The sequence below is a fragment of the Lathamus discolor genome, chromosome 2 (genome assembly GCF_037157495.1).
Source record: "Lathamus discolor isolate bLatDis1 chromosome 2, bLatDis1.hap1, whole genome shotgun sequence".
In the NCBI taxonomy this organism is placed as follows: Eukaryota; Metazoa; Chordata; class Aves; order Psittaciformes; family Psittacidae; genus Lathamus; species Lathamus discolor.
This window is the reverse complement of record NC_088885.1, coordinates 122,192,483-122,480,840: the sequence shown is the minus strand read 5'-3', so window position 1 is coordinate 122,480,840 and position 288,358 is coordinate 122,192,483. Positions and strand designations below refer to the sequence as shown.

At 42.1% G+C, this 288,358-nt stretch overlaps 2 protein-coding genes and 1 long non-coding RNA gene across 12 annotated transcripts; all 3 read right to left on the bottom strand.

The window, feature by feature from the left end:
- Window positions 1–70,660: 70,660 nt before the first annotated feature.
- Window positions 70,661–202,444, bottom strand: CHD7 (chromodomain helicase DNA binding protein 7). Of its 7 annotated transcripts, none has more exons than XM_065668337.1 (39): window positions 201,993–202,444; window positions 199,689–199,792; window positions 158,137–159,994; window positions 129,104–129,525; window positions 120,782–120,920; window positions 117,155–117,292; window positions 116,013–116,078; window positions 110,709–110,764; window positions 109,159–109,273; window positions 107,723–107,806; window positions 106,648–106,785; window positions 106,430–106,551; window positions 105,693–105,936; window positions 100,019–100,195; window positions 98,563–98,706; window positions 96,301–96,556; window positions 91,459–91,669; window positions 90,748–90,943; window positions 90,383–90,550; window positions 89,550–89,729; window positions 89,161–89,271; window positions 88,870–89,075; window positions 87,724–87,923; window positions 86,974–87,133; window positions 83,940–84,029; window positions 83,265–83,368; window positions 81,750–81,879; window positions 81,403–81,475; window positions 81,136–81,190; window positions 80,186–80,414; window positions 79,822–80,030; window positions 79,009–79,680; window positions 78,429–78,589; window positions 76,561–76,788; window positions 75,884–76,327; window positions 75,078–75,299; window positions 73,986–74,126; window positions 73,424–73,528; window positions 70,661–72,647 (listed from the first exon to the last, which is right to left on the bottom strand). In XM_065668337.1, the coding sequence occupies exons 3-39, from the start codon at window positions 159,817–159,819 to the stop codon at window positions 71,694–71,696; spliced, it is 9,033 nt and encodes a 3,010-aa protein (XP_065524409.1). In that variant the 5' UTR covers window positions 159,820–159,994; window positions 199,689–199,792; window positions 201,993–202,444; the 3' UTR covers window positions 70,661–71,693. The 7 variants fall into 7 exon arrangements, with proteins under 7 accessions (XP_065524409.1, XP_065524410.1, XP_065524411.1 ...); XM_065668338.1 differs by having other exon boundaries at window positions 158,137–159,988; XM_065668339.1 differs by lacking the exon at window positions 201,993–202,444 and adding an exon at window positions 199,909–200,046.
- An 8,653-nt stretch (window positions 202,445–211,097) lies between these two features.
- On the bottom strand, window positions 211,098–214,828 carry LOC136008701 (uncharacterized). 3 transcript variants are annotated; one of them, XR_010610200.1, is made up of 4 exons: window positions 214,619–214,828; window positions 213,099–213,230; window positions 212,502–212,653; window positions 211,098–211,468 (listed from the first exon to the last, which is right to left on the bottom strand). It is a non-coding gene; the product is annotated as an uncharacterized LOC136008701 (long non-coding RNA). The 3 variants fall into 3 exon arrangements; XR_010610201.1 differs by lacking the exon at window positions 214,619–214,828 and adding an exon at window positions 213,803–214,099; XR_010610199.1 differs by lacking the exon at window positions 214,619–214,828 and adding an exon at window positions 213,590–214,098.
- Window positions 214,829–220,757: 5,929 nt separating this feature from the next.
- RAB2A (RAB2A, member RAS oncogene family) lies at window positions 220,758–266,887 on the bottom strand. 2 transcript variants are annotated; one of them, XM_065668332.1, is made up of 9 exons: window positions 266,711–266,887; window positions 266,517–266,635; window positions 259,307–259,378; window positions 255,180–255,247; window positions 243,138–243,220; window positions 241,769–241,861; window positions 238,006–238,117; window positions 226,131–226,199; window positions 220,758–223,751 (listed from the first exon to the last, which is right to left on the bottom strand). In XM_065668332.1, exons 2-9 carry the CDS (start codon window positions 266,560–266,562, stop codon window positions 223,656–223,658), a joined length of 639 nt encoding a protein of 212 aa, XP_065524404.1. In that variant the 5' UTR covers window positions 266,563–266,635; window positions 266,711–266,887; the 3' UTR covers window positions 220,758–223,655. The 2 variants fall into 2 exon arrangements, with proteins under 2 accessions (XP_065524404.1, XP_065524405.1); XM_065668333.1 differs by having other exon boundaries at window positions 266,853–266,871.
- Window positions 266,888–288,358: the final 21,471 nt, after the last annotated feature.

The window sequence follows — 288,358 nt, the reverse complement described above, 5'->3', positions numbered from 1 at the left end:
AAGATTGGCATCTGGTAATGAAAGTATTGCTTCCCAGCTATGTTGGGTAAACATCATTTTGATTAAATCATTTGGGGTTTAATAAAGAAGAATGGGTGCTGCAGAAAAACAGCACAAGTAGCTGGATCCCCGTCAGGAGCAAGATATATTAATACACACATATATATATATGTGTGTGTATATGTATACATACACTCCCTTGTGAATGTTTTTGGGTGTCATGTGCTTGGTGGAGCCCTCCGGTGCTGAGACTGGGGGAAGCGCTCTACGCCGGCGGAGCGGCAGCGGCCCCGAGACCGGGGAGAGAGGAAGGTTTTTCCCCTCGATCCGCAGGGATGGGAGAAGATTTTCCCCTCGGTCCTCGGTCCCCGGTCCCCAAACCCCTTTGGCTCTGTAGAAACGGAGGCTGCAGCACCGCGGATGCTGCGCGGGGCCGGTAGCCGGTAGATGGAGCACAAGGCTAGAGACTGGGCTGGGGGAGAGCGCTCGCTGGGCTGCGCAATTCCCCGGTGGTTTTGGTTCATAAAAAGCATAAATCCTCCAAGATGAATAATAACAGGAAAACGCAGGAGCTGTGCGCTTCCTACCAGGCGAAAATTCTCCAAGTCCGAGCACCCGTGCTGTGACCACCTGTATTTAGCCTTTAATTTAGGTTTGGACAGCAGTTCTGTAGATGGTTTGCCGAGATTTGTGCACCTTCTGCATGTTTCTGTCTCGGTTTCGCTCACCTTCGTGGTCCCAGGAAAAGTATGTTTCCATTACCATCCTGCACCTTAACAGCATAGCACGCAGTAACTGCTGCTTGGTATGGTAAGACCTAGCTTGCATTGTAAATGTAGCAGCTCATAAAGTGTGAGAAACAGAATAGTTCTGGGTTTTAGAAGTGTATTGAAAAGAAAAAAAAAAAAAAAGAAAAATAAACAGAAAGAAAAAAGGCATTTTTCAGGAGCCCTTAAAAAAAAAAAAAAAAAAAAAAAAAGAAGTTTTTAGATAAATGACCCATGAGCAGAAATAAAGCCCTGAATTTCAAGGTCCTGTGACTGTTGCAGGAGCTTCATCATCATTGCCACAGCTTACGTACAACATTGATTTTTGTGTTATTATCCAGACCAGCCAGGACATAATGTGTGAACATCTACCATCTATTTTTCCACTGGCTTTTATTTCTAATGGGCCTCAGACCCTGAGCAAATGTGAATTCGAGCCCCTTAGTTCAGTCGAATTTATTATCCTTAAGGGAGGGGGACCGAAATCACAATTGTAAGTGCTCTGTCCGCTCACACACGCATGCACGCACACACACACTAGATGTGCTGTCTGTGCACCACTCCCCTATTGTTTTCACTGTAACTGATTTTGGCACCAGCTCTTTAGCACTTTGGAAGGGCCTTCATTAGCACTGGGACACTGTCCAAAAGGAATCCAGAAAAATCAACACATGGCTGCTCTTGTTCTCATGATAAATGACAGCTTTGGCTGAAAAACAACAACAGTAAGGAAGCAAAACAAAACCCAAAAAGCAACAAGGGTAGCCATAATGTGAATAGGAGAAGTCAGACATGACTAACTCAGCCTGGATGGAGGAACAGGCTTGGCTGGGAGGGGGTAGGGGGATTCCTCCCTTGGTACTGTATTAAAAAAGTGGTTTTGCCTTTACACTGACATGGGGGATTCATTCTTGGAGGAGAGAGATGCAGGGCGGTGGGGAAAGACTCGGACCGAATAACACCACTTTGATGACACGAAGCAAAGGACACCAGCACTGTGAGTTACAGAGAATAAAATGTCTGCCATCCTCCTGAGGAGGAAGAGGGATCCACTTGCCTTAAATAAAGCCGAGCTTACAAATGCAGAGACTGTATTAGGCTGCTGTATTAACCCATTTATTCCCCAGTGGCTGTGTTTACACTCAAATCCTGAAGTGCTTACTCAGGCAAAACTCCCAGTTGACCTAGTCCTGAAGGCTTTAATCAGGAAGTATGCCCAGTGACTTCAATGGGAGCTTTGTCTCAATAACTATTCAGGATATGGCCCATAGGGATCTTGAAACTAGAACTAATTGAATTTTTTGCACGACATGCCTTTTCACTCGAAAAGAACCCTTTTTATCCAAAAACAATTCTTCACAAAATGCATCATTTTTCTCTATTGTTGGAAATGTTCTATCATATTTTACCAAAATGCTCACAGACTTTTTATTTTGTACAGTTAAAAAGACGGAACAAAACCAAATAAACCAAGAAACAACAAAACACCAAACAAACAAACAAAACCCAACCAAAACAACCATGGGAAAAAACCCAAATCCATATGGCGATTTTTACTTTTTCACTAAGAAAACGAATTGACAAACAAATAGTTTTGAAACAATGTTAATGAAAATTGTGGAAAACACCTATGGAATAGCAAAAGAAAATGTAAAGCCCTTTCTTAAAGCAAGGAAAATGAGTTTGGGATTTTGATGTTCCTATTGTTATAAACTCATTCCTTGCATTTTGATTTCTTCCATCAAAACCTATGATGCGCTACCAGTGTATTGTATCTTTGTTACTTTCAATCACCACAGACAATTTTAAAACTCATTTTGGAGCCTCTAAAAAGGAAACGAATGTCAGCTCTGACCTGCAAAGTCTTCCATAAACTTAAGCATATGAGCTATGGGTAGTCCTTCAAGTCACACAAAATTTGGCAAATATTCCAGAACAGGCTGACATTCAGCACAGAGACAGATGTGGAAAGAAACACCATAAAGAAATCTTTGAGGCAAACATCCACAAATCTGTGAAACGATGGACAAACCCACCACAACTGTAAAAGAATTCTCCTGGAACTGCTTAGAAAGCGCGGTTTGTGCCCTTATTGTCAAGTCTGAGAACAGAATGCTTTTCCAAAAATGTATGTTAGGGTCTGGAGTCCAATCCTAAAGAGTTTTAAAATACATTTTCAACTTACATTTTCAAATGAGAACATCTATTGAATTTCACTGGGAAAAAAAAAAAAAAGAAAACCCATTTGCAAGGTTTCGAATCTGCCTTAAATAAACCAAAGCAACATTTTCCAGAAATCCTTCATGAGCTTTGCACACCATGTTGTCTCATCCAAACTTGGCACATATCAGATGGCTGGTCAACAGTGACCCATGAGAATACACACAAGACCCTCACACATCAGCTGCATTACAACTTGTTCATTACCACGCACAGCATCCCACATTGATCATGAATATATATCATTAGAAAACAGGCTGTACACTGATGAGATGGAGTTTGGAAATCGTCCTGCTTGAAATTCACAGAAGGTGTGCATTTCTGATGGATGTTCAGACTGTTGACTTAATATGCTTAGAAGGTAAACAAGTATTTTATTGGAACTTGTGCCTTCAGCTCTATCCATTCAAAACTATTTAAAGAGAAGCCGTACATACTGATTTTGAATTTGTTACAAAGCCAAAGGCCTGATGATGTTTGCTGAGCGATCCCCTCTGGTCTCTGCATTTGAATCAAAGTTTTGAGCAAGCTTGGGTCAAGCATTTTTTCTGAAAGCACATGAAATAGCACCTGTCAGTGTTTTCAGATGAGTTTCATGTAAAGCTAGATCTTTGCAGGTCTACAATTCAAGCAAATATTCAGGAATACTAGTAGATTACGGCCGATCCCTTCCCATATCTCCCTTGTGAAGCTAAATCACTGGGAACAATCAGTTGAGTAATTTCTGAGTCCCCCCTCACACCCACCCAATTAAACTTTTATTATATGGGTTGATCCCATGATATAAAACACAAGTGCATCTTAATGCAATTTGAAGTCACAGGCAGTCTTCTGGGAGAAGGGCAGATGCCTGATGTACCTTCAGCTGATGTACTGGATGCTGTTTTTCCTGCTTTATGCCATTAGTACACTTGTTCACCATCTCCCCTACCACATTGCCATCAGGGAGATCTGAGCTTGGCAGCAGGCTGGGATCCCTGCCTCTAAGCTGAAAGAGGTTGAGCTATTTGCAGAAATAATGCTTTCCAGACGTACTAAACAGCACTCATCTTTCCAGATGGAGGGGCATTAGTGTTGCTTCCAGCCATCTCTTCACCTTCTGGTGTACTTGCCACTCCTCCCGTATGCACCATGAGCCTTATGCTTCAGATACCTCTCCGGCATGCTGAGAGACTGTGATCTGCCTGCACCTTATAGCCCTAGGAACCAGCTGGAGGAGGGGTATAGTCTGTGCCATTTTAGCATGGGGCTCCTATCAAATGGGAAGCGGGGCTCTGAAAGGAGTCAAATATTCAGGAACACTTCTTTTCCTCTTATAGTCTGTATTTCTACCGAAAGGATTCAAAAAGGAGGGGATTTGGCAGGTAGAGGGTCTGTTGGATATAAGCACTGATGGCAGCAAAGTTAAAGGGATATATAGAAAGAGTCAGCGATGAAGAGGTAACGGCCCCATTGCTAAACTGAAGCTTTTAATGGTCCCACAAGACCTGCAGACTGTCTGGTCCAATGACTAAGGGCTAAGAGCCAAGCCTTGAACATACAGACCTTGGGTCTGTGGCACACCAGGCTGCATCAGCCCTGACGAGGTCATCTGGATCACATGAATGCTTCAAGTCAAACAACTGAAAAAAAAATTATTTTTACTTTCTTTTTTTCCTTTTTTTGTTCTTCATGTGAATCCCCAGTGGAAGAAATCCACCGAACAAGCATGTTGATTTTGGCAAAGGCACACACAGTCACTCTGTTCTAAAGATGAGCTGACACGTGCAGATTCACAGATTAGCCATTTCTAAAGGTTAATTAAATATTGCCATTGTTTTCCAAGCTATTAATGTATGTTATTCTATTTTTCTCTGTTAAAGAACATCTGGGTTTTGGAGTTAAAAACTACGTAACCCTCTGTCCCACTTCGAAAAAGGTCTTAAACAACACACAGAGAGTGTCTCCTTTTAAAGTATGGCATGACCATCTTCAGAGTCACATTACAAAGTTGAGGGAAAAAATATCACTGAAAAAATATTAGGAAAACTGTTCTTCCATAGGTCAAAACATTTGATGTGCATTCTCATCTGCCAAGTGCATCTCGGAGCTAGCTCATACGCAGTAAATGGACTGTAGGAGAGGCTCCTGGTATTAGTCAGCCCTCTGTTATTTGCTGAAGTTACTGAAAGTGATTACATTCAGATATATTCCTGCTCTATCCTTTGGTGCCAGGATGCAAGACAGCCAGTTCTGTTTACGGTGCTGGCACTGCCTAGTTAATGAAGTGGATCTGTACAGCTTTCCTTATCCCTGTCCTATGTCTCTCCTCCTCAGCTTATGAACAGATTTGACATGAAAGAAAGAACAAGTAGGATTAGGAGAATGGAGGTGTAGAAACCCAGATTTGGTAGAGGTTTCTTGGCAGAGGTGTAAATGCAAGATTCAAGGCAGTCCTAACCTTAGCAATCAGGCTTGGCAGCAGGAGCAAACGAAAGGCAGGCTGTGATACCTGAGACAAACCAGCTTAATTCCTTGCAAACCTCTTTCTTTACGTCTCCAAGCCCAGGCATTACAGAGTCTGAAAAAAACAAGCGACAACATTTGTCTCTTCTTTGCAAAGATAATAACTGCTTAAGATGCACATTAAAAAAATTAACCTAAATCCAGTATCTCCTGTGCCTCCATTTACCTCTCTGTCAAGCAGTGACTGTCACATACAGGTAACTCAGGTGTGTCAGGAAGTTTAAGTTATTAATGACAAAAACCTTCTTGGAAATTCTTAGCTATGAGGAAGACAGAAATATAAAATACTGTTCTAAGAATGAGAATGTGATTTTGCATATTCAAAGGCCAGGCTGGATGCGGTTCTGGGCGACCCAAACTAGTTGAAGATGTCCCTGCTTATTGCAGGGGGGCTTGGACTAATTCACCTTTGAAGGTCACTTTTAACCGGAACAAACTACTCTATGATTGTATTCCTTGTCAGCCAGACTCTGAGCTTCAACTTCATACTACCTGTGCTAATTGAAGTCCCATGCAAATCCTAAAAATATTCACCATACCTGATGCTGATTCTGTCCCCCACCATATTTAGGTCCCAGTCATCAGCTAGTGTATAGTTTTGCCAGCTTAGTGGCAAGAAGTGAAATAAACATGATAATGATACGCCACAGACCAGTGGTGGTCTAACTCGTGTCCTTCTGCATGACCTTATCATTTCTGCAGCCAAGCTATAGTACTAACTGGTCCCTTCTTCACCTCTTTTCTACAATGGCAAGCTGTGGTGGATTGCTTCCCCTACTGACTTGGTCATATTAGTAGGGCTGAAGGGAGCCCCGTGTTGCTTCCTGCATTCCTCTGAAAAGCATCAGAGGCCAGAAAAGTAAGGGCATAGCAGTGATGGTGATAGGTAAGTAAGTCTGGCTTGGAGCAAGACCAACCAGCTTTTACAGTGTGCCTACCATACCCTGTGCTGCCATGAACACATCTATCTGTAGCCTATATGCAGTTGGGCTCCTCAGCCTACTGCCCATCCCTTCCTGATCTTGTTTGGATTACAACAGTCAGCTGAAATGCAGAGAACTCTGTTATTAATTTCTGTCATGTTCTGCTTGGAAGGTTTGTTGATTCTTCCTAACAGGCATTTTACTAGTTGACAAAAAGTTATCCATATTGCAGTGCTTGCTCTGACCTGCAAGTTAGCAAACAATAAATCTTAATTACACTTAAATGCCAGAAATCTGCAAAGAATGAGACAGCATTAGTCAGTTGTGAATTGGTCCTGACTCCTGCCTCTGCTTTGGCTAGAGATGCAGCTGCAGGAATACATAAATTAGTTTTTTATTTGTTTGTGCCAGTACAATCAGTTGTAGTTGTTCCTTAAGAGCATTTCCAGTATTAGTGGGCTTACTGGCATTCATCCTGTTAGCATCTCAGATGCAGGTGCCATCTGGAAAGTTTTATTTTAAAAGACTTTTAGTATTGTACTTAGGTTAATAAGAAAGCGTTATTTTTAAATATTGCGGCAGTTTTCCAGCGTGCAGCTCAGTCTCATGACATCTGCTCAGTGGATACTTGTTACCTTTGGGTTTATTGAAAGAACCCCTCTGAATAACCTTTTTGTTAGCAATCTGCTTTATAGGCCCTGCAACGGAACAGTGCTGCAGTGCAAATGGAGTCACTAGCAGAGGGGATTTTCTATGCTGCTACAAGCTCTTTGGTATTCTGGCACTTACGTGTTATAAGGTTCAATAAAACCACCCAGGCCTCTTCTTCATTTCCTTCTTTGTGAGATTCTGCCATCTTCATTCAAGAACTGGAGCTCAGCTGACAGCCCAGCTCAGCCCAGCAGATGGGTGCAGTTTCCACTTCAGAAATGGGGGTCTGGGGAAGATTTCAGTGCTGCCATGTCAGTGGCTCTATCACACACTGCTTTAAACACTGCAATGAGGCCAGTCTTAAGCAACTACTCCTACTGTTCGGGAGCATTGACAGATTATACTGGCTGAGTAATGGCTCATTTACAATAAATGAAAGGAATCACCCATTCCATGGCCAAATTTCACCCATTCCAATATTTAGCATTCAATGGGAAAATAATTCAATGGAAACCCTGGTGGTGAACAAAAGGGTTTCATTTATACTGAGCAAGTAAGTCCCGTTGCCAGAAAGAAAAACGTACCCTTCATGAAATTCACCTTTATTAATAGCTGACAGAGCATAGCTGGTAAACCGAACTAGCTATTCAGCAACTGCCATAAATTAAAGCAGAGCAGAAACTGTTTTTACAAAAGGATCATCAGCTGAAGCCAGGGCCCTTGTTTGGTGACATCATTCTCAATGCACTAAGCCAAATTTTGAAGATTAAAGAGCAAGAAAAGCTGCAAACGTAAACCAAAGTGAAGGGATTGAAGTGCTCTTTTCCTGTGAAACATCAGCATAAGAACTGAGTGTCACTCAAGACTTAGTCAGGACCAAAACCTCTATCTGGGTTGATTCTGGTGTGGCTCCACAGAAACCAAAGCAGCAAAAGTGGAAATAGAATTTGAGCTGATTCACAAACCCTTAGTGCTTTACAGCTCAGTGCAGTTTCTATTCCAGCATACAGCTGAGTAGAAATAAAGAAATAACATTCTCATAAGCTATTGCAGGTCTTTCGCAAGCACTAGGAAAATGCAGTCATTCTAGTTGGCAGCTAATCTGAGTCACCAAAATATTGGACAGAGCACCAAAATGACCAGATTCTGCTTCAGCTTCAGTCAAAGAACATGGATTTAAGTCATAAAAGTTATGTTTGGGAGTGGTAATCAGTAGTTTTCTGTCCAAACCTCAGATTTAGGTTAATTTCTAAAGAAGACAAACAAAGCTGAGTTAGTCTTGGAAGAAAGAATACCACCAGTCAGTGTGATGCTCATTTTTTTACAGAGGGCTTTTCTTCTGGTGTCAAACCTGGCTTTAGGAATAGTTTACGTGGTAGAGTTTAGAGAAAAAGTTTAGAAGAGGGAGTTGAGCTTAGCCTTGTGTTTTAGACAACAGCTGCTAGAAAGATGGACTTCAAAACGAGGTAATAGACAAGTGATGCAAGAAATATTCCAAAAGATATTTTAGGAGTCTTAGGAACATTAATTCCAGATACAAAGCCAAAGTTTTGTCTCTGATCACTGGGCAAGAGCTCTCGGAAAAGACCAAGAATAATTAAATAAGCAGGTGGCATGTGTAAATCAGTTCAAACCAAGATGAACAAAGGCAGTTTGGTTTAAATACAGAGAAACGCCTTTGGTAGCAAGGTCAGATCAGTCAATTTTGGACTGCCAAAAAGAAAACTTTCTCCACTTGGACAAATATATTTCCTTCTGTTTTTCTACACTGTGTCAGGATCCCTACAGATGTAGGGATCCGTGTCTCTCAGCGCTATTCAGCCAAGCAACAGCAGTGTCGTCAGGTGCAGCAACTCTGGGTCTGGCTGCAGGGCTGTGAGATCAGGTCCAGGCAGTCCAGGAGCTGGATCAGAGGCTGATGACCATCTGTACTAGGTCTGCCAGCCAAAACCGTCCTGGCCAGTACAAAGCTGGAGAATGATCATGTCTTTGTCTCTTTTTGATCTTTCAGATTACCCTGGGAATCAGGGTAGCTACTGCAAAGGCATAATACAGGGCTCAGCAGGAGAAAAAACAATCCAATGACAGTTCTGGACCTGAGCCTCCTTGGAGCAGAAGCTCTTACTCTTAGAGGTGAGCAAATCTGTTCAGGAGTCTTCCCACTGTTGCCTCCATATTCAAAGTGTATTTACTACCTGTGGACTGCCTCCTCAGGAAGACATTGCGCTTTTTTTTCAGGCTTCTGGAGATGAAGGGCCATTTGGATTCCCCAGGTGCATGTCATCCAGGTCTGAGTGTGAAGCCTTCATGGAGATGGCCTTTCTTAATATACATTTGTCATGATCCTTATCAAGGAGAAGATTTCCCATGTATTTTTATGTTCAAGCCACCAAGCTAGTTCTGCAACAACATGTGGCACCAAGAGTTTCCTGTCTATCCAATGTCTTATCTGAGAATAGGCTGACTTGATGCAGAGCTAATGAGGTTGCAGACTAAATCCATAAGGCAAATTCACAGGTATTAGGCTGACATGGGATCTAATTATGGGGTGTTGGAATCATTTTGATACCCATAGGAGTAGAAGCACTTGTAATAAAGGAAGTCTGCCAACAGGGAACTAAGATTTTACTGATCTGGATTTAGTCATTAGCCCCATAGGCTGAGAAAGAATTAGCAACAGCTAATGGGATGCATAGAGATGTGCATATTCATATGATCTGAATGCAATGCATTCTTAGATGGGTACTTGACACTGCTCGGTGTTTTATACAGATATTCTTGTTTATGAGGGAACCAAATAGCAGGATTTTGTGTATGCAAGTGTTTGGTCCCATTTGATCCATCAGGCTGCCTCCAGTCTACTCTGCTCTTTCTTTTTTTCTTTACTCTTGGTCAAGAATTGACAAATCTGAAGCTCAGTACAAACAGCGGATGGGACAATCTATAGTTTCTGCTTCCATGATGCCAATACACATTGGGGGTGAGGAAACTAAGCAAGAGCCACAAACACACACCCCTTATTCTTGGCCAGCTACAGCGAGAAGCAGACAGCCCAGAGCTGCTGCTGTTTTGAAAACTCCACACTTGGGTATAGGCACCTCAAGTGAGACCCACTCTTACGCAGACCTGAAAAGCAACAGCATACTTATAACTGCTCCTCAAGCTTCCTGGGGCACGAGAGGTGAGAGGAGATGCGAGAGCAACAAGCTCTAACCTGCTCCAGGAAGAGGGGCTGGAGGCAGTTCACAAGGAGACCGACAAAGGTGGAAAGGCGGAAAGCAACAAATAGGTTCATTTCCAGATGCAGAGCAGATTCTGCCAAGAGGAAATTAGTCAGCAAGATCCTTTGAAGAAAATGTGTAGGTAAGAGCTATTAACCACTCCTGGGAGATAAAGAGTTGATGTCACATTTTCACTCTGCATAAAAATGTGTTCCTATATACTTTTGTAAAGCATGCTTAGGACTCCAGCTTTCCCATTATTCCCTAAGGTTATTCCCTCATTTCTTATGCTCAGCCAGTTATTTGCAAAAACAAAAAAACAAACCCCCCAAAAAAATGAAAAAAAGAAACAACAAAAGCAACACCACAACAAAACACTCTATTAATGGAAAATCTCTTCACTCTGGTGGAACCAAGAAACGTACACTGTCCCTGAATGCAACTCCAAGGGACTGAAGAACACAGTAAATTCACAGCTGTCTCATACCTGCCTAGGTCTCTCTTGGTCTAGGTGTCAGAGTGGTGACATCACTCTGGCACCAGTTCTGAGCTGTTCTCTGTGAATTACCAGCAGCATTTGAAACAGGACCGAATGCTAACAACCTGAGCTGGGGTGTTCCTGTACCATCTAATTCTAGAGATGTATGCCCAAAGTTAAGGTCTCTGACTGCAGATCCTGGTGATCCTACCAAGTGATTTTGAGTGACTGCCTGGGCCTCCACCATATCTTCAGACTACAAGTCTGTAGGCACATCTCTAAGCATGGCTGGAGTGTACCCTCCAAAGGATGCTGAGATCCAAATACCAGGTAGACACCTGATATCTTAGCAGACTGTCCACAAGATGGTTATGGAGATAGCAGATGGATAGGGTGCAGCACGGGCAGTGTTTATAGCATCCCATATATCTATTTTTCACAGTCCTCTGATACTGCCTAGTCCAAAGGAAGACCATCAGCATTCATTCCAAAGTGTTTAGGTAGCACTAAGTGTCATATTTTAGCTCTTCATCTGCAAATCTGCTACAGCACACCACTTAAAACACTTTTTTTCCTTTGCAGCTTTTTTCCTAGGCTGACCTCAAGATGTGTAGATAGGGGAGAGTGGCAGAGGAACAACACTGTGCTTATCCACTTCCTGCTGCTGACAAGCCTGGCTGGCTTTACCTAAGGCTTGACCCCTATCTCTCCTGCACAGCTGCCCCAGCAGATGCTGTGCCCATCGTGGAGATGTGCTACTCATCAAGATAAAAGGAATAAGAATCTATCTCAAAGCACTTAGGTATGATTAAATCAAGGAGGCCATTTCCTGTGCTGCTAATCTGGTGCCTTTCAAAATCACTAACTTCACTTATTTTTAAAGTTACCATCTCTCAGTTCTCCTGGGCCTCTTCTATAGTTCTGCTCTTCCTTCCTGGGAAGGGGTGATCCACTTCATGATATGACAGTGGCTCACAGGGCTGATTAAACTGAACTCTGTGCAATACAAACAGCAATTTTTCATGTACAAAATGAAAGAATTGAGCTGCTCTCTCTTTTGAGTTTTGTCTGGGTCAGGATACCCAATTAACCTGCAAGCTCCTGTACCGGCAGTTACCTGCTCTTCACTTTGAAATCAAGTCACTCTCCTGTTTTGGGAGGTCTACTGCTCTGGAAGTCTTCTTATCCTTTAATAGGATAGAACAAAGCAGAAGCAGCTAGTGTGAAAAAAAGGAAAAATCAGACTCACTCAATATGGCCTCTTACTGTAAGTTTGAGTATTACAGCCAAAAGTTCAATAACATCTTAACTGCTAGGCCACTAACACACAAGATATCTTAGGACTTTAATTTTTGATGGGCATGTATGAAGTCAAGTAAATCTCTAGGTTGTACCTTTCCACTCACAAGAAATCCAGGGTTTAGACTTTGCAACCTCTGAACAATTTTGTGTGTGTCATTTTTATTTTCAGAAACTCAATCAGATTGTGCACCTTGTTGTTCTTCTCATGTTAAGTATCAGACGTTTCATACAAATGGAAAACTCTAATGGTTGGTAATATTTTTTTTCCTTTCTTTTTATTTTCTTTTATAAAAATCAAAGAATTTGTATATTTATCAACATGAGAGCACCTGAAAGTGAAGCAGCGAGTGTGAGTAAGCAGACTCTTGCCTACTATAACCATACAAAACAGCCACTGAGCACGTGAGGAAGGACCATAGGCAGTGAAGCCAAATCAGTTCCTGGTGTAATACAGCCCCAAAGCTACAACTATGGGGCTTGACACTTGAAGTGCAACGGATGTCTGGCCGCGGTGAAGGTATCCCTTGCCTTTACTTCAGACTGCTGATCTGTCAATGTGTCTGTTGAGCAAAGACATAGCCAAAAAAGAGTAGGTTGTATCTGACAATGTGTCAGATGCAGGGGACAGGGACTGCACAGAGCTCAAACCATATCTCCATCTCAGTTAGCCCAGATGGGAATGTGACTGTCATAACTTGTCAGAGTCCATGTTCACTGCATCCTACTTAAGGTCACTGGTAGTATGTAGGTAATCGAAATCCACAGAAAACCACATGCAACTGATACTTCTCTGTTGCACAATATAGCACAGAAGTTATTTATGCACTAAGCCTGACTTTCACTCATCCTATGCCATGAGCAGTCTTTCACATTTATGCAAAAGAGGGGTAAACTGTCACCAAGTCAGCATGGTAATACAAGGTGTGAGAGATCTACATTTTTCTGTATGTTTTTCTTTATAAATACAGACTTTTAGACAGAGCTAATGTATGGTTTAAAACTGGACATTTTAAAAACAGTGGAAATTGGTAAAACCAGCGTTCTTTACTCTTCCTCAGTCAGACTTTACTCAGTGTGATTTCAAAATATGTGCACCGCTTTGGAGCTTTAAAGTTGGACACTTTTGCTCCAACTTTAACATCATGTACCTGCCACAGATTGTAAGGCTATGTATGCCATGCCATAAAATGCAACTGTAATGCATGAGAATGTCCTGCACTAGCTGCATGGAAGCTGATTGCTAAATCTCCCAGAAACCTTAGCTTTTCTGCATCCCAGAGCTTCTCATCATTAGAATCCCCCAGGTTTCCACCTCCTTCCTCAACAGCCATCTGGCCTGTCCACACTCCAGCTGCAGTCAGACGTCCCTCACCACTTACACCTGATCTTTTGACTCTACGCACCTGAAACAATTCTCGCTCAATCTATCAAGCAATATACAATTAGACAAACAGGAAAGCTTTTCCAAAAGCTGTGAACAAATTTCCCAGCTTAAAATCACCACTCCCTTTCCATGATATCCCAGGCAGTATTAAAACAGAGGGGAAGATTTATTTCAGGGAGAAAATGCGAGTGCATTTCAATACCGCAGTGTGTCCTGACAGAATAGCACTTGTAAAAGTTTGTATTTCTTCAGCGGTTGTTCTTGTGATGCTCACTGCTGGGATATTTTGATGGACAACTCCATCGTCACCTCCTCCTAGTTATCAGATCCAAGTTTAACATGCAAACAAAGGTAGTTTCTACTCCGAAGGGCACTACAGAAAAGAGGAGTAGCACAAGGAGTGCTCACGCTGAATGTTTGCAGACTGTCACTGAATAGTGGCAGGGCATGAGACTGCAGGGAAAAGCTGCTGTGCTTTGGCCCTAACTTGTTTCAAAGCTTAAGAGCATCCACCTTGTAACAGACATTTTTTTTTTTCACTCCGGTTTTTTTCCTTATTTCCATACTGAAAGGCAATGTTGGATTATTTTCAGTATTTTGTCCACCAAACAACCGAGAAAAAAAAAACACCAAAAGCTCTTTTTTTTTACACAAGCCTTTTCAAGCTCTTCCAAACAGCAGTCTTTTGTTAGTTTATAGCTTAGTTAGGTTAGAACGCGCTGTTCTGTATCAGCAAGAAATCTGTTACAGGACAGACACCAGCATGATTGCAAGAGATGGGTAAACCTCAAAAGGCCGAAGATCTGGTTTGGTTTCAACAAAGCTGAACCTCTGGGGATCCCTACTTCCTGTTGGGTGATCTGGTTTTGGAAACAACAAGAACAGGGAGTATTGTTTTTAATGTTATTTTCTGCTCCTGGTTTTAGGCCAAATTTGAGAGTGCAGAGGTGCTCAATTACTTTAATGAATAAATACAACCGTTTCGCTGCCTGGAAATAGATTTCCTTGTGGTTTGTTTCCCATACTCAGTTTTTATTTTATCATTGAATACAGTGGTCTACTTCTAGACCTCTGTTGTATGGTAAAGCTATCAGAGCTTGCCAAATCAAGATCTGACTCCTTATACAACTTTTGTCACAGTCTCAGCAATCACAGAAACACACTTTCTGTTAGTATTTTTTTGCGTTTCTTGTTAAAGGCCAGAGCTTGTCCTAATGCCTGTTAGATTGTCATTGACTGCCATGGAGCAATTCCAGATTTGCATTGATCATCATTAAGAGTTGTTATATCACCAGGCTCATAGGAATAACTTAATTAAAATTAGTTTTCTGATGTTACTGCTTTTTTTTTTCCAGTCAACTAAAACAAACCTTAAGGGAGATTTCCCACTGGTCAGCCTGGAAAACCTGCATGCTGCCTCTCAGATCTTTCCCCTCTCTGCCTTCCTGTGCCCCATCGCCCCTCACCAGTCCCCTTCTCACACACACTGTTTTATAGTAACAGGGTCAGTAGAAAACATAGAGTTCAGCACTATAGAAGTGGAAACAGAAAGCAGCCATGGGCAATTAACCAGGGCTGTGACTGCTTATGTTTGGTTCCTGCTTCCATTTCTGTTTCCATGGAAATGGACATCAGATCATTGGAAATAAAGTAAATTTTCTACTTCTCCTCACCTCCATATCAGCTGGGCTATACAATCCAAATAAACCTGAACTTATCTAATTAAATGTGAATTTATTAATCTTTCATTTCATTGAAATAAATTGACAAAAGCATCATTGCTTTTGAAGTACTTAGATGCTATTGGCTGTCCTTTGGGAAAGGAGTAGGTAAGTTTGCCCACCCCTTTTTGCTTTGTAAGGTATGGAAACACACAAACATCCATCTTACCCCTTGCTCTATGCTCCTGCCTGCCCATTAATATTGTTGTGTTGAACAGTACTCATCACTTGCCCATTAGGGGTCATTTAAGCATAAATGACCCCCCTTACAGAGACTGTGTGGGTTAAAGACCTCTTCTTTGTCTGGCTGCTAAAGCTTTGAGGTTCATTTGTATTGCAGAGCAGCTGCATAAAAAAAGGTTTAAGCCCACCTTTAAAGGTCATATGGTCTCAGAGGAGGAGCTTTGACCTAGAAGGGTTTCTCAGGTGAAAAGCTCAGGGTTTGGGAACAAAGAAAAAAAAAGTGGGTTTTAAGCTTTCACATTCCTGTGAGAGACTGAGAAAGATAATTGTGTCTTTTGTAAACAAGCATATTGGAGACTGAACACTTGATTTCTCCTCTAGACCTGGAGCTGATCTGCAAAGCTGCCAGACCTGTAGAGGACTAACAATAATTTTCAGTTTAGCTTCTGTTACAGCAGAACAGACAGACAAAATCTCGGGCGCCAGCTTCAACAAATATGTCCCATGTCATGAGTCAATGTTCTTCCAGATGTAGTAGTTGCCTTTACTGCTCAGAGAATGAAGGCACAACTTGAAACAACCTGCTAATCTTCCAATGTGTAATACCCACTGGAAGACGCTTCATTCTTTTTTCTCGAAAAGCCCTCTAATTCTAGTAAATCCAACGAACTAATAAAAACTTGCCGACAAAATAGCACCAAATAGTATCTCTGCTTGAGTTGGCATCGCACTTTGCAATTTGCAGTGATTGAAAGCATAAATATTATTACTGTATTAACACAAACTCAATGCCAATAAATGGCTTGTTTTCTAATGGGGCCCATTTTACAGCAGGAATAGGGGAAAGCTGGCTTTTCCAGCATCTACCAAAGTGTTAATTTCTGGAGTCTAGTAACAGGAACAGTAAGAAAGCAAGCAATCAAAGTGAATCTATATAGGATGGTAGATTTAAACCATTTAATTACTGTAGCTGTAGCTGGTTATTGCAAATGCATGGATCACAAAAGCTTCACTCCTGTAGAAATCAGTCATGCGAGGGAGATCAGGAATTACTTCACCAATGTGAGGGATTTGCTCCGGTCCTTTGAAGAGATTTCCTCCAGTGACAAAAGCCTTGTGCCTGATACTAATGCACAGTATGTAATAAATTTACTTTAAAGTAGCCTTTAACCTAACCATGGTGAGTCCTAAAATATACTTCTTTAAATTACTCGTATCAAACTGTTTAGTCATGATGTAAAGTTCTTCTCTTTGTTTTATTTTTTAGTTTAAATTATCTCTCTTGAAGATGCTAGCATGTCTTGAGGAAGTGGAGAAAACTGGATGACGGGTAACTAAATGCTCTCAATGGTAAAAGGTATGATTTTACCTCTAACCAAAAGGCAAGCTTCAAACTCTTTTTCTGCTATAATCTCAATCATTATGGTTGCTATCACAAGCACAAACATAATCTCCAAGACAAATCTATCTCTATGGGTTTCCTTCACCAAAAGGCATTGCAAACGGCCAAACACATAGACAGTTAAAACTAGTGTGATCACCCACAAATGAATGTGGATCATGGATCGAGATCTAACTTCACAGCACTGGAGACACTTGCAAAGTGCTGGGAAATTAGAGTGCTAGAGAGTGAATGAAGGAGAGACCTACTAAGTATTACTTAGGTTTGCACAGAAATACATGCAAAGGGCCGGGAGCAAGGTACAAAATATTTAAGGGGCACAGCAGAAGAAATAAAATAGTTAGGATCTTGGTTTGAGGTCTAGTCTGCAGTAATATGTTTAAACTGACAAGGCTTCCTAGGGTTGATGTAGTATATGCTGACAAATAAGTAGGTACAGGCCATGTTCGTTCAATGATTCCAATAAAACTATGCAAGGCAAATCATACTTTCCAGATAAAACTGCATCCATACTTTAGCTTTCATTTCAGCAGTTTAAAGAAAGAATCATACCCTTAATCGCTGTTACGACCAAGCCCCTAGTTTAGATCTTGTCTAATTGTCATGTTGTAGAATAGATCCCCAGAGACCCTTCAGCTATGTGTATTGGCTTTGTTCATATCTTAGGAGGCTTTTTTTCAAGTAATAAGAAAGATTTAAAGTGGATGTCTCTTAAAGGATAATAAATACCTGGAGAAGAATGAGGAAATACATTAAAGCTGAATCACTGCTATGTCACACTAATTTTCCCCTTTTACTCTTGAGATTTCACTGAAATCAATGAAGTTACAGTTACTTAAAGCCGTAGGATTATACGAGTGAATCAGGTACATCGCATTGCAATAAACGACTAGAACTTGGTGGCAGGCTTGCTCAGAGTCAAATATGTCCCCTTAAATTTCACACTATTTTCACAATCTTGTAACAGCAAAGCAAAACAAGAAGTTCACTGTGCAGTCAGAACAAAATCTTTTCTCTCTGGTCTAAGTATTTAGCCAATACAGTATCACAGAAACATTGATTTCTGTTCCCAGCCTAAGAATCCTCCTGATAGTTTCGTACAGAACCAGAGACCCAACACAATCTCTTCTTTATGGCTAAGAAAATGCTAGGAGAATCGTTATCCTTGGGAAAGATTTCTCTGATAGACAAGGAAGGACTGTTCATTAGTGTCATGAATGATGCTGCCTCTTTTTTATGCAACTTGCATTCACTGATGCTGGCACTGTCAGAGTCTCCAACTGTGTGCACAATTCAGTTCATCGAACAAGGAGGCATCCTTTCCAGATACACTCAATGTGCAGTATTGCGGTTGGGAAATTCATTCCACAGAAGAGAAACATGAATTATTTCAATTCTCAAAAAAACGGGGGGGGGGGGGGGGGGGGAGCAGCACAGTCTGTGCCTTCTTTTTCCATGCTATTAGAGAGATTACCAGGAAAAAATAAACACAGCAGTTGTTCTAGGTCCCACACAAACAAAACAAGGACTGCAGGTCACTCCATGCGCAATGCTGAGCCATTGCTCTGTTTACTTGTAAGATGTAAAATAACACATTTTTCAACTATTTTTTAATGTAATTATTCAGTGCTGACAGGGCAAATTTTCAAAATTTTAAGGAGGAAAAAACCCCCAAATGTTTGCACTTTTAAGTATGCTCTGTTCTCAGCTCCTCCAGCTCAGCCATTTCCCTTCCACGTATTCAGAGTGGCAGCAACACGTCAATTTGTCTGCAGGGAATGGCTGCCTCTCACTCACGCTGAATGTAGGTAGAGGCCAGACCCACGCTCCTGAGTCACCTGCAGAGCTCAAGGTGCATGAACAAATTACATCTGGTCCCTAAGCAGCAAGGACTGGATCCAAAGAAATGAGCTACAACACGTGCCTTGGTGCTTGCCATGCGAGAGAGCCTGGAGCTAGCGGCAGGGAAGCAGATACATCTACTCCAAGAAGCAGAGAGCCCTGCAGAGATAATAGCTCGCATCCCAGGAGCTGGGTAGGTGCTTTACATCAGTAAAGCTGACACAGGGCAAAAAGCCCAGTCCTCTCCAGAGGACTGAGCTGGTACCATCCCAGCGTGATGCTGGGGACAGCCCAGCTCTGGCTCAGCGTGGGATCAGCTAAGCGGGTGCAGCTGTGCAGTACAAGTGAGGTTTGGGATGCGCTGATTCCTGACCCCCTTCACCCTCACCTCCTCCAGTAGACAGGGGAAATCACAGCTGGTCACAGGCTTTTTAAGATCACAACATTCAGCTCTGACCTGCATAGATTCATCCCATAGCTTTAAAAACATGAGACTGACTGAGGAGCAGTCATAGCCTACCTCTAGTAAAACCTGAGGAGAGGTGATAGGAGTGCAGTTAAAATCCCTTTTCTCTCCAGAACTTAGGTATCTTATGTTGTGCATTTTTCCACTTCAGATGCCTCTTTCCTGCAGATCTGAGCACGATCACACAGGGTGGTCAAAACAAGAACCCATGTCACTGAAATACTCCATCTTTTGCAACAGTTGAACCGTCCCACACAAAGTGCTGCACCCCCTTTCCTGCCTGAAGAGATCTGCTTCTCTGTGGAGAGCTCTCAGTCACCCTGTTGATAAGGTATTCTCTTTACAAAGCAGTCATGCTTCATAGGTAATATGTGTGTATTTTCTTTTTATAAGGTAGATGGTAAGAAAGAAGAAATATTTGGCCTAATGGCCAAAGATGGACCAGATATGGCAGAGCACAGCAAGTAGTTTCAAAGAGTCCTTGTGAGACTGAGACCTGCAATAAGATAAGGGGATGAATGCACTGTTCATGGTTTCTAATCCAACTTAAATATCAGCTAAGTACCACATTGCACAGTCTGGTCAAGGCAGAAGCACTCGTTAGGCATGCTTTGAAGCAACATTAGATGCCTCAGGAACTTTGATAGCAAAGACTGAAGAACCTGTACATTTTCATTGCCTGTAAGACCAGATGTGAGCTGAACATAGGCTACAGGGAGCTTTACGCAGGTTTCAGGGAGCTTTACACCCAGGTTCCTAATCTCTATGTAAACGTAAGCTAATTTAGCATGCCAAAGTTCCCTCTTCCATCTGGTGAGAGATGCAGATACACCTGGGATGCAGACCTTGCAGGGACCACATTCCCCAGCCTTTTCTTACATGGAGTCCTACAGAAATGAGGAGGAATGCCCAATAACCACTAGTGAATCACCCGATAAGGACTTCTTCAGGTCCTTTGAGAGAGCTTCCAGCTTTAAAAAACAATGAGCGATCCAATGAGCACGCAAATGGTACCAATGGAGTGGACTGGAATGTGGAGCATTTATTTTTCCACTATCAGCCATCAAAGTAAAGGGAAGGAAGTGATTAAATTATGTGCCTGAAGTATTTGCATGGAAACCTATTCAAGCTAGATATAAAAAGCAATTATTTATTACTTTCAGGAAATACTCCAGCATCAAGCAATGACCCCAGGTTGGTGGCAATGCTTACCCACCAGGATTACTGCTCAGAAAGCTTTATGGTTACCACATAAAGTTTAATCAGTGCATTAAATATAAATTAAAGATTTGCTAATTGTAATGTAATTAGCTTAATTTAATTACAGTGCTCAGTGACTGAGAATTTTATTGTTATTGTGAGATCTTTTCTCATTTGGGGCTTGAAGGTAAGTGGTACAGTATTGACAACCATTTCCTCCCTTGATATTCAGCTTCAGGAATGGGCTGAAATTTTTACCTGAATCTTGCAATTTATCACAATCAGTATCATCACAAATTACAGAAAGCATCCAGTAACATGATAACTTCTAAATGAAGTGTCTGTAACCAGGGCTGTAGCAGCCTTGGCTGTTAATTTGTCATATTTCATAGCCAGCCTGACACCCTGTCCAATTTGCTTGTAAGCTTTATCACAAAGACAGCTATGTGAGCTGCCTCTGACTATGAGCAGGATAGAGGAGGTGGACAGAAATTCAGCAGGGGCAGCTTGGCTCTTCGGGTTCCCTGCTCTTGCATGCAATCCGACTGCAAAATAAACAGCCCCATGGCTTGATGATGTTTGTTTTCTCCATTAAAATCCCTCTCATCTGCTCTCCCTCCCACTTCCTCATTAAGACAACCAAATTTTTTTCTTTAAGACTCCCTGCTGACTGTAATCCAATGGTCAACGTAATTCATTAGCAGTTATGGGAGTTAAAAGAAGTAAGAGGGATAACAGTACTTAGGGAACATCATAACCTATCTTACACAGGCTCTCAATTTCAATACAAAGCATGTCATCCTCTCAAATGACTCGCAGGTTTTTCCTTTTGGGCAGAAATTGGGCAACACTGTAAAAATGGCCATGAATATCCTTTCGGGAAATTGGTCTCTCTTCTCCTGTTATCTTCCAGATGCTCTGAGGCCCTCAATCAATTTGCATTGATTTAAGCAACATCATTCAATACATATTATCAATCTAATCTGAGGGGAATTGTGTGAAGAGTAGATCTTCCCGACATGCCAAGCACAACAGGACAAGATGCTATGAAACCCAGAAAATGGTTTCTGAAAGACCAACAGGTGTTAAAAGATGACTGGACTTCAAAAGGCAAGAAACTGCGTTTTAATTTGCTAACACATTAAAATTAGGTTGGCAAATTCAGAGTGCCAGAGCAAACTTCAGCCCGGTTGGGTTTTGTTAATAGCACTGGATCCAGGAACACTTTTTTAAGTGTCTGGTCAGGGTGCAGGCAGACACTTAGCGTGATAAGAAAGCTGTGGCTGTTCAGCCTGGAGAAGAGAAGGCTGCGTGGAGACCTCATAGCAGCCTTCCAGTACCTGAAGGGGAGGCAGTCTTCATTAAGGACTGTAGTGACAGGACAAGGAGTAATGGGTTTAAACTTCAACAGGGGAAGTTCAGGTTAGATATAAAGAAGAAGTTCTTTACTGTAAGGGTGGTGAGGCACTGGAACAGGTTGCCCAAAGAAGTGGTAAATGCTCCATCCCTGGCAGTGTTCAAGGCCAGGTTGCACAGAGCCTTGGCTCTTTCATGTCTAGTGTGAGGTGTCCCTGCCCATGGCAGGGGGGGTGGAACTAGACGATCTTAAGGTCCTTTCCAACCCTAACTATTCTATGATTCTATGATATCATTGTAAAACCAACTAATACCAGCCCGACTACCTTGGGTTTTTCTGGGAAAGAAAAGTAAGCAAGCCCCTCCATGATGCAGGAGGTGTTGCACTCCCTCCTACTACCTGCTCCAGAAGATGAGCCTGGATGCCTACCTTTCTCCTGTTGATGGCTGCCCAGCCACTGCTGTTGGGCTGTGTACTCCACCAGAACACCTTATAGCTGGGTTCTGCAGTACTCACCTCTGCAGCCCCTAAGTGGTTTTGCAGATCTGTCCTTTATTACATGAGCAATCAAGAGAGCAGCCAGAGGGAAATTAGCAAAGAGCATTCCAGTCTTTACAGCTGAGCCTCCAGAGGGGCTATAAAACCTCAGATGCTGTCGGGGAGTCAAGAGAAAAGAGAGAGCTTGTGGTGCCTGCTGTTAATAAGAGGAATTTGAGAATGAGGACTGTCCAAGCTCACTGAGACTAAAGAATGAGAAGACAGAGAAGAATAAACAAAGGTAGGAACTGGTCAAAAAAAAAAGGCACCACTGTAGAAATGGCAGAAAGAAAGAAGACAAAAATTTAGACAGATTTTCAAGTTCAAAGGAGCTTATTTGAACCAACTGACCATATGTCAGTCTCCTGAGGTTTTGCCTATCACGTAGAACTCCAGGCCCACTGATTCTGTAGGCAGTCTTCAGCACACGGCTACCACTGTGAGTGAGTCATTTGGTACAGTTCCTGTGGCAAGAATCCCAAATGTGTCAGGCCTGGACTAAAAAGCAAGATGGAGAATGAATACACCTGAAGGCACATTTGGCACTTTAATTTTGAGCACATATCACTTCTAATTATAGCCAGCCTTATGCCAGCTTACTACCGTTCAAGCTCTTGTGGGTTCACACATTAAGTGCCAGATTTAATCCATTCAAGGTAAAGCGCAAGAGAACCAATTGCGTTTTGCATGCCTTCTACCTGAATGATTTGCTTTGTTGTTCCCAATATGCAGTTTGACTGGAAGATTTGCACCCCTCTGGTTAGTTCTGGTTGGCTTCTCTGCAGCCACGAGGGCATATTTTTCAGCTGAATGAAGCCCAGCTGGCAGGCTCAATTTGCCCCACCAATGAGTCATATCTTCCTCTCCATAATTTCACCTGCATGAGAGCATTTCAGGTTCCTCTCCTAATTCCTCGACTTCAAAATTGTTCCTGCAAAATAAGGCTCATGCCCACACCAGCACACAGAGCAGTATCCCCACTTGCCTGGAAGACAGCGAAACTCAAAAGCAAGTCGCTATATTGAACACTACTTAAATAATTAATTTAATTAAGAAAAGCCTTTCCCACTCTGATCCTGCATCAGATTTTGATCTTATAAGGTTCCTAGTGCTTCACAAGGACCAGTGTCCAGCACCCCACAAGGACATGCTCTTTTCCAGTGTGGTGTAGGGCTTGGAGAGGAGGCAAGGTTTAACATATTCATGCATCAGTTTTCTTTCCAAGCAGCACCATGAAACACAGAACAGAAGGAAGATTGCCTCTTCACCCCATAAATCCACTTAAGCTTGGATTATGAGCCATATTCACCCAATTTTTGCTGGGAGCTTAAGGCAGCACCATGCTGCTGTTGGTCTGCAGGATGCTGGGAAGCTGAGATGGGATTCAAGAGGCTCCAAGCTTCGAAGTGAAATGATCACATTCTTCAGTGTGGAAGGCTGGAACAGTGTAGGTCTGTGTGAAGCCATGCTCTAGGTCTATGTGTGGAAATAGATGAAGTGTACGCAGCACAGACAGAAAGGGTTTGTTTTAATAACTCGTCTCATGCTAGTAGCTTGCAGAGCATGTGGTTTTTTGCAGCTCTGCCACATCGAGTTGACAAAGAAATAAAAGGGAACATTTCCCCCCACACAAATCTCTATTGATCCAAATATGGATCTTGTTTCAAGACAGAGAACAACTAGCACTGATACTGTCAAACAGAGCCTTCTGGAATTATTTCAGAAGCTCAATTTTCTGCCCTTGTGCCTCTTTCCCTTCCTGATAATAGGGATGGAAGAGAGAAAAGAAAAAGAAAAGAAGAAGAGAAAGGAAAAAGAAGAGAAAAAAAAAAGAAAAAAGAAAAAGAAAAAGGAGAAGAAAAGGAAGAAAAAGAAAGGAAAAAAAAAGAAAAATAATAAGAGAAAGGAAAAAGAAGAGAAAAAAAGAAAAAAGAAAAAGAAGGAGAAGAAAAGGAAGAAAAAGGAAAGAAAAAAGAAAAAAGAAAAAGAAGAAAGAAAAAGAAAAAAAAAAAGAAAAAAGAAGAAAGAAAAAAGAAAAAAAAAGGAAAAGAAAAAGGAGAAAAAGAAGAAAAAGAAGAAAACGAAAAAAGAAAAACAAAAAGAAAGAAAAAGAAGAAGCAAAAAGGGAGCCAGCATGGCCGCTGGCAGGCTGCGTGAAACCTCTGCACACTTCACCTGCTCCGAGCACTGTCCTTCCCATGCCCATCCCTGAGGAGCTAGCTCAGTTGTGCAAGGTAGCTCCTAATTACCTCTCTCCTGGTTTCTCTCTTCCCCCCCCTGAGGCCAGCCTTTCCAAGAACTAACTGCACACACACACACCTGGCACTGTGAGATAGGGAGCCTCACCATGGATACCGGGCCCCCATTCCCAGTCCAACCCGCGCTCCTGGGATTCGAGCAACTATCTTCAGGATGCTGTGAACTCCAGATGTGCCTTACCTAGTGCCTGGAGACTCCGTGCGTGAACACAGCTTACAACTATTATTCTGCACTCGCACACACACACACAAGCGCAGGTTTTGGCTATGCATAGCAAGCTTTGAGAAATGAAATAAAGCAAAATGATAGTCTTAATCTTCCCTTTAATATGCTACCCCATGCCAGATAAGAGCAGCTGTGCTCACACAGTGTGTCCAACTGGACATGATAAACAGGCTTGGTGAAAAGAAAAATATATACATGCACACATACAAATGCACATGTACATATGTGCTCTAAGGAATTTAAAATATGGTTGTTTTCAGAAGTGTTGGCCTCCAGCTCACAGCTTCCTTGATTAATAAACGGGTTGATTAGAAATAAATATGGCCTGCCAGGGTTGGAATTTTGCACAAAATCCTAGAGTAAATATCTGCAAGGGTAGCCTGAAGGGTTAACCTTACCAAAGCACAAATACTGGCTCTCCTCCTGTTACAGTTTAAATGCTGATTGGAAGAAAGAGATCATTCTAGGTCAGTATGTCCTTTACATTGTGAATAGCTTGACAGCATCTAGTAAACTCCCCTGCCTATGGCACCAAGAATTTACTATATATTCCTAGGTATTACGTGCTATCTTTTATTTATATATATATGTATAGTTTGTTAGTTTGCTTTTAAAGAGGTGAAGCAGGACCATCTGGATCAAGAAATATGCTTAAACCCGAGCACGCAGAGAGATCTGCTCTCCTAGTCTGAGCCTGTGGCGGAGATTAACAGCCTGGTTGCTGCTCCCCACACTCCTGCAGGGATTTTGCGTAGTAGCTGGGCATTGCAAAGAGCTGGACTGCAGGCCAGCACAGCAGACTTCTTGCACAAGGATCTGATGGGCCCTGGTGCGCAGGGATCCAATGGGTCCTGTGCACCAGGACCAGCACAGATACCCCAGTGTAGCCTTCTCACACTGCGAAACAATCCCAGCTCATTTATGAGGGACCTCTGGAACTGAGATAACTGCAAAACTCAAGATTTCAAATTTATTCCCTCAGTGGCTGGGCTGGATCACCCCTCCACAGCCCGCTACTAAGGAAGCCGTGTCCCGAGAGCAGCACAGCCTGCATCGCTCCTGCCTTGCACTCGCTGCATTTCACATCGATGAGGTAATTGGGCTGCAGATGAGGTAACCCTGAGCGTTGCCCATGAGCTGGAAGAGGTTACCATATGATCGCTCATGTAAACACACAGCCTGTCCCCCCGGATGGCGGCTGACAGCTGCGCTCTGCCGACGCGCCCTGACGCCAGGGTGGTGGGCAGCAGCGGCCCCAGGGAGCCGCCAGCCCTCTCTAAGCAGCTGGGTACCCACCACACATGTGCCACACACCATGCACAAACCAGCTTTCAACCTGTCTGATGGGGTCCTGGTTTTGGGGCACCCCTGCAGGCAGGTTCACCCTTGGGATGGCTCTGACTCTCCCCGCACCAGGGTTTCTAAAGGCATGTGCTTTCTCACCCCCGGGGGAGGTGGCTCATCTCTTCCACCAGCGCTGCGAAACAACTTCCTCCTGCGGTTGGAGGCATTAGACCTGGGGGAAATCCCTGCGTCCCCTGCCCAGGGGTGCAGGGGAAAGGAGGGCAAGGGCACCAGGGGGCAGCAATGTGGGGAGATGCCCGGGCAATCCCCACCGGTTCCGTTTGCAACCGCTGACGTTTGGTGTGTGTGCACTTTGCACAGGTGCCGTTCCTAGAAAGTCCCCTAATTTGCAAGCAGCAAGAAAAGTGACTTTGGTGGTTAGGTAGTGCTGATGACTGCGCCCCTCTCTTGTCTATAAGCATATGCATCAGAGGATCTGCAGGCCTCTACTTGCCCAGCAGGCAAAAAGCTTAAACCAAAGCCCCAGAACCCAAATGCCTCATCTTCAGGGTCTCATATCATTGCTGTTTGCAGTACAGCATAGTCTAGGAGCCCTAGCAGCCCTGCCGCGCTAAGTAATCCCAGTCTTGATCCCTACCCAGATGCTAGTCAAAGCAGACCAGTATGATGAATGTGTGAGAAGGAGGAAGAATTCACAGCAAAAAGAAAGAGTTGGACACAGGCTTGTCAAGTCCCTGAGCCCAGCACTCATCTGCAGCCTGCTCAGTGCCAGGATTTCTCAAAGCCTCCTTTTGACTAACAGGGTGGCCGGGATCAAATCATACCACATCATACCCAGGAGGACCCCGAGGGCTAGCATGTCATTATGTGGAAAGAAGCTAGGCTGAATTCCCAGGTTACAAAGCTCAACTTCCCTGGTCCGGCCAGTCTGGAGGAGGTCTAACCAAGTACCTGAAAGAAGCCATTCCCCTCAACCCTGGAGTATGAGGATCAAAGTGCTCCTGGCAAGAGGGAACGGCCTCTGCTGAGTTTATTTGGCCAGAAATAGGAATGACTATGAGCAAGCCCTGGAGGAAGTCATGTCTCTCCTTCCCTCGCCTCCCAGAGCAGCTGCTTATACAAGGAGCGGGTGAAAATGAATGACTGTTATAATTGAAGTACATGAAGGGACACAAATCCATGACTGCTAGAGTTGAGCTCACCTCACTTCGTGAGGGCTGAGGCCAGGACTCTTCTCCCTACCATTAGCTCCCAAGACTGCCAGAGGGACAGACAGATCACCTAAAGTATGCTCAGAGGAGAAGCAAGAAGCAAAGGGAGAAGTGGGGACACATCCTGTTCCCCTCCCTGCTTTACCAACTTGGATTGCTCTTGGGCTCCGCACCAGAAACCTCGCAGCAGGGCCCCGGGGAGCCGTGCAGCGGCACGTGTGTTGGACTCCAGACAGCGCAGCTAGAGTTCTAAAAGATGTGGCTAATTTTATAAGCTCTAGTGGTTGCTGTCATGCATAATGAGGTACAGTTAATCATATCCCTGCCTCATGCTGCAGTGGGATCATCTGTGCAGCCTCTTTTGCAAGGAAAAGCAAGGTGCGGTGGTTTTACACTTCCCTCTCTTGGACTAGGTGCCAGTCACCATTTGGTGGAACACCAGTCCTGGCAGAGCAATGCCCTCCCCTCCACCTTGAAGGGGTTTGTGAACAGCCTGGGGCATGTTCTGCCATGACAGACCCCAACCTCTTGTCCACATGCCACCAGCACTGTTCCGACATACCCTGGGTAGAGGGCAACACATGGCCACATCGGTGCAGTCTGGATGGTCTGAGCTCTCCCAGAGCAGTGTGTGAGCAGCTCAGATGGGATTCACCCCCTCCAACTCCTGCCTGTGACATAGATGCCACCATCCAGGCTTATCACCCCCTTAATGGTTCAGGGGGACAAGCAGACATCCTGTGGGCACAGGCACCTCTGAGACAGTTACAGCCCAGGACAAATGGCCCTCCAAAGGTGCCATTTCTTCCCTGGTGGCCATGAAGGGTCTCTAAGTTCATTAGCTCAGATCCATCACTGGAAGAAACATGTTTGGTGAGGCCAGTCCTACCCTTTGAGCCCACTCGGCAGTCAAATACAGGTTCTGTAATGCATGCAGGGCACTAATTACAGCAGGAGCTGATGGAGAACCAGCAGGCAAAGAGTTAAGAAAGCCAGGGCTTGTTGCTATCCAGGAACCCAGGCTACCTCACCTCCCAGGATAACCATCAGCCAGCCCTTTCTCAAGCGCTTTTTGGCAGGCTGTGTTGTCAGAAAACCACCTGTTACTTGGGAGAGATTCAAATGCATAATGAATTAAAAAAGCATATTGTGTGTTACTATCTAACCCCCAGACAGATGTGTTATTTAAGTGTGGTTATGATCTGTGCTGTTAATTTTAAACAACATATGATCAAAGATCACGTCTGGCTTTGTGCTTTGCTTCCTTTCAGGTTCTGGCTTGTGTGTCCTTGCCAGACAGTTGTGGTTTCTGTCACACGGCAGGAAAAGCTTATTTTACGTGCTGCCTAAATTTATATTTTATAACACATTAAAACAGCCCATCAGAATTAAGTTATCGCATTGTTTATAATGGTGAGTGAATCACAGCTGTGGAGAAGAGGGCACCGCATGAAGAGATTTTTTTAGGCACACATACTCCCTTGGCTAAGGACTTTCAGCCATTTTAAAGACAGCAGCAGGCTGAAGCACAGACTGAAATATACAAACCACACCACTGCTCCTGTGGGAAGGCTGGAAAACTGTTGGAAATGGCAGTCCTGCCAACCAATCAGTCCAGAAGCACCAGCCGGGCCCTCGGCAGACAGGGAGACACGCTTAGCAGATCATGAGATTTAGATTTTTTGAAGTAATACAGTTGGGCTTCTTTTTATTTGCTCCCTGGCCCGAGCCTTCAAGCTTTGCTGCTCAGCTAGAATAGCTAGACATCTGCCCTGAACAAATAGGTAAGTAAATAAACAGACTAAAGGAAGGAAGAACAGCCCCATGTAGATCACTTGGCTCTAAGGCTCAGGAGGCAACATGTATTTGAAGATACTGGGTTGAGTTGCAGGAGCTCTGGCACATTCAGAATGGTAAAGGGGCAAGTCTTTGCTTTATGTATGCCTAACTAACCTGCTTCCCAAAACCCCACACAATTTAAGGCTGATGTAAAGCATAGCCAAAAAGTCACTCTTGCTGATTCAGCATGCAGAATATGTTTCACCCCTATAGTGTCTGAGGATGCAGAGAATCTCAGTTCAGACTAACCTATGAGCCTGTGTGGAAGTGGGAATCATCCTAAGAGAACTGAAAGGGAGAGAACTAATTCAACATCTACAGTCACAAAGCCAGACTCAGCCCTCCTGTGCACCGAGGTAAATGCAATGTTGCTGCCATGTCAAGCGCGGGGAAGCAAGCAGAAAGCAGCTTGTGCACCTCCAAGATGTGCTGGGGCTTCAGCCCTCCTTTTGCTACCAGCCTTCTGCTGGGCTGCAGGCAGCTGCCAGGCTCTGTCCACCCTACTGGGGAGGCAATAATCCCCTGACTAAACAAACAAGTTACTCAGCCTCTTTACAGGAACCAGTCATCTCTTCCGCACAGGTGTGCCGGGAGGGCTGCTCTGACTCAGGGCCAAGGGCGCTCTGCCCCTGCTCTACCTGCCCCAGTGATTCCGACCCAGACTCCCTTCACAGCCTCTTCAGCCCCTAAGAAACCGTCCTCTGCTTGTCGCAGGGTTTCAGCTCTGCCCGTTCTGGAGAGGAGGTTTCCTGCTCCCCCGATGCTGATGTGCTCCCAATTCCACGCAAAGCAGACCCATCAGCCAGGCTGGCCACTGGCTGCCACCGTCCCTCTGAGAGGCAGCCCAGCCCCAGGCTGCAGCCATCACAGAATAAATAACAGGAAAAGGCACGAACTCTCCCCCTCCGGGGCAGCATTGAGACACATTACATTGGCGCTAGCCCAGCCAGCCTCCCCGCTGCAGCGCTACTGCTCTCCGGCCATTTGGCAGAGGTACCACGCCTCCTCCCTGCTGGGGAAAAAACACTGCCCTAAAACCTCCCCGTGGAAGGGACCCAGCCAGGAGATACCTGTGATGTATCTGTGAAGGCTATCCCCACCTCTGGGAGCCAGGCTGAAATGCTGTGAGAAGGCTTGGAGGTGAAGCAGCGAGCACAGGTTAACGGGATCGCGCTGTGCTGCTTTAATGCAAAATACCGCTGCTTCTGTTAGAGGACCTGCAAACGCCCTTGCCCACACAGACAGCGGTGAAGGGGAGAGCATGAGGGGTAAGAGGGGATTGTTTGAGAGAAGAGGCTAGAGCTGAGGAGATTTTAAAGAGCACAAACTCATTTCATATGGCTGAGTGCCGGCAACACTGGGAGAAATTCAATGGATTATGGTGCACCAAAGGTCAGGATATAATTGTCCCTTCTGGCCTTTAAAACCTGTGAATGTATAGAGGAACCTTGAAATGACCAGATTCCTCAGGAATTTGATTCCTGGGGTTTATTTATTTATTTTCTTACCAGCTGCCAGACACAGCATGCTCCTAGACAAATAAGGAGGTGGTAGCTATGGTGGTGAGTGTATCAGCAGTGCTAATCTCTCACAGGGCTTCCTGGTAGAATTTCTGTCTCCCTCAGAGGAGACAAGGTTAAGGGATATAAGACAGTTTCATCTTAAAGATGCTAAGAAACACAGGGCTGTTTTAGAAGTTAATGGATACCAGGGAGAATGAGGGGGAACTGAGGAACTTAGTACACAGTATTTTCCTGCAAGATTTTTTTTGAGCACCGCTTTCCCAACCCCCATATTAAATAGCTCTCTGTTGTCCTTGCAAAGGGCTAAAGATCTAAAGATAGCTCCACTAATTGCTGCTTCCCTTTGTCCCTTAGCTCTAGAGATTCCCATCTTCCATATTATTACTTCGTCATTTTAATTGTGCAAGAAGCTTTTATGCATCAGAGCATTAATTATAATATAATGCAAAATATAAACAGTTATTAGTATCTAGGTGGCATCATTTTTAGAGCAGGTACTTTGCAAAAGAAACACTTCTGTCTCCACATGCTTGTGATGGGTGGCCTCATCCTGCAAACTGGGGACCGTCCTGTGATTCGCACCCACACCAAGGGGCCGTACCCAGCAAGTGTGTTGCTGTCTCCTGAGACATGCACTAAAAAAGTAGACAAAAGTTAAGTAACGGGGCTGTTCCGGCCCTGAAACAGCCTTGAAAGAGAAAGTCTGGAAAGTTTAAAGTGACTTATGGCCATTGTTGCCTTCTCCACACCTCTGGAGGTACAAGACGTGACCTAATCTATAACTGATAGCCACACTGGGGAGGCAACTTGGAAACATCTGACCCTCTCATCCTAGGCAGAGACATTCAAGCGACCAAATTACCAGTGTCATTCATTTGCACCTTTCAACTTAATGATATCTTACAGGGAAGGAAAATTCAAATTAAAAATTGAAGCTATTAATATATCTTTGGAAACGGTAAGGGGGAAAGATTAAGACCAATAGCAGGCCACTAATCTTGGCACACTCCTGACTTGTACCCTTTAAATCATTGTAATACCTTGTTCAAATTCAAACATAAATAGGATTTCTTATGAAGGTGTTAGCGCTCCCACTGCATCAAAAGCCATATTAGATTTTTATGATTCCTAGAGCTGAGAATACTCACTCCCAAAATAGCAGGCCTCTTCACCAGATCATTGTAACTTAGATGACAAAATAACATTACATTGAAAAACACATCTGTAGAAAGTGAAATACAAAGGCAGAAGAACTTTTCTCCTGTACCTTCGGGGAGGGTGCAAGGGGCTCACAAGGTAAGGAGGATGCGTTTTGCAACTCTCTAGCAGAGATATAGTATATTGCAAAGTAACCACATCCTCTCCCTTTGGCTGCTTCTTCCTTCCTGGTGACTAGTCGCAACTCGCATATGTGTGTGACAAGTGATAGCCAAGGACAAGCAGCAGGAGGGAGCTATTCCCAACCAAATAACTGCACCTTTAAATTTCTTCTGCCACTCCACCATTTGGCCTGCCTGCCTCTGTGAACTCCAGTTTCCCTGGACGGGAGGGGGGGACCCAAACAAACCCTAAAGCAATGCCAAATTTCCTTGGTAGGGGAAAAAAACCCTATTCTCCAGAGATCACACCTTCAGTGAATCATTTTCCACTGCTCTGACATGTCAAATACTCCAGTGATTCACCAGTCATGGAGCTCTGATTCACCTGCAGTAAACAGGGCTGATTGCTTCCCAGAAGCACCGTGGTTTGCATCGCTCTTTAAAGGCTCCACTTCCTCCCCACCGCGCACCACCACCACTGTCCCCCTGCCACAGCAGTAGCCAGGGCAGCAACCAGGAGCAAAAAGCCCAGGCTGTTGGTTTTAGTCCGAGGGGCCAAAAGGGAAGAGTCTTGGGTAAATGACCAGTGAGAGGAGAAGTTTGGAGGGCTCATGAATCTTTCCTCATTCCTGTTTAAGCATGAAAATGTGAAGGACAGAAAAGAAGGGACGGGAGCAGTTTCGTATTTATTTGTGGCTCTCGTTGGGTTTATCTCCCTGCCAGCACAGGACGCGGTTTCTCCAAGAGGGAGCACCAGAAATAGAACTGGCATTACATCTAATGAGCTTTTTGGTGGCATATTCATTAAGCTTGTAGAAAGGGTAAAGAAATGCAGGAAGCTTAGTCTTGGAAAACCTCCAACTGGACCCCTTTGACTCATTAAAGGAGGGAGTAAAATGAACCATGCCCCAGGGCAATCATAAAAGGATAAGCAGGAAAGCAGGAAAGGGTCAATTCATTAAGGACTGGAGGACCCCGCAGTCCCGGACAGGCAATACAGGATGGGGCTGTGGGATGGCTGAGGCATGCTGGAGCCCTGTGGCAGGGATGTCTGCTCTCCCACGGCATGCTGGTGGAGCCACTGGTCCTTTGTCCAGGCTGAGCCCCAAAAGGCAAAAGGCACCTCCCTAGCTGCACTGAAGGGACCTTGAAAAACCCTTGCTTTATCCTAGAAGGTGCTGCCTAACCTGACGATTGCCATGAGTTCCCTGTACCAGAGTTCCTGTCTCTATCTCCAGCTCGGACCAGCCTTCCTCCCTGCCGAGGGGAGGAGGAAGGGGGGAGAAAAGTCACACAGACCCTCGCAGGGGCAGGGGGATGGGAGGGGGAGGTAAACTCAATTGAGCATCTTCGCGGGGGGCCCCAGATTTGCTCACACCAGTCACACCAGCTGCAGCCCAGCCATGATGAGAAAGGAGAGGAGACAGTGCGGCAACGGCTTCCACGACCCCGAGGGAGGAGGAGGAGGAGGAGGAGGAGGCCCAGGCTGCTAAACTGACACCAGGCAAAAGTTGGCCATGTTTTCTCCCAGCCACGGAGGAATAGCGCAGGCAAGTCAGACGTGACGGTGCTACCGGAGCCAGGAGAAAATAAAAACAAGTGACAGCTGACTCTTGAGGACTTCTGCAGGGAATGGGAGGGGGGAGAGAGGGTGAGGAGGGAGAGAGAGACCTACACATACTGGGGGAAGGGCAGAGCGCAGCCCAGGAGCCTTCTGCAGTGGCAGATGGAGAGGGAAGCTACCGCTGATTCCTGCAGAGTCAGGGAAGGGGAGAGAGACAGCATCTCACGGAGGTGATCACATGAATAGGGAATGAAGGCACAGAACAAAGAAGGTGTTTTGGGGAGAGGGAGCGGGAACCCCCAGAGCCGGGTGCTGCAGGCTGCACAGGAGCGTGGGCACAGCCAGCTGAGGCTGCTGGAGGACAGGGTCAGAGGGAGCAAAGGAGGGATAGAGGAGACATTTGTGCAGTTACTGACAGGTGAAGCTCAGTCAGACCCCACAAAAGATGTGATTCCTCAGACCAGGACCTGAGCTCACAGTGGGAAGGAAAATTTCTGGGCTCAGAGGCTTCCTCTGACCTGCTGTGGGATGGAGCCACAGAGACTGTGAGTAGTGCCGCCTGCCTTGCTGCTGGTCCTGACTGTCCCTGCAATGCAATGATTGTTATGACAGTCATTCTCACTGTGATTGGCACCTCCTGGTTAGATCAAGGTCACTGTTAGAACACATCTTTCCATTAAAATGGCTGAGAGCCTGCAAATGACCACAGGCCACGGCTAATTAAGGGAGGACCCAACGCCCAGGGCTGATGCTGAGCCAGCCACCCTAAGGGGAGCTAGTGGAGAAATCCTGCCTCCAGTGCCCTCCATGCACAGGGAGGACTTACCCATTCCCAGCAAGCTGGGCCACCCACTGCTCTCACTGCTGTCACAACAGAGTGACAGCATCACCTCCTTTCATACAGCTCAGGAGAGGCACAGTAGCATCCTGGGCACCCGGGAACAGCCCTTGTGTCCACCTAGGTCATGGCCCCCCATGAAGGGGAAGGAGAGATGACAACAGGCTCTTTACAACACAATTAGGTGCACATTTGAGGGACAATGACCCATAAGTGGGCTTGAAATATGAAGAAAATCCTTTCCCAGAAATGTCTAAATATGACTACAGTGTTATAATAGCTAATTCCCTGGGCAGCATGTGGTTGGCACTGTGCAGGACTTAGCAAACATGCCAAGGTCTTCTTAGGAAAGGACACCATGGATCCACAGTGTATAAATTAGTGGCTCAAACCCAGCACAGGTGGGATGCAATTATGCTGTATTTGACCAAAGTATTTCTTGGTGTCAAACACTGAAGTGAAGCCATATACTGCCAGAGACCCTGTAAGTATTAGTGTCTCCTGTTTTACACCCATTTTAGATAGTACCTGCCCATGGTCTTAGGTTGGCTAAACAGTATGTCAGTAAGAGTCAGTTTCTTCCTCAGATAAAACCAGACATAAATCTTTCTTGAAAATACAGGAAAACAGTGTTATTCCAAAGATTACTGGTGTCTCTCAGCCCTGTGTTGCAGCATTTCAGTCCAGATCCTGTCCGAGGGCTCTCTAATTTCTCTACCATTGAGTGATAGAGCAAGAGTTCCTCATCATGAAAAATGGGCCTCTGGGCTGCCTGCAGCCTGCCACAGATGTCATCTGTTTACTTTTGTCATTCAGCTACTATCAGCCTCACTACCTTGTGTTCTCACGTGGCCAAACTCTTCCCAGTTAAACCTAGCAGGGGGGTTGTGCTAATCTGAAGACCTCTTGCTGGTCTTGACCTCAACCTGGTCTTGCTTGCGAACGTGCTCTCCCATTTTGGCAAAAGGCTTTTGTTCCAGCTCAGAATGAAAAGACATTTGGAAATCTTGACTTCTCTTGCAGCACCCAGGTGGGCCTCCCTTGTTTGGTGTCTGTGTAGGCCTTGCCCAGCCTTCTGTCTAGAGATACGAGAGAACCAGTTATCCGCATTTGGTAACATGAATGCATAGGACCTCACACATTTCTGGCCAAGTGAATACAGCAAAGAACTTTGATCGCCAAACACCTTCTGATATACCAGACACCTTCTATAGCTTCCTGGAAGAGGAGGAGAAGCAGCTCAATCCCCCCCACCCAATTTGATCTCAGGCTAAACGAATGCTTTTCAGCCTTCCCATTACTTCTCCCAGTTACTGCAGTTTAGAACTTACATTTTAGGCCCTTCACCTGAAAACGGTTCTGTAGAACAACCAGTACAACTACAGCCTGACCAAGCAAGAGGCTGCTTGGCACAAGCTAATTAAATAATGACAATAATGATATTTAATTTTGTCTGTGATTGTGGGCAAATTGCAAAAGACATAGCAGGGACTTTACTGCCTCGCACATGAGATGTGCTTTCCATTGCGGCCTCTTTAGAGATCCTTTTCTCTAAATTGCTGTGAAAAAAGAGTAAGCTGTGTGTAATGCAGTCTGCATTTCATTCTGCTCTGAAACCGACGAATCCAGGCCAGGACTTTGAGAAACCCATTATGGTGACACTAGGCACCCACTGTGAGAGTCAGTCTGGGAGCGAGACAGCTCAGAAAAACCACAGCTTTGGTCTGTGTCCAGCAGCCTAAATAAAAAGTTTCCTTTGCATGCTTTGCATTCATCACAAAAGAGCACTGGCTATCTCTTTTATACAGTGAATATGCCCCATCACAGAAATTTATCACATTAAAGACACACTGGTAAAAGCTTGAGCAAAGGGATGTTAAAAATGAGGTATTGTAATTCTGTTATCTCAGATGGATTCCTCCTTTTCATGACTAGTGGTGTTTACACAGCAGTGTCAATCTCAAGCATACAAAAAGCATGTGTTGCTTTCTCCCCATCCCAGTAAAACATCCTACAGTTGACTTCACAAGTAATGATATGGCTATAAATCTGTACATTTATGTATCTAGGTGTATGGAATTGTGGTTGTTTCTTTATTTCGTATTTTCCACCTTTACTTTGATGATGCTCAACACGCTTTTCACAAACCTGAGGGTCCTAAAACTGGTATTTTTCTCAGTCATATTTTTTGACTCCAAAGGCTCAGGCTTAAGTAAAGTATCGAATCTTATGAGTCCACAACAAACTGCAAGAACTGCTAACACTATTAACATCTTACAAGATAAATGTTATATACTAAGCCAGGAAAAGAAACGCAACTTGAAAGCACAACTCACCTGTAATACCTCTGTGTTAATATCACTAGGAATTTAACAGCTCCATCTCCTGACTTCAGTATGAGCAGTGCTTTTCTAATAGCTTCCTATGCACTCAGTCTTCACGGTGCTGTTTAAAAAGAGAAAGAGAGATAAAGGGAGAAAATTGAGCACTGAAGTTCAGCACTCTCAGAGGGGAATACGGTAGGGAGTAGTGAATTTCCAGCGTGCTAATTCCCATGCTGCTAATTGGACAGAGGCCATTTCCTGCACGCTAAAGTCAACCAGGACAGGAGCATATGGGCTTTCAGAGAGAGCGCTGGGCCTTTGCAATGGGAAAGAAAACACACATTAGAAAAAAAGCACCCTAGAATCCCCACAGAATATTGGTGATTGCAGAGATATTACAGACAAATTACAAACTTGAAAGCTATATGCACAGATGCTGCTCCCATTGCTTCTGGGAGAACGGCACCTTTGAAAAGATGGTGCTTGTTCCTTGGGGATATGTGATTTTCAGCACCAAATATTCTCCCTTGGCCCTACTTTTAAAATAGAATAGGGGTTTATTTGTTTTCTCTATTAATTTTTAATTATTTTTCACTTTATATCTGTGAGTCATATAGGTTTCAATAGCAGGATGAGATCCTGCTCCCTTGGTAAGCTTGTCTGAGAGCAGTGTAGCTCTCAGGCCTGAAGGAGGTTTGTGGCCTGAAGGAGGTTTGTGCGTTCTGTAGTGCCACAGAGGGGACAAACCTGCCCTACAAGGCTGAAAGCCTTAGTAGGCCACATCATCCAGCCACTGAGTCTTTTTTTTTCAGCTGCTTCATATTCAACCAAGCAAAACATTTATATGTCTTCAATGGGAACCATAATAGGACAAGCTTCAGACATCACCTGCTCTTCTTTAAACTTGATAAATTCAAGCACAAAGGAGTCACATGCCTTGAAGAATGAGCTTGGGACAGGCATAGTGGGGTCATGCTTCAGGGATGTGACAAAAAGGCGATCCCAGGGGTAAGAAGGATGCTCTTGGAGAGACACTGATGAGCCCACTTCCCTGTGAAGAAACCAGTGGAGGGCAGGGTCAAACCCAAGGCACGGACAGAGCATTATTCTGATCCAATGTGGCAAGGATGATGATGGTCCAAAACAGTCCATTTTCTTCTATTAGCTGTTAGTCAAAGGTGTCTCTTTTACTTTATTTGACAGTTTATTCTCCCTACAGCAATCTCTCTCCTACACAACCCTCTGCCAAAAACAGATACACAGAAGGTGCTGTGCAGGGACCAAGCATGGAAAATTTCAGCTGCTGGAGTGGATGGTTTATAAAGTGAACAGCCACATAAAGCCAGAGGGACACCATAGCTCTCCTGATGGAGCCAGTCACGACAGGCAGTTGTGCAGCCTCTTCCTCCTTAGAGGAGTGAACCTGCTGCATCCACCTTCTGCCTGCAGCCCCCAGCTGCTGCCCGACCCCCTGGTTCTGCTGCTGGGGCTCCCTCGGTGGCTGTCACACCTGCTCTGTCCTCCCTTCGGGAAGCTGCCAGAGGAGAGAGCAGACAAAGGAAGAGCAGCACAGCTGGAGCTGCTGGAAGCTGTATGCTACCCGCCACTGTTGTTGCACTCGCCCAACACCCCTCTTCCGTAGGAAACGTCTTTCCTGCTGCACTCTGAGTTCGGCTCTTCCCTGTGTTTATCACTTGCTGTCATTTTTAAGGCATTACTGCAGAATTCCTTCATGGATTTTAGTATTATTGCTGCTGTTTCTGGCTGGTTTAGCCACTGCACACCATGTGTCTTCATTGCTGGCTATGCGCATGAAACGCAAACACTTGCGTGGCCTGCTTTGATGGCCATGCTAGGTTGAATGACCCAGGACAGAAAAGCCCTCCTGGTGCACATGGACACCAGAGCAGCAGAGAAGGGGTTAATGAAGGGTTTAATACCAAGAGGCCACACAGCAAAGCTCAAGTTAGGGCCAGCAGCACCCCTCCCCCTGGCCTCCATCCTGCAGCAGGAGCCCTGGCAATGCTGTAGCACTCAAGTGCTGCTTTCCCCCCTGAGCTCCTGCCCCACTTGTGTGATGTAAAGCAATCCTTTTGTTTCCTCTTTAAGACATTAGCCTCAGGGGCCATTACAGGGAAGAAAGGTAGCTGGGGCTCTTTTATCTGAAGAAATCCATTAGAAGTGTGTGTGTGTGGGGGGGGGGGGGGGGGATAGCCTTTCCTTCCTCCATGCCCAGGGACCAGCTCCTGCCTTTGCACTGCTTCAGGGACATTTTGCTGCTCCATGGCCACCTCCTCCGTAATCCATGGCCACCTCCTCCCTGCTCCAGGGAAATCTCCTTCCTATCCCTACACCATGGCCACCTCCTCCACAATCTGTGGCCACCTCCTCCCTGCTCCCTGGCCATCTCCTCCCTGCACCATAGCCACCTCCTCTGTGATCTAAGGCCACCTCCTTGCAGCTCATGGTCCACTTCTGATCCCACTCCAAAAATGGGTCAAATTCAGCATCACCACGCAGAAAACATGAGTCTGCTGCTCAGTGCCCCCACAAGTGAAATGAAAAGGAGGACGTGTTTTTAAACACATCTCAGTGTAACAGACTGGCTTTCTCTTCGCTGACATTTTGGGTGACTGAAGGGTGTTTAGTGCTTTGGCATGTCTTTGTGGCTATAGAAAGCCGAAACTCGTTCTTGCTTTGTTTATTCTTGCACTGAAAGCAGCAGTTCCTGTGCATTTGGAAGACTCCAGGACTTGAGGCTTTAAATAATAACCCCAGATATTATGAGACTCTTAATAAACTTGAAACCACGGAAATAATAATAAAGAAATGAAAAAAATATGAGAGGGAAACTAATTGGGTAGTGGGGGGTGGTGTCTTTTTGAGCATACGCTTTGCACTTTCCCAAATCATGAATCACTCAACAAACATTTGCTCTGTGCAGTGCACACCAGAGACCAACAAGGACCTATCTTAGGCTAATATAAATTGCCCGAGTTCCAGTAAGGAATTAACAGCAGATATGAGCCTGCCCTGCTTACACTCCAACCTCATCAGAGCCCAAGCAGCCATGGTCAGCCCAGAGCCAAACCAAGCAAAGCCAGCCCAACTCCAGGGCAGGGTGTATTTACCCAGGCTTGGTGTTAACTGCTAACACCATTATGTGGCTTTACCGCAGATAGGAGCTGGCTTGCACATCAGTGATTCAGAAGACAAGCAGGGGTGAGGACATCAAAATAATCCTAGCTAAATACAGTGTTCAGCACAAAAGGTGCAGATCGGGGTAGAAAAGGTGCCAGCATGCCTCGCTCCTGTTTAAGTCATGAAGAATAAGATGCTTTTGAAAGCCCTACTCAGCACCTGCCTGCACCCATACATGGGGAAGCACCTCTGAAAGCCTCCCCCACAGATGCAGTCATGGTGGGCACAGAGTAGCCAAATATAGAGGGAATAAATGAGAGCAGCTGCCGGGGCCATGGTGGGAGTGTGCGTGTGAGCAGAAATACATGTGAGCCCACAGACGGGGCTGGGGCGAGCAGGAGCATTACCATATCTCCTTGTCAAAACCATCTGGGAGAGAAATGCCAGTGGGCTGTGAGTGGGGAACCACCTCCCTGAGCCCTGCCCTGCCTTGCCCTGCCCTGCTTTGCTTTGTTTTGCATGGTGGCTCCTGCTGGGAGGCGAAGGGTGAGGGAAGGAAGGAGGTGCATGCTTCCTTATCCCATGCAGTTGCTTTATGAAATGTGGGGTCTTGGGGAAAGGTGTTTAGGGAGATGCAGGCTTTACTCATGGTCAATGCGCACCTTTGAAGCCACATGCTCAAATGCCAAAATCTTTCAAGTTCATTCTACAGCAACAGAATAAAAACACAGAGGAGGACTCCGTGAGGAATATGCATGGGAACAGATGCATATGGTATTGCAGAAGCCACCCCCTTTGATGTGATGATCCTACTTCTGCACAGACTAGTGCCACAAAAATGAGTGAAGATGTTTGGTGCGTCTGGAAGGGTAGCACAAGCGCTGACCTAAGCAGCCCCTCTGGAAGGGCTCAGGCACCAAGATGCGCAGCTACGATCTGGTGTCCCACAGTATAAACTCATCAGCAAAGTGTCTCTGCCAATCTAGGCAAATGTACACTGGGAGAGAATCCTACAGCGGGTGTACACTTTGTATTAGGGTTTAGTGGTGAGGGAGAAGGTGCAGGAAGGTGAGATGGGCTGCTCATGCACACCCTACCTGCAGCAACAGCCTCATGGGAAGTGGGTAGACCCTGAGCAGGTCCGGCGATGCCTGCAAAGACGTGTTAAAAGCAGCTTGGCTTCCAAGCCCGGGCATTTCCCTGCAGATTTCCTGCAAGGAAGGAAAGCAACTAGTGAACCCGTAGCTGCCCATTAGCAAGACCTCCGGGCTATACGCCTCTCACAGCTGTGCTGCCTGCCCTCAGTGCTTCAGGGCACCGTGGCTGAGCTTGACACTACCTTCACAGTGCCATTAAGTGGGTGGGATGGCATGGCAGAGTCACACCAGGCAGCTCTCAGGGAGCTACATCTAGTGCTGGATGTAGCGTTGGTGTCTTTCTCATCCTACCTAGGTCGATGTTCCCTGCAGAGCTGGCGAGCAAGCACAGGTTTACTCCAGTCAGCGAGGATGGCTGTCCAGGGTAACTCTGCACAGCATCGTGCTCAGCCACATAGGTATGCGCTCCTTGAGCTGTGCAAGACAGGCTGATAAGAGCCAGGGAGAACTGCAAGGGATTACATTTTGCATCCAGTTAATGAAAATAAAATGGGTCATCTTTTGGTGAATTGCAAACAAGGCTCATCTTTCTCCGGTCGGAGAGTTACTGCCAACACTGAGAAGCTGTCCTAACAAAGAGTTGCTACACGGCGGTAGAGGGATGTGATGGAAACCCCACCATTTGAGATGTGATTGACTGGACAAAACATTGAAAATATGATGGCTCTGAAGCTGCCAGAAAAATACATCAGAGCTGATCTCATCTATGACAAGTATATTATGTACTTACAAATGGATCTATACAAAACCCCTCATCTGACACAGGGTCACCAGCATAAAACTGTGGGAGTCACTGTAAACACACTTACAATTATTTGGGAATTTCTTCTCTCCCTTCCATTCATTAAAGGAAATTATTTTGTTTCTCTTTCCACTTCTTTACTCACGAAGGACTTGAACTACAGATTAATAAGGTCTGCAGGACCCTGTGGGGTTTGGTTCAGACTTTAAAATGCAAACCACTTACTGGCAGGAGCCAGCTCTGCCAAAATGCGGAGCAAATGTTATCCTTATACTTGGGAGCTGCTTCTGTATCTCATTGGTGTGCAAGCAATAAACACCACTAATGGTGAGGTTTCTGACAGTCCTTGTAGCCTCATGGGCAGGACTTAGGCTGGGTTACACATTGCCATCTCAGTCCTGTTGCTTCATGTGCTATTGTACTTGGTCTTGCGAAGATGCACGCATCATTTTTGCTGAGCACTGCTCTGTGCTGAGGCAGTACAACTTGAGGAGGATGGCATGCGAAGGGCCGAAGGAGTTTCCAACTGCTCCTCGTCCCAGTTACAAGCAGTTCCCAAGGCAGGGGCTGGCTGTGCTGGAAAAAAGGGCCCACACAGCCTGGAGAGCCTCACTGCTGAGCTGGCACATGTTGACAGCTAGGAAACAATATTCAGAATCTGTTTAACCCACTGTGTTTTAACCTGCATGGGTGTCAGTTCTGGGGGCTGGCTGTAGATGCTTCCAGCCCTCATGAGAACATCACTCTCTTTCTCCCAGCTGGGTGGACCTGTGAGATGTAACTGTGGTCTCCCCAGCCTTCCCTTAGTCCCATCACCCTTGTGCTTGCAGGGGCAGGATGGCTGTTTCTCAGCCCAATCTCCAGACACTGTGGTGGCTGGGACTGAGCTGCACTGACATTGACTTTCTGTCATTCCTTTCTCCTCCTCTGTGAAATGGCTCTCTGAGGCCTCAGACGTCTGCTGCTGCTTATCTGGGCTTCAATGCTGGTATCGGAGCTGGCACCAGTTCAGGAAGGAACTACAACATTTAATTGTGCCAGTGCTGTTTTGCTGAACTCTGCCCCAGGGGCCAGGGTGATGGGTGGACAGGGGAAGATGTAGGTGACTGGGTCCTCCACATCTCTGTGGTGCAGGAGGGCTCCCACCACAGGGAATGTCGCACCAAAGCAGCTGTCTCCAATGAAAAGGACGCTTTGGTTGCACTTGCCCAGTGTCTGCATGAAGGGAACACATCCCTGTGGAGAGCAGAGAGGACATTTTCTTTGGCTCTGCTGGGCAGGGCTGGAGGCAGGAGTGTGAAGAAACCTTTCTGACAGGCAGGAAGGAGAGAGAGAAGATAGGAAAAGCAGGAAAGTTTAAGTAGGAAGGCAATATCAGCAGGTAAGCATATAACAGAGGGCACCTGTTGGAAGAGCTCCAGGGAAATTCCCAGTTATTCAGGGGGTTAAGAATGTGTTGAGTCAACGTGTATGAGGAAATAAATCTGGTGGGCAGAAAGGGAGGTGCTCACATCTATCTTGCCCTCAGAAATACTTTGGATATTGTCTCACAGCAACTGCCCCGAAACGCCAAGAAAATTACTGCAAATTGCCGCATGGTCCCCAAGACAGCAGTGTCCTCAGCCAGCAGTGATTTGTCAATGTGAGGTCAGTGAATGGCCACAACAGGACCCACAGACCCTCTCTTAATTCAAGAATGGACATTTGTCCCAGCAGGGTCTTGACAAGCCCCTCAAGCCACCCTACAGCACACCACTGTGGCTGGGTCAGTCTGAAGCCTCCCATCCCTCACTCACCCTCCTTCAGGATAGAGCCCTCACCTCTTGTGTGTGTTTCTTCAGCCCTGACCAGATAAAACCCGAGGTGCACATGAGATAGAGCTGTGAAGCCCATAGCTGGGAGCACAGTGGCTGTATCCATGAGACGAAGGAGGGCTGGGGCTGTAACAGCTCTCTCCATGAATGCCACAGCAAACACCACGCTACAGGATCGGGGTTTCCATTAGACGGCTTCCCAAGGATTTACAGCTCAGCCATAAAACTGTGCGCTGGGGCAGGAGCCGGCAGCGTGGGAACAGAGTTGTGGCATTATTGTTCACCTGCAGATTTGCCTTACCCATTTCTCAACCCTCACCCTGCTACAGAAGAGCTCTCAGCTGGGGCAATAACATTTGAGAACTGCACGGACAAAAAAACCTATGCATGCAAGGGGAGGTGAGGAAGGATCTGGTACAGGATCAGCACTACCGAGCCTTCGTGTGCCCAGGGGATTGCTCTGCACTGAAAGACAATAAATAACAGTGACTGGTGTGGGTAGCAGCGTGCCCTGGTGCAGCACGCTCTGCAGAGGATGTCAGCAGGGTTCACAGGGTGGATGCAGGCAGGATGGTGGCTTGGGATGCCCAGGTGGTGCCCAGCTCCAGGCTCTGCAGGCAGGCACCACCTCCTGCCACGGCAGCAAATTAATGCCTCCCTCCCCTTTCTCCTGCTTCCCATCCGCCTCTCTCACCACCCCGGTGGCCGCTGGGGAGGGGGCCCTGGGGGCTCACCCAGTGGTGAGGACGCAGGTGCCCGTCACCTGCTCCCAGCACCAGATGGGGTAGAGGAGGATGGGGAAAGCGGCCTCATCCCCCTCATCCCCTTCCCCTGCCCGTGGGAGGACCCAGGCCCAGAAAGAGGGGAAATGCGTTTCTAATAAGCACAGCCATTTGCAAGGTGAACCAGGTGAAGTCCTTGAAATAGCCTGAAATCCTTTCTTTCCTTTTATAAAGAAGAAAAGGAAATTGAGCTTCACAGCAGTCCAGGTGGGAAGCAGCAGGAGAGCAGCCTCAGGGTCAGTAAACCACAGCGGCAGGCTATAGACTGACCTGCCGAGGAGGCTGAGTGGTGAGCAGCACTCCAACAGTTCATACCCTCTGCCACCCCACCAGGGCTGCAGGGCCACCACCATCCCAGAAGCTGCCTCCCATGCACCAGATGCCCATGATGCCCACCCGAAGGCACCAGTGTGGGGGCAAGCAGGGTTTCCTACTACTGTGAGCCATGGCAGGTTTCAAAACAAGAGTCTTGCTGATGCCCCCCACCCCATCGCTCCACTTCTCCCTTTCCAAGTCGAGGCTCCTTTTTCTTTCGGACACAAACCGGTGGTGAAATCGAGTTAAGGGAGGCCTGGGCTCTTCCTTGTAAGCAGATGAAGTGGGGGGTGCTGCGGGGGAGGGGTTGCTATAATTGGATCACTCACTGTGTGACTAATCACAGCCGCCTGTAACCACAGTGGCTGTGGGTTTAACCTGACTTGGTTGTTTGCACCCCCCCCCCCCCCCCGGATGACCCAGCCATCTGCAGCGGTGCTGGGGCCACGCAGCCCCACAGCCCTCACTGACCAGCCCATGGATGGCAGTGGGATGTTGGGGATGGTCCTTTCCCTGCCTCTGTGCCAGTGGGCTCCCACATGGGTGCAGGGAAGTTGGGAGTGTGGCCACAGAGCAGGCAGGACCAGTGGCTCCTGGTGGGGATGGGCTTCAGCTGAAAATGCTTCTCCAGATCTGAAATTGGGGGAGCGCATTTCAGGCTTGGCCCATCGGACAAACCCATGCAGCACCACACCTCCATGTCTGGATGTGACTGGCTGCGGAAGTGGCATCTGACTGCCCGCATCTTGCCCTGGCTCATCTATTTCTGGCAAGGGAGCAGCGGCTAGATTACAGACGATAGAGCAGATTAGGTTTTGATTCTTATTTATTTGAGTAAAGACAATCCTTAAAAGCCATTATTAACCTCCTCACCTTTAATCAGCCAATTGCTGGGAGTCCTGGTAGCCCTGTTTTTACTGGGTGACCCGGTGAAAACAGCATCAGGGCAGCAGCACAAGGGCTGCCACTGCCACCACTCATCAGGAAGCGAGGTGTGTGTCGGGGCATTCTCCTTCCTGTGATAAATTCAGGGTGGCAAGGTGAGGCTGCGGAGCCCCCACTTGTCCCATGCACCCACACCCACCCGGGAGAGCTGGGCAGCCACTGCCGCTCTCACCCATTTTGAGCCTGGTATTCAATTTCTTGAAACCAGGACGGAAGGAAGCAACAAATGGGAAGGAAACGGGCCTGCTTGTGAAATCCAAAACCGGATCGGTAAGAAAAACATCATAAATTATGGATCCCCTGGAGCCGCCGGCAGCCTGTCACTGGGCATGATCTGTCTCCATTGTACTTTTCTGTGTGGGTGAAACTGTTGTAAACGAACACAGGGCAAGCTTTTTCTGCCGGGGATCACTGCCTGCTGCTGGAGGAGCCCTCTGCTTTCCAGCACAAACAGCCCATTGCAAACCAAATGTTTTGTGTAACCGATAGCGGCCCCAGTGGATAGGCAAGCCCTTGAAGAGGGTGAAGGGGAATGAGGGCTTCAGCTGATCCTGCTCACTAGAGCTTAGCACTGGTGGATGCGCCAGCTGCAAGGACGGGGACGGGCAGCCTGGGCCAGCACAAGGCCACCCATTGTTCCCCTTGGAAAGGACAACCGGATTAGGGTAGCTGAGCGGCAGCGCTGCGGTGCGGGATGCCTGTGATGAGGAGCCAAGGGGGCTGCTCCTGGTCCTATGCCCCCTAAGGGGGTTGCGCTGCGGGTGGATGGGAAGCACCCACAGTGGATGTGGAGCACCCATGCAAGGGATGAGGGGTGTGGGGAGGGGGATTTTCGGCCCCCCAGCTGCACCAGCCTGCCTCGGATGCCAGATGCAGGCAGTGGGAGGAGGGGAGAGGGAGCAGAGCACGAACTCAAGGTCAAACAGCGAGGGGAGGGGGAGGAAGAGGAGGTGGCAGGGAGGGGAGAAAGGGTGTCCCCCACGCGGGCGGAGAATCGCTCTTTATCCACCCTCCTTCCCCCCTTCCCACCCGGCAGCCGCAGAGGCAGCCTCTCATCAGGGTATTTATGAACGCAGGCACAAACGGGAGGCTGAGGGGAGGCAAAACCAACACACAGCAACAACCCCGCCACCAACCACCCAACCCTATTTTGCTCATTCTCTCTCTTCAAAGAGCAGATGTGCTGTGGCCTGCAAACCGAGAAGGACACTCCCTTGCTGTTAGCTAATTCAGGCTGACATGCTGGGGGTTTGCGGTTCCAAACGAGAAGTTTAGTAATCAGCCACTAGCGTTAACCAAAACACCCCTCGCACAACCGCCTGCGCCGGGCTGGGCCGTCCTTCAACGTTATAGGGAAAAATAGAAGAGATTTGGGTTTATCTCTCGCAAGGGGAAAAAGAAAAGGCAAAAGCCTTGGGAGCCAGACAGTGCCGGCGGGAGCCAAGCCAGCAGCTCGCTTTCACAGGAGCCCAAGCAGTAAATGACCAGCAGCAGCGGTGAGGAAAAGGCTGTGACATTGCCCTGGTGCTTGCAAACACACCCCAGCCCTACGGATTCCCACAATAAGTCTTTCTAGTGGGTTTATGTTATTTTAAGGGGTCTTGTTTCTTCTTTCGAGCCACTTTCCTGCTTATTTTCTCTATTCCTGGCTGCGGTTCAGCAGCTCATCAGAAGGTGGGCTAGTCTCTCATTGCAGATTCAAACACGGTTCTGTGCCAAATTGACCTGCTGTTATCCCCCCTTTCAGCTACTGTAACCAACACCACACAAACAATGAATTATGAGATTAGAGTTACAGAAAAATGGCCTCATTCTGCAGATGTTGTGTCTGGAACCGGCTGCTGCGAGGCCTCGTGTTTGTTGTGTCATCTCCCTTGCTCCCCACACCTCATCCTCCTCCTCCTCACAGCCCCACCTTTGCCTTGTGGTGATACGCACCAGGGACCCTGTAATGCAGAGGGTTAATTAGCAGCTTCCCATCCTGCTCCCTTCCCCCCCCCCCCCAAAAAAAAAAGGAAGGAAAAAGAGAGGAAATGGCTCAGAGAGAAAACCAGCATTGATAAGAGAATAGCCATTGTATAGGCACAAAAGCAAATAATTGATCCAGAATAAAAAATGACATGGATTCATTTTAAGATACATTGGAGTTTCCCATGGAAGCTGGGTGGCTGGGACACCACAATGCTGCTGGAGAGGGCACAGGGTTTCCTTGTGTGTGTGCTGGGAGAGATGCATGCAGGAGAGATGCATGTGTGTGTGTGTGTGTGTGCACGTGTGTGTGTGCATGTGCTGGAGCCAGCAGAGTACCACTGGCACCAGCAGCAGCTGCTACCTGTGGACTGAAAGCTCCTGGCCATGGTGGCATCAGGATGCAGCCCCCAAGATACATTTGTTAACTGAGGAGCATCAGGGTGTTGTGTTGGGGTTTTTTCCACAGTGGATCCAGGTTACAAAGTAGTGCTTCAAAGCAGGTTTTGAGCCCAGAAAATACGATAAAACAAACCAACCCCCTGAAACTCCTGATGCTGCTGAGAGTTCCGCTGTTGATTTCAGCTGGGTAAGGAATTTGCCCAGGAAGCCGGTGACTGATGTGGATCGAGCCTGGTGGATACGCCTCATCATTCTTCTCCTTCCCACTACGCATGGTTTACACAGCTCAATAATTACTTCTTATGTGCAATTTTTAATGCACATTAGGGAGAGATGAATGGAAGTAGAGGCTTTCTGCGTGCTGAAGGGCCAAGGCTGTGCTCTTGGTTAGTGGTGGGACAGGGTTTTTTTCCAAGGGAGTAATTGACTTAGAAAAAAGAAATCAGCTGTTGAACCTATTTGCCAAATTCATCATGGGCTTGGGGAATAGTTTTGACAATTACAAAAAATACACCAGCATTTCATTTGGGGTTTTCAAAATGAAAATGCTCCATTCTGTATTTTAAAATAAGGTTTCATTTGGAAGTCGTTTACGTTTGAGGACTCCAAACCAAACTCAAATGGTCTTGTTTGGAGTGAAATTAACCTTTCATTATTTCCTGTGTTGCTGAGCGGTTTTTTTTTTCCAGTTCACTGAGACCTCTTTTTGGTGGTTGTTGAATTTATGTAAGAGGCAGAGCCGGGTGTCCCCAGCCTGATGGCTCACTCCCCACCACAGAAGGAGGTGTAATTGCTGGGGAAGGTAAATGCCCATGTGGTGACAAGAACGCTCTGTTTGTCAGGATGTGGCTGGGGATGCCCGTGAAACCACAGGTCAGGCACTATGGAAGTGTCCATGAGAGGGAGGAGGGCTACCAAATCTCTCCCTCCTCTTCCTCTTGGTACCCAGTTGGGGCCCATCCTGCATGGCACCCCTCTCTGTGTCTCCAGGAGGAGCCTGGAGGTCATCTTGCATCTGAAAGCTGGGAGCTTGTGCATCCAAGACCAGATAGCTTTTTGCTCCAAAGTGGGGCAGTCCCATGTCCTCCAAGGAAGATACAGGCATCTTTCTGAATTGCCTTGGGCTGCATTCATCCATCCTCCTGCTGCCCCCCATGGCCACCCACTCCAGCGCGCTGCAGTGCTGCCGTATGCCTTTTTAGTAACTGGGACTGCTGCGACACTCCAGAGGACAAAAAAGCACAAGGCAGGAACAGGAAGGCGGCTGTGAGAAGAAGCCCCATGGAGCTGCTGCACCTGCTCCATCTTTTCCTTTTGCTGGTATTTAAATCTTTCAGCTAAAATGAGCAGCACGTTGCAGAGCTTGGCTTGATCTTTTGTGTTTTCTGCAAATTCTCAACCTACCATTACATCGTGTTGTGCTTCAGGCAATGTGCACTCTTTCTAGGCCTTGCTTGACACCACGCTGCACAGGCAGGAGCTGCAGATAGGCTCCAATGCATTTAAAATCGTTAGCGTTCCTCGAGGAGAAACTCACTTTTCTGAGACCCTGTGGATGCTATTAGGCAGCAGGTTCAGGCTCCTTTTCTCTCTGTGTCTCTGGTATCAACTTCTCAACAGCATCGGTTCCCTTTCCACCCTATGTTTTTCACCATTGTTTTTACATCAATTTTTTCACAGCAATCTCACATTGACATTTTGATCCCAGTTCTGTGCTGGTAAGGCAGGTTATAAACATCAGTTTCCCTATCATCAAATTCAAGTAATAATACAGCAAAGCAACATTTGATAAACACCAGTTATTAAAACCCAACAGGGATGGAAAAGGAGACCTAAGACTCCAGCAGCCTGTGCTCCTTATCTGCTATTTAGTTTCTTCAGCTTTACTCACAGCAAGTGTCTTTCACTGTGCTATTGAGAGGTTTTGTGTCCTCCTGTCCACTTGCCCACATGTCTATACAGAACGAATTACTTCAGTTTCCTTAGAATTTGGATTGTTCCACAGAGATCTCTGAGGCTGTGCTATGGCTGAACGAAGTCTAGTTTTGTTTGGAATATTCAGGTCAATTGGTTGCATGTGGCTAAGTCCCTCCATAAGAATCGAAAAGGAGACTGGATTTCTGGTTGCCATTTCTGCCTTTTTCCCTCCCCCACCCCTTCAAACAACAAGAAGTCACCCATGAGGAAAGCTTGAGCAAGGAAACCTAGAATTAATTTGAGAAAGTTATGGGGAACAAGAAAAAGGTCCAGTAATGGAAATTGCATTAACTTGGGTGCTCAAAGCCACTATTATCGCAATCCCAGTGTTAAAAAGCCACTATTTGGTGGCATGATGCTCTCAGCAATACCCTGTGATGGGTCGGCAGGGTCACTCCCACCAAGGGGACAGAGTATTTCAGCTGGATAGCGCCAGGTCTGCCGTGCAATCCCCTCAAGCCCATACACTTCATGCTGTAGCCGTATCAGGAAGGTGGGTGTTTTCCTTCATGCTGGTGATGTACGAGCATAACGGTATCTGACAGCATCCATTGCTTGATTTTAAACTCTCTTCATTTTTCCTATCTGCATTTGAGTCACAGCTTTAACCTCTGCAGCAGCATCTTTTTTAACCCCTTCCACAATCACCCCATGGCTCACACATGACACCTCTGCTATTTGGCATTCTCTCTCATGTTGTTGCTACCCATAGGCATTTTAATCTCTCTCTGCTCATATTGTCCTTATATAGATGCTTTACCAAACTCCTCCCCATCAACTACAGCAGCGAACACCTGTTCTCACATCATTAACTTTATGTGCTTAAATTCTTCACGAGCATCACTCCTGGCCTGTAGCGCTGCTGGGTGTTGAACCCTGATGGATAATGTACAAAATCTGCAAAATACCTTCAGGGCTGTAATATGGAGGATTCTCCACCTAGATTTACTTGCTGGCTCCCAACTGTCCCATCTGAATTTGTAATATATATGCTTGCCTGGTTGGCAACAGGCTTATTAAGCTTTTGGGGTTAAAAAAAAGAGCCCAGTTTATCCGTCCATTATTCTTCCAGCTCAACTGGTGGTAACTCAGCAGCCTTCACAAAGTGTTGCGTTTTCCAAATGAACAAAACCCGCTTCAGGACTCCTGGAGGACAGCACAAGCACCTTCCTACAGCCCCGTACAGCCAGCACCAGCTTCCTCCCCTCCAGCCCTCCACGTTTCATCGCACGGGAGCACCCCGGCACGCCCGGCCTGCTGCTCGCTGCCTCCCGCGCAGCGTGCCTGCCGCCCCTCCGCAGCGGCCGCGGGGGCAGCCCCCTCCTTCCCTCCCTCCCTTCCTCCTCTTTCCCGAGCCATCCCCAGGAGGTGCCGCGTGGGCTCTCCCCACGTGACGGGGAGCAGCTGCGCTCGCGCTCTGCCCCCGGTGCTCCCCCCGTGCTGCAGCTGCAGCCCATCCCGGCTACAAAGGATGGGGAGCTAACTTTTTGCGGCATATGCTGTTACAGTCGGCTTTGCTGCATCTTTTGTCTGCATTTGTTGTCCCCAAAATAGCTGGAGCCCCTTTGCTTTCTCAGCATTCACTGAGCCTGAGCATTCAGGCAGCCGACGCGTTAGTATTGGGCTCTTTGTAAGCACTCGTGGCTGTTGTGAGCGTGGTCAAGAGTCATTAGGCCTGGGACATCGCGGCACCCTGCTGCCGCAGCCCCGACAAACTGATGCTTCGTGCCCAGGGTGCTGCCCTCAGCCAGCCGCCTACTTACCTGGGGGGACATCCCATCCCATCCCATCCCATCCCATCCCATCCCATCCCATCCCATGGGGCTTGCACCTTCACCTTTGCCGCATGGGGGTCCCTAATCAGCCCTCCAGAACCAGGCAATAAGTAGTGACCTGAGACGCTTCCTGGCATTTTCATAAGCTTTGCCTTCACGGTGTTGCAAACACACCCACGTTAGCAAGAGTAAACCCTTTTCCTCTCCTTATCCTGCTCCCTGGAAGGTTTAGGAAGACTTGTTCAGGAATTACTTAAGAAGGACAGGCATGCATTCTTCACAGCCCAGTGTGCAAGGAGGTTTCCCCATGACATAAAGGTCATCTTTATATAAACAGGGTTTATGCTGGCAGCACTCCGGCTTGTTCAATGGCATCTGTGCTTATGGTAGGTTTGGGTATTTGGGTGTCCTGGCACTCACAGGGTGCCCTGAAAGCAGCACACTGCCTGGGCTGGGCACGTGGGGGGCTTTGGAAGGATTCCACAGCCATAAAATTCACTGTGACTTCTGGTGTGAGTGCCTGAAAATGTGACCGCAAAGGCTTCTATGCTCACAAGTGGTTTGTTAGAGTACAGAGGAAAATATTACTTTCCTAACCTTATGCAGCATTCAAAATGCAACTATTGCTTCTCTCAAGCCTCTCGCCAGAGCCAGAGCGGGTGGAAGAGCTTCCTTACATCCACAGGCAAATGTGGCTCATGTGTAGGAAAAGAGAGACTTTACAAAACAACACCAAAACACCTCATGTGGTGTTGTCACATATGAGAATACAAACACAGCTTTGGTGTAAAACTGTTTTATGCCAGAGAGTCTGGAAGTAGCTGGTGTAGATAAATGAGTTTCAGAGGCAGTTAAGTATGTGCGTATTAGGTGAGAAGTCTCAGGCTCAGGAGAGCCTTAGGGCGCTGCCTTACACACAGCAGCTGCAAAAATCATGGATGTGCATTTAAAAACAGGAATTGGAGGAAATGATGTTTTTTTTCTTCAGCGTGCGTGGAGAAAACGAAACGTTTTTCACACAAACTTTTCACGCTGCTTCTATTATTATACCTCGTGCATGATACCGGTCTTATTAGCTTCTGCCTCCTGCTCTCACCCATCAAGTACAATAAAATGGCTCCTCTGATGTCCTTGGTCTGCAGGGAGTTTCCAGAAGTGGCATCTGTGCTGACACTGAAATAATCTGCGGTCCAAGGCAAGTATGCAAGTTATTGATGAGGCTGCCTGGCAGCAGCAGCCGACTCTGTGAACTGCTCCATTCTTGTTTGCTTCAAATCCTTTTCCTTCCTCTCTTTATCTGAGAGCACGGTATGGCATGCCACAGCGCTGTCTAATAGCAGCCACCCCCCTAGCCCCCCCCCAACAAGGACTGGCTGGGACCATGGCCTGATACTCCCAGCGGCAGAGGATTCACTCCCTGCTCCGCAGGCAGAAGCTGTGGGATTTTGCCACCTCTGAAAACCCAGCTCCTGCTCTCAGTCTCTTGGCGTCGGTCCCACGGCAGGGTCACAAGTGAGAGCACATTACACCCACCACATGACAGCAGTCAAGTCCTACCGACTCCCAGGTAGCTGCTGCTGACACCCCTTCAATCAGTGCGCTGGTAATTAAAAGCTGGTCAAGGTCCAACCGCTCCCACCTGATATGTTGGGCGAAAGCATCTGGACAAGAGGGATGGAGCGGTCCCCAGGCACCATCGCTTGCTCGCAGGCCCTGCCCTGCCTACACAGGGAGCTGGAGCCCCATGGAGTCTGTGCACACAGCTCAGACCTACCCGAGCCTGGCCCTTCCAGCTGCCTGCAGGGCAGGAATGAACCCCCCCAGAAATGCACACTGGGGCTGCACTACAGCAGGACACAGCACTGAGTAACTGGAGCAGGACACAGGCAGGCATGCAGGCAGCAGCAAAAAGTGTGGGGATGATTCTGGCCATCCTTAAGTTGATAGAGCCCCTGGGAAGAACAGCTCTGTCTTACAGTCAGTTCCTGCACTTTTCAGTATAACAATAAATACAGATTTATACAAAGACATAAAATCATAGCATGGTTTGTGTTGGAAGTCAAAGCTCGTCCAGTTCCAGCCCCACTGCCATGGGCAGGGACACCTTCCACTAGACCAGGTTGTTCAAAGCCCCGTCCAACCTGGCCTTGAACACTGCCAGGGATGGGGCAGCCATAACTTCTCTGGGCAACACTGGCATGAGACCTTTCTCTGGCAGCAGCTGTAGTCTGCTAGGGCTGAGAAATATGGAGTATCACATTTAGCCCTACAAAACATCATTTACAAGCCATAAGCTGACTCTTGATGTACTAGTGGCTGCTTTCCCTTGCAGAAAGGGATGCAAAACCAGGACAGGGAGCAACTGTTGCCCGGATCCCGTTGCAGCCACTTCCAGCCTATCAAAAAGCATAGCTCAGACACAATGCAATGAGATAAACCTGGCACTCTGGCTTTGAGCCTTTGATCTTCAGCAGTTTGTGGAGAGAGAAAGAAGAAAATGGTTAATCACAAACAGAAATTGCTGGGCCGGTAGTAAAAATGGTAGATTCCCCTGTAACCATGTACGTCCCGGAGCAGGAGCCTTCACCAGAAAGCAACTGCCTCCCTATTACAGGAGCTGGTTGAACGAAAGGTATTTCCAAAGCGAAGAGTGGATTAAACTAGTTCTCCATCTACCCTGGGCACGGGCTTGTTAAGGGTGCCAAGGAAGGGGCCACAAAATGAGCTTGCAGCTCTAGCGGGTGTCTATCATGCATGCTGCACGGTTTTTCTAGCTAAGCCACAATTCGAGCTCCCACCCTGAGGGTGACCCCTCAGAAGTTACCTGGGATGCTGCAAAGTTCATAATACCAATATATGCTTCCCACCCCCCCGGCTCTCGTCCCCTTCCCACATGGGCACACGTATCTCTGAGTATGCGCGCAGCCTGGCCCTCACCTGAGGTCTCCGCTGCCTCTTGGCACAGCTTGGCTCAGCCAGCCCGGCCAGCCCTGTCCCGCAGGGCATGCCAGCCCTCTCTTCTTCGGCTCAAGACCTTTCCCCAGTGTAAGCCATGCTCCAGCCTGTGCTACAGACTCTCCTCTATTATATCCTTATGGAAAAAGGCTGGCCACTGGGGCTTAGTGTCCCCTGCCAAGGAAAAGTGAGGGTTGCTCCCAGCCCCAGCATGGCTCCTGCTGCTCTGCTGCCCCCTAAAACTCCAGGCTCATCCCACAGGAGATTTTGGTACTGCTGCCCCATTTCTTGCTGTGCCCCTCTGGCAGCACTGATGATATCATGGAGGAGACAGGGCAAATCTGGTCTCTGCTCAGCCTGGCACTCACTAAAGATCCTGCTCACGAGGAGAGGAGCAGGAGACTTTGCACCAGGCTCCGGCCTTTCCCAGCTCCATCTCGGTTTGCACCGAGATAGGCAGCACCGGCTGAAACAAAGAGGGAGCAAGAGCAGCTGCGGGAAGCTTTTCCAGAGAATAAATATTTCTATTATTTCCCAGCCTGACTGGAAGCATTCATGGGCTGTGAGGAGATGGTTACTCCCCCAACTGCTTTACTTATCTCCGCCGCTCTAGGTGGTGGTAATAGCAAATGGCTCCCTTGCAAGATAACAGAGCCCTTAAAGGGCTGCTGTCTCCAAGAGAAAAGTTGATGCTGACTCAGCTGCTGGAAAACTCAAGCAAAACATGGAAAAGGCACGAAAGTTTGTTCGCAGCATGAGGAGAGAAAATAAGGGAGGGATTCTGAGAATAGGAAGACGCTGAATTCAGGCGCATCCGCTGGCGACGCGAGGGGGGAGGCCAGGCAGGCCAACAATGGAGCAAAACAAAACAACACAAAGGCAGGAAATGCACACGTTCAGGTTCACACAGAAGTTCAGGTTCGCACAGCGTGGCCGGGGCAGCTGCCCCACGCACGGTGCGGGAGCCCCCGACATGGCGGCAGCTACGCAGGGTCCTGTGGCTGCGTCCCACACCGAGCTGTTTGGTGAGGGGTTGTGTGTTTTGCTGCTTGGGTTTTGTTTATCCCTTTAAACAAGCTCTAACACCTAGTAACGGGGCTGCGGAGCTGAGCAGGTGGCGCGGATGGTGCAGCATGCAAAGTGTCTACACAAAGATGGGTTTACAGCACGCTGGAGAAGCAGAGTATTCTTTTCAAAGCCAAATATGATTAAAAATCAAAATAGCGGCTGTCCCCTGTGACTTCTGCTTGCTGAGGATTTGTTAACGCGCTAGACAAGTTTTACAGCCCAGCTACTCTAGCTTTGATGAGATAACCAGATCACTGTAAAACGTGAAATCTATATTACTGTATGCCCTCAGTGAGGCTATTTCTATAAGCATTTAGGCAGGTAATATTCAGCAGGAGCATGTCTGCAGTTAATTTTCACTCACTACTAATTGTGGGGGTTTCTTTCTGCTGTAATGTTCATAGCAAACAATATTTACAGAAGGCTTTCAACATTCATTAACCAGAGGGTCTTCACAGGTTTATTTCTGTTGCAGAAAACAGCATCACTAGATGGTGAACAAGACGGCGGAGCAAGGGCTGCAGGCATAAGGGACAGAGCCACATGAGAGTCCGCTTGGTTACAGGAGTATTTAGGCTCAAAGATAAAATGGTTCATGAAGACTTCAGAACAAAATGTAGATGGGCACCGAGTTCATCCACCTAACTCAAGGCCAAGTGTCCAATGCTTCCTGGGTCCTTTGCCATGGTGGTTCCCAGGGCCGTGGGTTCATGAAGCCTCTTCAGTCAGCAGAGAGGAAAGGACACTGGGTGCCCTCAGCCACACTTGCCGAGTGGCATCACCCTTGCTGCCGTGCAGGTGGGTTACAGCTCTCGGAGGCTGAGCAGAGAAGCACTGGTTTCCATCACCAGGCTTCTCCCTGTCCTTTCCGAGATGCTGTTACCAGTGTTTTAGGGGTTGCATGAATCCACAGCTGAGCCTCGCACTGGGCTCTGCTGCTGCCGGAACAGCCGAGCTCATCAGCGTGGAAAGGAAACAAAACTTCAGCTCGTGGTCTGTGCTGGGTGCAGACCGGGAGACCACAGAGCTATGCAGAAGACACACAGATCCCAGCACATCTCAGACCCGCACCGAGAAGCAAAAGGCTCTGACAGTTTCTGATGAGGTGGCACCTTCTGCTGATGACATTTTGGCGAGAGAGAGATGCCTTGTTCCTGTCTGGCTTCTGTATTGCTGCTGAAAGAGGGAGAGTAGAGCCTGCAGAGGAGACCGCCTCTCACCAGAGCCAAGCAGCAGTGTGCAAACTTTTCTGTGCAGCCAGGAGGTCTTATCTAGTGCCTGTAAATCCCCACACAAATTTATAGCACTATATAAAAGTTTAAAAAGAAGGAAGAGGCCACTGCTCTGAAAGGAGAGGAAGTGATGGGGAAAGGAGTAGAAAGAGGCTTAATTTGTGCAGTAGCCCTGAAAGAGTCCATAGGGAGTTTAAAAAGCAATTGTGTTTTGCATCCTGAAATTAAGCAGCAAGCCGCTCGCTGTTTGGCTGAGGGTGAACTGGTCAAATGTCATGACATGTGAGGGATAACAGCAGCTTTCCATCCCCTGTGGGAGCTGTGGAGCAAGGGGTTTGGATGGGGAGGGAGGGTCCCTGCACCAGAGCAATACAAAAACCAAACCTGACCAAAATGAAAAGGACAGGAAAGCAGGGACAGAAATTTCAGCAGAAGGCCCAGGACTGTCACAGCAGCAGCACACAGAGGCTCTAGTGTGGCTGGAGAAAGGAAGAAGATGCGCAGGGATGAGGGGTGAGTGAGGTGGAAGGAGGGCTGAATTATAAACCACTGTCAGCTTAATTTCATTTCCCAGGAAAATAAAGCAAGTATTTGTAGGCACACAGATGAGAACCAGGAGATGAGATTCAGCCAAGACAGGTTTGTCAAGAACATACTGCATCAAATCAAATTAATTTCCTTGTGTGGTGAAATAATAGGCTTTGTGGATGTACTTGAGGTTAGCAAGGCTTTTGACAGTCTTCCAAACATCCTCCTAAGTAAACCAGGGCAGCATGCTCCAGCTCAAACTCCTACAACGCCACTGAAAATCAAACTGGAAACCACATAAGGGTTTAGTTTACGGTTAGAAGCAGATTGGGTGAGGCCTCCCGGGACCTGGTGCAAACAGTGTTTAGTGGGGAACAGAGATCACACCTTCACTGAGAGTCTTGAAATATTTTGAATGGCAACGTTCATGCTTGAAAAAGGTCTTTATTCAACCTGATGAAGTGGAGAAATGTTCATGCAGTCCTATGAGAAGCAGCACAATACTACAGCTATGCAGCAATAATGCCTGGAGGGATGACCGGCCAGAGGACCTCTGGGAGAACAGATCACAGGCTGAGAGCCATACAACAGCACACCATGTCAGGGGTGCTGGATCTAGGTGATTTTAAGGTCCTTTCTAACCCAAACCATTTTATGATTCTATGTTCATGGCGAACAGGAGTAACAGGAATAGGCAAAAGCTACAGCAAAGAGAGTAAGCTAAACTGCCAGCGAAGCACAGCATGGATTGTGGAATCTCCATATCTTGAGGTCTTCAAGAACAGGCTAAGCAAATATGACCGTAAGAGCCTAAAGGGTATTACCCTCTTTTAGGGCAATAGATCTGTTAGATGTTCAAGGCCCCTGCCAGGCCAGTGAGAGGCAAATACACATTGACAGAGTAGTGAAATAAAATGTTTGAGCACTAGCCCTTCAGTAATAACTCAGGCTATGCAGTCTAATAACTTAGGACAATTGGGGTTATTTTGTTTGGGATCTGGATGCTGTCAGACCAGAATCCAGAGTCAGGATGAGTTTTACTACTACCTTCAATATGGCCAAGTTTTCACCCTGGGATTCCAACTCCCTCCACCATCAACCACAACTCTCTATAATAATGTTTGTATCACCCATTTTTATTGACTATTTCTCCACTGCCCAATAGGTCACTCTGTGAAATGCCCAAGACAGCCTGGTCTTTTAAAATTACACACAAATACATAAGGGCTCCATCAGCTTTCCCCGTACCCATAGGCACCACTACCTGCACCCAGGTCAATGTGTCCTATTACCTTCATGTTTTGCTTTCCTGACATTTATGAATACCACTGCTCAGTTAAAGAAAATTTTATTGGGCTAAGAAAGCAGGATACGGTGATGTTCATTACTGGTATAATCTCTCCTTTCATTCATCATAGCCATAATTAATTTTCTAGCATGGCTATAGGCTGAGATTTAAAGCCATCCCCATGAAATGAATTAGCCCCTTTTCTCATCTTATTTGGACTTCCCTATTGTGAATATACTCAAAGTGTAATAGCGAGGCAATTTATGAGAATGAAATCTCATCTGTGTCCTATTCCTTACCCTCTCTCTGGTGATTTTATTATGCCAGGGTGCCTCTTCCCATTTGTTTAGAGGGCAGGCTGCATTCGTTATTGTAAGTTCAACAGGTTGTTTAGCATACATCAATGCACAGGAGGAAGTGGAGAAAGGCCTTGGGTGCACAACATCCAACAGCCTAAGCACACACAGTTGGGCTCCGTGTGTGAGGGGTGTTGCTGCACGTAGCATCTCAGCACCAAGGAAATCTTTAACAAAGGCTCACGGTGGTCCCAACCCCAAATCCCACTAAGCCATAGATGAGTCCTGGAGGAAGAGATGGATGCAGCAGCTTGTGGGCATGAAGCCTGACCCAACCCAGGGCTGGTGTCCTGGCACTAGCACACCTCCCATCACTCCCAGCCTGGCAGGCAATGAAGATGGAAACACAGGTAGGATGGATCAACTCTTTTCCTCCAGAGAGGAGTGTGCAATTGCTGAATCTGGTGAGTTTTAAAGCCATCTTTCTGAATTGAATTAGAGTGTTCCATCATCTTATTTAGAGTTCCCTGTTGCGAATATAATCACAACAGCATGTGGAGAAAGCTGCTGACTTCTGGGAACAAGCATTCGGCTTCAAGGGAGCTCAGGAAAGCTCAACAGAAGAAACAAAAGTTTTTGCAAAAGCAATAGAACGCGATGACAATGCTCTGAGGCCCTGCTCAGGGACTCTGGTGTTTGCAAGCAGCTAAAGCTCCCCAGGCCGTAGTACAAAAGCTTCCACCTTTTGCTTGTGTCAGAAAACTCCAGTGCTAAAAATTTCTCTGTTGAGGTGGAAGCAAAGGCTTTTCCATGTTGCAGAGCTCTAGGCTTGTCAGTTTGCAGGCAGTGCCTTAGTTAAACCAAGGGGTAGCTATTCAGAAACTTTGAAAAGGCCTTTGGCATCAAATGATTGACTCCAAGCCTCTCTTTTTTGTTGTTTAAAGTTAACATCTTGCACAAAAGGCAGATCGTGGCAATCACACAGTTATAATGATCCCCTTGCAGGAGGATGGAGCTGGAACCGGGGAGAAAACAACCACGGCCATCAGTGATGCCCCTGCCAGCAGCTGTGGCGGCTGCATGGGCTGATGTCCCATGATCTCCATCCCCACCACTGCTTTGAGGCTGGTACACTGACACACTGTAATGGCTTATTTTAATAGTCTGAGGTCTAAAGTACAGCAGCTCACAAAGCATAGTGTGCAATAGCATTGGCAGTTTAAACCATCCCACTGTCTGTCCTGGGAAAACCTCCATCCACCTCAGCACTGAGTTTCTATTATGAATTGACCACTTTAGCAGCCAGCATGCAGATATGAGGAGGAATTTGTGCTGGTTTAGTTTCAACTGAGTTGAAAATAAAGATCAGCACTGGTAACTTCTCACAGATTTTACTTTTGGGAAGCAGTTGCATTTGATTCCCGAGAAAATTGGGATGTAGCTAATTAAAACCACACATATCATCCTAACATCACATCCTCACTACTGAACTTCTAACCTGACATAAATACATTGCATACTGTAACCTGTTTCTCCTGATTATTAACCTTGAACATGGCAACCTATAAATCATCAGTGAAACAGCTGGTGCTCAGCATTGCCCCAAAGGTGTACGATTACGATCATTTTATATATATCTTGGTATGCAGACATGAAAAATTCATTGAAGAGCTTGGTATTGTAAGACTTATTGTAATGAATTTTCTTAAAAACATAGATCATGCTTAAAATAGGTGTCTGCTCATTACAGTGTAGTCATTTGTATCTTCCTGAATGACTCGTACAGAGCTTGGCTGATTTCTTGCAGTCAAATGTGATTCCTAAACAAATTCAGAATGGTCATTTTGCCTGTGCTTCAGGGTGAGGCTTTCATTTTTTAGCCTTATGCCTTTAATTCTGTGGGGGCCAGGACCCAAACTTCCAAAAATATCAAAGGGATTACGAGTCTTTCCCATTGGAGAGTCATCTGTGACACTTGGCGTCACATCCATTGCTACTGGGATTTCAGTAGCTGCTGTTAGCATTTTAGCTGAGGGAATGATAGCTGCAGTGTCATATGAGGTTCAGGGCCAGCAAACACAAGAATTGTGCAACTGTAAACCAGTAATAAAACCAAAAGGAACAGACTTCACTTAAAACAGGACATAAAACTCGAATCCGACAATGAGCTTCTAAAAAACACTGAATCTGCTGGCCTGGAGCTCAAGGAAAGTGGAGAGTTAGTCTGGAGGGAGTTGTCACCTGGTGACATTTTGATCTTCAGGACAGTGTCCTCATCTTTTCCATCCTCCAGATATAGCCAGCACATACCTACAGCCTGCACCAGCCAAAACCATGCTTCCTGATCTAAGATTACCCAGCACCAACCTAGTGAGCACTGAGAAGCTTGTGCCACAAGTTCCCATCCTACACACATTTTGCAGGAGGCTCTAACTGCTTGTGTCCAAGGTTGGGTGGTTGTTGGCAGGTGAAGGGAATCATAAGGGAAAGGCCCTGCATTTTGCTACTGATTCATACCAGCAATGTATCATTTGCAGACAAAACCATTCTTTCCCTGTCGGTTATGAGAGAGAGGATTTTTCCTCCTCTGGTTCCCCTCCCTGCTGAGGCTCCTCTGTCAGAAACTCTGCCGGATGGAATAGGGGGAGAGCCTTATAGCGCCAGTCCTGTCCATGCGTTTTCCCCAGGGCAACAGCATTGATGCAGGAAGCTATCCTTGCCCTTGCTATAGTCTCCATTCACAAAGTGCACCAATACAAGAAATACTCTATTAAGGACTCCTTTACTGCCCATATACTCCTTCAGTCTTCACCTTTTGATGGAAAAGCATCGCTGCCACCTTGAACCAGCAAAGGACACCATGGTATTCCCACAGAAATCCCCACATTCCTCCCTGGTTCTGATTTTCCCCACGACAATTCTGGTTCACTGTAAGCACCGATATTTGCATGCAATCCTCTTGCACGCTGGTCATCAGAGAGATCAGGGCAGATTTAATTTGCTTTTGCCTCCTCACAGCATATTCTCCCCTACCTATCAGACAGAGTGAAGGCAAGCATAAAAACCAGCTCCACAACCACAGATTATTTCTGTAGCGCAGACAGTAAAGGCAAGAAAACCTGGTAACGCTGCACACAAATGTTGCTTGGGTCATTGCAGGCATGGGGTCTAAGAAGAGATCTAAAAAGCTACCTCTCCATGAGGAATAGATGAAGCACATGGCAGAGAAGCATAATTTGTTCCAATTTAGTTAAGATTCTCTTGGCACGCCAACTTGCAACTGCTTTAGGAAGACTTCATTAAATAGCGTGCATGAAAGCCCACTCAATCCTTTAGCTTGTACACAGTGAAATCTACTGATGAAAACAGTTTCACAAATCCTATTCCAAACCCAGGTTAAAAAACATCCACCTCTGAGATGGTTGTAGTCAAATGCTACACATATTTAAGCGCTGGTACTGCATAGCATGATCCCTACTAGCCATCAGCAGAGAAGCTGATCCAAGTTCATTAGAGGCTGTTACATAGAAAGGGTGCCAAGAAGAGCTGACAAACATGAGATATTTAGCAGCACGTACTGAAAACAGGCTGAAAGATCTTTCAGAGCTGGCCTCTCGTGGCTTCTAGAAAATTGCTTTTTTCCTTTGGATTAATATACAGTAAGTAAGAAATGATGGCAGCTCTTCATGTAGCAAGGGAAACTAATAGGGCAATGACAAAGTTTGCTCAAGTGAAACACGGCATGTTTAAAGCTACTAGATGCCTTTTTCTTTTCCCGAATGCTCCTTTTTAGTGCAGCTGGTACAGCACCAATGACAGAAAGTGCTCCTTGGTAGGAGCTGGTACTTGGATCCCTACTAGACTTAAAGTCTTCTTAAAACCACCGATTTCTGCTAAAAGCCCAGTGGACACTGGAACCATCAGCTAACCACTTCCTGCTATCTGACAGAAAGCAGACAAGGTTGGAAAACCCAGGAATACTATCTTCTCTCTGCCCATCCCTGATGTACCTATAAACTCCCTTATTGAAGCAGCTGTAAATAAAGCCAAGGAAGAACTAAGAGAGAGCTTTTCACCACTCCTACATGACCAGGGAGAAAAGCTGTTAGCTTGGAGTATACTAAAGCTTTAGCAACCTTAATTTCAGATTTGCCCCACCAGAAGAGCAACATGTACTGCTAGAGTGGAGAACATGAAGCTGTACTGACGCAAATCCTGCCACTTAAAACCAGTGTCTGAACATGCAACTTTGGTAACAGCGTTAGTCAGGTGAAGCGCCTCCACCGTCAGATGCAGGTATGGCCAAGGAAGTAATAAAGAAACGTGAATCATAGAATCACAGAATGGTTTGGGCTGGAAAGGACCTTAAGATCATCTGGTTCCAACCCCCCTGCCACAGGCAGGGACAACTCCGACTAAACCATGTCACCCACGGTTCTTCACAGCCTTCTCTTCTCCAGACTGAACAGCCCCAACTTCCTCAGCCTGTCTTCATACGGGAGGTGCTCCAGTCCCCTGATCATCCTCGTGGCCCTCCTCTGGACTTGTTCCATCAGTTCCATGTCCTTTTTATGTTGAGGACACCAGAACTGCACACAATACTCCAGGTGAGGTCTCACAAGAGCAGAGTAGAGGGGCAGGATCACCTCCTTCGACCTTCTGGTCACGCTCCTTTTGATGCAGCCCAGGATACGGTTGGCTTTCTGGGCTGCGAGCGCACACTGAAGCCGGCTCATGTTCATTTTCTCATTGACCAACACCCCCAAGTCCTTCTCTGCAGGGCCGCTCTGAATCTCTTCTCTGCCCAACCTGTAGCTGTGCCTGGGATTGCTTCGACCCAGGTGTAGGACCTTGCACTTGTCATGGTTGAACTTCATAAAGTTGGCATCAGCCCACCTCACAAGCGTGTCAAGGTCCCTCTGGATGGCATCCCTTCCCTCCAGCATATCAACCGAACCACACAGCTTGGTGCCATCGGCAAACTTGCTGAAGGCGCACTCAATCCCACTGTCCATGTCAGCGATGAAGATGTTAAACAAGACTGGTGCCAACACCCATCCCTGAGGGACACCACTCGTTACCGGTCTCCAGCTGGACATTGAGCCATTGACCACAACTCTTTGTGTGCAGCCGTCCAGCCAGTTCTTTATCCACCGAGTGGTCCATCCATCAAATTGATATCTCTCCAATTTAGAGAGAAGGATGTCGTGTGGGACAGTGTCAAACGCTTTGCACAAGTCCAGGTAGTTGACGTCAACTGCTTTACCCCTATCCATCAGTTCTGTAGCCCCATCATAGAAGGCCACCACATTGGTCAGGCAGGATTTCCCCTTAGTGAAGCCATGCTGGCTGTCACCAAGCACCTTGTTGTTTTTCATGTGCCTTAGCATGCCGTCCAGGAGAATGTGCTCCAAGATTTTACCAGGCACAGAGGTGAGACTGACTGCTCTGTAATTCCCCAGGTCTTCCATTTTCCCCTTCTTGAAAATGGGGGTTATATTTCCCTTTTTCCAGTCGTCGGGAACTTCACCTGACTGCCATGATTTTTCAAATATGATGGCCAGTGGCTTAGCAACTTCATTCGCCAGCTCCTTCAGGACCCACAGATGGATTTCATCAGGTCCCATGGACTTGTGCACGTTCAGGTTCTTAAGATGGTCTCAAACCAGATCCTCTCCTACAGTGGGCCCAAGGTCTTCATTCTCACAGTCCCTGCATCAGTCTTCCAAGACTTGGGTGGTGAGGTCGGAGCCTTTGCCAGTGAAGACTGAGGCAAAGAAGTCATTGAGAGCCTCATCTTTCTCCAAATCCTGTGTAGCCAGCTCTCCTGATAGCTTCTGGAGAGGGCCCACATTGTCCCTAGTCTGTCTTTTGTTTGCTACATACCTATAGAAGCCCTTCCTGTTATCTCTCACATACCTAGCCAAGTTTAATTCTAACTTAGCTTTCCTAACCTGGTCCCTAGCTTCCCGGACAACACCCCTGTATTCTTCCCAGGCCGCCTGTCCTTGCTTCCACCTTCCATAAAATTCTTTTTTAATTCTAAGTCTTCTCAGCAGCTCCTTATTCATCCATGGAGGCCTCCTGGCCCTTTTGCCCCATTTCCTTCATGTCGGGACACAACGCTCCTGAGCTCAAAGCAGGTGATCCTTGAATATCAACCAGCAGTATTGGGACCGCCCTGCCTGCTAGGGCTATATCCTGTGGAACCTTACTGAGCAGGTTCCTGAAGAGGCCAAAGTTTGCTCTTTTGAAGTCCGGGGCAGTGAGCTTGCTGCGCGCGGATGACAACTAACGCTCCTCCTGAAGAATTCAGTGTGCTGATTTATGGTCACATTGCTATGATGTACTACGCAGTCAGAACAAAAAGTATATCCAATATCGAGAGGTAGTAAGCTCCACAGCAGCAGCAATAGCTGTAGCCCTGCCCAGGACTCAACAGGACAGTGAGAAGTGAGACCCAAAGCCTGGCACATGGTTTTCCACGGAAGCAGGAGACAGCAGGGAGAAGCTGACAGGCTTGGCCCCTCATGGTGGGGTAGCAGGTTTGCCATCAGTGGCATCAACTGATTGAGGGGGCTGTATTACGACAGCCAGAGATGTAATGAAGATTGTCATGTTCAAGGATGAGCTGAAGTCTCTTACCCAGGCAGTCCTAATCAGGGTGGCTTGAGTACCACATGATTGTTGCTAACATTAGCCTCGCAACATCTCCGTGAAGAAGGCAAGTGTCATTCTCCATTCTGAAGACTGGAAATGCAATTAAAGCAACCGCCTCGGGGAAGCAGACAGAATTAGAAATTGAATCTGGAGCCCTGGTCTGCCGATGCGCCCACAGGCTCACCCTTCAAACCTGGGAGTAGGCTACTTAAGACAGTCAGTGGGCACTGTCTACCTGCAGGCGGGGAGGCAGGCTCCCCACATCTGACTCCAGCAATCACTCCTGCCTAAGCAAATGGGCACAAAAGAGCAAACACTGCTTGCAAAACAAAGCGCATACCCCACTGGTCACTGGAGTGCTACAAGCTGGAATCAATGTGATGATTGTGACAGCTGAGAACAAATTCAGCTATGTTTGACAACTTCCAGAAAATATTGGCAGAGGACAGGGAGTCTGCACTGCCCAGCAGCACCTTTGTGAATTGATTAGCCATATAGCAGATGGCAAGCCTGCTGCAGACTGAGACAGCAGAAGATGGCCAGTCTGGTTGAGAAGAACTTGAAGACGACTGGGAAGAAAAAGCATGTCCTTACAGTGACAGCCCAAAATGATATTTTGGAAATGTCAGATGCGCGGCCGATGAAGAACAGGGATGAGTTTTAACATTTTCTCCAACAATTTATTACGAGCACCTCTCCAGCTCATAAACCAAAATTATATCCTCATTAAAACCTTTTGCTTTCACCTCTTTTCTTCCCAAAAACCCTTACAGAAAATGTCAAAGTTTCTTCTTTTAATCTTCTGAACAGTACTTATGCAAGTCACCCAGGAACCCAGTGATATGTTTGAGAACCTGCACGCTTTCTCTGAAAGCAGGCATGCCTCGAAAGTTTGGGTTCAGGAAAACATATTCTGGACAAAAAGCAAAGGCTTTACTTCCCTCCTCCTGCCACATATTTTTAGGAGGGGTTTGGCACATGTTTGGGGAAAATTCATATTTTTAATGGTTTTAGGAAATGCCTTGGGCTATTCAGAGTCTGCACAGCTGCTCATCAGTAGCCAGCCATGGCTGAAGGAGCAGAAACTATGGACTGAGAAATATGCCATCTTTGTCTGGTGCGGAACAATGCCGCTGCAGTGACATACAATGGCCGTCTCTTACTTTCTACTAGCCCTTAGAGAAAAAAGAAGAAAAAGAAAGAGGGAAAGGGGAGGAAAAAAAAAAAAAAAAAAGGCAGCTCACGGAGTTTCCTTGCAGGGCCTCTGAGCAGAGGGAGCGAACATTAGCTCTGCGGCCACAGATATGCAAATCCTTCCCCGGCCCAACAATAGCAGAAGACCTGTGGGAGGAGACTGATAGCAGAGACCAGGCGGCTGCTGCTCCCAACTCCTAAGCCTGCAGAGCCCACAGGTTCTTGGGACTTCCAAAACACTGGACTGTCAAAGCATTGCCCAGGAAGAGGAGAGCATCAAGAGCTCTGTTGTCAGAACTGACCATTCATGGCCCGCAGAGCGCACCATTCCCAAGATGTTTTAAAGCTGATGGTTGGCTGGCTGTTCAGTTTATGGATTCAACTGCCCGAAAGATGGATGAATCCACAATTCAGTGTCTGTATGTTGCCCATTAGGTTAATAATGCTCACATACGAAAAGTTGGAACTAAAAGAGAAAGGAGCTGCTGCGGTGAGACCCCAGTTAACAATGCTTGCGTCTGCATACACCCAGCAAACTTCCTAAATGGGTGGGATGGGTTTTCAGTTTTAATGTAGTCTACAATTACCAGGATTTAATGAAGTCTCCAGCTTGCAGCTACCACCGATATCTACACTTTTTAAGCAAAGACTGAGGGAGCACAACTAACAGGTTGGAAATTACCAGCACTGAGCTACTGCTAAACAAACAGCTCAAGAGATGAAGATTTTATGGTTTTACCAGTGTGACAGCAATCTGTAAAAGCTGGAAAACCAAAACCATCCAGTGACAGATTTATTCCCCTTTAGAAAATATGCTTTTGCCCTATAGGTTTATTATCTTTAATACTCGCTACTTGGCACCAAATCTATTACCTAAAACTGCATGCAGATTGAGCTGGGACGTTCACCTTACATCCAGGAGATGTCCAATTGCTCCCAAAACTCCTATCCAACTTCGATCACAGCAACTGTCAATCCTTTAAATCTAATTTCTTTCACGTATTTTCCTCTGAACGGCTAACTCAAGCTCACGATTGGAATAGATGCCTGAAACATTATCTCCCTATGTAAGGAGCCAACTTCAAGTCTCTCTGAGGCATCATCACTTGACACCAAGGAAGGGTACAACAGGTGATTTACAGAGCACAGGAGCAAAGCCTGCAGCCAGCACTCGCTCCCACTGAGCAGAGTGGGAACACGTTCACGGGCTGGCACCTTTCAGGGAAGAGTTCGGAGACAGCAGAGCCAAGAGCCCTCAGGTGCCCTGACATTACCAGACCCCCAGCCCTGGCACTGAGGATTCAGAGGTAGCTGAAACACATGGTGCAGAGAAAAACGAGTCTTTAACACCCCACACAGTTTTGTATGCAATACAAAATTCAATGGAAGCTTAATACTAAAAGTACAATTGATTAATAACCCCTCTCCTCCCAAATCTTAACCCTCTTTTCAAATGGAAAAGTGCTTAATTTGCTGTTCTCAATAGCAAAGGTCCTCAGTAGGAGCGTGTTACTCCAGTAAGCACTACACTTTGACATTTGACATTGATATGAAACAGGAGACTGAAGCTGACACAAGATACTAGGGACTAGTTTAGGGATTTGTCTGCTATTTCATCAGTGACAGTTTTCAACACTCGAACCAGCTCTCCTTTACAGTCCAGTTCTTAAAAACATTGTTACCAGCCTGATCAGGTTTGCTGTTGTCAGGTTGTTTCCCTTGGCAGGACTGTGCACCATGCACACAGGAAAGGCTGTGCTCAGATGCAGACCACTCCTGCACTGTGACACAGGTGCTTTCTTCCTGAAAGCCACAACAAGAGAGTCATTTGTATTCCTCAATAACCCTATTAACGTTTCCATGACCATTAGGAGGTACAGAAAAAAATGGTTGGTGGCAAATAGAAGGCTTCTCATTAAGACGCACAAGAAGGGTGCTCCAAATGTGAATCAAGTGCAGAATAGTATCTGAACTAAGCATCTGACGTAAGCTTTTATTCATTTAGACACACTTTAAAACTCTGTGAAAATCTCTGCAATAATTAACATGTAAAATCTCTGTGTCAAATCAAAGAAAAACCTTCATATTTTCATGTAATACATTTCTCGGACATTAGATGGCAATCCCCCCACTTCATTTTTCATACCAGGGGCCCATATCCCTTCCAAAAAATCAAATGTCACCTTCTTTTCAACAGGTGAGTGGTCCATTTGGCTTGTAGGAAACAAGGTTGTTCAGAAAGCACAAGCAGAACATGGAAGCTCCCGCACTGCCATGGCATTCACTCTGTTGCAACAGCTCTCCAGTTTTGTTTTTTCTGTGATTACGAAAAGGCAGATGAGCGATACCATTATCGAGGAACACCTATAATAGGGGTAAGGTGCACTTACTTATCACTTGGACACCTTGTGCCATGACTTGGATGTTTCCCCACCAAAACCCTATAGGCAGAGACAGGCGGTTACCAGAGTACCCCTCTGATTTTGACAGAGGAGAACAGTGCGGCATTTAACAATATGATTTCTAGTCTTGCCAATTAAAAAGGGCCCTCCCAAGGGATGTCATTAGTCTGTGTAAATCTTTGCTGGGAATTATAAAACTGAATTTATCTACAAAATAAAATGGCTGGAACACAGCCAACGGGAAACACCTACCAACTTTTACAGTGGGAATTCTGTAGGTAGGAGGAAAAATAAGACACAAGGTATTTAACTGACTTAAACAACAGCTCGAACAAATCCAACAGAGCATGTAACACACCTGTACCTTGGCTTTCAGCCTCTCCCTTTTCGTCACAGTCTGCATGTGATGTTTTAGAAAGAGGCACCTTGTCAACCGTTCAGTGATGTACATGGTGGGGGGAATCCTTCCTGACCTTCATTAACTCCGTATGATCTATTTAAGTGGCAGTACAAGACATCCTGACATCTATTCACTTTAACGGTGCCTGCCTGCAATTCATTCACACAAAACTCACTTCCTGAGCCTTCATTTCTCCTCCACTTTCATCGTTCATGAATCGTTCTTGACGAAGTTCACCCCTTTTCAGATGTCCCCCTCAGGACCAGATTTTGGCCTTGCAAGACTTGTCTATCTGAGCTCTTGCGCAAATTCACAGTGGACATGAGAGCAAGGTTTGCAGCTTCCCAGCATCCCAAAAGCATAGATAATATTAAAGATGTGGGTCCACCCACAGCTGGCGACTCAAATAGCTCATTTTTCATGTACTCCACTGCAAATCCAGCCTTTTATCCTCACTCTCGAGATGGTTGTGTATGTGCATGTCAAGGTGGCAACACTGTGAAAACAGAAATCCTCAAATGGCACATTATCTCGAATATCAAAAGGTCACAAAAGGGTACAAATCGGTAACTCTCCAGAAGAGGCACTGTTTTTTTAAGAAAAGTGGGTCAGTTTTAGTTTCATGTAGGTTGTTTGACACAGTGGTTTCTGGCATCACAAGCTCTGGTCTACAGGATACCACAGAGCCTTTGTATCCCTTGCTGTCACTACAGCATTGTGTTTTTCTACCCATTAACCAAGGATAAATGACCTAGATATTGTGCCTATTAAAGCCTCATTTTTCTTTTGCCCTTTTGTTCTTTAGTGTACCACATTATCACATGCTGAACACATTTTAAAGTATTCTCAGTCTCTCATGCCCCTTTGAAGGAGTAAAGTAGGGTTTTTAGCGTGCATTTCTGCAGTTACTCAGAGTGGAAAATATGAAGGTAATTCAAGGTTTTTCTTCTTGCCTAGCCCCCTGAAGACAACCAGTTCAGCATTTACAGCCTCTAATCTATAAAGAATATAGCAAAAGGAAAAAAAAAGCTATTAAAAAAGCCACAATGCAAATATGGAAAGCGAACACCAATTCTGATGTTCCTAAACACTACCTTTTATAATTACATCTCTGCATATCATGGGTCACTTTTATTAAAAGCATCATTACTACAGTTGGCAGCAATTTACATCTTATCTTACATGATAGCAGTTTCCAAAGAAAAAAAATAAAAAGACATCACAACAAAGAAAAACAATACATTTACAAAGTCATGTCTGTAAACTTCAAGGCTAGTTTAGAGTTGAGGTAATGCTGTTTAGCTTTGTGGCTAAAGTAACAAAGTCCTTTAATTTAAAAAAGGTACCTGATTTTTTTTCTTTTTGCTTTATACCAGTGCATTACAAGATCACGAGACGATTAAACTGTAGCTTTATCCTGTAAGAACCTTCCTCCGCGGGTTAATTTCCAAAAGGTACTCTTCACATTCAACAGCTGCCTTATTATTGCTGCGTCTCAAGACAGAGACATTCACACTATCATGAAGATTGTCAGAGAGAGAGTGTGTGTGTGGGGGTGTGCGCGCACGTGAGCGGGTGAACTCCCATGCAGTCAAAATGAAGCGCGAGTACGATATGTATGGTAAATTCCATCTTGACCTTCACAGCAAAAAAAAAAAAAAGAAAAAAGAAACAAAAATAAAAATAAAAAAATTAAATATATAACTTCATCCTTCCTTTAAGCAGCACTTCCTTCTATTAGTGCCACTTGATTGCAAATTGCTGCTTAATTCATAATACCAATGGTACCAAAAGAAAAAAAAGAAACAAACAAAAAAGCAGAGCATTATGTCAATTTCCTTAAAAAGACATGATCACCTCTCAAATTTCATCTCTCCTAGGGATAATAAATAATGCACTGCACAATACTTAATGACCAAGATACCTTTTGACACATCTGTATAACATGACTTGAACTTTCTTCTTTTTTGCTACACTATGTTACAGAACAGCTTATAAAAACTAAGTATGGACATTAACTGTGAGTGTAAACAGTAGGACTACCACTTGTCAAAAGTTTAAAACACTTTACTGTAACTGGTACTGGTTATTCATCATTTTCATTGTTTTCTATTTCTTCTCCCCCATCAAGTGAGTCTAATTCTTCACCCTGTGCTATTTCATCTTCTAAAACAGAGGAATCTGCAGTTTTATCAAGGCTCTCCTCTGCATCACTGCCTTCGAGATTTTCTTCATCTTTAAAGGCAGTTCCTTCAGTTTTGTCAGTAGCCTTCTCTTCATTGGAGCCCACTGCATTCTGAAGTCCTGCTAATGCTGGGAAACCGGGCAGAGTCAATCCTCCCAGTCCTGGAGGTAGAAACATAGATGGATAGAAGAGGCCAGGAGCCATGGTAGACAGCAGGAAAGGATTGAAGGCCAGAGGGTTTGTGGGCAATCCAGTGTTGGTGGTGGTGGTAGTGGTGGCAGTGGCAGTAGTCGCCACAGTAGCAGCACTGACAGATCCATTTGCAGAGTCAGTAGCAGAAACAGTGTCTGTGCTTTTCTCAGAGTCTTTGTTCTCCTCTTCATTCTCACTTTTCTTCTCTTCAGCTTTTGAAGTGCCATCCTCAGTCTCGCCTTGACTGGAAGCAGTAGTGGCATTTCCAGTAGTAGCCGTTATCGGGTTATTCAACAATCCACTTAGTCCAAACATATTGGGCAATCCTGCCATCCCTGGCAACATCAGAGGCAACATGGCAGCTGGATTTTTAGCATCCCCCCCAGCAGCAGCAGCTGTTGCTAGCCCTGGCGGGAAGCCCATAAGGCCTGCAAGCTGGAGAGACTGCAGGTTCTGTAGGTTCTGGAGGCTTGTGAGGTCCATTCCAGCAAACAGACTGTTCATTAGTAGTGGGTTGATTCCCGAAGTTGATGCTACAGCAGCAGCTGCTGCAGCTGCTTTGGCAATTTCACTTTTTGGCCTTCTTCCTCTTCTGCTTGCTCCTTCCTCCCTCACAACAGGTCCAGTGAGAAGACGGTCAAACATGGACTCTGGAACAAAACCCTGGAAAGGGAAGACAAAAAACAAGCTTTATTCTCCATTAGCTTTTATAGCTTTCAGCAATTACCTGATGACAACAGAAGAAACAGAACGGATTTCAGCATACTGCTAAAGCAGTTTGTTTTCCAACCCTGGCAAATCCTGACTAGCTAGCTACTGAGCTGAATGGCAGTAGAACATGTAAAAAAAATTCCTGAAGAAAACAAAGTCACAGATTTTTGCATTTAAACAGAGAAGTAAAACACACATGCTGAAACTCCGTAGCTTCATAAAAATCCCCCCGATATACTGCAGTTATAAGTTTATAGCTTTGTACTTCATACTGTGCTAAAGTATATTTTATCAAAGTAAGTATTTGCAGAATTGTACCCTCTTTTTTCAAACAACTCTTGTAAAATAAAAGGCAGAAAACATAATCCTTTGATGGCACTTGGTACCAAGATGATAAATTCTATTTGGAATATGACAAGCATTTCTTAATAGTTCCTAATATATGAACGCCTGCATTTATTAAGGATTGTTGCTTATAAGAAAAAAACAATACAAAACAAATGCTGAAGGCTGCCTTACTGTACTTGATTTTAGGAGTGTACTTCAAGTCCATTCTGCAGCAGCCTCCTATCACCATCCTCCCTGAGCTGGGTAACTCCCACTCAGGCAATACAATTTCCTCAGCTCAAAACCAGCTATGAGATAAAGACTTAATCATTGATTTACACAGCCTTCAACTTTTCCATCCGATAATCTACAGTGAAGCATGGAATGAGAGTTTCACTTACAGACTGTTTAACAATGTCAGTCCAATCTGGAGCAACAGCAAATTCAGGATTTTCTTCCAGCCATCTTGGCAAGTCCTTCATTGGAGGGGCCATAGCTCCACCCATCTAATGCAAAAGACAACGTTAACACTTACAAACAAAGCAAACCACTGCAAACAAATTCCAAACAACGATTTATATGGACATTATCTGTGCACTTTCATCTCTGAAGAATGGCAGTAAAGATTCAGTTCAGACTGTGGAAAGCTACATGGAAGCAACCTAATGATACTAGAATTGAGATGATCATGTTTTAAAAGTAAGAGTAAAATGCTGAAGCTTAGGCAGACCTACTAATGAAATTTTATCTGAAATAAGGAAAAAAAGTGCAATATAGTTTCAAAAAGTAAGAGTTATTTACTCAAGCGATTAATATGAACACATCAGAAGAGCACAAAAAGAATTAAAAGAACTGGGTGGTACATTCCAGTAACTTTCAAAAAGAAATCTTGGGTGTAGAAAACCTGCTTTCGACATGCAAAGGCACTGTTAAAGCCCCCCACTGAACTAACTTAATTTTTACCTTCTTTCCATTTCGCTTATTTACAACAGGTACCCTTTCTTCTCCTGTCAAGGTGTTTATATCCAGTTTATTAGGGTTTCGACACCTGTGTCGTTTTTGTTTCGGCTTCTGAAATGGGGAAAACAGCACATCTGCACTCTTCTGGAAAGAGGAGAGATGGATTATTTTTTAGTTTTTCACATTCTTGACAGAAATCACCCATCATGGAACCCTTTCACAGAACCATTTTAAGAGACCAATTACTTTAGTTTCAAATCACTCTCGTGAGACCTCACTTGGAGTATTGTGTGCAGTTCTGGTGTCCTCAACATAAAAAGGACATGGAACTGTTGGAACAAGTCCAGAGCAGGGTCACGAGGATGAGCAGGGGACTGGAGCACCTCCCATATGAAGATAGGCTGAGAAAGTTGGGGCTGTTCGGCACAGAGATGAGAAGGCTGCATGGAGACCTCACAGCAGCCTTCCAGTATCTGAAGGGGGCCTATAGGGATGCTGGGGAAGGACTATTCATTAGGAGCTGCAGTGACAGGACAAGGGGTAATGGATTCAAACTTAAACAGGGGAAGTTTAGATTGGATATAAGGAAGAAGTTCTTTACTGTAAGGGTGGTGAGGCACTAGAATGGGTTGCCCAGGGAAGCTGTGAATGCTCCATCCTTGGCGGTGTTCAAAGCCAGGTTGGACAGAGCCTTGGGCAGCATGGTTTAGTGTGAGGTGTCCCTGCCCATGGCAGGGGGGTTGGAACTGGATGATCTTAAGGTCCTTTCCAACCCTAACTATTCTACGATTCTAAATTATCTCAGAAAAGTGTTTTTTCTTGTCAGATGAAGAAATTCTGCAGAACTTGACAGGAACCTTGTGCTAACACATTATTATATACAGGTATTAAGGAAAAAAAAGCAACCCATACATCCCAATGCCACTTAACTTGGGTGCTTATAGTAAGAGTGCCTGAAGAGAAAACCCCCACTGAAAACCAACAGTTACAAAATCCAATGACTAAGCCCAAACGTGGGGAAGTTGATTTTGAACTCCGTACAACTAACTTCTGGATTAATATAAAACAAGAACACTTCTAGAATCACATACTTACTGGTACATAACTTGGCATATCTACAGTGTAAGTAGGATGCAATTTAAGCCATTCAACTAAATCCTTGTTTTTAGGAGCATCTTCTCCAACCAGCCTGGTCCCATCCTCTAGATTGATTACAGGGATGCGAGTGTCTGGGTCCAACTGACCAGGAGATGGAATGTTCCTTGCTGGCAGGGCTTCCATATCTTCTTCAAAAGCTTTGGTCACTTCTGCATCCTCCTGAAAACATTAACATCTGTATTAGTTCTCACTTCAAGAGAACAGTTACCTGTGAGAAGTATTTTTAGGGACCAAAGCTAAATGCTCAAGGACATTTTGCATACACAAATGGGGTTTAAATATTCCTACTATGTAAAGAAATACCACAGCATTAGGGAATTTAGTAAATTTAGCATCCTTGAGTATTAAAGAACATACAACTAAAGACAGAGTGGTATTCGTGTATTTCCAGTTAATGGCCTCCAAGAGCGTCACTTTCCTACACAGTAAGAAAGACATATTTAAGCCTCAAAATGTATGTTGTTATAAATGTAGTATGTTTTGGAAACAAACAAACAAACATACATATTTTTGAAAGTACAAGCTACTTAAAACTCAGCTACAATTTGCTAGAGTAAAAACTTGATTTCGAACTAAACAAAACATTGTTTACAAGAAGTAACAGCTCTAAACACAAAGGAAAAAGCTAACTGGATAAAACCTCCACATTACTACGAGGGAGAGCACGACGACACTTTAAACTCACATTCAGAAAGTACTAGACACAGAAGAACAAATATGAGACAAAAAGGTTGCTGTCTTACTACAGTCAATGATGTCCGTTTGTTGCTCATAAATAACAGATCAAGCCCTTCCACATTTTTCCTCCTTCCTCTCCTCCTCTTCATGGGCGGTTCTCCATCTATTAAAGAGCCATTTAGTAGATGCCTTGTGGGTGTGCGTGAAAGACCTGCTTGCAGCAGCTCCATTTGAGTTTTAAAGGCATCAGACACGGGTGTGGAGACATTAGGCAAGATAAACTTTGAAGTAACAGATGAAAAATTCGAGGTAGAACTTGCTGCCTCTCGTGAGGCCTTTGATAAATCTACAACCTTTTCTTGTCCATTTTCTGAGACCACCTGAGACTCACGTAACTGGGCAACCATTTCCATAAGATTTCTCCTTTTGGCAGCTCTCTCAGCCTCAATTTCAATCTTTCTTCGTCTCCTCCTCCTCTGACGTGGAACCGACAAATTGAGTGCATCTTCCTAATGAAAAATGAGCATTTCCAAACATTAGCAAAGCTCAGTTTGCTATGCTGAATTTGCAATAGAAGTGCAAACATCTAACTCTGAAAACAAAGCCTTCATTTTATTCAATGAAACACTTTTTTATTTTCCCTATTTTATGTACAGAAATGCTATTTTTATATTTTTTCTATTATGCAAAAGAAATGCATGCAAGCTAAAATCGTTTATGCAAGAAAAAGATGCAGTCTTGCCTTTGATAACTGAGGAGAAGCGGTAATATCTTCACTGCCACTGGCGCTGGCTTGACCAACCATGGAGAGCTCTGCAAAGCTCCTTTTTTGTAGAGGGCTGTCCACAGCTGTTGGTGTATACCCAGGTATGAGCCCCTGGAAATCAAACATCTGGCGCCTATTTACCGGCCACTTCCCTTTCAGCACTGCTTCACAGATGTTGTCTAATCGGTTGATCATTACTCGGTCCTGCGTAAAGGGAAAGTAAGTAATGAACCTTCAGTGTGAAAGTTGCCTTTTGAACTCAAATGAGTGTAACGACACATTCCAGCTTCCAAAGCGCAAGAAATACTTTCAAAACCAACTATTCTTTCAGGTCAGGGTAAAGTGGTCACCTTACAAGAAGGTAATACGCAGCCAATTTTGTAGAATAAAACATCACTAGAATTTAAAAGCTTCATTTCCACTGGGGGAAAGGAGAAAGACCAAGTTTTCTGTATGACAATGTACTGACAAATCTAACAGAAACTCGGTACTGTTTTACACTTCAAAACTTCAGCAGTCAGCAGAATCAACAGTTAGTTAGGTAGGGAAAATCAAAACATCTGCAATCACTATCTTAAAGCTGCAGTTCTCGAGATCCAAGAGGCTGAATTTGCAATTCTGTCCTAGGAAGTGGATCCTCATTAGCGTCACTATTAATAAAGTTCAACATTATGAAATGGGCACCAACCTAGGGACATCTAATGAATGTCAATTTTCATTCCACGCCCATTATCACTTCAAATTTCACTGAAGCGTGTACACTAAAAATCTCTAATTATGTTTATTAGTCTACTTATGCTGAACCTACACAGAATTTTTTGGTTTACTTTTACACTGTAACTGGAGTAAGATTTCACTCCATGTTTCCAAAATACATGCTGAAAGCAAAGAAGATGAGTATCATTTCATTTTTTTCCATTTCAGTATTCAAGCACATTCTACGCTACCCTGCTTAAAATAGTAGAAGCTTCCAACCTATGAGAAAATACTGCTGGTTAGGGAATACGAGCATCAGTGAGCTTCCTGAACAGCAAAACAGTGCAAAGCCACTAGCAAATCTCAGCAGCCGCAACAGACTGCTTGCTTTCCCCAGGAATAAGCCTATTAAGAGCAAGGTCCCCCTGCCCTGCCCCCCCTGTCCCAAACCAGATGGCCCTGTTATGGTGATTAGTAAGCTTAAGACTATTACTACTTTATTTCCCTCTCTGCCCTTACTGCAAAAGAGAGTACTAAATTATGGATGGATTTATTATGAAAGGGTAGAGTTTCCTATTGAAAAAAAAAAATCTATTAGATAATTTCCTACACTGTTACCAAAATAAGATATAGCTTTATCCTATCTAAAACTGCTGCTTCTGTTTGCAGGATACCTTAATACAATTACATCTGTCAACATTACATAATAGTTTAGATCATGCAGGTTCCTGTGAACACTTCTCTACAATCTCCTCACCCCTAAATAAAAAGGTGATCTTAAAAATCTTTGATCTCAACAGTGCAGATTGCTCTGCAGACAAAATCTTTAATAAAAAATTATAAGTCTGCTTCCATCAATGGAGGTGCGAGTCTGCTGACATACAGTTATGGAGCCTATGAGAAACTCGTGTCTGGCAGTAGTTTTTGTTCTTACCAAAGGACACTACTAACAGTAAAGCAATTCATTTCCTCTGCTAATTTGTCTGAAATTGAAGAATAAAATGCTATTCCATAAATCATTCTTAGTAAAAAGTCCCTTGTCCACTCGAAGTGCAGACTCACACAAAGGTTGCTGTTATATTGCAAACACATTTCCTCTATTTTATCTGTATTGAAAAAAGACACAAGCGCTTCTCCCCCTAACCAACCTTAGGCCAGAAAGAGAAGGCAAATGTTCTCTCATGAAGCAGCTGAACCACAGAGGCATCCCCATCTTCCATGTAGAATCCATCGCGAGTTTCATCCCTTGCCGTACTCATAGAGGCATTGCTTTCTTCATCAAAATTCTTACCCTGAGAAACTGCTCCTGCTGAGTAACAACCACAACCAGGTATTAACTACAGAAGTTCCCAACCACCCAATATCAACCTAACTAGCTAGACAGGTTAAGACAACCAGTCTTGACACAACATTTGTAACTCAAGGCTTTTGTTCAGAAATTACTACAGCAGAGCCTTAGCCGTATGCATTTGGCACAGAGACCATGCTCATTTGCTCAGTAAGCTATCTTGGAAATCATCCCTTGTGGGGGAATACCCTGCTGATGCTGGATGGCTTTCATGAAAGCTTATCTAGCCACCTGATATGCGGAAGGGCAGAAGAACTGCTACATGTAGCCCATCCCAAGCTCCATAATGGCTCTGTGTGTGCCACTTACCAGCTGGCACAAGCTGCAACAGCTGTGGGCCTCATGCTAAGCACACAGAATTGATCTGATCAACGCATTACCTTCAGGTTGGGAGGATTCTTCTGATTTATCATCATCATCCATTTTCTCCTCTTCATCTTCTTCTGAACCTTTCTCAGAAATAGATTTTGGGTCTACATCTGTATTCATTTCTATGTCTTTCAATTCACATTTAACAGAGCCAGGCTCAGGTTCAGCATCACAGTCTGGTTTAGTGTCCTTATCCGCAATATCTGTCTCCTCTTTGATATCAGACTTTTCTTTGGCTGCTGGATTTTCAGACCCTTCAACTTTAGACTCCATTTGTTCTGTAGTCTTTTCTTCTTGTACGGGTGTGGATGGGACAACAGGTGGTGTGTGACTGCAGCCAGCACCCAGAGGGTTCACAGAAGAGACAGTATTTGCATTGCCTCTGTTTTGAGCAAAGTTTTTGTGAGCCTCAAGAAAAGAGAGTTCTGGATCATTCAGAATGTGATAATCTGTCCTACTGACTCCATGTTTAGCAGCACCAATCAGTAAGTCTTTGTCATGTTTACCACACTCCCACCACTCTGGCAGGTCCAAGCTTGGTTGGCAAAGTTTTAGCCTCTCCCCTAACTGCGGGTGATGGAGAACCTGTTCACGGATTTTCCGCAGCAGTTCTATGCGGTACAAAGTTCTAGAAGCACGCTCTTCCGTGATGGGCTCGATCAGTGTGGAAAGATCAGGTGGTTCTGCAATGACATCAGTGTGTGTTGTTTAAACATTGACTAAATGTACACCCATTTCAAAATCATCACACCTGGGAATGAAGTTTCAACAGTTCCCACGTTCTCCTCACAGTTATGTTATTTCTACAGTCAGTTAAAACTCACCATCATCCGGTTTGACTGGCATCCGGCACACTCGTCTACACATATTCACAAAGCCATTAAAATACTTCTCCAGACTTTCATCAGACTTTTTATCAAGCCTGGCAAATGCTCTGAATTGATTCCAGTCAAACTGATGTTTTACAGGATCGAAAATAATTCCAAAAGTAGACACTACACGATAAAAATCAGCTTCTTCTCTTCTTGTCCATCTGGTCAAGGAAGAAGAAAGAGAAATGAGAACACTGCATAAGTAAAGAGTCCCAAACCTAGTTTGGATGCCCTTAAGTTTACTCTTTCAAAACAGAAGAGTGGCACTGGTGACACAAAAGCTCAAGATTTGAAGAAATACCACTGAGAAACTCACTTTTGTCGTTTTTCAGTTATTATAGCTTCCCTTTCTGCTTCCAGTGCCCTCACTTCTTCCCGAGGCCGGCGTCTCCTGCGGTCAGTCTTCATTAGTGCCTCTTGCCTCATTTGTTGCCTTTTATAGCTGCGCTGATAAGCAGTAATGAGGCGACGCAGGCGGGTAGTCAGGGTTGAAGTGTTGGGCCAGTAGAGTTGGCCTAAGTCAGAATTGCTTTCGCCGTGCTTGTCTAGAGAATAGAAAAGTATTTTTGCACTGCAAAACCACCGCTAAATATTCAAAAGTTCCTACGGCTATAACTAGAATCCTGTTTTATCAGGTAAGATCATATGCTTCATTAACATTTATGCACTGCAAATTAGAAATAGGAGAACTACATTGGTAGGAGGTAAAAAATAGAATCAAACCATCCAACTCTACAAACTCAGAAATGCTTGTGAAGCATTTAGATGTAACCATCAAGCATTATAATTCAATGTTATGAATGCAAACATATTAAGAATACTGTAAGTATTTAAATTAATGCATCTTTAAATATATTACACTAAGAAGATCATTCTGCCTCTGAAGAAACTCCTACGCTTATGATTTCCCATTCTATTATTCTCACTTAAACTTGGCAATTTTCCTCTATAGTGAGGAAACAACATATCTATAACTTCCAAGACTATCTCAGCAAAAACATCAACGGCTGCATTATGAAACATCCGGTCTTTATCATCACAATTTCTACTATGTAATTAGAAACCCAGAAAGTCATAATGTGGATTATTCAAAGACAGTAAATAATTGGTTTTGAAAGATATGAAGCATGAAGAGATTTGGCAGCAAGAAGTTTACTGTGGTGTTTTCCCAACCCAGCATCTCTCCCCTCACACGCCGATATTAACAGTCCACCTTTCACTAAATGGTTGATTTTTGCCTTTTTAATTTCTTTGCTATAGGCTTACTTGGATGTATTTCTACGGACTCCTCTTTGTCTTCTGGAGGTGAGTTTGCAAATTCCTTAGGGAGAAAACAGAAGTTATTTTAGTTTTCAGTTTTGACCATATGTTACCATTTCACAAGAAAAATATGTCATCTCTCAAACACAGCAGCAACCAGTCCCTGTAAGGTGTGTTTATCTAGTAGCACGCAAGAATTGCACTTTAAAATAAACATGGGGAATCAACTACAATTTTATGTATTTGCAATTACAGAAAGTTGGAAGTTCTTACATCAATTTCATCCTTGAAAGGAGTTCTGGTTGGCTTGTATTCTGGATCTTCATCCTCTCTGTCAAATTCACCACTATAAAATATTTAAAAGACAATTTTTCAAGAAACATATTGGTTTTGAGAGGGGCTGATTTTCTGGACAAAAGCAAGAAAGCTACAAAAGCCAGCAGTATGGTATAGTACACATTTATATTTCATGCTCAACTGTGACAACAATTCTATGTACTTTTTGCATCATATGATCACTTCAGATCCTCAGGCAAGATGCAAGCAAGATATGACACATGAACTCATGCCAACATATACAATGCTGATAAAGTTTATTAATTTTTTCATGTCCTCCTTACCCATCACCACCATCTGCTAACATGTCTGTCCCTCTCTGTTCAGCAGCTATGGCCTTTGCATCAGGCATGCCAACCCGTTCCAGAAAGCACAGTGCTGGATCAGCTCTCATAGAATTGTACTTCTCATAACCTGCATGCAGAGCACGAGACAAATGTGTTTGGTTGTTTTTAAAGCTACGACCAACTATGAACAGAATAGGTTTAGGCAGTAGAAGTAAAATCTTCTGGATTAATTGATTTACTTTTAAATAAAACCAAAGGAGCTGTCACCATGCTGAAAACAACCATTTCATTCATGTAATGAAATTTTTTATATTGGTAAATTCCACCCACACAGAAACATTTTCACATCAACAACATTAACAAATAGCAGCTACTGAAGAAAGCTGTGAATTTAATGCCTTTATAAGGTAAAGTAAAAATATTTCACAAGTGAAAAACTTCTTTAAGTTTCCTATATGAATTTCATAGTGGTTCTCCACATTCAATACTCCCTACTGGAAACATGCAGATGTGAACGGAAACACACACGCACACACACACATTTTCTATAGCTCCAGCCCTGCTGGAACCCTCAGTGTAGGCTGCAAAAATGCTGTATACATGGGTTATACGTAAGGCCAACGAACCTGTCTTATTAGGTTTAGGATGATGCATGTCAGTAAGATGACACTGTTCCCTCTATGGTTTTCGAACTGCTGTTTGCTTTTTTACTGCCCAAGTTGACTAGATGGAAAATGGCAGATCCCAACAGTGCACTGCAGGAAAATGATTTTTAGACTAGACTTGCCTCAGCTGAGCCCACAACACAGAGCTGCTGTACATAGGCAGAACAGCACAATTCAATTAGGATTTGTACTACAACACACTGCTCCTAACTGCTGTAGAGCCTCAAGCCAAACTGTAATCATGAAAGGTTTTATAAGCCATCATTCTCCCCTTTAGTCAGGCTGGGCTGCTGAGAATACCTCTGCAACCTCCAGAGAATTGGGATTATAATCAGGAATCGCTCACTGTATATATCATGCCAGCTCTGCATCCCCAGCCTTTCAAAGTTAACAAGGCTGCATCCCACTCAAGGGAGCCGGGAGTTCTCAACACTGACATTTGTGAAATATTGCTTGGAACAAAGCCCAGGAGGCACTTGTACAGATTAATAGCAGAGGTTAAGCCCACCGTCCACTTTGACACTGGTTGGCAGAGTTAGCAAGTGAAGCAGTGCTGGAAGCAAAGTTTATGGAGATCTATCTTACTATTTGGCTATTATTTAAACAAATATGGTTTTGTTTTATTTACAGCCAAGAAAGTAATGTTTTCTTCTCAAATGCTCTGCAAACATTTAAAAACAGCATCTGATATTTACAGCTCATATTAGGGTTTTTAATGCAGGCAAGAAAAAAAGGGAGATACAAGCCAACAGTTCTTTGGAACAATACTTGTTAATATTATGACTGAACAGTCCTACACACAGAAAGCTTTACAACTGAGTTTTGTTCAGAGTGAGACATCACTTACCGTGTTTGAATACTCCAATTAAGAGGGATTTATCTGCCTCCTTATCCCACCAGTCTGCAGGAACTTCAGCATGGAATGGCTCAGGTATCCATACATCTACTTCACTGTGAAGACACCATTATACATATTCTCAAAGGCACTACTAGACAATTTATTTATTTATTTATTTATTAATAAAGAAGGGGTTCATGCTGTTCTCTAAATACGAATTTTGAGGGAAGACCCAAAACCCAACACAGGAACTTAAGTAACTTGAAAAATAATTAGGATGGTTAAACAAAAACACACACGCACCCCCCCCCCCACCCCGCCTTAAGCTCCCCCCACATAAAAAAAAAAAAAACATCATTCAGCTATTTTGGGAGTGGAATGCCAATGCTTATCCAAATATGATTAATTCAAGGTCTTAGTATATTTTTTTTAATTTTTTAAATTGAGATAGAATAATCCTTCAATATTAACAGAACTGAAAATCCGCTTTTGTCATTTCCCACATCGTTTCCTCCCCCAAGGAAATTACCCACTGCTCTTGATAAAATAATTAAGGCTGCTTGAGAACAGACATTGAAGAGATAAACCGTGACAACCTTTAAATGCTCCACTACTACAGTACATGTACTTTACAAAACCCAACGTCATACAGCAAAAAAAAAATCAACCTGCACTTGCACTAACCTTGAGTCAGCACCCTCTAAGATCTTGTCTGCTTGGTCCCCTATAACTTCTTGTCGTAGATAGTAGAGCATGCGGACACGCAGCAGGACCCTGGAGAGGAAGGCAGAGGGGGGAAAAAAGTTCTTAACTTCAGGACTGTTTGCCAACAGTGGCTTTTGGCAGCTGCTGCTGTTCATCCATCATCCTGCCAAGGCTGATTAGCCATGCTGTATGGTAGGCTTGAAGCGTGACAGATGGTGGCACATAATCACCTCTGTGTGGTGCTTTCTGCTGGCTTCCAACAGGCCTGCCTGGCAACTGCTTACACTGCACAGAGAGGGACCCAGCTCAGCCCGGCCCCGCCGCATTTCATTTAGTTCTACCTAGTGCAGCTTGTGAAGTTTAGACACGTACTCTACCACTGCCTCTGAAGTATTGAAGCAAGTTTGTAAACAACTGAGCAGATGGCTTTCAGTAACTGTTCTGCTTCATTATCTCATAAAATTTCCTCAGCTGCTGCCTTAATACCATTTTTGGAAGCACATCAGAAGTTGTAGGAATAAACGAGATATAAAATCTGGTTTTACTACCTTACAATAAACCCTCAATATGGAATGTCAGGTTTTTCAGATTATACAACTTTTTGCTTCCAAGAATGGGGGGAAAAATAATCCCCCATTTCCCTTGGGAAATATTAACTATTTTTACTCTTTACAGTTCAAACTGCTATTTAATTTTACCTGTGCACAACCTAACTACTATGAGGAAGTGAAAAATCTTCATTGCCCATGTTTATTTCTTCAGCATTTCTGCAATACTACAGTCATTTTTGGAAGCGCTGTCAGGTGTTGTGGTCACACTTGAAGCTGGCAGGAGAGAGCATGGCAGACTGGCTTTTCAAGGTGACTAGAAAAGAGGTCATCTCTGTAGAAAAAGTATCTACCTGAAAATAATCCTGCTCTCCTATGTTTGCCCAAATCAGGGCACCCCCTGCTGCCTAGTTCATGAAGTAGAATCAGTACCAGCTAAAATGGAGATTACTCAGCCTGCCCTCTCGCTGTACCCAAATTCATCACGGCAACTGTTGAATTGCTGCTGCTCCTGGAACAGCAAGGGTGACCAGAGAAGCAGTAATCTGATCACTCGCCTGCATGAAAAATTTAGACCACCACCAGTTTTGAGAGCTCCTCATTAGAGATCAGATGCAACCAGAGCAATACCCGGTTTTACACGTGTTATCCAAGCAAACCTTAGAAGAGCAGGGATTTGAATGAAGGTCATGTCTGCAATTCAAAACATGTCAGACATGCTTCTTTTTGTATGCTTGATAACTGGGACCAGTAAGGTGTCCCTGCTCCCTGTGTGGCTATGTAAATAAGCTGTTAAGGGTCTCTATCATCTTAGTATTAAGCAATAACAGCTGTTACATCAAGCCAAAGAAGAGGACCTGGAAAAAAAAAAACAAAACATCAACCAAAAACCAGAGGTTCTTTCAGGAGTCCTATGCACTAAACCAGCATACATGTTTCATAAGGATAGGACGCCAATTCTTTTAAAGCCAACTGCTACTGATACCTTTTGAAGGGAATTAAGATTATTAATTGGCTTTCACCTCTGTTTGCTTTTACCTGGGCTAAACATGGTGCTTCTACAATTCACTTAGTCCTGGGAAGTGAAGGAAAAATACTGCAACTGAAAACATTCTTGCACATTTAGGAGTATTCCTGATCCTGGTAATTATTCTACTGCATTATTACAGAACTGATATTTTAAAAATAAATTTAAATCTGATCTGCAAACTGACAGAACAAGTTAGCTGGGAGATTAAAATAATGTTACATGGAAGAATTTAATTACTTTAAGAGCAAGTGAAATGTAATAACAGATCAGAGAAACAAGTTCAGAAAAAAATCAGAAAGCGGTTTATTTGGAAGTGCACTTGCTAATGTAATTCTATAAGTACCCGTTTTCATCAGCTGAGAATTAAGCTTGCTTAGCATCTGGAAATGAGCTAATAAACTCCTTAAATGCCTTTCCTCCTTCACATCACACCCCCTATTGACAGGCTACAGGTACTTTTAAAATCAGTAATTTCTTTCCAATAAACAGTAGTAAGGCACAATATATATTAAAACCACAAAAGTAATTTATGACCTTTCAGTAACACTGCATGACATCTGCATGGTATGTATGTAATGAGGAGTATAAATTTGAAATAAAACAAAACCCCCAACCTCCCAAAGCAAATACCCTCACCCCAACCCCAAGCAAACTACTTTTGGGGCAAGGGTTAAGTTCAATGTCTATAATGAAAAACACAGTAAGCAAAACTGAGATGGAGAACCAAGACGCTGTCAAAGGAAGCTGACACAAAAATAACTAAGGACTACAAAACAAAAGCCAAAGGAATGTAACAAGAGGCTCTTAAGAGACATTCTGCAACAATAAAACAATGTAACATCCAATGATCTTTATCCCCAATGGCTTTCAAGTTTAACAATATGTTTAGCATTTCAAAAATCGTATCAGGGCACCGGTTCAGGTAAGAGAACTCAGTGATATATTTTATCCCAAACAAAGCAGAAAAGTAGAAAAGAAGAAATATTCTATTACATGATACTCTGGAAACTAAGAACTGGATATTTGACTTTAACATCTAAGGAACAGAACTTTAAAGGACATCAGCTTGAAAGGACCCCACAAGAAGGGTAAGAAATAAAAAAAGCTTTTGTTTAAAGACAGTCAATTGTCAAGAGAAATAGACTTAGTGTAGTCTTTCCTTTATATGGTAAAAAGAATAACCTCATCTGATTCCATCATTATTTACTAAGTAGAAAACCATTTTCTTCAGAACTGTGCTGATCAGTCATAAAGAGCTTACAGAAGTATCCAGATATCTGTTAAGATGATTATCCCCAAATTAAAAAGTAATAATGGCTTTTTCATCCTATTAAATGCCCCTGTGTCCTATTAAAAATATCCTAAAGAATTGCAGGCATTTCAAAAGCATGTAGCAAAACAAACCCCTCTAAATGAAATATTTATTAATACTTACTTATTACAATGATGTTTGAGATGTTTCCTATAGCTGTCCTCTTGAAATAACACATCTGGATTACAGGTTGTGAGCCAATCAGCATCTTGCAGCATTGGCTGTGAACTCTGGGCTTTTACTTTCTTGCCCTTCCTCCCTCTGGGCACTGGTGCAGACAGACCTACATAAAACCCCAATACTTCTTATACAATCTGAACAGAAAAAGCTCTCACCCAAACTGCATTACAAATATCCATCTAAAGCTATCACTGCTAGATGTATTCCTTTGTGGGCAACACCACCCCCAAAAACTGAACAGCAACATAATTTAGTACAGAAAATTGCAAATAACAAAAATAAACCAAAACTTTCATGCAAATTTAGGTGTGAATATTTCAAAACTCAAAGTGCCAGGCAGAAAACAGTGTTATATAAATATTTTTTGTAAAAACTCTCATGAATCTGAATGTCCATAAGGAAACAAGCTTTCTGATTTATGGCAATTTGAAAGAGATTAACTTCAGCAGTAGATACCACTTAAATATCACTCTGGAATACCTATTCAAAACTGATTTATGGAAACAAACACTGCGAAGTGTTCGAGGGAGACTTGCCCTTTAAATACAGACCAAGTCAAAGCCCACCTTACTCATAAAACCTGACAAGATCCTATGACATGTCAGAATGGCTATAGTTTAAACTAAATACATAGCACGACTGAAGCAATTCCTTCCTATTTACTGGCAACATTATTTGATTGAGTTGACATACCGGAATGATTAACCAAAGCTCTGGTCTGCCCATCTGCAGTTGGAGTGATCAGATCCCAGATGAAACTTTTGATATTTTCATCCCCTTTATAATGATTAAGACAATACACCAGGATAGTCCGGCAGATGGTTTCCACATCTTGCTCTGTTAGCTGACGTTTATAGCGCCCATGTGAGAGGATGTCAGTCCACCGACCCCAGCTATAAGAAAAACATGTTCAATACAACAGCCAGGGCACTGACTGGTGTTTTAATTGCTGACTTTCAATTTAACTCCTGGTACTAAGTAAGTTGGGACCTCCTGCATTAGCACCAATATATTTTGCATTCGCAGGTAACGTCAGGGAAGCCACCCTCTACCACCAAAGGGTTAAGAATGTTTATTTTACAGAACAGGCAATAAGTTCACTGCTCATAAAGCTGCAATTGGATTACACTCAAAATAATAAAGTATGCATGTTTAACTCTAATGGTCCCAGTAAGCTACAAATAGGAAATTTAACCAGTATCTACAATCATGGTATTTGGGGAATCATTTTAATCCTGAAATCCATTATTAACAATAGTTGTAAACAACTTCCTAAAATAAAGTCATTCTGAAGCCCACCATGTTAGCAGTCAAATATAGCTACTTGCCTTCAAAGACGTAAAACTCAAATTGCTAACTTCAATGGGGAAAAATATAAAGTATCAAATAGCTGAATTTAAGTGGCCCCAAAATACAAGAATCTATGTTGAAAACCTCCAGATTGACTGTTGATTTCACAACCACATTGTTCTTTACACATATACTTTGTTGTTCTCCAAAACACTTAGAAAAGAGAGATTAATCCTTGATAACTCAGGAATTCTTTACGCTATGAGAAACCATTAACAAATATTCTGGTATTACAAATCTACGTCTATTACCGATGAGCTCATAGCCATCTGTGAGATACTTTCAGCTAAGTAACACACATATACACAACTTATATATGCATATATCAACTTAAAACCTCACTGGCATGTATACAGCGTACTGAGGTAAAGCTTACACAGTAAGAGATTTTGAGAATGTGTCCAAGAGACGGATGAGTTATTTACTATATATCATTTCCATATTTTAGTTCTGTAGCCCAATCAGTATATTTAACTTGTATATCCTTACCCATAAACCAACAAGTTCTTCTCCACCCTGAAACATTCACTTCTTGCATAACCCTGTGATTTGTCCTGAGGCCTACGGGGCTTTGTGCTAGGTTTTTCTTCAGAATCACTTTCCAGGTCTGAAAACTCCATCAGTTCATCCTCTTTGACTGCACTGTAGAGTCTGGTTTGCTTTCTTACTCTTGGTGTATCGATAACTAGGTTATTCTATAATCAAAGTGAAAATACAGAACTTTAGGAGGAGGAAAAATCTTCAATTTAATTGTACTAGGAACTATTGCAAAGCTCTTACCCTTCCATTTAAAGCATCAATATCCAGCTCAGCTTTCTTTGCCCACTTCTGCCAAAAATTAGGATCATCCAAGGAAATGTCTGTCCTGTTCCCAGATGCAACAAAACTAGCCTAGCAAATGTGAAAACAAATGCGTTGGTTTCTTAACAGTATGCTACAAAGAGTATCTATTTTCACCAGTAAATAAAATACTTCAGAGTTATAAAGTTGTAATTTCAAGAAAAAAAAAAAAGGTAAGCCTTGAAACTATCAGAACTGCAAATACAGATATCACAACACTTGTGAGGGGAATATCTAAGATGAGTATATTGACACAGAAGGCAATTTAATACTACTTCCATCTACCCTGGTCACATTTTATTATTTTTCCTCTGAATGTCAATGCACACCTTTGCAAACGTTGAGCCTTTTCCTTCAGATTCAATAGTAATTGTATGTGTTCGCCTTAAGAGAATCTGATCAATATCCTCTTCACAGAACTTAGACCCTTCATCTTCCTCATCCATCAGAGCACCATATGCCCCCTTTCGAAGAAGATCTTCTATTTCTTTCTTAGAAAGCTGTTGCACCTGTAACACGTAAGAGATGGGGGTTGGGTTTGGGGTTGTTTTGTACATGTGACAGCATAATCAGACTGATGGTATTCCTACTTAGCATTTTAAGAACTGAAACTCTACGATAATGTGGTATCGGTCAATTAAACATTCATGCTGAGGTCACCTTTAAAAGAATAATACAAACAACAAAATTCTTAGGGTGAAGTTATATGAGTGGTTTAAGCTATTTAATAATTCATTGTCACTGACTCCCTTTACTTTAGCTCTTATGACTGCTAAATTCCTCCTGGGCACAGATTTAACTTAACAAACTGACAAAGAGCTAAAGAAAAGAAGTCCAAAGCAAAAAGTCTACACCATAAAGATGTGACTAGAAGAACTCGAAAAAGTGCTGGGATGAACATAATGTAAAGGATGGAATAATGAGAACAGATGTGGATTGAGGGAACATGACTCCACCCGCACGCTTTAGGCAATAAACGAGCCATTAGATAGATAGGCTGAGCCGGTTCAGGTAACCCTGTCCTTAATTAACCCTACTTTAAAATACATGCTATACTCCCATCTGAAAACCACCATTCTCCAGCTATATACAAGCAAGCCAAGGGAAGTGTTGTGCTTTCGTAGCATTTGTTAATCATGCACATTAGTATATTAATTCTCACCCCATTTGTAGCATTTTCTCTTCCACTCATAGACTGTAGCACAGCCTTATCAAGGCCAAGCTTCAGGCTAGCTTTGTCAAACATTTCCCTTTCGTAAGAGTTCCTTGTTATCAACCTGTAAATTTTCACTGATTTGCTTTGTCCTATTCTGTGACAACGTGCTTGCGCCTGGTGAAACAAAGGCAGATAGTTACAGGTGAAATCAATGCAGAGAACTTACTTTAAAAGTCATTGCTTTCAATGTAAGTAATAATCTTTATGCTTCCAAGAGAGGAACAGCAGATAATTTCTCTTGTAGGTGCAGAAAATTTCACAGCAAAAAGGCAAAGAAATATTTTTAATAAAATGGTATCTTGTAGTATTACCTGGAGGTCATTTTGGGGGTTCCAGTCTGAATCAAAAATGATGCAGGTATCAGCAGCAGTAAGATTAATGCCCAGACCTCCTGCCCTTGTACACAGCAGGAAAACAAACCTATCAGAATCAGGTCTTGAAAACCTGTCGATAGCTGCCTGACGCAAGTTGCCTCTTACTCGGCCATCAATTCGTTCATACGGGTACCTGAAATATAGATGCATTATATGGAGGACTTCATCGCAATAGCATTGTTTGTTAGAATATGCAATTAAAACAAAAAGGAAATATGCTACTATAGGGTTAAAAGACTACAACAAACTGAGTGACTGCTCCTGCATCCACTATCTTCATCAGTGGAAGACACACTACTATGCCTCCTGCTTTGCTTCTTTTGGTAAAGAACAGACTTTCATTCCAAGGAATTAAAGAAACATTCAGCCTTAAGCTAAAAATCTCTACAGCCACCAAAACATTTCACTGAGTAGTAAACCAAAAGGCTTAAAGCTTTCCATGTGAGGCTATTTTGTATTCACCCAAAAGAAAAATCTCAGTACTTGCAATTTACAGGTATGCTTTTCCCTGTAGTCAGATCACTACAGAAAGTACTGTAACATGTTTGAATTTCATTCCTTTTCAATATGGATTATTCACAGGTTAAATACAGTGGCCACTGAGGAAAGCACAGTTTATTTAGAATTGTATTATTTTGTTGCTCTCACCGTCTTTGAATGAGGTAGTCTTCCAGTATGTCCAAGCAGCGCACCATCTGGGAAAAGATAAGCACCCTGTGGCCACCAGCCTTCAGTTTTGGCAGCAGCTTGTCAATCAGTACTAGCTTGCCAGCAGCCTGGATCATTGCCTGGAGCTGAAAATCTGGAGAGTCGGCATTGTGTGTTTCTTTAAACTCTTCCAAAATTTTCTCTTCAGCACCTGCAAAGATTGGACAGCAATACAGGAACACTGCAAAGGGCTTTATTATCAACAGCACGCCTGCCTTCAATGCCCTATAGAAACTGCAGGAATGCTGTAAGCATTATGTGAATAAACATTTAGAAAAGATATTAAGCTTAAATTTAAAGTAAACATACACACAAATACAGCATAAATACAAAGTAACTTTGAGCATTCATTCTTTTAAACAGGAGTAAACCCTTTCCTGAATATATTAATACAACTATTTGACACACATAATTTAATGAAAAAATAATAAGAAAGAAGACTAAAAAGTAAACCATATTCCAATAGGTCAAATGGATTCTCTGTTCTTTTTAAAAATGCAACATGGAGGAAAAAATATCTTGTTTCCACAGGAAAATATAAGGAATAGAAATCACATTTGATGCCTGAGCTCCAGAATCACAACCAGGCTTCAACACTTGCATGACTCGGACCTGCTCCTTCCACTATTAATTATAGAATCAAAAATCCAAACAATGAAAAAACCTAACTTTAGGGAGTACAGGGAGGATAAGTAGCTGTAACATTATTATTTTTACCTTCTATTTAGCTTTCTCTTCTCACAATGTATTTTTTTGTTGTTCAGTTTGATGAAGCTATCCAATACTTAACTAATTCTGGAAAGAATATGCAAGTTCTTTCTTGCCATGCTCTTTACCTATGAACACTATGTAGAGCAGCAAATATTTCCTTGTACTGCTCACTACCTGAAGACTGAAATTCAGTTTCTCTTCAAACACTTCTGTGCTTTTATTCATTTTTTATTTTTGGTCACTTCTACAATCTGTGGACTATTCCAGGAATTATCAGATTACTATTCTTGGCTATATAAAAGGTTAGGAATCTTCATTCTAGGTTTTTTTCACATTCAAGTAAACCTTTTTTTTGAGCTACCTTTTTCAGTCTGTTTTTTCTTCTTGTTGGGATTGTGCGTGTGTGTTGTTTGTTGTTTTACAAAATGTAGTTTATCAGGTATTTCTGGTTTGTATATTCAGCATCAATACTGCTTCTGAATAACACAAGGAAAGGTGGGAGGGTTGGGGGAGGAGGCACAACAGCTACTGCCAGACTTCTGCTGAGCATCTCTCTTGCATCCCAGTTCCAAGTAGATGCCTGTAAACAAACACGCAAATGCACCCTCCCTGTGCGGTTGCTGGTTCAGTGCCTACTGTAATGTGATGCCTTAACTAGATACCAGCCTAAGCAGGCTGGCTGACTGCTATCTGTACTCAATACACTTACATTACTAGATTTTACAGAACACAACGGACTAAAGATGTGACTACCCTCGAAGGCAGTTTACATCCCTTAATTTTCCTTAGCTGGATTCCATACTCCAAGCACTAAACGGTTTGCACGTAAGAAAAATAAACCCACGTGACAGAAGTACAGACAGACACTCCTTCAAGTGCCCTTCAAATGTATCACTTCCCACCTTGTAAAATGGGCAGAATTTTCGGTAGTACATCTCAGATTCTGTAGTGAGCTTACATAATTTCAGGATATAGCAGGCTGTCAAGTAGTTCATATACAGTAACTTCAGTGATTTTTTTCGTGGTTACATAATTTATTTCTTTCTCAATTGTGATATCTAAATTTAAGTTTTACTACTATGAAGTAAACCGATATGCAAACACAGCATCTGCAAAAGCAAACCACCTAAGCCAAACACACCACAATAAACCCACAAACAGGTCTAATGAATAGTGTATTTTCAGTATCAAGAGTTTGGTCTTGGCAAAACCCACTTCCATAACAGACCATGACCTCCAAAAATCTGCTCTTTCAAAAACCCTATTTTTGCTAAACCCTATAAAAGACCACTCTGTCTTTTTCGGTTCCATTTCAATTGCAATTGAGTGAGGTATACTGAGAAGCCCATTACCCAAAAATTACTTGAGGTACTACTTGCGGGTCTATAACATGAGTTCCTATCCTAGTTTATTTTCAGTAGCAGATGAAAGGAAGGTATTTGAATGTGGTTTTGGTCCATCACGGAAGCCCCCACTTCCATTCCCAATTAGGAGAGGCTAAGAGGCCTCAAGAGGGCATACAGAATAGAGCAGAAACCCTTCCCAGCGTTCAATACTGTATGATGTGTAAGTACAGAGGCACCTCCCATGACTGGCTCTTGGAGACGACAAAAGAGGAATGATGTATAAAAAGTTGAGAATAGTTGCTGTAGATAAAACAAGGAGTCCCGCTCTAAGAAAAGTGACAGACAATGCTTTGCCCAAGTTTGTTAGAGAATACACAAAATGTAGTAAGTCCCAGAAGTTTACTCAAAGACAGTCTCAGTTTACCACCATTTTCCCCTCCACAGAACACATCTACAAATCAAGAAATAAATGAATAAAACCATTCCGCATTCAACTCCTACCATACTACTTCCACCATATAATATACTATGGCTCTTAAATGAAGACGATCTAGAAGACTTGCTTGCAACTATTATGCAAAACCAAACGTACACCATTCTACTTGGATATTCCAGCACACAATGCAGTACTGCATGCTCACAAAACCAGTAAACTTGGAAGAAAACGAGAAGGATTCAGAAGCTTAACTGCTTTTATCAAAGCAGTTAAGTCTCAAGAACTTGCTACTGCAACAAATGCTTCACAAGGAGAGTGCTATGCAGCATCTTGTACTACCAGCACTGCAGGACTTCTTAGCGGAACTACAATAAACTTCTGTCATCACTAAGTATAAAGATGTTAATCAATCAACAAGAGAAAATTTCAGATTCTGACAACTACAGTATGTAAGAGTGTTTTCTGTCCTAGAACTACAAAAGATGTGTTTGCGTAATTCCATTTCCACCCTAATATCAGGATTTGCTTTTCCCTCAAATCTGAAGGCTTGACCCGTGGTGTCATGTTGCTGCATGACATCAAGCGAGTCCAAATGTTCAAAAGTCACAATAATGTTATAAAGGCAAAAGCATTCAAGAGACAAACCCATCTCCCTTTATTAGGGTTCAGATACAGTCGTCAAAAAATATCTGAAATTCTGTATATAGCCACCTGGACTTCAGCAGTCTCTAACAGACACTGAACGATACAAGACTTGTGAGGAAAAAAGCCCACAACTCTCTGCTGTAGGCAACACTGCATTACTCATGAACTCTATATGACAAAACAAAGTAGCAGCAAAATATTCAGTTTGTTTCTTTTAGCAAATATGAAATAAGGAAAAATAATGGCAAGGTTAAAACTAGATGAAAACTGAGAAACATAAAAGTGTCAAGTTCAGGACCTCATAACCAGAACTATTTTCTGGTAAACTCATTTATATAAACTTGAAGTAGCTGAGTAAACTTGAAAGAAAGAACCAACAAACAAAATACCCCTACACCAGAACCACAAGCTATTTAACTGTAGCTCATCCAAGTTTAGAAACTGAGTAGCCCACCAGCATGGCTGAGTGGAAGTACTTTGGAGTAACCCTATATTACGTCTTTGGAATAATTACTTGTGCATGAAGTATAATTAGATGTCATTTTGTGAATCAGTTTAAGTATTCTTTCCCCCATTTAAACAAAAAATGTCATGGAAAAAAACCGTAAGCACTGCAATATGAAAGTCATACAATAAAAAAAATGAAATCACATATGGCTGTCCAATGAAAGAGTCTTTCATCATGAAGCTTATAACCAGCATTAAACCAACCATAGCATAAATTATACACCATAAGGAAAAGGAGTTGGGAAACAAGAAACTAGCAGAATGCAACCATGTATGGAGGCTTGTGTTACATCCTCAAAGGGCAGATTTGATTTGACCACCACACACAAGTTTAGCATGCTTTGGACAGCTACAGCTAGCTGGCTCATCACATGGTCAGTCCCTGAAACAGGGTCCCCAGGTAAGTGGTCGTGGCACCAGGACTATCAAAAGTTCAAGAAGCATCTTGATGAGACTCTTAAGTCATATGATTTGGTTTTAGGTAGTCCTGTGAAGAGCAGGGATTTGGACTCTACAATCCTTATGGGTTCCTTCCAATTCTATGATTCTGTGCTACTTGCCTCAGACAATCCTGACCTAAAATCAACAGCATCACTCTAGAAAACAGTATTTGTCATTAATGTCTAAGATGACACTCATACAAATCTTTCCCCAACTAGTTATATTAGGAAATGAACTGACAGCATGTGGCCATAGAAATCCGGCCCGGTCATCATCTCTTACCCCACAACTTTTATTCAGAAGCTTTAAGGTACTATCTCATAATGTTCTATGGCAAGAAAATAAGAGCAGCTAACTCTAAGTCTGAAGAAAAAATTGCCAGATTTATGCCAGCATCCAACAACCTGCATGGTAACTGAAGTCTTGTTTGTCAGAACTAACAGAAAGGAAAACTTGGGAACAGCAATACAAACTCTGCTGGGGCTAAGAAACCTTGGGAAAACCCACCACAGCTGTCCTCAAAAGCAATGCTGTCGTGGCTGGCAGATATAGCCATACCTAAGAGAACCTAAACATCATCTCATTTTTCTACTTAAAATAAATGAATAAATAAAAAGGCACATTAGAACAGAATTTCCAACTTCCGGAACTTCCTTACAGCCATTTTTCAAATGAGGAGAAAAACTGAAGGCCTACCATTAATAAGGTATGGATGATTGCAGCATTTCCTTAGTTCCATCATAGTGTTTAAAAGATTAGGTACATTTGCCTGACCTCCACCCTTGGAAAGAAATGTGAAATTCTTTTCAAGAATAGCACGGTAGTATTTCTTCTGAATGTTTGTCAGCTCAACTTCAATGATGGTTTCCTCTTTGGGGGCCAGGTTCTTTTCTACATCCTCCTTGAGACGTCTCAGCATCATCGGCTTCAAAATAGCTTGAAGTTTTTGCACCTAGGAAATATACATGTAATAAACAACTGAATTAAAACTGCAGGGCTTCAAATACTTATTTTTCAATTTCCTCAATTCAAAATCCTTGTTTCCTACCTCAGATGCCAAGCAGAGTGTATATGTAAAAAAATGCTTCCTTGACAACCTACATACTGAGTGCTCCTTGTTAACTCAGTGACATATACACTTCTAAAGTCAGCTTTCAGTGTGCAACCCTTTTGTTTAGTGACTGTTATTAAACAGATCTTACCTGTAACTATCCTTCTAGGCAAGGATAGTATTGCACACCAGTCATGTAGACCTAACCCGAAGTACTGCTATATAAGCGAATCTGTCTGCAAGATCAAGGTTTACAATTAAACTTCTTAACAGTTAGACACAACATTTAATACTATTTTTCCCTTATGTATGTGGTTCTGATGATTTTCTTATTTCCTCATTTTGACATCCACTGAAGTAGAAACTACTGACGGGTCTCAAAATGAAAACATTTTCTTTCCATGAATTCTGTAACACACTGATAATTTTTAGTGCCTCCAGGTTTTGCAGCGTATTCTTTAAGACACATCCTAAATGGGGGAGGGGTGAAGAAATGTTCATTTCCTCAAACACATGGAATGGGATTGCAAGGAATGGAGGAGAAAACCCAAGTCATTAAAACATAATCTTGCCCATCACTTGAAAGATAAATCAAATTCCAAAACAACTAATGGTGTGTCAGCAGAGGAGGCAGCTCTTCCAAACTTGTTGGTCCAAGCAACCCAGGCTCAAATTCTGCTCATGGCTGATGGCATTACTTTACTAATAGTTCTATGTATGGCTTCAAAAGTGTCCAGTTCTGCTCTGCTGACATTTTCAGCTGGCCAGACACAAGCTACATTGAGAGGTAAGATATATAAACTCCAGCTCAAACACTATATTAACAGGACTACATGGCTTCTGGATCAGAGCTGGCTCACTTCCAATCAGGTCAGAGTCCATTCTGACTGGCATGCATCTGACTGCACAATCTGGGCAAACATATCCTATGATTCCCTCAGGACACACTATGATTTTTCCAAGAGGTAAGGGGCTGGGGGAGCTATTTTGTAATTACTGTTTTGTAATTTAGACTATTCCCTATGAAAGAGTTGCTGTCAAAGAAAGTTAACAAATTCAAGCACTCAAAACTTAGAAATACCAGAAACTGATTTTTCAGACAAAACCACCACCAAGTTGTACACAAAGTTTGAGTATCACAGGCTCAAATTAAGGTGCCAAAATTAAGATGCCATGACAAGATAAGTCCTAATGTTAAAGTTACCTATTGACTTTTTAAAACACTTTCATACATACAAGATGACATTTAAATTTCATATAGGATCATCAGAAGCTTTTACATTGTAGGTCCAAACCAGGCTGCACTAAGGGTCTTTCATTCTGCAATGACTTATGAATTCCTTCTATTGGACAGCTTGAGAAATCTGTTTCTGAATGCCTCAAAAAAATCTCCCTCCATTTGGTTACCTCTTGCTAAGCTAGGTTTCAAATGTGCTCCTGTTTGCATAGAAGTCATTGATAAAACTCTCAGATGTTAACACTGTATAAGTTAGAGAGGACACTCCCCTCACTCTGATAGTGATGCTTAAGGAAGAAGGCCAGCTGACAAGTTAATTCTCTTAAAGGAATTCTAGAAGCATTTTCTTCCAGCAACCCTTACAAGGCACCTCACCCCCATTTTTAAATACCGTATGTTCAACAAGGGGAAGCCTTCCATGTTTCTGCATTATCCATGGACAAAGGATCCCTTAAACAACAAACCCCGCCCCCACCACAGTGATACAACAAATTACTTTTGGTCAAAGCAGAAAAGTTAACAAAAGGAAAACAAAAACCAGGGATAAAACTACTATGGTCTTCCAAAAAGTAAATAGGTATGATTTGCAAAAGCAAATAATAAAGTTCAGATATAATAAAATGGATAATTTCACAACATCTAAATACAAAATTGTGCAAGAGAGGTTTACCTGTTCTTCTGTTTTCAGATCACCAAATTCTTGCATGAATGTGGTTTCTGATGGAAAGCGACCTGGTTCCAAGAAGTGAAGCAAGCTGAACAGCTCTTCTACTGTATTTTGCAAAGGGGTTCCAGTAAGCAGCACTTTATGTTCCTGAAAGGTTAAGAAACAGTTGCCTAGGAATCCATCTAAATTGATTTTCAATGGAGTAACACACAAAATTCTCTTCTCTTTCCCTATATGTATCTCTCATCTTTGCTGCTTCTCCCCACCCCCAACTACTTATAAGCGCTTTTAAAGACATTTCTAACTAGTATTCCAGCCTTCATTTCTAACTAGTATTCAGCCTTTCAGCCCAGAAAAATACTTAATTACTTACGCACCTTTGAAAGTCGTTCCTATACAAGAAGAGATTTTACTGATCCACAACATCCTAGACCTTTCACAAATACAATGAACTTTAAATAGCAAAACAACAACTGAACTTATCCCATCACTTCTAGTACACCTGCATCACTTTCCAGTGAAAATCCATCAATTTACAACACCTCCAAGAGATCTTAGTGCATGAATTTTTTCAGGGCTGGTGTGCAAGTTTCTAACACAAGAAACCTGAAGCAGAGTCCTACTTTCCATCTACATGCAACAGAGCACGAATGGCAAAGACAAGAGCAGAAGTTGCAAATTGCTTTAGAGAAGGAGCCCAGAGAGGTTAAGCAACTAGCCGAAGGTCAAACATGAGTTTACAAGTAGAACAAGAACTGACATAAAAAGTCCCGTATCTCCACATGCAGCCATGCCTATAGGCTCAGTTTTCCCCTAAGCAACCACAACAAGCAAAATAAAGTGCGTACAGCATTTTTATAAACTTTTATTCATTAAACCTCGAGACTCCATGAAAAGTATTATTTAACAAACAGGGAGAAAGAATCATCTTATTTTTCTCTGTGCGTTTAATAAAAGTATTTTGTGCACATGATGCAATGCATACTTAAGTAAGCATCAGAAACCAACTCACTCTTCCCTTCCTTAGTCAATCTGAAAGAACATCTTTATGGCCACACAACAAGATAACGCTGGAGCTGACATTAATGCAGAGCAGTTTAACTCACACACATATCTGACCACCTGACCATGCTATATTTTTAAATAACTGTCTACGTGAAGTGACTATGGAGTAAGTCACATGAAAAGAGACAAAGGGAAGAACAAATAAATCTTAACAGAATCCACATAATTCTAGGTCTAAAACAGTGAAGAGAGACTTATGAAACATCAGCACTCAAAAATGGAAGGTATGATATGCTCCAGGTATTTTAAAGACTTTCTCAGAAGCCTTCCCTCACTCTTATCAGCACTTGATGATTTTACTTGAGAAGAAAACTTCTTATTTTACTTTTTGAGGAAACCATAAATGAGTAGTAATAAAAATACGTAAGATGCAAACATAAATGTACACACTGACCAGATCCATCATCTTGAGTCCTTCCAATAGCTTACAATTCCTGTTCTTTAGCCTGTGGGCCTCATCGATGACTACACAACGCCATGGAATGTTGCGCAGCTCCGGGCAGTCAGTCAAGATCATTTCAAATGTTGTGATAATGGCATGGAACTTGTAGGATCCCTTTATCACACGACCCTAAAAAGAACAGCAAAAGTTTAAGTAAAGTTCCTGGCATGGAAACATGTACATTTGTTTCATCTTCAAAATTAATTCTTTAAAAGTACAGAACAGTCCAATGGCCAAGGCGCTGAATGAAGTAAATGTAGTCACTATTGCTGACTCAGTGAGGGAATACAAATGTTTACTACTTGCTTCATGTTAGCTATGCTTTTAATTCTGTAAAAAGGCCCCCAAAATCCCTGCATATACATTACAAAGATGTTATACAAGTATTTCAGTTGTAATTCATGTGGATTATACTAACGCCATGATGCATTAATGCACTGCTGCAGCACTCAAAATAAGCTTTTCCAACTCTGTCAAGAGAATTTTCTTTAAATCAAAGGTATGGGACAGTCCTCCCAAACAATCCAAACAAGCCATAAGTACATTACGTCTTCATATTTACAACTATTAGAATATTTGGCTCCAAATAAACAGTATTTTTTTTTCCCAGTGGACATCTCTGCATATGTTTCCTGGGTATTTTTGTAAATTTGTGTTAACGAATGTGCAACAGGATGATTTACTTGACGTCTGGCACCACACTCACTATTTCATTAGTTGAGAGTCTTATTTTCATGGCTGAAACTAAGACTCTGCTGCAAATAAACCCTACCCTAAATAAACTTTACTGAAGATCATGGAATAAACATCTTTCTGACATTATGCCATATTTCTTCCCAATGTTGTTCAAAGAAAAATGTAACTTGGTATCTCTAGTGTCACCAGGTCTGCACAGAAACACACTCTCACTAAGGATGGGCCTCACACAACTTCAAAGCCATCCTATGTTTTCAAAGCAGGACTGTGTCATGGGTGGTGTACTGAATACATTCCAAAAGAAACAGGTATTTTACAGTAAGGTGACCATTTCTTTCTTCAAACGTGCAAGTCTGAATCCTTTCACAAATGACCTGCATATAATCCTCTCCAAACTGTGGGGATCAGGACTGGCTAGTGACTCCATAAAATGATTGGAAATCTGATACCCTGAACTCAGCATTAAATCTGACAGTGCGCATCAAGAGCGTTTCAGAGGAAGTAATGACCTGTTCAACAGTGCTTTCTTGTGGCAGTCCAGAAAAATTTATCTTAAGGAGAAAAAACTCATTACCTAACAAACAGCAGATGGAGATACACTAAGTGGGCAACTTAAATAGCCAGCAAATGCTGTAACCTCTTCATGAGCCAGATATCACTGAAAATACAAGACTGCAGCTCAGAAGATTCTCTCCAAGTAGTGAAAAACTCTTCCATGAGCAACCTAGTGACCGTAGGGCAAGTAATGCTCTCCAAAAATTATCACTGAATAAAGCAGTGCATCCAGTTGAAGCAAAAACTTGATTATATACTTAGAGCTGTCTAAATCTCAGATTAAAATATGCATAGCAGTCTTGCCACCAGCTGTACTGAAGAACAATAATGGTAAATCAAGCAGAAAGTCCCATGAGATCTCCAGGAGCTTTAGATGGTGAATGATGTTGTTCTTCACAGTTTCAGGTCTCCCAGACTTGGGGAAGTATGAGAAAGAACCCTAAATAATCCTGTGAATGTAATTTAAGAAATCTGAATGTAGAAGCTCTCAGGCAAGTGACCTAACAGCATTGTCATAGGTGAATTCATAGGCAACTAGGAAACAATTTATCCTGTTTCTCTCGTGTTAGAAACACAGGAATTTATATCCATTTACTCAGAGAAGTTCACCCATTTCAGGAAATCAATCTTCCTAATAGGTAGCAGTTTCTTATTCTGTTTAGAAAAGTCTTCTGGAAGCAACTCAATCAACAGAGATAGCCACAAGGTACAACAATTTCATATTAATATAAAAGTTAGGTTATGTTTTGAGGTATTACCTCTTAGCAGATACAAACTGAGAAGATCAACTGGATGTGTGGAAGAAGTGGACTTCTAAAAAGATGCACATTCCACCACTGGGAACTGTGAAAGATTATTATGGTCTTTTCCCCACCAACCTCAGGCTCCACTTCAAGGAACAAGAGAACAGATGCAAGAAATGTGCAAAATAACCAACTATAGCCAGAAGGCACCTGGAAAACTAAGTCACAGTGACTTTGTAAAATGGAATTTTACGTAATCTTTGGTGAAAGACAGAGTAGCTAGTGGTGAAATATGGCCTTAAACTGCTGCATACTAACCATCTGTTACAGAAATCTGAGGTAATCCTATGCTGATGACGTGTTCCCAGCTCAGTAGCTTCTCAGCAAGGTGGAAAACTATACAGGCAGGAAAATACTGTAAGCCAACACCCACTGAGCCCAAAAGGAATGAATCAGGCAAGCCAGAAAAAGTCCTTAACACGAACAGAACTGAGCTGAAATCAACCAAGGACAAGGTATTCTGTTTCTACATGAGTCAGGAGGTTTCTCTTTTTTAGTCCCCATTACACTGCAAAGTAAAATTTCCCTCACAGACTCAACTATTTTGCAGGGTTCTGTCATTAGTTTTATTTGACATATACAGTTTTCCTGATCTTACAACAGAACTCTTTCTCAGAGGTAGAACACTACAGAAAAGCAACTGGTCTATCTGATATTCCAATCAAGGAAGCCCCCCAGAAGGTCCTTTCAGTTATATGGCTCAAGAACATTCAGAACAGGCTTCCCTACATGACCCTTACAAGCAGTAGTGCCCGAAGGGATATTAGGGAATATTCTCTGGAAGTAGTTAGTGCTGAAGTCACAGCACTGCAGAAACGTATTTTGTTACTGACTACTCTCTAGCTTTTCACAACTTGACTCCGGTTACTGGTGTTGACTCTGACAAAACACTCTACTGCAGATGGGGCAGGCACTCCTTACACATGCTATCTCTTATTACGGCCCTTCAAAGCCACTCAGACTTCCTCAATTTTCAGCTGCCTTTGAGAAACAGCTCTGCTTGAGAGGCCTTTTTCCACATGAAGGCCAAAGAAGTCTAAGATGCTGATATCTGGGTTGAGGTGTTTGGCAAGAAATGATACTGGCAAAGCCAGCCTTCTTCCCCCATCGTACACCCGCTATGGTACTTTAGAGCATGCCAGACTGAGCGCTACATGGAGATTCTTTTTGTCAGAACATGAAGAGACTTTTTCCCCCCCATAATTTAGTTTCTACTATGTGTTATGCAGCTGACACAGTCTTAAAAAGAATGGAACATGTAAGCTGATTTCATGACACATCTAAGCTACCTGCCACCAAAAGGGTGAGTTCACTCCATTTCTCCTTTATCCCCAACCATGACAATTGTCTGATTCTCCTCTTAAGGCAGTTTAGGGAGCAAAGCTAGCAGAAAATGATTCATTTCTCTGCGCTATGAGTGCTTTATCATTACTCGCTAAGGGGTCAAATGATTGCCATGGTCATTGCAAGAGGCAAGTTAAGACTATAGCAACAGGGGGAAGAAAACTTTCTGTGGCTTCTTGCCTTAGATCCTTTTAGGTGCCTTTAGATCAGTGAAATGATGTTGCCAAAATAACACTAAATCTGCACAGTAAGGGGGATTTTTCTGATTACATCCCTTCAGGTTTCAAGCTACCTAACTGCTGCATTCTAAGGGAAAGAACATGCTGAGAACAAGCACCACTTAAATAATGAACAAATATGACTTTTAACACAGGAAAACATTTCAGTAGAGACAGTATTTGTATAAACACAAATTTCCGAATTTGGTATCACATATTGATCTCTGGTAAGAAATAATTTTAAAACCAGAAGTACAAATCAATTCCAGTTTATTTGTGTATTATACATCTAAGCAAGAAGCTAACTGTGATTATTATCCTAAGGAATAACAGGCATTAGACCTCAGTGTAGCAACTGTTATTCAAATCAACACTCTTTAACAATAGCATATATGATTTTGATTTGAAAGTTTCTCTGATAAATTGCTGGGAAAATGGTTATTTTCTAGGCCAAACAGATGTAACTTCCAACTACTATAAATTACTACGTGTTTTTTCTACTATATATAAATATATAGTCTGTTTGCCTTAATGGCATGTCAAGTTGTGCCCCAGTCATCACCTTCAAAACAGTTCTTAATTAGTTCTTTCCCTGTAATAGCATGTTTTCTATCCAGCAACCTCCCCCCTAGCTTTGCTCCAAGGCTCCAGTTTTTCAACGCTCTGCAGACAGGAAGTGAGTATTAGGCAGAACTGGACTACCACCCCATTACTGACAAAGAGAAGAATGCTGTGACTTTTCTACTCTTTAATAAACATTTCTTTCCTCCTACACACTTGCACTACACTAGCCCATTTAACCACAGTCTCACAGTACAAACTCATGTTTAACTGGTCATCATGTGTCATGACATGAAGGGATCTGCATTTGTCTTACAGCCTTCCCAGAACCAAGCTCTCCCTACTCCTCATAGCTCTCCTCCACTCCTCATCCACAGATAGCCCTATATTTAGCTATTCTGAGTGTTGTTAGCTTGGATCCAATTTATTAAGTAACACAGCTTACTCTGTATCTGCAAACTGTCTTAATTATTTACCACTCTCCCCATCTTTGTGTCATTTGAAAACTTCCACAGTAATGATTTTATGTTTTCTTTCAGGTCATTGATAAAAGTGTTATACAGCTCATGGACACGAACCAATCCCTTAAGAACTAAGCTGGAAATGCAAATCATTTCTCATTTACAATTACATCAAGAAATATCAGTTAGCCAGTTTTAAATCCACTTAATGTGTGCCATATTGATTTTATATCATACTAGTTTATTAATCAAAATATCCAGCAGCATAAAATCAAATGCTTTACAGAAAATCTAAATGTATAAATTCACCACTATCACTTCTTTAAGCTCAGCTGGAAATAACACTCCATAATATATCAAATCTAAGTGAGGAAGACTATGTTGATTTGAAACAATATTCAATGTACATGCATTATTTTCCCCCTGTCCTGTTTAATTACCTTTGGTAAAGCCATGCATATAAGTGCAGAGACTGTTCTTTATAGCTCTAGTTTTCCAAATAATCCTACCCCAATTTTTTCCTGTACCTGCTTTCCTTCTCTCAGAAGAACTATTCGACCCAAGCACAGTAACACAGATTCAAAATACATCTGATACATAAAACTTGAAAAAGAAACACCAACAAGTTTAATTTCTGCAAGCTAGTCTTTTCCTGGAATGGTGTAGGCAAAGACTGTTTTTTACGCTTAGGTCCAACTACAATAGTTTCTCCATTAAGAATCCTTTCTGTCAGCTCTCCTCAGGAATGCAAAGCAATAAAAACCTTGCACGAAACAATGAAATCCTGAACAAGCATTGCACCAACAATTCTTGGTCCCCCTTCTGTTTCCAGCCTATCTCTTGGCTACTAACAAAAAGTACTCTCTTTACTAATTCACTATTAGCTAAAGCCAATATATCAGTACAACAAACCAAATCAGTGCTTAGATTAATAAACAACAGTAAGGCACATACAACAAAAAGAAAAAAAAAAAAGAAGAGCTTTTACCTGTGGATCTTTGAAATACATTTCATACAACTGAATGGTCCGCCGGCTTGCCTGACTCCCATGATACACAACCACATTCAATTCTGTCCAGGTGCGGAACTCCCTTTCCCAGTTGGGAATTGTGGACAACGGTGCAATAACCAAGAAAGGACCATGGATTCCTTTCAAATATATCTCATAGAGAAACGTAATGGACTGGATAGTCTTTCCCAACCCCATTTCATCTGCTAAAATGCAGTTTCGCCTGAAAACAATAATAAAACCAGTCTGAATGATTTCTTCATAACTTAAAACATAGAAAAGCAGTAAGGAGCTCAACTGACTAAACCAGAAACTTTTGAGAATAGCAAGTTTACACTGAAAAGACATCATAATCTTCTTGCATTTTAAATAAATGTTATAATTTGTGATGCAATAAGCATGGATATATCCATTTTATGTACCTCTCAAGTTCACAAGGGAGAGAAAGGGGCAGCAAGGGTGTGCATGAACACATACACATGCAAAAGCATTTGCCAGAAGAATCTGACATATTCATGTTTAATACAAGATTATGTTATCCACCCAAAATTAGTTTCTGTATCACTCCTGCAGCAAAAAATGAGACATGTAAATAATTCTAAAACCTCACTTTCGAAGATTACTTTATAAGGCTATTGTTTCAAAAGGAGGATTCTTTGCAATTGTTTCCGAGCTTTACCAAAGCAGAATTCAGCAGTAAGCAGTATTTTACGTACGTGTTGTACCAATTGAAAAGAAGCCAGTTTACTCCCTCCAACTGGTATTCCCTGAGTTTGTTATTGTTTTTATACTCCCTGGAACTCTCCGATTTCTTCCAGTCATCGGCAGGAGGTCGCTCCTGTTTCAAATACAGCAAATCCCATTAGTGGTTTCTGAAAGACCACATTACTTTACTATTTTCAAATAAAATCCTCTATACTGAGCCAATTCTTACCACACGCTCCGTTTCTGGCTCCCTAGACATCAGTTTCTCAAATTCTTCAATCTTAGCTTGGTCAATGTCTTGCTTGAGCTCCCAAGTGCTGTCTTCATAAGGAAGTGAACACCATTTCACCAGATAATGTGTTACAGGCTTTGTTAAGACAAAAAATAAGATTACATCACAATTTAGAAAGAATAAAAGTGTAACCATTTTGACAGGAGACCTGCAGGCTAGATAAAATTCAAACAGCTTTACCAGACCTGAATGTCTGAATCAGCCAAAAGGATAAGAAAACAGTAGGCTGACACCTTGACAACCTAACGAAGTAAGATCAGAACACAGGGAATGCAAGTTTACAATCAACAAAAGCACAACACTAGAACTGAAATTGCTAAGGCTAGAATAAAAACGTATAAGTAAACCAATATTCATTTTCCAACTGTTACAATTTCTGTGTTTACCACATATTTTAACAATCAACTATTTTTTCTTATAAAGTGTCATAAGAATCTTCCCAGCAGGCAACCCAACCACCACCATTCATTGACAGAGCATTATGGAAACGCTGTCAGTAAAGCCTTCTATTCAACAATGGCCAAAGAAGAATCTGCTGGGAGACAAAGTGATCTTGATCTGCAGAACAAGTCATTAAAAAGTAAGAAATATTGAATTCAGGACCTCTTCTGCCACAGGTAGTCTAAACAATGTCTAATCTACTATGACATTGAGCTAAGATTCTTGCAATTTTCATTTAAATGCTGTATTACCTGTACGGACAATCATATTTCTACAGTATTAAGTACCACCGTAGGCCTATATATTAGAGGATTTTGGTGGTGGTGGTGTGGTGGGTTGTTTTGTCAGTTTTCAAATATAGGTGACATAAGTTTAGAATTCTCACTTAACCCCTTTTATTTTAAGGAAACTGCTGTACTAGCCAATGTTATCTCAAACATGTCCATTTTCTACACACGTATACCCTGGTGGCTTCTTAAGTGTTCCAATATATTCACATTTCTAAAAAAAAAAAAAAAAAATCCAGCCATAATGACCATATGACTACAACTGCACTAGAAGTTTTATTTACCTCTCCGTTATCATCTGTGCTACGTGAAAAATCCAGGATTCGATCAACTTCGACGTAATCTGGATTAAAAAGCTCATCATCAATCTGTTCAAGAAGGCAAAAAATAGGAAAGATATCTCTATTAGCCCTTCCTGAGAGGAAAAATTATTATATATTTCACCAGGCAATAATATTTTGGGTCACAGTGACACAGAATTTATATTTGGCAAACTTCAACATGTTAATTGAAATGCTACAATTCAGCAAGATCATTCCCCGTGAGGGAATCAGACTTCTCAGACTTTGTTAACTGGGCCTCTTAATTACTGTGTGAAACCTTTTACTGTGAGAGAATGTTTAAGAATATTTTAAATGAAGTGTGAAATTACAATTCACTAATGAGCAATCGAAAGGGCTTATGGCATGCAATGCATTTAGCATTCTTGAAAACTACAGCTTGCAATAAAGAAATTAGAGCCTTGTACACTAAGTGCCTTTGGATTATTTTAACTACAGGAACTGTCTAACTGCTTTATAAGCAAGATTCAAAGACTATTATTTCAAAAACACAGAAAACACTGCATGCATACACAGCGTCTCAAAAAAAAAAAATCATGACTTGTTATGTTCCGTCTTCTCCCTTCAACAACTTACAGGATTCTCTTGTGTACTAAAGTGTTGTGCTTCTTTTTATACTTTAAAGATCCTCTTCAATAGAAAAGGCAGGCAAGAGTACTAAAGACTGTACATTTTGATAGCTTTTTCTAAAACAAGAGCAAATTCCAAGTATTTACAATAACTTGTATCCGTTTGGAAACAGATTTTAAAAACAAATACAGAAATAAGAAAGAATTCCATGCATCCCTACCCAGAACAGATGGAAGCTTGTAATTTACAGGTTTTGTTCAGCTCTAACTACATAGTAAATATAAATAAACAAATACAGTAGCACATGAACCTGTTGTGTTAGGGTTTTTTCCTCAAAAGACCACATTTTACTCAAAGGAAAGCTTTCAGAGACAAAGCAGCAAATCTGGTCTTTTATTGACAGGACCCCTGCCACACTACTGCTTATGGCTCTAAGTGAAATTAAATTGATGATAAAAAGCTTAGAATCCCTAGTGAGCAGCAGTCCATAACACAGAAAAATGTGATGCATTTTTCTGGCATAATCAGCTCCTGAGAAAAGAGAGCTGCTACTGATTCAGTAAGAGTCATGCTTACAGAGCAAAACCCCACTCACTTTAAGGAAAAAAAATACAGTGAAAAGTATACAGTCAGGACAGATCACTTGAGATTCATAAACCTGCAAGACTTGGATAAAGAATGGTTATACTTTATATCAGAATAAATGCTACTAGTACATCACACAGCCATTAAAAATCTTCTGCCTTTATAAAGAGCAAGAATTCGTAAGAATATTCCTTAAATAAAAGAAAGAACGAAAGAAATCATACTTCTGAAAGGAATTTGTTCTGGCCCTGTTTTGCCTTAAACCGCTTTATCTTCTGCTGAATTCTCTTGTCTTTGTCCAGCTCTTCTACAGATGCCCACTGACAATGGAGGTAAGAACTAAAAGATGAAACAGAAAATCTTACTCAAAACTATGCTTCCATTGCATCCTTTATGTATGCCACTAGTATACTTCCAGCACACTGTAGTGCCATGCTTGGAAAACTGGACTCTATCTTCTTCATCATACAGGTTATTAACAAATAATCTTTATGGGAAATAAGTATACTTACTGATGGCAAATGTTGTCAATAAATAAAAACAACTCCCACTCGCAACTTAAATACATGCCCCATACACACAGTGTTTGGCACAAAGCTAAGATGATTTTTATTGGGCATACTCAAAACATAATTATTATACAAGACATTTATCATCAATGTCATTATCTGAAATCATATTCTAGCAAAGAGCAGGGTTTTTAGAAGTTAAAGAAAATACTCAAATATTTTACATACTAAGATGTATATATATGATATACTGGCTTTTTGTGAGAACAGCATTGTAATTAAAAGTTACATATGGGTCAATTTTAACACTGAATAAAAGAAAAACCCTTTTAAATGTAGTTCCATGGTAATAATTCATCTTTAAGAAAACACAAAGAACAACATGTTTGCCAAAATGACTAGTCCCACTTTTATAAATTCAGAGTCTGTCACAAGTTATATTGCTAAGATGTCTAAGACATGAAGAGTTAATACAAAAACTACATGTCCATGTAATAAAACTAAAAAAAATCCCAGAAACTCACGAAACAAACAACCCCATAATTAATCTATTAAACATCATGCAATAATCAATATAGTGCAAAAGGTACAAAGGTGGCACCATATTTAAAGTGAAGTCTACCTGCAGTTAGCTGCAAGAAACTCACTTTAAACATATCTGTGTCTTGAACGGAAAATTTGCTAGAATTAAACAAGACATACTATTTTTCCGAAAGAAAAATTATCTTATCCAGCTGTGAAGTATCTTAATTTAAATACAGATTGCACTTCAGTTTCGGAGCCCAGAAGTGAAAGAACATGCTGTTCTCACCACTATTACATCCTGCTTATGGAGGGGCAGCTATCTGCTGGAATACTGCAAGCCATCTAGTTTGTTACCTTGGACATTTTGTTGCGCACGTATCTTGCTTTTGAAACAAGTTAAGGATTATTTTTGAGTATGCACACACAATACTTTATGGCTGCAGTTAGTTACACATATTCATACGTATGTGCTGCATGCATAATAAGCCTTTAAGTTTTTTAATAGCTGAGGATTTTTACCTACAGATTTCTTTCTGGAGAGAATACGAATTAGGAGGACACTATCAAACCCAGTACCACCAATGCAAGGATTACCCTGTTTATTTGCCACTGTTTTGTATTAAATATTAGAAATGTTTAAAGTTGAATAATAATAGATCACTACGAAAAATAGTTACTAAAAAGCATTAGGAAGTTACATGAACTTAAAAGACAGTAATGAAACCTGTAACTTTACTTACAAGTTTTTGTACTTTACATAGAATTCCTCTACTTCTACCTCCTCTCCATTCTCCATCTATAAGAAAAGAATTATTGAAAAGTGAATCAAACCACTACACAGCTCAATTCAGCTAATGATTAAAACTGACTGAAATATGGTCTGACTACAAAAAAAAGCAACTGATGACAGAATATGGTCCTCACATAGACAGAGGTGCAGGAAAGCCTTTGTCGGGAGAGGCCATGGGTAAGGAGTTTCCTCCAGCAGCTCACCCAAGTACATACTGCACTGCTTACTACAACTTCCAAGACATGAATCATTTGAACTCCTCCCTAACCACATGCAGCTTCATTCACAACCTCACCCCAAACCTGGCTTTCTGCCAAACCCACAGTGTTAAGTAGAAGCCAAGTGTACCATTTTCTCAGGCAGCAGCCAATTAGCAACTGCACTCCTGAATGCCATATGTATTATTTTTGGCCGGCTCATGGCAACTTTACATTGTGGGTTTTGTAATGTTTTAAAAAAAAGAATTTTAAAGGGGGTTTATTCCTCCATATAGTTAATAACTCCAAACAAGAAGCCATATAAAACTAAACCTTATACCTCTGCTAGAATTTTAGTGCATCAGTGTTCATGGCTTTAGTTTTACTCAATGGTGCAATTAAATTCACTCAGGCAAGATGTCTCACATACAGAGCAGCCAAATTAAATTAACACCCGAAAACTACATTTAAAGCAAGGTTAAAGTTGTGATATAAACCAGCAAAACCAAGGGCATTCACTGCTAAGGGTTGAGACTACCCTTAACTCATCCCTAGTGCCAAAGTATTGCATAACATATGGCATGTAATACTTTGTTGAATTACTCCTGAACCCAGCCACAGGACAAACTAAGGACAGTGCACCAGGCACACGTTTAGAATTCAGTTTATGTCACAACATTAACGGTTTGTGTTTGCTAATGAACTTTGGAACAATTTTAAACAGAAGAGGATTTTCTGCTTTACAGACTTCATCAGGGATAACATCATCTGTAAGAAATAACTGTATGTAGTGCTAAACAGACAAAACTCTTCACCCCTGTGTAAGCCCACACCCTCCATCCTTTTTATATAAAGAAATAAAAAAATATAAATAAGAGATACTACTCTGAAACTAGAGACTGAATTGCCATTGTCTCTCAAAAGAATAAAACAACAGTAGCAGCTGCATTAAACTCTGGTCTAGCAGAGTAAAGAAAAAGTTAATGCGTTCCTAATCCCTGATTTCCACAGTATTTCTTCTCTTCCAGACTAGCAAGGGATTTTATCATTTCAGTGTCTGTGTCACTCCAGTACAGTCTGCTTGTGTTCCTTTTGGGAAGGGCAACACCAGCTTCCACCTAGCTCTCTCTGAAGAAATGGAAGAGATGGTTCTCCCGGCATACTTCTTGATCCTCCTGAATCCTCTGTTGAAGAAGATAAACTATCCCTTAACCCTAAGCAGACAAGAAGCTTCTCTGTCACTTACAAAGCTACTGTCAAAAGGAGGAGTTTGAAGACAATCAGAATTTTTTTATAAATGAAAGATTTAAAAGGGAGTATTTCTCAATAAGGTATTCACATTTAGAGGTCAAACTGTATTAAAAAAAGTATTAAAAAAAAGGAGAACCTATTATCTGAATCTCCTAGCTAGCCTGAGGCAATACCACTCTTTAACAAAGTCATCCCTAATCTTAAGACATTAACTTTTTTATTTTCTGAAATGTATTATGGCCAAGTCTCTTTGATTAGTTTTAAATCAGAATCCTTTGAGATACATCAATCTTACAATGACAACATGGTTAAACACCTTTACACAAAGGTTTCGTATTAGCCAATTTAGCTCCCCTCAAGAGCATTTCAGTCAAGTGTATTTTCTGTCAACTGCCAACTTAATAATAATTTACAATGTAAATCTTGATAAATCCTGTAACCCTCATGAGTAAAATGTACTTTTGTATTGTCTGATGGGTAATAACTGGTCTGCGTTATTATACGGTCTACGAGCGTGCACTGTGCATCAAAGATTCACCTAAATACAAATTAATTCTCAAAAAAGTCTTTATAAAATCTTACTCTGGCATTCACAATTGTGGTCAGATAAAAAGGATAATCTAATCAAGTTACAATCACCAGCACTCAAATAGAGCTTAACAATACATCAGTTCAGGATACATGAGACAAATGCTTCTGCCTTTGACACCACCGTCTAATACCCACTACACAGACACTGACACTAACCAGGTAAAAAGGTGAGATAGGAAATTTATGTAAAATTTGTCCAAAACTTTTTATGTAAACATCCTAAATTAGTGCATGGCAGACTTGCGCAATGCAGGACACTTCAACTTGTCACTGCCCAGGTGCAACCATAACTGACAATCTGATCCACTGTCTCTGCAGGTAACTGAAGGTACTTAAAAGAGCACACAATCTTGCACTGCCACGGCCACAGAAGTGATACAGTAATACCTGCTAATGCAAAAGTTATTTCAGCAAGCCGCTTACGTGCAGAGAAAACAGCAAGCTTAAAGCACAGAGCAAGAAACACAGAAATATCAACCGCTAGAAAAATAGAAGCCAGAACACATTAATTACAGATGCAAAGCAACACATAAAAAGCAAATAACCTCAACTGATACACAGCACTAGATTGTAAACTAATCAGTACGTGGGTGAAATGCTGGCGTTTGAAGATGGGCTGAGAAAACTGGGGCTGTTCAGCCTGGAGAAGAAAAGCTGCGTGGAGGACTCATAGCAGCCTTCTAGTATCTGAAGGGGGCCTACAAGGATGCCGGAGAGGGAATCTTCATCAGGGACTGTAGCGACAGAGCAAGGGGTAACAGGTTCAAACTTAAAACAGGGGAGCTCAGGTTAGATATAAGGAAGAAGCTCTTTACTGTGAGGGTGGTGAGGCACTGGAATACATTCCCCAATTAGGTTGCGAATGCTCCATCCCCGCCAGCGTTCAAGGCCAGGCTGGACAGAGCCTCGGGTGACATGGTTTAGTGTGAGGCGTCCCTGCCCATGGCAGGGGGGTTGGAGCTAGATGATTTTAAGGTCCTTTCCAACCTAAATCATTCCATAATTCTATGGTTTGTATATAAGTTCACTTAGACCTAATTCTCACCATGTATGGGCAGGCAGAAAGAGAAATTCAGATGTGTAAACATGCAGTTATAATGCTCTACTTACTCCACATCTTTCTATAATATGTGCTAGCTTTTGCTGAACAGCATGTTTGATGCTGAACAGCATAAAATGTTTGGTTCCAGACATTCCTTTTTAAAGTTAAGGAGCAGAAATTCAAAGGGGTCTGAAGTTGGCCAAGAAAATAACCAGAAAAATTAGAAATTTCCACATGCAAACTGAAGATGTCAGGACAGTGATGGTTTGGAAAGAGCGATACATGTATTTAACACTTTCTGCAAGAGGGAAGAGCATTCAACAGAATTGAAATCTCTATATTAAAAGCAACAGGGAAAGACATTGTCTCTTGCACTTCAAACATGAATTAAAGTAATCTCTACCTCTTATTCTATACACTTCAAAAATGGTTGCAAGCACAGTGCTGTATCCTATCTGCCAAATCCAATCCAGACTAGGGCTATTTCTGAGAAAACCAGCATAATTTCACGATACGAAAAGCGTATTCACTATCTGATGTCCTTTACTCGAATGCAACATCTTTGTTACAACCTAATCCACTGAAAGGTTTCCTAGTGAAGCCTTTCCTCATGTTTATTTTACAGACCAGTCCTGATCGCAGCAGTTTTACTTTGATTAGTAATCTAACAACCAGGGTTTTGATGACGTTAGTAAGAGTATAAAAGACCTTTAATAAAAGCACAGTTGGATACTTCAGATGTTAAATATTAACACCCTGATATCCATTTTTTGGGGGGATTTTGGAGAGGAGGGTTGGGAAGAAGAACAGGAAAAGAAGAGACACCCCTCAAACCTGCAAATACAATCCATAGAAAACATTAAAGAAACAGCTCAAAACAGAGCTTGCCTCCAGCAGAGCTTGCAATCAAAGACATGTAGGCAGCAGACCAACCACTTTCCACAAACTGCAGCAAAATACACACTCCCCATGAGTAATCACACCTTTGTTTGCAGGGGAAAGGAAGAAGAGAAAAATAATTGGTGAAAACCAGCTTCCAGTGTAAAGACATTTATGAAAAGACCACATTCCCCCCTCCTGCCTAGTAGACCATCAGGACAACTAATTACTGAGTTTATATTACATCAAGTTTAGCTGAAAAATAAGCCTATGTTTTGAAATACAAAATATAGCTGTAGACTTCAGAAAAAGCCCTAGAAGTTCTGTGCTGTGAAAGGTGCAGGAACAGGTCAAATTCAATCACAGCCAGTCATGACATCGCATGAATTTAAATTTACAAAGCTGTAAATGATGTTATGACAGTAGTAATAGAACACTAACACACCCCCCCCGGCCCCAAAAAAGCCCCCCCGAACACCACAACATTAAAGAAGTAATACATTAATAAAGTCAACTTTCCCTCCTCCTCCAATTAAAAAAAATTAACACTTTGAGGAAATGAAGTATTGTGGCTAACTACGATCAGCATTAGTACTGTATCTGTGTTAACCAGTTTCCTGTCCAACTGCAGTACAAGTCAGAGAATGAGCTGCACAAATAGTCTATAAAATATAATAATGCCTTTTTTACAAGAAGCTCTTTTCTACTTCCTATTCAGTTTTAATAGTTTGCAAGTGCAAAGGCCAATCAAGTTGTGAAGCAGACCAGAAGAATCTGTAAGCAAAACCAGAACATAACTAGCAGCCAGGGCAGAAATAAAAGAAAACCATACTTCTTTCACTACTTAGCAATGACAAGGAATCTATTAACCACCTGTATATGTTCACATGTGAAGCTCTTTCAGCTGCTAAGCACAACTTCTATTTTTCTTTACTAGAAAAGGCAGAAACTTAGTATGCAGTAGTAAGAGCTCTCACTCATCAAACTCCCATGAAACACCACTCTGAAGTAAAGAGCAGCGTATAGGTGTATTTGCAAAAATGAAAATTCTCATCTGGAAAAAATGCAAGCAAAGAGTAAAAGACTAAACAAGTTATCAGTTTCATGTATGTCAATCCAAAAGTATTTTAAATACCACCAAAGGACGCTTTCCTGGAATCACATCTATTCAATTAAATAGCTATTGAATTCAGAGTATCTATCTGGGGTATTTTAAGAACTTCACAGGGATTTCAGCAGAAATATGCTTAGCCTGTTTAAACACATGCAGGGAAAGGCGTTTGGTTTGGTTTACCTTTTTCTTGACTGAACGGCTGCTCATGATCTTCTCCACAACAGGGCCTTCAGCATCAGCAGATTCCTACACCGTAAATACCATAAAAGAGTTATGGGAGCTCATCTTTGTTACTTGAAGACTTTCTTCATTATCAGAACTTCAAATAATTTTTTTTGCAACAGGGATTTAATATGCAGGAGGGCTTATTCCCCCTCGCACAAGAACTTAGAGGATTCGGGTAGATGTAATGTCATAATAAAGGAGTGAAAGATACTTGTTTAAGCCCATTTTTTAGAGCTAAGCCAACTCTACCTTTCTCCGAAAGGCTGACATGCACAGATACACAGATGTAATCACACGGGGACTGTTCACCTCTCTTAAAATAACACACACTTTCAGCACCATACAGTCTAAATATTAAATGATGTTCAAAAACTCTATTTGGCTGTGTAACTGTTCATACAATAGGTATCAAAATTGCCTGCAATTCTGTATTACATTTCTGACTCTAACAACTGCAGGCAAACCTACCAAATTCTCTTTTTGGTAAGGCACAATTAACAACAGAGATCACAGAGTATTTCACAGGGCTTAACAAATTGCCAAATGAAATACCAAAGAACACGCATATATTCTCCAACAGGTCATCAGTTAAGTGAAGTAGTTCTTTGGAAAAGCACTACAAAACAATGAGATTGTTACAACAGTCATTCCTACATTATTACCCCTCATTTTATTCAAACTATTTTATCCATCATTTACATTGCACAGAGAATAAAGTGTACCCTGCTGGGTACTACAAGGCAGTAATTTCATAAGGGGGTTCTTATGGTGCCTAGCAGCAGGGGACAAGCTTGAGTGGTTTATTAAAGTCAGAGAAGCCAGAACACTGAATTCATAGAAGTAATTTCAAGATTCCTAGCAGTCCAGTTTAGGTTTCCTTTAGAGAAAGACGATTCATTTCAAAGAACTGCATCAAACTACATATCATCAGCTTGTAAACAAAGTCATAAATTAATGTACTCTTTAAGAACGCTAAAAGCTAATGCCTTCCAGGCACACCGTGCCAGCTATGGATGAGTATCACTCAGGAAAAGGACCCATATTTGAACAATGATTGCTGCAGTTTCAGCCACCTTTACAGTCTGTTCGTGTCTGACCTGTTGCTCTGACTGCGAAGTGTTTGAAGGAGAGTCTCTTCCAGCAGCATCAGCATCATCAGCCTCCTCATCTGAAATCTTGAACTCCAGGTCTTCTGTGTAACGCTTCCTCTTCACCTGCCTGCTGGAGCGCCGCTTCTAAATAGAAAGCATTGATATTTTTCGTGAGAAACAAAACTGGCAAGCAGTGGAATAACTGAGAACATTTGTTTGTGCTTCTTAAACACACTTGTGTGCAGCAAATGCTATTATTTTACAGTACCCTGGCAGAAACAACAGAATCAAGACACTACTGAGTTTCTGCCTGCCAGCTATTCTTAAATTTTTTTTTAATCTTTCAGCATTACTAAAACCACATTAGAAAATTAAAAAGCTTATATCAGAAAGCAATTAAACCCCAAGACGTTGCTCCTCTGAATTCACATCTAGGACAAACTTTGACAGATGGCCAATGCAGGAACCGAAACACCACCCTTCCGCAGCATGGCCTAGTGTTGCTAAGCAGTGACAACACACTGTCTTGCTCTCCCCATCCACCTGGTTGTACCCAGATTATCTTGTAGGAGAAATATAATGAAATAGGATTTCCTCACTCCACTGAACAAGCACCATCCAGAAAGATACCATGCAACACAGCATGGGAAAAGACTCCAAACTAATACAGAAGAATGAAAAACTTGAACCACCCTAACTTGAAAATATGGTCACTGTTGTCCCCATACCTTCACCTCCAGGATGAGAGAAAGCTTCAGAGAAACTGCAGAAAGCAATCTGTAAATATGCAAGTGTGCATTTGACAGAATTTGCAATTTGATGCTCAGTGCCAGACACCATTTTCTGCAACAATAAAATTCAAATTCTGAGATAGTATGTGTGTCAGGTTATGTATTCTGAAATGCAAAGAGCATATGCTGTTGAAGGAAACTGTCAACTGAGCATCAAATATCTCAATGGACTGATGTATATATTAAAAAATATGTTGAATATCAACTGTTAAAAAAACATCTTTAGGAACTGATATACTATTTACACCTTTCCCAGCTTAACACACATCTTACACCCGTACACGCAAATACTTTTATATAGCTTGTTTAAAAGATCTATATACCTGGGTCTCTCAATGTATACAGACAAAGTCAAATATTTACTTTTAGATAGTTAATCGTACTTCTAAAAGGACAAATATCTGATGCATTCACAGAATTAGAAATTAACTAAAAATGAAAATTTTGAGCAAAGGTCAAGTGTACATCACCCTTTTAAACAATGGTGATGCGGCTTCTACCTTGAACACAGTAACTTACAGGAGGTTCCCACACACGTGTAACGGTATTTTTATAAATGAAAATAAATACCACGTGGCAAATTTACACTCTCATTTCTATAATCACTGATGAGAAAAAAAACCAAATTCTCTTTTAGCTCAGTAGGTAGTCACACGTTTCATTTTGGAGCCAAAAAAATCTGTTCTTCTATTTCCCTAATAGAAAGGATACCATAAGAAAGTATATATAAGAAAGTATATATAAGAAAGAACTACCATAATGGTAGTTCTCTACGTAATTTTATTGACTTGGTTAGCTTCCTGGTTCCTCTGACATCCACAAGAGGTTCTACAATTATTATGAACTGTTACCAGAAACTGTGCATATGTTTACCTGCATCAGATTATCTTTTACTCATTAACTGATCCATAGGTAGAAAGGCGAGTAACAGGGTTGATAATAGAATATAAAAAAATCTGTATGGTAACACCAAAAGTAAGTATTTTTCCTCTCTGAAGATAATAATTCATCACTTTGTGCTTTACTACATAATACAGAAGACTTAGTATTTAAAACTAAGAATAGAATCATAGAGTGCTTTGGGTTGGAAAGGACCTTAAAATAATCCAATTCCACCCCCCTGCCATGGGTAGGGACAGCTCACACTAGATCAGGTTGCCCAAAGCCCCATCATCCAACCTAGCCTTGAACACTGCCAGGGATGAAGCATCCACAACTTCCTTGCAGAACCTGTTCCAGGGCCTCATCACTCTGATAGTAAAGAATTTCTTCTTTGTATCTAAGCTATATCTCCCCTGCTTAAGCTTAAACCCATTAACCCTTGTGCAACGGTGTTTCGGACCACTGCATAATAATCAATCTCAGCTAAGAAATGCATAACAAGTTTATTAATTCTAGCTGTCCTGGCATATGTGGTTGCAACCTCTCCATAAGAAAAAGAAGTATGGGTGCAGGATAACATGCACAGTGAGAGACTATTAAGACGACAAAAACTACCTGAAATATCTTTTTTTATAATTAATTAAAAAAATTATGCAAATACCCTAACACTTGTATTTATAAAAAAGAAGGAAAAAAAAACCCAAAACTAATGTAAGGTTATCACCCAACTGAGTTTCATGAAGAGGAAGTTCTGTCACACTAAACTGAAAACAAGCAAAACATGAATATATACTGATCTGTGCAGAGGTCATCATTGTCTGCAAATTAACCCAAAAAAACATCAGCTCCAGAAGTTTCTTCTGCATCTTTCATCAGCACCATTAATCAGGCTGAGAGAGATTTGGGGCACAGGACAGAAAACTTAATTCTTCAAACATCAGCTTTTCTGATCCAAAATAAATGGTTTGCATGGATCGGAAATAACACTCTTCTGCTGCTGCTTTTGCTCACATTTCATTATACTCTATATCCTTCTGGAATATAGAAAGATAGAAGGCATAATTCATGCTTGTGTTAGGACACCATTGCTTGCCAACCTCTTCACTAGGCTGCTTTGACCATTCTTAAAGTGATCATCAGACTCAGCATCTCTCCTAATTAGAATCAAAACATCCACAACCTGATGTGCAACAAATACAATGGAACACCGTAATGCTAGCATGACTATTTAGGAGTCTCATACTTTCCCCATCTCAATTTATCTCTACCCTTTCATGAGGAAATTCTTAATTTGAATGCTCACTCTGACCTGAACACTGCCAGCAGAAGCAAGCCAGGAGCTGGCAACTTCTTAACACGGCTAATGACAGAACACAAAAAAGTTGTCATATATGCTTTTTCCATTTCCAGATTTTCTTTACAAGAAATAAGGTTTGGACAGAAAGGGAGAGGTGTGCAGTGGACACGAGGAAATCACCAATTTTAGCCAACGACTGGCATTCCTGCAAAAAGGCCATTCATCCATTAAAGCAGTGTAGTTACAAGCCCCTGATATGCATGTTTCTGACATTCTGCTTTGTCAGGTCTTACCCTTGATTTCAGAAAGTTTGCAAAGCCAATGCAAGAAGAAACACAAAGTTTACAAGCAAGACCTTGTAGTGGTATGTTAAATCTACAGAACAGAAAATTCAACACCATAACTGCAACAGTGACAGAACACTTGAAAACTCAGCAGTGCCGCACACACATCAGCAGGTAGTAAGACTGTAGAGCAAAATTCTGATAAGGAATACTTCTTTTAGTAAAATATTCACCACAGTGATTTCCAGTTCTCACCTTCCTGGTATGTCATTTTAAAACAACACTGAAAATACCCGAATACCTGTATATCTGTAAAAAAGACCATGAGAACTATCGTTTTATGCATCTGAATTGTCAAAGGCTACACTGAGAGCATTACCTGAACCCCTGGGTCATCTTCATCTTCAGGATGAGGTGATGGTGGGGGAGTTTTTTCCAAATCTGAATTTTCAGAACCTTCCTTTCCCTTGTTACCTTTTTTCTTTGCAGTGCTGGTTTCTGAATCTGGTTTCTTGCTACTGAAACAGAGGTATTTTTAATCAATATTTGTACAAAAATGTAAGAAAAAGGTCTTTGACAAAACAGTTAATCTTCAAGATGTTTGTTGCTAGTGATTTCATTATTTCCAACTGCTTTCCTGAAGTATATAAAAACGTGTAAAGTCAATGACGCACGGGCCACAGCTACACATTTCCCATTCTTTAACGGACACTTTGCCTCTTCCCTTTAAAACCTTAGGCAGCAACACTGAACATGTATTCAAAAAGAAACTCAAAATGAGACTCTGCCCTCTTCAGAACCTGTGCTTTTTGAAAGCAATGTTTGGGCAATCTGACACACATGAAGAGAAACAGAATTATGTGTGCACTTGCCTTGATACTAACCGTGTGGACCAGGTGAGTGGAACCAGAAGGAGCATTACCAAAACAAAGAACCGAATGAGCAAATAATTCTGTTTTCTTCTACTATCCCTGCTATTTCCAGGCTTGCTTTTGTGTCAGCTCTGAGGGCACCCACAACAGCCTCAGTGCACGCAACTGCTGCTTGTATGGGAGCAAAAACCATCCAGCTGGTATCTTAGCATCTACACAACACGAGAAATCTATATCCACTGTGAGGGCAGAGACAGGTTCTGGGGATTGTTTCTCCCCCAGGGAAACATTCTCCACCTGAGGAGCTGGGACCACATCTCTCCAACTGCACTCAGAAGCCTGAAAATGGGTGAAGACATCAAAATCACATATCAAAATCCAGCTTTAAATACACTGCCACCAAATCACGCAGTGTGACAATCTTGATCATCGTGGGAGTGAAATTTTTAAATGGCAACAAAGAATCAATTGTGAAAGTTAGCAATTTTAATTCACATTCAGCCTTTTGAGTCTGGCATGGGTTTTTGAAAGTCTTTTTCCCCCCTGTGTGGTCAGCCACCCCCCAGGCCTGTTACTGGTTTGACAGGCTGGCTGTGCAAAGTTGCTAAGACATTTGAGAGCAGAGCAGAGTTATGTACTGGTACCCGATGACCGGTGAGTACAGGCTGCCAAATGTTCTGTCACTTCCATAGCCACTTCCATAGGACTTCTGCACCCTCGATGCTTTAATTTCATGCTGAGGACGCTGCCTGGGGTTTGTTTTCCCTTCGTAATTCCCAGCCTTGTAACTCCTCAAACAACCACCAGCTTTACTCCTGTTCATTTCAGCCAGCGCGTCAGCCCACCAAAAAGGCGTACGTTGGAGCTGTCATTTAAAACACCCCAATATATTTACACACCGTTCTGGGACCGGGACAACTCAGGCTGTGGTATAACACCGTTTTTGCAGTCTGTTTTTAAACTAACGGTGATTTAAAATGAAGAAATAAAAACAGTGTAGAGTTTGCAAATGAAAACTGGCTGAAAACGAGTTTGTGTTACGTGGAATTACAGGGGGCAATGCATCTTTCCTCAGTGACAGAACACCGACGGAACAGCAGAACCCGCCTCAAACTGCGACAACCGGCAGATAAATAACTCAAAACGAGGCGCCGGGTGCAGCCTGGCCCCGCGGCAGGCGCGCGGCTGTGGGCCGGGCCGTGAGGGAGGGCTGTGCCCGGCGCTGCGCGGCGCGGTGCGGTGCGGAGCGGCGCGGAGCGGCTCGGCTCGGCTCGCCTCACGGCGGTTGTTTCCGCTCTAGCTGCCACCAATGGCACAAAGCCGCAGCTGAAGCGGGGCCCCTTGCCTTTCATCCGCGCGCTGAGAGCGCTCGCGTCGCCCCGGCAACCCGCGGCCACGTGACCAGCACCTGCTCCGCTGGCTGGCGGCCACCGACTGCAGCCATCTGCTTCCCTCAATCAGCGCCCGGGCGTGCCCGGCACCTGCGCGGCCAAGGCCTGCGCCCCCCCGCCTCACACACCCCCCCCACCGCCGCCTTTCATCACCCCGCCGCGAAACCGCTTCCAAAAAACCCACCCCCCTTCCAGAACCAACTTTACGTGGTTCCCGAATGTGTTTAGATCGAAGGTTAGCCTGCCCGGGCAGCCGGGGGGCCACCACCAGGTAAAGCGAGCTGACAGGCCGGCGCTCCCCTCGCCCCTGACCCCGGTAAATCTTTGAGGCACGCAATTAAGTTCAGCAGTCGTTACTGCCATGCCCCGGGTGCACCGCCGCCTATGAATAACAGGCTTAAAGTCGGGAAGAATAGCGCGGCCGAGGTTTGATAAAGTACTAGCGTGCTGAAAGGCCGGGAAGCGCTAACAAGGGCCAGCCTGCCTGCCCCGAGCCCACCGACCCACCGCCGGCCATGGTACTCCCCAGCCGCGGAGGCCGAGACAAAGACCCTCCCAGTGACTCCAGCACTGCCCGCAGGCCCACCCCGACAAAGGTCTCTTTCTAGCCTCTCTCAGACCCTTCCCTGCTCTTAGCTTGGAGGCCCTGCCACAACGAATGTTTCATGACCTATATATGCTCCCCCCGACCCCAGCCTCAACATACGGAGTCGCTCTCAGTAACAACGGAGACACGGACGAAGCAATTCAGCCGCAGTTTCTAATCTCCCCCTTTTCTAGGCCAGTTAAAAACAGGCACATGAGAGAGCCACCAACTTGGGGAGAACAAAGCCTGTGTGCAGCTCCACTGAGAATTTCAGATTTTAAATTCAGCAGAAGAATTGCTCTTTTTAAATGAGTAGCTACAGTTTCTTTTCAAGGAAAGAAAGGAAGGTGAAGTACAAATAAACCATACAGGAACAGCACTGTCCCCTTGAGCAAGGCGACACACTGATTCCCAGTGCATCACACACCCAGCAGCTTCACCTGGCTGGCTACAGCATCAGCAACTGCTGTCCTATCTTCCCACAGAGCCAGTGTGATTTGTTCCTGACAATTAAATGTACCCACTTTTGACTCAGCCTTTCCACTTCCTAGCAGCTCATACTTGAGCCATTCTGGAATGGACCAGAATGACTTTTCCACATATAAGCACAGGCAGATAAAAACCTGTCCTTAGATACATTGCCATTACCATTAGTCTGTGTGTCAACACTTAGCTCTGGATGCACATCTGACAGTACTTTCCAAATCTGGCAATGAGGACAGCAAGCTGTAAAACACACATTTAGGCAACCACCTCTTGTATTTGTTTTTACATACGCATGAATGCAAAATTTAGCTAAGTCTCACTAGACACAAGGTAGCATCCAGTCCCAAACCAAGAACTAGAAACCTGGGAGAAACTAAAGCAGTATTTGCCACACAAAACTCACTAAAATACTTTAAATCTGTCAGTTAAAACTAGTCCTTCTATTCAGGTGATACAAACACAGACATTTCAGATCAAATGTCTTACAATCTGGCTGTCCAATACCACTTTTTGGTTCCATCCTCTTATCCCCGAGGACTGCACAGCACACTGACCAACGGGGATCAGTAAGAAGACAACCCACAGAAGGTCAGATGAGTGAACAAGGAGAACAGGCTGAAGAGCAAAACTGCAAGTAGGCCAAGAAAGCTTGAATTACAGTTTGAGGACAAGCATCCAAACTTCGACGCGTGTTGTGTCAGTTAGTCAAGCAGCCACCTACAGAGCTAGGTCAAGCTCCAGGAACTTACAGGGCCAAACCATATGATTCAAAAATACCCCCAAAAGCATGGCATGCTTCATAGGATTAAGAGGGGAAGTAATTAGCTTGTATGTTTACATTGGGCAACTACTTCATCTGATCTGGGTAACTTGGCAGATCTGTTTATTAGTGTAATTTATGACAGCTATCACAATTTGGATGATGATTTTTTCTGTAATTTAAACATATAAAATAAGTCAGGCCATTGATCCCTATTTTACCATTTGGCAATACTGTCCTGTGACAAATGCATATTTGAACCTGGCTTAGAAAAAAAAAAAAAAGACACATCCACTGTGGAAATTAAATCCCACTCTCTCAAAATTAAGTTAGAGATTTGAGGCTTTCTGTACTACTTTAACTGAGGAAAACAATTATTTTTATAAAGCTCCTAGTGTAATCAAAACCTTTTTTCTTTTTAACTAGTTTTTATATGTCACAGAAATAGGAAAAACAACAGGACAATAAGGGTTTTTCCAGCCCAAAATCTCAGCCACATTACTCAGAAGTATGCTTCAGTAACAGCAAAGCCCGCAAGACCTGCCTGCAGCAAAGGCAAAGGTAAATATCTGGCAGCTGGGCCGGTTCAAACGGGAGATGAGGACAGGTGTGAACAGAACAGCCCCAGTGGACGAACACATGGAAATCTCGCTCGATTTCCTGTTCTCTCCCACAGGCAGCCCCTTCCTGCCCCGCTCAGGATGATCCGAGCTTGGGAGTGGAAACTACCACCACTGCTCGGGACCTCTCTTCCTGTCCTCCAGCTCCCCAGGGTGCTGCGTCCTGCTGCCCGCACTGCTCCCCTGCACACAGCCTCTTCCCGCTTCCGTGGCCATGAGCCATCCCCTTTCCGATACAACAAACAGCAAATCTGTGCGCCAAAAAAGTCAGTCTCCACCTCCTTCTGAAAGAGGTAATTATGCTCATGCTTAGCACTCCTCTCGTTAGCAGCAACACACTCGCCCTACCCTGCATCCCAGGCTGCTTGCTGCATGTGTGGGAAGGACGAAGAGTTTTCCCCCTGCCACAGGGAGGTGAGGAAGCAGATAAGGACAGCCCTGCAAAGCGCAGCACACTGCTTTGAGGAGATGGGAGGAGGGACAAGCTCCTGCAAAGAGCTGCCATTTGACTCTCACTGCTTCTCCCATCGTTATCAGTGGCCACTCTCTAGGGTTTCATAGGAAGCAGTGGGAGAGGTATCAGCTGTGCTGCAGCATGATCTTCTCAAACAGGTGGTCCTTATCTCCTCCAGGGACAGGCACAGGAGGAACAGACATCTGAGCCATGACTTTGCAATTCAGTAGGACTACTTGCCTTTCCCTGTCCATCTACTTTTGGAAAAACCTGCCTGCCTTGTATGTGCCTGAAGCGGCTCCAGAACATTAACAGCACACATAATAGCAGCCACACAACTTAACGAAAAACCCTCACTTGTGATACTAGGTGTACCTATATTTTGCTTTCAAACTTGACTAGTTTGGTCCATAATAGATTTATTTTGCAAATGTTTTTTTCCAACCACCCCTGTATTTGCCTTTCCGTATTGGCAGGATTGGGCTAACACCCACTACAAGTGTAACAGCACAGTATTAAAGTGTGATGTTTCTTTCAAAATCACCTAGTATGCAGTATAACATACTAGCAGCCCATTTGGATATTTTCTTTCTTGTTAAGATGCCATGGGACATGCAATTGAAACAAGCATGAAATTAAGTAGTTTCTTCCAATCTGACTGTTGTCCCTCCTGTGAAGGTGCATTTCAGAGAGCCAGGCTGATCATTTTGTCACAACTTACACTGAAGAGAGACGACATGAGAAGGAGACACTTTCTGTTCTTTTGTTGTTGTTTAAGAAAAGGATTGAACTGTTACTCAAAACTGGAACTGAAACAGCAGGGTTAAATTATGAGTGATATTAAAATGGTTAAGATACTTAAATACCAGACTTTTTTATCTGTGTCTATACTCTAATACAGCATGTGTCAAAATTAACTATCAAGGACTTCTTGTGCTCTGTCCTAAAAACTGTTGCCCTTCAGTAAGTACATCTCCTATGTCTGACTTTAATTACCTGAAGTTTACATGAATGCAAAACACTTCTATTAAAACTATTAAAAAACAATCTTATTCAGGAATGAAAGCTGTTAGTTTTGTACAGCATACAGAAATCTAAAAATCACACTACTGCTTTCAATGCTTAAAAGCAAAATATTGAGCAACAGAACCAGTAGTAGTAAATATATGCCAGACACTAACTTGATAAAAATATTTTAGTTCCACATAATCATCCATAATCTGTATTACCTTGCATTAATCTCACTCATCTCAGTTACTGTGATATTTCCTTTCCAGAGTTAGTGCTGCTGAAATACTGTGGCTCAGATGATTAAATGTTTGGGCTGCTGATTTATTTGAAAACTTGATTCAGGGATCTGCCAGTGGACAGGTTCCCCTGTCTGTGATGCTGCCAAAGTAAGCAAAGTTCTTTCACTGATTTAACATTCCTTGGCAGCACAGCATCCCAACAGAGTCTCACAGTTCTTCAAAGAAGTTTGATACTGAAGCTGACAAGACCACAAAATGAGAACGATTTTGATTTCAGGAGAGCATTTGGTAACAGAGACACAAAGCCATTATGGAAAAACTAGGACTTTCTCCACACCCCTGAGTTAAGCATAAGGAATAGCAAATGCTCCTAATGCTGTTCCAAACATGTTTCTCTCACAGGTGAAACAACAGGACTTAGTACTTACTAGAATACTCATTTAACCACCCAGGAACAAGAGTCATTGCAGGGGAAAGAGAATAAAGACTCTCGTACAAATACAACTAAGAAAGCAGTGATTTCTTCCTTCAAGGGAAACAATCCTCCCTTAATCTGCATGGCACACCCCAAGATTTAGGGAGATGCACAAAAAGATATTAGGATTGAGTGGATGGGACAGACAAGCTCTGAAGGCTGATGTCCAGCACAGCCAGAGGAACCCATGCATGTTTTTGAGCAGGCTCCTTCTAACTGTTGCTTATTGAGCTTCATCATAAAGAGCTTGTAAAACCGCACTAACTGAGAAGTCCTGCAGTAAAAGTTTTTTTACTTCTTAGCGGCAAAAATTGTTGGGAGATGCTCAATACCATGACAATATGGCCTGGTCAGCCTCTAAATCTTTGAGTATAGGGAAATGGAACAAAAAGGTTATTTTGGTTGATACCGTATTTGGGTTTCAAAACACATACTGAGAGATACATAATTTCAGTTTTTCTAAGATGTGAATTGCCTTATATGTAAACCCCATTCTCAGACCGGCCTGGAACACAGCCAAAGCAGCTTCTGCAACAGGTAAACTATAATTTACTGACCAGTTAGTATAATCTGTTTGGGACAACATTTGATTTTACTAGGCAGTGTTTATAAGTTCTTCAGGAAACATCGTCTCTGCTAGTATGGAAACTTCTCTTTCTTGCTACAGAACAAGTAACATCTTACTGTCCATACCTCATTTAGCCATATAGCTGTTATCAGACCTACCCAAGAGTAAGTCTTGTAGCATATATGCAAAGCTGATTCATTAACCACAATTTTTAAACCCTAATACAAATGGATTTTGCAAAGTGATTTGGATTAACCAAGTCTGGCTGTGCTTCCATCTGGAAGTTATATTTTATAATGCTAGCCACATCTTGAAAAACAGATTCAGATGTTTGGAACAAATTCAGAACAGTTGTAAGAAATTCTAGGTACAAATGAAAAAAGAAAAAAAAAATTGAGCTTTAATGTCTTTTTCCTCTCAGATTTCTTTTAAGTAAGCGTTTATAATCATGGTGTTTAGGGAGTTGAGGGGTAAGGAAAGAATCTGTGTTATTATCTATGACGTATTTACTCATGTAACAGCAGTTTGTTCTTTCTCGTGCTGCTCTGTAGCATTTTAAGCTTATCCTGATAGAGGGACACGCTGAGTGAGAACAGGTAAGAAACAGAGTTGAAGCATCTGGTTTATCCACAATGAGTTTCTGCTAGGAAAATTGTCTTTACATAAAACAGCAAAATGAATGTAATTCCTGCGGTAAGGATACGTCAATATTCATATAAAAATGCCTTTTGAACAGCAGAGCTTATAGCTCATGGCTTGTGTCAGTATAAAATAGTGTCTGTAAGGGTTGTACAACTTGTAACAATGTGAAGTACCTTACTACTTTAGAGAGAAAAATATCATCAAACCTGTCTACTCTAAGCCTTCATCTCTGGATTTGGTCAAACATACATTAATGTTGAAGCAATTTAATTTCTTAGTACACAAACCACCCACAAGGACAGATAAGCATTAGCAGAGAGTTAGTTTAGAAATCTAACACATCCAGAAAATGTTATGCCTTGGGAGAAAAATTAACCTTCTGCCTTTCCAGCTTGTTTAAAATAACTGCGAAGCCATAAACAGGAAAGCCAAACAAGAGAAATGTGCCCAAGCTCCTCAAAAACATGATGTTGTAGATGGTAGAAGGCAAACGACAAAACAAGATTTCCTCTCCACCCACACTATTTAGCACAGATGCTCTAGAAATCCCACAAACACTGTTTTTTTCTGATCACATGTAGACGTTTCCTGACTTACCTTGTCTTTTTGCTGGTCTTGGGTTTTGGCGTGGTATTTTTTGCTTTCTTTTCCTTTGGCTCTTTTGGGGTCCTAGGGACTTTGGGCGTCTTGGGTTCCTTCTTTTCCTTGGGTTCTTTAGGATCCTTCGGTTCTTTTTTTGTCTTGGGCTTTTTCTTTTTCTTCTTCTCTTCTTGGGAGCAATCCACTGAGTTTCTGCTTAGATTCTGGCTGTCAAGTCCCCCAGGGAAGTCTTCCTTACCAAAACCTTTACTGGGACCTTCTGCAGCAATGTGATTGTTTTTCTTTTTCTTTTTCTTTTGCTGTGGCTGCGGCTCAATTGCTGGCAGATAATCATCGCTTTTCACAAGCTGGGTATTCGGTCCACTAACCTGAGTCATATCTGGCACTGGTTTCTCTAAAAAGGGTTCCGATGGAGAATGCTGGGAGAGACAAACAGAAATAGAATTGGAGATTTTCAACTTCGATTTCTACAGCTTTACTCTTTTGGAGCAAGGGGTTACAGACGGAGAAAATACTAAGCAGAAGTTTAACCCAGTAGCATGTTTGAAACATTGTACAGTAAAATAGTAAACCCCAAAGCTTTCTGCAGTTAAAACATGCAGAATGACCAGAAATTCTTGATATAGAAAGAGTAAAATCATTATAAAGTTTGTGTGTAAAGTGGAACCATAGGAAATATTTAGAGTCTTCAGCATTCAAATGCAAAAGGAAAGCAACTGTTATTTCAGATATCTCAAAATAGCAGAATTAATAACTTGTTACAAATTATTCAGTTGCATTGGAAGTTTGTTTCTAGACAGGCAAAGGAAAATACAGTATATTCACAGGCTGCATTTATAAAAAATTAAGGCAATCTGTATTGGTACAGCTGTGACAGGAGGTATTTTGAATCAGCACGTGAAGAATTAAGCCACTTTAAAATGTAATAGAATGCAACATTTTATGTGAAAGGATCCACAGCTCCCTACTTGTGATTGAAACAGGTTTGTTCCTGCTACATATTGGACAGAGAATTACCTTAAGTGTTTGTGAACCTGAAAAAATAGTCTATTTTGAAGTTTCTACAGTGTATCAAGATTACACCAGACTTACAAAGTACATGAAAACCTAGGTACAATTACACAAATGTCAAGTGCCTGGTCTAAACATATTGATTATATTTGCAACTTTTTTCTTCTTAATGGTGCTACTCTGCACAAATATCCATGAATCTGCAATGAAAAAAGGTCCAAGCTCTACCATGACTCTGAAGCATATTGAAGCTCTAACCTGCTTCTCCTCTCTGCCTGCCTGTGGCTATAAATGCAACATGACAGTGCTTTTCAAGAAGAAAAGTAATAGCATGACACTGTACTGCTGCCTTTCTTACAACCACAGATATGGTCAAACCATCACCCACACCCTCTCTCTCTGTTTCTTTTCCTTTTTTCTTCCCTAAAAATTAAGTTGGGATGATTCTAGGTAGAAGAGTTCTGCATTAGCCATGGTCATGAAGTCTAGCTGTTCAAGGTGTTTGATCCATTGAACTGGAGGGAAGAAATTTAGAATTAGATTTAGAGCAAATGAGAATTTTACTTCTAGGAATAGCATTACACACACTTAGGTACTGCTATTCACGTCTCCTTTTCTCTGCTTTTTATTCAAACTGCACTTACTTTGGAGTGGCAGGCATGCAAATGAGTGACTACAAACCTAAGGGGAACTGATGGGCATACGGAGACATACAATTTAGCCACCTAGATCTAAAAAAGCAGTGCACTTAAGATTTAGGAAATAAAATTCTTAATATCATTACATGAGAAAGTGAATGCATGTGTATTTTTCTAAATGTGTTAATACCGCTTTCTGAACATAAACAAACTGAACCAGTGCAGTCCTATTTTCTGCATTTCTTCACAGCAGCAAACCCCCCACTCTGCCTGAATAAACTCATGTACTCAGAAGCTACACAAACAACTGAAGAAGCAAGGTTTTCAAGAAAAAGACACTCTTTATTGCTCTTTGGGAGAAGCTGGAATGGTACAAACTAGAAATTACGGTTCATGGAAGAGACTCCAGGACAGGTCTACCTGGCTTAACCAAGAACTTCCAGGGTGACTTCTGCATGTTTCTGTCCTCCACCTGTTTATTAAGGTATTTTTTAGTGTAACAGGTCTTAGCTGTAGTGGAAATTCAGCTCTAATGCAAACCTGATGCACCCATTGCGTTAGCACCATATCAATCAGCTCCAACTCAAGGCAATCTCATGTTAAGCATCCTTAAGTATGAACCAAAACCTCTGCTAGAAATCTCTAGTCACCATAACACGTCTTCACTCTGGGAAGTTCACAAAGACTGTGGGTATCAGTACAGAAAACACCAATCCCAGGAAGTCAGTGGCACCAATGAGTTTATGCATTACATAGAAGTATTTTAAAATCTTCTCCTTGGTTTTGAATTCTGGTTGTCTCCTCAGATTTTTTCTGTGACACAGAACAAAGCTGTCTTCTCTGTACCTTGTACGATTACGTACTTATACTAACAATTTTAGGTAGGAGAAGACAGGAAATATTACAGAGGTCACCTGGAAGTACTTCTTATCCACAGATTTTCAGAGCAGTACTTCTAACCTACATTTCAGATAGTCAGTGTATTTCTGTATTTTCTGCTATTTCACATCTCATGCATCCCACATTTTTCAGAGACCCTGAGTGCAAGTTTCATCAATGCCTTCACTGCGCTGTCCACCCCAATACTCTCTTTAAAAGCTCTTCACTTGCTGTGCACACCGTAAGAAAACTAAGTTTTTCTTTTTATGATTTGTAAAATTTGTACTGAACAAGTACCTTGTGTTTGGCATGACAGTATTTGTTTGTTTGCCATATTAAGGAAACTTTTACAACTATCTAAAAACTTTTTGTAACAAATTATAACTGGTAGTTTATTTTAATTCCTCTTACACATGTGAAACAGCCGAGCCAGCAAACACTGAAACCCACAAATCCAGTAATGCCATGTAAATTTAATTCTATAAAATTTTCAAGGTTGCACCTTCAATTAGTGATACAAACCGTGCCACTGAAATCACTATGAAGTTTTATACATGCTGCACTATATCTCATTACCTTTTTAATCCAATTGAAAAAAAAAATAAAACCTTGTTTCCTTTCTAACACTTGTGGGGGGTTTTGGTCGGTCGGTTGGTTTAAAAATCTCAACAACTTCCAGGACAAGTCATAATGCAGACAGCTTTCCAAGTCTCCACAACAGCAATGTCAGCCCTTCATGATTTGACATTTGTAGTTTTAATGTGTGGACAGAAGCTAAAGCACTGAGAATGGCAGCAATCATTGTCACATTGTAGTACCCAGCCTCTGGAAGACGTCATCCTATGAAAATTCAGATTCTTACTACCTCAAAAAGCTTAGTCGAAAGATTCCTTCTCGTGCTCTGAAACAACTCAGACTATGTATTAGACTTAAACCTTATGCATGAACCAAGTATTCAAACAAAACTTACCTTTACCTACAGTACCAAGTTATGTGCATTACCAAGCATACATATTAAAATACTGTATTTTTGTTTCATAGCATTCACAGTCCCTGAAACATTAAGCTACAAAAGCCAACTGTGCCGCAGTTAGGCTCTAGTTATATTTCCTTCTACTTGAAAATACTTTTGCCACATGCCATTCCCATTACAGTTTGGCACATTCTGTACTTCACTTATATGTGATCTTTTAAATTGTAGCAGTCTTTCGAAGAAATGGGTCTGATTAACTTTATTTTTCTAGGAAGTCTGTGCCTACACTTTTGCAATATGCTAAAACAGTTTATCCCTAACTGACAACCCCACATTGCTCCCTAGTGTGAAGCTGTGTAGGAGCAGCACAAACCTAGTGAAAAGAGGAGATCGAAAGCAGCTTGAAAGATGCATTTTCTTACCCCAAACCAGTTGTCTGTACTTCTTAAGAAGGGAGAAAAGGAAGAATGGGCTTTCACTAGCAAATATTAGATTAAGCCTACCACAGGGAATTATTGCAAATAGTTCTACTTCTTTACATCGACAAAGGATTAACTCTAGTTACAGGGTCACAATTTCTAATGGAAGATCCCATTTTCCATTTATGAAATTAAAAAAAAAAAACTATATTACAGATTTTGACCAAAAGAGTGAAACATTTATCTGCATACTTCACAGAAATCACTTCTCCTGCTGCTTTTCATAATAACAAAGCTATAATTTAGTATGTTGGTACAGAATTCAATCTTCCAGGGAAAAGGAAACAGTGAAGATTAAACAAAAATAGGTATTCATCCTATTTGAAATTGCAGCAGAATTATTTTTGGTATTATCTGAAATAAGGTGAAGAAGGTGCTCAAAAATATTGGTGTGTTTACTAGACCCACATCTCTTTAAATCTTTTAGAGAAAAGCTGTTTTTGTAAACATTTAACAAAGAACAGATGGCCTGTTTTAATCATGCGAAAAAACCTGGAGCTCACATTAATACTCCTACCAGCGACTACTGGGGCTCGTCACCTCCCTAACCAGCTGCATGGTACAGTCTTCACTGATACCATTTCATTTTACAATGGGCATTTGCTCATCAATTCCCACTGCTTGACAGTTAATCAATGCTATTAACATGCAATATCACAATGCAAGACACTCCTAAAGATCGCAGCTTATTACAGCAAAACAGAGATTCTTCTGGAACTCTGAGGAGTTAAAATAATTTGCAGCTCAACAGGTTACCCAGGAGGAAAATATGCTTTTGCATTATCAGTAAAAGCCAACAAATGAAAACATTATTTGAGAAACTGTTTATGGAGTGTAAAAATCTCACCTTCCTGTAATTCAAACTCAAACTTCCAAACATGCTATCACCAAGATTTGAAAAATTAGAAGTGAGGCTGCCTGCGTTTCACAGCTGCTTCCATGTTTAGAGCCAAGATCATTCCTTGCAGCCCGAAGCACAGAAAGATATCTCAAACCAGGCCTGTTACATGAAGTGGCAAGATGGACAGCATGGAGGATTAATCCAGCCAGGGTTAGTGGCAGGGAGGGAGGTTAAGGAGGAGAATCTTTCTGTTGCTTCAACAAGGATTGAACCACAATCAACTGTACTTAAGCACTAAAAGTAGCTGAGTATTGCTTCCCTAGCAGAGCAGCAACTTGAGCCAATATTGAGCTTTAAGTAGAACGAAGGAAGAGCAGCAAAGTATGCAACATGACTCGCTAACTTCATGAAATTTAAACATCAGCACCAAACAAACAAAAAAGCTCCCTTTTACCAGGATTATTTTCATTTGCCCTTCCAGACCCCCTGGCCTTTTTCATATTTAAAAAAAAAGATCTACTGTAACCACACTTTATTTAAATTTTCTTGAAACAAGTTGTGTAACAGTAGAGCCAGTGCTCGGTCAGTTCCCACTGGCTCCAAAATACAGACCTCTCCAAGATATTTATACACATTAGGTAAATCATTACTGAATATTCTCATTTGCAGCAACTGCAGTCCTGTTACAGTATTACCTTCACTTGGAAAAGCTAAAACTGCGACCTGCAAACAAAGTTCTTTTAAAACAAAGACAGACTACAGCATGGTTTCTGGAAGCAGCTCTACCTACTGCCACAGAAATCGCAGGTTTTGAGTTTGTATCCTTCCCAACAGCACAGCCCACAAGGTGTTAGAAGCCATCACAGGTAGAAATGCCTCCATGATTCTTCCTTTCAAAGGTTAATTAGAGGATTCATCATCCCTCTGGATTATTCTGAACAAACTACTCATCTTGACTATCCTCCAAACAAATAATTTGGTAAGTTTCCACATCATGTCTCCATACATTGCTTTGTCCCTGCAATTCTCAACTTGTCTCATCAACACTTTCAGCATTAGGCCTGTCCCGGTGCTCCCTCTGTGTGAAGCAAGCTGCGGCTTTTCTAGAATAACATAAATCTTCTCAGACATTGCCCATCTGCAAAGCTCACATACCAAGTAAAAGCTCCAGAGTAAACAGGAACCAGCACCACCTCCGGAACGGCAACCAAATATGAGCACCTACATACAACAACAGTACAGCTGTACAGTATTTTTTCCTGTAGTAACTGAAGTCCAGAAACACCCTCAAAATTGCTCACACACATAATTCTTTCTGAAGTCTGTTTTACCAATCATTTCTTCTCCTTTATTGTGAATGATGATTCCTTCCCTCTTCTGTAGAACTGCTGTCTTAAAGATGGTATATGTCTTTACTTTATGAAAATAGTTACTAATTTAAAAATATTTTGGGCAATGTGACAACTGGTATCTCAGTATTTCAGAAACTCCTCTAAAAACATTGTAGTTCAAAAATGAGAACCTGCATTTATAAAACACGTGTTGTCAGCAATCTTCTCTGCAATAAACGGAATGGTATCACACCAGATGAAAATGAAAGAAGTCTGTTTTGCAAACAGACCCAACAGGAATCTGGTTACTTTTCTTTTGCCATACTTCTACAAAATACAGATTAAAATGTATGGAAAACAAAGCACAACTTCACAATTAAAAAATCAGTTTGCATGAAAAAAGTTCATGTTTTAATGAAGTGCTGCTGCAATATAATTTTATTTCTTACACAAGTCTTAGTATAGAACAGAATATTCTAAGACTATCCGAAATCTTCCTGCTCTGTGTCTGCTAATAAAAATCTGCATCTGCTTTAAAAATCAGGTGCAACTACTAAAAAGTTAAGACTTTCTGATCCAAAGTTTTCAGAAAAGCTCTGAATCAAAACTGCTGTAATTCTGATGCCAGCAGCATCCTAACAGTGCAATGGAAGTGATTAAAACCAATCTTAATGCCCTCAGCCAGTAATGCAGGAGTCTGATCATCGTGGATTCGGTGGAGCTGAAAATATCACCCAATTACTGTATGTGGAAGAGTAGAAACATGCTATACAAAATATAGAGTTCTTTAATTAAGTCTTGGCACAGCTACAGTACCAGTATTAGAATTATCTATTTTCTGGTCAGGTGCTCTGTGGAGTAACACAGATTACAAAATATGAATGATACTAATGTGGCTATCCAAAAAGCAAACATCCCATTGTATTTTACAGTAATCATATGTAGCAACACTGTGTCATGCTCACATAAAAGTGAGAGATATTACTAAGCCTGTGGAGTATCAGTCAGTGCAATAAGCACCAATGCTTTGTTCACAGCTCGAAAAACAACTAACTTGTCCTGCAAGAGAGCTCTCTAGTTGCTGTCCATTGATCAGAATTTAAGTGTTGGTCACACAACTGCCACCCCTATGATAATGAAGCATGTATGCTGCAAATTAACTTTCCACTAAGAAACTGCAACAGCTACCACGTGGATTGTTTGTAACTGCTGATGTAACTGTGATGGTCCACAAGACAAACATTTTATTAATGCTTTCTTGCTATGCATTACTTTGCAATATATACTGGCTTAGCAGCATAAGATTGCTCCTAATGCTAGCAGGGCAGGTCCTAAACATTACGCAACTGTAGCCAGACTCTCCAGCCTTCATCATCGCCATGTAGACTGGTTGAAGACTCACCATTCTGGCAAGTCTTAACTAGCTCTGGCTGTAGGGACACAACGGGCGGGACAATTAGACTGGCAAAAGCCGTACTGCTCATGTTGACAGCTTGTCTAGCTGAAGCTTGCCTTCCCTGACCACAGAAATGAGGCTTCCTTTAGCTGTATGCTCAGTTATCAAGCGCTAGACATGCCAGAAACATGCCAACATGAGTTTCACCACAGAAGTTCTGCAGAATTTATGCTATGCAGTCTATACCACAGCTGGGAAAATGACAGGCAGAGCAGCAAGAGTCTTACTCTAAAGTGGCCCACTAACATCTTTTTCTGAACACCTTCCTTCTGCCAAGTAGAACCTGTATTTAAAATTTGGATAGTTTCTTTGTGAAGTTATGCCCAAACACAGCTATCAAGACAATCTAGTGCTTACTGGAGAATTCCTTGGATTATAGAATATCCAAGGTTTACCACTCTGGTCTCTTCCAACCCCTCTAAAACAAGGTGGTGGCTGCACATCTCCAGGCAAGATAAGAAAGTCACACAGTAAAGTAAGAACGTGTCAGGATGAAACAGTTTCCAGACGACCTAGTACAATACTTCAACTTGTCCCGGAAAGGGAGAATAAAGGAGGAAACACCTTCACATATTCAACCACAGCAGTAATACTGAAACTGCTATTATTAAATACATAAGCATTATAAAGACTAACTTATCATTTTAGCATATATACAGGGTGAGCTGTTGCTCTTGGGCTTGCCTCTACATTCCCCACAACCCTTCAGCACCACCATGAAAGTGAAGCAGTTCCTCTGGTTAAAGCATTAACATCTTCCCCCTCTTGGGCACATTTCACCAGCCACACTTTGAAATCAAGGTCCTGAGGGAAGAGGAGGAAGTGTTCAAATAAATAGAGACCTATCCTCTCTGAAGGGTAACCCCTTCCTACATCACACTGCCCGCCATAACTACAGGTTATGATGCTCTGATACCAACTATGATTTCTACTTAACGCCCTGTACCCTACCCAGAAAAAGAAAACCCAACAAAACAGTCGTGACTGACTTGGTGTATTAAGCGTTTACAGCCTGCCCACAGTAACTGAAGTGATAATATATCCCCTAGATTTTGTTTTTCTACAGAAGTCACTCAACCATTTTAAGAGGGACTTTAATTAGCTCACATCTACTTCTATCAATACTTTGCTCTAGCGTTATCAAATCTAAATCACAGTGACACAGAGTGAACAGCACCAGGTTTATAACTAAGGAGAAAATCAAAGACCAGCATACATGTTGCAAATGCTGCTTCTTCTGACTGCAGACAACTGAAGAAGTTCCATGTATGCTTTCGCTGCTGCAAGCAGCAGTAACAGCAAAAACATTATATGCTGCAACAGCGAAAAGTGTTTCTATTCTGGTACTTTTTAACTCTACCCCTTTTAGCCCCCAAACGAGTTAACAAGAAAACTTATTTAGCAGCCTATATATGTAAAAAATACACGTGAAAGGTAGTAAGAAATACCTGTATCTTACATGTTTATGTAAGAGACACATACCATTAAAGAACATAAAAATATAAGGTGTGTATGTAAATTCAGAAGTGATCTCTTTTTTGATTTGCAAAAATCTCTAATAAAATACACTTTATCTGAATTCAGATAAAGTACACTTTATCTTCTCATGTTTTACATCAAAGAAAGTGCATTTTAACCTAAGGAACAAAGAACAACAACAGAGAAAAGCAGCATGTTTGCTTTAGGGGTTTTTTTTGCTAGATAAAACTGAAGATCATCAGGCCAGGAAATTTTTTATTCCTCCTGCCCACTCTGCAGCACCTAAGGATCAAGTGAATACAAGCTTCAGAAATACCACCCATCTGACGGACACCCTGTGAACCCTAGTCTGTTGCTTGTAAGGACAATATGAAATGCTTTTCAACAATGAATCAAAAGGACCAAACTGCAATAAAGACTGTAGGGAAGTACACTTGGAGCAGGTATGAGTACAGATGGGAGCAGTGTGGATATAAGTGTGTATTGCCCTAGTCTATTTACCTGGCACCACTATGTGTGTATATATTTTTTACATCAAGCCTGTGCCCGAAAGTCCTCAAACTCAGCTTTATACACTTCATGCCCATGCCTGTGTGCCACACTTACGTACCTGCACCATCGGGTCCTTTCTGCTGGGCTTGGTTATCTTTCAGCCTCTCCCTACCAGTGTCAGGAAGCCTTAGAAAGACACTAATCATAGTCAGTTCTTTCAGCCTTCTCATGGTAAGCCATATTCCACATTACACACACCTGCCCTGGGGCAGCCTCTCGCCCCTCTTCTAAGGTTTTCAACAGGTCTAGCACACCTGTGTGGAAAGCCAGCTCTCAGGAAACAGGCTGGAGATTCAACTGCCCACCAAGCCCTCTTGTAGAAATGAATGAGGGCAGTATCTGAAGGGCTCTACTTCATACATACAAAAACCAATAAGATACAGTGAACACCATCAAAATACTTTCAAACGTATTTTTAGGCAATTACATACGCTGTAATACGCATATGCTGTTTGTTCCAAAACATTAGGAAGACTTTTGGTAAGACCTTAGCACCTTCCTAACCCCTTCCTTATTTACCTAGGAAAACAAGAGCTCACCATTTTTGTTTCAAAAGTTTCCCCCATCACATTCTAGACTTGCTAAGCGTGCATGTTTAGGAAGTCTGTACATATCAAAAATATATCAATTGGTTAATGACAGACATTAAACATCAGATCATGAGGCTGCTTAATAGAGGATGCAATTCATAGAGAACTTGTACTAAGAACTTTATCACTTCTATCTGCAAGCCCTCATAAAAAAGAGCAAGTTTTACCCAAAGGTATAAATATATACCATGGTCTAATAGCTCAAGAAAAGGGCCTTAGAGGTTTAAGATTTCAACAGATGCAACAAAGGACTTGAAACTCTGAATTTTTATTCCTGTCTCTACACAGGAGGTCCCACTGAAGTCCCACAATGCCATCTGTAAGTATTTCTATTAAATAATCAAACATCCTGAATTCTTCCATGGATTCCAGGATATCTTGTATACCAATTGAAGAAAAATGACCTTAAAGCACTAAAAGAAGCACTACCAGCACAGATATTGCACTTTGGTTTCAGTTTGCAGCTGACAAACTTTTAGTTCACCAGTATTTTTATGACTTGTAACCGGCCCCACTAGACAAATAATACAATACTCTTTCTTGCCTTGCCATCCCCCCGCCTCTCTCTGCAATGTGCAGTTGCACTGTATCCACAATCAAAAGATGAAAACTTTTTGATTCATTACTTAAGTTGGAACTTTTGTTTTTTTTTTTTTTTTAAACTACAACTTGTAATCAAGCCTTTTTTGGCTACAAATTTTAAAAATCACACAGAAGTCACTGATCCCATGAACTTCTAGTACTGTAAAATATATAAGGCACCACCAAGGGAATGAAAGCTAAACCAGTCTAAACCAACTTTGACTATTATTATGTTAATCTTTTAAGTTTGCTGACTTATTCTGATTAAAAGGACCTCCTCTCAGAATTTTCCCCAAAAGGCCATGTTTGGTCGATGTTTTCTGATATCATGATATACATATCATCCTGTCTTTACTGTTTACTCCAAATCTCAAAAGTGTTTTCCTTGCTGTTGTTACAGTCTCACAGCCCAGATGAGCACACTTAGTACTAGAAGATTCACAACTTAATATTATTTAAAAGTTAACATTTTGATATTCTAAACGCCATTTCTTTAGTCACAAAGAAGCTCCACACTGCAAGAGAAAAAGGAACTCTGAAATCCCACTACCACTTATTTCTATTAGCTGTCCCTAATAAATTGGAGTGACTTTTCTAACACATTTTTGTCCAACATTAATCTGGTTTTGTCCAGCAGAAATTTAAAAGCTTTCTTCAGACATTGACCAAGCGAGTCACACTGCAAGAGAAATAGTAAATATGCAATGTTGGCTTGGACAAAGAATTACAGTTTACCATAACCCTAAGAAAAATTACTATAACATCTTTTTTTTTTTAATGGCAATCTAAATTTTCAAGTAATTCAAATAGTCAAAAACAAAGAAGAAATGTTGTTAGTGTCACTTATGAAACAAATTTTACTTCCTAGTACTTAACTTGTTACAACAGTATCTCTAACATACATGCTGACTCCTCCCTAGTTACTTCCAGAATTGCTGCCTCATTTAGCACATAGAACGGTTAAGACTTCTAGATTAAATGAGGTCTGACTAAGATATTATCCCTGAAGAGAAGACTCATGTTACCTTGAAAACAGTACAGAAAAGGGATGACTGCAAGGAGATGGTCTGTAATGGAAGCAGTGAACATCAGGCAAGATAATTTCTTGTCTTTTTTTTCTACCAGCCTCACCTCACTGCAGTGTTTTCATTTTTTTTTCCAGAAGGGGTTTAGTTTGTTTTTGTCTTGTTTGTTTTTTTCCCCCTTTTGAATTACGTATTAATTTCTTCCCAACATGGACTTCCAGCAAAGGACTTGTTGAGAGGTGCGCAACTGCAACTGCAGGAGAGTACCTACTTGGGTAACTGCTGGCTTTGGCATTAGGGCAATACAGCTCTGTGCAGCACATGCTAAAAAGCCCCAAATCCTGTACCTGTAACTCTGGCCTAAGGCAACTCCTCCTGCTGTCATGGTTTCCTCATACGTACAATGGAGAATATGCATTGTAGGAGACTTTAGAAGATGAATGAATTAGTGGTTGTTGATGTTTTCCTGTGTTATGATCAAAATTACCACAAAAAAAAAAAAAATAGCTCATTTAGCTATTTATTCTTTACCAAAATATGAAGAGAGACAGTGTCTGTAAAAGAGTCAATCTGCTTCATGAGATTCAGTGATATTCAAGATTGGGTTTACTGGATAATATACAGTAAATAAATTATCAGGCCATACCTCAAGTAACAAAGCCAAATGAAACAGCTGTTTCTATCACAGTTGATCTTGTGCAGGTAGAAGAAGGGAACAATAAAAAATATGCCTACATACACAGATTACATCCTATTTCATAGGCACAAGAAACATACAGCAACAGTCCTATTTCACATCTTTCTGAACTTCCACTTTGCAGCTTGCTATCATTCTGTAAACACAATCATATAAAATGTGTACTAAATTACATAGTTTAGTAATTTCTATAACTTACATTGTTGTTTCTTGATACTTAAAGTTGAAAGCACAGCACTGCACCAGCTACTAAGGAGAAATAACTCTTACAGCTGATGCCAGGACAAACTGACAAGGTACATAGAAACATAACCAAAGATGACTTGCCACCTGTAGATACAAACAAGTTAGATTCTGCAGATGATAATGAACAATAAGAGTTTTCTGAGTGTCCTCATCACATCCCTCTTTCAGAGGCACTGATGCTTAAAAGCTCTAAGGTGTCAGATTAAGTATGTGAGGAGACAGCAAAAGTAAAACTAAATGCTACTTTTTTTTCTTACATATACATGTATTTACAAATGTAGATGTACGTATCTGAACATTTAACTCTGTGTTCTTTAAATTTCCTCTGCTGATGTCTGTCCCTCTTCCCAAACTACAGCTGTTTCCACGTCTCCTTTCCTATATATATATATATTTATATATAAATATATAAACTGCAAACCCAAACCCAACCTACCACAGAAATAAATCATCACCTAAATCATGCAGTTTCTTCCCTAGTTACATACTCAATAATTAATTTTTTACATCTTGTCATGTAGAAGATACCCAGTCCTCATATTAAACATGTTCTCCAAAGATAAAATGAAATACACTGGGAAGCTAGGATTTTCTTTTCCCTCTCCTGCCTCTAAATAGAAAAGGACAACAATCTGAAAACATGACTTGTGCAATGGCTTTCCTTACATTTTGGTTTAGATACACTCCTAAACAGTTATGGAAAAGCTTTAATTCTAGAAAAGTCTCTCTGATTAATCAGCCTTTAAATACCTAATGTTGATCAAGTCATGGAAATCAGAGGGCAAAAGGTACAATAAATCCTCAGCAGTGATGCATTTTACAACAACGATACTTATTTTATGAGAGAAAAACTACTAAAGATTTAATGGTGCCAATTAAAGAAGCCAAGAGTTTGCATGGCTCAATGGCTGAGTCATAGACCTTTTCTCTCTAATAGGTTCCATTATAGCCCTGAGCTCAAGCTGTGGGAAGAGGATTGCAGATGAGTAAGAGGAATTAGTGTTTTTACATGCTATCACAAAGTAGGTGTCCTTTAAGCATTACACTGCTGCAACTCTGGCAGCAGTAGAGCAGCTTGTGCTTACTCAGAATCCTAGTTTTAAATGGGATGTTCAGAAGTTCATAGACATCTTACAACTTCAAAATGCTGTCAAAGGAATTAAGCCCTCACAAATTTAACTAGTATTTCATACAGATTTCCAAACCTGAAATATTTCAGTACTTGTCGTTTTTGTCTGAAGTTATTACCCATTATTTTTGGTATTTATTTATGTTTACATAAAACAAGGTAAGCCTGTAGCTGAAGACTAGTTTGTACTTAAAGAATGTCTACAAACAACTGGTGTGATGTACAACGAAAAGAAAACGTTGGAAGTGCCTCTCAAGATGGCTCCCAGCAAAGCCAGGGCAGTATTTGTTCCATAGTATAATAGTGTACAAAATTCTGATCATCAACAACCATTAGACCTCAGACAAAGGTACAGATTATCTTGAAGGAGAAGTCTAAAGGGAATTTAACTTACTTTAGATAGATTGCTATTTATAAAAGCATTGTCAGATCCTAGTACATGAAACAGAATTAAGATGGGTAAAATTGGCACGAGAGCAAGTTGGGTATGAAACTGGCGACTAATAAAGTTAGGATGGAAAAGTCAGATGTCTGTTCCAGCATTCAGAGTAATCTGATTTGGGTAAGATTTCAACTAAAAAAAGGAGTAGTGAAAGCAAGAGCCAAGTACTCTTTAAATTGAAGTTTGATAAGGTTATGAGAAGTAGTTCATAAGATGGTTACATGTGACAGCTGGAGGCTCAATTCAATGACCCAGCCAATCTTTACAAGTCCTTTGCTCCTAATGCATGGTGACAGTAAAAATCAACAGTGAAATCTTGTTTAGATTAAAAAAATAAACGTATTTTAACAAATGTAATTTGGAGTATGACAAATACGGAACATATTACTTCAGAAATCAGTTAAATATGCATAGAACAATTATTTATGCTTCATTTTCTATGGGAAGGAAATCTCTACTAAGCAGAATGATAGGGCTGGCAAGGTAAGCTTCTCGTCACAGAAGCTTTACCTTCAAACCTGAAAAAAGGGGCTGGTTACCCAAAAAGCTTTTATAATTACACTGGCCAGTATCATTAGAAAAAAAAAAAATTATTAGGTATTACCTCTTTTATTAAGCCTTACTTCGCTCTCATCCATAAATCATCACAGCTATGAACATGACTACTCAGATACCCCAAGGTAAACTTCTGTGATTTCAAGTGTTTGTATTTATAACATTTTTTACTAGAAACTGTCTTCAGTCATATAATGAATGACATAGAAAGTACTACAGTGCTGTTTAAAACCGAAAAGATGCCACAGTCCTTTTGCAATACCTTTTCTATTCCCTGGTTTGGACAATTTTCACAGAACAATACCGAAGTCATTTTTATTTCCAAGTACTTCAGATGACAGATTTGAGAAAAGTAGAAGTAAACTATTTATGAAATTACTGGTCATCGGTTGTTCATTTACACAGTTACATTATTTAAGGTTTGGTGATATACTTTTAAGGACTGGGTTAGTGCAGGAGATGCTGGTATCCAATTGTTCTGTGTGTCTTAACTTGCAACAGGAATACTGCAACTCAGAAGGCTCCTGAGAGAATTTCACTTCTTTCTAATGTTGTCTTGGAAAACTTATTCTTCCTCAAGAAGCTTCCTATACACAAAAGCCCTAACACACAAGATCTGAATCAATGAGGATAAATGAAGATGGAACAAATTCTTCCCTCAAAAAGTCCCTGGCCTGCTCTGACATTCTCCAGACCAGATAATTACCAATGTGAACTCCTTCTCCCATACCCACCCAGTGAGGCAATGAGGTGATTTACAGGGGTGCTTTGTTTTGGGGTAAGTTGGTACAGAGACACTAAGAAGAGACAGAGAACAGAAGGAGTTTTTTTAGCTTTTATACCTACTAGTAAGTGTATCACACTTACACAGTTAATCACTGAAAGAGCAAGACAACCTGCAGATCATACTTCAGCTACTTACAGCCCAGGTTTTCTTGTATAATATGTGCTCCCTTGGCAAGGTTTTCTCTGTTTTACTTACAGATACAAGCAGCTACCTCTTTGGCATCCGTAACTCACAGAATATGTTCCTGAGTCAAAAGGAAAATAAGCTAATCAAAATTTAAGTAATTCTATGTTTATGACTTGCAAGAAATAAACTGGTGATTTTCTAGGACTGAAGGTAGATATTTTCATGTGCACTGCTAATATTGCTTTTATATATTAGTCCCCAGAGTTCTGCACAAAAATTTTTTATTATCTAATTAGATATAGCTACTAAAAGTCCTTTACATGCAGAAAGTTACTTTCTGAAGCTGCGGTGGTTATATTTTGGATATAGACAAAGCAGAACAGAGTAGTACCCCCAAAGGCTTTTTTTGCCTTTTTGAGACACAGAAATGCACAGAAGTCAAGCTGGCATTTGAACCAGCATGCAGGAGCTGAGGAACAAGCTTGTCAAGGTGTTAACTCTTGTCAAGGCCAGGCTCCCTCAGAGCACTGGGCTGCTGTGGCAGAAGCCCGCTGATGGCAGCACGGGAGGAAAAGTGAGGACGTTTGTGGCTGCCTACGTAACCCCATGTGTGTTACCTGGCTGCATGTTTCCACCCTGTGAAGTGGAAACAGGGATTGGGTCTGCCTGCCCTGCCAGCGTATTCCCAGCAGCTGAAATTACTGAGAGGTTTTCTGATGGAAGAAGTCAACAGACATGGAGGGTATGTATCACTGGGTAAACCCATCTTTTTTATAACTGGCTTACTAATACCAAACTGCTGAACAACTCAGGTAACTGTGGTTTCATGCTGTCACTTTCCACTACAAGATTGGCAGCTCCACAGAAAGGCTCACTTTTGCCCAGTTGCCTTCAAATTCAAAGGCAAATGTAACATTTTTAGTATATATTCCTTCCATATCCTTTCAAAAAAAGGCGCCACTGTACAATCCATTACTTGTAAGTGAGGCAAGGATACAGAATCTTGACCAGCCAACACAGAACTCACAGAACTCGCTCCTCTCAAAGAGATCATGGAATGGTTTAGTTACAAGAGACCTTTAAAGGTCATCTAATGCAACCCCCTGCAGTGAGCAGGGGCATCTTTAACTAGATCAGGTTGCTCATAGCCTTGTCCAGCCTGGCCTTGAATGTTCCCAAGGATTCAGCATCTACTGCCTCTCTGGGTAACCTGTGCCAGTGTTTCACCACCTTCACTGTAAAGAACTTCTGCCCTGCACCTAGTCTGAAACTACCCACCTTTAGTTTAAAATCATTACCCCTGGTCCTACTGCAAGCAGGCCCTGCCAAAAAGCTTCTCCCCATCATTCTTATAAGCCCCCTTAAGGTGCTGGAAGGCTGCAATATGATCTCCTGGGAGCCTTCTCTTATCCAGCCTGCACAAGGCCCAACTCCCTCAGCCTTTCCTCACAGGAGAAGTGCTCCAGGCCTCTGGTCACCTTTGTGACCCTCCTCTGGACTTGCTCCAACAGGCCCATGTCTTTCCTGTGTTAGGGGGCCCCTGAGCTGGACACAGTTCTCCAGGTGGGGTCTCATGAGAGCAGAGTAGAGGGGCAGGATCACCTCCTTCGACCTGCTCGTCACGCTGCTTTTGATGCGGCCCAGCATATGGTTGGTTTCTGGGCTGTGAGTGCATACTGCTGGCTCATGTTCAGCTTTTCATACACGAGTATCCCCAAGTCCTTTTCCAAAGGGCTGCTCTTAACCCTTCATCTCCCAGCCTGTACAGATACCAGGGCTTGCCCTGACCCGGGTACCGGAGCTTGCCTTTTGCAAACCTCCAGAGGCTCACATGGGCCCACCTCTTGAGCTTGTCCAAGTCTGTCTGGATGGCATCCTGTCCCTCAGGTGTGTCAACCACACCACTCGGCTTGGTGTCATCTGCAAGCTTGCTGAGGGTGCACTTAATCCCAGTGTCTATGTCACTGATGAAGATAATAAACAGTACTGGTCCCGATACACTTTGCTGGAACAGGGGGTCCCTACACTTTGCTTCACACTGAGGTGCAACCACTGTCATTTCAGACACCAGCCTGAGTAGATCCATCTGGAGTAAGATTTACATTACAACATAGAACTCTGTTCTGTCAAATTTTTTCCGATTTTTCAACCTGTAAACCTCTAGTAGCATTAGTGTAATTCAATTAAAAAACTTCCCATATGATTGTTACTGCTTAGCACATAAACCTGCTCTCCTTAATTACCTTTGCCAGGCCACTCAAAAGCAGTCTGCAGGGGTCTTCAGAGGTATACAGACCACAGGTTGAAACCACCAACTCAAAGAAATCTTAATGGATAAACACGAGATACTAAACTGAAAGAGACTGTCAGTAATCAACTCTATTCTTCTCTTGCAGTGGGAAGACAGCAGTTCTCCAAATGGCCTTTCCACTGCAGTATTGTATTAACTTCATGATACAGTGGGCTTAAAATTACAGACCTGTTAAAAATCCTTTGATGTTATATATGCTGTCCAAGATCAATTTATGTCAAAGAGCCCAAGATACTTCTCGAACTCTAGATTTTTAGTCACAGCAACAAATGAAAAAGCCTTTGAATACGTTACTTGTGGCATGTCACAGGTAGGCTTTTCCCAGCTCCTCCTGCAATTGAACTAACAATTTAATCCGAAAGTGCCATCAGAACTAGAGGTGAGGGAAAAAAGAAAGATAAACACCCAACCAAAACCCCCACACTTCCTTTTCTGTGGACAAACACCTCATTTAACAATACCAATTGAGATGACTCTTAATTATGTCTTCTAAATCATAATGCAGTTCTCCAACCAATTTGATTAATACTATTCTATGAAACATTAAATACCTTATCTTTAGTGCAGATATCTTTAGTATCCTAGCTCCAGCAGTGCTTTACATAACCCATATGTAGTAAAATGTAAAACTTCCTATACGGAGGCCTTAAATCACATGTGTCTACAGCAGTATCAGGTCTAAATTTTGGTTTATATTGTGGTATTATATTATAACCAGACAGCTGCGTCTAAAGCGAGCCTTTGTAACTTACCCCTCCTTGCCAGTAGCAGTTTCCAAGTTACATTTTCAGTGCTGCTGTGCAGTGCAACAGGGAACTGCAGGAACAGCTCTGCTGTCCCCCACTCCCTGCTGCTGCACAGCACCTTGCAAACACACCCAACAGCAATACAAACATAAAACAAGCAGCCTGTGTCAGACAGCAAAAGCTCCCTGAATCCCAGTCCAATGCCTTACTTACAGAATTACCTGGTTTTCAACAAGTTTGTCTGAAGTACTTAAAATGAGGCTACAGCAGGAAGACTTAGAATTATGTAGTCTTCCAGTATTGTAGGTGTTTATCCCTATGTCCACAACAGACAATGCTTGCTTCAGCAAACATCTGCAATATTCCACTAACCAAGTGAGACAGAAATAACAACTATGAAGGCCAAAGTTTCAGACTAGTTTTAATGGCTATATATTCCATATACAGTTGTACAAGTAAACTGTGATGCCAACTCTTTATGGTAAGCTGCTGGTTTAAATTCAAACATGTGCTGCATATTATAAGCCCCCCACTATATTTAGAAACAACTGGCTGGTACAAAAAGATTTCTTCCAAAAATAAAATAAAGCACTTCATATCATTCAGCACTCACACGTAAGGAAAATTACAGTATTATCACAGTTATCAGAGTCTTGCAGGGCCAAAAAAGATATGAAGTACCAGAATGCAAGTGGACAGAGGGCCATCTGGAGAGAAAGGAGATGCAAAAAGAGAGTGGAAAAAACAGCTGATATTCACTACTAGATAGTAGGAAGTTTGTTATGAAGCTTGTTATGAGTCCTCTCTCTTTTCTTACAGGAACACTAAATCCAAATATCTGTAGAAGTATTAACTTCTCAGTTACTGTTGTCATAATGTTCTTTTGGTTGTGGGCATTACAGAGACATAATAAAACACAATTTAATTAGTGCAATTAAAATTGACTGATGTTTTTCCGATTCAACTGATTATTCAGTCTGTTTTAAGAAGAAAGTCTGCTGTAGGTGGGTATATATTCCCATCAGGAACTCTTGCCTTACATAGGAAAATTTCCATCCTGATTGAAATAACAAGAGTTTACATTTAACAAAATATGGGAAAGTGAAAGATGAAACAGAAGAGTTTGGCACTCCCTTCAACATGTTATGTCAATATAGCACACATACATTTGGTGCTGTATACTGAAGAGTAAGTGTTGCACTCCTGAAGACAAATATTTGCAATTTTTCCAAAAATAAAAGATCAGTATTCCACAGAAACCTACCAAGCTCCAGAAGTTCAGATTTCTTGACATTTAATTTACACAGCAGCAACCTATGCAGTCTGAGCCAACTACCAGAAGTTCTTAGGTTTTGTGCTTGTTTAGCGTAATACATTCACCTGCTGTCTCCTAAGCTTGGCTAGTACAATAAAACCACTGAGGAGGAGTACAGGAGGGAGTTGCATCCAGGTCCTTAGTACAGATTCAGGGGTGCACAGGTGATGGAACAACAGAAGCAAACAAACAAAGATTCCTCCCAAATCAAACAGTGGAACATCAGAGAGAGATCCACTTGTTTTCTTGAACATCTTGTGTAACTGCATGACTCTCGGGCTAGACTCCACAATTACCAAGTTCCTACACAAAGAAATGGGATTTCTGCTTTGAACTGTTGGACTAGTCATCTTCACCTTCTTGAGCTGGGCTCTTAAGAGCAATACTGGAAGGAGTGATGAGGAGAGCCAGAGAGGTGGCATGTTTAAGAGTAACAGATCTCCACTTAAGAACTGAAATCTGGAGGTTTATCAATTTGGATTTTGAACAAATTACAAATATTATGCCCATCTTCTACATGTTCCTCTTCATAAACAGAGGCAACACTATTACCAACCTTGTCCAGTAACTGAGAAAATTCTAACTAAACAGGATACATATCAAGGTCAGTAAAATCAGAAAGAATGCAAATTCCAGAGTTTATAGATCAAACCCACATTCGCATCACTAAGCCATCCTGTCTCTCAGTTCTGTCTCTTCATAAAGAAGACTAAGAAGTTAGTCTTTTATTTCTACACATCCACACACACATCTGAAACCAAATCATTCATTTGTATTTGTGTGAAAAAAGGATCAAAAGGTGAGCTAAGAAAAAATTCGGGGATAAGTTGGAATGCGACCAGTTTGTCACTAACTCAATGAAACAAGACTAAGCTCTGACTTCTAACGAAGTCTTAATTTCTCAGTGTTTGAAGGAGGACTCAAGGGCTGTGCTATAGAACCTTGAGCTACATGAGGGTATTAAAGGGCCTGAAAGCTCACTGCCAGAGAAGAGGCAGTCCCCATTTTCTCTCATCAAGCATTCCCACTCCCACATCACCATCCTGGGTAATATTGTGGTTGCACAGTGAAAAGATGTGTGACCTGGCCAGAAGTGAGTTGGCCAAGTAAGCCAGTTCACCAAATGACAGGGCATGCTGATGCAAGGACAGAGCTCAGGTTCTGCATCCCAGACCTCAGTCACCTTCATTTGCATGGATTATTTTTATTTAAGCAGATTAGAAATTGAGAGTTACTGAGTTCACACAGCGATGCTGGGAAGCTGTCAGTGGACTGTCTACCCACAGCACGGTGACTCAAAGGTGCACCCTGACGCAGCATGCAGAGCAGGAACAGGCACCACTGCGCCAAATGGCTACTTCTGGCAAGGGCTTAAGCGGAGGTGACTCAAGCAGCTGGTGCAGGAGAGGTGGGGTGACTCCCTAAACTTCTCTGTCCCCATTTTAACCCAGACACTGGCCATTTCCTCTTGTTCCAACTGCTCAGTACTACTCCATCTGCTCAGCTCAACCTTTCACTGCCCCCTCCCTCATCGCTGCTTCCTGTCCACACTTTCCACTCTGCTCCTGCCAGCTCCCAAGAAGCAGCTTCGCCATCTTTAAACCACACCTGCAAACAAAGGAAGATCTATACAGACAGGTGCTTTAATCACCATGAAAATTCAAGGGTGTTAATCTTGCTCCTTAGCTACCAAATTTGACAACTCTGTGGACAAAAGAAGGTACCAAATATTTATAGATGACATCTCTAAAGAAAAAAAACAGAACAGCAATTTGTTCCCAAAATCCAGACTGCATTACCATTTGTATAATGTAAATCTCTATCCAATTAGAAGAACAATGATACCTAGAAAGGAAAGCTCTCAAAGACAATAAGGGAACAGGAGGTGTACGCCACCTGTTCTGATAAGCTGTTCAGGTGAGACCATCCCTTTTTCAAACTACCATGCCAGCATTTTAGTTTCAAAACTGTTTTGTCATCAGCTCTTTCATTATAACTCAAATCTAAAAATTCAGGAGTGAAAAGCAGTGGGTTACTGAAATGAGGGAGAAAACCTCTACAGACAACAGTTAAAAAATCAAACTTTGAAGAGATGGTGTCCCATCATAGTGGGAACTGAGACATTTACTCTCCAGGGAGGAAACAAGAAAGGACACTTACACAAGTTTGTGACACTTGCATTCAAGATATAAGCAAAAGCAGATTAGTTTAAACCAAATGGATTCCTCAAATTCCACATGTAAGAGCAGGACAGAAGACAAGGAGAAGGATCCGTAATAAAAAGGCAGGAAATCATTACTTTGCCTGGAACTTGTTCCTTATTAAGACTGTTGATGTAGTTAAAGAAATAGAAAATAAATGTAGAAAAAATAATCAAGCGTTTCTCCTTTCATTTGCCCCAATTTTCCACCCTTGTAATTACGCAGGCTGCTGATGATACAGACATAAGAATTTGTATTAGCCTATCAGCTTTCAGTCATGAAAAAAAAAAAGCTGCTCTGAAACAACAGATTCAAATTTGTCCAAATAAATATAAAATAGGAGAATGTGTTCAGTCATGGGAAGATAAGATGATTGCCAAATCCCACTGGAACTCACCATCAGCAGATAAGAACACTGTACTAAGTAACTGAACAGTAGCGTAAAGTTAGACGTATTTCTAGTTAGGTGATTCCTCAGATAATACTGATGATTTCAAGAAAAAACACATCCAGGTCACCAACAAATCATAGAAACTTTCAAAATATGCTGAAGAATAAGTGTCGTGACTCTTAAGCCTACAAAATCAGTATGCTGATGCAGACTTGTCTTTTTATGCTAGTGCTGCAAACTGGGATTACCCAAAACTCCAGGAGAGAACTTAATGGCACATTTTCATCACAGCCAAATCATGGCACCTGAGGGAAGAAGCATTCTTGGAAGTTGCTTGTACCTCCTCGAAAGTAATAAAGTCCAAATAATCCATAGCAAAACCACCTCAAAACAAGTCTCTGGCCCAAAGGCCTTTGCACTGCAGGATCACGGCAACCCCTTATTTACAAAAGCACATACAGCCTTCCAAAGGGTGAGGAAGAAATAAGCCTTTAGATATTTTAATATTAAACTGTTAGACTGGACTATATGTGAAGAAATTCAGAACACAAACTTTGTTAGACAAAGTATTTCATATTCATAATTATATCCTTTGAGACCTGCATGTGAATTAGCTCACAGATGGATTACCTTACAAGCATAACAGACTAGCCTATTCCACAGAGGTGAAATAACTCCAATACTCTGAACCAAAGGTAGCTTCAATGGTCTTCTTCAAAACATTAACCCACTGCATACATAGCTCACATACACAAGTTCTTCAGAGCCTCAACAAAAAACAACAGAAGCCTGTAAACCTTTAAGAAAAAATTACTATTATCAGCTTTTACTTTTAGATTAATACTGTGGATTTTCTTCTCAGCTTTTCTTTCATCATTCTCCATAATTTCTAATTTGGTCTAGTTTTTTTAGTACAGAATTTACATAAACACAGACACATATGCTTACCTAGGTATAAAAATAATATACAATTTAAACCAATCAAGATTCAGCATTAGTGTTTTTTCCAGTCCATTTAGTCTGGCACCTCCAACAATCTTGCCAACATACACCGGTCTGCTGGCCTATGAACACTTGAAAAGGGAAAACAGAATTTCTATGGGCAGCCCTGAGATTTTGCTGAACTTGCACATATGGTACCCCAAAAGACCAGCTAGCAGCAACACGAAATAGTCTATCAAAACAAAAAGAACCTAATAGTGTTTAAAAGTTGTTTTGTTTGGTTGGCTGGTGGTTTTGTGTGTTTTGGTTTTGTTTTTGAGTTGTTCTACTGATTGACAGGAATATACTCAAAAAGCTGAACACTCAAGGGATGAAACAGCTAACAGTTCTCTCTGGAGCTGTGGGGCACTGCTTATAAATAATAATTTATGGGGAAAATCCTAATCACCTGAAATAATATAATTTCTTACCAAATAAAATTATAGGACACACACTGAAGGGTAATTGGTTATGCAAAGACAGTAAGAAAATAAGTAAGGAGTCAGTCTCTTCCTACTACTCTTAGGCATTTATACAATTAAATACTAAGAACAGTCAATTTCACTTTAGTGTGCCAGCAGTAACTGACTTAACCTGGACTCTCTGCCAGGTTAGAATATTGTATCAAACCACTTCAAGCTGATAGTAGTTTTCATTAATATCCCTCTCCACTCAGGTATATCGAACCATAAATTAAACTGAGGCAGCAAGGCAGGGTTTGAAAGCACAGGAAGAGCCTGTGACAGGGGTGACCCAGCTGGTGACTCAGCAGGACTTTCCCTGCCTCTTCCCCTGTGAGGGAGGAAGGGCAGGAAATTTCAAAGGAATGTGCTCATACCAAACACGGCTATGAGTTATGATTTAAAGCAAAGTCACATGCCCACAGAGTAAGGCCAGCAGAGTAAACCTGGCAGTGAACCAGTAATACACACAAAACGAATTCCTTCTCCACAAGAAGCTGGACACTGTAACCCAGCATCCTTCAACACTGTTGGTGGCCATCACCATTTAGTCACGCACGGAGGTTGTACCATAACTGTTTGTCATTTAAGTATTCCTACGTTTGACTATAAATAATGTAGATGGCATTTGTGGAACATGATTACTGAACAGGACTCGAAACTTCAGCCCACACAGTAGCTGTGGGTAAATCAGAAGTTATGTATAACAACACACCCAGGATAGCCTATTTTTGGAAGGGAAAACTACGCTTGCTCTGTCACTAACACGGCTCTCTGAAAATAATGATAGATAAGAGCAACAGCAAAGCGTTAGACCCCCCGGAGGCCTGTCTAACCTGATATCCCCTCCCTGAAAGAAGACTGTGGAAAGGTACAAGAATGGGACATGCACGTAGTAGGTGCACCCAGTAGCAAATCCTCAGCCACTTCATTATAGCACAGATCTGATGAGCCAAATGTGGTGCTTTCATGTTTATCAAATGATGATGCATTTTTCTGCACAACATCTCAGCCATCAGCATCTTACTGTGCGGTTCTGAGCTCACCGCCTGGTAATGTGCTGACTACCTGAAAAGAATTAAAGGAGACAAAATAGGCGGCAACCACATTCAACTTCTTCATGCACCCATATCACTCCCAATTCTAGAGGCTCTCACCATCTTTCTTGTAGCCTTGCCCCCAAAATCACCCACTTCGGTGCTTTTTCAAGTGCTGCTGTATTTTCTGAGGCCTGAGGAAGGGACCCAGAGCTGCACAGCACTTGCCACACTGACATACCACACATACATGTAGCAACATAGGATCATAGACTTTTTTACGTTGGAAAAGACCCTCAAGATCGAGTCTGACCGTTAAAGTAACACCACCAAGGCCAACATTAAACCATGTCCTTAGGCACCACATCTACACATCTTCTAAACACTTCCAGGGATGGGGAATCCATCACTTCCCTGGGCAGCCTGTTCCTGTGCTTGACAACACTTTCAGTGAAAAAAAATTTCCTCATATCCAACCTAAATCTTCCCGGCCCTATCTCAACTTACACAGCTTACGACCAAGTGATTGACATTCCTGTTTTATTTCCCATTATTTAGTTTCATTACCATCAGGCTCTTGCAATTCCGCTTTGAGTGTGTTAACAGCAGCACAAACTTTGCCATCTGATTTTTCACGCTTCTCCAGATCATTTATGAGTATTTTGGAGAGCACAAGCCCAACACAGATGCCTCCACTGTGAAAACAAGCAAGCTACTCCTTGCCTGTGGCCAATTACCCGGCTACAGCAGAACCCACCTTCCCACCCTATGGCCATGAAGCTCTTCCAGAAGCTTTTGCTGAAGAATGTTTCAAGAGGCAGCCTCAAATACCAAGCACACTGCCCCAGTGCTACAGTGGTTCTTATGACATCTATCAAACTGCACTGAAGCCAGCACTTCACTGCTAAGGAGGTCCTAATAACCATGTCTAGTTTTCAGCTATTAACCTAAACAAGCTGAATTGTCAATCACCAGCTCTGTCTCCAAGCCAAAATAATTTGCAGTTTTGCACACAAAAAAAGAAACAACAAGGCATAGAACTGACATGGCAATTTCTTTCAAGTTAAAAGCAAAAGAACTTCGCTTTCCTTCCAACATATCTAAAAACAAAACAGTAATTTGGTTAACCACAAGTATTACAGCCTTCCCATGATAAGGCTAGCTTCAAATCACCAAAAAATAATTGCTAAGATGGCTTCTGTTGATTTAAAAGTACAGAGTGATTTCCATTTTACTATATTCATTTTGTTGATACATTTTACACAAATAAAAACTAACCAGTCATTTAAATAACTGTTCTTCAGTGAACAGTTTTCTGCCAACTGACATGAAGGGAAAACCACGACGCAGACAGGAGAGCTGCAAATTCTGTATTCCGCCTGAAGTGCAAGGGTTCCGCACATCTGCATTTTCCCCAGGGGCTGGGGAGGAGTTGAGTTTTCATTGACTTGAACAATATTTATTTCATCCAAACAGTGTTCAAGGGGGAAATGCCTGCCTGTCAAGGCTTTCATTGCTACAGTCAGGTCTCAAGCTAATTACTTAATGGGAAGGTATGTTAACAATAACTTTTACCAAATAAAACCTTAACTGAGGTAGGCTAACAGAGACATTACTTGGCTAGCTACAACTGTTTGAATTACTGATTTTAATCAAATAACTTGAGTTATCATGTGGTTTTCCTCTAATTATTTAGTTTCAGCACTTGCCTTTGTTCAAGCTATCCATCTGCAGTTCAGAACTTTGGAATAGGTTGCACAGCTCATTTAAGGGTTGAGCTGCCTATGTTTTACTTCTTCACTGATTAAAGGGAAATGTCCCAAGAACGTTTAACAAGCCTGTCCATTCTACAAGGAAACCTTCTCCTCCCAAATCACCTCTTGCTGCCAAAAAACAGGTTTACTGGATGGTCAAATGAAAACAAGGAATTAATGCCAGTGAAGAACAGCACAGCTTTAGGGCACAGTCAATCCCAAGTCTTCTCTTTCCACACAGCCCCCCATCACTGGTTGTGTAAGATCTCACTGACACCATTTTAGAGGTCTTATGTTACCATTTCTACAATTTTCCTTCAAGCTTTTCCTGCTAGATGTGTTTCAGGGTAAAAACAACATCTTGTACTACATTTTCTGAACCTCAGTCTTCCTGTACTGATCTCTCCATGCTGACAACACCCCCTTTCCAAATACCTACTCATCCTCCTGGGTTTTTTTTTGTTTTCTTTTTTGTGTAGTTTTGAGTTTGCTCCTTTTCTCATCCTGCTTACCCACACAGCTGGTAACACAAGAGGCATTGTCAAGGACTGCTCTCTCAAGGAGGAACACACAACTCCACATGCATGCGAGAACTGTAATTCAGGTTCTCCAAACAAAGCCTGTGCTGGAGTTGGGGGGAGAAGAAGGGCCAACACAGGTATAAAATTTCACACCAGTTGTGAGGGGGCAGGGGAGAGAAAGACAGTCTTTGCCCCGTCAAGAGCAGAGCTTCCTCCTCCCTCACAGGAAGACAGTGTCCTTCCCCTTGCCCAGCTCGGTCCCTGACCTCCCTTCCCCAGAGCTTCCCAACCCTATGGCACCTCCAGCACTCCCCCCTCCTGTTTTCCAGGGGGAATGTGGAAGCCTCTCCCAGCTGCTGAGCTGCTCCATGTAGCACTCCCTGTCAGCTGCCTTTCTGCAGCACATCCATCTGATTCCCAGAGCCAGCTCACGCTGTGCGGCGCGGCTAACAGGAGCAGCCGGCAGGCAGCAGTGGAGGGGACTGCCGAGCAGCTGCTTCCCGCACAGGCCTGGGACGCTGCCTGGGACAGCTGTTTTTATGATTTATTAAGCTTATTGTAGCATCGTATCATTATGACTGCATTCCAACAATTGTCTCCAAATATTTATGGGCAAAGCTACTTGGCATTAATTACCGACTGGGTTAAAAAAAATATAAACTTAAACCTCTGATATCTTGACCACCTATTCATTCAGTACCAAAACCTCTGAATGATGACTAATAGAGCCAGAGACAAGCAATGGCAAATGTGAAGATCCCAGAAGACACTTTCTCAGCTGAAGCTTAACATGCTAGCATGCAGTCAAACCTGCTAAGCTGGAGAGGATCAAAATGTTTTACCACTTTTAGCTTTTAATTGAAAAATGATGTGGAAGCAATATGTTTTCCTCATAACCCAGAAGACCAGAGACTCAGGAAAATAAAACTTCTATCCTATTTGAGATTTCATTTAAGCCTCAAGATCTGATTTCAGACCATGATTCACATCTGCTGTCTTCTCCTTGCATAAACTGTTGCCCCATCACTTCTCAGTTGCATTACTTAGTGCTGAAATTTTTTCACATGTTAATATCTCAGCTCTAACTTAAAACCACAAAACATTCCCTTAGGATTTAAAGAAAACCCTCAGCTCGGCCAAAACAAACACATTATAACACACACTTCTTTCTCCAACTTGCAAATACAAAAATTAGTAGTTTAAATGACAATTCTCACACATGCTTTCCATTTTCCCCTCAAAGGAACCAGCACGAAAAAAACCCCAGCTATTCAGCTTGTCTTGTTGCTGTATCACATTTTGGCCTCTCCATAATGTTATCCTGCAAAAATTACTGTAAGAACATCAGCAAGCTACCTGAACTTCATTTTACCTTCAGCTTCTGTGCACCAAGCAAGCCACATAACCAGCAACAAACAGGGGAGTCAAACAAGAGCATCCTGAAATGCATTTACAGTAATATAAAACATTTTCTACTCACTGGAAGTAGCTTACCTGAAGGACAGGCACTTTTTGTGGTGTGTTTTGTGGTGACTGGTGAAGCTGTGCCCAAGGCTGATGATGAGGATGTGGGGGTGGTGAAGACTGATGATGCATCCCTGGATGAGGCTGCATGGGAGGACAGGTTGGCATTTGCTGTTGAAAAGACTGCTGTTGACTAGGGAGCTGCTGGCCAGATATTAGTCGCTCTTGTATTGCTTGTGGATCTGCAAGGCCAACACCTGGACAACCATTTGGTCTCATGTGCCCACCCATCTCCCGTGGTGTTGAAGACATACCCATAAACGGACGATTCTGTTGCATGTTTCGGGGGCCCATATTCCTTTGTCCAATTCCCATGGCACCAGGGGGCTGGTGTGACGGCTGAGGATGGGGTATATTTGGATAACTGCCAACTTCCATTGGTATTCCAGCACTACCAGGTCTAACCTGTGGAGGAGGTGTACCTGCTGGATTACTCATTGCTTTCATAGGTGACATGGGAGGTGGAGAGGCATAAGTTCCCTGAGGCTGTGAAGGGTGCATAGTTTGTGTGTTCATTTGGTTAAGTGAGCCACTAGGGTGGATGGGCTGCTGGTGCATTAGTCCTTGACCACTGTTTGATGGAAATCCGACAGCATTTGGGTATCTTGGTACAGACTGATTCATTGGAGTGTTATTTGTAAGGCCTAAATTCTGATTCATCCCTGTATTATTAACTAATCCCTGATTAAGGTTACTGTAAGGATATCGAGAATACTGCCCTGAGTTGTTTATAGTAGGTGAGGGTACCGTCTGGCTCCGAGAACTAAAATTAAGTGTTTGCGGCCTAACAGCACCCTGCTGGGGAGGATTAGGGGAGAATCTGGGATTGTGGGCTACCGATTCTCCATGGAGAGCAGCGGGGGGATGGTGGTGAAATTGCTGGACTGAGTGTCGCAAAGAAGGTGCCATACTGGGATTCTGCTGGGGCACATGAGACAAGTGGCCAGGTCCTGAGGTGGCAATGAAAGGGTTTCCCTGATTGAGGCCTTCTTGGCCTTGAGAAAACTGGTTCATCCTCTGCTGTTGCTGCTGCCCATGCTGCTGCATTGAAAAATCACCACGAGCCATGTAGTTTCCCATCTGCTGCATGTGCTGAGGATGGCCCTGCCCAGGGGGGCCGGAGGGTGCCTGCGGTGGCTGTGTCGGTTGTGGTTGCTGCTGCTGTTGCTGCTGGTATGGTGCTCGTATCTGGTCTGGCACTTGAACTGCCCGTGGGCCCCACATGGAGCCACTGTCTACAAAGGGTTGCCCGTGTCTTTCATTCTGCATGCTGGGATAGACTCCCATCTGACCACCAGCACCACTGCCGTGAGAAACCTGAGGAACTGGAGGGTTGTGATACTGCGAATGAGGAGATGCTATACCATTCCCAGGGGCATTGCTTATCATCCTGTTCGGCTGATCCATCAGGTGCATTTTCTGCTGTTCGTATTGATTATAGTGATCGAAATGGGTCAACTTGGCTTGATTTTGATTTGCAGGGGGATGATGAAGAGATGACTGTAAAGAGGGAAATCCTTGATCCATGGGCATTTGCTGCCCCATAGGATTCACTGTATTTTCAGGATACCCACATTCTCCAAGACCTTCCAACCCTTCACTGAAAATATTCCCATCTTCTCCAAACAGACTCATCATTCCTGGATCTGCCATCTTTTTTCAGCACACAGCTCCTCGGAGCTACAACTAGAATGCTAGTCTGTGCTTCACCTCGGCGAGGTGTTTTGTCCTCAAAGCCTTTAATCCTCAACTAATCTCCTTCATGTCATTCCATATTTCCTTAATTCTTTTGGACCACGCAGTGTCAGGCAAAGTCTGGTTCCTGCTCCTAGAAAAAGCGGGGGAAGGGAGAGAAAGAGAGGAAGATATTGAAATAAATAACATCAGGCAATATATAAAACCCATACTTGGCTGTTTTTTTAGAAAATGCTAGCTAGTTTCAGCCCCTGAAATACATCTTAAAAATCTATTTCACTTTACGAAGGATTCATTAGCTTTATCAGAAGCTTTATTGTGATAGAGTTAGGAAGCAAGCAAAACACTAACCTTAACCTTAAATTAATCCATTCACTACACTTCCTAGTGCTCCTTTCTTGGGTAGAACAGAACAAAAGAACACAACATGCAGCAGCAGCAGCTGCCACAGCAGGTAGGCAGATGTATGAATATAGCCAAGCAGCCCATCTGCTGAACTAAAGCCCTGAAAACGCTCCAGTTACCAACAGCATGTCCTTAACCTTATTCCCCTGAGCTGCGTAATCAGATGAGCAAGCAGAAGCACCCAGTCCTATGACGGACTGAAGTTAGTTATCCGGACAACAGATTTTTCAAATGCACACAAATGACCCTTTAAAACACACCAAACTCCGAGACTTAGCATTTAGGAAATATTATTCCTTTTTTAAACACACAGTTTATCTCAGTTCAATGAAGCTGTAAACCGAAAAAGATGCTGCTTCTTCTCATTTCAGTAAAACTATATGCTCAGTTTGTGTAAGTAAACTAAATTCAAAAGCTTCACTCTGTGATGGGGGAAGATTTCTCAATCTATACCCTAATTTCTCTTATGATGATAACAGGGAACACTATCACTGGAGCCTATTATTCATCTTCAAGCAATCACGCTGACTGCAACTACAGCACTTATGAGGACATCACTGAAGTTTTATTCTGTCCAGAATTATAACTTTGAAGGAGAATTAGTAAAGGTGAAAGAACTTAAATGATAAAATGCTAACCTAACAAGGTTCACACTTGGGCTCGGGGAAAAAAGGAAAAAGTAACATACAGTAACAGAGTAGATTCAAAAAAGTTCCTGTTTGGGTTTTCCCCAGAAAAAATCCACATGTTCTGAAATGTGTCCCCCATCCTTTCCCCATAACAACTGGAAAATTTTTATCTGGACCTGCTTGTTATGAACAGAACTAGTTCAATGCTCTCTTTTCTTCTTAGGATCAGAATTTTAAATGTTCTGTCTTATATCTCAAAATAAACTTTAAAGACAACAGTCAAGGAAGCCCATCCATGTAGCAAATAAACACTGGTTTTCCATCTTTGTTGCAGTTTAGTAGCAACTGTACTTACAGATACCAATTTTTCTTTAATCGGTGACCAAAGAGAGGATTTACAAGTGTGCACTTTCATATCTTGCATTTTGTTGCAGAGGACAGATGCTTTCAGTCACTTTGGGTGCAAAATGCCAGGCCAGACTATTTTAACCGAAGGCAATTTGTCCCAGACAAGTTTTAGGAAGAAAATATCAGCACATTTATTACACTTCTTGTAGCCATTGTCAAGAGGACCTTCTACAGCATGAAGCAGAGGGCAAGAGGAAAAGCACAAGCATTTATCACTCCTCTTAAAATAGCATTTGAGTGTCATCTTTAAAACCACGGTCTTAAATCTCTTCAGTGCTCAGCTGGGGGATATTAACATGTTTCTGAACCACTTGGGGGTAAATTCCTGAGCGATCTTCCTATCCCTGATACCTGTTTCTTTTTATTTCATTGTCTTTACATTAAGCAGAAGCCACCTGTAATATTAAACCACACCATAAGTAAGTTCAACAACAAGGTTGGGAAGGAATCTCTTTCATCAAAACAAACTTTTATTATCAAGACTGCTCCAGAGCAGACCACTCTGTCGCGGTGAAGATCCCCCCAGTGACTAAAGATTGCTCAAGGACTTCTGCCACTGGTACCCCTGCTGAGGCCCACTGCCATCAGGAGCTTGCAAAGCTGGACATCAGTGTGTACTGAAACTCTCCATCTAACCAGCCTCTTTGCTTGGAAATGCTGAAAAGCATAGTGTAGATACTGTTACCTCTCAACCACTGATGTAATCTGGGCAGCATCACACTTGAGCCAAGCAGAGGATCTCACTCATCAGCTAACCTATTTACAGCAACAGAATTATGAACAGGTAGGAATTTTCACATATTTCATTACGGAAATTAAGCCCACTGAAAGAACCGTTTCTGAAGACAAGCATGCTTTACTCTCTCAAAGCATTAATCAACCTTTGCCATAAAAGTACCAGAAATCTACATAGAAGAATTCTCTTTGCGACCTGCTACACACAAGCTAACACAGCATCTCCAGGAACAAAACTGCAAGCATTAAGCACAGATTTGAATAGTACTGCTTTGTTTACTGTTTTTCAACTGACAGGCTTCCAGTAAAATTCAGGCGAGAGTCAATCAGCAGTAACACCAGGAACAGTAGCTAGGACCTGCTACTATAACCAGAGAAACAAATTAAAATACGGTAAGGGGTTTGTTTAATTAAACCCACCTTATTTCTGCCCAGCTGACTTCATCCCAATTTGCAAGTTTGGGGTAGGGACTGTCCCTTCCAATGAAGGAGATGTGCTGTGGAACCTAGCACTCACCTGACTTCCTGAGCACACGCTCTTTCAAAAGAAAAGTAACCTCCAAGTTTCTGATGTAGTTTGTATGCAAACAAACCCATCACCTAAACTTACAGTGAAAAAGCTGTTTGCCGCTATGTATGATTTTAGTTCTGCATTTTTATCTGAAGTGTGAAACTATTTCATGTTTGAGCTGTTCATACTAAGATGCCTCAAAATTGTAGTACTAGTTCTCCAGATTTAAGTTTAGCCTTCAATTTAATGACCACAGCCCTTTACAGTCACAGTGCTCTCACCAATCTTCTACTTCCCCAATTAAAAGTCACATCTCTGATGCAATATATGTCTAACAGCATACAGTGAAGAATGAAAGACAGCAGCAGCTACAGACTGGTCCAAATAAATTAAGCAACATTTTAATAAGAAAACAGTCAATGCTGGAATTACCTAATAGGTTCTCAACCTTCTACACTAACAGGATAGATGTCTTCTATACAGTTAAGCAACTAATGAGAGTTACAGCCTCGCTTTAAGTCGCAATCACTTCTTTGCTTTTTTCACTATAAGCAATGTATTGTCTCTGCTTAAATCCTGGCTGGTCAAAAAGAAAAAAAAGCCCAAAAGCAAACACCCCCAAAAAGCCTCTCCACAAAGGCAGGACCTGCACTGACCAATAATTCTAGCTAAAATACTCACTAAGTGCCACTGTTCACTTCCTCATGAAAGCAAACACAAACAGCAAGACTGACCATGAAAAACTCAGCTAAAAGTCTGTTGTGGTTTGTTTTTTTTTTTATTGAATAGTTTAAAAATACAAGGTTGTTAATTTTCTTTTCTATCACGTAAGTTAAAACCATCAGACATTCATGAAGCAGTGACTACTTTCCAGGTAAAAAGGAGAGGGTATCTGAACCCTTAGAAAGGCAGATTGCTGAATGTGTGATTTCAAGTGTGAATGCATGAAGAGAAAGCAGACTTGTTTTTCAATCATCTTACAGAAACCATACAGATTCTGCAATAAAAGCATATAACTTTTCTGCTCCTGAACATGAAAGATTCCATCTACAAGACTGAAGAGTCAGTGAATATACTTCCTTGCGACTGCCTAGATATCCTATTTCTGTTCAAAGCAGCAACAGTACGATTCCAACTACCAGTACATAGTCAATTGCTTAACAACCCTGTTGTCTTAATAAACAAAGCTTATATGTTTACTCCAGTCTGAAACATTCCAGTCCTAAAAAGCTAGATCTCAAATTTATGTAGTAGTTAACCATTGCCCAACTTAGTATTTCAGAGCTATATGGACTCAGTAGCCTTGGGCAGCTTCTCACTTTTATGAGTGGAACAAAACTGCCTGCTGCACAAATATAACCCGATCTAGGGCTGCAAACACTAAAACCTGAACTTCATTAGCCTTGTTCCCAAAGCAGCAGAACCAGGCAGTCAAGTTCAGGAAGCAGCAAGGGCAGCACACAGATGCATCTGCACTCCAAACATTCTGCTGTTCAGAGGAAGTTTTTGTAAATCAACAGGTTGCCTGATCCAGCTATTGATCCTTCTATACAAGAAATTTAGCAGCATTTCTTGATGGCCATGTGGCAAGTCTGTGGAAACAGAACGTAAGAGGGCAGCTAATACCGACTGCTTCAAGGTTTAAGTGAGATGTGTCATGCAGAGTTGATATTTTTACAGCTATCAGTTGATATCTCAAACAAACCTCTTTCAGTTCTCATATATGAGTTACATAATGGAACTATACACCTAAACCACAATACAATAAACATGGCTAATACCTTGCTATTTTGAAGAACTAGGCTAAAAAAAAAACCTCTCACTCTAAAAAACAAAGCCATGCTAAAGGTCATTTTGAGACTGCAGCCTCTAAATGTAGGATTAAACATTAGGCTACTAAATCTGCATTTAAACATTGCATATTTAAACTGCTTTTCAAAACTGCTAAGCTCCTGCTGGCTGCTGGGGTAAAAAATTAAGCATTTGCCACATGGAAGTAGGTGACACAAGTGACAGTAATTAAAGTCACATTCTCATTGTATGAATAAAGTTGGAGGAAAACATCCACCAAAATCTTAATAAACACATGTAAAACCCTGACAACACACAAAAAGTCACGACAAGACATTCAAACTGGGGAAGATAGCTGACAAGACTTGTACCTTTCAGCTTATCTACCTACTGAGTGAACAGCACTGCTGATGCCAGGACAGTTATGCAAGTGCTTGACAGTGTCTGCGGGAAGCACACCTAGTCACCTGTGCTAAGCTCTCATTGCTGTCACACACAACTCTTCGTATGTGGTATGTTCCTCCTGCATACAGATTATGAAAGATCACAGAGGAGCAGATCTATAAAGTGACTGCAACATGATTTGACCAACTTCCACAGAAACTTGGTTATCCGAATGTTCAAAGAATTCTTTCTTTATATAGAGTATTTTCCTAGTATACACTTCATATAGTGTAGCTGTGTTAAAAAGTAAGTCTGTATAGTTCCTACCAAATCAAAGGATGGCTGGAATCTCACCCTCCCCCTACCAAGAAAGGGAGACAGGACTTGCCAGGATTAGAAGAATGACCTCACACACTCGAGGAATATTCCACCCTCGGTGGAAGAGTCAGCAAATACGGTGCAAGCATTTCTGAAAAGTTTAATTTCACATGCACCTCAGTAAAATTCAATTAATTCTTTAGAGAAACACACCCTTACAGAAATTTGCTGTGACAAATTTAAGGCAGTCAGTATCTCTTGTTAAACTAGGAATTGGGAGGGGGGGTGGGAGTGAAAACCTGACGTGTTTTTCCTCAAAAGTCACAGTTCTTGCATATGTGCAGTCAGCTGAACACCATGAATGTTATTCAGTAACATCTTTTGGGCAAGAAAACCACGAGATCGTAAGTTTCCCATGCAACAGTTAAGCAGAAGCCAGACTGCATTTTATTTCCTTTAATGCATGATGTACTTTGGCAAAGAACAGGCTTTTTACAGAGGCAACTGAGGGCACAACAGCCTTCGAATATTTGGCAGCTTGTTGCTGTCAAGCAGCTGATACAGGAATGACCAGCTAGAGTTCAGCCTGTGCCACACATTTGGAAACAATATCCTACGTCATTCAAGTTCACAGGAGCTCTGATACGAGACCACAACAGCATCACACAGGAGTAACGCTGATGCAAACCCACTGAGCCTCGCTGTTACATCATATGCTCCTGTTGCGAATGCATTCTGTGTTTGCCATACCCATACCAGTTGGGCTGCAAACTCTTTTCCTAACATGGGGCACTGCTAATTTTAAGCCAGTACCTACTACATTAAGAAAGAAGCCTCAGCGCGTCTTCTCTTTCCAGGCAGAAGAAAAAGGGGAAATAACCATTTATGAGAACTGTGTACTTGGAGGTTTTTAATGAGGTGACCAGAGGAATAATACAAGAAAATGTTTTTTTGCATTTAAGTACACTGCAGACATGAGGTGAGAGGAGAGGGGACAAGCGTAAGCCAGAAGCACTTCAGGTTTAGTGTTATGTAGCCTGGAATTTTAAGAGGCCTTTTTTGGTCATATGACCACCCTCTGTCCCAACAGAAGTTTAAAATACAGATGTGAGGAGATTTATCTAAAAATAGCCCTAGATAAGCAAGAGAAACAATGGCAGTCACAAGAATATTTCAGGAATACTCTTTAAAATATTTGATAGCAACGTTATCTTGCAAACAGCTCTATAAAGGGGAGCAGCAGCACGCTTAACAACCCCCTGAATAAGGTTTGAACATTACAAGCGCAGCACACACAGACGGGTTTGGTGGGCCGGGAGCACTCAGCGGCCGCGGTGCCAGATCGACGGCCAGGCGAACAAAAAGCCTCGGCAAGGCCAGGGGGGAGGTGGTGTCGGGGAGAAGACTTATATTGTTGCCATCAGTCACCAAGAAATCTCCCCGCAATTACATTCTCGCACAAAGCTGACACTAAACCGGCCCGGGGATTCAAGAGGTGGGGCCAGCGGCGACCCGCTGAGGCGCTGAAAAAACACCCCGCGCAACTGATTACTCTTGTTAAGGGCCATGCTTTTTGTGCACCTACTGCAGTTGTCACTGATTAACCAACTGATCTGGCAATTTCCTACATTCTTTTGCATTTAAAAAGGATCTGAGAGGCCGAGAGTCATCCCCTTTCGTAGTCGGGGAGGGGGGTCGGGGGGGTGGTGGTAAGCGAGAGGCTGCGGCCCGTCCGGCCCGGCTGTGGTGCGGAGGGGCCACCTCTCCAGCAAGCCCCTCTGCCGCCCTCCTCCCCCAGCCCGGGCCTGCCAGGCCCGCAGCTGAATATAATTTATCTGTTCGCTCTGCCGGGCTCCCGGCATATGCGATTGGGAGGGAAACGTATCCATCATGAATAAACTTGAGCACAAAGACAGGCTGAGTGTCACAGGATACAAAAGGGCAGAGGTCGGCGCGGCGAACGGGAGGCTTTGCGCAGGGCCGGGCCCGCATGGCTGCCTCATGCAACCTCCACACCACAGCCCTGCCAGGATGTCACGTCCCCTGAAGTAAACAACGATCCGTACGGTCCAAGTCATAAAAAAAGCCCGCTGTAAACAGCAAAATAATCGGTGGGGTGACACAGCTGTAAGTAAAATGGGGCCTTTCCTCTCCTTATACTGAAAGCAGCTCGCAGTGTTTACACCCAGAAAGCTGGGAACTGTAAAAATTCACGAGGTGGATACTCGAATGTTTCCCAGGGTTTCCGAACGTGATTTTCACTGAAATGTATTTTTTTTAATCACGAGCAGGTTTTAAGACTTAATCGTATCCCAAAAGGCTATTTCCAGCTATAGAATTATGAGCACTTTAAAGCAGCCAGACCCTGTATTTTACCTGTTATAAGGCCAATACAATCATGTTTCATTCATACTTTATGAAGTCTGAAAAACCACTTGATGAAATTACAGTCTACCAGTACTACACATGGTATATTTGTCCACGTATATTCTATAATCATTTCAATTTATGACTTGTACTTAAGAGTCATTTTCCTGTACATGTGTTCTTCATAAATACTGGTAGATCACAGTCTGCGCTTGTACAGGAACCACATATCCACACTCATTTCTGTGAAGATAAATACACCTTATACATCCAAAGTGAAAAGCCACGGTTTTCACAGAACTGAAGAGAACAGACTTCAGGGTTGTGGAATAAAATGGTAGTTCTCCCTTGCGCTCTTTACATGTGGCAGGATGAATCATTCTACCTCTGAACTTAAGCCCTTACTCAACTTCCACTATTGATGGTAATTTTTGCCCACTACACTTAAGCATATGGCCTTGAACCTTTCAGCAAAGGAAAAAAAAAAAAATTACATATTCAATGGGAAAGTATTACAAACTACCTTTTTTTTTTTTTTTAAGAAGAAAGGGTAACATCAATGTTTCATGAGGTGTTTTAAATGAAAACAGACATGATCTACTGGATTCTTAAAATCTTAACTGTTACAAAAATACCTTTAGACTAATTAATGTATTTTAGCATATGCAACAGACTGTTTAAAAGAAGTGCTGAATTATTTCACTACTTGAAGTCCACCATAAAGAAAAAAAGTTTGGGGAGGGAGGGTGTGAAGAAAGCCAGTACGCAGCACACCTCAATGCAGTAGATGGGAGTGAACAGATTTCAGGAACGTACATTTACTGCCTGGGTCCAGTAATATCCCTCAGAATATGGGGGGACAGCTGATATACAGGACAGATACTAAAAAGACCTTCCACAACTACTCTTTATTGGATTACCTACATTTGAAGGGGTTGGTTGGTTTGAACAAAATTAAGATACGCATCTTGAACATCCTGCTGTTTCTTTGAAGGACATGCCAAAAAAAGGTGGTTTGTTCTTGGTCTGTGGAATGGAAGCAGGCTCTTGCATATATAAATGAGGTGTATGTGTGGGGGGTGTTTGATTGCCAGGCTCACAGTGGATCAGTGCTTATTCAGACCACAACATAAATGACTACACCAAACTATTCTCTGTAATGGAGAATTCCAAAGAAAATGAGTCTGGAGCTCTCAACAGCTCCCAGAGTTTAAGACTAACATATTCACGATAACTGCTCAAGAGATCAAGACATTGCTCTCATGAGACCTCACCTGGAGTACTGTGTACAGTTCTGGTGTCCTCAACATAAAAAGGGCATGCAGCTGTTGGAACAAGTCCAGAGAAGGGCCATGAGAATGATCAGGGGACTGGAGCACCTCCCGTATGAAGATAGGCTGAGAAAGCTGGGGCTGTTCAGCCTGGAGAAGAGAAGGCTGCGTGGAGACCTTGTAGCAGCCCTCCAGTATCTGGAGGGGGCCTATAGGGATGCTGGGGAGGGATGCTTCATTGGGGACTGTAGTGACAGGACAAGGGTTAAAGGGTTAAAACTTAAACAAGGGAAGTTTAGATTAGATATAAGGAAGAAGTTCTTTACTATAAGCATGGTGAGGCACTGGAATTGCCTGGGTTGCCCAGGGAAGCTGTGAATGCTCCATCCCTGGTGGTGTTCAAGGCCAGGTTGGACAGAGCCTTGGGTGACATGGTTTAGTGTGAGGTATCCCTGCCCGTGGCAGGGGGGTTGGAACTAGATGATCTTGAGGTCCTTTCCAACCCTAACTATTCTATGATTCAGAAGTAAACACACTGCTGCATTCAGGTTCACTCAGACATGGAAAAAGGGTGCCTACACAGTAGTGTCAGAAGTTAAAAATTAGGATAGGGACTGGCAAATGAGTGCAATCCTTGTCAGGCATCATGTGCAGCGTGGATTTTCTTTCCAGGCAGGACTAAGCTAGAACGTTTTTCCTCTATATAGGCAGGGGAGATTCAAAAGGAAGGGAACCAAATTTTCCTGTGCAGAACTTTACCAGGTTTCCAGTTTCTTCAAGAAAACTAAATGGGGTGTTTTCAAATGTATTGCTTGATCGATACACACTTCCAAATTTACTCCAACATAGTTATGTTCAAAACAAACAAAGCCTTGCAGGGAAGAAAAAACTGTCATCTAAACATTTAGAAGTATGCAATCTCACTCCCCTTAAATCACAATAATCAGGATTTTGAAGAACTTGGAAGTAGTTTGCAAGTCCAAGATAGTTACTGACCCACTACCCAGAGCCATAGGCATTCAAGGTATTTCAAGCAGTAGAGACAGCTAGCATTCATCTACCACAGAAATCTTTTACACCCCAACAGGGAAGTTATTGAGCTACCTTCAGTTCTTCACAAGCTTTTCAGAGATTGATGATGAACATTGAAGAGCAGTGCTGCATTCATAGGTAAGATGTGAAAGGAAATTTTTACTCATCTGCAGGCAACCTTGGAAACTGGTTCCTACTGGTAGGTAGTTCCACCTTCTCTCAAACACCAGGGCTAAACTTAATTTCATACTAGAAAGCACCATCTTCACTGTTCCTCATGATTCACATTCCATTTAAATTACCTTTCAAGCCTGTCAATCTAGTTGCAGGACCTCCAGAGGACTAGAATATTCCAAAGTCCTTTTAAATGAACAAACAAAACAAAAACCCCAAACCAACCAAACAAAAAAAAAAAAAACCCCACACAAAAAGACCAATACCCAATACTGTCCTGTCCTCAACAAAACAAAAAAATCATTTCTACTCACTAAAGACTGTGAGGTTAAAATTTTGTGTAGAGGGTTTTTGTGGTTTTTTTTGTGGGTTGGTTGTTTCTTTCTTAAGTATAAAAAGCCAGCAAATTTAAAAAATTGACAGGATGACTAAAAGATTAGAATGATACTTTGTAAGTGTGAGAAATAGGAAGTTTAGATTGCAAACTTTGTTGGACTTGCAATTTCTTTGTGTTTGTAAACACCTGGGAAGCGAAAGCCTGACCCATAAAATGTAAAAAAGTAACAAGCAAAAACACTTAAGTAGCAAAGATCCATGAACAACAGAACTCAGGACTCTTAATCAAGTACTGCATGAAAGTTGCTACCCTACAGATCTGCGTAGCCAGCCCAGTTCAGAGATATTTCACATACTATTATTCAGAGTCCAGTTGTTGGAACAAGAACTACAACAGCTAGTGTAGTACCTGTGCAACAGTGCAATCCAGAACACTAGCAGGAAAACTTTTACTCTAGAAAAGGTCCAAAATGTGCTAGTCAGAGGTGAATAAACAGCTAAAAAACATATTCCTCTGCTTTCAAGCTAGAGAAATCAGAACAGGTACAAAGACCTTTGAGGTTCCAGTGCTAAACAACATTTCAAAATTTGCTGAACAACATTTCAAAATTTTTGTCTACAAAAAAAGTCATGCAGTAAACAGCCATCAAAAGACTAGAAGCATGAACCCCTAAACTAGGTTTTACTTAAGCAATTAGTAAATAGCATTATTATAGCATGGACTTGCATCATGTGAACTCAGTAACACAGTGCACAGCCGAGGAAAAAGCATGGATGAAACTGATAGAAGTCAGTTGATTTAGGAGTCCCAAGTATTAGTGGCAGATGAAATGCTTATGCTGTATAAGCAAATATTATTTGGACCTACAGCTGAGACTAGGTAACTGTTTAATTAATGACGCTTGCAAATTGTTCCCCCAATTATATATACAATATAAAACTAGTTATAGAAGTGTAAGTACTTAGAAGTATTTGAAAGGGATGATGAACTGCCTGCTGCCACTAATAAAACCTCCACAATGAGCTTTCCTGACCAATTTGCTACAGCACCTTTTAAGTTACTCTATCCGATCACACAGAATCATCCAAAAATCTGAAACGCAGAAGACTGTGATTCTTCCTTTCCAGCCCTGCTCAATGCCTCAAATCCACGCACCTCTGCTTTCAGGTAACAGTGATCCCTGAACTTAGTCTTGAAATAAAAGCAAGAAAGAAGATCACCTCAAAGAAGTATGTGTTATGTCCTTAACTGAGACGGTGGCTTCAAAGCAAACCCAGCAATGAAGCAGTTCATCTCAGTAACAGTCGGTTATCAGAATCAGGTCCTTTTGTGGTCAAGACTGTGGTCAAAGTAAACATTATTTAGCAACAATTAAAAACATTGGTGTTACCAGCATTGTGCTCAGGCTGAAAGTCAAAAACACAGCACTGCACCAGCTACTAAGGAGAAAAGTGACTGCTACTGCTGAACCCAGGACAGGTCCCCCTGGGGACTACATACCAGTGTGCCACGCTTGGATGAGACAACAGTTGTTGAAGAAAAAAAAAAAAAGTTCTATTTCAGAAACTTCAATGCCCTACCACTCTAAAATACATGAAGACTTGACAGACCAATCTCCTGCCACCTGATCTTCATAAAAAACTGTTAAGGAGGCTCTTTTGTTCCGACTTCCCCCAAACCCAGGTCTCACTGTACCTATCCTATCTCTGTAGTACGCAACATATTCTGCAGAGCTCTGCAAACTACTCAAAAACCAAAAGAAAATAATTAAGCCAAAGATATTGGGGTCAGTTTACCAAGAGATGACTGCAAAGCAGTAGCAACAGCAACAGCTGTCAACTGGATTTGTTCATCAGGATTGTCAGGAGTTCCAGCCTGCTTCTGAGCATCCAGGTAAGCCAGCTGCTGCCTTTCCTTTCAAATGCACTCCTCACTAGTCAGCCATGCCTCTCATGGCAAGCTTGAGTTACAGCACAGGCTGTACTCCAAACCTATTCAAAGGCTGCTAACAAAAACTGGAAGTATTTGTTTAAAAGTAAGATTTTGTGTGTGTGTGTGTGTGTGTGTGTGTGTGTGTGTGAGTGTGTGTGTGTCTTCTGGCAAATACTTCATTTGTCTTTAATTTCTGGCTGCTTACAAAGTAACTTTCTAGTATCAGGCAGGCTAAGTGAAGATTTTATTGAACAAATTCTAAGCCTCAGACCTGACAATGCTGACAGTCTTATCATAAAAAAAAAGGAAAGTGTCTATACACATCCAAACCCATAAATGCATCAGGTTTATTTTTCTGATTATTCAATACCTACATTTTTAGGCACCTGCATTTATAGAAGCAGCAGTTAGGTGTTAGCAACACTAAATGATATATGTGCTCTAGTAACTCTTCCTGACGCCTCCATATAAAACATAATTTCTTTAGAAGGGATGGAAGATGCCATGAAACAAGAATTATCATCTTTTTAGGAAGTAGTAATTGAAACATTAGGTAAAAAAACCAAAACACCAAGAAAACCCAACAAAGCCACTTCAATGTCTGTCTGCTTAAAAGGAAAAAAATCCCCTGTTCCTTAGGGATCTCAAGATTCTAAGTAGCATCATATACAGCAGGGGTTATTACTTCCCCCCCCCCCCCCCATCAAGATGTTCTCCTAAGAAACTGGCTAAGTCACTTTTTCCACCTGCAATAAACTGTAATTCATGTACAGTAACACGTAATTCAGTTCAGTTTACTGAAATCAGGAGAGAGCTCCATGCTATCAGCCTGGTCCACAAATAGCCCTTGTTGATAATCTGGGAATTTGAGATTATTGGTATGGCCATAACACACTGCTTCATCTGAGGATGAACCGTTAACTTTTCATGTCTCACACACATTTCCTGTGTCTTCTTCACAAGGACAAAACTGAGCTTCCTCTCACATCTTCTAAAACACTGAATAAAGTAAGTGTTAAAGCTGGAGTGAATTTATAGGTAAAGTCCAGAGCAATAGAGTCTTTTTTTTTCCCAGAGCTGAAGCCAACTAAAACATGTTTAAAGACAAGAGTTTCATTTGAGAGGCAAGGAGGAAATATAGATCAACAAAGCAGCGATGCAAGGAACATCTACAAGATAGAAATCTATGTAGCGCCTCTATTTCAAACCTATGACGGCAGTATAACCCAATCACTTACACTTTGTTAGAAAAGCAGTGTCCATTTGTCATTCCACAAAAGACACACCACCTTTTATGGTAACTGATACAAATGAAACGGGGCTACAGAACGCACTCTGAAATATTTTTAGAGTTTTGAGAACCAGACTGAAGATTTCAGTGTTTACCAAAAACTTCACTTTTCATTACAGCCAGGAAACTGTCCAGCCAGTTTCCCCTACTTCCTTTTGACCTACTATTTCATCCATTTAAATTAATTTCCCATTTCTGCTAGACCATGCAGTAGCTACTTAATCTGAGAGCCGTGCAGCTAGACAGACTAACATACCAAATAACCTAACTCTTAAACCATTAAGAGACACCCACTCCACTGTTCGTTGTTCCTAAACTTTAGAAATCACAAGCTGGATTCCCCTTGATCCTGATCTTGTATCTTCCCTAGTAATGCTCCAAGTGCAGAAGATGGGGTGGGAAAGCTTTCCAAAAGCCTGACATCTCCATACCTATTCTTATTACCCAGCTATCTGCTAAACATCATGGTAGTTGCTCATGACAGAGCACACAGCTGTTATCCATCAGTGAAAACATTCCCGTTTCATTGAGTCCTCTCCTTCTTGGTCACCTTTTTATTCACTCCTGTCTTTCAAGAAGGCAACATTATCTCATGGGTGTAGAGCTTCTCCTCTCACTCTGCAAAGAACAATGTGTGGCAACTGCACCAAGAGTCATGCACAGAATACCACCCAGAAGTATATTACATTATCTCTGATAATGCAATACATCTATCCTCCCAAAAGACAAACAATTGCTCCTGTCGGCAACTCTATAATATTTTATTTCTCCATTATCAATTTCTGCCGACATCAAGCTAATAAACGCACAATCCCCAGTTTGAAATCAGTGGTTAAGTTACATATATTGTATTAGCTGGGATCTGGGGGCAGAGGAAGGCTAATTTGAGAAATACATAGAAACACTACTTTCAGGAGAACAAGCATTAGCTCTTTTAATGTGCTCAGGGATTTCAAGTTGAATGTATGAAGCACTTTAAGAAAAAAAAAAATCACTTTACAGTAATTTTCAACTGGTTGCCTAACACCCATCTCCTAAGTGACTATCATCAAAACACAACCATAACACTAGTGATGAATTAATATTAAAACCCTTCAGTGAGATCACAGAAGTCCTCAAAAAACAGCCCAAGTTGTCAGAGCACACTTCTCCCACACGCTGAGTAGTAGTCAGGTTCTGGAAATAAAAGCTTTGTTCAATTACAAAAGTGGGTGCTAAGTACGTTTCTCATTTACACATATAATTTTGAAATCCAAACCAATTTGACAGTGTCTAAACAGACTTTAAAAGCCAAGAACAAATACTTCCAAAAGGAAGAAGATGCAATAGTCAGAAAAAGGGAAGCTACTCAAACTTAAACAGGGGAGATTTAGGTTAGATAAGAAAGAAATTCTTTATTGTGAGAGTGGTGAGGCACTGGAACAGGCTGTCCTGGGAAGCTGTGAAATTTCCATCCCTGGCAATGTTCAAGGCCAGGCTGAACAGGGCCTTGAGCAACCTGGTCTAGTAGAAGGTGTCCCTACCTGTGACAGGGGCGCTGAAACTACATTATCTTTAAGGTCCTTTCCAGCCCAAGCCATTCTATGATTCTCTTGCTTACTAGGACGACTTGACTAGCAAGGGACTGCACTCTGGCCATTTTCTATACTTTGGCAGGGATAATGAAATTTTGCCCAGCTTCTGTGTACTACCAGGTGAGAAGCAGTTACAATGCTTCACATATAAAATGGACGTTTTCTAGCTCACACATTCTGCTTTACAGGAATAATTCTCAGTTGCATACTAGCATTGCTACTGTCTCTGCTGCTGTCGGTAACTTACCAGTATCACTCAAGAGACAGCAACAGCCCAGCAATCTGTGAAAGGAATAATCTAAGTGACTACAGGATGGAAGAAGTGCTAAAGACAAGAGCAGCCTAAAATAGCAGTCTGTAGATGGGCAGCAGGCAACTGCCTGCCAAAACAGAAGACACCTCACAGGGTAAAGTTCGACAGCTCCTGGGCCAAGAGAGCCATGGCCACTCCAAGGTTTCTTTATGCCTCCCCTTGGCTCCCTGCTACTTACTAGTTGGGTATTTTTGCCTTCACAAATAAGGGTTCAGCTATTTCTGCTCCATCCCTGGCAGTGTTCAAAGCCAGGTTGGATGAAGCCTTGGGTGGGATGGTTTAGTGTGGGGTGTCCCTGCCCATGGCAGGGGGGGTTGGAACTAGATGATCTTGAGGTCCTTTCCAACCCTAACTATTCTATGATTCTATGATTCTCCCAGTGTCTGCTGCAAGTTAACATTTAGAATCACTGTACATTTCTGAGCCCATCACAGACCAAAGCACAGTGCTTCTCCCAGGGTGGGAGGCAGCTGCTGTGTAGGATAGCCCTACAACATTGCATAAACAATTAAGATAAGTAAACATATTCACTACAAAGAGATAAAAATGCACCTAGCAGAGTTTTTCGAAGATATGAGATGTGCATGTGTTGCATGCCAAGTTTCTGAGAGGAAGGGAAAATAAGGATGTGAGCCATTTTCTCCAAAACCACAATCCCCCTAATTCCCCGGGTCAGCGCAGTGTCTGGTCCTTCAGCATTCTACTCAGCTCAGCAGATGAGGAAACAGTCACACCAGAAGGCCCTGTAACAGATGGAAACCAGAGCAGCTGGAGAGCAGGCAAATGTCTGTGCGGGCGAGGGGGTGGGGTGGGGGCAGAAAGCATATCCCCGCTCACTCCCAAGCTTTAAAGCTGCGTGCAGCCATCACACTGTCCTGCAAACTCAGCCCACGGATCTGCTGGGGAGAAAGCTGAAGGAAGTGGTACATGGCTGGAAGATTTAGTGCTTCCCACACTTCCCATCAGGAGAGCAAAGCTGAGCCACGGAACACAGACCTGCAAACACTGGGTGCCAGCTCCACAGCGGAGCGGCAGGTAGCGGGAAAGAGCAAGCTGAGCATTTGCTTTCTTCATGAAAAGCACAGCAGGTAAAGAACTACCAGTTCAAGAAAGCCTAGAACTGGAACAGTGAGGAAGGAGACAAAACTACATGTGCACACTGGAGAAAAAGTAAGGAAACAGGATGAATTAAGATCAAAACTGATCAAGGTCTGAGTGATGCTCCCCCCCATTCTTTTTTTAAAATAACCAGTATTACAGAACCGAAGTGGCACAGAAATAAACTTTTAAAGAGGGGAAAAAACCAAACATGGTAAATGAGGAAGGATAAAAATTGAAGGAAAAAACCCTGACATATGGCACAATTATTCCACTACAGTTTAGATTCACAGCTTTACAACACCTGCGCAGTTAATAACCATATTAAGTCATACATGATGTCACCAGTATTGCCTTTCTCAACGTAAGTCAACTATTAGGGAAATATATGTTAAGAGGGTGTTTTTTTCACTTTTCAAAAGACAAATGACTGTCCATGATTAAGATGCCCAACCCCTGGCACAGTTTGGATGGCAGCCTACCCCCAGTTCCCGTATCAGTGAAACGGAGCCATTAAGCAGAGATAGTTTATACATGGTGGGGGTTTTATTCTTTTCATCCTGGTTGGAACTACCTTCTGCAATCCTTTTGGCTTCTCGAGAAACTAAACTGATCAACATGTAAGACGGAAGTCCTCATATGAGAGCAGCAGATTACAGTGTTAACCCAGATAATACAAGGTCATTCGATGCTTGTAAAAGGCACATGGAAATACTTTTTTTTATATATATATATATTTATATATATATATATATATATCCATCTATATCTCTATAGATATATATAGAGAGATATATACACCTATATATATATATAACTGTCCTTTACCTGGCCTGCCATGTAGAATTACACTTTGAACACTGATTTTCAGCAACTGTAGGAAGTACAAAATTGACAGGGCAGCATAAAGTTTTCATGACAATTTTTCCTCCTAAGCTATTCCTGCTCCAAATCACAAACAAGAGGCTTTCATTCTACTGCTTACCCCAGACATCTCAAAAAACCTGTTCGGGTGCAGTCTGACACCAGGGGTAAGCTGATCTAACCATTAGTTCCATCAGAAGATCGTCACCACAGGGGCAGTTGAACAGCAATGACAGCGCAAGGGAAGGAGCAATAGTGGTACGGCTGATTTCAAGCAGCACAACCCACTGGATCAGCTTATTACTGTACCACTCAGTCAAACTGCCTTCAGGCCACAGCCAGGTGGTTCAACAACTTAACCTGAAAAGCACAGCATTAAAACAAGCCAGGCATTTGCTGTATAGAAAGAACATGAGAAACCAATGTCTGCTGGTTACGTTTTCCAGAGAAGAAAAGAAAAGGAATTATAATTTGATCAAATACATGAAAAAATAGATTCCATCTAACTGATCAAACTCACAGTCAAATAAACACTGAACACTACCACAGTGCATGGAAAACCTTGAAGTTACCGCTAGCTACTTGTGCTCGCTGGAAGGGAAGACTGCTGACTTGGAGTTATTTCATACCAATGTACAAATCTAGCAAAGGATGTGCAAATTTTCTGGGATCTGGCATTAGAATTTGTTTTAGACAAGAAATGTTATTATCAGTGTGATTTAGGAATATAAAGGCCATTTGTGCATACTGAGGATATTTGTCAAGAGAGTAAAGAACAGGTTTTAGTTAAGACATTCCAAAAGCAATTAATCCATGGTGCTCGGAGAACTGCTTCCAGCAGTTCAAGCCAAGCACACACACAGTCAGTTCCTCAATGAACAACTGTGATGGATAAACATGCTACTTAAAATAAAGAGTATTCCATCTACTTCCATTCAACGTCTAGGAAGCTTTCTAGACACAGAGAGGTAAAACTTTCCTAGATTTCTCATAACACTTCCCGTGCTCACATTGTACTTATCTTCAGTCTTCCCTAAATCCCCATACTACAAGGCCATTAGTGTAAGACTGGGTTTTACATATTCTTTTTTTAAGAAAAACATATTCACCACAAGAATTTAATTTTTAAATATATCCCACTATTTAAAACACTTTTGTTCCAAAAGCTGACCATTACAGACTATTTTCTAGATATGGCAGGACAAATTCCTTCCTGTCTGAGAGTTTCCATGGTAATAAAAGTCCCCTTTAAACACATTCACGGTGGTTTGGGCAGGCCAAACAGGCAGCCTTTGTACTGAAAAGCTCCCTCTTTGTACTCCTCTGTGCTGATCCTGCACAAACTACCGTAAAAGTGTATTTTAGTGGAGGCAGAGTAAAACTAAAGCTCACATCAGTTTCACACGGCAACTGTTTATTCCACAGCACAGATACAATCCTCTGGAAGATTCCCTTCCCAAAGAATTTCAAGTGGTTGGAGCAAACAAGCTATGGCACATTTCAAGCAGACCTAACCCAAGCAACTTTGCTACTTACGCTACTAAAAAAGATGAACTGAAATGACTGTCCACTTTTTCCCTTCCCCCACTCACTATATAGTCTCATCGCTCTTTGGAGATGGCTTATTTACACCAGTGCATGTGCCTCTGGTTAAATAAGGGCAGTCTTAACTCATACCTCAAGATCAGTATGTAGACTTGTCATGGAAAGGGGGACTGGGAGAACAACCTGGAGTGTGGTTCAAATTGCTGTTTGGGGGAGTATACAGAAACAAAAAATAACTTTTAGGATGTTCAACAAAGCACCTCCCTTACATTTCTACCTGTTCGCATTTGTACTCTGACATCTTTTGAGTACTAGCACAAATTCCAGCACATTCAGGGCTCGCTGGAAGTGGAGTAGGAGTATTAGGGGTTTTCATTTCAGTAAACCTCACAGTATTTCACATTCAGAAAGACTTTTTCTGCCACCACTACAGCAGACCTTCTAGAGAGGCTAGGCCAACTCTATAGGCAATGGATTCTCTTAAAGAACTAAATCATTAAGCATTAACATGGACCTTCACTAAGAAAGATTTCAGCTATCCTTTAGAATTTTTGTTAGCTTTTGAAAATATGTATGTAGATTTTGTTGTTGATAAAAAGGCTCTATTTCCTGATAAAGTTTGTTCACTAGAGTTTTCAAACCCTGTAGCTTCAGAGATGTCTGTAAGACACTTCAGTGCAGTTCCCAAGCCAGTATTTCTCTACTTACAGTAAAATAAAAGGGAGAGAATTTACGCATCTAACTTGCACAGGGGGCCTTTCCCTAGCACTACCATGAAAATTGGGGTTCATACACACACTTCATCTAGGGGGAGTTTCAGCAGGAATAGCTCTGACGTATCAACATAATGCTTCATATCTCTCATCTCAACAGTTTTAAAACACCCCTCCAACAGACACACACACCCCCCCTTTCTCAACTCCCATGATGTAACTCATTTCCCATTGGGTGCCTCCTCCTGATAAGACTCTCTTTGCTTCCCCAGAATTGAAGTAGTTTGTATGGAAAGCATTATCCAGATAAGTGAAAAACTGAAGTCTTGTGATCACTTTTATAAGCATAAGAAAAAAAATATATCATCTTTGTCAGACTGAATTTAGAGAAATTTAAGGTTTCTTTCTGGCAATAAACAGCCCTGAAATTACAGCAAGTTTAAAACTGTGGAAGACAGTGCAGTAACATTTAAGACAAGCAGAGAGAATAGAAAGGAGAGGTCTGACACAGGCATGTTATGCAAAACCGCTTGGACTCATAAAGCCAAGCTATAGCTGTAACTTTCTAGAGAAGCTTTTCCATAGGCAAATTTTAACAACAGGATTGGAGCAGGTACAGGAAAGTCAGAAGACAGCAAAGCATTCACGAAACGCCTCTCAAAGCCACAGGTCTAGGAGCGCACAGGCTTCTTGCAACTGAAAAATTACAGTTAAAAAAAATTACTAAAACGGAAATTTAAAAATTACTAAAACTGAAAAATTACAGTTTTAGCTCAGGCAAAAGCTACCAGCATTAATTTTTTTCCAACAGAAAATTTCAACTCGGGAAAGGAAACTGAACAGAATTTGTTTTGGTTGCCAGCAAAACCTGGTCTATCGCTTTCATTGAAACTAGTCCAATTTAAACAAACATCAACGTAACATCCCACATTTCTCACACTAGCAAATCTTATTAAGAATACTTTCCACAAACACATGGTATTGATCAGTTGTTAACAAAAAAAAAAAAAAAAGCCTTACGCAGTTCTTAAGGATCATTTGTCATAAATCCATCTACTTCAGCAACCGAGCTCCTTAAACAGATGCAACACGTTAGATGATTTTCACCGTAGGTTGTAATATTTCTGAGTACATTTAAATTGCCCTCGAATTATGCTTTATCAAGCTATCATGCTGATTGCAAGGTAACTGAATATAATCAGAAAAGGTAAACTGTAGCCTCTATTTCTCATGCACCCACTTCTTAAAATCAGTCATCGTACGACAAAGATTTCATTACCACCCTGTTCTGACAGAAACCAATATTAATTATTATTTGAATTAACCTTTGAGCCATAGTTTTCATCAGTACTCAGTAAAGACACGGACAATTTCTAATTACATTCTCCTCTCATTATAAGTCACTAGGCTGTAAAGCTGTATCTGACAAGACTGCTCTACTTGGCCTTGAAATCCTTTGGACCTCACTATAAATCTTTCAGAAACATCTAGGAATTCATTGAATACAAGAGCTATCACACAGGATGCTTCTCCAACAACTCAGAACTGTTTTTAAAGGGATACCAGCTGTGATACCACAGAATTCTGTACTACTGCTGAAGGAAAATGAATTATCAGCGACTATCATTTGGAATCATTATGTAGATGATCTTCTACATAAAGTTACATACAGTGGATGCACTGAGTTTATGAAGTGCAATTATGCAGTGACCATCAACTGAATCATAATTATACTCAATAGTATAAGAAGAAAATGAAAATTTATAGACTGACAAAATCCCAACTCTAAAGCTTACAGCAAGTATCTACATCGAGGCTAAACTTATTACAGACCAGAGAGAGGGATTTTTGGCTTAAGAGTTATTAGTTCCCTAGTAGGAAATGTGTATTTTAAGGATCATGAATGAAGAATAGCCTGTAATTAATATACAAAAATTAGCGCAAGAGGACAATTTTTCTTCTGTAATTTCTCTGCTTTACCTTACATAATCACTTTGCTGCGGTCAGTTAGCTAGCGAACAAAAAATGAAAGACATATATGAACATAGGGAAAGTGAATGCCGTTCTGGAGAACAGGTTTCTACCCTGGACTATGCCAAATCTCTTGAACGAACAAATTAAACTTCTAAAAGAGTGATTTCTGGCTCTGTAACCTGAGCCTCATTTTCGCAACTTCACAAAGCTCACATCTATGACTAACTCCAAATGTTCCATCTCTGAGCAAAAGACAGTTTTATTTGAAGGAATACCAGAGACTGGGATCTATCAGGTTTCAAAACCAGAACTTGACTTAGCTGCTGACTCAAGGCATATTTCAAGATAACAGGAGCATATTTCAAGATATCATTTTTAACCTTCCACTGCTGCAAATACCTGTATCTTAAACCAGAAGCCTCAGTACAAAATCAGCTTAATTCCAGTGAATGACATTTCATGTTACAGAAACCATGACTTGGACTAAGATGCACAACAGACATGACTTTAAATTTCGTTCATCTCCACAAAAAGAAAAAAAATCCTTCCTTCACAGATCACTTTTATGGATGCTGTTAATTACAAAAGATCCAAGTCACTAATTTCAGAAAGACCTTAAGGAGAAATACAAGACATAAGGAAACCCAATATACAGTTTGGAGTTGTTAACAAAGAAAATGCCAGTTGTGCACATATTTAAACACATTATGGATTCCGTTAGTCAACGCAGAACAGCTTTGTAGTAACATGGACCATAAATGATGGTCCATGACCAGAAGAAGAGCTAGATACAATTAGGCTTATCACAAGACAGAGTATGCCAAGAGAATTCAAATCTCTTGATTTTGGGGAAAAGCTAGAGATGATGGATGGGGCTTCAGTCTACAAAATACAAAGTGTTTCTAACGCTGGTGTCAACAGTGTTACCAATTCTAAATATGCATCCATTTAAATGTGAAAGTTGTATTTTTCCTTCCAAGCTAGGTGACTAAGACTACTGTCTTAAATTGCATCCCCATATTCTAAAGCCATCCAAGCCCTTCACCTTAAGGTCCTCACTTAGTTGCCCACTCAAAATAGCAAGAATTGGCCATCCTGGTTGAATGGGTTTTTTCCTTGCAGTTGCATGCTTTTCAATATTCAGATAAGCATTTCCCTTTTAGACCCCATACATTAATGCCTGGATTATTCTTCCACTCCTCCAGCTAAGAACACTTTAACTGACTATTTCTTTTGCAGACAAAGAAGGATAAAAGCGGGAGAAGAGAGCATCATTTTTAACCATGCAAAAACTGTGCTTAAACAGAAGTAATTTGTTTACTTCCACTTACCTATCCCAATAGTAAGAAAATGAGACAGTGATGGGCAAATGTAAATCAACTCATGCTCCAATCACATATGTCTGTTTGATTCAGCTCAATAATCATACAGCGGGGAAAGGAGGCATCAGAATTCCAGTAGGACAGTCTTTGTAAACATTTTAAAGAACTTTCCACATAAAATTTCCAGAAGCTTGCTGTTGTACTTAAGGTACCCTGTTAAACTTCAGGGTAGACCAGAAGGAATGAAGCAAGGAAAACCAAAAACTTACTGTCAAAGAGTCAGTTTTCATTTTATCCTACAACAAACCCTGCACTGGGACTCTATTCTGCTAATGCATAACTGCTCAAAGAATCCTCTTAAACAGAGATGGGGAACCCAAAGCATATGATTGCATTTCATACCACTTGGAAACGCATACACCTTTTCAACTAAAACTAAGATAATACTAAAAAAAGCATTACATCATTAACACCAATCTTATCAGAAAGACTTGTGTGGCCTGCAGAAAGGCTGTCCTGCTTTTTAGTTTGATACCTTTTGCCTATTTCAGACCTAAAACACTGAGCTTCTAACATAGTTTGAAATAAACCTTATGTACAGTTTTCTCAATTTCTATCAATTCAGAGTCACAATTTAAGAAGCAATTGTTATCTGTGATGCAGTATCCAGCTACTTTAGAGGTCTTTATTAAGCATGTACTTGATGGAGCACAGCCTTTTAAAAGCCTGTTGCCAGCCCCAGAAGATACTGCCTTATTGCTGGGGGATGGACGGAACAGAATTATATACATGCCTTTGATAAAGATCACAGAAACAGGAGCAGATACCTATAATCCATAGCTTTATTCATGCTACTAGATGAAGACCTATTTCCCCCTCTCAATGCCACTTTCAAAATCCTTTGTGCGTAGGGGGACAAGAGACAAGGAGGTAAAGGAAGGAAACGACAACATTACAGCACCTCATTTTGTTTATCAGCTATTCATAAACCATGACGAAATCCTCTCCAACTGTCTTTGTCCCATTTTTTCATATCAAGTTTGCTGGTGACACTTTTAAACAAGCCTGTAAGCCATGTATTCTAATAAATCAGCCTATAAAAGCCCCTATTCCATTTAAACCTGGGCACTAAATGACTAATAGCTTGTGATCTTCCAGCAGCAGAAATAATGTTGTACTAATGCACAACAACTACACAGCTTTTAAACAAATTCCAGTTTTCCCCTCTATTCTTCATGGAAGTTACACAGGAGAAGTCCAAAATACATTTGTTCAGGAAGGGATACAGAAAATAGGAAGAGCACCCCCCAGTAAGCACTACCTAAAAGAATTAACTATCTCCCAACATGCTGCTTTTGATTGTTTCTAGGCTGGATAAGTTTCAGCCCTTGTTACTTCAAATTTTGTTACCAGCCTTTACTTTGCAAACAGAAACCCACCCCTCCACTCTCTTCTAGGTGCTTTGCTAGTATTTAAACTAAGAAACAACCCCATCCTAAAATTCCTTTCAGTTCTTTCTTAAACCATAACCCTGTACCACTTCTATATGGTTTCCTTCCCTGTTACCCTCAACAAACGTCCCTACAAGCACACCGACTGCAATTTATCTTATTTTAAGAAGACAGCAAAAGAGCTGATGAGCTTTTCTTGTACATATGGCATGCTCTCTAGAAGCTGAAGTAGGCTTCACAAGAAGGTTTAAAAATGAACTTATCAAAGCACAACCATGACACTCCTTAACAACTGGATTGGCATAAACCTTTCATGACACCTGCAGTCTTGGTAGTAAACAAACAAAAATAATTCTGTAAGATCTTAAAATTCTAATTTGCTTCCAAGCGTTAGGAACTCACACATATGCCACCTTTAGGAGCATCCATTTTGAAAAATGCAACTGCTCCTACTTCTTGTAAGATCAGTTCACCCACATTGATGCTTAACGGGTCTCAAATACTTCATGATCTTTATACAGCAAACATTTCTTCCATTACTGAAGTGCAAAACTCCCCCTAATTCAATTGCTTACCCTGAAATACTGCATGAGTGCATGCTACAGACTTCTGCCAAAGTCCAGGTAACCTTCAGGATAGCCTCTTCTCTAACAGATTCATCAAATGAAACACAGAGCTAACAGTCAATGCCTGTGATTTTAGACTGACACAGTACTTTCCAAGTACTTCTCAGCTAAGCAAAGAAACATAATTCTCAAAAAGAAACCCAGTATGAAGCAGTTACTATTTGTGCAAATGTTTTTCTCAATATGGTACTCACATATCCATACATGAAGACATGAATAAACTCTTACTGTTCCACCACTGCTTCAAGCACCAAAGGTTTTTATACAGAGTGGTACTGTAGCATGTCACATACTATGATAAAACAGAGAGACCTCAGTACTAAACAATTAAATAATATACTACAGTGCATTTTTTCACATTGGAAGCCAAGAAAAAGAAAAGTCAAAGTTATGGTTCCCATTATAACTACAGCTTGATTGTAACACTGGTTTATACTGTGTATTTGAACAAATGCCTCAATTTACAATTGATGGGGAATTATAACTGAAGGACACAGTCACATAGCTTGTCTCACTCAAATCAGTGGCATTCAAAACAAATTTCCATACCTCTTGTACAACTTGGTAAGGTGACTGGTTTGCTGCCGAGAACAGGCATATAATGCATATAAACTGTATTTATCAAACAACTTCTCCAAAGTTACAGTGAAGCACACAGGGCAGTGCTGCGGCATTTGCCTAGCTTATGGACTATTGCAACATCCAGCCAATTATATTACATCCATGTAATTTGTCCATGACTTGTCCAGATTTGTCCATGTCATATCTGACTTGACCGTACCATGACTCACGGCTACTGCTAACGAAATCCATTAAATATATTTAAGCTTCACGCTCCTAAAAAGGCAACAGCAACAAAAACGTACTATTGTAGTGTTTACTTTCAAAGAAAAAAATGCATAAAATGAGGAAGCTTGGTAAGAGAAACTGAAGAAAATGAGGCAGTTGGACAAAATGTTTGCAGACAACAGACAAAATTACTGAAAATGCAAAGAGCTGGGGGAAAAAAATTCATCACAGTTAAACCACAAGCTGGGAGTCTATCTTAAGAATGCTTTTCATCAACAGGGGAATAAAGCAGACAAAAAGAGCTACCAAGTAAAGTTGCAAACTTTACTTAGTATGTTTGTATGTAAAAAGGTATGTTTGTAAAGGGACAAAGTAGTAAGAGGTCCTTTCATGAATGCCAGGTACAATGCTGCTAGAAAAAACATGGGGCTAACATATAACCAAGACAAATACTCCAGGAAAATAAATAATATTAAAGTTTGCTGCATCTACTGTAATTGAAGAAGCTAAGGAAGGCTTTCATCTTTTTCGTCTCATGAAGCCTCAGAGGTAGTTTTGATCAAACCAAAGCAAACAGTAGGAAGTTACCAAAGCAAGACTGTATTCATCCAAGAGTTCTGAAAAGCTGAAGCATAAAACAGCCTATCTACTGTATGACATAATACTTGGTTATCAGACATGGCTTTTATGTCAGTAGTGCCTCAGTTTTAAAAGGTGGTCACACTTTTAGACTGTCAAGGACTACAGACCAGCAAGTCTCAGCAGGGCCAGTAAGCAGAAGACACAAGAAAGAACGTTCGTGAGCGCATAGCCAAGTATACACTAAGGAAAGTGACACTAACACTTTCCTATAGAAAACTCCCATCTTACTAATGCAGGAGAATTCTCTGAAGCAATTGGCACATGGTCAAAGCCTGAGCTAACCTGGATGACCAAAACACGTGTCAGCTGCTGAACAAAGGTCTCCCACCAGCAGTTCACAGAGGAAGGTCTTCACATGGATAAGTAACTGGCTCAAAACAGGCAAAAAAAAAAAAAGTTAGGAAACATCACCTGACTTTTCCAGACCCGTGATGTTCAGCATGCACATAAAACATCCATGAACAGGTGGTGAGCCTTGAAGTGAGTTTGCTGATAATACTAACAAGTTCGTTTTTGTTAAAAATGAAAATCGACTATGCAAGAAGCAGCCAATCTTCACTGTACCCAGCTAAGGTGTAATAAAATACAGATGAGAGTCAGTGTAGGTAAATAGAAAGCACCGCACCTGAGAAACTACAACCCAACTGGTTTACATACAATTTACTGAGCTTTGACCCAATTACCTCATTGTCAAGAAAGAGATCTGGGGGCTAGAATGGAGATCCAGGAAGACAAGACTTGTGAAAAGAATAAACAGAATGCTAAACGTATTTAAGAAAAACAAAACCAAACCAAACACAGAATTGTACAAGAGCTGCAAAAGTCTATCAGGTACCTTTATTTTGCTTCAGTGCCAGTATTTGCTCTGCTCACCTCCACTTCAAGAGTAAAATTACCGAAGGGGAAGGTAACAGGCATCTGAACACCCTTCAGAATCTCCAGCCTTGAAAGGGGGCAACCAGGGATTGAATAAGTGAGTCTACGAAATCAGGAGCAGCAGGGAGCAGGTAAGTAGTGAACCATTGTTCGCTTTTTCTTTTAACAAGGAAACTAGAGAACATCAAACAAAACTAGCAGCTGGTAGGTTCAAAATAAAACAAATAAAAGGAAGCAGTTCTTCATACAATGTGTACTTAAGCTGCAAAACTCATTGCCACGGTCCCAGTGGAAGCCAAGAGTTTACACAGACCAAGGGAAGACTAGATGAATTCATGCAACAAAAATTCATCAAGTGTTACCTATCACTTTTTCCAAGGTAATCCTGAGCTGCAGTTTTGGAGGCTAAAGGGCTCTGTTTCTGGATAGCCTCCACCACAGTCACTGTGAAACAGGATTCTCGATGAGACAGACCTCTGGTCTCAACTGGCAGAGCTATTCTCTGGTACCAAAAAAGCGAGATCGTATTCGCAACACGGTTTTAATAGCTCTTGACAAATATGCTACTTTGATAATACACAATTTCCAGTGTATCATTTCACCTCCTTTTCATGAGGAAAAAATAAAGCTATTTCAGTCCGTATTATCAGTGGAGATAAGCATAGTAACAGAGACACAGAGGTAAGGGTAGTAACAGCAACCCTGACAATACTAAACACTGCAGCACAAACAGTACTTCTCTGGATGCTACTCCGTACCTGCAGTGGTTAAGTTCGGTTTGGGAAAAGCTCAGGACAAAGTTGTGTTATATACTGAAACTTTAGGAATACTGAACTTGTATTAAAAACCTTTTTTACATTTGAATGAGAAAGAATTAAAACAAAGTGGTGAAAAAATTAAAACATTCGTACTCTGATTTAAACAGCAGTTGTAACAGATAATATCAGCTCAAAGCACTGGCCTGAAGCTTTACTACTGTTATAAAAAGGTACTTAAAATAACTACAACATATTTAGGTTAAGCACTTAAAGGAATTACTGGGAGACTGAATTCAATCCTCAGCTCCAATCCGCAAGTCTCTGTGCAACACCTTAGCTTCCAAAAACAAACCCTATTACCTATGAAGTGGGGACCATGCCCATCTCCTGAATTAAGGACACATATTTTCCCCCCAACAAATACAGAAGAGACAACAACTGCTGTTGCAAGCAATGGAAGAACTCTGCCTCTTTGCACCTTCCAGCCTACTCCTGCTTCCTCCAACATAAGAAAGGTGCTGCTGCAACTCCACACTGAGCAAAGCCCAGGCCTGAAGACAGCAGCATATGCCCAGCACAGAACAGGCTGCCTTCTAAACCTGTGTCAGACACAAGGCAGCACAAGTCAATGGTTTACTTTCAAGGACTCATAATGATCAAAGTTTTCAGAGGTACAGTAAAACTCCCCATAAGCCCCAGATCACACCCAACAAATTACAAACCCTTGCTTGGAACCACACAGTTCTTCAAAGAGATTCGCTGGCTGCAGTTTAGTTTAGTCAAGTTAAATACTTGACTTGAGATGGAAAGAAAACCTCACAGAAAATCCGAGTCAAAATGGCTAATAGCATAGCACAGAATAGAAGGTACACCATCTAAACTCCTACTCCTGAACTTAAGCTCAATATAATAATCACAGACTGTCTGGCAGCGCTTATTCAGGAAACCGTGCAGGACAAGGGGGAAGCTTACAGTCCTTAAGATCAGTACACAAAATATAATTGTTTAGAATTTACTCCTGAGAAAAACATTTAAAGGAAGATGATGTAAATTCTGAAAACAGCAGGCTATTCACACACATACTCTGAACACTTAAAACTGATCTTTTAAAGTGCTAAATATCAGACCAACTCCGCTTTTAAGGACAGACCGCATTTATCTACTTCATGAGATCAGTAGCAGGACAAAATTAACGCTTGGTAAAGAACCAAGATGATCTGGTGAGAGCTGCTATGTAAACAACAATGATTACACATCCCAATATGGTAGACCTCAAAACACATCATTATGAACCTGGTATACCAGTCTGGAGTAGCACTCAGGTTCCTGGCTTCCAATCATCTGCTTTGGCCACTAGCCTTGGAAAGAAGAAAAACCATCCAAACACTCAGAGATGCCTGCACTAAACAGGTATTTTGTCTTCTATCACTTCCATGCATAACTGAGACAAAGAGCCTCAAATTCACTCACTGAAGATGAATGTACTTTTTCTTACGGTGCAGCATAACTATGTGCTCAAAACTCTTCCTGACTTTTCAGCAAGCCTTGTTCTGTTGCACAGACCATACATGCACAACAGTCAGCAGCAGCAAGTGGGAAAATACTCCTGCTGCTCCTATTCCACCCCCCCTCCCTCCTTTTTCTTTTGAGGCAACTGTTTCTCAGCTCCCCTTAAGCCTTTCCTGTAGCAATGCCCACCACTCCAGACACCTCCAAATTTAATCCACTGGAATAAGCAGCCTTTAAATTAAGGTGTTATAAGGTCATACAGCAAGCAAGATGATCGGATTAAAGAGGAAGTGGAGTTAAGTTAATACTGAGTCACTATTTTAAGTTCTGTGCTCAAGACAACAGCATGATAGCCTTTCAAGTGCAAACCAGTTGTCAAGCAGGATGGCCAAGAACTTTCCTATTACAAAAAGAAGTTTTAGCTCTTTTTTAAATCTGAACGTAAAATGCAGGACAAAAATTCATCAGACAGACAAGATCTGGTCTCAGAGACAGATGTTCTACAGCTGTGCTTTGGGCTTCCCAAGGCCCATTAGAGCAAGCACATACAATTCCTAGTGTAAACAAACTGCTTTTAGTAACTACAGTATTCGCTCTGAACACACACAACGTCAGTTAGAGCCACCACTCCTCAAGCAGTTTTCACTAAGACCAGCCTGCAATATCCTTGGTGCCTACAGACAGAATTCTGTAAGTCCCCTCTCCTGCTCCTCCCACCACTTCATGTAGCTGCCAAAGGGGAATATTTTAGATGTAAAACATGCAGAGCGGAATCTAGATGGTGCTCTGCATTGTTGTTTTGGCGTTTTTTAATAGCTATGACAAGTGTTTAACTTCCATTAAGGCACACAGAGTTGTCCAAGTCTTGAGAAAAACAGGAAGGAAAGCAAGAGGTTCCACTCGTCCACCTGCTAAGAAGTGCCCTTCTGTCACACTGCAGGCAGTTTACACAAATGATTTTACAGAATAGCCAGGGCTCTTCAGAAAGCAAGCAGTTCCCCATGCCATGCTCCTGCTATGCTCAGAGCGTCACCTCCAGCTGGCAGGTGGCTTGAGCAGAAGCTACAGCCAGAATCCCCGGTTTTCTGTAAGGTGTTCATTCCTCTGCCAAGCCACACGGTGTAAACTGCCCATTTCTCTCTGGAGAAGAGCAAGAGGCTGCTATCACAGGAGTAACGAAGCAGCCTATTATTTTACTTACAACGCAATTTTTTCATCAGTTTTAAATAAGAGTGTGTTCATTTTGGCATGAGAAAGCTTGAGACTATGACAGGACCTAACAGCGTCAGCCACCTCCTATAACCAAGAGCTCTCATACCCTCTCAAGCTAACAGGAATAATGTAGATACTTGGGATAAAATTCTGGATAACTGAACCTACTGCATTAAACATTGATTTGACAAAATTTGAGACAAATTGACTCGGAAAGCTGATGAATCTAATGGAGGACTTCAGGCTTGCCAAGGAAAGAATCATACACCACAAGAGCAATGTACTTTGCTGCAAATAAATTGTTTTAGAGATTAACTACTTTTCATTTGAAATATCAGACAAGCCATTTATATGTCAGTAAATCTTTAAGACTTTTGTTCTCGTACCTCAAGAGGAAAACTGATTTCTGGGCAGTGGGTTATTAATTTTAACAAACTGTTTATCGTGTGCAATCCACACCATCACTAGAATAAACAAATTTTAATATCAGTTTGAACTCAGGCCAGCACATTCTTCTTGTGGTGTCCTTTGCTTCACAGATGATTACTCTATTTCTGTTTCTCCCATGAAGGTTCCCTGGCAACTGATCCAATCCACTTGCTCACTGCCACCAAAATGAAAAGATGAAAAGGGCTTGCTGCTCTCCAAGCCACCGGCCCCCCTCGTCCTTAGCACCAGCTCTGGTGTTCATCAGATCCTTTTATGAGCCGGTTTGATTCATTACAACCACAAAATGCTCTCCATTTTACAGAGTTATTTTTCTGCCATTTTAGTGAACTAAAGTGGTTCACAGAAGGACCTGACAAGCACTGCTGCTATAACAAAGTAGCAGAGCCATGCGGTTGGGAGGAAGGGTGCAGGGGGACAAAGGCAGAGAGGAAACTTCTCCTTTCAGAACAATGTCCGGTTAAATTAGCTCACTGTGTTTTTCAAACCATACCCTGACTTATAAATGATTAGATGGGCCACAAGACGACATTCAATAGCTTTCAGCTATCTGTAGAGCTACAAAATATTTATTGTACCAAAAAAAAAATTGCATGTATTCTTATACATATTTAAGTATAAACCTCCAGCAGGAAGAAAGAGAAGCTCTTAAAAACACAACACATTTACATTAAAACACAACAGCAAGATAAGGATAACTCAATTGGAAGAGGAAGGTAAAGAAAGCTTGGAAGATTTCTTCATAGCCTGCCTTCTTTTTGCCCACCAATCTCAATAAGCATTATGATGAAGAAAAGCTACAAGTACTTTCAATAAGCTGAAAACAGCAAGCAATTTGCCTTTTCTCCTGAAGTTGCCATGAATAGCCAAGTAAAACTATCAAGGAATAACATGCCTTAGAGAAAGAATACATAGGGAGGCAGCCAAGTCAATGGGTTGCAAGGTGTCCAGGTGCCCAGTTCCCAGATTTTCTGCCCAGTAATCTCTCTCCATGGAGAGCTCTTCCTTGCTTTGTGATGGACCGCCTACTATGGACATGCCATTTCACCTGAGAAGTAGGAAGTGAACCTCTATCAAATACGTCTCTCCCACAGCCAGACTGCACTCAAACAACAGCAGCAAACGGGACAGCTCAGCTGTTGGAACCCTCACCTTGCTATTCAAAGTTCACAGCCTACCTGGAGGCACCTCAAAACAGAAACTACTCACTTCACTATGCACTGAAGAGAAAAAACACCCTGCCCCACACCACCACCATCGTTACACCGTATCAAACTAGACAAGAGGTTTTTCAGCCTCTTACCAGCTGCCTACCAAAATCCTCATGTTGGACAGCCACAGAGACTACACCACAGATCTGTGACTGCCATACAGACAGAGCCACAAAGGAAGACTCCGAAAGACCACAGAAGCCCCACTGGTGAATGAGATTGAGCACGCAGCCTGCGTCCCAGCTGGCTCTGTAATACCTGCCTCCAAGGGCCCCTACTAGTCCAGTTTCTCCCACAGTAAGAATCCACATTGCCCAACCATCCAGTTGTGCTGCTAGTCATGCAGCAGTCTCAACAGGGGAATCACACACCAGCAAGCCAAAGGGCGACCAACCTTCATCTAGAGAGGCAGGCACTCCGGTTTCCTCTCTTTTGGGGGGGAGGCAGGGAAAGAGGAATGGTGGTGGAATGAGAGAAATAGATCAAGGAGATTAATCTTTTAAGTAACAGTGTAAGGGAGATTTCTCATGAGGAGCACTGGAAGAAATTCCTTTCACCTGCCACCTCTTTTGTAGCCAAGGTTTTCTTTTTTAACACCCCAAAATTAAGTAGTCATTAGGTTAGACAGAGGGGAGCAGGGGGGCGAGGCATTAGCTTATTTCCTTGAGAACTAGCCATTCCAGAGCTCAGTCACCTTAACCACAGCGCTTCTCTAAATCTAATCATGATAAGTGAAAAGGCACACAAAAAAATCCCCCTTTCCATTTGTCTTTTTCTTTTCAGTTTCAGTGCAACATTTAACACACACGACTTCTAAGACTGCCTCCTACAACAATTATCAGACCCAAGTTGGAAAGCACGTTTCTGTTCTAACACTGCCTTTAACAAGCAGATTCTTCCAACAGCCGTGCCATTTCTATGGAACACCCCCTTCCTTCTGCATGGCTGCCACAAAGTTCAAATCCTGCTCAAATACTAAAGTATTTTCACTGAGAGTCACTTCAGTGAGGGAAGGTGGCCAGGGCCAGGGACTACTGCAGAACTGTAGTGAAGGAGAGATGCAGGTGGAATGGATGTCATTTTCTTGCAGTAAGATCTTTTAAAGTTATAACAGAATTAAAGCAAGTAATTGCCTTCACTTACTGCTGTACAGAAAAAAGACAACGTACCTTTGCAGAGATCAAGAGAGAAGGAGGGGGCAAGTGAAACTGAAGCCTGCTTATTCACTTCCCCCCAGTGAAAGAATGATGATTAAACTAAGGATGAATAAGGCTGTACTCCATTCACAGAGCTGAGTGAATGCAAAGCACAGCAGACACCTCGTAATGGTACTGATAAATAAACTGAATTACTTAGCAGGTCTCTCCCAGACTTACCTCCCGAGGCAGTCCAGAGACCCCTATTTAACTCACTTTCTGAATGATTCCTTCCTAAATCAAGAGAGATATTAAACTGCTCCCTATAAACTCTCAGTTTAATTCTTCACGGTTTAAACAACTTGAGGCAAGAATTACACTCTTAGCGAAAGTCCCCTCACTGGAGTTTAAAGGGATCTCTGAACTCGCAATGGCTGCAGTGACACAGGGCCTTCACTTAAGCCATCCTGACATGACCACACACCCTGTGAAGCCTGCAGGGTTCTCCCAGCAATCCACAATGTAGTCTAAGTACCTCTCAAACCAAGAACCAGAGACGAGGACCTGCCTGCTTTCTGCCTTGCAATAAGCCACCAACAAGCACCTACTCCAGTCCAATAGCAGTGCAAACCAGAGCACACCCTCGAAAAGCCACAGGACTCACATACATATATGCCAGAAAGCTGAGTCAAAATTTGTATTACATCTATATATATATTCTTAGATCTCACTTCAAGCTAATAACGGCAGTTACGGTTGTTCAGGTATTTCTGATCCCATATGAACACACCATGCACATTTAAATATAGAAGTAAAAGCAGCAAGTCACCCAAGATGCCAGATTCCTGGATTTCAGCTATGCTGTCCTACTCAGGAACAGGTAAGATTCTGAAACCATTTGTTACACCCTAAATGACTAATTAAGATGCATCCTTGAAATTTACCAGTCTCTCACCTATGTGCAATTTTATCTCAGTCTTATCAGAGTGATTTTTGAACATCTGCTAGCCTCATCATTACCTTCCTTTCTTCAATCCTTCTGTCAGACACTTAGAACAAAGTCAGACATCTCCTTGCTGGCTGTCCTCTTTTCAAATCGCAGGAATACTGAACTGTTACTTTCTGCAGTCCAGACCAACTCGCACTTTGCTCTAGGCCATTTTACGAAGTAACATTTCAGCTTTGGATTTCCATCTCAATGAATCCTCTTTGCAGCAGGGAATATCTTCTTTCAATAAGTTATCATCAGCTCGGGACTTCCCACTAGCTCACCCAGGTTGTTACTACCTAAGACTTTAACTGAACTTCTCTCTTTCTCTCACATAAGGGCTTGTTTCACATTTCTCCCATAAAAGCGCTATCTCAATGCTTTCTACGATGAAAACTTCTGCTCCTCATTTTGTCCTGTCACTGATCTCTAAACCTCTAAAATCCCAATTTTCGGTTAAGGTTCAGTTAGTTTTCCCCTGAACTCTCTCTCAAAGAATGACCGGTATTCCATTGCACCTAAAGACTACCCATTTAACAAATCCTGTTTACCCTGTAAATAAATCCACAGGCTTCCTATTTTAAGATCCAGGACAAAAGTGCCTTTATTAAAGTCCTCCTTGGCCTTGCTCCAGGTTCTGATCTGCTTTACCACTGGTCACACAGCTGTTGATACCCAAACCTGTGCTGCGCAACCCCCCCACAGAAGCTCCTCCCCACACCCCAAATTTCCCAGTTTGGCAAGGGATACCCCTCAGTGGTTATCCCCATTCCACACGAAGCGTGACAGGACCAGACTGGACCTGGACCAGGACCACCACTCACAAATACTCCACACACAGAGCAAGAGAAACTATGAGAGCTGTGTTTCTGTATCAGCACCCAAGAACCCCCAGATCTCACTCTCTGCTGCTGAACATCCCCGTACCAGGCAGCTCCCAGGGTCTGACATGAGACTCCATCAGGCTTCAGCGTAGCCAGCCAGCTCTTCCCACACCAACAAAAGCATCCTCCACACTTTGGGTAGGAAGCGGTATTATTGGGAGTGGAAACGCATGTTTATTTTGCAACATGTTCTAATTATCCAAGACTGGCAAGAAAACGCAACTCCACTGAGCAAACAAGAGAGCGATATAAATTGGAAAGAAGACTGAAAACGCAATAGGGAAGGCACAAGATGAAGAGGAATAAAAATCCACGGGAAAGCTGGAGGGGGTGGGGGAAGCAGGGACAGGGCTGGAAAGAGGAACAGAAAGAAGTAGAAAGTTTAGGTTTCAGAGCAGGACTGGTTTTGCTGCAGTAAAAGGAATCATACTTTGTAGATCTGATGTACACCTCCATAGAATGGTTTAAGAAGTGATGCTTACTTTGTAGAAAGAAGTCAAAATAAACTGTGAGTATGCCAATTCCTCCCAAAAAAATCACTGAGAAGAAATTTTAAAGCCAACTACCCGCTGGAGTTCCAGCAGTGAACAGACAGTTCTAAAGAATGGCTTAAAAAGCAGCTCAGGGCCATCAAAACTGAAGTGCTTCCAAAACTACCCAGCACTGGATTCTCCATATGCCAACTACACCCAGGCAGGTAAGTTGCTGCCCTGGTCACCATCATCACCAGCCCGTATTTAAATGAGGCCTGAGCAGCAGCATCTCTGGGATCAGGACTGCACACATGAGACTTAACTTCCCTCTCAGGACCATTAGAAGGAGGAGACATTTTGGCTGTGATGACCTTTTCCAGACAATTGATTCTCCAAGTTATTCATTCCCCTCCATTCCCCTCAAGGCCCTCCCATCACAGCAACTGTCTGTGTCAGGGCAAGGCTGGACGCAGCTCCCACGGAAGCCAAGCAAAACCACACCCAAAATAGCTATATAGGTCACTCCAGAGCACAGCAAGCCCTACACCATGACAGCAAGGGCTTCGGGTTAGTTCCTATACGCCAATAAGCTTTCAATGTCATGTGTTACGATGCTCTGCTAATACAGTGGCTTACTGGATAATTAGCACTCTTCTACTGAATTGCAACTTCTAAATGAAAATGCTTAAATTAAGTAAGAAATCTTTCCTTAATTAAATAGAAACCACTACTGAGTGGCATTCATGAAACAAGAGAACCCAACAGCATAGAGATCCTTGGGTTTGACTTGACTTCTTCTAGGTGCGTGTCTACATCCTTGAAAAGTCACAATGTTGGAAGCAAAGAGCTAATCAGCTTTTGCATACTTCAGAATATCTGAAGAGCTTTGTTGCCATATTCAGGTGCTTGGAGTGTGTCATTTAGGTCACAGCCTCCTTCTTCTTCGCATCGTGCCTTCCAACCTCATTTTCCAACTGTGCAACCGCGATGTGGCATGTCCACCAGCACTGATCCCAGGTAAGAAACGAGCCACTAAAAGTTAACAGTTAGATTCTGCAGGCGGAAAGAAATCAAGAGGAAAACTCTTCCATCAGGTGTCGTTATCCTGAATCCTAATAAAAACATGGAATGTTTCTGCATATTGTACCTCACTCCTTCCTCTGAAAGAGCTCTAAAAGTAAAGTACACGCAGAGCTTCCCTTCGCCTTTTTATCGCTGCCAAAATACAGGCAATATTTGAGACCTTCCTCCATTAAAATCCAGTGGGTTTTATACAAACAAGCTACTCACAGAAAAATAAATGATGATAAACGATGACGTTAATGATGAAGCTAAATAGATGCAGTAAATTTATACAGCAACTTTTCTGTTGGAAAAGTGAAATCTAAAGCCTCACCTACACAGAAAAGGCTCATTTGTAAAGGAGACAGTTTAATTATTTACCAAAATCTGCAGTTTTCTCGTGCACAGGGAACATAAAAGTATCACCCATGTTACTTGCAGGCATCAGTTAATCAGCTCATAAATCTGAGCACTTAGTGATCTGTACATAGTAGACAAGTACAAAAGGGCTCAGAAGTCAGGATTTGAGGGAACTGGGGGGGAAGGAGGAAGTTCGGGCACACACCACTCATCATGCAGTTGCCTGTGTCCTCGCTAGCAACACGGGTTTATTGGAATGACGCCGGATTCACGGGAACAGACACCAACAAGCAGGTTCTAAATGCTTCCTCCTCTGAAAACGAATGTTAAAATACAATGAACAGGAAATAAGGGCTGGAGTCAAACGTGCTGCCTTGAGTCCTGTGCCTTATTTCTACCCTTTCTGGTTACTTTTCTCCTCCTCCTCCCACCTCAACAACCCTGATGTATCGTGCCATGTGCTAAACAAAACAAAAACCCCAGCTGCCCTCTGCTACAGGATGCCACGGGTACGGCAAACCACAGGCAGAGTCGTGCTACGAGATTTCAGCAGCTCTTTGAAAACCTTCAAAGTTCCCGTTACTCAGATTCTCCACCTATACAGAAAACCGTGCCTGAGTCCAGCTGTTAAGGTGTTTAAGTCCATGCTGTATTCTTACACTGCAGATTCTGCTCCAGCCAAGGGCCTAGGCCAGGGCACGGGGCACAGACACAGCCTCCCCTCCACGCCACGGAAGGGCAGGACCACGCGTGCCAAGCCCAGACCCAGCAGTACATCCCCTTCTTCAGCACTCCACCATCGGTGTGTTTCACCTCTACTCACAAATAACTCATTTTACATCTTATGAAGTCCTAACACTACCTGAACGTTAATGGGAAATACCATGAATGTTCATCAGAAGCTTTTCAGTGCAAAGCCAGCAAGTAACTTGCATGGAAAAAGCTATACTCTGGTTAACGGACCCCTCTATGTGGGCTAGGAAGCCTTTACAGCGCTCCTTCCACCTAACCCTTCGGGTTTCCACATTAACCAAATTCAGACGAAAATGGTTACAACTCAGATCTATCCTGCCTGCACAGAGTTTTGACTCCAACAGCGAGAGTATTCCGCTAAACCTCATTTTGACTGGCATTTCTACAGCACCACGTCCTTAGAAATAGCTATTTTTCCCTCAAAAGAACTGAGCAATCTTCACCTACAACCAAAACTTTCCCTGATTACTGAAGCAGCAATAAAATCGTTTTGGGTTTTGAATCTGAGGAAGTTTTTTTCTGCTGTTTAATTAACCGAACCGGGATGCACAAGGAATAACAGAAATATCATTACATTGTTAAATATTCAGCAAGATATTTGGTCAAATATGATTATCCAATTAGTACCAGTGAATCACTAATTCAGTTAAACTTGCAATCACAAGCTTTTAACGCTCATCCAAGAGCCTGTTCTGCAGCTTTCACAATGATCTTTATGTAGTTCTTGTTTTAAAAAAGCTCAAGAGAGACTGAGAATAAGCAGCCTGGGCTGATGGAAAAGCAGCACAGGCGGTGTGTGAATCTGTGGCATCTTCCTATGCTGGTGGCAGGGGATACTCTGATTTATAGAAGTGTTTCAAACTTTAGATGATTCCTCACACAAGAAGTAACTAATCTTCCCCAGCAGTTGCGGTTTTCTCCTAGTGAACAGCACACTGTCGACAGGATTACTGCGAAACCCCGAGCACATTCACACCAAACCAGAAGAAACAAGCAGTGTTCCCGCTTCTAGTAGCCGGAGACAGGAGCAGGAACAGAATGTTCCGATTGTTCCGATCACCTGTTACCAGCCTCAGAAACAAATGGTTAATTTTCCCTGGCACCGCTGCCTCATTTTAAAAGGCATTACTGGGTTTGTTGCGCCGCTGTTAAAAAGGCAGAGCTCTCGCAAGGGAAGAAGCCGTCCCTAACTATCTCCTCACCGTTAAGTTTGTCAGCAGCCAGCCCTGCCGTCTAGAATGGGGTTACTCAGAGCAACGCGATTTGTGCCCTTTCCTTCTTCTTCTTTCTCTTTAATTAATAAAAGTGTGTGAAACTTTGAGGCTAGAAACTAGAGAGCTCCCAAGTTCCTCTCTTAGCAGCGCCCAGCAGTGAAAAAGGAGAGAGTTCTGCAAACGTGCCCCAAGCATCCAGCTACATTTAGCTTTCAGCCTTTTTATTATCATTGTCAATGAATGGGCCCCAGTCAAATTAAAGCTGCCATTTTAGGTTAAAGACTAGAGAGCCTCTGTTGTGCAACAGCGAGACAAAAACACTCCAAGCGACAGATGCAGCGCTCTCGTCGGGAAACGATGGGTTTCAACTTTTAGAACAAAAATAATAATGGCGATAGCGATAATTACCGATCATGCTTTTTAATATGAATTATATATTGATACTCACACATTACCGCAAACTAACGGGGTTTATAATTGGGGTAAACCAGCTACCCATGCTGCTAAGGTCATAGTCATTAAGATTTTTTTGCCGTCGTTAGAATGGATGATCTGTGAGGAAACGAACAGAAACATTTTTTGTTCAACTTGCTTGTTTGCATCGCCGCCAGCCCCGTGTGCCACGGGAGAGAAGGAAAAAAGGGAGGGGGGGCGAAAAAGAAACAAACCACAAACACAAGGCAAACACATTCTCCCGAAAGCCATCTTCCAGGATAAACACAGCTCGCGATCGGCTCTGATGAAAGTAAAACCGAGGCGCACATCGACACAGAAACAAACTTATCGCATCGGGGGATTCGGGTATTGCCCGGGTCAGAACCCGCGGAAGGCCAAGGGGGATGAGGATGGGGGGCGGGGGGGAGAGGAGAAAAGGGGGAACAAAAAAAAAAAAAAAAAAAAAAAAAAAAAAAAAAAAAAGGGAAGGGTCTCGCAAACGGAGAAACCGCCGCTTCCCGGAGTTGGGAGCACGCTCAGCCCCTTCCCAAACGAAAACAAAGGCGGAAAGTGGGTAAGTGCGGGCGAGTTGCGCGGGGCGCCGGGCGGCCGCTGGGATGGGCAGGGAACTCCCGGGCACCGCGACTTTCCTTTTGTCCATTGTCTGTTTAAAAAACAACTACTTTCAACCCGGCCGTGAGCGGGGTGCCGGGGCCGGCGCAGGAAACCGGCTCCATTCCCAGCGCCAGCCCCACCGCCACCCCCTAACCCCCACACACCCCCCACCCGGCACCCACCCACCCACCCGCCGGGGCAGGGCCGCTCCGCGGGGCGTTGCGGGGGGGGTGGTGGTGGTGGTGTGTGAATGAAGCCGCGTCCCCCGGTTTAACGCTACCGGTATAAACGACGGCAACGTAATGATGATGGCTGCTCATTGCCTGCAGCGCCTTCTCCCTCAGACTCACTCGCTACCCTGCCCCCCTCCCCCCGCCACCGCACACACACACACACACACACACACACACTCACGCGCGCACACGCACACTCACGCGCTGCCCGCTCCCCGCACGCACCGCCGGCCCCGCTGCCCCCGCCCCGCTCTGACCGCTTGGCCTCAAACCACCTTTTTCCGCTCACCCTCAAAATGGCCCGGAACGGGGCTGGAGGGGGGGGGGGGGGGGTGTGTGTGTGAAGGGAAACGGGCGGGTGGGGGGAAGAGGGCAGCACCCCGGCCCCGACCCCATGTGCGCCGCCGCGGCCCCGCGGAGCGAGGTGCCCGACGGGGTGAAGCCCCTATTATGCGGCGCCCGCCGTCCCCGCTCCGGCTGCCCTCGGTACCGTTCTCCCTGCGCGTCCCCTCCCTCCCCTTTCCCCTTTCTTCTCCGGCCGCCGAAGCGCGCACCCCCCCCCCCCCCCCCTCCGCCCCTTTCCCGGTGCAGCCGGGGCAGGACGATTCCCCCGCCGCACGCACCGGCGGCCGGAGCGGCACCTCGTGCTCCCGCCTCCCTCCTCCTCCTCCTCCTTCTCCTCCTCCCTCCCCGCCCGCCTTCCTGCCGCCCGCCGCCACCCACCGCCCGGCCTCCGCCGGGGGTGCCCCCGCTGCGGCCCGACCCCGGCCCCCGCGACCCATGTGCCAGCGCGGAGCGGGGTGCGCGGCGGCGGCGGCGGCGGGCGGGGCTGCGCCGGGTTGAGCCGAGCCGGGCCGGGCCGGGCCGTGCGCGGCGGGGAAGCGCCCTCACTTTGTTAGCGCTTGTTGTGCCGCCGCGGCCGCCGGGAGCCGTCAGCGTGGTCAGCGGGGGAAGCGCTCCCGCCGCCACCCCGGCCGGCGCCGGGCCCCGCCGCGCCGCTCCCATCAACTTTTACCGGATTTCCAGTCACCCTCCAAACTTGCGGAGCGGGGCGGGGGGGGCGGGGGGGGGGGGGGCGGAGAGGGAGAAGGGAAGCGAAGGGGAAGGGGCGCCGCCGCTCCGGCTCCCCGCTCCCCGGCGCCCTCCCCTCCCCCGAGGCGAGGCAGGCGGCCGGCCGGCCGCAGCACAACAAAAAGCCATTTACACCCGGGGAAGTGCCCCGCTGAGACACACCACCCCCCCCGCCCCGCCTCGCCCGGGGCCGCGGCCGGGCGCAACATCTGCCCCCACCACCACCACCACCACCACCCCCCCCCCATGGCAGCGAGCACCCTGCTCCGCGCCGCTCCTCTCCGTCGGGGACGAGACCTGCCGCCGGTCCCCGGCTCCATGGCCGGCGGCCGCCCTCCCTTCTTCCTTCCCTCCCTTCCTCCCTCCCTCCGCGCCCAGCGAGGTGCGGGGTCACTCACCGGGCCGGTGCGTAGCCGTCGGGGACCGGTGTCCCCCGCTCGCTCCCTCGCTGCCCTCCGCTGAGGGGCCGGGGAGGAGGAGGGGACACGCTCCGGAGTTGGTGCCGCCGGCCGGGGGGGGCGAGGCGGGGTGCGGGTCTCGCACACACACACACGCGCGCACACACACACACAGACGCACGGAGTTGCTCGCTCGCACCGGGGCTGGGCTAAGAGGGGAGGAGGGGGATCCCTGACCGGGGCGGGCGGGCGGAGGAGGGGTGGAAGGGAGGGGAGGGAGAGAGGAAGGGTCAGCGCGGGTCTCGGGTAGTTTGGGGGGGTCTCCGCCGGGTCCCGGCTCCGCTTCGCTCCTTTGTGTAATTTCACTCGATTCAAGTTTAATCCGATAGTTCCCGAGCGAGCGAGCGAGCGAGCGCGCCTGCCGGAGCCGAGCCGAGCGCGACACCAGCCAGGCGGCGGCCGCCCCCTGCGCCGCCCGCCCCGCCACCGCCTCCCGCCTTCCCCCTCCCTCCGCCGCCACAAGGCGCGCCCCCGACACCGCCCCCTCCCCGGGGGCGAGCGCCGCGCGCGCCCCGCCCCCTCGCGACGTCACAGCCCCGCCCGGCATAATTTATGCAAGCGGGGGGGGGGGGAGGAGGAAAAAAAGAGAAAGAAAAAAGAGGGGAAAAAAGAGGAAAAAAAGCCCCGAAACGCACCGTGTCGGGAGGGGGAGGGGTGCGGGGGTCACAAACCTCCGCGCCAGCACCCGCAGCTCCCCGACGGGCGAGGAAGCGCTGCCGCCGCGGAGCACGGCGCCTTCCGTGCGCCGCCCCGCCTGACGGTGACCGGGATGGGGGACACACGGGGCCACGCACGCAGAGCCCCGCGGGGCCAGCGCCGGGCCCTCCCAGGGAAACTCCCGGTGAAGCGCGGCGGTGGCGGGGGGGGGGGGGGGGTGTCACCGCCGCGCGTCCAACTTCCCAAACGCGGGGCGAAGTGGAACCGAGGGAGCCCCGGGCGCCCGGCCGGCCCCCCGCGGCCTGCCCCGCACCCGCTGCCCCCGGCCGCGCGGGGCACGGCCACCGCGCCCCCACACGCCCGCGCCTCGCCGCAGGGGCAGGCGGGGCGGGACAAGGGCAGGACCGCTGCAGTCCGCGAGGTAGGGTGGACTTTGTCCCGAGCGGGTCGGGTTCGCAAAGGGAAGCGGCCATTAAGTGCTGACCGCCCGCGGCAGCAGCCGGGTGTGTGTTTGTGTGTGTGTGTGTGTGTGTCCCCCGCCGCCCCGGGACCGGGACCAGGAGGGCTGCCGAGTCCAAGTGCTGTCACGTTTGTAGGCTGTGCGTTCAAATCCGTGATACAAACCGAAAGAAACTCATTCCGTAAGTAAATCAGACAAATCCCACCAAAAAAGGTGATTACCACTCTTCAACAGTCTTCCCTGCATCACTCTGGAAACTAAATCAGCATCTCGAAAGAATAAAGGGATTAAAATGTAAACCCAGCATAAAGATGCTCCATGTTACAGGAATTCTCAGCGAGTCATTTGACGAGATAGATAACTTTTTACCATCACTGCCTGTAGCAAGTTGAAGAAGGAAAACCAGACTCCTGTGATGCTGAGCAGAGCACCCTCCTGGTCCCCCTGCTCCTTTTTGGGGGTCTTTGCTGCACCCACACTCGTAAAATGAGAAAGAGAGATGGCATCCTCGTAAGATCTCTCACAGTCTTTCCTCTATGCTCTCTTAGCACACGCTGAGTAAGCCAGGAGCTGGATGTGGACAAGGTGGATGCCAAAAGCTCCTCTGGGTTCTTGGGTCATCAGCTGTCATCGATCCAGGCATCCATGTTGGTGTACGAGGGCCGCTACAGCCCAAATCATGTTCTGGGTTTCTCCAGAGGAAGCCTGGGACTCTCCCACACCGTGTCATGCACGTCCGGCCTACTCAGCCCCTCCCGGGTTTCAGGGGAAAGCACCTCCTTGGGAGAAGAGGCGGTTTGCGGTGGGAGAGGCCATGAAGCAGTGAGGGGGCAGCAGCTGGGGAGGTGACACCATCCCCTGCTTCCTGCTGAAGAACCTCCGGGAAAGCCGACAGCACGTGGCGGCGCGCAGAATGCGCTCCCTGTTCTTCACCATGGCCTTCCATAGAGTTAAAAAGAGCAAGTGGAAATCCTGTTTAAAAGAAAACCAACACCAAAGCAGCACACGCCCCGAGTGCATCTTCACCAAATTTGCTTGGTTTACGATTGTTCTATTTTTAATGTGCATTTTGCTACTTTGTGAAGAAAGAAAGAAAACAGCAACCCCCCAAAACCCAACCCTGCCCAGAGGCAGGGATCCTCCCAAAGCACTAAATGTAATCAGCTTCTATTCTCTTTCCCAGCGTGTTGACAGACCAGAGAGTAAACAGCCCAGAAACACTTCCCCGGGAGCCTGGTTTTCTGTGTGCATCACTTATCTGTGCCCCTCACCCAGCAGCCAAGTGCCCTGGCGTGGTGTAAGCTCGCTCCGAACTCCCCTTGCTTTCAAAGACATAACTTCTCCAAGATTTAGGGGCAAGAGAAACTCATTCTGAGACCAACTGCCAGCAGATCGCTGCTGCTCCCTCTAGAACTTGTTTCAGTTTCTTGTTGAGCAGAAATCAGATTGCAAAGCTTCCGAGCGTGAAAAGTGTTTGAAGAACATTGTGGCGAGAGGGTGAGGCAACCAAAGAAATGCAGCATTCCTTGAAAAAAGGAGGATTTTAGCCTGGCACCAGCAACGAGGGGGGACACATGTGGGTACTTAGGTATTTGCTCCAAGGGAATAAAACCGCACCAGTCTCTTGCTGAAGGCACAGAACCAGCTCCTCGGGTCCCATAAATCATCCTCAGGCTGCAGCCTATGAAATCAGCTGGCTCGCTACTCGGGTAATAAAAACGTGAAGGGAGTCTCCCAGCCTTCTCCAACATGAGAAGAAACAGAATCCACAAACGGCACTTTCACAGCGTGGGGAGAATTACAGCCGCGCTCCGGCTCCCGGGCAGCAGCGGGACACGGAGCGTAAGGAAGAGCGTGGCCAGGGTGGGAGGTAGAGCCGGGGCAGCACATGCTCACACACACATACTGGACGGTCATGCCAGCCCCGGATGAAACACATCATTGCGTAGCTGCTATGGAGGAAAACGTTTTGAAACCTTAACTCGTGCTTCAGCCAGTCCCCAAGGAGAAAGCTGTAACTCCCCAAGTTATCAACAGGCGCTTCGCAGCGACGTAGGAGAGTGAGGAAACAGCAACACGGCAGGCTCCATGATTAACTTTATTGGTAACAGCTTATTAAAATATCCAAGAGATGACAGGGATGAAAATTCACTTGTAGCTACCCAAGCCTTTGTGTGCTGTTGGGACAGAGTACTCCATCTGATGCAGGCAGCCATTTGGCTCCCCGATTAGAAAGAATTTGCATTACCGGCTGAGAATTTCAACAGCAGTTGCAGAGCAAGGGCATGCGTCCGAACCGAACCCAGCAAAGCGCCAGCTTCACCTAACTAACTAGGTGAACTTTCAAGGTGGGGATAGTTTGTGTAAAGCTGAGCAAGTCACTGTGTATGACAGACATAATTATGAAGAGATACATTAATGTACTCCATAGGAAGTACAGCACAGATTACTGAGCAGCATTTACATCTGTTTTAAACCACCAGTATTACAAAATGCAAACGATGTAGTATCACATGGAAAGACAAAGGGGGGTTATTTATTCAGAAGACTTTGAAGAACCAGCATGTGTTTTAACAGGCCCGTATAGTGAAATGTGATCTTAAGGTCTAGGCGTTGTCACTTTGGAGACACCCCATGCAAGCCATGTGCCCTAAGACCTTCAGGCCACAAGGCCCCAGCAGTCCATGCCTTTCCAACAAGCTGGTCCAGGTATTCAGCTTGTTTGAGAGCTGATAATGCTGAGGGCTATGCACAGAGAGCTCAGAGCAACCCACCCTGCTTGAGGAAAGCTCTGTTAAATACATCTGCTTCTACACCTGCTCGGTCCAAACCCTGCTTCAGTTCCGACAGGAAGTACTTGTGCTTGTGCCATATACTCCAGCTGGCTTCTTCCAAGGGCTTTTGGCTTTGATGAAGGAGCTTGCGGCTCCCAAGGAAATTCTGTACAGATGTACCTAAACCTCAACAACTTCTCATCTTCACAGCCTTCCTTTTACTTCTTCTTGTGCAAGGAGAGATGTGAAACTGTACCAGGAGCCCGAGCTTGTGCTTGGAGTAGCTGTCCTCTGAGCGCTTCAGGCTTGGTATTCAGGGTGCCGATTCGCAGCCTCAGATGAGCTAAGGTGTCATGCTTTGCCCCATGATTGGTGGGAAGTAGCTCTGAAATCCCACAACCCTGACACACACTCACGTTTTATTAATCTGTGAACATTGCTGCAGCCGAGTGAAGAGAAAAAAACAAATGGTTTCTTTTTCTTTCACAAGTGAAACTTTTACTCAAAGCTTCTCAAAAATTAGGCAGCAGTGGAAGCACAGGAGACTGGGGTGGGGGGTGCAGTGGCCGAAAGGGCACTGGCAATAACTGTGTGCCACATGCTAAAGAAAAAAACAGTATTCCTTTCTCAGAAGAAATCCCTTTTTCAGAGCACATCATGCTGAAATACCGAGAGCACGTGGATTTTGGTTAGTTCCAGGAAGCAGCAGACTCGTATCAGAGCGAAAAACCTTAACGATTTCAGCTGGAAAACTAAAAGCAGTAGAAATACAAGTGCTGCAAGGAGCCACCCTGTGGCACCAGCAAGCTAAGGGAACGGAGGGCAAGCCAGGGTAGACGCTTGTGTGGGGAGTTATGTTGTGGGTTTTCGTTTTGAAACTCATGCCAGCCGGAGTGACAAAAGCTGGAACTGGCCCAAACAGGCACTTCTGTGGCAGGGAGCTCCTTAATGGAGGAACTGAACTAGAAAAGCAGAGGGGCAGCAAGCCCCAACAGCTCGTGCCCAAGCACCACTCACCCGCCAGGCCTTACCGGGGCAAAGCTGTCAGAGGGACATCAGCCTTCCCCACTGCCTCATCCCTGGGAACACAACAACAGTAGCAAGAATTGATACTGCTCCCAGAATTCGTTCCCTTCTGTGGAAGTTTTCTGACACAGTAAGCTCCCCTAGAACAAGGATAACACCACATTGCTCTCTCAAGGCTACCTTAAGGACATAACTAAAGACTTTGAGGGGGTAATGGGTGGAAAAGGCACCTGAGACAGCACATTGTGACTGTGTGGGCACACATAGAGCTGTGGGCAGGTGCTCCAAACCTGCACTTTCCCCTTCAAGTCTCCCGGAGCTGCTGCCTGGGTACTGCCAGTTCCCGGTGATGATCTGGACTGCTGGAAGGCAGCACCCGCTGCAGTGCCAGCGGCACAGAGGTGGTAAACAACTCGCTCTCCTTCCCAGACTCGCTGCTTAGATTACTGCAGTACAAGGGATTGCATAGCTTTCCACCTATACTCCCATTTAACAGGCCAGTGCCTGACTGGTCTTCTCAGCCACCAGTTCCCATTACTGCTGGAGATGAGACACTGGGTTAGATGGGCTGCCTCTTTAATGGGGAACAGCAGTGAGCTCCTATAAAAACGGAGTAACACCACAGGACTGACCTACTCCACAACATCCCCACTCACGAGGACGTTCACTTTCGGACCATGACATGAACTGACAGGCTCACGGTTCGTTTTGTTTTCACCGTGCAGAAGCAGCATTAAGGAGTCCCGTTTCCATCTTTGACGGCTCAGTAGAACATACCTCTTCTTATATGGAGAGACACAGCTATCGCAGCACTGACAATTTCTGACCTTTGTCCTTAATAAATGGAAGGCACTGACTGTATCTAAGAATGAAGTCACACACCCAGCGAAACTGTCAGCTGACATAAAAATACAGCAACTCATCTGCTTAGCAACACAAGCTGCCACCAACATCACTTCCTTCTTAAACACAAAGTTCAGTTCACAGGCTCCACCCTGACTCAGAGCTGCCTGTAAAATTGGATCTGACTCGCAGCCGAGAGGTCACGTCTCCTCCTCGCTCGCTCTGAGCCGGACTTTCCACAGCAGCTATATTTCACTGGAACTTCCTAACACGCAGCCCGGGGGAGGCAGGCAGGCAGGGAGGGAGGGAGGGAGGGAAGGAAGGAGGCAGGGAGGTAAGCACCACTGCAGTCACCGAGTTCACCTGCCAATGCTGACTTTCACGTTTCTATTCAGCTGTCCTTCCAGACAGATTTGTCAGAGCAGGTGCTGAATAACTTGTTCCTTCTGTGGACTGGGGAGCAAGAGGGACTTGTCACAGTTACTTCCTGGGTTTGCACATGCAAGGAGCACCCAGGTGCGACATTCCCAGCTATACCTACGCATGCTGTCGTTACTTGGGAGGCCATTTAAAACCCATGGCCAAACACACATTTATCATACCCTTGAAAAGTACTTACAAATTTATTATTCTACTTACGTTCACCAAGAAAAAACTGCATTTACAATTGTTTCTTGAGACTGTCACACTACAAATGAAGTAAGGAACACCTTAAATATGTTCAGTTTTATCACTTTTCCATGTATTTTTTGGTAAATGCTTCATAAAATTGGAAGTCAATAACAATTTAAAAAAAACCCCACATTTATTTATATAGTTAAGTTAGATGTGGTTTCTCAGATTCTTTTTCTACTCTGAAGGAGGATCAACTAATAGGATGATACCGCTTTTTCATTAAACTCAGGTCCACTCCCCTCCCTGCTTGGTAAACTTCTAGGAAGAGGACTGAGAGGGATCTGAAGAGACCATCTGGTCCCCCCCCTGGCCACACGCAGATGGGATAAAGTAGCCCCAGACAATCCCCAACAGATGTTTGTCTAACCTGTTCTTAGAAACCCTCCATGAAGCAGATACCCAAACTTCCTAAGTAGCTTGTTCTGGTATTTCACTGTAATGATTTAAAAGTTACTGCGGTTGCATCTCCCCCTCCTCTCCTAATACCCAACTTAAATCATCCTCCCACCCTCCTAACAGCTGTTCTGAGACATTTTACCTCTGTACAGATCTCATCTTTCCCCCAGCATTCAAAAAGTTGATCAAACCTCTCTAACCTTTTACACATTGGAAAATGTATGCAATTCCCCTCTAGAAATTCAACATCCTCCCGCCCTTTACCATTTCCTTTTATATTTTACATCTCTTATTTTATCTTGCCTTGTCCTGTGCTTAATTCTTCAGCACAGAACATGAAACCAAAGGCAATACTCTAGTTGAGGCCTCACCGGCACTTACTGGAGTCATCCTCACATCTTTCTCTATGACTTACATATGCCACCTATTGATAAATCCTAAGAGAGCATTGCATTTTGCAAAAGCATTACATTGTTCATTGCTATTTTGTTAGTGATTCTCTACAAACTCCCTCTAACCATCTACCTTGATTTCTCCAAGAAACTGGTTATTGTTTTCATTTTTGCATGTTTTTACTTTTTCAAAAGGGCATGTGTGGAAAATTTGGTTTCAGAAGGACAGAGGGACAAACACTAAATCACTGTATGCTTATAGAGAGAATAAAATAAATTGCTCCTTCCACTATTTCAGATCCACCCCTAAGAAAACAGCCTCATACACAGTTAAGCTTAAAGCTCATGGAAAACTGCTGCTGCGACAGAGTAGCGAAGTTGTCAGCTGTGGTCTGGATTTCACTGGCACAGAACATTTAAAGAGATGGGCCACGAGTCTGAGTATGAATCAATACTCTGTTATGGAAACAGCATAATACAGCAGAAAAAGAGAATGTACTCCCACTGCAGCCTGCATTAATTATTGTGGAGCCTGGGACATTCGAAAAGTGTGAAACACATTCAGCAAGCATGTGAGTACTTAAATTTACTTGTATGGTCTTTCCAGTTTCTCACAAGCCAGCCAAACGTATATCCCTTGTGCAGTACTTCACTTGTGCAAGTAAAGACACAACTGCCTGGCTAAGTAGAATTTGATCATCCAGGTATTTAAAACAATGCACTAGGAACTGAACCTTACAAATAACTGAATTAAAAAATTAATTTAACAAAAGGTACTCTGATAGTAGGAACTCAGAGATCGAGGAACACCGTACTTCATGTGTATATATTCAGAGCAGACATGTTAGATCCGATTCTCCGAGATGCTGCGTACTTGTCATTCGTGCTGACAAGTATTTGTTGTTGGCCTGTATCGATTTGAAAGTAGAGGTGTTGAATACCACTGAATGCCAGTCATAAAGAAGTAAACCTAGAGCCGCAGGCCAGTGTTAAAAGCACCATCACCAGCAGCAGCAGCAGACCCCTCGTTTTGTATCCCTCCACTCTGCACCATTTCTGCTCCTGTCTTGTGCAGGTAACTAAAATTTGTCCTATCCTTAAAAATGAACACCTCAGCTCTGCAGTGCTGAGGTAACTCCAGTGGAATACCTGCCAGAAACTCACCTTTCCTATGCACAAGTTTGTTTATACTTTGGGTATTACAAGTAACTTACACAATCACTGTACTTACTTGTACATTCTTGGCAGAGGAACAGAACTCACTTGTTCAGTTCAGGCAGGAAGACCTGCTGTCCTCACCCCCTAGTTGCAGAGGAGGGAGGGGATGTGCGCTGCATCCCTAACGCCATGGGTCATACTTCTTAGGCTGCTCACTTCAGTAGTGCTGCACTGAATGGCACAACTTTTAAACAATTAACCAATTGTTTTCTCTCTTAAAAAACACAAGCCAGGACATGCTGTATTTTTTGCACTGAGAGCACAGATCGTATCAGCTTCTAAGGCGGCAGGGTTTGTCTGCAACTTAACAGAAAAGTTGTAAAACAGTTGCTAGAAGATAAAGACAACAGATGCAGCGTTAGCACTAATATTCACTGTTTAATCTGTGGTGTAGTAGGTTTCCAACATGACTTTTGAGACACAACACTGCACATGCTGTCAGGTTTTTTATGTAATAAATAATACACCACACACCACATTCACTCTGCATTCTGTAGGGAAATATGAAATGCTGACAGGGGAGCTAAAAAGCCTCAACATGATGGCAGCTGTATTAACACCAACTTCTTCAAAACCAAGTTTAAAGATGCATCAAAGCTGCTCGTTTTCTTTAGAGGCAGGCTTTATTTTTTTTAAGTTACATTTGCTGTTGAATGACCACTGTTAAGTTGACCTCCTATACCATATGCAAGGAAACTCCCCAGAACATCAGTGATTCAACGTAATTAAAGGTAGATAGTCTAATACCTGGTTCAAGTGACCACAACTCTCTTTTATGTGCAGCTCAGTCTGAAAGGCAGGCAGTTCTCTTGGCCTGGATGAATGGGAATTGCAGCAGGATGGAGCGAGGAGCAGGAAAAGACCCACTTCCACCTGGAGCTGCTTTTTATAAGCCTCCTTGCTACCAGTGCTTACGAGGATTGCCCCATGGGAGCCTTGCTGACAAAGGCACAAATGCATAGTTTATTCTTGATCCTGAAAAACAAAACCAAAAGGAGAGCCTTTGGAGAAATAGAGGGATCATCTGTTCAGTTCACCATGCTGGAGAGACAGTTTTCTTTCACAGCTCTTCACAGAGATTTAAGGCCAGCAAGCTGCAGAGTCCCAAATAGAAGGAGCAGAAGCAGCAGTTATTGCAATAAAAGGGTCACTGTACTTGGGCCTTGGATTTCTGTCAAGCAGAAAATATAATTATACTCACAAGTTCTCCAGTGCCCAAACCTGCATCATATCCAACATTTGAGGCTGTCCTAGGCTGGGTTTTTTTTTTCACATGTTTATACAAAGGCACAACGGTATCATGAGGGTTATCATCAAAGCCAGTAAGTCCTTCAGCTTTCCTACCAATCCCTAGAAGCCCCAGTCCCTAGAAGCAATCTTCTGAAAAACAAAGATACCACTACACACACACACAGACACACACGCTAAAGTACTGAAAAAATTAAAGGCAATGTATATCCTTAAACCCTCACTGGTTTTCCCCCTTGCCTAAATGCCATAAAATCCCAGCAGCTTAAACTGCTGTAAGAACTTAAAACCCATTATGATTCACTGCAAATCGCAAGTTTTACTACACGTTTTTCAACTCCTTTAACAACGAAACCCCAGATTCAGCTTTTAGCAGAAGTGAGACTATTGCTTCACCATGATTAGATATAAGCAAAGGAAAACAAACAAACGAACTTGAGGCCTAACGCTGTTGACATTTGTTCCACGCACTGTGCTTCACTGGGTACTGCTCAGCACTAGCACACATGGTAGTTTTTGCAAGATCATGGCCTTGTTTTAGTATAACACAATCAAGATAATTTTTACAAGGTCAGAAAGTTGGAATAAGAGGAAACAAAATCCAGGCCAGTTGTGCCTGGAATCAATTAGGCTTATGTGCTTTTCAGATGCTGCTTGTCTTTCTATTAAACAGCATTTCTGTGTATACATACCATTAGTGTGCACCCAAAAGTATGCACTGCACACATGACAATGTGTTTCTCCATTTATTTAAACCCACCTAAACTAGGGATGTCAGGAGGGTGAAAAAGGAGAAGAGGTGTTCATCCTTGTGCGTTGAAATGGTTTCACTTTGAGCTTACAGTTTAGTTAGCTGCCTCCTCAATGATGAGCTGCTCGAGAATGTCCAGGCATGCCTGTGGTATGTTCCATCTGTCCAAAAAGCAAAGGGAAACTGAAGTTGTCATCCAGGCAAATACCAACTATGCCCAATGTCAACTTTCAAGCACTTCATTAAGACTTAGAGCAAAAAGAAAACGTTATTTCATCTTTGTAAAATGAAAATTTACTGCATAAGCATGGCATTTAGTATGGAATCATCCATGGAAGATTTTTCATTAACTGAAGTTGATTTTATGGGGAATTTGCAATTGCTCTATGTTGGTTTTTCTTTAGATGAGGCCAATCTAGTTTATACCAAAACTGAAGCTGGTATCAGTACAGAAGGCATGTACGGAAGTATAAATCCAATAGATTCTTGCTGCATTCATAGGTAAAACAGGCGACAGTAAAATTATTTGCTTGTTGCTGATGTTGTGAAAAACTTTACAGACGTAAAAGTTTAATTCCTTAACCACTTAACGATCAAAATATTTACCTCCACTACTTCGTTTTTCACCTTCATTTTGCCAAACTGGCCTGGGTTCAGCTGTAACATTTTTCTTCTTCTTAGTAGCTGGTGCAGTGCTGTGTTTACAAAACTAAAAGGGGTTTTCCTCCACTGCGATAGCTTTATAACATAAGAAGTTAAAATTATTTTGGAGATAGCATTATAAATAATAATATGCAGTTATGTTAAACCCCCAAAGTTTGATTTTTCCAAGCGTAATGTCTATATTGGGTCTTTATTGTAAATAAGTCACAGAACAGGGTAGGTACATACAGGTCAGTGCTGCTTCAGGTGGAGCTGGGTCAGAGGAGGGGCTCTGGGATGGGCTCTAGCAGGTTCGGGGTGGAGGAAAGAGGCTGAGCTGCCCTTGGGTGACCACCAGAGCCCCATGTCACAGGGGCAACTTCACTCGCCCCCATCTCGCTGCACTCACGCAACAGCGCGGCCCCACACCCGTGTAGTGACGGGAGAACGCTCACCGCTGCCGGCGAGGCAAACACAACGAGAAGGGCGGTCCCCGGATGTCCTGGAGAGGTGGCCGGGCTTAAATACACCAACAGCTGCCACGGCTATTGTAACGCTGGGGAGGGAATCCGCGTGCAAAGTGCTGGCCTGGCTTCCTGCCCCTTCCCAAACCCCTCCTTGGAAGGTTTAACCTCCTTTGGTGGCCTGCGCCCTGGAGCCGCGGTCACCTCAGCACGGGCCGCTGTGCGTTGGACCCGTTTCCTCAGGGCACCGGGTCGGCCGCTTCTGCCTGACGCCGCGCACGCACGGCGGTGCTCTGGGCCGAGATGGGGAGGGACCCCAGCACCGGCTCCCTCAGCCCAGCTCCCAGCAGCCGCCACCGCCAGCCCCGGACCCCCGACGGTGCTCGAGCTGGCGCCCGGGGCTGCGGCAGCACGCGGGCAGCGGGGAAGGGCGAGCAGCCGGTGACAGCCGCCTCCCCGGGCGGGCCCAGCAACCGCCACCCCCCGACCCCACGGGACGGTGGTTGCCGTGGCGACGGCCGCGCTTAAGCGGCGGTCCCGGCCCCCGGGCCAATCCCCCATCATCCCCCAGGGCTGACGGGAGCCACCGGCACGGCGCGGCCCCCCCGGGGAAACCCGGCCCTGCCAGCCCTCCCCGCGCGCGTCACGGCGGCCGGGCAGCCGCCGTCAGGGGAGGGAGAGCCCGGCAGCGGTGATTGGGCGCGGCAACCGGCCAATGGGTGCCGCCGCCCGCCCCCCTCGCCCCGCGGTGGCGCAGCCCGGAGCGCCGCTGCTCCGGCCGCCGGTTGCCTGCGCGCTGCGCTCGGTCGGGGCCTCGGTGTGCGGGGCCCGCTGCCGGCTGCGCCGCGCAGCAGAGCTGCGCCCGTTTAACTTCAGTCCCCCGTAGGCGTATTTATTTCGGTTTAATAGGTGTTTATGGTACGTTAGCCAGGACCTGCTCCCAATCAACCCGAGCTAAATCAGAATAACGCGGATTTACAGCGGCCGCGGGGGGCTCGGGGCCAACCGGGCAGGTTTTACCTCACAACCGGCGGTGGCTCGGCCCAGGCGGGCCCTGCTGGCCGGGCAGGCCCAAGCGGGACGGTTGGTCAGGCGGCTCGGGGGGTGGGAGGACGATGGATCTGCTCGGCGTGTGGTGGTTAGCGCTTCCTGCCCGCCCGCCCCTGGGATGGCAGGAACGAGAACACGCGGAGCACAGCAGTAGGGTGGAGAAAGAGGAAGCTATGGAAACGGGAAGGCTTCTTTCCGTCTTGCCTTATGGTAGGAGCACATGGTCGAGGTAACAAGCCACTGCGCCGGGAGGAAGAATTACCTCATGGAACTGCAAGCACTTTCCAAGCGAAGGTGGAGTCTGGAGCAAACAGCAGATCCCAGCTGATAGTGGTTGATAAGCCTGGGGAGCATGCATATTGCTGCTCTGTGTACCTCAAAGAGACACCTCCGTCTGTCCTTGGGGAGCAGGAAAAGGAGACAGCTCTAACAGACTGGCTCGCTGCGCCCAGATAATGGGAGAGGTCTCCTTCCTGGAGGAAGCAAGCTCACTGCTTGGCTCATGAAGCAGTAGTTCCAGTAGCAGCTTCTCCTCTACTGCAAAGCTGAACAAATCTCTTTCACTTTCGGTGAGCAACCATAACTCAACGACTTCAGAACTTAAGAGCTCATCTGGCATTGAAGGAAAACTGCTTTTGCCTTGCATAGCAGTCGAATTAAACTGGAAAGGTAATAGGATGGAATGAAATTACATATATGCTCAAAAAACAGGGGAGGTTTAGATTGGATATAAGGAAGAAATTCTTTACTGTAAGGGTGGTGAGGCACTGGAATGGGTTGCCCAGGGAGGTTGTGAGTGCTCCATCCCTGGCAGTGTTCAAGGCCAGGTTGGACAAAGCCTTGCGTGGCATGGTTTAGTGTGAGGTGTCCCTGCCCATGGCAGGGGGGTTGGAACTAGATGATCTTGAGGTCCTTTCCAACCCTAACTATTCTATGATTCTATAAAGCCCCAAAAGAAACAAAACCCCACCCCTTAGAGGGTGCTTGGCCAGAAAAGTTGATAATAGGCAACTGCATTTATCTCCTGTGATTGTACTGAAGCCTTCTACTGCTAGTGGGTGACCCAGGAGAGGGGATTTTGTGGCCTCCATGGTGGCCTGTCAGTATGGAGGAACAGCCTTACCAAATGCTTTGTGTCTGGGGGTTCCTACCACCAGCTGTGGTTATCCAGCTGTTGGGGTAGTGTCCATGAGGCACAGCTGGATAAGTGTCTTCATGGCTCTTACACTCCTCCCAGCTCCTCAACAGAGGTAAACAGGTGGGTCTATAACCATGTTAAGTTCATATAGCAGCAGTGTTACAAGCAAACATCACTTCCTCCAGAGCAGGCAAGCTGAAGTTTCTCTTTCAGAAGAACAAAGACTGTAAATATGCCACTCCCTTTCTTGAATCATTCCCCCTAAACAGTCACCCACTCCCAAAACTCCAAGGAGGACAGGAAAAGGTGGGAGAAGTAACGAAATGGAAGAGAAGCAAAGTACAGAAAATGTGAATAAACGTATAAGAAACAAGACACAGAGCTCTGAAAACTGGAAAGAAAATACAACTGAACTTGGATTGGAATCCAGAGAAAATACCAAAGTATTAGTTTATGATGCACAGTGGTCAGTGCTGTGACTTTCTTCAGTGGTAGGGGTGCCCTTGCCTCTGAGGTTACATGGCTTTATACAAAACCATTGGACACGATTACAGTACTGCACATACTTCACAGATTCCATTTCTGCTTCGCATCAGTAGCTATGGAAGACACCAAAAGCGTTTTAGTTGCCGTGCAGGAATGTTTGGCTTGGGAGATGAGGGTTGACCAACACCAAACAGGGAGAATCCACACAGCCTGCTTGCTGGATTTCTGTACCCCACTGATGGCCCACAGATCTTTGTGAGGGATCGGAGAGCTCAGGGGAGTGGGTCACACTTTGCTCAGAGGTGGCTGGACTGATGCTGAAGGCCACCAGAAACACGAACTTCTTTTGTTCCCATATTCTCCATCCTAAGCACGTTTGACATGAACCTAACCAGCAATCCGTGAATGAAGTCCTGGCATCCTCACGAATTAAAATGTGGTAGAAGAAACAGAAAAATCTGCTTCCAACTGCATTTGTACACAATAATCCCAGACATGGGTCATATGTGGATTCAGGTATTTTTTAAGCCAGCACTTGATATGTTAACTTTCCCCATGCCCTCTGCTGCTGTTTCTGTTCCCATCTCCGCTCCTACAAACCACTCGTACCTGTCCTCAGATCCTGGACACTGCCTCAACTCTGGTCTTCATGTTGCCAACAGCAACAGGGTGCCCAAATTCAAAGGTTCCTCCATCAGAGCTGCCCAGTGCTTGGGTCCTTGTGCAGCAGCAGCAGCTACTCCAGTGGTGGTACTCTGCTGCTGTGTCCTGCTTGTTAAACTGACAGCCTCTCCCTGCATCATCTTCATGGGCAATCACAAGCAACCGCATGGGTTGTCCTCCTGAGCACCCTTCTTATGTAACTGTCTTGTAAGTAACATTGCAGACATTTTCCGCATCTGAAAATGCTTTCCTAACCTATAATCTGAAAACATGCCATCTGCTTGACTATTTTAACTTTGACAAATTTATGATCATGGAATCATAGAAAAGTTAGGGTTGGAAAGGACCTTAAGATCATCCAGTTCCAACTCCCCTGCCATGGGCAGGGACACCTCACACTAAACCATCCCACCCAAGGCTTCATCCAACCTGGCCTTGAACACTGCCAGGGGTGGAGCATTCACAACCTCCCTGGGCAACCGATTCCAGTGCCTCACCACCCTAACAGGAAAGAATTTCTTCTTTGTATCTGATCTAAACTTACCCTGTTTAAATTTTAACCCATTACCCGTTGTCCTGTCACTACAGTCCCTGATGAAGAGGCCCTCCCCAGCATCCCTATAGGCCCCCTTCAGATACTGGAAGGCTGCTATGAGGTCTCCATGCAGCCTTCTCTTCTCCAGGCTGAACAGCCCCAACTTCCTCAGCCTATCTTCATACGGGAGGTGCTCCAGTGCCCTGATCATCCTCGTGGCCCTTCTCTGGACTTGTTCCAACAGTTCCATGTCCTTTCTATGTTGAGGACACCAGAACTGCACACAATACTCCAGGTGAGGTCTCACAAGAGCAGAGTAGAAGGGCAGGATCACCTCCTTTGACCTGCTGGTCATGCTCCAGGATATGGTTGGCTTTCTGGGCTGCAAGCGCACAGTGAAACCGGCTCATGTTCATTTTCTCATCAACCAACACCCCTAAGTCCTTCTTCTCAGGGCTGCTCTGAATCTCTTCTCTGTCCGACCTGTAACTGTGCCTGGGATTGCTCCAACCCAGATGTAGAACCTTGCACTTGGCACGGTTAAACTTCATCAGGTTGGCATCAACCTCAGTAATGACAATTGTGAGAATTGTACCTTGGTCTCTTTTGAGCTGTCCTCTCATGGATTCTCCTGCCTCCCACTTTTCTATGTCTAAGTGTAGGAAAAGTAAATGATCAGTTCCCAGCTAGTTCAGTACATGGTACTGGGCTTAAGTATGAAAGGCTAATTAGATCCTGCTATAATTCACACCAAATGTACTGCAGTCCTGACCCCCACCAAGATTCTGCCCAATATAAACACTTATACCTCTGACTCTTCAAGAAAAGGAATTTTAAAAATCAGAACAATGCTGTGGGGGGAAAAGAACCCCAAAATATGCTTATGCATTGATTCATCTACGCTCATGTTGCCATGGCCAATTTTAGAAGTGAAATTTGGAATAGGAATTCAAACAGATGTACAGTGTAGTGGGCTGGATTCTACATGAACTTTTGAGATTTTCCCTATGCCTCATTTCACCTCTATCACATAAAGCCACATGATGCAGCAGTTAAATCCTGTGTCCGAGTATCAGACGCATGTTCTAGTTTAGTGGTCAAACAAGTTTTTGGAAATACTTATCTCCACAACAGCGAGATTTGCAGTTCTGAAGGTTGCAGTGAAACACAATGTTGAAAGGTTTAAGTGAACAGAATATTCTGAACAGAATATACCTGATAGTATAGCATATTTCCTTAATCAGCACTCCCCTGCCAAAAGTTTTTTAGGCTGGGGTAGAACTGGCTGCAGCACATGCTGGTTTTGTCTTCTCCAGCTTGGATTGCCCGCGGTGTGGCTGCTACAGCAGCAACCTCTGTCTTCAAGCCAATCCTCTAGCAGGAACACTTCCCCCCTCCTCTCCTCCTCCAGCTGCTAAGAAGCAAAGAATAAACTTTTAGCTTTGCCCCTCCTTTATTGGAAGGGGAATAGGGTAATATGCTGTAATTGGTTTTTCATGTTTGCCAAGAGTCTGTTTCCTCTTATCATCCACAATATTTAACATGTCTTGTAATAGTTCCAAAAATAATAAAATCTGTCCCAAGAATAAAAATGATAGATCCCCAACATGCTGCATTTTTGTCATGGTCTTGGTTTCGTAACATTCTGTTAGTAGTTTTTATTGCCTAATGTTGTGGTTTCTTTCATATGCAGCAGACCCAGTAAAGACATTTCATCAGCTCCTTACACAGCAGCAGTCTGGATTATTTACAAATGGAGATTTCAGTACCACATTAAAATAAATCACCACTGGGTCCTGCTAAAGTTACACTGCAGCAATGTGGCAGAAGAAAACTCAGAGATTCCAGGGGGAGGAGCGTTAAGTATATACAAATCTCGTGTATGATACCAGCAAACAAGTTTCTTAAGATAGCCAAATAAAACCTGTTAGTCTCCCTTCTTCCGTATCTCCTCCCATGCACTAGCGGAAGAGGAATAGGCAAATTATATCCCCACACACATGCAAAGCAATATCCACCACATGTATAACAAGTAATAGAACACAGGCAATACCTCCCCTCCCTCATGATTTTTGTGTCACACGGCAAGATCAGAGCGTAGTTTGGAAGGGACTTTAAGATCATCTAGTTCTAACCCCCCTGCCATGAGCAGGGACACCTCCTACTAGACCAGGTTGCCCAAAGCCCCATCCAGACTGTCCTTAAAAACCTCCAGGGATGGGGCACAGTACATCCCTCTCTTCCTATGCCCCATCCTTCCATCCCCAAAGCAAATGGCCCATGCTGGGCAAACTCCCTTACATGTAGGTGTAAAAGATGTGGAACAATAGAGATGGAGAGCAGCACTTTGCTCACCGGATTCAGTTTGAATGAAAGAGTACCAGAATAGACTGGACAAAAAGGAGATAATACACAAGAGAAACTTAATTTAGGAGGAGAAAAACCCCCCAAAACCCCAAATAACTAACACCCCTCTCCTCCCCCCCCCAAAAACCCCAAAACAACAACCAACCAAAGACACCAAACAAAACACCCAAGAAAGCTGCATGACAATCAGTAGTGTCAAAAGAATAGTCCATAAAGAGGAATCACCATCTCGGTTATCAGCATTTACAAAAGCAATACTCTACTGGTAATAACTCTGAGAAAAATCTATGCATGTTCAGGGACTCCGACTTAGAATGATTACTTTAAGAAACAAACTTTTAATGTCCAGTATAATCTTTTGATATTTCCAAGTTATATTAATGCACCTTTTTTCACTCAGATTCAGTTTAACTGTAACCTCAAGCCTGGTAAGAGCTTTTCCTCTCTTCACAAGCACAGACTTAGTGCTCTACCAGTCACGGTAAACTCTTAAAGCAGAAATACCTTTCCCAACTTAAATGTATGCCATTTAGCCTAAAACTAATCTCTGCCCTTCTAACCCCAACAATACATAGCTATTGCAGTTGAAGGTTCTTCAACTAGTCAACAACACCCTGAACCAAGCGTCACAAAGTGTAGCATAGGGACAAGGAGACCTCTCTGGAACAGGGCGCTCGCTGCCTGCCAGGGCTTCAGCCAGTCTCCTCTCCTGTTATTTTAGCTTATCAGTAACTGTTTTGGAAGTTATTTACCTTAAGTCACTGCAGAGCCAGATCTTGTACAAGAATAAATCAGAATGACTGAAGTCAACAGAAACACACAGGTACAAGACTGAAGGGGAATATTAATCTTTTTTAAACGACTGCCAAAATTCTCAGAGCTTCTAATTTTAAGTAGAAATAAGAGACACAAGTCTTAGGTCATGGTTAGAGGATTTGTGACTCCAAATTTACTTTTCTGTAAGTTAACTATGGTTTATACCATTTGCTTAACTGGGAGTACAGGGACACTGCATCTTGGTACAATTCTTCCAGTATCAGGAGTTTTACATTATTACATTTAACAGTTGTACAAATTGCTGGGGAACAATTAAACATTTTAATTCTTTGGTTATGGAAATACAACCAGTAAAAGCCAACTGGAATTCAAACATGAAAGCTCAGCAAGTTATCAGTCACTCACATACAAGTAAAACCAAAACTTGTGAAAGCACAACCTTGCAAAGCACATGCTCTAGAAAGAAACCCTCCTGGCTAGGTTCTGTGCTATGCAATTTTCAAATTCTAATAGGATAAAATGGCATTGGGGGGGTGGGGGGGTGGGGTGGGTGGGGTGTGTCTCAAAAACCCACAAAACCCCCCACAGATTTCTAGTCGGCAACAAAAGGATTATGTGTGTGCAAAGCTTGAGACAAAAAGCCAGCCAGAATGTGAGGGAACTTCAGTTTTGTTCTAGCTCCTCTTTGAGAGTACCAGATTCTTAACATAACATGCAGTATAAGACTGGCATGTAAGCCAGGACCAACCAGCAGGACCAGAAATCAATATGCACATGTGGCTGTGGTAAGTCACAGCACATTCCCCCTGGTCCTCACCCACTCCCCCCCAGCACCACCCCCCTCCCCCCCCCAAAAAAAAAAAGCACTGATGGGTCTGCTACAATAGTCCTAGATTCCTGGTCAAGTCTACATATCTTCCATGCTTTCAGAAGTTGAGTGGCTGTCAGAAGCTTTAGCTTTGTAAATCATCACCACTTCAAACAGTATGTTCTTCTCAGGACAATGTGTAACTTCCCCTCCTCTACTCCCTTAAGGGGGACAATTTTATAGCTAAGAGACATTTCCTCCCATTTGTAATGGAGCTGAGGCTGCTCAATGGCTTTCTCCCATCTCGTCTCAAGCGACTTGAGTTCTGCAAGACTGCCAGTTGCAAAAACTCTTTGAGCAGTTAATTCAACCAAGTACTCGTTCTTGTGAAGATCTAGGTACTAACAAGCCAGTTTTCCCCCAGCACTGAGATGCAATTCAGTCACATGGTTTTACTGTCATGCAACACAGTTTTCATACTTCAAATCAAACAGTGTTTTATAGATGCAAACTTCATATAATAAACAGTTAACAATTGAAAGTACATAAAATGAATAAGGTTTAAATAGTTGAGAACAATTACATTGCATTGCTTACAATGCTCCTAAATGCATAGGAAGGAGCTCAAGTCAGCAATAAATACTTTTTGGTTGTCCCTTCCCCCAGATACAAACAAAAGGTTCCACATGATTTTTAGACTTGATTTAATCTCAGAACCACTATGTTAACACCCGTTGGGGCTGAAGTTTATTCACTTTTGGCATTAAAGTTCTGACAAAGAATGGATGGCCTGAGGATCCATATCCCCCAGGGTTGGGTTGCAGTCAGTACTGGTCCAGTATGACAAAAGTTTTGCAGTCATTTCTTGCCTGTCCTGTCCCCTTTTTCCCCACCCGATACATAAACCATGGCCTAGCATTAGTGTCACCCTTTCAGCTGCCATTTATTTAGGTAAGACAAGATGCAAACTCAGTCATTTCCTCATTTGTCGGAAAAGTGACATGAATATTCTGTACTTTAACAAATAAACACTTAAATACAGGATTTTGTTTTGCACTGGTGCAATGCTTTCATGTGAGGCAAAACATACCCCTGCCCCCAACCACCACCATAATAATTACCAAAGCGTTTCTAAGTTTGATTTTCATCAAGATTTCCAAACTGGCAGATTTTATTTTCACACCCTCTTCACAATAGACAAGATGCTTACCATATACTTAGGATTACAAGTTGCCACTAAAAGAAAACTTTACACAACCACTGTACATTTAGGTTGAAAAAACTGTCCTTCATGAAAAATATACCTAGAAATTAAGTGGTAACAAGAAAAAAAACATTAAGAAAAGATTAACCTTTTTTTTTTTTTTTATACTGTGCCATTCTTAAATTTATCAACTGTTCCTCCACTTTTCATTCATACTCTGTTTTTACCTATAGTATTTGTTAAGGCAAACAGCTAATCCATTTCTGAAGAGGTGCTGTGGAAATTGTGGACAAACAGCAAACATTTGGCATTAAAATAGCACGTATGTAGCCTCTAGTAATATACATTAAGCATTTCTCTTGGACTTCAGGATAATGAAGGGGGAGGATGAACATGCTAACAATGTCAAAAAGGCTTAAAATTTAGCGTCCAAGCAATTTCTATTGATGCTTCTGTAGTTTTCAAGCTCTAAGTAGTATAGAATTTATGCAAATGCATTAAAGAATTCTAGCTTGGCAAGTACACCCAAGCAGGTTATTAAACTATATATACAGAAAGTGATAAATACAGAATTAAAAGAGTCCTTCCGCTTCTCTTTATAGCCTTGAAAATTGACAAAAAACTTGAGGACAGCTCTACAATATTAAACATTAGGTAACCGCAGGAGGTGGGAAACCTAACTACACAAACTGATTAAAATACTCAGATGACTTTGTAGTGTTTAATACAATTCAGTTCGTAGTCAAGGGCACAAGACAACATTTAACAAAAATAATCACATCAATTGACCTAGAAATCAAATGTAAATAGATATGAATACAATCTCCAAAATCTGTCTTTAAGTGAACATTAACCATTTATTCAAAGTTATACAAGAATTTGAAGGATAAAGTCTTCTGCAACAGGAAACCAACTTACAAGTTTCATGTCTCAGTTGAACTGAAGTGGAGGCGAGCGGGGTGGGGGGAGGGAAGGGTGAACAAACAAATTAGTAGGCCCCATCCAGGCAGCTAGAAAGTAAAAATGGGCTCAACAGCAGCCTCCTCCAGCTTGTTGTCCTCCCTGATTGCCTGCAAGCGTTGCATTGGTAGCAGCATGTTGAGGGCCGATTTTTATGCCGTTTGCCTGAAATGAGGTATAATACACAGTGAAATTATTTCAGAACACTAATGTGCTTGAAAAGCTTCACAGTTTCACAGAAAGGTTTGGGTTGGAAGGGACCCTCCTGCCATAGGCAGAGACACCTTCCACTAGACCAGGTTGCTCAAAGCCCCATCCAGCCTTGCCTTGAACACTGCCAGGGATGGGACAGCCACAACTAAAGATATGCAATAAATACAGCTAAGTTTATATATCTGTATTTTTTTAAGCAACATGTGCTTAGCAATTGAATATAATTTAAAGGAAGATGCTTTCCTTCTCATTTAAATTTTGTCTGTGTTAAACTCCGCAGCTTAAACTCCAAACACAAAAACACAGAGCCAAAACTGTCGTTGAATACTAGTTGGAATAAGGCTTTAAAAACACACAGCGTTCACTAGGAATGTGTAACCTCTCCCCTTTCACCAAAACCTCCATTAGTTTAATAGGTTAATATAAAACTTTTCCTCTCTAGACAGCATTTCTTTCTGTGTTGAATCAGCTGTAGAGGCTAAGGGCATACGAGTGTTCTGTGTCATCAATAATTTCTATGATCCCGAAAGACATGGCTACTTGCCAAGAACCCACACACAGCGTAGCTCTTTCATTCATCAAAATCACACTTATATCTTAACCCTCACTCCCTCAAGTGGATTTTACCTAAAAATACAGCACTTTGAGAAAAGTAATACAGTAGCTTCAGAAATTAAGCTCTTAAGGAAACTTTGCGTCACAGTAAATCTCAGATTTATAGCGCTTGGCAGTTGTTCTGCAACAGTGGTAGCCTTCGGGTTTCTGGCACTAGCTCAGTATTGACAGCAGCTGATGTGGTTTCTTTTCGCTCTTTGACTCCTCTTTAATAAAAAGCATGCCCTATGGCTCATTGGTTTTGCCCCCTCTGGGCTGATAGCAACTTCTTGAGGAATCAAGGAGCCAGACCTGGCATAAAGCCAAGTCAGTAGCACGGACTGTTGGCTCTTGACAGCATATTGCAATCAAAGCTCCATAAGGCACAGTAAAGCAGTCAGCTACTATATGAAACTCGACAGATACAATGAGCATGCTTTTTCAGACTCTCTGATTGCTGTCCAATTTATATTCCACTATTGAGTGCATTTTCTTTAGGAAAAACAGAGGACATGTTGAAGTTTTCATTGCTGAACTGAATTTAAAAAATGTTTCACCAAAACACCACATACACACACACATTTTCCAGTCAAAGTTAGTGTCTTTGAAGGATTACTGTTCAAATCTTAGCTACAAGTTTCCTAACGCAAATAATTTGCATGCTACTGAAGTTACTCATTAATTCCTCTCTGAAGTCGTAGAGCAATACTTTTAACAGTTTAAGTTTTCTGCTGTTGCAGTATACTAAGCAGGAAGAGGTGAAGCTATTTAAGTCCTGCTAACTCCCTCAACTATTCTTTGAACAACTCTGCAAGGACTGTAATGCTTAACAGAAGCGTCGGACTCAGTCCCTGACAGAGAATGCACCTATTCACAGAACAGATAGAGAGCAGAGAGTGGCGGTGCAGATTTTCACATGTGGTTTCACTAAGCACCTCAGCAACAACGTTTAGGGACATGCAGAATAAAAAGAAAACAACCTCTGTGCATCAGGAAGGACTGAACACTTCATACTGACAAACTTTGTGTGGTGTGTTTTTTATGTGAACCTTAGCAGAGAGCTTGTATGATCCTAACATATCTATACAATCCTAATATTTCTGTTTACTACTGCTGAATTGGAATTTATGTTTTTTACAGCCATGAACCTCTCTCCTAACTGCTCAAGGTTTTCAACAGCATGGTATCAACATTGAAGAAAAACATTAGAGGTCTTTCTAGCCTCTTGCATTAGAGAAGTACTCCTTGCTCCACCTCCCCACCCCCACGCCAAACAAGTGAAGAGAGGCCCTGATAATCTGTAATTTCAGTAATGTGCATAGGCAAACCAGCTAATCTTTTATTCCCTACAGAATCCAGCCACCTAAACCGGGAACATTTCAAAAGTCTTTTATGTAACTCTCAAAGCAATCCCTCCCCTACACTGGACAGCTCATGGAGTGCATCTGGCATATCAACATGGTCCCCCATTTACATAGTGGAAAATTATCTTTGAAAACAGATGACACCATATGGAGAAGTGGATGAAAGTGGATTTTCTTCTCTTTTGGGGATTTATATTATTTTGTGATGCTTCATGGATGGATAGGGTCACTTATTTTAATCCATTTTTATCACAATAGCAGACAATTCGGCATCCAAATGAAACAGACAAACGTTTTACTGTCCAGCCTTCCAGTGAAAGTGAATTCTGTACATTTAAAAAAACCCAAAAGTGTTCAGAGTACTAAAACTTACCTCATTATTAATGTCAAAAACGCCTTCCTGGATTTTCTCATAGATCTCCTTTGCAGTGTTAATAAATGCCTAAAACAGAGGGGAAAAAGAAAAACAACCACAAACACAGTGAATGTGATCTCCTTTGGTGCAAGATGTACTAACTGAAACCCAATCTCATGTGCAGGTGTACCAGCGAGACTTTTCTTCCTGACCTCAGCAGGAACAGGTATGACAACAGCATCCTAAAACCTACCCTGGAGTAGCAATGGATCACACGCTGTTTAGAAAAACAGTGGCATTTTCATAACATCTGTATTCTACAATCTGTTGTCCAGTAATTACAGGGAAAAAGTGGTTTTTAAGATATATAAATTACTTCTAAATTATTTATGTCTGACCCTTATGGATAGCTTGTGTGGCAGATGGTTTCCCCTACCCTTAATATCTTCGTAATAGGCCACTCTAGATTAGAATGCTTAGCAACATAAAACCACAGGGTACTTACAATGATGATGTAAGGATGCTGTCTGCTGGATGAAACCTTATGCTATCATTTAATATTCACCTAATTTTCAGAACGTATTCTCTTTAATTAATCTTGCACATGATAGGCAATAGGCATCTTAACAGTAGAAAGGAGAGCCCTGGGTTTTACCATGATTTCTGAAAAATCTATTGTTTTAATTCAGAGAAAGGACTTTGACATTCAGGTCTGGGAAAGTGAATGATATAAATGTTTTTGGTTAAAGTTTACAATCAATTATTCCATTCTTCATCTCTCATTTAACTTTATAGGTCAAGTAATGCCTAAAATAATGTATAATTTAAGAGGTGATTAACAGCAGCTAATAATTGCAATCAATATCAAGCATACAGTTCTTTTTGCTTTAAAATACCAACACCACGCAATCACACAAGATAGCCTATCTTGTGCACAAGCCCATTACAGCAAATGCAGATCTAATTCAAATATAAAAAAGTAAACAGGGTTCATGGAGAGGAACAAATCATACCTTTCTTCATTTCTACACTGGAAGCATTTGACTGCTGAACTTGCCACCAGAGCTTTGTTTCCTAATTAACAGGACTGATATGTTTTCACCTTTAAAGGCCTTACAGCTCCCCAGAGTAATCAATCTACTGCAGCTCAATTACTGCACCAAGCACACACCACAGCCAGTGAAGGAGACCTGAACGACTGCATCAGGAGCGGAAAGATATGAATATGCATAAACTCTAAGTGGGTGATCGAATCATCACAGAGGGTCATGAGAATTTGCAGCAAAATAATGAGAAGAATTAATCATTGCAGATTCACAAGGCACTTAGGAAGCGAGTTCGTTTTTCAAACACGTGTTAGAGTTGAGGAGGAAAACTGGCTTCTGGCCAACTATGAATTGATTCAAATTCCTCAGAAATTGAAGTTTTCAATGTAAAGAAAAGAACTCAAACTTATCTTGGTTTCTGATAACACACCAATTATTGTAATGGCCTCATACATGACCCTACTGAAAGGTAGAAGTCAGTAACTTTGGAAATCTGCACAGCTGGAATCTGTGAGGATGCTTGCTTCTGCTTCAGTGGGACATTAAACAGAACTTCAAGTCTTAAAAATGCGTTACGATAACTTCATGTAAACAAGCACTTAGCAATTGGCACTTCTAACAATTCTAGACGATGCTGGCTAAGTACGCCCAGGCTCCTGTAAATTAATTCTATTAGATCTCTAAGAATTACTTTAGACCAGCAAAACTAGAATTTTAACACACTCCAAACTAACATAGCCAAGTCTAAAATATCTTCTGGAAGCTACACTCAGGAACAGATCGCTTCAGGAATGCCTCTATCCTCACGAAAAAAAGAAAAATCAGTAAAACACAGTGTGATTACGCAACAGTCAACACCCCCTCCCAACACAGTTACTACACACGTACTGTACAAAGCAACGCCACAGTAATACTAACTTCAGTAAAGACTATTTTAATATTAAACACATTGCCTAAGAAACCACTGATCTGAAAAATCCAAATACTCCATTCATCTCAGGCTTACCATTTCAGTTGGCTCAAAAAGACATAATCTGACTACCACATTCCCATCAGTGATTCTGGTGCACCGCGTATTAGTGTTAAAACAGCACGTACTTTTATTCTGTGTGGCAAAATGCCAGGCTGCGCTGGGTCACATAAAAGTAATTCCTATTCAAAAACAATGGTTTGACAAGAATATAGCACATAATAGGTCTACCTCATGTTTTCTTCAGTTGGTATGGATTCTGAAAAGTTAGTATTAACCAGCCACAAAAAGAGACTTACATCCCTTGGGACTTCCACTTGTTTCTTGAATCCATGTATTTTAAGTTAGCTTATGCTTCAAAGCACAAGTGGACTCAAAATAACCACCTAAGAACTTCACTGAGAACAGCAGTCTACTCGCTTTAAGAATACCGCATCAGATTTTGGCACTGCATGCTAGTGTCCCAATTAGCAAGGACAAGAAGGTGAACTCTGTATAATTGACGACTTCTAAAAACCTCTTTTAATACTGCATGTTCTAACTCTTATCTGGAACATGCAGTATATACTATAAACTCTCAATTATTTATGGGCAGTTTATCCTATTTGCAGATTAGCTGAGCCATGGATACAGAAAGACAGAGCAGTTTCCCCTCAAATCCAGTTTGGATTTATTAGACCACGAGCAGGGGGCTGCAAGAACACAGCTGTAGCACTTCACATGCCAACTTGTATCCAGGTGCAGTTTAGCCACTTCCACACAACACAAGACCTCGACCAGTAAGCCCCCATGAACTCAGCTGGCTGCCTACCAAGCCTACTGCAGTTGCACTGTGCAGTCCCCCAATGCTGCTGTTACTAAAACACTACACAAAGATATTGAGCACTTCCACCCCAAATCAACTCAGGCCCAGGTTTATTTCACCACCCCAGGAGAGGTAGTACCAGATTCAATCTGGATTTATATGCATTCACCTGAAAGTTGGAAAGATAGCACATAATTATCTCCATTACACATAGAAGGAAAAGAAAGACTTTTGAAAACCAGTATGTTAGACTTCCAACTGCAAACATTCTAGATTTCAGGAAAATTAAAGAAACAATGTAGCTGCGGGGAAATGTAACAAAATAAAACCACAAATTACTGATGTTTTTATGTATGATATTACTGAGTGTATTTGTGCAACAGCATTAAAAATGGTCATATACAAGTTACTCAGTGATTTGTTTTTAATATAACAAGTTTACAACAAGGTGCTTGATGACAGCCAGCATGGCTTCACTAAGGGGAAATCCTGCCTGACCAATTTGGTGGCCTTCTACGATGGGGCTACAGAACTGATGGACAAGGGTAAAGCAGTTGATGTCATCTACCTGGACTTGTGCAACGCGTTCGACACTGTCCCACACGACATCCTTCTCTCTAAATTGGAGAGATATCAATTTGATGGATGGACCACTCGGTGGATAAAGAACTGGTTGGACGGCCACACACAAAGAGTTGTGGTCAATGGCTCAATGTCCAGCTGGAGATCAGTAACGAGTGGTGTCCCTCAGGGATCAGTGTTGGGACTGGTCTTGTTTAACATCTTCGTCGCTGACATACTGGGCAAAGAAGAGAATCAGAGCGGCCCTGCAGAGAAGGACTTGGGGGTGCTGGTCGATGAGAAAATGAACATGAGCCGGCAGTGTGTGCTCGCAGCCCAGAAAGCCAATCGTATCCTGGGCTGCATCAAAAGGAGTGTGACCAGCAGGTCGAAGGAGGTGATCCTGCCCCTCTACTCTGCTCTTGTGAGACCTCACCTGGAGTATTGTGTGCAGTTCTGGTGTCCTCAACATAAAAAGGACATGGAACTGCTGGAACAAGCCCAGAAGAGGGCCACGAGGATGATCAGGGGACTGGAGCACCTCCCGTATGAAGACGGGCTGAGGAAGTTGGGGCTTTTTAGCCTGGAGAAGAGAAGGCTGCGTGGAGACCTCATAGCAGCCTTCCAGTACCTGAAGGGGGCCTATAGGGATGCTGGGGAGGGACTCTTTGTCAGGGACTGTAGTGACAGGACAAGGGGTAATGGGTTAAAACTTAAACAGGGGAAGTTTAGATTGGATATAAGGAGGAAATTCTTTCCTGTTAGGGTGGTGAGCGATTGGAATGGATTGTCCAGGGAAGTTGTGAATGCTCCATCCCTGGCAGTGTTCAAGTCCAGGTTGAATGAAGCCTTGGGTGACATGGTTCAGTATGAGATGTCCCTGCCCAATGCAGGGGGGTTGGAACTGGATGATCTTAAGGTCCTTTCCAACCCTAACTATTCTATGATTCTGTTCTATGAGTCTATACCTAGGTTTTCAAATAACAGTAATACCCTGCTGTGGAAAATTACATTATGTACAAGTGGGAAAGCGAGTCTTGTAAGATGTGATCTGGTAGCTGTGTCACATCTGCAACTACTGCGAAGCTAACGAAGGACATTTCTGAGTCACAATGTACCAGTATAATATCACCTTAGAAGATTTGTATAAGGAGTTTCCCAGATTATATACACATGAGAATCAAGAAGTCTCACAATGCTTACTTCAAAAAAAGCCCCAAGCAACCCAAAAACCAAAACCCCAACTACCAAACAGTACGTATGCCGTATTTAAGATAAATAAGTCCTAAACCATGGAATGTAGAATTAAATCAACTCCCACATCTATTTTATCACACAAAATAAACAAGTGATGTTGGATTACTACCCTTGAGACAAAAGCAGGAAGTGTGAATTCTGTAACTGCTAAAACTGACACAAGAAGGGAGTAAGTTCCTGATACCTCTCTCTTAGGGAAGCTGTATGCAGGAGTAATAATAAGCTAAGGGCACCAGAATGCGAGTTACAGAACAGCTACATTTAGTTTTCACTTGGCAGATGTCAGTAATATCACTACTCTTTCTTGGAAACCTAGTGCTGCGGCAGGTATTTGAAGCCTTAACTAGAAGCTGAGCATAACAGGAAAAACCTGTAAATGAATCACTGATTCTTTTCAAAACTGGGATTTTGTGAGTTCATCTTTACTTGGAAACTGGAGTAGAGCGGGTTCTGTACTGTCAGCTCGTGGAACACACTGCCCTCTGGCGGCAATATTCAAGTTAAATTTAGCGCTTAGAAACACAAATTGGGCAGTCATTTCTAGAAGCTTTCTTACAATTAAATGAAGAATACTTAAAGGTTAAATATCTTACAGATTCTAAAGCATGAGCCTCACCTCTGAGGTCATCCAACACCTAGGATTTCCTCTGCCGTCCTGATTTCCTATCTTATCTTTTAGCAGTGAAATACAACAGATCAGTATTAAAAAAATGCATTTGGAAGCAGTAATAATATGGACCACAAATGGATTTACCTCTAGAACATTCACCATCCCAGTGTACAAGAGATGCTGAATGGCCACTTAGTAGAGCGAGATCCCAAAGCGATGAGCAGCTGTTTTATGCCCAGTAAAAGAATACTTTTTACAACTAAGTGATCCCTCAAAAAGCAGTCTAGGACACTACAGGGGGTACAGAAGGGTTAATTTTCAAGCAGTAGGAAGTTGCTATATAATCAACCTACAGGCCCAAAAGCACCCCAATCCATTTGTAGACTTATTTTTGAAAGTGAACAGTCACAAAACAAAATTGACAGCAATTTTATATGTACCCACTGCAGTGTAATCTTTCCTGACAAGCTTACTGGGAAGATGCATGTTACCAGAGCTCGAAGTATCCTGCAACATCCTGCAGCTGCTGTTGAACAGTTACAAAGGACAGAGCACTTGAGGAAAAAAAGATGATAAACCCAGAACTAAGAATCCATCTCTCCAGCAGATTCTACACCTGAGGCAGGTGGACCTATCATACCTTTCGTGCTCTTTGAAGTACGAGACCCTTGATTAACTTGAGGCTTTTTATTCCAATTATACTCTGGGATGCTCTCAAGATCCCTGGCAGAGGCCGTGTTCCTTACTGCACAGATGGGGCATGGTTCAAGGATTTGCCACAAGGAGGTAAGAGCTGTGAATCTTTGCTGGAGCCAGATGTCCTATCCCTTCACTCACCCGTAGCTGAACTGACATGAGCTTCACTTCTCTTTTCTCATGGAAGAAACTGGCTGAAGTGCAGCTTCACGCAGCTGAAAAGTCACAGAACTTTGATTTTGAGGAACTTGAAGGAATACTGGGTTTGATATAAGTTAAGATGAACTTTTTTTCTTCCTAGACTCATGAACTAGAAATTCTGCTCTCTTGCAAGTTCTAGTCGGACTACATCTTGTGTGTCATTTTACCTTACTATGAAAACTACTAACAGTTAGTTCTGTTTAGAGAGAATGTGGAGGGAGAAGAAAAAAAAACCTGCTTCTAAAAACCAGTTCAATTTTAGCAGCTGTTAAGAACCACATCTTTCCATGAGATTTTCATTTTTATCCTTCTGAACATTACAGAGTCCATCTTTCTTTCCTTGTCTGTGAATGAGCAGTACTGCTATTGAAGCTACAGGGGTTTTGAATATTCATTATCCATTTAAGAAAAATTATGAAAGAAGTTGCCTGAAGAGAAAATTAAGTTGCAGCTGAAACAAAACCATTGAACGACCATCCAGCTACATGTAGCAGAAGTGCTCCATTGCTCAGTCAAAACCGCTATTCAGATTTAATCCTAAATAATGAATCCATTATTGCATTCTATTTATGTGCAGACAACTTGGAATAACACAGGCCATACTCTTTAAGATGAAAGCTTGGCATAGGGCTATATAATCCCCTCCATATGGGAAACAACTTACTAAACCCAATTCCAACACCAGGAATCAGTGATGTATTAGTACAGCCCAAGTAAGATCTGCTTCTGAACAGCGATGGTGTCTAGCACTGGTTTGACCAGTATCCAAAAAACAATTTTGCTTAAGGTTGATTACATTCGCAATTACTAAAAGTAGCAGTCTGGAGTGCAAGAAGAACGCACAAAGTTATTCCAGTTTCCCAAATACAGGCAGGTATCTTTACTCCCTGAGAAACAGTGCATGTAAGTGGATTCAAGCAAATGATACTCCAGGGACACAAAGGTAAGTACTGTGTGCTGTAGGAAACTGTATGGTCACCTGAGTGGATTCTGCTCTGCCTCTACAGTTAAGACACTGCTCAAGCAGAAAGCACTTAACAAGCTCTGAACTGCACATTTGAGATAAGACTACAATTAACAGTCATACAATGTTGTTGAACTACCAATGAAAACCCAAACGTGATAAAATTGTTAATGCCTCTTGCAAATAAGAGAAAAAAGTTCTGTACAGTTTTAATGCAAGGTCATAAAGTAACTGATGTTATGATTAAAACAAGTGCAAACATGCCCGGGGTTTAGCCCTCAGACTTAAGCATATACAGGTGGAAAGTCTGCTGATAGGCACCAGTGCTCCCTTAGAAAAAAACCCCAAACATAAGTGACATTGAATTTTGCAAACATGAATTTTGCAAACAGTACTTCAGAGTGCACATCCCCCATCCACAAGTCAAGAAAGTAGAACAGATATAACCACCAAGAGTCTAAAACTTAGCACTAGATTCCTTTCATCGTTCATTAAAAACAAGTTCAATGTTTCAGGTCAAATTTAACTATGCATTCTACTGGGAGAAAGCCAACAGCCATGCTCACAGTGTAGTAAATTACTGAACACTCCAAAACACAGGCAAGATTTTAAACAGAATTCTAAGGAGAGAAATGCACTAGTGATATAGCTTAGAAATCACTGAGGAAACAGACCACAAAAATTCAGTTCTGTTTTGATAGCTGGCTATCTTGATGGCTTTATACGGAGGCTGAAAGGAAATCAGCAACAAAAACCCCTGTTTAAATAAATAAGATACTGCTGATGAGACTAGTATAACTGGCTTTGCACTGCAGTCAAATTATAACCCTGTGCTTAGCCTTCCCCCCAGTAGTCCTCCTGTGCTCCCAACATATCAGAAATTCCCCTCACCCAATCCCATTCTGTAATATACACAATGATTTAACTCTGTGGCCACACTGAATTCTTAGCAGCCTCCACAAGCTACTACAAAGGAAGGGCCTATATCTACTTCCTCCTCCCAACTATCAATTACCTATTGTGCAAACAGGGTATAAACATCCCCTAACAGCCTCACACAAGATAAACAGCTAACAGGATATTCTCCCCTGCTGAACATTTCTATCAAAGACATAGGTTACAAGACATAATCCTGAAGAACACAATGAACATTTTTAAACTGTCTTAAGATCTAAGCACTGAACAGGTCAATATACTACTACAGACTGACTAAGGCATTACACAGTGGTGGAAACTGGGTTTAAACAAGGGAAACAATTTGAGTAACATTAGTGACAGAAGATTATCTGTTCATATAAACAGGTAAAGAATCCACCGTTAACTTGCAAACATCTACAACAACCATTTGTGATGCAAGGTGAGAAAAAAGGTGGGTCAGAAACAATGTCAAACTGATCAAACAAAGTCTAGAGGCTTGTCTTGTCACTCTTGTCAGAGAAACATCCATTTCCAATTAGAGACAAAAAAAATCCATTAGGGGAAAAGTCTTCTCTGGCCATTTAACTGTTTCTAATACAACACAGGAGACACATGCTGCCAAGTTTCAGCATTACAGCTGCATCCACAAACAAGACTTTTATGGCTATCTGCTTGTGCTTTACGATGCAGATCTGTCCGTTTTACTTAGGTAGTGCCACAAGTCTGTTCTGACATGCTGTGCCTCCTGAATTCCCCAGTGGCAAGCATTCAGGGTACAGGAGCAGCGCAGTTACTTGCACTGTTTCAGCAGGGCCAGGCATTAAGTCTGGATGTGGAGTACAGTCAGTATTAAGTTAAGAAATGCATGTTAGACCTTGAACTGGATGCTGCAGAAACACTCCTGTGGTAAGCAGCCTAAGCTTCCCAAGGTAATAGGACAAACTTGATAGCACACAAGGCAATGCCCCTACCAAAGCAGCCTTTCAGAAAATGTGAAATGTTGCTAGATAACCCACTAACTGTGTGGGACTGAGAACAATACAGTAACCTATATAGCAACAGTGTCTCAAGAATAATTACAATGGGTAAAAAGCACTGGCTATTGGTTTTTTTTACACCTATAGGACAGAAGCTGGAGAAGTGCTGAAACTTACTGATGTCAGTCAAAAGATACGTAAGAATTAATGTATCTTCTATAAACTCAAAAGACTTGAAAATGCGTGAGCAGAAAAAAAAGACTGCTGTCACCTTGTGTTTTTACAAAGCAGAGTAATTTAACTCAGAATACTTCTGAATTATTTTTTCCCCCACAAAAAATTACCTCAGAAGATTTTTAGAAGCAGCCATCCAAAAAAGATGCGTTTACCTCATTTTCCGCTCTATAAACACGTATTAAAGCATTTTTGTTAAAATAAATAACTAACTAAATTTGTGGTGACTGGTGTTTCCTGCAGCCATGTATGTTTATGACATACACTGCTTTCATGTACTGAGCTATGTTACAGAGGACTACAGGATTCAAGCGATTTGAGGAAGGGTGTCTGTGAACAATCCAAGATGATTTATTTCTAGACCCTTAACAGTCTAGATTCTTTTGCCATGAGTACTTTTTTTCTCAGATTCAGAAAGTGAAGTTTGAAAACCAGCTCTATAATGAGATAAAAACCCCCACACATAAGATAACATTTGCAGACACGGGGCCACAGATTTCTTCTGCTTAAAATTTAATTTTAGCTGAATTACCTCAACTTTTGTTCTGCCTGTTTCTACATTCTCAGGCAGTCACAAAATTGCAAATTCCTCCCAGTTCTGAAGTACTGAAGCCTTGTTACTTTTACCTCTATTTTGCATACTTCTTGCTCTTTCCTCAAATGCTGCCCATTCCACATGATTTGTTTTCTCATTCCCTTCTATCTTTTTGATCCTGAACAGTCCAGAACCAGCATTAAAATAATAACGGTCTCTTCTGTCCACAAAATTATGTTTTCCACCTACCATGTCTACTGTTTCTCCTCACTTATTTTTACTGGCTCAAAGATTTAAGATTTTACTCCTTCAGCTGTAACTATTCTAAATCATGCCACCTCTTTTAGTGTTGACTGAGAATACCATTTAAGAAATTCATTTGATTGTCACTAACAATTATGTCCTGAAGCTTTTCCATCAGAATTAGGCAGTACATGTATGCAATGACTCACTTGTATCATCATAAGGAGAAGATCTTATTTGAACTTTTTTGACAAAGAAAGTCATGCTCACTTTTCTCCTGATAACCAGATTTACATTAGGTCCTAGACAACTCATTCATTAGCAGGTTATTTTTTTTGACACAGAGAGGTGCTAATGTTAGCATCAGGTAGTAACAAGCCAATGAAAGTTATCTGTAACTCTTACTACAGCTTAAAAATAAAATATCTAAGTATTTCAAAATTAGAAGGTTTTAGCACTAGAAGAAGAATACCCCATCAGTTACCCACCATTTTACCTTTAGGACAATTCTGGATACAACTAGGGACAGATTATGAAATATAACAAACTGAACAGTATCATGCTATCACAAAAAAAGAGTAGTAAGTGGGGATGTATGTATGGAATGTGGGCTGGAAAGACACGTGAAACAATCTTTCTGCTTTACCTAGCACTAACCTCTCAGCTGGAGCTCTCTGTCCACCACTGCACTGTGTTTGGCTAGGATGGAGTTAGTTTTCTTTACAGCAGCCTGCCATAGTGCTGTGTTTTGGAGCTGTAAGTAAACCAGCATTGATAACACACCAGTGTTTTAGCTACTGCTGAGCAGTGCTTACAGATTGTCAAGGTCTTCTGTTTCTTACTCTGCCTTCCCCAGTGATTAGGCTTACGGTAGGCAAAATCTGGTGGGTGGGGTATCCAGTCAGGATACCTGATCAGAATTGGTCTAAGGGACATTTCATATTATATAACATGCTCAACAATAAAAAAATAGTTGTCTTTCCAAAGTAGCTGTTGCTCAGAGATTGTCTGGGAATCAATCTGCTTGTGGGAAGCTATGGCTGCCTTTCCATCACTCTTCTCCAACTTCTTTCCTTCATTTATTAAACTCATCTTCTCAACCCGAAGTTTCCACTCACTTTGGCTCTTCTAGGTTTTCCCCCATCCTACTGGACATAGGGAATGAGAAAGCAACTGGATAGGCACTTAGTTGATGGCTGAGGTCAACCCACCACAATCAGCCTTCAAGAAAGGTATGTGAAGTAAATAAAGGTGAGATATGTAAGAACTCATATGTGTCCAGAAATGTGAGCTGTAAGTAAAACTTTGAAACACTTAAGTTTTTCAAAGTAGCCAAGACTGAAAAACTTATTCAAATACACAGACTACAGCAATCAAGACAATGACCTCTTTAGAGGCTCTGTAGAGGACAGAAAAAGAAAATGAGTGCGTGAATTGCAGAAGATTCATGCTAGGTAGTGGAAGAGAAAGATGACAATAGAAATACCAAAGCACTGTAATAGATTGCTCTGAAGATCTTGTGAAATATTAAGAGATCTTTAGAACAGGTTAGATTGGCATCTGCCAAGTATACCAATAGCTTGGTTTGCTTTGGACTAGCAAATCTATTTTAGTCTTGATTTCAGGGCAGATGGAGGTATCCATTTCTCTGATCAACTATCTTAAACACCCCTCACCAAATATATTAATTACTACAGTCTCAACAACATAATTAGTGCAATCAGGTACAATGTAGACAGTGTCCTTCTCATAATATGAATTAAGGCATAGTTAATTCAAGTTAAGGAATCCAAAACCTAGAGGTATTGTATATGTACAAATAAAGTACAATTCAGAACAACTGTTTTACTAAAATGGCAGTGTTTAGCAAAGTTACCTCTTCTACGTTGGAAGCAGTTTTGGCAGATGTCTCCATGAAGATAAGTCCGTGCTCTCGTGCAAATGCTTCACCTTCTTCTTTCTTGACTTCTCGTCTGGATTCTAAATCACTAAGGTGGAAAAAAGTGTTACTTGCATGGTCTAACCTGCCCACATAAATATTATTGTTCAGAGACATGCTTATAAGCCAAGAGCACCCATTAGAATTTACATACATATGAATATCTATTCAAGCCCTTACATAAAGTACAATTACTGTAAGCCTTGCACTTACAATATTTGAAATAGCCACAGATATCTCACTTGCTTCAGCTATCAATCCTAGCTGACATAGATCTTAAAAATGACTTGATGAAACGGCTTTGCACAGGATGTGCGTATATTTATCTAGCTATTCCCCGAATACTAACTGTAGACATTGTCATTTTAAGTAAATATCACTCTTTTCTAGTATAATGTTATCTACCAATCCACACTGGAAAGCAGAAGTGATAAGGGAGTTTTATAAATAATTTGTTAATGATGTTAAAAATAATTTTCTATTCAGTAACAAAACTTCATACAGTCAATTTCTGTTCTAATAAAAAGACTTAAAAGGAAAACTAAGGGTTTTCTGAACTACAGTAGCTGTTCTCTCCCAACAAGCTAGCATTTTGGTTTTGAAACTCCAAGCCTGGCCCTCGAACAGCAGAAAAACTTGAAGTTACAAAATTTCTTGGTTCCTGCTTAGATTAAAGTAAAGTAAACCCCTTCTTGGACTGGACAGCTAAAGACAAATCTGCTTCTGTAAGTCATATAGACATTTAAGTATTTCACTTTTACTTTTTAAAAACTTCATTAGAAACAAGGAGTACACAGTTTGTCCTTGTGTAAATATATTACATCTTGAGCAACAACAATGCTACATTTATAGATAAATAATAAATAAAACATATATATCAAAATAAAGTTGCATTTAAGCTGTGCATGTAAAAGTATCTTCTCAGGTACATTTTTTTAAACTAAACAGCCTGCAAATACAGAGATTTAATTTGCAGCCAGAACACCAGACAGAAGTATCATACTTGGCTTCAGTGCTGCCATCCTTGTAATTATGCATGTATTAAAAATCAGCGATACTCACTGTGGCATCTGTTTTGCAGCAAAGGTTTTAGTTACTTTTACAACTACATGCTAGCTCAGATAAGTTACAGAGTCAAGACAACTCAACACATCATTTAAACATGGAACATTTGAAGATAAAAGATACAAGAAATGTCTTCTCAAAACAATTTTAAAGTTGAAGTTCATTATATGCAAGTGTTCCAAGTATCTCAGCATCAAGCTTAAGCTATCTCAACAAGGTGCTCGTTCTCATGTCCCTGAAGTAGCTACCTGACATTGTATTTTGAACTCGAGAAATGTCTTATTTGCTACTACAATGCTACACTCAATATATCTTATTTAAAGCCTTGATTCACTACAGTGTTATCTCCATGGTAAAAGAGAAATAAACAACACTTTCAACTTGAAATAGTGCAGCTGCATCAAAAATTGCAGTGATAACCCAGTCAAAACTCACTACTGATATCTAAACATATTCATATGGAGCTTTAACTGCTTCTACTAACCACAGATGTCTTCCTCTCTCCATTCCAATAATTCGAAGCATTTGGTCTTACTAGATCAATATAGCTATGTTTTGTTCTGGAAAGAAGATTAAGTACAGTATTTGTCACGTTTTAACACTAGTTTTTGTAATGTTTTCAAAAAATAGCTATTATAGTTCAGATTAAATTTTAAACACATTTCAAATCCAGCAATAAATCAATACTACAAAAAGTATAAAGTGCACTTCTGGGACTCGCAAAAACAAAATTTATTCCTTTAAAAATATTATGCTAATATACACTTTCTTCCTTCCATCCATCTCTAGTAGTATGCCCTACCATAAGAACTCCTGTAACACACTTTAAGGATAGTGCAATATAACTGAAGGTGTTTTCTTCCCATCCTTCTGTTTAAGGCTTGAAAATAATCACCTTTAAAATGCTTCTTAAAGAAGTTTTACTTCATGTGCACCTTAATCTGTAACTTAAAATACATGATTTAAGCATATTTATTGTTTGAGTAAATCCTAGTTGTAACCAGGAATTAGTGAGCTAGCTGCAAGTAGTATATAATAATTGAAAAATCATGTGATACAGTTGGTCTGCATCAGCAGAATACACAATAAAAGTTTAGTTTAACAGCTAAGAATAATGAAGAATAGTTACAGATATCAACTGTGTAAGTATGCAAACTTATGTAATACTTATCTCAAGTAAACAGTATACTTTACTGTTTCAGTGCTGTATTTTACTCTCATAAGCATGAAACCAGTTGGTCAGGAACATCACAGGCTTAACAAAGCTTCATTTAATGAAAGAAATCACATTTCTATATTAATTTGTGAAGACTGTGCTTAACACATTCCTCAATTTAAAAAGAATGCCATTAGGAATTTTCCAGATTACGTATACAAATGTGGACATGCTTCACAATTACTTAATGCTTAAGATGTTTTTCAGGGGGAGATACAGAGTGGAAGGGAGAAAGGCTGAAGAAGAAAATAAGAGGTGAACAGGCCAGAGTAGCAAAACCAGACTCTTTATCATGAGGCTGTTTCTGAGTAACATCCAAGAAGCGATCTGGCTGTTCATTAAAAATCAAGGGACCTGCATATCCACCATTATTTTAACTGGCATCTTTACCTTCAAGAACTGCTGGGGCATGGGGAGAAGTTAAGGTCAATTAGGTAAAGGCCCATAACTAATGGGTTTTAAAATTATGAGATTATGTTTTTGGTATTTGGAAAAATCCTGCATTGTGAAAAAAAAAAAAAACCAAACAAATAAGATCTAGAAATGATGCTACAATTCACTGGATGGAGAACTAGAAAAAATTACAGATAAATTTATGTATTCACTGATGTGCTTTTATAAAGAACTTCAATACAGATCAAATTCTCAGCTTCAGTAGGGAGCCATTTTAGAACTTTGGACAGTATAGCCAAGGAGACCAAGTAAATAGTCATTTACAAACTGGGTAACACACTTCCAAAACTTCTAGTTGTATTTTCATCACCCAGTGTCTATTGTCCCTGTCCATGGCAGGGGGGTTGGAACTAGATGATCTTGAGGTCCTTTCCAACCCTAACTATTCTATGATTCTATGATTCTAAGTGGTGAAAAAGTATTTTCTGCCACCAACCCTAGCTAAAATATATAAAAAAAATGAAACAGGCTTAGGATTTGAAGTGAATCCTGTAGTATGGGCTGCTTTTCTTTTTTAATTACACTTTCTCTGCTGTGATTCTTAACCAAAACATAAATCATTTTATAAAGACCTGAAATTAGGAGTCATATTCTAGTTATAAGGGAGAGATCCAGGTGCTTTTAAGTGGTGATTCCAGAGGGGAAAAAATAAAAAATATAAAAAAAAAAAATGAAGAGAGAAAGATAATTCCTATATTCCATGACTTCATGCATTCACAGTCAATCCTTTTCAATAAAATTACTTCCTAAAAAGGTACTCGGAACATAAGGTAGCTGATCCACATGTGCTGCACATTGTATCAGTCTAATTAGAAAAGGAAAGGTTTTAGATTCACCCTAGAACTCTCCAGTGATTGAAAGTAATTTAAAGTTAACATTCTGCCTACAAATAAGAAAACACAAAAGCTGAAATCCAGAAGTCATGAATCTTTACCACTTACAAAATCGTAAGTGGCTAAATTTTACCTTTTATTTCCAATAAGCATTATAACCATGTTGGAATTGGAATGCTGACGAGCATCTTCTAACCAAGTTGTCAAGTGGTTGAAAGTGTCCCTCCTAAGTATGGAAGAAAATGAAAATTAATAGCAGTATTTCAGGAAATCTCTTTCCTTTCTGTTAGTCAGCTTCTCTACTTGAGTAATCAACTCATTTATTAGTACACATGCTCCAGGATAAAAGCTAGTAATCCCCTTGTGACAGGGAGAATAGGCGAACAAAAAATTAGTAAGCAAGGAGCATTAATGAACTCTGCCTAAAAAGTAATTGAAAACATGTTTGCTACAAAGAGTAAAGAGGATTCTTTTAACTATAAGAATCTCTAATTTCATATACATATAAAATCTGCTGAAAAGTCCTGAAGAGCTTCAAACAATACCAATAACAGTACAAATAATTATTCAAATAGTAAAGTTTTTCTACTGAAGGCAGAAAATGGTTGAGAATTTCCTGTGAGTTTATAAACTGAATAATGAATTTAGCAACAGTCTTTTAAGGTAAGGTACACAAGTGTGACATATTACAGATCTTACAGAACGTGTTCACTAAATATTAAACCACATGCTTGTAAAGCATGTTTAAGATTTCACTTAAAAAGTGTAAAGAGTAAAAAAGAGTAAAACTATCTACTTATGAAGCAAAGATTCGTTTGGCAATGAGACCGAAGATGCACAAAGGGATCCACGCACCCTATCAGGATTTTGGGGCCTGAACATTTTCATAAGCCAGGCACAGTACTCAGTTTTGCAGTAAGTTGTACAGAGACTTTATTCACAATAGCAGGAAAACCTTTTGTCCCTTCTAAACAGCTGCTACCAAAAGAAGCCACACTAAGACCTATATTTTCTAAACCTCATAAACACAGCAATGGTAAAAGTTTCATGGTAGTTTTATGTAACCAAACTCTGACGTTTTACTATTTCACTCCTTTGCAGAATGGCACCTCAGTAAAAAGTCTGCTAGAATTAGAGAAAACTTATAGTTCATGGTAATAAAAACACTAGAAAGAAATTAAAGAAATATTTTAAGCTCTTTCTTAATACAGGTAATCCAGAGGTTCATGGTCCAATAGTTTATTAAAAATAATTTGTTTCATTCTTCCTGAGACTTTAGGTATACTTTTTCTCAACCACTATACAGACAAAATTGGAAGTATATAGGTTACATAAACTGTATCTTGATTTTGAGCACTAAAGGAAAGTTGGCAATAAATTAGATTACAAGTATCTATATAAAAAGCCAAACTAAATTAGACATTTAACACTGCAATATACAACAGCACAATTCTACACAGACATACAATTTTAATCCAGTTATACCTCCTCAGTAGTCTCACCTTGTGATGTCATACACTAGTAAAGCCCCTGCTGCCCCTCTGTAGTATGACCTCGTAATGGAGCGGAAGGACTCCTGCCCTGCCTGTAGAAAATGAAGTTTTATTGTTTCATATCTCATTTATTTATTCATTTATGCCAAAACCTGCAAACTCATAATAACAGAATCATACAATTTTACTTGAAAGGATAGGGACAAGGAAGGGTATGGAGGGGAAACCAAGGAGGGAACAAAGTCTCTAACACTGGCAAGAGAAGGCACATAAGACACCAACTAGAACACAGTACTGTTAAAAAAAAACACACACACACACACACACAAAAAAAAAACCACCCCAAAAAAACCCATCGGAACAAGACCTCTAAACCTTTTTTGGCAATCCCTGACAACCCAATTTACTGAATGGCTTCACAATACATGAATCATTATTAGAGCACAGAATGGACTCCTAGCAACTAAGCTCTGAAGACAAATTTGAAAGGAAGCAAATAACCCAGAGCTTCACATTTGAATTCAATAACCCGCTCCCTGGGGCAGCTGTTGACACTGGAATAAATAAAGCCCATTGTAAATAAATGATGAATGACATCTTTACGCCCACCATCTGCTGGTGTAAAGGTTGTTGGAAGGCCAAGGATGCAGATTTTATCCATTATATCATAAACTGCAGCCAGCTTTCAACAGTCTTCAGACGGAATTCTTTCAGTAATCATTTTATTATGAAAAAACAGAAAATGGTTCTGAATTCAATTTTACACAATTGTGCGACACAGTTAATCAATTTCCTCTGTACTTGATAAATAATGCTTGTCAAAACAGCTACAGGATGCAAGAGTCATCTTCATATGTACTGGTGAAAAACTTCAGAGACCCTACATAAATTAGATAGTTTTCACAGAAAAGTATTCTGTAAGAGACTCAGCACATGTTCAGAAGAACACAGTGCTGGAAAATAAATATTTGTAATTGCAGACCTTGAGCCCCCCATGCTCAACATGGGAAGTGCTATCTAGTACCTGACAGTTGTTAGAAGAAACATTTACTTTAGTATTTAATAATAAAGCTTTAGCATAATTCAAAGATAACACAGAACACAATTAAGAAATACTAATATTAATGCTGAAAAAAGTCTGTATGCAGAGCAACAGGAAACTACCCTGATTTAAAGTCATGAAAAGAACAAAATATTTATCAAACACAAGCTACCTTTCAGCCCTACCTACAAAATTAGTGTACAGAGAACCTTCTCTTCTCACAATTACTGTACTTTTCTCAATACAAGGTCTGCTTGAATTTAAAGAGAATTTGATCTATGCTGTCACTGACCATTCTCAATCTTCAGAAAGCGTCCTTATCTCCCTGAACAACCAGTTACTTCAGTTTAAGAAAACACTAACTTCGCCACTCCAGTGGATAAGCTTACAAAAGATGTATTTAATAGTTTTCACATAATTAGAATACACTAGCATATGTACTTGGCCAAGAGTACACAAGTGCATCTTTATGTGAACTATGGTAACAGAATACAAACAACCTGTTAGAATCATAGAATCAGAGTAGTCTGGGTTGGAAGGGACCTTCAAAAGTTGTCTAGTCCAACCCCTTGCAATGAGCACGGATATCTGCAACTAGATCAGGTTGCCCAGAACCGCATCCAGCCTGCCCTGAATGTCTCCAGGGATGGCACATCCACCGCCTCTCTGGGCAACCTGTGCCAGTGTTATTCCACCCTCATTGTAAAGAATGTTTTCCTCACATTCAGCCTGAATCTCCCCTCTTTTAGTTTAAAACCATTACACCTTGTCCTATCGCAACAGGCCCTGCTAAAAAACCCCTCTCTCGATCTTTCTTACAGGCCACAATACAGAATATAGAATGGACAAAGGAATAGTAAAGATCCAAGTTTTTAGTGCAATACTTGGTTCCCTACCCAGAAGATCCACTAAGCTCTACAACTTTTTGGTGTGATTAGCTTAAGCACATGGTGAATGCATAAAACCTTTCTTCTTAAGTGGACAACAGACAAATTATTGATACAATTTTATTCCATGTATTACCAAATAAAATCAAACATGATGTGGACTTAGCCTACCACACTAAGATTGCCTGTTTCACCTTCATAAATTCCACCCTGACAAATAATCATTAACTGTTGTCAAGCAAGACTTCAGAGGTTCTAGCAGATTTCATGAGAATATAAGAATTGTGAGGTCTCACACGAATCACTTAAAAGTGTGAGAGACTGATCTGAAATCGGACGCCACTGTCCATTGTCTCAAAGATTGGTATAAGAAGCTGAGATGGAATCCACCTATCCATTACTTCAAACATTGGTATGAGAAGCTGAGATGCAGTTCCACCAATCCATTGTCTCAGAGATGGGTGGCAGGAGTTGAGCTAAGACTCCAATGTCCATAGCCTGGTAGAAGGGTGTGAGGAGCTGAACTGGGACTCCATTGCCTGAGGGACGAGTGGGAAAGAGCTAAGACTCTTCCATCCATTATCTTGAGGACTGGTGTGAGGTATTGTTGTCCATTATCCCAAGAACTGCTGCAGACATGTGCAGTTGAAGAGCTAACTGCAAGACCAGTGAAACTGGTCCACCAGGAACATGTAATACTTGACCTTAAGAACAGAGGTACTCCCCCCAACTCCTTATAAAAGGGGAAAAAGGTAATCACCAGGGAGTACACCTCCATGAGGACACTCTCCACCAATGACTACTACAGACCCTGAAGGAGAAGCTCCACAAAACATCACCATGAGCACAACTCCATCACGACACTCTCCACCTATAAGCTCCGTGGGTACCTTCAAGTGGACAACTCCAAAAGGACACCTCCACGAGGACACCCACCTCCAATGACTACTATGGATTTCTGGGGGACACTCTGTTCTGATACTGACTACAAACCCTGAAGAACTCCCACCACTGACAACAACAGATCCCCAGGACACTGCTGGATCCACAGTGGTGACTCTCTCTCTCTGCACCCTGAATTCTTGCTTCATTTCCATCTTTTTTCCCTATCTGTCCTATTGCTATCCCCTTTATTAATAAAACAATTTCCCTTTTTATAATAATTGTCTTTTTGTAATAAACCAATTGATTATGGTACTTGACATCCTTTGCGTCTTACTTTCACTCTTGGGATAACAAACAAAACAGGGTTTTACAGTGGGGTTTTCTCCAATCAGATCCTGACAAAAAGTCAGGTATCTAAATTCTGAAAATACTGTAGCATTTTTAATTGTGTCTCAGCTACCAATGATGAAACTTATATATCATTGCTTCCTGAACAGAAGACTGGGGACAGGGTGGAAAAACTGTATCTTTGGTGAAGAGCAGATAACTTCCATACAGCAATCATAGAACAGTTAGGGTTGGAAAAGACGTTAAGATCATCTAGTTCCAGCCCTCCTGCCATACAGAATTTGTATTTACATTTACCAATAGACAACACAAACTGAACTTTTTTTCATTCTAAACAGAAGAAAACTGAGTTGCTATAAAGAAACTCCATTATATTTGTATGTATATAATTTACTGGCTATTTTACCAGTATCATTCTGGATGAGAGATCTAGAAGGTCAATACAGCACAGTGAGGCACTTAATATTATACTCCACAGCTTTTTTTTTTTCAGTATCACTATTATTTTAAGCATTTTTCATCTGAAAACTTGCTCTCTTCCCCCCCCCCACAACTTATTTCTACAACCCCCGCCCCCCAAGGGGGACAAGCTATTTCAAAGAAAAAAAACACCAGAAGAACATTGGCTATTAGCCACACCTGACTTTAAATACATATATACAAGTTTGTTATAAATGCGCTTTATCAGCCTTGCAAATTAAGACCATAAATCATCTAGTTCCAACCCCCCTGCCATGGGCAGGGACACCTCACACTAAACCATGTCACCCAAGGCTTCATCCAACCTGGCCTTGAACACCGCCAGGGATGGAGCATTCATAACCTCCCTGAGCAACCCATTCCAATCGCTCACCACCCTAACAGGAAAGAATTTCTCTGGAGGTCCCCTCTTCCAGCACCCCTGGCTCAGGCATGGCCACTCAGCCAGCTGCCCAGGTCTGTGTCTAGCTGGCTTTGAAGATCTCTAAAAGCAGACTCCACAACTTCTCTGGGCAACCTGTGACAGTGCTCGGTGGGCAGGGGTGGTGAATAGTAGTGGCAGTAGCCACTAAATTAAACAGGGTATTTCCCAAGGACATATTTCATTTAGTAAAGGCTACACAAGCCTTTGTCCGAGACAATCCCTGGTTAGACCCACTTTTAGGATTACACTGCAGTACAAGTTGGGAGATGAAAGATCCTTTTGGTAACAGATAAAACTGTGACAGCTATTTCACATGTAGAAACTCCAGCTCAGACAAAGCTGCCTGCAGGAACCAGTAAATGCATACTGAACAGGCCTGAACATGCAGAGAAAAAAAGTGCTGGCTCTGATGTAAGTAGTTGACTAATCATGAAAAAATGTGGGCCTCTGATAAGAAAGTGATGTTTTAAGTGCTAAGTAACATTCCTTTTGGCTGCTTTCTGCACTGCAAGCTTTTATCATTCATATTGTATTGGTTAACAAAACTTTTTGATAGTTAAAAACATATAATCACAGTTCTAGGAGTTACAGGAGTCTTCAAAACAATACAAAATCCCTGCTTGAAACTGCATGGACATATATCCCATGTGCTTCTCTAAACATACCTCAGTATAGAAACTGAAATACAAATTCAAAATAATGACGTAAGCACAACATGAAATATCAATCATCTTAGGTCACTCAGATACACAGAGAGTTAGGGCCTGCACTGAAGTCTTCAGGAACATTTAGGCTATGCAACCATGTTACCATTGACATAGTATCCGTGGCACATTTGAGAAACGATGCCAAGTGTTAATATTCCCATAGGAAATATCAGTGTCATTCCAAGTGTGTGGTGTAGTCACGTAGCTGTCAGTTGCAAAATGTGCAGACAAGTCTTTGCTACCAAAAAGGGTTCCTTGCAGTTTCCTTAACTACATGTTTTTGAATCCACGGACTAAGGAAAAAATAAATCAAAAGAAAAGCCAGGACACAGTACAAGAAAATAGTTAGACAACAAAATAGGATCCACAACAGCACATCTCCCTAGAAAACCGTCCATTGATTTTTCTGAATTCTCTATTCTCAATGCTGAAGAATTTGGAAAGTTTCCTTGAGGACAAAATTATCTGAGTATGCTCCAGCAGGCCTTCAACATCCAAGCTGACCAACAGTTTTCATTAGTAGGAAGCTTTCCAGTACACATCTACATGAAAAACAAGAAACTACAATGCACCATAGCTAGTAGCTCTAGCCCTTTTCGCTTTTAAAAGGGACATACATGTGTGGTATGTTCAAACCTGGTGACAGAATGTATCGTTCACATTTAAATGTGTTGACACTTTCCTAAGTTGTACACGAAACTAAAAAGACATCTAAGAAACAACCAACTCACACAAGTGTCAATGCCTGTGACAACTGCCAGTTGGAAACTACTCCATAAAGTTGATCCCTGGAACAAAATGTTCCAGAAAGAGAGAGGAGCAATACATACCTTTGAATATAGTTTTGAATGTTATAAATAAATGAACAGCCTTTTAGTCACATGGCAACTTGTTTATACAAATGCATTAACCTTTCTTGCAATCATGTCTCTACTCCAGATTAAAAAGAGTTTTAAGTTGATTTACTGGCATGTACAAAGAATAGGCACAAAAAAAATGTGAAAATAATGATAATAAAAAAAACCCCTAATACTGCTGCTTTCCAGCAAAGACATTCCTGAACAGGAACAGAACTAGAGACACTTAAGAGAGGAATCTGTAACAAGTAGGTGTCAGAATTTATGTGGAGGATTCAGCCAAGTTATATGTTGCTTCAGAAGCCTGTCACTATCCTAATAACTGAAATTTCAAGGGGACTAAAGATCCCCAAGGGTGAAACTACATATGTCTAAATAAGGATCATTTGTACATCTGTCTTTTCTTCTGATGTTGTTGAATACATACCATTTAGACATTCAAAGCACTCCCCTACACATCACAGAAACAAAGCTGTAGCTCTCCATTATTAGAAATGTCCTTATGATTTATTTCAGGTTATAAATATATTTGAAACCTTTAGGTTTTAGCAGCTGCCCTCACTCAAATGGGAAATCCATGATAGACAAAAGAAAGTGAGTCACCCTTCTTTCATCTAAGGTGTTATGCTAAGCAAGATCTTGCTTTATTATTGTAGAAAGCCACAAATAAACTTACATCTTTATTTTCTGACAACTACTCAGAAAATAAAATACCAGTAACACAGTATTGCAATAACTAAGTACATTTAAGCACATGACAGACAAAAGTTTGTGAATACTAAGTTAGAAGATGTATCAAGTTACCTTAGCTTCCTTGAAGTGCCATCATGGATGTGAACAGTAACTTAGCTACTGACACCAAAGTTCAGGTGATGGTCCTATTACACAAACTGCAATAGGAGTAACTATTAAATGGAGAAATGCATGAATCCAGAAGTAAGTTAATGCTCCCACATAGCAGCACGCACAGTCTGTGAACTGATGATCAAACTAGCTTCAAGAACCAAAACAGATCCTTCACAAGTCCTTGATGTTTCTTCACAGCAGTAAAACAGAGGGCTGTGAGCACTGAGTCATCATCACTTGAACTGTAAGATGTAGCCACATTCTTACAGGTACAGTAGTTAGAGTCCCATTAGTAAAAAACGGAGTAGAAGAATTCACCTACTGCCCATAAACACAAAATTATGCTCCAACTACCAAAGCCAGTAGAAAACATGAGGGTAAGAACTCCATCCTAGCAACTGTCAATTCCACTAAGATGAAACATATATTCATTTAATGAATTATGGAACTTTATCTGGTTCTACTAAAACCAAAGCTTTTGCAACTACGTGAAAAATAAGTGGATTTCCAAGAAGAATTAGTATAATTCAGAACATCTGAAAGTGTACAGACCAGTCACACCATGATTTAGAAAAAAGAGACATGCCTTCAACAACTACACCTTCTGTCTTGCACAAAGGTGCTTTTTTGTGCAAACTCTCAAAAACCCACTGTCAATTTAATTAAAAAGCTTACTTGTATGGAAACCAAGAAATTAATTGAAATTAGCTTATAAAAAAGAAAATATTATTTCTGATAATTAGTTCTAGAATGAGCAAGGCTAAGGTGTTATAGAAACATAATGATGAAAATAGACTTTTTTTTCCCTCAGATTTACACGAAATAAGCAGAAATAGATATTAAAAACTGCAGTATTTAAATACACAAGAAAAATTCTTAAGTCATATCAACTCAGAGATCATTAGTATTACTTGGTATCATCACTGACCTCACACCCTGCAGTGTCTGAGAACTTAAATTCCCTCTTTCAACTACAGCTTATTTTTCCTCTTCAACAATGACTTGTAAGGAACAGTAAACACAGAACATACCCTTCAACAGTACCCTTCAAAATGAAGGCTACTGACTCAGCCTGGTAACAAGCCCAGTATCTCTCTACAACAATGAAGTTTTTCTGAGGAGAGGCAATTTTAGTATTTCTCAGTGTTACACTGCCACAAGACAAATAACCTCATCTCCACAGCTGGTTTAAACTCAAAGCTGAACAGTTCCCAGAATGGTCATTTTGATGCTTACCAGCTTCTGTTGACCAATTCTAGTTTCCTAAAAGTTGTTTGTGCACTTGTGACACTAGCTCAGTACCACACTTTCACAAAAAGCCCACAACTTCTCATAGTAGGCAATTACCAACTAACCTGTTTTGACAAAAATATTTCTCAGTCTAGCCAACTACTGAAAGCCATTACTAAGATTAAAGACAGAGGAAAGGAAGAGAGGTCTCTTCTCTACAGACTAAAGGTAGATAAGACAAATGAACAAATTCATCCAATACCTGCACTCCCCTGGACTGACCTAAATGCATCAAAAGGAAAAGGAAAACTTAATGACTCATAAACCTAAAAACCTGGGTGTGCCACAGCACACACAGCAGCAAGTTCCCAGAGTCCAGCAAGTGGGGAGACCAGGAGCAGTCTGCAGTGGGAGAGAACACTGCAATGTACTATTTGCTTGTGCGATCAGCAGTAGAGCTGAGACTGCACCACCTAACACTAAGTATGCAAGGGCCACACTGAGTATCCTTCATGGAATGTGGGCTTTTGGATTATTTGGGGTTTGGGTTGGGTTTTCTTTTTTTTTTTTTTGGGGGGGGGGAGGTGGGAGGAGAAGAGAAGGGAGGTATACATGTTTCTGCAAAGTACTTTTAGTGAACTGCCAGCTCACAGGACCAAACACTGGACTACAATTTCCAAGTGCATTCCTTGAGCTTATCTTTTAGTTTGTGTATTCCCACATGAAGACCAGACTGCAGTAAACAGTGAATTTCTGTAACACACTCCTCATCCAAACTAAAATGCTAAAGAAAAGCCTGATATTCTTGAGTTGTGATCCAACAGCAACACACAAACGGATCTCATAGACACACAACAGTGTTAGCTTCCACAGTCCCTGTAACAATGCGTTCCTGCTGTATATGCTGCAGCTTCCATAAATTCCCATTATTAAGATACACCTTTCCTTGAAGCTACAGTGATCTGCTGAAAACAACACAGACTGAGCCCCACTGCACAGAAATATCTGGCCAGAAAAAAAACCATTAAAGCATTTGATTCTTTTAAGAAAGCAAGTCCTTATTCACAGAATGGTTTGGGTTGGAAGAGACCTTAAAGATCATCTAGTCCCAAACCCCCTGCTCCACTAACCAGCCCCCCCATTTCTGTGTTTAGAAATCTTTGAGCAGCCTGAGTGATCCTGAGAAGCCTGCTGCACACCAGGGCAATGCCAACAGGATTTTGGTGAAAGTTTTCCCACTGTTTGCAAATGCCCAGTCCCTTGGCAGAGCTCCAGCTCTGCTACCTGAAACTCTTCCAGAAGTATCAGTGTGTAACCCCTGTTTCAGTTCATCCTCATGTCAGGCACTGGATTTTGGGGAGACCCAGAGGAGACATGCAGTTGGCATGCATCCACCCTGTCATGTCTCTTATTGCTTTTTTGCCCCACAGGATGCTCCCCCTCCCAGCAGCTGGCTGTCAGCTTATCTCTGGCTGCTGCAGTCCTCTACACCTCCTAGTACGATCCCCAATTCTTCTACCTCCTGCTGTTACTTACACATACTTCCTGAGGAAACCTATAACCACCTTGCATATGCACTGGGAAGGATTTTCCCTGTGGTCAGCAAGGGGCTACTGCCCTCTTCATGTCCCATGCATACCTTCCGTAAAGCAGCAATGACCATGGCATGCAAACCAGCTCCTCTCAGCTGGGAGGACAGTCCATGAAAGGGGAAGTCTGCAGGGCCTGGGCACAGGGGGGGAGCTGACCTACTGTGCTCCACTCCCATTCCAGTACCCCAAACACCCACAGGGTGGGCACTGTCCTGAGAATGTCCCTGGATGGGGCCCCAGAGCTTGTGCCCAGGTACACCTGTGCACATGGTAGGGGAAGCCATTGCAGTCTTGTTTGTGCATCTTTGGGGTTCAGCCTTGTTCACCTTGAAGGTCTAGGAAACAGCCAGTTCTTGGGGTTCTGCCAGAGCCAGCATGGGCAGCTGGCCAGGTCCAAGAGCCAGCAAAGACGCCAACCATGGAGTCGTTGTGCGTGGCAACCAGGTGGCAAAAGGCGGCTGTGGCTTCAGAGAGCAGCCAGCTGGCCCTGGAAACTCCAGGCTGTGCAGGTGGTGTCTGCAGGACCCTAAGAACAACAACCGCATCTGCCAGCCAGGACTGGGCAGGCTCTGAAAGGCCAATGTGGCATAGCCAACAGCCACCAGGCAGTCCAGCAGCTCCAGGACAGGCAGGTGCCTATTCACTATCAAGCAGTCAAACCGAAATTTTATCCAGCACTCAAATTTTTATGTCTCCACTCATGATGCTTCCTCTTCAGCAAGGGAATTAAAAGCAGGTATGCAAGGCTAGCACTAAATCAAAGAAGTGCTGGTGCCGTGACTCAGTAAGAACTGACACAAAACATAAGTGTTTTATGCATTTCCTTAGCTCTTGGTGTAAAACAAAATTTCTCTTATCAAATAGAAATTATTACAGCTTAGTAAGTAGGGAGATAGCACCAGTAACAGCAGGTGTGCTAATAGAAAAAGAAAATCAGGAAATGCTCAACACATACACAACACAGAAATGGTAACCTTAGTCATTCTGACAGACGTTTTTGTGTACCTTAACACTCCTAAGTAAAATAACTTTTGGGAAATACTTCATCATATTTCTTATTTTGCTACTCTTTCAACATCTTTGCACTCAAGATCAGAACTGAGACTGGATTAGACTAGAAATATTCTGTATTTTAAAAATCAGATTGCATAGTTAAAATTTTAACTACAGCAAATAAACTGTCATCCACTGCTTGCAACTTATAAAGTTACCTACAACACAAGCATACAATCTACCCAGTGTACGAAAGCTTTCAATGGATATTTTTGATCTATGTATGATATACTTGCACTAACCAGATAAAATCCCTCCTCAAAAAGTTTATAAGTTTTAATCAAAAGCAAGTCCATTTAAATTTGGGCTATTGAACAGTTTGCATGCGTTCAAGAAGCCAAACAGACTGCAGAGAGCTACTGAGTCAGAGGCACCAAGAAAAGCACAATTTACTCAAAAATAGTTGAAATGCACTTGTATCCAAGGAACAGATAAAGGCACATTAACAAAATCAGTCTGAAAGCCAATTTGGCTGTACTGGTATTAAAATTCGTAATTTTGTCTACAAAGAATCTGTCCCAATTTTAAGCAACAAGAACCAATGTAGATACATTCTCATGCAGTCACACTACATACTAGAAGTTTGCTTCCATGCAGATATTTGCTTGTCTACTGAATGCAAAAACCTCAGTAGCCAGCAATCCACAGTTTTAATAGCAAAAAATGCCCAATACATAAAAAGCCTGAACTACGCACAATCTAACCATGTTCTATACTTTTTCACAGAGAACACTGAAGGAGGCACAAGTGTTAGATGCCATTTCAAGTGATGAACTTCTAAAGTAAATAGTTACTTCAGATCCTACCTACAAAGTTAGCTAAAATATTGCCTTTGTTTACATTTTTATATACACATGCAAGTATGTAGGCTTGCATATAAAAATGCCTGTGGCTCATAAACTGTCAGTTTCCAAAGGTATCCTAATATGCTTTTGGAAAAGGAAACAAACAACCCTGCCTCAGGGAACCCTTAAGCACATTTGAAAGACAAAGCTATTAGTATGAGAATCTTAACACCCTTGCATCACAAGAGTAGACACGGATGGCTCTACAGTAAAGTGACTGTTAAGAACACAGCTGACTTCACTAATGACTGCTCTTAACCTGAACCCCTCAAAAGTTATTCTGTTTTTTGTTAAGTTTTTCAAAACTTTAAGCTTTTACCAGTCCATTCTCGATTGTCTTAAGCATTTACCACCCTTTATGTTTATAGTGAACATGAGTTCTTAAGTCTTCTATGAAGAGTGGAGTGAGCCATATATTTTCTTCTGCACTGGAAACACAAATATTTCCTCTAGAGAATTCTTGATTAAATTTCCCAACAGAACATTGTATTAACTAAACCTTTCTTGAATGCACACAGAAAGATTACTTAGAGAACTATAAGTTCTTAATAATACAGAGAACTTTCACAAGTGTGATGCAGCACAAATTCTAGTCTTACAAATCTGCCACAGTGTTACTTGAGGAAGTAAAGTTACAATGTAAACAGCAGAAATTTCCACTGTTTTAAGAATATATCACACAAAAAAAAAAAAAAATAGGAAAGTTAAGAAAATTTTAACTTCACAGAAACCAAAGAAAGCTGCAAGACAAAGTACATAGTCTCACATGGGTGCTAATGATAGAAAGCTGAACTAGAACAAAAGGAAAGCTAGTGGAGCTGTAGGCTTAAATAAGTTCGATGATTTATGACTTACCGTGTCCCATATCTGAAGCTTTATCTGTTTTCCATCAATAGTTATCATTCGAGCCCCAAATTCTACACCTGAATATATTTGACAAAAAGATTACATTATTAGCATGTATCAGAAAGAAGAATGACAAGTACTATGAAAGTTAGAATATAAGTTTAACTTAATATTGCATTTGTAGGAAATAACCTCTTTCACAATCTCCTTCAGTTAACTTTCCAGCTGCTTGAAAGAGCCGGAAAGGTTTCCAGAAGAGGAAAACTGTTACTTTACAAGTGCTTTGCAAATGCATTAAATCAGAACAAGTGTCAAGGAGGTACTTCCTACAAAGTTTTCCAAACGATTTACTAGCTCTAGATCTCAAGGAGAAAACCATGTCCATTTGAATGCAAACAGGAAACTGAAGAGTCACAGTGATTTTAACACTCCACCAATGACGGATTGCTAAAGCTTGTTTAGAAGAAATAAAACCTAAAATTCTTTATAAATATTCTATTGAGCATACAAATGTCACTTTAACAAGATAAAATATATTACCGTATTAATACAAACTCATCTGCCTTTATGCAAAAAGTGCTTCCAAAATTTTAGCTAAAGAACAAATTTAATAACCAAGGAAGAAAGTTAATGTTTCAAATAAACAAAAGAAGGAATTTATTCAGTGGAAAAAAAAAAAATAAAAAAAAAATCAGCCTTTTACGCCATCTTGTAAGGCAATTCCAAGATCATTAACAGTAAATTAAGCATAAATTGAGGCTATTACTACTGTAGTTAAAATCTGACAAATGCCTACAGCTAGTGGACGTATTTAAAGGCTTGCAAGTTTCCATTAATCTATGCTTCATAAATCTATTATTTCAGAGAAAGAAAAGAAAAAAAAAAAAACACAACCAAAAAGAAAGAAAACCCAAGATCTGGTAGCTGAAGTTTTGTCTAAAATTGGTCACCGTCAAGATTTGGACTGAAGTCTTCAGCCTGGAGAAGAGAAGGCTCTAGTGAGACTCTATGGCAGCCTTCCAGTGCCTAAAGGGGGCCTACAAGAAAGCTGGAGAGGGATTTTCTACAATGGCATGTAGTGACAGGACAAGGGGGAATGGCATTAAACAGAAAGAGGGGAAATTTAGATTAGGTATTAGAGAGAAATTCTTCACTGTGAGGGTGGTGAGGCACTGGCACAGGTTGTCCAGGCAAGTTGTGGACACCCCATCACTGGCAGTATTTAAGGCCAGATATGGGGCTTGCAGCAACCTGGTCTAAGGTCCCTTCCAACCCAAACCATTCTATGATTTTATCCTATTAAGCAGCCTAAATTGGAAGTATTCCAAAGATCTCTTCAAAAGCTTGTTTTGAATACTGACTGGTGAAAGGGGTAGCAGCGCTGCTTTCTGCAGATGACTTCTGAGGAAAGAGACACGGAGGAACCACTCTCCTTCCCACAGCATACCGGAGCCAAATAGAAGCTGTGAGCCAAAGAACATTTAGCTCTCTTTAGCATCCAAATAACTTGCAGTAAGAGTATGCAAGCAAATTGAAAGAACGTAGCAGCAGAAAGAAGGAAGCAGTTGAATGACAATGGTCCCTCTGAAGTTAGTTGCAAAACCAGGGTAAGGTCCTTGGACAAGCATCAACACTGCAGGTACTATTTGATCTCAAAATGCAGAATAAAGAGCTGCTGATTTAAATCCAGCAATCATCCTAAATGTTTAGTTTCTGCACACTATCCTACAGAAAAAAATTAAAAGGGTGTTTATCCCGTTCCATCAAAATATCTGCTGAGAGGTAATTCTGATTCTGAAACAACATATACAGTTTGTTGGCAAGCTTGTTCTCCTCGGGAAGAGAAGCTGTTCAGGTTTATCAGTAAGGGAATGTCCTAAGGGCAATGGGAAACCAAAGAGAATGTGCAGAATGTCTACAGTTTATGGGTTTTGTCACCCATATCTATCTACAAACGTCAGTTGTTTTGTTGTTGCTTGGGTTTCTGTGCTGCGCCTGGTTTTGTTGTTGCTGGGTTTGGTTTGTTTGGTGGTGGATTTTTTTATTTCCTCCTTTCCTCCCCAACTGCATCAAGCAGCTTCTCCTGCCCTCCTTCATTTCTTAATAACAGATACTTCAGTTCCCAAATGAAAAATAAACTGAGGTAGTTGCCACAGTGTAAATTCTTTTACAGTATGCTACTACAATTATGCAATGAGCTGTATTCTGAATGTAGCTCAAAGACAAATACCTGCTTCAATGTATTCTATCCCCCCGAATCTTGTGTTCATTAGAGAAGACATTTATCTTAAAACTTCTTCAGTATCAGAGGTAACAACGTTAGGCTATTCATACTAAAATTTGGGGTGAATTGTGCACAACTCTAGATGAAATATCTTTTTTTTCCTACATGCCCAATTTCAGCTTCCCTTCTCTCCCAAGCTGCTCAAAGCAGGAATAGAATCTGCACTCCCATGGGCTACAATCATTGTACTGTATTGAAAAAAAGGCTATATAACACAAGCTTTTTTATTCACTCTACAGGTTCTTAGGAGTTTTAACATCATCAGCTGGAAGCGCATTAGACAATCAACCCATCCCATCTTGCCCTGCACAGGGAATTAATACAACTTTGAACTAATTTCATCATTTATCTGGTTCTAAATCTGACTGGGTAACTAGGAGAACCATGCTCCTGTCCAAAACACACATACATGCCCTACCAGTTAAGTGGAAGGAAGTTGTTTCCAGCCTATGCCCCTTCTTCCCCTTTCCAAGCAGTGCCCTTTGCTCCATTCCTACATCCCTCACTATGGTGCTATCTAGGTTCACCTCCTTATCCCACTAGCTTCAATTTCTGCTGTCCGATTTCAGCTAGCTGTATGCCAGGCAAAGAACTGGCACTACAACCACCCTGCTGGGGTGAAGCTGTTTCCCACAGCCTATCAGTCTGCTAATGTGACAGGGCTGCCAAAGACATAAATGATATATAAGGTGTCATATATTTGGCAGGCCTAAAGAATAAAAGATGACAATAACTCATGCCTTCCTGAAGAACTCAGGTTCTTTATTCAGCCAGCCTATTTGCTGCCAAGACCTCAGAAATATTTGAAAACTGATGTTAGCCTAAGAATTTGAATTATATTAGACAGCCACACACAAGGTGTGGGAGGACTGTCAAGAGAAAAGGGAAGCCATAGCCAAACCTCCTTATACATTCTGTTACATTAAGAATATTTGTTTATGTTTCATGCATCTATTTCAGTACTCCCAAACACAGGAAGCCTATTTTTCCAGGGCACAAACTAAAAATACAGACTAGAGATACATTTTGTGCAAGGCTTATCATGATTAGAGCTGATAGGTTCCTTGAAATAACATCAAGAAGAAATTCAGAGGTTCTGCAACCTTAACAAAGACTACCATCTGTTATGCTAAACAGTGAATCTGATATGAAAGACTAAGCTTGCCTACAAAAGAATTTATTCCCACACTATTCCTCTTATTTTCTGTGGAAGGTTAAATAAAAGTCTGTATCATTTACCATAGTCAGATCAGAGGCAATGCATTCTGTCAACATATATTCACTTCCCCTAGTGACAATATCAAATTACATCCAACACAAATGGTCCACATCCAATGGAGGACTCAGGAAGGAAAAGCAAACAATGAATACCTTCACACTTCAATCCTTCTCTATCCCAAAATCAGCCTTACCAAGCAGTAAATTCATTTATTCACCTTAAAGGTTAACTTTGCTTTAGTTTACCTGTAACCTGTTTTCAAGGTCCTGTGGCTAGACTAATATTTTGTTCCCTAGTAAAGATTCTGCCATTTCCGTCACTATCAATGCATTCTGCATCAAAACAGAATTTGGCACTGGCCAATTCTGCTTCCATGCCCAGTTTTTAGCTTTTCTGAAGAGACAGTTGAGATACTATAGATACATATTTTTTGAAATTGTTGCAGATTTTTCTTTATGGGAAGGTACAAAGACCTCCCCTTGGCTTTATTAGTTAATAGACATTCATCAGCTAGATTCACTGCCACCTTAATACAGCACAAATCCTACATTACTGCGGCACCACAAACTCATAAAAACATGCTGAGGTACTCCAGTACTTAATCATTAGCATTGTGGGGGACAAGAGACTTACCAATAGTGAGATCGTGGACTGGCTGAAACCGCTTGTCTGTAAACTGTAACAATAGGCATGATTTCCCAACACCTGGGGGATGGGGGGGGGAAGAAAGAAAGAGGTTTTAAGCAAATTAAAAAAAGAATTTGTCAAGAACCAATGGAAATTAATTTAGGTGAATGGTATATACTGTTTAAAAATCCTTACTAGAACTTGAGATACTAGATTTTGCCTACTTTGAAAAGCATGCAACTTTTTCATAACACAACAGCCTTTGAAGTTCCAGAAACATTAAAGTCAAAGCAGTTATTTTCACAAACTGAACAAAAATTCATTCTTCTTCTGAAAAAGTAGTTCTGCCTTTGCTATTAAGTGAAAAAAAAAAAAAAAAAAAAGTTTTGTAACAGACCTCAGAAGTATCATTTCACATCCTCCCTCCACAGTAACTACAGGTCTTGCTACTCCCCTCAACCCTGCTGTATCTGTTTCCCCTTCAGTGCTTTCAGCTGTCTTCCACACTAACCAGATCCTCAATAACACCTCACTCCCACCTATCTCCTAATTTATCATCAGTACATACATGGCTGCTTACAACCACCATGTGCTGCTGCCCACTGGTTCTCAATACACCAAGAACTAGTCCAAGCAGAATTGGCAACAGCTGTGCTCACATTACAGCCAGACAGACAACACAAACATCATAAGTTACTCTGATTTCTGGTGCAAATGGCTTAACTACTTCACATTACATGGGCACTGGTCAGCAAAGGGACGAGGCAAAGAACTATACTGCAAGGCAAAAGACAAGCATAGCAGAGGTTTGCATATAGTAAAACTGACCTTTCTACTACTAAATTCAGCAAAGTTTTCCGTATGGTTTCATGAAGAAACAAAACCTACACAATCTTAAGCAGTGCCCACCTGTCATTTTGGTCTTAGAAAGTTAAGACCAGTGGCTCGTTTCATCCAAATCTAACAGAAATAGGAAACCAGCATTTAGTTTTGTCACAAAACAAGTTGTGACAAATTGATGGTATTCCAAGATCAATATCCCAAGCAATGCAGCAATTCCAGTAGTCAAAGAGTTGTTGGTGCTGCTACCCCTAGTCTCCTCCCTACAGCATATTCATGCCCAGTTCTCCATATGGCTCAGATGAGATCTTAAACTGTTTCAGTTTTCTGCTGGGTTTACACACTAATCTGACAAGAAGAGACAAAGCAAACAGAAATGGCTTAATGTGGGGTCAGACAAGCATGAGAGTTCACATGAAGGAAGAGAAACACAACAGCAAGCAGATCAACAGCTTAGAGCAGCATGGAACAGAAGCCCCAGGCAAAGTTTGCAGCATTGGCCTTAACAGATCACTTCTCTGGAGCTCTCTGGCTTCTGACAGAAAGCTGTCAGAACACAAGCACTTTGGAAGCATGTCCAGATTATGTCCAACAAAATTAGTGGACATAAGAGAAGTGAATGAGGAATGGGGGAGAGCGTTGGAAGTAAGAAGCTGTAAGTAAGATGGGCAGAATACTGGAGTTGTAGAGACAAAGAACACAGAAGTCTAAGAAATCCTAAAATACTAATACTTCTTCTAACTCAGAGAAGACCGTATATATATATATATATATATATATATATATATGCGGATAACTTTTATACCACCAATGAAATAGGGCTGCCCCATCACAGAGCATTAGGGTATCATCACCATCCTACCTACAAAAACAACCTACAAATCGCACCAGAAATAGGATGGAGAATAGCTTTTGCCATTAACCTTACAAAGTGATTTCAGTATCAGCAGATAAACCAGAACCTCAAACTTACCCAATATTCTGGAAAAAAAATCTTATAAAGGTAAGAAAAATATTTAAAAATTCTGATCAACATGACATGTGATCAGGTGTCCCAGCACCACTTCTCAAGCGGCAATCTGGTATTTCTTCTTCCTGCAAGTCTGGTAACCAGCCTCTTGGTTCAAGAGAACACGCAAACACTAGCGTCAGCACAGCAAGGATGACAGACAAGCACAGGCCCTTTGATGCAAGTCTCAATCTGGCACAAGATGACTGTATCTCTCGTTACTTCTATGTAGCAGGCCTTTTAGGAATAGACTGCGAACTGATGGGTTCACACACAGAAACAGAAGAAACAACCGGTTTCTGTTTAATGCCATTCCCACTACTTTAGAATCTTCCAGCAAAAAATGCCTGTAAGTCTCCAAGTTTTACACTGGTGTTGACTGAAAAAAAGGTGTTCAAAAAGTTCAAATGAAGCTGTAGTGCCTGGTAAATTTAGGTTATAAATATTTTATTGACTACATTGAGTAGTAATATTTTGGTTTAATTTTAGAGCTTCAAGACATTGCAAGTTCGTAACAGGAAGGTTTTTAGGAGAATAGCTCGTGGCTCATTCACTTCCAGAGCCAACCAGACTGTGCAATCATAGACACAGCCAGGAACCTGGATCAGTAACAGGAGCTGTATATGAACTCCTGAGCAGTTTACCACCTTGTGACATGAACAGATGCTGCAAAGATCAATTAACAGTGGCATGGCAGATGGTTTAAAGTAACTACACTGGTTAACTCTATGAGAAAAGTGGCTGTTTACCAGGTATCTCTCTCACTTAACACGCTGAATCTTACACCTGAAATGAGACACTCTGGGAAAAATAATTCAGCATGTCTTATGATATTCAATTGTAGAGCACAGAAGGGACAGATTCAGTTATTTATTAACTCATTCTCAATTTTACTGCCACAGTTATTTTAATATAGCTTCAGATAAACCATCCCAAGAGAAGAAAAACCTTAGTACCATTAAAACAAGGAATTATCAGAGCTTGGATACACTTCACCAACAACCACAGTAAACAAAAGCTCTTGCTAAGGAACAAATTAAAACAACAGATTATGTGCTCAGAGAGGAACAGTGTGCTTCTTTGCAAGTGCCTGCTCTAGGATCCCTTTATCACTTCTTAGTACCCAAACAGTGATGGGAAATGGAACTTCTGCTATAGTATTCCCACCATCTGGCTCTGAATTACAAATCAACAGCCTGAGTTGGCTCTCTAAATTCTTCTGCCTCTCTTAACAGCTTCCTCTTTAGGTGTCACTCCACAGTCAAGTTCTCTAGGCAAAGCCTGACAGAGCTTTGCTACTGTCCACCTTGGTTCTGCCATGCTTCAACACCTCCCTTCCTTTCATAAATGCTAGTGTTCATTTCACTGTTTAGCAAACCAGAACAGCAAAGGGGTAAAGCTAACCTCTTCCTTCCCACTCACAAGGTTATGCAATGAGGTAAACCAAGAAACAGATCCAGCATAAAGCTATGGTCACAAGAAACACTAGTATGTGCATGAGACCAGGGCTACAGAATATATATCAAAAGGAAGGGATGTTCTTTTCAGTAGCAGGATGCACTCATGACAAAAAAACAGCTCTGGAACCACAGCACAGGTGATGATACAGCTAAGCCATTTAAATGGCTTTTAACAAGAAAGCGCACTTTCTTCCTTAGCCCCTTCTAAGTCCTGTGACTCCCTGTGAACAGAGCAAGGAAAGTTCAGTTTTCAGCTGTGAAGTCAAGAGATGCACTACTGTCACCAAGAAGAAAATCTCCAGGCTTTCCTTACCACTATAGAAAACTCAGTGTTCCTTCCACTGACATTTGTCTTTGGAGGTTGACCTGTTCAAAACTAAAATGCCTCTAAGCAGGGAGAGTGGGCTCAGATAATTTCCTTACTTGTTCATATAAGCACCACTATAGACCAAGAAAGATGACAGAGGAAAAGAACTGCAGCAGGGCCTCATCTATGCAGTTTCTGAACACTTCCAGGGACAATGATTCTACCACAGCCCTGGGAAGTCTGTTCCAATGTCTAACTACCCTTTTGGTGAAGAAATTTTTCCTACTATCCAGTCTAAATCTTCCCTGGTGCAGCTTGAGGCTACTACCTCTTGTCCTACCACTTGTTACCTGGGAGAAGAGACCAGCCACCTCCCTGCTCCATCCTCTTTTGGGTAGTTGTGAAGAGCAGTAAGGTCCCCCTGACCCTTCTCCATACTAAACTTCCCAGTTCCCTCAGCCATTTCTCATCAGAGTTGTGCTCCAGACTCTTCACTGGCTTCGCTACCCTTCTCTGGATCCGCTCCAGCACTTCAATGTCTCTCTTGTAGTGAGCAGCCCAGAACTGAACATAGTATTTGAGGTGCGGCCTCACAAGTGTCGAGAAAAGGGGTAAATCACTTCCCTGATCCTGCTGGCCACACTATTGCTGATACAGGCCAGGATGTTGTTGCCCTTGCTGGCTGGCTGGGCACAAACTGGCTCATTTCAGCAGCTGTCAATCAGCAAAACCAGATCCTTTTCCACCAGGCAGCAATGCACCACATATGCTTCTAAATGCATCTCCAAACCTCCCTAATGTTTTGGCAATATCTAAATAAAAAGATATTTTTCCTGGTTAACTCTCACAGCAGTCAGCAATTCCATACTACTTGCATTTTATTCTTAAAAAGACCAACTCCATGAAATTCCACAGCTACTCCCACTGATACAATGTAAAATGTTTGCAGATTTATGTCAAAGTTGCTTGAGTACCTGAAAGACAGCTATGCCATTTCAGGTATCTCCTACAACAGAACACTAATTAGATCTTAAAACAGTTCTGACTAGATAGAAAAACTTTGGTGGCTTTGGGTTTTTTTTTTATATAAAACATAACAACCAGAACAGAATTAATCCCATGTTCATAAAGCAACTATGCCTGAAGTAACAGCCAAAGAAAAAGTCACAGAATGTCAACAAGCAATGAAGCAAGTGACGCAAGGGGACAAGAGCTATTGGGCAAAAGGCAGTCTTGCACAGTCAGTTTCTGTAGCTGTCATTTTAAGGGACTGAGATCATACTGAAATTCCTGTGTTTAAGCAGATGAAAGCATGTGGAATCACAATTCAGAGAAGACATGTGCAGGTGTCTTGTGTAACTGCAGGGGTTTTTCATTGGTTTGTTCATGGTTCACATAACCCACTTTGGTTTGTAGTGCTGAAAAGGAAGATGAGCCAAGTGTTAACATCTGTCCTCAGCTGATGCTGTCTTACTTTTCTCCTACAGTTTGTTTACAACTAATTGCTGAGTCACCAGGCAGCTGATCCATTTCCAAAGACTCTAAATCAAGTCCCAGAGATAAATGTCTTGAACCCTATGGAAATTATAAAGCAACTACATGCAAGACCATTGGTATATCTTCACTGGTTGGAATACTGTAGCAGACCAACACTGGAATTGAACATGACAGTCCTGATCCACTCAATTTCTATCAACAGAGCTGTGAGTTCAACTGTCAATGGCTATCATAGCCATTCTGGCAACAAAAAATCTGCACAACATAAATTGGCTCTCCAGTACTAACTACATTATAATACTTATAGTAGTTAAAAGGTCGATAGGAGACATTAATAAAAGCAAATCCAACTTCCCCACTACTGGCATGTTTAATTCACTTCAACAATCATTATTATAGTAGTTTTAATTAACTTTCTGTAGCAAGAATAAAAGTCATAGGAATTAAAACAGACTTGTGAGCTGTTTTTCTCTCTGTGTTTCTGTTATCTATCTCACTCCTCCCATGTCTGGATCTTAAGCAACTTCAGAAGTGACACGCTTCCATTCTGTACTTCACATTTCAAGCAACTGAAATGTGAAAGTGCAGCACAGACCATTACACTGAGGATATTCCATTGTAAAAATTTAATCAGTATACAATCAATGTACCAAAGCAATTGTTTGCTGCCATCTCTACCACTTTAATGATTATAGTTTTTAGGGATTCACCAGAATTGGCCACCTGTTCTGAAACACTGTCTTTCTGAATTCTGCACTACCACTTTGAATCACCCTGAACAGACAAACCTCTTCCTACTTCCCCTGAATTTCCTGTCCTTTGTTTTAACAAACTGCCACTCACATTAATATCATCTACAGCCTAATGCTTCTAACATAGTCATACCTATGTTCTATTTCTTAAAGATTCTTTTGTACTACAGCTGTGGCTACTGCAGTAGCCTGGAAAAGCTTCCATAGTTTAAATGTAGGCTTAAAAGAAGGTAAAATCACATAGTTGTTGTATTCATATATTTAACCTCACATGTAATGCAACTGTAATGTATAATTATACTCCAGAAACAGATAATTTGTTTCATAGGTATGAAGTACAACTATGCAGGTATCCTTAGAATAGCATGTAAAGTGGCAGGTGTGTCATCAAAATCATTAAAGAAGGCATTTATTCAGGTATGAGGAAAAGAACAAGAAAGATGCACAATACCTGTGCACAACAGCTACCAGTTAATAGCTAACAAGTTAACTAACATAGTTACCTTGTCCTGACAACAGTTTGATGAAAGTATGCTACTTATAGCCACACTATGCTGAGGAAGCATAGAATATATTGCAAAAGGGCTTCAAACAGCAATTCCTATCAGTATATGGTTATGCCTACAGCATTCATATGCATTATTTTTTGTTACACAGCAGCCAGTGTCAAACAGAATGCAGCAAGGTTTTCAAAAGTAGCAAGAAAATGGGTGGGGAAGGGAAGAGACCCCAGAAGCAACTTGAAGCACCTGGGAATGCAGTATTCCCCCCAGAAAAAACCCAACCTGATAAAAGAAAAAAGAAAAATCCCTATAAATAAGAAGGCTTTTAATTTTCCTTTGACACAGTTTGGTACAGCATCTCCAGCCAGGGCTGGAAAGGGATTCCTGTGTCCTGAGCTGAGGATACCTCACAGCAGTAGTCCTGGTCTCACCACACAACTGCGGGAGGCATGTGGCACCTCCCACGCCCCACCTCCGTGGGGATGCAAATACGGGGCACTACCCAGGTTCAAGTTTGGCAGTGACAGCACCTCCTTCCTCCCAGCTCCCCCTCCCCGATGCCGCAGCCAGGGCCGTGACACAGCCCGGCCTGCCCCGCGGCCCGCCAGCCAGGCCAGGAGGCGGCTGCCAGGCTTCCAGGCCTGCTGCGGGGCCCAAGGCCGGCGGGCGCGGAGCTGCTGGGAGGCAGGCCGAGGCCCCGGGCGGGGCCCAGCGCAGAGGCGGGGAGCGGGGGAGCCGCCTCTTCTCGCAAAGCCACCACGTCGACGACGCCAGCACTGCGGAAATGGGAGCGGAGCGCCGGGCCCTGCTCTCCGCCGCTCCGCCCGCCCCCCGCCCCCGCCGCTTACCTGTGTCCCCGATGATGATATACTTGAACAGATACGCGTAGGCCATGGCCGTCCGGCTCCCCGGCTCTCGCTCGCTCCTTCGGGAAGCTCTCCCCCCGGCCCCGCTGTCAGGGCTGGCGCTGCGGAGAGGGGCAAACGGTTAACGGCCACCGGGCGGCGGCCCACTCCCGCCGGCACCGCTCGCTTCCTCCTACCTCCGCCGGCGGCTGGGTCGCTGCTGCCCTCCCGCCGCTGCCCGAGGGGCCGGGGAAGGTAGACGCGGCAGCGCGAAGAGCGGGAGGCGAGAACAATAACAGGCGCTGAGCGGCCCCGGACCCCGCCGGCAACGTCACGCACCCACCGCCTCGCTCCGCCCCGACCCGGAAGTGCTGAGGTAGCCGCTGCCCGGCGTAGGGGCGGGAGTACGTCGCTCGCCCCGCCCGTAGGGTTGAGGGGCGGCGGTGGCGACCCTGAGGGTTTGGGCGGTCAGCTGAGGGGTTTGCTCGGCCTGAACCCTTCTCTTGAGCGGTCTGACGGGGCTTGGGGCTGCTGTTTTCCCTTCGCCTTGGCAGGAGGAATAAGTGACAGGGTTCCGTGTCGCGGGCGGCCGGGTTTCGTCTGAGCGGGCTGTCGTAGCTGCAGGAGCGGTGGCCTCTGCCTCGCAGTGATCCCGGGGAAGACGGTTGCCTTGAGGGGAGAGGCTGGGGAAAGGAGAATGGAGGCAATGAGGCCTTTGTTAGGCGCTGTTGAGCTTCTGGCTTGCACCAGGGTCGGGGTGCTGTGGTAAAGCCCTTGCACTGCTGGTTGAAGCGTTTGGGGTGGTTCTGGCTAAGAGGAACCAGGGGAAAAAAACGATCTAAGGCTTCAAAGCCGGCTCTGAGCTAGAGGAGCCTCTAAGCATAAACCCTAGTGAGCAAATCTGTACAATTTCATCACTTTCAAGCTTGAGTTCTGTCTTGGAAAGGTTTTTTTTCCATCACGTTTTCATCATTCCTCGTTGAACCAGAAGCAGTGAGCCAGGAAGGTAGCCTAACTTCACAGTTGCTGTTCCGAACTTCTGCTTAAGAGTGCACACGGCATTAGTGAGTTGTAAGAAACTTCAGGGTCTTCCTTAGTCTAAGCTGCTTCAGGAAGTGTCTTGTGTACTCAGACATTTGGCCCTGGAGCAGACAAAGGTAGCTTGGCTCATGGGTTTGTCACACCAAGGCTAGATCAGATGTCTGGCAGTGGTAGATGTAGTAGGACATTCCAGTCTGGTGCTGAGGCAGAGGGTGCTTTGGAATGCCCTTCTACTCAGCTGTTCGTTGACTGAATTGGTGGGACTGTTGAAGAGCTGTTCATATTTTCTTCATATGAACTCACGGGTCTGGCTGTACCAGTCTGGTAGCTTTTAACTTTATAAAGGTGCTTACTTGTGGTGCGACAGGTCAACAACTTGGACAGCACTGAATGACACCATTTCTGACAGGTGTGCGTCCAACATACTCATAAAAGCTTTCAATAAAACTGTGCCAAATCCTGTTTTTGTATTTCATTACCTGAAACCCAAAATTGAGCTAATTTTTTAAAAATTACCTTCTTCCCTGTGGACATGCAAAAATAATAATAAAAAAAAAAGGTATAAAGAAGAAAGAGCTCCTCTACGTATTGTATCTACTTTCATGTGAAAAAAAATTCATGTTTTCCATGTTCCTTTGCCATTCTTCTCTCTTTTATTTCTGCTCGGTACTTCTAGTTTCTCAACGTTTTGTGTAAAGTCTGGAGTCCAAAATGGCAGTTCTCGTGTCTATAACACCAACATCAAAACAGTTATATGAGTATCTTCAGTCCTGCTCCTCTCTGACTGTGATTCTCTTTTCCCCAACAGCATCTGAATTTAATTTTTCATCCTAGATCTCTATTCTAGATGGTTGCTACCCAAACATACCTGTACATTTCTAAGCACTGTTTTTCCTTTTGCTAAATTTCTGCAATTTTCATCAGATCTACCCGGTTTGTCAAACCTATTTATTTTGTTTCTTTTTTACTCCATCTCAGCCATTTTGTTACCCAGGTCATTCATAAAAATATCTAATAGGTCTTGCCTGGACAGGACCAAAGCATTAGAAAGTGTCATGTGAAACTTTCTCCTGGTTTAAAAAGCCTTTACACATTAAAGAAAGCCACTTCACTGTTATTTTATGTACACGAAGTGAAGTTTTGGTATAAATTCTTGTTAATTAGCACCTATCCAGAATGAGTTTTCTCAGAGTTCAGAAACAGGATTTTGCCATGTTTCCTATGGAAGTTAGGGCTGTGTTTTCACAATGTATGTAGGAGTCTGCCTGTGCGTTCATTGTTCTAATAATGATCATGAAACCTGGCATCTGGATGGAGTAGAGCACCTCGGCTGCAAAGCTGCAGTTGGGGTCAGCTGTTGAACCCAGTCAAGAATTCACACGCAAATAAGTCTTCCTAAGTGCTCCCACTGCAGGTAAGCCCTTTGGTTGGTGTTCACGCTGTTGCCATTGGTTTGTGTGACCTCAGACACAGGAAATAAAACTGCAGGAAACCCGGCCTTAAGCAGAGAAGAGTTCATCCAGGGTAAGTAAAGGTTGCTGCTAATAGAGACAGGGCAGCTCTGTCCCCACAAAGCTCGTTTTGGAGCCTCCGGTGTTCTAGCACTATCACGGTTATCTGCTGGATCGGGGAAAAAAGAGTGGTTATCTAATTTTTCCATGTTAGATTTCAGGCAAGTTCATTCTGGGTCCCACAGCCAGAGCAACAAACTAAAATGCTTTCAACAGCCTTGTCAGATGGATCCCAACTCTGCCCGGCAGCCCTTACTCCTCAAAGAGGGTCTCATAGTTGTGAAGACTAAAGCCCGTCCCATTGGACCAGTCACACAGACAAGTACTGGCTTTCAGGATGAGCCCTCTCCTGACACCTCTGCCACAGCTGGCAGGATGAGGAACTGAGTGAGCTTTTGTGTTCTTCACATTCTCCTCCAGAGCTCTGCCATCACTCCTTACATTCTTCGAGTCTCCATTGGTACTAGCAGAGACTCCTACATCATTGAGCAGCAAAGGGTGTTACCCTGAGGACTTCTCAAGCCTTGGCAGGCTCCCCTCAACATACGAGGGTATTCAGGTGTATTTGATGGGGACAGACTTTTTAACAGGGCTTGTAGCAATAGGACAAGTGGTAATGGTTTTAAACTAAGAGGGGAGATTCAGACTGGATGTGAGGAAAAAAAAAATTTTTACAATGAGGGTGGTAAAACACTGGCACAGGTTTTGCCTGTTTGCTGACACAGAGAGGTGGTATATGTGCCATCCCTGTAGACATTCAAGGCCAGGCTGGATGTAGTTCTGAGCAACCTGATCTAGTTGAAGGTGTCCCTGCTCATTGCAGGAGGGTTGGACTAGATGACCTTTGAAGGTCTCTTCCAACCCAAACGATTTTATGATTCCATGAGTCTGTGATTCTATGATCCAAATTCTGTGATTTTTTTTTTCTGGACTTAGGTTTGACACAAGCAAAACTGGCCTGATCTGGTTGAATTAAATCTGATCAGAAAAGGGAATTTTCATTTTGTAAAAGTGCAGATTGCTGATGGGAAGAAAATACAGATGCTGTTGAATCTCCAATGAAATGGAAGGTACCTTTAATACCACTGCTTAGCCACCTAACAGCCCGCTTGACAGGCCCTGACTCGACAGGTCAGGGAGAAGGCAGCTGAGCCTGTTTCCTTTTTGGCAGCCTGGGAAATCAGACAGGTAACCAACTTGCAGGAGATCCATGCGGCAGGGCTATGCCCCACTGGCTATCTGGGTGGCTGCTTGGGTTGGCTCAGCAGCTGCACAGTGCACAGGGAGCCAGGCCTCTTCTGGTTAGGCAGGCAGCAGCAGTGGTGGGGAAGCTTTACCTGTGCACATCTGTGTAGTATTTCAGTCACTTATGATACTACTGTTGAGGTGTTTATGGAATCATGTTCGGTAGAGCTTTGCATGGATAACATGCAAGAATTTGTTGGTTTTGCTGTCTCATGCTAAATGGAAGCTAATTTGCTGCTGAATAAGAAAGTATACCTAAGTTATTTAGTGTTACCAGCTGAAAATCTGAGTTGCCTTCAATTAGAAATTAATTCAAAATTGATTTTTCTCCAAATTATGTTTAACATATATTTGTTTAAATGCTACTGAGACATGTAAGTAAATAGGTATTATATTTTTTAAATTATTTTTACCTCTCAGAAGTCTAAATTTCTGTTTTCCAGAGAAATTAACATTTCCTTTTGTTAAGCATTAATAGGTTAATACAAGGCTACCATGGACTCAGTCTCATATATAAAAAAATTATTAGCCAGGAGATATAAAAGAAGCAGTGGTTATTCAATTTTGAAACATAATGCTTGCAGAAGGTTGCTCTGCCTTTTTTTTTTCTTTCAATGTTCTCTGAAATTATACATGTTACCTGTTAGTGATTTTATATAACATGCTTTTTAGAGATACGATGAAATACTTCACTAAGATGACAGTATCAGGATTATATTCTAGCTAATTTGATACACTTGAGAAAACCGGAGTTTGCTTTTTTTTGTGTCTCAGTTTTTCTGTAAATTTCTGTCATATATCGCTGTGCAAACTCACTTGGGGTTTATAGCAAAGCCTTAGGCTTTGTAGGAACCTTACCATTAGCAGCACTATTTAGGAAAGAGCTATGGAGACACCCAAAGCTTTAGATACTCTGCAGAGCAAAGCATTAGACAGGATTTTTTTGTGGCATCAAACCCACAAAATCGTAGTGTAACATTTGAATACAGCCATGCTTTAATTATAATTTGCATTGTACAATCATTTATTTGTTAGAAATCAATCTCTACTTGCTGTTCAGTTTAGTTTACAATTTTAAATCATTTCTTTGTGTTAAATTATTTATATAGATCACAGATGCTGAATGGGAAATAGTATTTTGTGATGGCTGGCATTTAATCTGTCTGTATGTACTTTTTCTGAACTTTAATTGTATGCTACAATTTATATTATTTGTGAATTTTAATGATTTTTGGGAGGTAAGATTTGTATTTTATGTAAGGAACAAGGCTATACATAGTGTATTTTATTTATTGTAAATGTTGAGAATGGGACCTCACCTCATGTAGAAATACACAGAGCAGATCCTGCAGGAAGGCAGTCAAGTATGTGTGAATTTCAGCAAATATCTGCCTTTGGAAAGAGTGTTTCTAGGTACCTGTTAAGCATAATAAATGAACAACCCCTTGTTAGCCATCCTGGTTTTTCCTTTATTTATAGAAGATCCAGAATTAGAATACTAAAATTATAAAAATGTAAATTAGGAACATTTCCATAAAAATACTAAATAATTATCAGGACCTCTGCTTTATCCCTGTTTATTTACCAATGGCCTTTGCCACTGTTATCATTGCATCCTGTTTTTCCTTGCAAATAACCTTGGTTTTCACTGCCTTGCCATAGAAATAAACAGTTTGATAAAACAGCACATGATAAATTTTAATGCACTTATCCCATAAAAACTGGGAAAACAAAAGGATCCTTGAAATAACCTTGAAATGGCTTACAAACCAACTGAAAAGAAATGTTGATTTTATTTTTTCATTTATCTTATTCTCAGGAGCATTGGAAAATGTGCGCTTTGTGTAGCAAGAATCACAAGAGCATGGAGTATTAGTGCTACACAGAGAGTGTCAGAGATCCATGCAGAAGTCTACTTCAACTGTCATCAGGCAAATTTTCAAGATTTTTTTTTTTTTTTACTTTAGAGTTTTTCTTAATTTTCTATAGATCTGTTTTCTCAAGCAAGCCTGCTCACATTGTTTTCCAAATTGAAAAGATTTTTGTCTGAAAGCATTAAAATGAAGCCTTTTAGTTTTGGGTTTTTTTTTTCCTTCTTTTTATCTTTCAATGGTAATGATTTTTTCACTCTCAGGCAGCTCCATTGATGTCTTTTGCTGACTCTAGAAAGTTAGAACTGTCTTAGACCCTAAGTCAGCAGAGTTGCTGAAAGGTCTGAGTTGAGGAAATCTTAAGATCAGCATCACAGAAATAATCTTTTCCCACCAAGATATTAGCGGATAGCCTACCTTACATTTTTGTCTAAAAGACACAATAGCATTGTTTGGTAAATCTAACAAAAAATGTTTGTAGCTAAACCACAACTAAAATGATGTTAAAAGGCTTTACGTTTCTATTGAAGTTATTTAAAATTTAGCAAACAAAACTAGAGGTTTATTTCTCTTTTAAGTACCCTTCATTATTCATTCCACTGAATAAGCTTCGTATTAATTGTCAGAAGATATTCTAACAAATACGTGTGTAGGCTCAGTTCATATTCAGCCATCGTCAATGTAAAGGGCAGCACATGCTTCCGCATGTATTTTCCTTCATTGTAACTGAATGGCTGTAACTGGTTGAGAAAGGTATAACAGTACATCCTAGAAAGGCAAAAAACCCCAAGAGAATTAACTATAATGGAGCAACACCACCCCACTCTCCACTCCCTGCCCTGTCAGCTTGCATTCATTTCAGCTGGCAGATTATTAGATGTTCAATTTCTACATGTTTATTGAGAATATCTTGTTGCTTTTATCATGAGATGTTAAGTAGTACAAGTACATACAGAGAAGGGCCTAAATTAATTTTTCCATGAGTACCAGTAATCTGGTAGGTCTTCATGCCGTGTACACGAACCCAGCAGCATGGTGGGGAAAAGCAGAGCTGTCCCTGATAAAAAGAGTGACCAGGACCCTACAGCATAAATTCTTTCTGTGTTAACAGGCCATAGCCACCTTTTTTCCACTATATATACTCTGTATTACATACAATTAATATTGACCTACTCAGTAAATGGGGTGCTCCCATGGTGCGTCAGATTTACTAAGCTGAAGGTATGCAATAAAGTTCTGACACATGTTGGGAATGCAGATTGGCACAGAAAGAAACAAAACAGCCAACCATCCCAGAAAAGTGTGGCAGCACTAATCTAATTTGTGTGAGTTAGAGTAGGTAGAGGACAAAATATTTGTATCCTGATGACTCAAAGCAGTTGTCTGAAGTGAAAACAGTAAAAATGTATAGTTCCTCTAGTGTAATGTCAGTTGAAGCAAAGAACACAGAGAAAAGCTTAAGACAATGAAAATATTTAGATCCAATTAAAATGGAGGAAATGATGCAATATCCAGTTCAGGTCATAGAATGTTATGAATAAAATAAAAGCAATTGTTTTTGAAAAAAATATATTGATTACAATAGACATTGAAAGGAAAGGAAAAGGTAAGTACAGATGAATTAGACAAATGGACTGGTTTACAAAACAAAGGGGCCATACAGAGATCATAGGCTTGTTAACATTTCCTAGTAAATTAATCCCTAATATGTCTGAAGTAAGTCTGCTTCTCTTTCCACTTTTACTGGAAAGAAAAATTCTAATTGGGACCTTTTGGAGCATGAACTGGATGGGTTTGATGAACATTCCGTCCACTCTGTAGCTCATTCTTTCACATTTCATCTGAAGTTGAATTTTCTGTCAGTTATTTGCATTTAAATTGTGAAAAAATATTGAAGATTTCATTGTACTTTCTTACATGAAAGTTTTGTTCTAATGGCACAGAATTTTTTAATTTGCTTTACTTAAGTCAATCTGGAACATGGAATTGTTTGGAATAGTTCAGTAGTTCAGATTTGCAAGCGCAAAGTTTATGAATGTCTCTTAAAATGTGCAAACATTTTATCCTACACCTCAGATAAAGATCAAGTAGGTGCAAATGCTATATTTGCAGAATGCAGATGTTTGACCTTATGTTCTGAGGTGAGTAAATTCCGTACATTTTTGTATATATAAGTTGAGCTCTGCCTTTTCTGCCAGAGTTACAAAGGTCTAGTCGATGCTTAGTAATGCATGAGATCTAGCTGAGTTTTAGAGAAAAATATACTTGAACTGACAAACCAACCAGTAAGAAATAGCACTTTCCTAAGCCTCATTTTAAAGTAATTACCTTCATCAGAATTGAAATTCTGCTCATGGGAAAAAAAAAAAATTAGAAATTTAACCCTCATGAGTGCAGTTCTTTGAGGGGAAAATACATTACCTATTATATGTTTATTTTAACAAATTACTATGATTAGTATCGTATTTGATAAACAGAAGCTGTATCAATCCAAAGAAAGCTGTGATGCTGTGTATATACTGGTTTATATTTAGGGTAAATGTGAAGCAAAATGTACATGTGTAACAGAATAGATGGGAATAATAACATTATTTCACATGTTTACTATCTTTAAAATTGATGCAGAGAGATAGATACACTCATCGTTTCCCAAAATCTACTTCAAATTATATGATTCACGCATATAAACATTAAACATTTAACATTACTGTTAAAACAGCAACCATGCTTTCAGGAAATAAATACAGCTGTCTGCAGTAAAGCATCCTTGACATGATTTTGTCATGTGTATTACTTATTTATGAGAAAATCTTATCTCTGTCAGAAAAAAAAATATATTCCTTAATGCAGCTCTTTTGAAAATACCCAGTGAATTGTATCTGATATTTCTTTGTATCTTTTACTCCAATGTTCCATACTATTTAAGAACAAGCATTTTCAGGATTACACTACTACTTCTTTCAAACCGCTGCCTCTTCATGATCGTAATAGGTGATGCAATAAAGATAAACTTCACATCATGAAGAATACATTGCAGAAAACAAGAAGCACGTTGTGAGTGAAAACCCTTAAAAAGTAACCAAGTACTACTTATCTCAGTTACAGCTGATGAACTTGGCTCAGTGTGTACTTAGGATGTCTTGAATTAGACTACTGACTAAGAATCTGAATCTATTAAAGTAAGTCAGGTAAGCCCCTGGCAAATTTCCTGGGATTCTGAAACAAGACCAGATTTTAGACTTGAGCAGAATGGTTTAAATTCTTTGTCAGTCGGTAATAGTCTTTGCATTTGACTATGACTGGGGAACCGCTGCTGCAAATAAGGCAATAAAAGGGCAAACAATCCCTCATCAGAGAAAGCTACCTTGTGGAAGCATTTGAGGAAAGGAAACATGAGTATTCCAAAGCCCTCCTCCAATGGTAGAACAAGGTCAGTTATAGTTTCTCAGTCCTTTTTCCTCAAGACAAAATTGTGGAAGGGGATTGGAAGCTTAGTACAATACTTTTGTTATGATTGAGAAGCACAGAATGAGAGAGGAAGGAGACCTTAAGAATCATTAAAATTCATAAGAAATTGCAAACCTAAGAGAAAACCTTTTTCCAGAGTTGCTAGTAACCACAGGTAAGAGGAGCTACTGGAATCAGAGTGCAATGATCCATTTTAGCAGTCTAAGTATCAGGCTTTCCCAGGATTTGAAATATGGAAGAGATACTTCACTGAATAATTTAGCTCCTTTAACTGCATGAATTGCAGTGCCATGCAAACATTTCCTACAGCTGCAGTTACTCCAGGAAGGTTAAGAACAGGCTGTGGACTAGTTTACATGATGGCAGCCTCCATTGAGAAACAAAGGAAAGAAACCACTTGAAATAGCTTCTTTTTGTAACTGGACTGAACTTACCTTACAGATCCTGAAGGTTTAAGCTTGTCTGTAATGATGAAACTATATACTCTAAATGTTGGAACAGTCAAGTGTTTAAAGCAGCATAACACCTCCCCAGAGATGCTTTTTGGCTCATGTACTTTTCCTGGCATGTTAAGTGATATTGGAGCTTTAAAAGAAGAATTGCCGAGAGTTTAAATAGCAAGAAACTTATCTGTGAACATTGAGGGGTAAAAAACCAGCCTTGGCTTTGCACATACTAAACAGTGATGTCTGTCTCCCAACTAACAGCCTGTTCTAGGTATTGCTTTTTTTCAATTAGCAATGTCTTCTATTTTCAGTTAAATAATTTAAAAAGTTGTGTGTATAGAAGCACACATACATTTTCACAGTTATGCTGCCAGGAATTTGAATTAAAAGAGATGAGAAAGAGTTTATGTAACTAACTCAGGGCTAAGCAGTGCAACTCCAACTCCCTTGAAGTCTAAATGTTTGAGATGATCATATGTATGAATAATAGCTACATAAAATCTTTCCAGGCTTTGATTCTGTAAATAGCAGCTATAGTAACCCCTGTAGTTTAGTCCTGAGTGGAGCTTATTCCTGCTTTACTGTAATTATTTTATTACCAAAGAAAGCAATCTGAATCATATGATGGCTTTTAAAATCTAAATGCACTGAAGTTGTTTTCTACAAGCTCCCATTTCAGTCTTTGGGTGCTCTTACTAACTGTAGAAAGGAATTCTGGGATAACCATTAAAAAACTTCACAGCGCGACTATAGTTCGGTACTTGTGGTGGTTTGATGCTCCAGAACATAGAGCTTCCTTCCTCAAACCATGATTTATGGTTAGCATTGTCAATACCTCAGATATTAAATCTGAAAGTATTGATGTTTCATTTAGCACAATATTGGCTTTTCATTGTTTCCATGGTCAGACACTGACTGCTGACCACTATCAAGGAGCCATATGTTTGTGTCCTTCTCCCCAAATGCACAGGAATTCTCAAGGTTATCTAGGTGTAGTTCCCTCAATAAATATGAAGACCGATATGCATTTCAGAACAACGTTTAATCTTTGGTTCAGGGTAACTTAATTTAGTCATACATGTTGACAGTTATTCTGAAGTACACTGTTTTGACATTGTGTTTCTTCTTGGTATTTAGAGAGTTTGCTTTGACTCATTTGGAAGAAACCTTGAGGAAGGTCAGCAGTCATGGCTGAAACATCGCTTTCTTGAGTGTTTGTCAAAATAAACAATTTAGGCTAGCATAAGTTACTGAAGTCAGTGTTTCTTTTACAATATTCTATGTAAATTGAGAGGCCTACATTACAAAATTTACTTTTATTATACACGAAGAAGTTTCAAAGTCACTTTTACCACCCCCCCCTCCCCCAGTCACATCTTCCTGGTTAAATAATGTAGAAACAGCAAAGAAGCTTATTATTGCCAGCTTCTTTCTCTCCAAAACTTCATTTAAAGTGGAATTTGGATATTTTTAGGATGGAGAATTTAAATTTATTTAGGCCATATCTTGGAAGGCTGGCTTAAGAAATGGGACATCAACTTGTGACTTGAATTCGCTGTTGTACCACAGATTTGCTGTTGACTTGGTAAAAAATATGGTTGTCACTTTCTTGCATTACTCAAGTATTATCAAGATCGATACAAACTGAAAAGCTCATATATCACAGTAATGGGGGCAATACAAGCATGTTAGATATGTAGTTAACTGAAACTAGATAACAGAAAGTGTGTACTTCCATAACCATTATCTACTGGGATTCCCTTGCTGGAAGGACCAAGTGTCTGTTTATATTTGGGCCAGGTTAGCAACAATATTTTGACCATGGTTAGCTGACTTAAGATCATTTTTATCATCAGTAAGACATCTTACTGTGCTGTTGTAGAATGTTATCCCAGAGATAAATGTCTCGTGTTATTTATGTTATTTGTATAAACATTCTTAGTGTTTGGGATTGTCTATATAAATATTCTCTATATATGGGATACAGCTGTATTAGCGACTCTTTTCTGAATTTGCTATGAAAACAAAACTGTAACAGAATTGAATTCTATCTTAGAAACAGTGATCAAATTCATCTTCGCTAAAATTTTATCACTCCTGTAATAGGTAGTGAATTCCTAAGAATTTAGAAGTAATTACTACTTGGAATTATTAAATCTATTTTCAGAAAGAAATTTAACGCACTGTTCCAACCTGTTATCTAGAAATAACATCTGTGCAAAGTAATTCTTGAGCTGATCAATTGCAGAGGGTACTTTTTACAGGCATATATTTGGGGTTAGTGGTTGTTCTTCCTTTTTCCTAATTGAGCATTTCTTCTTCATTACTGGCTAAGTTTAGCAACCTTCATCAGGAAAGAAAAAAATCAAGTATTGTTTGCTTCCAAAGCAAATTACTTGGAGTCATATATTTTTATTAATATATGTATTATAACAGAACCAAGATTTAATAAAATGGTTTTACATACTTCAGAAACCTCCCCGTTTGATTAAGTTTATGTATAATCTAAATTCTTTAAGAGGGTACTCAGACTTAAGCAGTATGTCAATTGTTTGTCATACTCTGTTTTAAACAGTGTTTTGGTGACCAAACGTAATGAAAAAAAGTTAGTGAAATTTAGACCTTTTTTCTGGGTAGTGAAATGTTTCCTCACACCTTTTGACTTTGTCAGGCCAATGTTTTTTTCTGTCAAGATCGTAGTAATATCTAATCAAGATACCTGCCCATCCCTTTGCCTATCTCCTTACTGCAGACCAGAACTGTAATTTTTGCAATTTGTTTAGCTTCTGGTCATTGTCTCATAAGCAGAAACAATCTGGAGAAGGCATTTTTTTCTTCAGCAGACAAATATTTCCCTTTTTTAACCTCTAAGCTGACTGACTCTACACTGAGTTTTGGCCTTGTGGAACTGAAGGCACAGGGTAAGGAGCTGACATCACCATAATTCCTGAGGGGATTTGTGCTACAAAAGGTTACACTTTGCCAGTTGCAGCCTAATTCAAAGTCAGAAAGTCGAGCTTTCATGAAAGAAATTACTGCTTTTAGCTATAGTCAGTGCTCCATTACCAATTATTTGGTTTACCTTCTAAAATTTGGTACAAGTTGGCACCTAGGGATGGGCTTAGTGCAACTAGCAGTCAAGTTAGTTGGTTTAAAAGTCTTTGAAGTTTCCCAGTACAGGTAGCTGTGTTGATAGTATATATCCTTTCCCTCCCTTTTTTCTTTCTGTTAGGGTTTTTGTACATATGGTACTTGAAAAAAGTTTGAAATATACTTCTGAAAGCAGATGAAGTAGTTTAACAACTTTCATCAATACTGTGTCAATGAACCTCAGATCACTACAGGAGGATGAATTTCAGCCCAGTTTTAACAAAGAGGTTTCCTTCAAGGGTCACCAACTTCCAGATGTATTCAATGTTACAATGGTTGCAACACTTTTGTTTTACACTTGCCACGTAGTCTTCGGTAATGATACGACAACAATAAGGCTACTCCACATTGGAATGCATATCTCATCCTGAAGATGCTACACATGGTATTTTTATCCAGTGTTACAATCTTCAAGTATATTTGCTTAACCAAATAGGATTTCTGTGTCTACAGATGACTCTGCTTTGTTCAACTGTTAACTCTTCACATGTTTTTCTCCAGTTTCTCAGAGCCTGATTTTGGTATGCTTTATCATTCTTTTTTGTTTTCCTTGATCATGTGGCACATTAAGTAAGACATTGGAAAGTCTTCTCTACAGGTTATGGGTCTTATTTCTCAAAAGCAGACTGGGGATCCAGGCTAAACCTTAAAAAATGCTGCAATACTCTGAGTATTTTGTAAGCTCTTTTCTTGTGTATCTCCAATGAGTAGTTTACTGCTGATTCAAAGCAGCTATTCTCTGTGTTGGCTAATCCAAGATACAAATTCTTTTTCTAGATAGATTCCACCTATGGTTGCTGAGTGTTCACTGCACTTTCATATCTGTAAACTTACCAACAGTCTTTTGATTTTAGAATAACATCAATATAGTCCTTTAAAATCCTTAGGTTTGTATGTTTTATTTTCTGTTCTTTTTCACTGAGCAGTAGTTTTCCTCCAAAATATTGATGTTAAATTTCAATAGCCAGGTCCATGAGTCCAACATGACACATTAGGGACTTCATCTGGGGAGACAATTCTCTTTCCTTTTCAGTCTGCCTAAATTATAGATATGTAATGATGTCCACAAGTGCAGACTGATAAAGAACTTATTCCACACTTTCATCACACCACAAGGTCAATTTTGATTCCATACTAGTGAACTGCAGCCATATTACTTACTGTACTTTAATGCACTATAAGATCAGAAATATTGTAACTATTGATCAAGTGTCCAGTCCAGTTGGGGACAATTAATTACTAACTCAGTAGCCTTTGTGCTTAATTAATTGGATCTGCAGAAGGGTGTGCTAAACCCCAGCTGAGTGAATGCCTTAGGTGGGCATCCACCAGTCTTTAGAAGAGGTGGCCCTGGCTGTGTTGGGCACATCTGTTGGTGAGCTGTTCACTTTTTCTGCTCCTTTCATCTCTCATGTGATCCATGAGTGTTGCATGTCTGCATTTTCTGTGCTGCAGGAAAAAGAATGCTCTGGTCATCTGAGGAGCACTTCTCTCTCATTACCCTTTGTATGGCAAGTGTAAACTGAAGTGACCGAAAGGACAACATGAGATCCAGGTAATTTTTGCTATTACACGTACTATCAGGTCTTGGAACTACTACACCAGAAGAGTGATGTTCATGGAAACAAGGACATTGGAGTGCTAACAGATTAAATTACGCAGTTCTGCAAGAAATCGAACTTTCTACTTACTATCATTACCTCTTGGAAAGAAGCTTTTATGAGCAGCACACACAGTGAAGTAGCTTACCACTCAGGAGAATGGCATAACAGTTGGACTCGATGATCTTCAAGGTCTTTTCCAACCTAGTTGATTCTGTGAGTCTATGATAATAAGATTTTCCTCTATACTTTCTAATTTATTTATGTCTACTTACAGTCAGGCATGCTATTTCTTTACTCTCCCAGCTTTCTAGGGCATATCCATAGAAAGTCATCTGCCCATAGGCTCCAGTGTCCCACAAAGCCTCATCTTTTATCTTTCCAACTAATTAATAATTCTAATTTATTCACAGTATTTTAGGTATCAGTGCTTTCTGCTTTGCGTCTGTTCACTTGTTATTCTTCTACACGGCATTTTGTATCATACTCCTCTGTAATCCTATATCTCAGCCACTGGTCCCAAATACTACCTTTCACAGATTTAACATTCCTTTATTTCAGTTACCCAGGATACCCGGGACAAATCCCACTTACATTGTGATAAACCAAACTGGTTAAAGCTGACTTATCTGTTGGTTTAAGGGGAGTTGTGATTTTAAAGTGTTCTATTTTATTTGTTCTGACAGTTACTTGGTTGCTGACAGTTAACAGATTTTTCCACTAGCATATAGTTTCCTTTATGCTTTCCTGGAACAGTATGTCTATTTTAGTTTTTCATTATACTGTTTCTGAATTCTCTTTTTTTCCTCCTGTTGTAGTTAATTTAAATTTTTCTAGCTCTTCTTTATGTAATTTAATATTTGATTCTGTGAGAATGGATTTTTGCTGTAATTTTGTGCCATTTCCCCTCATATAATACTCAAAGATTTCTCTGAGATATTCTTTCTTTAGCTGATATGAGTCTTCCTATCCCAGTGCAAAAATCTTTCAACATTCATTAGATTATAATTGTGAGTAAAAATCTTCCATGGTAAGTTCTCCTACAGCAATCTACATCAGGAAAATTAGACTCTTAACAATTCAGCTTCTCCTGCCAGGCCAGTTAAATGTTACAAGAGGCAACTTTAAAACTAGAGATCTATTAGCTCGGGGATTGTAAAAAAACCTTCATATACCATAGCTTGCGTGGGTACATGTCTTGCTTGTTTCCTTAAAACAAACAAAACATGACTGCTACAATCCTGTGATTACTTCCTTTTATCTCTTTCTTTGAGTTCCAAGTTTAACCAGGTTAAAGTGTGTTATTAGGGGCATTGTCCAAATGCTTAATCACTAACAGGCTTGGGGGATCAGCTACCTCTCTAGGGAGCTGTTCCAGTGTTTGATCACCCTCTCCACAAAGAAATGCTTCCTAATGTCCACCCTAACCTTCCCTGGCACAGCTTTGAACCATTCCCATGCAGCCTGTCACTGAATCGTGGGGAGAAGAGATCAGCATCTCCCTTTCCACTTCCCCTCCTCAGGAAGCTGGGGGGAGCAATAAGTCACCTCTCAGCCTCCTTTTCTCCAAACTAGACTAGCCCAAAGTCCTTGGCTGTTCCTTAGAGGCCTTCTAGACCTTTCATCTGCTTTGTTATCCTCCTTTGGATGCATTCAAGGACCTTCACATTCTTTTTAAACTGTGGGTCCCAGAACTGCACGCAGTACTCAAGCTGAGGCTGCACCAGTGCTGAATACAGCACGATAATCAACTCTTCCTTTACAGATGTTGGGTCCATGCTTATGTCAGCCTGGATTTTTGTTCCCGAGGCCTGGGGAGAATCTCTGCCTTTTCAATATTGTTGATGCCTAATTCCCCTCTCCTGGTTATCAGCAGGCCAATATTTTCCTTCTGTTTCTGCTTGTTGTTTACATACCTTGAAAAACCATTCCTGTAGTTTTTGACATCACTGGCTAATTTCAATTTGAGCTGAGCTTTTGTTTTTCTAACTGTATCTCTGCTCGCCCTGGCAATGTCCTCATAGTTCTTAATGGGTATTTGTATACTTTTCCATCTCTGAGTTTCAACCAGATTCAGAAGCTTGCACTTAAGCCAAGGAGTTCTCTTGCTCCACCTACTGCCCGTACCTTTAAAGGTGATGAGCTGGTTTTGTGCTTCCAGGAGCGCATTCTTGAAAAAATCCCAGCACTTGCTAGCTGCTTTCCCTTCCATGGAAGCTTCTCACGGAATGCCTCCCAGCTGAGCTCTTCTAGAATCTAAACCCTTTGTTTTAGTACTAATCCCAGACCCACAATATTGTGATCATTGCAGCCAAGGCTATTACTAACCAAGATATTACCAAGCAGGTGCTCTTGGTTTGTGAGCAGCAAGTTCAGCAGTGCCTCATTCCTGGTTGGCACATCCAATATTCGTATGAGGAAGCAGTCCTCTATGCATTCCATGAACTTGATGGACGACATGTCAGCTGCTGTGTTGTTATTTCAACAAATGTCTGGGTACTTGAATTCACCCTTAAGAACCAGGCTCTGTTGACCTGAAGCTTGCCTCAGTGAGTCAGATATTGCTTCATTGGCCTTATCATCTTCATTTAGATGTTGGTAGCACATGTCTGCTGTACGATCCCCCTTGGAAATGGCCCTTCTGATCTCAACCCAGAGGTGTTTGATAGGTCTCCCACAATCACCATAGCTGACTTCTATATATTCAAGATTCAACTTAATATAGAGCCCAACTCTTCCTCTTCCGCTTCCTGTCTTTATGAAACAGCATATAGATATCCATCATGATCCTCCAGTCATGTGAGTTGTCTCACCATGTTTCAGTTATTTTTATTATGTCATAACTTTCTGACTGGGCACAGAGCTCCAGTTCCTCTTGTTTATTTCCCAGACCACATGCATTGGTACTGGAACAGGTTGCCCAGGGGGGTTGTGGAGTCTCCTACACTGGAGATATTCAAGGCCCGCCTGGACAAGTTCCTGTGTGATGTACTGTAGGTTACCCTGCTCTTGCAGGGGGGTTGGACTAGATGATCTTTTTAGGTCCCTTCCAACCCTTGGGATTCTGTGATTCTGTGATTCTGTATACATACACTTGAGGTGGTTGGTCTTCTGGTTCTCGTCCTGGGAGGCAGCTATGGAACCTTTGTAGCTGTTATGGTTTGCCTGGTTTATTCCCCACTTACTTGCAATGGTGTGTGTTGCCACTTTGGACCCCATCACCCGAATCCTTCAGGGACTTAATTTATATTGAATGTGTGTATATATGTGTACATATATATATATAAAAATTATATAATATAAAATATTACATCTATAATAACAACACATTAGATATGAATTATATAGATTGAATTTTAAATCAATTTATGCTGAAAATATAAATTAATTAGAAATTGCTCTTTATATGGCACCCTCCTTTTCCTGTTTGCTATAATTCCATGTACTATGAAGGGCATGTTTAAAAGGGAACTGAATCAGGCTTTGTGCTAGTTTCTGGAGAGGTACCCAGGACTGCCTGAGTTATTTGGGGCAAAGTGACAGCAACAGTGACATCTGCAGAGCTAGTACTGTCACTATCAGCAGCACAAATGTGTTCTTGCATCTTTTATGAGTTTAATTCAGCAGAGGATAGAATAGATCTTTTGACAAATTCTGTGCTACAATTACAAGTCTGTTGCTCAAAGAAAAGACTGTTTCTCAAGTGAGAAATAAGAGTCTTTGGTCATCTGTAGGCTGAACTGCTAACAGTAATTTAACACAGAAGCAAGAAACATATAATCCAATTATGGGGAGTAATATCTAAATCGCTCCTATTCCTTTTTTAATGGTTTGCTTTGGAATCCATTAGGACAAAAGAATCTTTATGTATGTAAAATACTACTAAAGTGAAAAATTGGAGTGATCATACTTAGTTCTAAGTGAATAAAATGGATTCATTTATGTTCCCTGTAAGTGCTGTCATTCTTTTATGGAATACATTGTCATGGTATTCAATATGGCCATATCAAGAAGGTAGTAATAATAAAGGATGGCTGTTAGGGATACGTAGCAGATTACTTTTTTAGTTTGGTACCTAATGTGGGGTTGAGCAGGCAAAACCATGGGTCTGTTTCAGATGCAGAGGTGACAGTATTCTGAGGCTAAACTCTGGGAAAGCAGGACCTAACAATTCTGAAAATACATTAAGTGGAACAAATGTTAGAGGGAATTTGAAGTATTTTTTTTCTTTTGAGAAATTAATAGGCTTTAACTCCTTATTAAAAAAATACTTGGATCTCAGCCCCTAGAAACCAGGTTAACAACTTCAAATTAATAACAGTTATGTAGCCAGATGATACAAGTCAAGATTATGAGCCCTCTCAATTAAGAAGGCCTTCAAATAAGACCTTGGTTGTGTTTGAGGTCAAAAAAACCTTTGCAGCCTGTGGTCATTAACAGGCTGCTGTCCCAAGTTCGCCAGCATGCAAAAAGTATACTGATTTAATTTCCAATGTTATGTTAAATTGGGTTAGCAAAGACTGTGATAAAGACAATGTTTATCAGAGTCTCCCAGTCTTTTGCTGGCCTGAAACTCAAGACCAAATATTCTGGCCAATATTAAGGGTGTAGAATTTACTTTCATATGAATGACATGAATGGAGAGATTAGTTGTCTTGAAAGAATTATTTTTCTGTCCCAGACCTTTAGAAATGTTTTCTAGGGTGCTGGAAATCAGTGGTGAGTCCAAAAGCAAGACAAAGGAACAGTTATAAATATCCCTCTCCTTCCAAATCCTGCAAAAAAAAGATGGCAAGATTAACATATATGTGGCTGCATAATTTTTTTTCTTTTGTAAGTCACCCTTAATCCCTTCCTATCTTAGGAAAGCAGGAAAACACAAGGATTTGAAGGGCCAATTCAAAGGGCAGGATGGCAATCCATTTTGCTTAACTGTAAGACTGCAACTGTGAATGGAAAGAGCATTTAAAAAAATCTGCATACCACAATCTTAACATCATGACAACAGCAACCACCCCCTTGCCCAACTAAGCCATCCATTGCTGTTTTCTTAAGAAAGATGATCTCAGCCTTCCAAATCAAAATGTTTAGCTGTTGTTGCCCCAATAACAAGCTCAGAGTTTAATGTAGTTACTTCCTGGAGGCTATCCTAATTTACATCAAAATCTTCCTCGAAACATCTAACTTTTTTCTTGTCTAGGTTTAGTCATAAACCCTTCTAGCTTCCATTTCTGATCAATGGAGAAAGAGAGACATCTTCAGAAAGCAAATCAGAGAGTTCCTTCAGACAGCAGTTTGACATGTCTTGTTCCATGAACTATACCCAGAGCCATGATTTTTACTTTGGGCAGTATGAAATCAAACTCTTTGTGTCGTGGGTTTTATTTTAGGAGGTAATAAGCAAGTTATGAATCTGTGGTACTATCCAATAAAAGCTGAAAGTTTCAATTTTCTAAAACTTCTCTTGTAAATCTCCAGTTAGGGATTGTACACGAGAGGAAAAAACCAACTCATATACACATAAATAGACTACATGTCTCCCATGGTATCCACAATCATAACTCTGAATGTAATCCTTGCCAACAAACAATGCCTGTCTGTGAAAGGCATTTTAGAATTTCGGTAAATGGCCAATTCATAAAAGAACAATGTGACAGATTTTGTCCATGTACCCTAGACAAAAAAAAGAACATCAGCTACTTAAAATGTTTTGCATTTATCATCTTTAGGGAAAAGAGAAAAAAAAAAAGGAATTTGGAATCACTGTCCAGTCCCAAGGGATACTTATTCTGTGTCCAGTATGACCCTAATTATAATGATAATATAATGAAGAAATGTTCCCTCTCTTCCTGTAGCTGCACAGTGGTAATCTGCAGAAAATTGCCTTCAGCTGTAGATATATGAATGTATGTTTTCTAACAGTGAGCTGTGTTCTTCTAATAGCACATGCTTTTTTAGGGGAACCTCTCATGAACTGTGATTAAGGAAGGAGAATCTGCCATGCTGTTAAGAAAGTACCAAGTAACCCAAAGTCAAAACCAGATGCCAGCTTAATTTAATATAACTGAAAAAAAAAAATAAAAGCCAAACCCAAAAGGTCACCATCATTGATACTAGTGTGAATTATAGATAGTTGGGGCCTTATTCTGAAGTAAAATACATAGCAAGCTTGCATACTCTAGTGCAGTAGTTGTAGGTCTGACTAACAGTGCTTAAGTATTTCCTTTGCTACAAGAATTTCCTTCCCATTAATCACTTCTAGAAACTTCAATTTGCCTCAGTTACATTTTCGGAGTCATAGGTTGTTTTGGGGTTCCCCCGCCCCGAAATTTCACAGGATTCAGCCTATTTATTTATTTGCTTTAAATGACGAGTAAGAAATATTTGTTTCCATAATTATGTATTTTAAAATTTATTACAATTCTAACACCAAAGCAGTAGGTTGTAAACAAGATGCAATTTCGCAGGGTAGGTCTGAATTGTGGTCTCAAACTTCATGTTGATTCCTTCAGTTTGCATTGCTGGTGTGCTGAAAACGTGCAATTCCATAAGGGAATTTGAAAAAAACCCAAACCCCAGAGCTGTACACTTGCATTAGTTCTTACTCTTGAAGCAGTGCCTTGTAGCTACATCCTTATAAATGAACAGCTTCTCGGTATCAGGATTTCTCAGCAACACCTCTGTGAACAAGTATAAAAAAATCAAGGCATACTCCTCAGTGAAGGGTATTTTTTCAAATGTCTGAGGATATATTTTTCTCCTTCAGGTTATTTGTGTTTTAGCAAGGAGCATAAGGTCAGTTTTCATTCACATAACAAACTAATTTCACTCAGACTGAAAAAATGTAGAACTTTACTGAATATCAGCATATAGCATGTGAACTCCTTTTGTGGACAGCAGAATAGAAGAATATTGCATATGTTTTCATAGAATCATAGAATAGTTAGGGTTGGAAAGGACCTCAAGGTCCCAGAAACCTCGTTGTAGGAATCTCAGTGGAAGGAACCTGGTGGGCAGGAAATGTCATTACCCAGTTTATCTTATAAAAGTATAGAATGGTTTGGGCTGGAAGGGACCTTAAAGCTCATCCAGTTCCAACCCTCTGCCATGGCAGGGATGCCTTCCACTAGAGCAGGTTGCTCAAAGCCCTATCAAACCTGGCCTTGAACACTGCCAGGAATGAGGCAGCTACAACTTCTCTGGGAAACCTGTTCCAAAATTCCACTCTCATAGTGAAGAATTCCTTCCTTATATCTAATCTAAATCTACCCTCTTTCAGTTTAAAGCCATTCCCCCTTCTCCTGTCATTACATACCCTTGTATGAAGTCCCTCTCCAGATTTTCTGTAGGCCTCCTTTAGGTGTGGGAAGCTGCTGTAAGGTCTCCCCAGAGACCTTATCTTCAGGCTGAGCAATCCCAGCTCTCTCAGCCTGTCTTCATAGGAGGGGTTCTCCAGCCCTCTGAGCATTTTTGTTGCCCTCCTCTGGACTTGCTCCAACAGGTCCACATCCC

Bases quoted from the DNA above. Each gene is read 5' to 3' on its own strand.
- CHD7 (XM_065668337.1), bottom strand. From the start codon at position 159,819: ATGGCAGATCCAGGAATGATGAGTCTGTTTGGAGAAGATGGGAATATT. The intron at 91,670-96,300 runs GTAGGCCTTCAG...CAATCTTTGCAG, and splicing joins TCATCCATACCTTATTAATG to GTGCTGAAGAGAAAATTTTG. The intron at 90,551-90,747 runs GTAATACTACAA...TTGTTTCACCAG, and splicing joins ACCCCCAAAATGACCTCCAG to GCGCAAGCACGTTGTCACAG.
- RAB2A (XM_065668332.1), bottom strand. From the start codon at position 266,562: ATGGCCTACGCGTATCTGTTCAAGTATATCATCATCGGGGACACAG. The intron at 226,200-238,005 runs GTAACTTTGCTA...CCTCTGTTTTAG, and splicing joins CTGCTTCCAACGTAGAAGAG to GCATTTATTAACACTGCAAA. The intron at 223,752-226,130 runs GTAAGTTTTAGT...ACCTCATTTCAG, and splicing joins TTTTTGACATTAATAATGAG to GCAAACGGCATAAAAATCGG.